Source organism: Martes martes (genome assembly GCF_963455335.1).
Source record: "Martes martes genome assembly, chromosome: 8".
Classification (NCBI taxonomy): Eukaryota; Metazoa; Chordata; class Mammalia; order Carnivora; family Mustelidae; genus Martes; species Martes martes.
In genome coordinates this window covers 104,104,624-104,386,177 of record NC_137895.1, presented here as the reverse complement: position 1 = coordinate 104,386,177, position 281,554 = coordinate 104,104,624, and the positions used below count along the sequence as shown (strand labels likewise).

General features: G+C 53.3%; 2 protein-coding genes across 11 annotated transcripts in view; both read left to right on the top strand.

The window, feature by feature from the left end:
• Positions 1-58,735, top strand: part of TEAD4 (TEA domain transcription factor 4) — a 63,294-nt gene extending 4,559 nt beyond the window's left edge. For 2 of the 9 annotated variants that reach the window (XM_080812070.1, XM_080812069.1), the window contains exons 2-12: positions 23,705-23,959; positions 36,145-36,209; positions 36,653-36,715; positions 40,332-40,460; positions 41,530-41,573; positions 42,109-42,164; positions 44,629-44,759; positions 46,036-46,209; positions 56,856-56,996; positions 58,165-58,317; positions 58,433-58,735. In XM_080812070.1, the coding sequence (XP_080668196.1) occupies positions 23,953-23,959; positions 36,145-36,209; positions 36,653-36,715; positions 40,332-40,460; positions 41,530-41,573; positions 42,109-42,164; positions 44,629-44,759; positions 46,036-46,209; positions 56,856-56,996; positions 58,165-58,317; positions 58,433-58,546 (1,077 nt within the window). In that variant the 5' untranslated portion in view covers positions 23,705-23,952 and the 3' untranslated portion in view covers positions 58,547-58,735. Of the gene's footprint in view, positions 1-23,704; positions 23,960-27,251; positions 27,322-36,144; positions 36,210-36,551; positions 36,716-40,331; positions 40,461-41,529; positions 41,574-42,108; positions 42,165-44,628; positions 44,760-46,035; positions 46,210-56,855; positions 56,997-57,996; positions 58,318-58,432 lie in introns of those variants that run through there. The other 7 variants (XM_080812073.1, XM_080812072.1, XR_013967313.1 and 4 more) reach the window with 6 other exon arrangements.
• A 23,869-nt stretch (positions 58,736-82,604) lies between these two features.
• Positions 82,605-274,996, top strand: TSPAN9 (tetraspanin 9; the record flags this gene model as incomplete). 2 transcript variants are annotated; one of them, XM_080811544.1, is made up of 9 exons in its annotated part: positions 82,605-82,659; positions 87,386-87,451; positions 191,231-191,310; positions 267,510-267,701; positions 268,097-268,171; positions 268,520-268,621; positions 269,240-269,371; positions 269,810-269,893; positions 271,400-274,996. In XM_080811544.1, the coding sequence occupies 7 exons, from the start codon at positions 191,248-191,250 to the stop codon at positions 271,469-271,471; spliced, it is 720 nt and encodes a 239-aa protein (XP_080667670.1). In that variant the 3' UTR covers positions 271,472-274,996. The 2 variants fall into 2 exon arrangements, with proteins under 2 accessions (XP_080667670.1, XP_080667669.1); XM_080811543.1 differs by lacking the exons at positions 82,605-82,659; positions 87,386-87,451 and having other exon boundaries at positions 190,975-191,310.
• Positions 274,997-281,554: the final 6,558 nt, after the last annotated feature.

Here is a 281,554-nt window from a genome sequence, read left to right as displayed (position 1 = left end):
GAGTAATAGTTGACGAGGGAGGCAATTTGTTCAGTAGGCAGAGCTCTGGGTAGGGAGGCAACAGGCCTGGGTCAGCTGGACAAGAACGTAAAGGGATTTTTTTTTCTTTTTTTTAGCTACAGTCAGAGCAATAAGATAACCAGGATAGGCAGGGGGAGATTCCTGCTTGAAGCACGTGGTGGATTCTAGGAGGCAGAGCACACTTCTGTTGCCTTTCTGTGAAGGAAGAGCAAGCAGACTTGGTGAGAGGGCTCAGGAGGAGGAGTGGGCTTTGGGAGAAGGGAGACACTGCACCGACTTGCCTTTTGTGAGTTCCGGTGGCTGGGTTCTTACACATCAGGTTTGGGGGTCCTGCTAGCCTCTGCAGGCGTAAGCAGAGACTCCCTCTAGGATCTGGGAGGGGCCCTGTGAAATCGGAGGGGGAGGTGGCAGGGGCACAATGATAACTGCTGTTACCCTTTTTCCTTCATGTGGGCAAGAACTGGAAATGGCAGGCTGGTAAGCTTCTTATTGACGAAGGGACTCCAAAATGGCATTGAGAGAACTGCTCGCCGACACGGTCACCCCACCAAGTCTTGGAAACGTCATCTAGTTGAGGTTGGCAGAATGCTTAGTAAGGACGTGGAGTCTCATGATTTTTCTTGGGTCCAAGAGAAATGAATAGGATTGGGCTGCTGCAGCAGTGACATGCATTTGTAGCTGGTGGAAGGGCCACCCTGGCTGCTCATACTGAGCTCACGTCGCCGTTGTGGGGGGGCGAGGGGGGAGGTGGAGGTCTCCAGGGATAGGCCATGAGGCTCTCATTTTGGCTTTGTCCTCTGTCAGTTCTGTGGGTGTCTAGGACAGCAAGCAAGGAGGACAGAACCAGGATTCAAAGTCATCTTAATTGTCTACATGCTGAGATTAAGCAGCAACAGGAGATGAAAAACCATTTTTTTCTGTTAAGATTAATACATGCTCATTGTAGAAAACTTTTGTAAATTAAAGAAGGAAAAAAGGTACATAATACCACAACTCAGGGATGAGCATGGTTAATATTTTGGCATATATCCCTCCAAATTTGTGTTCATGCAAATAAATTGATAGGAACATAATTGGAATTATACTCTATCCTGTTTTTTCTTCCTGAATACTATATAGGTAAGTAATATCCCATATCATAAAAAATAATTTAAAGGCAAAATTAAAAGGATCTGGATAATATTACCTTATATGAATACGCCTTAATTTCTTTAACTGCACACTACCAAACTTTTTTTTAAGAATTGAATTGCTTTTTAATTTTTATTTTTTAAAGATTTTTTATTCGTTTATTTGACCGAGAGAGAAAGTATAAGCAGGGGGAGTGGCAGAGGGAGAGGGAGAAGCAGGCTCCCCACTGAGCAGAGAGCCCGATGCGGGGCTCAATCCCAGGACCCTGAGATCATGACCTGAGCCGAAGGTGAACGTTTAACCGACTGAGCCACCCAGGCGCCCCCCCACCAGCTTTTTAAAAAGATTTTATTTATTTATATGGCAGCGCACAAACAGGTAGCAGCAGGCAGGGAGAGAAGTGGGCTCCTCGCTGAAAAAGGAGCCTGATGCAGGACTCGATCCCAGGACCCTGAGATCATGATCTGAGCCAAAGGGGGACGCTTAACCGACTGAACCATCCAGGCATCCCATATCAAATGTTTTTGTAAGTTGTGTTCAATTTTTAGCCATTAAAAAAATACTTGACATTGAGTAATGTTAAATCTGTATAGTTCTCTCAAGATGAACTCAAAAAGATTTAAATATAAAATCCTGCATTTAAGTATGTACAGAATAAGAACTTACTATCAATTCTTGGGGGAGAAAAACTTGGGACTTTGGCTGATGAAGGAAGGGGAAGGGAAACGAGCATTTATTAAGCGCCTATCAGGTGCCAGTTCTAGACATTTCTGCCTGTATCGCCGTGTTTAATTTTCATGGCAGCCCCATGAGATAGGGTTTGCTGGTTTGATTTTGTTTTGTTTTTTAACCTCTACAGAAGAGGAGGAAAATTACACAGGGATTAATTCTGGGGTTGGAGTTTGAACCCAGGTCAAACTGACTCTTCCCACTGCCCTGTTAAACCCGGACCCTGTGTGGGCCAGTGGGGTGGTGGGGTCTGCGTTAAGAACCCTAGTCCAGGAAGCTCCGGGGTGCTCTGGCCACATTGGGAGCCACGTCCGGTTTTGGGGGTGAGTACATCCTGACCTGTTAAGTACTGAGCTTGTGGATACTATCAGTGTCTTAGTAGAGGGGGGATGGGGGGATAGAACCTGTCCTGCCCTCAGGGTGCTGCCATGTCTCAGGGCCAGAGGGAAAGCCCTCTTTGCAGCAAGGCTGGTCGGGTCTGTATGACCTGAAGTCCGTTTCACTCCGTGGCACTGCATGGCCCACGTGGGAATTCATGATGCAGGACGATATACATAGAGCTTGCTGGAGCTGCTTTGGAGGAGAGGTTTCCCTAGTAAGTGGGAAATGGTGCCTCTAGGGCTTCTGCTGTCTCCCTGTGGCCCTGGGCAGTAGGTGGGGCTTGCCCTAGGCTATAAGGGAGGGATTTTCCCATCTTGTGCTTCTGGGATTCCTGCTGGGAGGAGGTAAAGATAAACTCTCTTGAGCTGAAGGCAAGGCTGAGAGACTGGGGTGGGTAGTGGGGTGGGTAGTGGCCATGTCTGAGGAGTTGGAAGAGACGGCATGGGGAGCTGTGGGAGCTCCTGCCTGGCTCCCATCACGCACCAGCTGAATGAGCAAGTGTGAGGCTGGGGCAGGGGAAGGTGGGTAGTGGCCACAAGCACACACTCCAGAGCCATACTGCCTAATAGAAATATAGTGTAGGGGCTCCTGGATGGCTTGGAAGGTTGAGCGTCTGCTTTGGCTCTGGTCATGATCTCCAGGTCTTGGGATCGAGCCCCGAGTCGGACTGCTGGTTTAGTGGGGTGTCTGCTTCTCCCTCTCCCACTGCCTCTCCCCCTGCTCATGCTTTATCTGTCTCAAATGAATAAATAAAATCTTCAAAAAAAGGAAAAAAGGGGTGCTTGGGTGGCTCAGTGGGTTAAGCCTCTGCCTTCGGCTCATGTCATGATCCCAGAGTCCTAGGATCGAGCCCTGCATTGGGCTCTCAGCTCAGCGGGGAGTCTGCTCCCCGGCCCCGCGCCCCCCCCCCCCCGTGCCTGCCTGTCTGCCTACTTGTGATTTCTCTCTCTCTCTCAAATAAATAAATAAAATCTTTAAAAAAAAAAAAAAGGAAAAAAGAAATATAATGTGAGCCAGATAAGTAAGTTTAAGTTCTCTAGGAGCCACTTTTAAAAAGTAAAAGGAGGGACGCCTGGGTGCTTCAGTCATTTAAGTGACTGCCTTTGGCAGGTCATGATCTCGAGGTCTTGGGATTGAGCCCCTGCTCAGCAGAGAGCCTGCTTCTCCCTCTCCCTCTGCTGCTCCCCATGTTTGTGCTCACTCATACTCTCTCTGATAAGTAAATAAATAAAATCTTTTAAAAAATGCTCCCCACTATTAAAAATAAATGGGTTCCACACTTTAAAAAAAAGTTAAAAAATGTAAAAAGAAGGGATGCCTGGGTGGCTCAGTCTGTTAAGCGTCTGCCCTCAGCTCAGGTCATGATCCCAGGGTCCTGGGATGGAGTCCTGCTTCTCCCTCTGCCTGCCGCTCCCCCTGCTAGTGCTCTCTTTCTCTCTGTCAACTAAATAAAGAAAATCTTAAAAAAAAAATTGGTAAAATGAATTTTGATAACATATCAAACAACTGTCTTAAATATTATTGTTTAAATGTGCTATTGATAGTAAAAAAAATTAATGAGATAGTTTGTATTTTTTTCGTACAAAGTGTTGGGAATCAAGTGTGCGATTTACACTTAACAACATATCTCAGTTTGGACCTGCTGCTTTTCAAGGGCTCAGTGGCCACATGTGGGTGGTGGCTAGTGTTTGGGCAGTACAGATTTATAGCCAGCCTGCCGGGGTTTGAATCCCTTTTCTGCCAGTTATCAAGCTATGTGGCTTTGGGCAAGTTCTCTAACCGCACTGTGTCTTACTCTCCCCCCTGCAAGTATCATTATAGAACCAACTTCATATGGTTCGTGTGAAGATTAAATTAGTTAATTTTTTTTTAAAGATTTTATTTATTTATTTGACAGACAGATCACAAGCAGGCAGAGAGGCAGGCAGAGAGAGAGGAGGAAGCAGGTTTCCTGCTGAGCAGAGAGCCCGATGCGGGGCTCGATCCCAGGACGCTGGGATCATGACCTGAGCCAAAGGCAGCGGCTTTAACCCACTGAGCCACCCAGGCGCCCCTAAATTAGTTAATATTTGTAATAAGCTTAGTTTTTTATCTGGCACATACTAAACACTATCTATGTAAGTGTCCATCAAGTAAATGACCCATAAATGGCCCTTAAACTCTTGACAGGCTAAGTTTGTAAGAGGAAGAGGCCAGGGATATGCTGGGAATAACCCAGTCCTGGAGTGTCCCTGTGTGTAGGCCGTGCCTCTAGCCTGTAGTTCTATGTAATGAAATTGCCTTCAGATCAGATGGACCTAATCTACTGTTGCTGAAAAGAAGGCCCACTTTCTGGAAGTGAGAAGAAATATCAGCATCCCTATGATAAGACAGGTTCCAATCCAGCAACAGGTGTGTCCTGCTTGGGGCTTGGAACTGTGCTGGGTGGCACGGAAGAGTCAAAAGCATCCTCTGAAATGCTCCATCGTAAATTGCATGACGTCATATTGGAATGGGGGGTGAGGTCACTTCCAGAACTTGGAGGTTTAAGCAATAGTCGTGTTGCTTATGCAAGAGAGGAAGCAGAGCTCTATCAGTGGCTTCCGATACCCTCCTCAGAGCTCTGCCAGCCCTGGCACTGCCAGCTTGCCTATCTTGGCATCGCCCCCCTCCGCCTGCACCTGCCCTCAGCCACTCCACAGGGGTCACAGAGCACCCACTGTGTGCCTGGCACTGTGCCAGGTGGCAGCAGTAGAAACGTGGAACAGAAGACCTGGTCCCTGTCCTCCAGGGGCTTCCTGTCCAGCAGGGGAGACAGACTGAGTAGCAGACACTGAAGACCTGCGAGAGTAAAGAAGGGCCGGTTAGATGCCTGAACTAGTGCTGAGGGGATGTCTGGAAAAAGTGATTCATTTGATGGGGCTGGGAGGGATCAGGGAAGGCTTCTCAGAGGAGGAGGCACTTGAGCTGGCATTGAAGGATGGGTAGGGTTTCGACAGCTCTGTGTGCGCTCACAAGAGTGAGTGTGTGTGAGCGGGAGCAAGAGGTGGCAGGGGGAGAAACAGAGAGGGACACAGGTGAGAAGATAAGAAAAATGGTGATTTCAGAGTCATGGTCATAAAATTAGGGGAAGGGAGATAACTAAGCTTTAGGAGTGAAGTAGATTTGAGCCAGGTCCTCTGGGCAAAATGAGGAGGACTTCTTAAAAAAACTTATCTTTAAATTTACATAGAGCAAAATTTACTCTTTCTGGTGTACAGTTCTGTGGGTTTTGACAAATGCAAAGTGTTGGGGTATCCCCCAGCAGGGTCAAGATACAGAATGGCTCCCTCTCCCCCAAAGAGTCCCTCATGCTGACACCACTTTGTTGTCTGTCCGTCTCTCCCCACCCCATGTCCGTCCCCTGACAACACAGATCTGCCCACTCCTGTCATTGTGCCTTTTCAAGAATATCAGTTGGGGGTGCCTGGGTGGCTCAGTGGGTTAAGCCTCTGCCTTCGGCTCGGGTCATGATCTCAGGGTCTTGGGATTGAGTCTCACATCGGGCTCTCTGCTCTGCAGGGAGCCTGCTTCCTCCTCTCTCTCTCTCTCTCTCTCTCTCTGCCTGCTTCTCTGCCTACTTGTGATCTCTATCAAATAAATAAATAAAATCTTAAAAAAAAAGAATATCAGTTGAACTCATACAGTGTGTAGCTGTGGTGTCTCCTTGTTTCACTCAGTGCAGTGCCTTGGTTCATCCAAGGCATCAATATCTTGTTCCTTTTTTTATTAACGTGTAATGTATTATTTGCTTCAGGGGTACAGGTCTGTGAATCGTCAGGGTTACACAGTTCACAGCGTTCACCATAGCGTAGCACATACCCTCTCCAATGTCCATCACCCAGCCACCCCATCCCTCCCCGCCACTCCCCAGCAGCCCTCAGTTTGCTTCCTGAGATTAAGAGTAGCTTGTTCCTTTTTATTGATGCATAGTATTCCATCATGCAGAGATCCTGCTGTGTGCTTACCCCGTCACTGGTGGAAGGCCTTTAGGCTGTTTCCAGCCTTTGTTGATTTTGAATAAAGCTGCTGTGAACACTGGTGTATGGGTTTCTGTGTGAATACAGGCTTTCATTTCTCTTGGATAAAGAGCAAGGAGTGGGATCGTGGGGTCACGTGGTGGTATATGTATGGTGGGTTAAGACGTCCGTGCCTAGCTTTCTACGCAAGCATACTGCTCTGCATTTCTACCAGCCACGCAGGAGAGCTCTGGGGCTCTGTATCTTCGGCAGCACTTGGTATCGCCCGCTTTCTTCTTGCTTCTGTCTTTGACATTCTAGTAGGGATGTAGTGGCATCTCATTGTGGTTTTCGTTGAACATTTTTATGTGTGTTTATTTGCCATTTTTACAACTTCTTTGCTGGAACGCCTATCCAAATCTTTCACCTGTTTTTTCTTTTGATGGTTATATTTTGAGAGTTCTTTAGTATTCTGGATACAAGTCCCTTGTTGGACGTGCGATTTACACATTTTTGGAGAAAATTCACTTAAGGAGGAAATCTCCACAAGAAAACAGTGGGTGTAAGGGACTCAGAGCAAGGAAAGAGTTTGGTGTCCTGAGCCTTGGCCTTTCTTCCAGGGGTGGGGAACACCTGGGGAATGACTTATGTGAAAGTAGAGAAGAGGAGGAGGAGGGAACAGGGTCTTCTATGAAGTTCTTTTCCTGGCTGAGCACCTGCCCTCGAGTATGCTTCCGAATAGGAGGTACAGGTGGTTTCTTGCTTTGCTAAGTATCTGGTTTTCTGCTCACGGCCCCCGGCTCAAGCTGGGCTAGCCCCATCCAGAACAACAGATGCTTGTGCCCAGTCTGGTTCCGACCATTCACAAGACCTTGTTACCAAACTGGATGACCGTGTGTTCTGGAATGGGAGGTGGGGTGATTATTGGGCCCTCAGGGTAAGCCACTGGGTAGGCGTGTGGCTGGTGCAAGAGAGAATCCATGTGGTGAGATTTCTGGGTCAGGGTGGGTCCTCTGTGTTGGTGACCTCAGCCTAGGGTCTGAGGGCTCTGGGCCATTAGAATCTCCAGAGCATTTGCAATCTGCTTCTCTGTCCCTGTCCAGGCAGGGGGGGGCGCCAAGGCAGAGGAACCTTCTATGAAAGGTGACCCAGGGTAGAATAGGTGCTGCATCCTGCCTCTTGTCCAAGTCTAGGCCAGCCTGTTCCCTGCGCCGGTGTCCTGGCAGCTGTCCACATGCTGGAGCCTCCATTCTTGCCAGGGGCAGGCCTTTCCCAGAGATGACTGAGGCCTGCGGGTGGAGAGAGGCCTGCAGGAGCCATGTAGGTTCCCTGCAGCTCCCTGGTGCTCTGGACCTGAGGGCTGTTCCCCAGAGCTGAGAGTTCCTGCCTGGCTCCTGCCTGAACACAGTGTACCCCCAGAGGCCCCCTCTCCCCGGTGCCTCATGCTGCATGGGGGCCCAGTGTGAGCACACCCTTGGGTCCTGGCAGTGTGGTCAGGGGTCTGTGAGAGCTGCTGATTGGGCTGGGGAAGGCAAGTCTTTGTTGAGAGTACACTGGGCTCCCGGGAGTAATCGGTTCAGGCAGTATCCGGGGGGCATCAGTGTTGGACGGGACTCGGTGGCAAGGTGCGTTAGGCAAAGACGCCCAAGTTCTGGGATCTACTTAGAGATCTGAATTTTCACAGGACAGGCCCACTTAAAGTGAAGTCAAGTAGTTTGGTTCAGTACTTTTGCCTCTCTAGAACTTCCGTGACCTTTGCTTTGTTTTAGAATCCAGAAGAAAGGTCCCAGGGAGAAAAAAGTCAAGTCTCACTCTCCCCATCTTAAAAACAAACAAAAAGTAATAGCCTCATCCATCTCATGCCATTATTATTATTACTATTATTACTTTTAAAGCAGTGTCAGGTTTACAGAAGAATTGAACAGGAAATACGGAGTGTCTTCCCTTCTCCCCGCTTGCTTACTCCTCTTGTTGACATCTTGCATTGGTGCAGCATCATTGCCACGCTGGTGAGCCAGTACAGATCCGTGGTTTGTAACTAGAGTCCCCGGTTTACATTTGAGTTCACTCTTCAGGTGTGCGTTCTATAGGTTTTGACAAATGTGCATGTCATGTATGCACTCTTACAGTATTGTACTGAACAGTTTCACTGCCCTCAAAGTCCCGCGCTCCATGTACCCCTCCGTGACCTTCTCCTGTGTCTGTGGTGCTGCCTTTTCCAGAACGTCCCGTGATTGTGGTCATACAGTGTGCATGCATCCTTTCAGGTTGGCTTGCACTTAGCGAGATCCCTGTAAGATTTCTCCGTGTCTTTTAGACACTTGATAGCTCATTTCTTTATATCTCTGAACAATACTCCACTTTCCTACCTTTTCTTTGTGTGAGTGGGGGCGCTGAGGTCCCGACAGGAGAAGTGAGTCTGTGGCAAGGCTGAGCCTGGAGCCAGGTTTGCCTTCCTTCGAGAACCTGTTTGCAGGGGCTTCTGTGCAGGCACTGTGCCCAAAGCCCCTTCACCACTTCCTGGGCCCCTTGAGTGGCTCCGGGGCCAGCCCTGGGGTGGGGTGGCGAGCGGAGGCGGTGGACACCCACCTGCTGTGACCCACTTCCTGGATATATTAGGGCCCGGCCCACTGACACCCACATCCTTGGCTGCTTGGAAGGGGTGGCTGGGGCAGAGTCCCAGGTCCAGCTCCTGGGAAGCTGGGTCCCTGTCCTCATTTACCCTGCTGCCCTCCCGGGGTTGGGGCTCCTGGGGAATGGGTGGAGGGCTTGGGGCTGTATCCTTCTGTGTCCTCTTCAACTCTGAGTTACCTACTGCCCCTCCCTGCTGAGGCTCCTCCCACCGCCCACTCCCTCTCCACCCTTACCTCCTCCTGTGCCCCTCCTTCCTCCTGCCCCTTTCCTCTCCACTGCTCCCCAGAGGGAATCATCCCTTCCTCCCTTAGCCCCCTCCATCATTCTGCCAAAAACCACGAATGTTTGAGGAGCCCTCCCAAGAGCCAGCTGTTGTGCCTGCACGTGGGAGACAGGATTGAACCGAGTTCTCACAACAGTCCCATGAGGAGATAGCATTACTACCTCTGGAATGTATTTGCGGGCACGGGCCCGGAGAGGTCAATAGCTTGCCCAGGGACACTGGCCAGTTGGAGACCCAGCCGGGATCTGAGCCGGGCCTCTGACTCCTGAGCCCAGGTGGGCACCTCTGCCCCACAGCACCCCTCTCCTGGCCTGGCAGGTTGGCTCTCTGAGTTGGGTTCCTCACGACATGCTGGTGGGGTGGTGGGGTCCTCCTTTGCCTTTTCTCTCACCCCTCCCCACCCCTGTCCTGTCAGGAACAAGGTGTAGTAAGTGTCTTCACCCTGCAGGGTCAGCGAGGTGGTGGGTGGTGTGGACCCATGCGCTGTGGTCCGCGTTCCTGACCTGTCTTGCCTCTGCCCTTCATCTCTGCAGGCCAGTCTTCTTCTCCTGGTTTGAGAGATCAGAAGCTTGGGGGAGGTTAGACACATTCCTGACCAGCCACATAGCTGCGAAGAGGTAGAGCGCCCTTCAGGTCACATGACCGAAGCTGCTTCCCAGTGGACGGGGCCCATGGTGTGCTTTCCCCGGAGCCTTGTGTGTAGGCAGAGGAAGAGGCCCCGCTAGGGCGGCTGCTCTGGGTGGGATTGGGACAGCTAGGCTTTGTGTGGTTTTATTATTTTTTATAATAAAAGTAAGATGTGTTCTGTATACTTATTGTATGCATGTATTTCTTCAGGCCTCCAGGAAGCCCTGGCCGGCCGTCTGAAGTCCCTCTGGGGCCAGTTTTGTTCAGCTGAGTCCAAGGCTCAGCTCAGCCCACGGCGGTCCATTTCTCCACTGGGGTTTTCTCCTTTGCTCCCTCTCTTTCCTCTCATCCCTGAGGACTTGCTGCCCGTGACCCAAATGCTGCTTTCTTGGCTTTTCATTTCTAGCTATAAATAGGTCATTTTCCTGTGTCTCCTGTTTTGGGCCCAGGTCCCTCAGTCCCCTTCACTGCCCACATCTTTTCCCCCCTCTATGTCTTGGTGTGCTTAAAAAAAAAAAAAAGCACGAAGTAATTGGACGCATAAAATATCTGTCATTTTGTGACTGGCTTATTTCACATAATAGAATGTTTTCTAGGTTCATCCGTGTTGCAGCGTGTGTCAGAACTTCATCCTTTTTTTTTGAGGCTGAGTAATAGTCCACTGTATGTATTTGCCACATTTTGTGTGCCCGTTCACCGGTTCATGGCCAGTGGGGCTGGTTCTGCCTCCGTTTTGACATTTCTGTCTCCGTTAGCTGTTGTGTTCCCAGTGCCTTGAGCTCAGGGTCTGTGAACATCCTGCCCCTCCCCCAAGGTATTCATCGACAGTTGTCGAATGTGTTACCCTCCCAGGGTGCTTAATTCTTCGGACTCATGCTGTTCTGTCCTGTCGCTGAGCATCCTGGGTGAGCGGGCGCTAGACCGTGCGCCTCGGGGACGGGGGGGGGGGGGGGTTGAGGTCCCCGGGAGCCTCTAGCGCAGTTTTCAGCTGATTCATTCACAACCTTTGTTTTAGTGTTTCTGTTCAGAGACACCTCATTCCTTCCATAGATGTTACTGACGGATTACCGTTGACCTCACAGTCCACGGCATTGTAAGTCACGCGGGCTGGAGCTCCTCTGTCTCCAGAGGGCACGCTGCGGCCTTCTCGAGCTTTGGGACACGGGCCAGCGCTGCACCCCTGCGCCTGGGGGCCGTTTTCCACCACGCATTCGGGGACAGAGAGCACAGAAGGCACAGACATGCCAACTAGGTGGCATGGAAGAGACTGTGCAGAGGCCCCTTGTTTATAGCGTGAGCACAGGAGCCGGAAGGCAGAGTGCAGCCTTGCTCCACGTCCCGGGAGGGCCTGCTGCGGCCGCTCATGCCCTCTGTGGGACAGCGCGTGCGTGTCTGCGCGTGACCACGGGATCGCCGTGGGTGTGGCTCTCGGGCTTCCGAGTGTCAGTAGGCCCATGTGCACACACAGGATCTGTGACTGTTCCGTGAACTAGGATAGACTGTCTTTGCTTATTCTTGGGGAACGCTGGACACCCACCTCCACGAGGCTGAAGGGTGCTGAGAGCAGGACTGTGTCATTAGTGACCTTGTACCCGATGCCTGGCATATAGCAGGTGCTCAGTAGACGGCTGTGAGTGAATGAATGGAAGACTTTGAGGGCTAAAGCCGTAATGGGTTGAGGCAGGAAAATAGGCAGGAGGGGTCTTCGTGGCTGGGGAACCTGCTTATCCACATATGTGGGTTGCCTGCTGCGCTCCTTCCTGGGAAGCAGCTCTCTCTTCCAGAGACGTCCAGACGACGGCCGTGGCAGCTGCAGTTGTGGAGCAAAAAAGTACAGGGCTGAGGCTGTGTTCTGGTGCCCGTTTGAACTAGCTGTGGGGCCTTTTGGCAAGTTGTTTTACCTCTCAGGACTGTAAGCTGGAGGGCAACTTTCTCCTCTGGGGTTTTCCTCATTCACACAAACCTCGGGATGCCCACGTCTCCCAGCTGGGACCTTCGCCAGAGGCTGTGGGGGCAATGGCGTCCATGTGCCTCAAGCTCCCCTTCGCTGGTCAGTCCTGGGGCTGGAACCCAACCCTGTTACCCTTCCCATTTGACTGAAATCCTGCATGCTATAGAATCAGACCACTTCCCCCTGCTGTGGTCTGATTGTCCACAGAACAATGTGGACATTGTGCTGTGTTTCTGTGGTCCACAGAACTGTTGGCAAGGAGGTCCAGGCAGCACTGTGGTGGGCGAGGGTGGCTTGCTGAGGGGAGGTACTGAACCTCGCCCCTTCAGGTCTTGGAGCTTGGGCGCGGCGCTGCACCTGGGGCACCCCCAGTGTCATCATCTGCAATGAGTGTGGGGAGGGTGGGGGAGATCTCATCAGGGGCTCAGCCCAGCGCCAGGTGCCAAGTGGGTATGTGAAGTGGTACCTCCTAGTCTTTACGTCTTAATATGAGAACAGTTCTCTCTTTGGTGGGCACGGTGTCTGTGCCTCAGTGTCTTGATACTTCCTTGACAGCTAGGCCTCCCTCCCGTGAGTGCTGGACTCCCTGAACTTGTCCAGCAGGTCATCTGCCCGGTACACAGGGGCCGTGTGCTGGGGGAGGTGGGCCTTCCCCCCACCCCATGACCCAGCCCTTGCCTGGAGGAGGGGTTCTCTCTTCCTCTTTCTGTGTCCCGGCCTTCTCTGTTACAACAAAGCAGCAAGTCTTCCAGGCACCTTGGGGGATGTGAATTGGACCTGATCCTCAGACATCCCTGGCTATTGATGGCAAGAAGACATCAACTTAGGATGGAGGACAGAGAGCTCTGCGGCGGCCCAGTGAGCAGTTCGGGCAGTACATGGTAGAGACCTAATGCCTCTGTGGCCTGGGCCAGGGAGCCCTTCTGGGCACAGGTAGACCCCAGCTTTAGCTGCGTGCCTTGTACCTGATCCAGCGACCCACTTACACTGTGCACTTAGCCTCCTGTCCCCCATCTAAAGTCTAAGCCCCCTGAGGGCCTGAACCCCTTTCCCCAGAGTATAGTCCAAGAATAGCTACTCAGATTTTTTTTTTTAAAGTATAGTTTTTCTTTTTTTAAATTTCAGCTTTACTGGGGTCAATGAAATGAAATGGAAATCATAAGATATCTTCAGTATGCATTGTGGTGATTTGGTACCCATACACATGGTGAAAGGATCCCCCCAGATAGTTAATGAACACATCTGCCTTTTCACGTCTTTCTTTTTCTTTTTTTCTTTTTTTAAAAGATTTTATTTATTTGACAGACAGAGATCACAGGTAGGCAGAGAGGCAGGCAGAGAGAGAGGAAGGGAAGCGGGCTCCCTGCTGAGCAGAGAGCCCGATGTGGGGCTCGATCCCAGGACCCTGGGATCATGACCTGAGCTGAAGGCAGAGGCTTTAATCCACTGAGCCACCCAGGTGCCCCCACGTCTTTCTTTTTGTGAGAACATTTAAGTTCTACTCTTGGTAGCTTTCAGTTACACGGTACAGCGTTACCAGCTCTAGTCACCGTGTCATACGGCACATCCTCAGGCCTTGCTCAGCTTGTGATTGAATGACCTCCTCCCGGTTCTCCCACCCCCAGCAGATGTTTGTTAATGGACTGATGTCAGGAAGGAGGTCCACCCTAAGCAGGAAAACAGTGTGCATAAGCTCAGGCTTCAGGGGCTGCTGACGAGTCCAAGGGGGCTGGAGGGGAGAGTGGGAATGAGTCTGGGATCCACTGTTCCTGATTTCCCCTCCTGCTCTTACTAAGAAACGAGGTCAGGGCAGTGAAGGCTTCGAGATACCCCAGTCCCCCAAATTGGGGAGTTTGCACAGAGATCTGTCCTTGTACTTGTGCTTCAGCGTGCACAGCACCTTTCGGCACTTACATGATTGGGCCCGGTCTCCAGAGTCTACTCCAGTGGGAAGGCCAAGGTAATGATGGGAGAGGCCGTTTTCATCTCCATTTGATAATGTGTTGATACTGGAGAGCCACGTTCCATCCAATGGAGATGGTCTGTGGCCGCAACTCTACTGGATTGGGCAAAGCACCTAGGGTGCGGAGCTGTAACTCCACCTGCCTTGGTAACCAAGCCTTGCAGATAAGTCTGCCAGCCGGAAGGACTCATGTTCCAGGATTGAGGCAGAAGGGGACCCGCTCCCACCCTGAATTACTTTAGTTACTCCCCATGCCTCCTCTGTCTTTATCCCTTTGAGACTCCTGTAGTGGAAGATTAGAATGGATCCCCTGGAAGGAAATCCTGTTTTCTCTTTCCTCCCAGCTTCCCAGTTAAGGAGCTGTTGGGATGAAGGTGGTTGTTCTTTCCGAGGGCCCCAGGGGGGAAGCATCAGATGCTGAGACATCACAGGTCATGAGGAGCCTGATATAGTTGGAACCTTTACTTGGATCCCAGAGCTCTTGGAATGTGAGCTGGGAGAGGAGGGACAGAGAGAACCGTTGCTACCTATAATTGGGCAGGAGAGTCAGGCCCCTTTTGAACCATCTCTCCCTAACACCGGATGACACCAGCCGAGTCTGAGAAACCTTCTGAGTTTCAGTCCATCATTTCTGATTTGGGGTCGGGAGCACAGGGAAGAGGTTATAACATGGGTTTACCCTCAACAAGTTAAAAGATTTTGTGGGGGGGCGCCTGGATGGCTCAGTGGGTTAAGCCTCTGCCTTCAGCACAGGTCATGATCCCAGGGTCCTGGGATCGAGGCCCACATCGGGCTCTCTGCTCAGCGGGGAGCCTGCTTCCCTCCTCTCTCTGCCTGCCTCTCTGCCTACTTGTGATCTCTGTCAAATAAATAAATAAAATCTTAAAAAAAAAAAGGTTTTGTGGTAAAAGGAAATGAGTGGTAGATTCCTGATGGAGGAAAGGGAATCAGCGGGATAACTGATCATATGTAAAGTAGGATAACATCTACCTAAATTCCCGACATCGAGCCAGGAGAGTTGGGGCAGGTGCTGATGTGTGAGAAATAATCGTGTGCTCAGGCAGCTCCGGGGAGGGAAGCAGGTGAACACAGACCAGCCGCTTTGCTGTGCAGACTTACATCTTGGGGATTCTGCGGCTGGTGGGGGAAGGGTCAAGCTTGGTGATCACTGGTGGCCCTGGAAGGGTCCTGAAGGGGTGGGCTTTGGGAGCAGGACATGGAAGTCTTGACGATGCAACTCTGGACTAGGCAGGGGATGGGACTAGAGGGGATGAGGTCTGGGTCTGCTGCTTCCTCAGGGCAAGTCATTTGCCCTCCCTCAGCCTTGGTTTCTCTGTTTTATAACCTGGGGATCATGGTTCCCTTCCTGTCCTGAAAGTGTTTTTGAGGAGTTTATCGTTCTTCTTATTAAAAAGATGTTAATAAAAGCCTGTAAGTTCTAATTTTTCTGAAAATTCCTGAGTAACTAGCATCTGGGACCCCAGGGTGGAGCTGAGTGTTGTTTGAGCCTGGAGTTTGCTTTGGGTGGGCCATCTGGTGGGCTTTGGGTGGGGCTGGGGACAGAACCAGAGGCCTCCAAGCCAGGCCCCGGAAGCCAAGCCGAGGATTATTTTTATTCCTCTGTTCATGGCACGTGGCCCAGGCTTAACTATGCCATCTGTCTTCCCCTCCCGCTCTCGTCCTGGCAGGCCCACGGGGGTCATTGTGGAGGGTTTGGGGAAGTAGGAGGAGTGGGCATCCTTCTCTGGGCTGGTGCTGGCTTACCCTCCATTCTGCTAGCTGCAGGCCTAGGCTGTGTGGGAGGTGTGCTTAGGGGAGGCAGCTGCCAGGCCTGGGGCCGTGGGTGGTGAGGCGGGGAGAGGCCAGCCAGTGAGAGCTTTGGCCTGGGGGCAGCAGGGCCACACAGGGCTAGGAGCAACTCCATTTCAATAGCAAATCCTGTGGCCTGGGGTCTTGGGTCACCCCCTGCCCTGCTTCCCTGGAATGGACCCAGTCTTGGAAACATGAAGTACAGTCCTCAGAGACCTCATGGGTCTGACATGAATCTGTGGTTCTCCCCGGGTCTGGTGGTCCGCTGGGTTGCCCTGGGCCTGACTTCTACAGGGACGGAAGGTGCTTACTTCAGCAGCTGGTCTAGCTCAGCTCGGGTGAAGGAAGGGCCCAGACACTCTAGTACCCAGAAGGTTCATGTGGTATCAGGGACGTTAGGCCTCCCTCCTTTCCTTCCCTCCTTTCTGGCCTCCTTGCCACCCTCTGCCTGGCTGGGGGGTATTCATCTGTGTTCAGTGCCAGGTCTCCGAAGAGAGTCTGGGCTAAAGCCAGGACATACAAGACCTTAAGTATTAATATTTTTAATTAACATTAGTCAGTACTAGGCACTAAGGCTTAAGATATATGTGCCTGTTAGGTCCATTTAGGACTTTAGACCTTTCCCGTGAGGCATTATTTGTAGGTAATGATGGTGACAATACAGATCCTACTGAGCACTGACTGTGTCAGGCCCCGTGCTAGTTAACATCTGATCTTGTTGACCAGCATATGGGACATCTCGCCATGGCAGATCAGTTCTATAGCCTTCTTTGAACAAAGCCCCAGGTGAAAGTCTGCGTGGTATGTGTAAAAGCTACTTAGGAGAGCTCCCAGAGGAAGTGGAGGGTCTGGACAGGGAGTGTGAGCAACAGACACCATAGGACAGAAAGGACCTTAGATCCCAAACTAGGAAATGGACCAATTTGGCTATGGTCACGGCTGCTTGTAACGCTGGAACCAGAATCAGTCTCTTAACTCCCAGACATCACACTTTCATTTTACAAACCTCCAAAAACTCAAGCTCTCTCTCTGGTGTGCCAAAGTCCAGACATTTACTGATATTTTCTTTGGTTTCCTGACACTAAACATGGAACAGTCCATTCTCCCCACAGAGAAATCATTATTTCACAAAGGACACTTAGCAGATATCTCCTTATTTGTTCCCCAGCTTTGTGTAGTGCACTGAGGACTTTGTAGAGAAAGTCATGAAAGCTGAGGTACCGTGAAGGAGGCCAGTCATTCCTTGGAGGGGGGTGTCAGATATGGAAAGCATGGGGAGCTGCTGGAGGTCAGAGGAGGGGGTCTAATCCAGACTGGAGATCTGGGTCGTCTTCCCAGAGGAAGTGATGTTGTGGCTGGACCTTGGTACAACCAAGGGAGTATAAGAGGACGGTGCAGATGCCTGGCGGTGTGGCAGGAGAGCAGGAATCAGCCTTACAGAATCCTGTCATGGGGCATGTCATTTTATCTAAGGCCCAGGGAAAGCCATTGATTAAGTGGAGGAATCCCATGATCACATTTGTATTCTAGAAAACTCACTGTGGCTGCAGTGAGAGATCACGCAGTCTGCATGGGGTTGGCACAGTCATGGGGGAAGCACTAGCAAAGGCTTGGGTTAGGGCTCTGAGATGGAAAAGACGGGGTTTCAGGAAGACCTTCTGGAGAGAGGATGTGGTTATTAATTATGGGAGATAAGAGGGAGAAGTCAAAATACATGCTTAGGTTTCTGGCCTCTGGGCGGTTGGTGGTGTCATTTCAGGACTCAGTGTCCCGCTGAAAATTTGATTTTAGACATGTTGAATTTGAGGAGCTTTTGAGAAGTCTGATTGGAGCTGCCTGGTAAGCAGTCACCATATGTAGCTAAACTCAGGAAGGACAGACATACAGATTTGGTAGTCAAAAATACACAGTGGGGGTGTAAGCCATGGGTGGGGAACCCCAGGGGTTATATATGGAGGTTTAAAAGGGGAGGTCAGGACAGAGCCCTGAAGAAAGCACTTAGGGAATGGTCTTGTGAAAGAGAAGGAAGGAGAAGTAAAGAGTGGATTAAGACAACTTGAGAGTGGTCTTCGTTCTTCATAATTTGGAAGTCAGCTTGTTAAGTTCCGCGGAAGACCTTGTGGCATTTTTAATAATAATTTCATTGAATTTGTGATTTTTTGGATAGAGATTCAACATCTTTGTGATATTTTCCCATCCATGAACACAATTTCCTCTCCTTCTATTTAGATGTTTTATGTCTTTCAAAACAGTTACCGTTTTCTTTGTAAAGGCCTCATTTATTGTTAATCAGTAGGTAAATAATGACTTTGTTTCTAAATGCAATATTTTAAAAATTGTATTGTCTAGTACTTTATTTCTGGTATGAGAGAATGTAATTGTAATTTCTCAGATCCTTTCAGTCTTGTATCATAATGCCTTATAATGACAGTTTACTTCTTTTCATCAAATCTTCTCATCTCTTTTTCTTATCCTACTGTGTTGGCTAGGACTGTGTTGGCTAGGTTCTTGGTAGAACCAGACTTTACAGTGTGAATATAAATGTTGAAAGTGGCATTCTTTATCTTATTTCTGACTTTAAAGGTAATGCTTCCAGTGTTTAATCAATCAGTAAGAGTTGCACAGGTAAAAGTTCTGGTCACCATTTCCAGTGTGGGTATGAGTGGGGATGGGGTGGGGGGACGACAGCCGCACACTAACCAGTGAGTCTCCAGCACCAGCCCAGTGTCCTATAATTCAGTCCACTTCTGACACTGTCTACCTGGAGGTAGTCATATCCCATAGGTTAGTTCCACAAGACTGCCCACCAACCCCAGACACCAGTGGCAAGATTGGAGGTTCTAGTGACCCCTGCTTGGGTTTAATTGATTTGCTAGAGCGGCTCATAGAATTCAGAGAAACACTTAACTTGCTAGATTATTGGTAGATTATGAAATGATTATTTTATCTCAGCAACAGCCAGATAGAAGAAGGCATAGGGCAAGGTTGGGGGACGGGTGTGGAACTTCCAAGCCCCCTACAAGTATGTACCATTCTCCCCGCATCTCCATGTGTTCTCCGGCTCACCAGCTCTCTGAGCCCTCTCCTTTTGGGTGTTTATGGGCTTCATTACATAGGCACAATTGATTAAATCACTGGCCACTGGCAATTAGTTTAACCTGTAGTCCCTCTCCCTTCCCTGGATTTTTTGGGAGGGGAGCTGGTGGTGTGGGGCTAAAGGTTCAACCCTCTGATTACACGGTTGGTTCTCCTGGCCACCAGCCCTCATCCTTAGCTGCATTCCAAAAGTCACCACATTCATATAATAAGACACCTTTATCGCTCTTACCACTTAGGAAATTCCAAGGGTTTTAGGAACTCTGTGCTAGAAACCAGGGCAAAGACCAAATACAAATTTATTGTAAATCATAACATCACAGTGGGTTTTGGGAAGATATCTTCTGTCACATTAAGAAAGTTTGTTTCTAGAGTTTGCTAAGCGTTTTTATTGTGACTGGGTCTTGAGTTTTAGCAAATGCCTCTTCCCATGTTATGGGTTAGAAACATGGTTTTCCTTCCATGTGCACGTGTGCACAAGTGGGTGTTGCATGACCAGACTTGGTCATGGTCATTGTTAATTGTTTTTATAGAGTTAATTTTTATTTAAAGATTTTATCTATTTATTTGACAGAGAGAGAGCAGGAGCACACAAGCAGGGGGAGCGGCAGAGCGAGAGGGAGAAGCAGGCTCCGCACAGAGCAGGGAGCCCAACGCCCGGGGCTTGATCTCAGGACCCTAGGATCATGACCCAGGCCGAAGGCAGACGCTTAACCAACTGAGCCATCCAGGCGCCCAAGAGTTAATATTGTTTAGATTGACTTTTATTTTTACCACTACTTTGTTCACCCCTCTTCCATGTGTATAATGTCTTCTTTTTCTAGAAGTTCCTTTTAAAAAACCCCTCCTTTCCTGTTTTTTTCTTTTTTAGTGAGGGTGTGTTAGTAGTAAATTTTCTCCATCTTTGTCTGAAAATGCCTTTATTTAATGTTTACTCTTGAGTGATATTTTGGCTCAGCTTTTAATTGTAGGTTAACAGTTATATTTCTCTCAACAGTTTGGAGACATAACCTTGGGTCCTCTAATGTTACTGTTGAGAAGTCCACTATCCATATATACGTTAATGTCATAGTTCTTCCTTTTTGGTAATTTGTCTTTTTTTACTCTTGATGCTTTTTTTTTTTTTTAATTAATTTATTTGTTAGAGCAAGCGAGCACAGGCAGACAGAATGGTAGGCAGAGGGAGAAGCAGGCTCCCTGCCGAGCAAGGAGCCCAATGTGGGACTCGATCCCAGGATGCTGGGATCATGACCTGAGCCGAAGGCAGCCGCTTAACCAACTGAGCCACTCAGGCGTCCCATTACTCTTGATGCTTTTAAGATCTGTTCTTTGTTTTTGGTATTCTGCAGTGTCCTTACAGTGTGTGTTGATTTTACTTGAATTTTTCTTCATTAGGATTCAGTATAGCTCCTTAATTGGAGATTCATCTATTTCATTATTTCGGGAAAGTTTCCTTGCCATTATCTTTTCATATGTTCTTCATTTTGTGTATTCTGTCTTTCAGGAATGCTAACTGAAGTTATGTTGAACTGCCTTATTTTATTGTCCTTGCTCTTTATCATTAAAAAAAAATATTTCTGAGTAATATCTTCATATCCATCCTCCAGGTTGTTAATTCTTCCTTTAGCTCTATCTAATGAGCTATTTATCTCAGTAAAACCATTGAGTTCTAACTCCAGGAACTAAAATGTTCATTTCTAAATGTCCTATTTGGTTCTTTTTCCAGTCTGCTTTGTGTTTTTTGATAGTGTCTAATTCTTTCTCATGTTTCCAATTCTTTGTTTAAGTCAGTAATTATTTTAAATACCATTCTATAATAATTTTTATCTGATAGTTCAGTTATCTCTAGTTCTTGGGGCTCTAGTCCTGTTGAATATTGATCAGAGTAGACTGTTTCCTCTTTCTTAAATATTGCAACTTTGGATTTTGAGATCTTTTTTTAGCAAGGCTTTCTCTTTGGGAATTCTCTGTAATGTGGGTGATGACTGTCAGAGATTTTTCAGCCATGGACCACTATTTTTTTTTTTTTAAGATTTTATTTATTTATTTGACAGAGATCACAAGTAGGCAGAGAGGCAGACAGAGGGAGAGGAGGAAGCAGGCTTCCTGCTGAGCAGAGAGCCCTATGTAGGGCTTGATCCCAGGACCCTGGGATCACGACCTGAGCCAAAGGCAGAGGCTTTAACCTACTGAGCCACCCAGGCACCCTTGGACCACTATTTATTGTTATGAATTGGCTGGGAATTCCTGCATAAGGTAAAATTCAAATCTCAAATCCACTTAAGATCAAGGCAGTCCTTCAATTACAAATATTTAGGAAAGACAGTTTTCTTTTTCTCTCTCTCCCTCCCTTTCTTTCTTTCGCTCTCTCTTTCTTTCTTTCTAAGAATTTTATTTATTTGACAGAGCACCAGCAGGCAGAATAGCAGGTAGAGGGAGGGGGAAGCCAGCTCCCCCCTGAGCAAGGAGCCAGATGTAGGGTATGATCCCAGGATTCTGGGATCATGAGCTGAGCCATAGGCAGTTGCTTAACCAGCTGAGCCACCCAGGCGTCCCCTTCTTTTTCTTTTCATTTTCTTTTCTTTGCTTCTTTTTCCTTTCCTTTTCTTTCTCTTCCCCTCCCCTCTTCCCCTCTCTACTCTTTTTTACCTAGGACTTAGGCCAAGACAGATAATCTTCCTGGTCATATTTTGTCAGTATTCTTCCTTTTCTATGAGGATTGAGGTATGATTCCAAGTTCCAGCTCCCCATATCTGTCAGGGCTAAGCTGTCATCTGTGTAGCTATTAAAACCTGCAGCCAGGGCACCTGGGTGGCTCAGTGGGTTAAGCCGCTGCCTTCGGCTCAGGTCATGATCTCAGGGTCCTGGGATCGAGTCCCTCATCGGGCTCTCTGCTCAGCAGGGAGCCTGCTTCCTCCTCTCTCTCTCTGCCTGCCTCTCTGCCTACTTTTGATCTCTGTCAAATAAAAAACAAAACAAAACAAAACAAAACAAACCTGCAGCCTCCCAGGGCTATTGTAGTAATGGCTCATTTACAGATTCTTTCATTTGGGAACCTCTAGGTGTTTACTTTCTTCTGAAGACAACTGTACATTTGAAAGTATTATATTTGTTATATTTTATTTATCATTTCTAAATTTCTTTTAGAGAGTGAGAGTTTTCAAGTCATCTTATCTACTCTGTTGCCATCAAAGTAAAAGTTTTTTTTTTTTTTAAAGATTTTATGTATTTTAGAGAGAGAAAGATAGCAATAGTTGTCACCTCTAGGATGCTCTGAGAGAAGACTTCCAGAGCATTCTTCACTTTCTTTTCCTTCCCTGTACATGAAGCCCCACATACCCCACAGTTCTTCACAAAGAGGTGGGTATGAGGGTCAGTATAGTCAATGTCCACAGTGAAGGAAAAGGAGGAGCTGAGTGAGGGGTGGGGTGGGGGGATACAACCTCGGAGGGAGGAGAGATTGCAAGGAACTTGGCCAGGCTGCAGGCACTTAGTCTCCCAGGCTATATTCGGGCTGGTGGCGCAGCGCAGCGCTGTGTTGTCAGCTTCTGGAGACACCAGCAAATCACCCTTGCTGTAGCCCCCATATGTGAGAATCTCCCAGGGCTAAAATCTTCCCTTTATGTATTTATTTATTTATCTATCTGCAAACTTTTAGATTTTTTTATTTATTTACTTGACAGACAGAGATCACAAGTAGGCAGAGAGGCAGGCAGAGAGAGAGAAGCAGGCTCCCCGCTGAGCAAAGAGCCCGATGCGGGGCTCGATCCCAGGACCCTGAGATCATGACCCGAGCCGAAGGCAGCGGCTCAACCCACTGAGCCACCCAGGCGCCCCTATCTGTTTATTTTTAAAGATCTTATTTATTTATTTGACAGAGAGAGACAAAATGAGAGAGGGAACACAAGCCTGGGGAGTGGGAGAGGGAGAAGCAGACCTCCTGCTGAGCAGAGAGCCTGATGCAGGGCTTGTTCCCTGGACCCTGGGATCATGACCTGAGCTGAAGGCCGCCGCTTAATGACTGAGCCACCCAGGCGTCCCTAAAATCTTCCTTTTAAAAGAGCCCAAGCTGAGGATAGAATAGGAGCCTGGTAACCTGCATTTTATTTTGTATCTTTTTTTTTTTTAATACAAGTTTTTAATTATAGTAAAAAACATACAAGATTTATCATCTTAACCATTTTTGAGTGTATCAGTTCGGTAATATTAAAAGTTAATTTTCATGTTGTTGTGCAGCAGATCTCCAGAACTTTCTCATCTTGCAAAACTGAAACTGTATACCCATGAAGCAACAGTTCTCCACTTCCTCCTCTCCTTGGGAACCAGCATTTTACTTTCTGTCTGTGATTTTGACTACTTTAGATGTGTCTTATAAGTGGAGTCATACAGCATTTATCTTTCTGTGGTTGGCTTTTTTCACTCAGCGTAACATTCGCAAGGTCCGTCCACACTGTAACATATGACAGACTGTTCTTTCTTTTTTAAGGCTGAATAATATTCCCTTTTGTGTGTATACCACATTTGGTTTATCCATTCATCTGTCTTATTGTGAATAAGGCTGCTGTGAACACGGGTGTACGAATATCTCTTCAGGACCCTGCTGTCACTTTCTTTGGATATATACCCAGAAGTGGAATTGTTGGCTTGCTCGGTGGTTTCATGGATTCTTTGAGGAACCTCCATACTGTTTTCCGTAGTGGTTACACTTTACATTTCTACAAACAGTGCACAATAATTTGCATCCTATTTGCCCCTTGTTGATTTGATGTCAGAACATCTCTTGGTCCTTGGTCCTTGTCTCCTACCTCTCAGCCCTGTCTTTGGATTCTTAGAGCTATGCTCCGAGAGTGCCTGGGCCACAGGGTGGGAAGCTGGGGTCTACACGGGGGAATGACCTGCCCGAGATTCTAGGCCTCCTGATCCTCCCAGACCTTTCACTTCACTCCTTTCCTCTGGGTCCCTGGCCTTTTCCCTCCGAGCTCCTGTGCTGTTGGGGGCCGAACAAGGAAGAGCGACTGATTCTCGGGCTTGGCACTTCCCGGGGTGTCCCGTCCCATGGCCGTATAGTTCTCCCTCCAATGCTGTGGTTTCTGCCCAAACAGGTCCAACGGGCGCTCCTCCAAGCGGAGCCTTGGAGGGCAAGGCCGGCACCATTACCTCCAACGAGTGGAGCCCTTCTAACTCCCCTGAGGGGAGCAACGTCTCTGGGGGCAGTCAGGCGTTGGACAAGCCCATCGACAATGACGCGGAGGGAGTGTGGAGCCCCGACATCGAGCAGAGCTTCCAGGAGGCCCTGGCCATCTACCCGCCTTGTGGCCGGCGCAAGATCATCCTGTCAGACGAGGGCAAGATGTACGGTAAGGAGCCTCTTGGGGCAGGGTGGCAGGCCCCTGCCCTCACGGTTCAGTTCTGGAACCTGGGCCTAGGCACAGGGGGACACAGGACTCTCGGGCTTCTCCAAGTAATGGAAGGGGAGTGCCCCAGTGGGGCATTTAAGGCAGACACTGCTTTCTTCTGTCTGGGCTTCCCAAGGCGTAGGAAGGTGTGTGAGGAGAAGCCTTTGGGTGAGAGGCTGTGGTAGTAGAAGCCTTGGGAAAGGGAAGAACACCCCCCAACCCATCGTCCCAGAGCGGACTGGGAAAATCCCATAAGCTGCCCCTCAGGCAAATGTCCCCTCATTCCCAGCTCCCCACTCTTGGCTGTGAAGGGAGGTTATGAAGTTGGCTCCTGGACTCATTCATTCCCTCATTCATGCACACACTCAGCCGTGAACCTTGTGTGCCAGGCCTGGGTGGGGAGGGTCTGGCCCCTGCTCACAACATGGTGAGGGTTGGGGGAGGTGAACGCACACAGAGCCGTGCTATAAGGCAGATGTGGGGTGTCCCAGGAGAGAGGCAGGCAGGGTGCTATAGACCTTCACTCAGGAAAGGTCCCCTCTGGCTCAGGGTCACCTGGAAAGGCTTGGTCATTGGGAGGGGCTGAGAATGTGGAACATACAGAGATCCTTCATGTCCAGTAGCCACATAGGAAGAACAAAGCAGTCTGCCTGGGGGTGTGCTGACCTTTGGATGGAGGAGAGGGTACGTGGGAAAGTAGAACAAAACCAAAAACTGAATAGCTGTCGGAAGACCCCAGTCAGGCCTCCATCCCCAGGACCCCCGGCTTGAAACACGGGGCTGAGGCAGGCACTGGGAGGGGTTCTGTAACTGGCGGGTCCTCTGACAACAGGGGGCCTTGCCCTGGCTCCCAACAAGATGGCTCCAGGCCAGGCATCCACCCCCAGGGGTTTCCGCTGAGGTTCTCTCTCCCCCATGCAGTGCTGGTTCCCCTTTGGTCTCCCAAGACAGAGACTTTGTCAGCTGTCTGAAGTGCGCTGTGTGAGGGGCTCATGGGGGCTGGCTGTATTCGTCTTCGTGGGCTGCTGTAGGAAATGACCACAAATGGGTGACATAGCCCAGCAGAAACGTATTTTCTATTTCAGGAGAAGTCTCAGGTTAGGGTGTCTATAAGGCTGGTTTCTTTTGGGGGCTCTGAGGGAGGGTCTGTTCCAGTCTCTTAGCTTCTGGTGGTTGCTCACAAGCCAGAGTGGGAAGCTGGGGTCTACATGGGGCTTGCAGCTGGATCACTCCTGTGACTCTGCTGCCACTCTGTTGTCACATGGCCGTCTTCCATGTGTGTCCTTGCCTCTTCTTATAAGGATACTCGTCACACCTAATCCCGTGTGACCTCATCTTAGTACAACTATAAAGACCCTGTTTCCAAATAAGGGCACTTCTGGGGTTCTGGGTATACAGGAGCTCTGGGCGGACACTCTTCAACTTAGTTCAGTGAGAACGAACATGTGTCCAATTTGTTACCATCTTGGGGGAACCACGGGGTTCTCACAGCCCCTGGTACTCATCCTTTAGCTGCAGCCTTCCCTGCAAAGCCAGTGATTCCTCTCTTTCTTTTACTTGCTGGGGAGACAAGGTCTGTGCTAGCTGGACTCTGGGTCTTGTCCTCAGGCTCTGGTTGTAACTATGCCTCTCTCCTCACCAGCCCCACTGTTGTGGCTTTGCTGGGTCCGCACAGAGTCTCTCTGATTTCTGTGGGTATCTGTGCCCTGTGTTGCGCCCCCCCCCCAATACCACACTTGCTCTAACCACTTCCTGCTCTGGTGGTTGCTTCTTACTTCTGGCCCCTGTGGAAGCTTCGTGGAGAAGACTGCTGATGTGTATGGGGCACCTGGTTGGGGTGCCAGGTGTGGGATCAAGTGCTTTACATAGGTTGTTGCCCTGGAGCTGGAGAGGAATGGAGAGCCAGTATCTTTGGCTCTTTCTACTACTCTGGTGGAGAATGGGATGGGTCCTGATGCAGAGCTGAGGTGTGAAGGTGAGAAGGGGTGGGGAGGGCAGATGTGGACAAAACGTTTAGCTGGAGAGCTGTCTGGGTCTCCTGTTGGGAAGCAGCATACATCCTGGTGCTTTAAGGAGCAACTTTTCTGGCAAACACAAGGGGCCAAGAGGTGTTCAGCAGAAGGAGAGAGCCGAGGGTGCTGCGGTATCCGGGGGGCTGGGGAGATGACAGAACGTGGCAGATTCGGCAGACATTTGTTGGAGTGCCGGTGTGGACCAGACTCTGAATGCTGAGATGTCTCTGTGTGTGTGTGGTAAAATATACATTACATAAAATTTACCCTTTTCACCATTTTTAAGTGTACAGTTGAGTCGCATAAAGGACAGTCACGTTGTGGTGAAGCCACCAGCACCGCCCTTCTCCAGAACTTCTGCATCTTCCTGAGGCCCCCATCCCCACTCGGCACTAACTCCCATTCCCTCCTCCTCCCAGCCCTGACAGCCACCACTCAGCTTTCTGTCTCTGTGGATGTGACTGCTGTAGGGACCTCCCAGAAGTGGAATCAGACAGCATCTGCCCCTTTGTGACAGCCTTAGTTCACTTAGCATCGTGTCCTGGAGGGCCCTCCGTGTTGTGGCCCAAGTCAGAACTTCCTAACGTTGTGTGGTATGATAGACCACATTGTGTTTCTCTGTTCACTTGGCGGTAGACATTTGCGGGGTACGTAGTTTTATTTACTTGTTATGGGTACATATTTCTCTCCCCACTTCACGTGTAAAGGAATTGGGTTAAGAGACTTTGTTGTCAGTCGGCAGACGATTGTGACTGAACCAGTTTGGAAGTGCAAGCCTGCAGACCTCCGAAGTTCTGTCCGGCCCAAGGGAAGCTGTTGAGTGGCGGGGGAGCAGGATGAAAATGGTGTTTGGCAAACTGTCCTGGCTATGTTGTTGTCCCGTTTGTGGCTCTCCGCCTGTGCAGAGACACAGGGAGGGGCAAAGGGTGGGGGGATCACACAAGGGAGGACCTGGAGGAAGAGAGGGGAGGGGGGCAGGGGCCAGGAGCCTCTTAATTATGCGGAAGAAGACAGGAACTGTCAGTGGCCTCTGATGTCCTCTAGCTCTTCGATCTTTTCAAGGGTTGGGGTTAGGGTTAGGTTAGGGTTAGGATTAATGTTTTACATGCGTAGAGAAGCCAAGAGTTTCTCCCAGATTCTCTCAGGTGGTAAGTGGGAGAGCAAAGGCTAGAAGCAGTTCCCTGCTCCCAGGCACAGTGCTCCCCCATCACCCCGAGTGGCCTTTGTGCGCTCAGTGAAGCCTGGTGCCTCTCCTGCTCCTCTCCTGCCTGCCCCCGCCTCCAGCTTGGCCTGGCTTGGCCCGGGCTCCAGGTGGGTCAGGCTCCGGGCAGGGCCACTGGAGGCTGCTTCTCAGTGTCCAATGACTCACCCAGCCCCCAGGGCACCTGTCCTTCATGAGCACAGATCCTGCTGGGGTCCAGACACTGGCTTATCCCCATCTCCTCTTACCAGGCGCGGGGGCTGAGCCAGGGCAGGACCGCGCAGGGAGTTGGTGAAGGGGCCCTCCGCAGGGGCTGCCGTCCAGCTGGGAGGTATATATAGCTCTGAGCTCAGCCCGGTGTGTGGGATGGGACCCCGGGAGGTGGAGGAAGAGGGACAAGCTGCCAAGCTGACTCAGACCTTGTCTCGCTCTGGCTCTTCTCCTCCATCTTCTCATCTTCCCTCGGGGGACCCACTCTTGCCACCCTCCAGTGCCCTAGCCACATTCTGCACCCCCGAGAGCCCGGTCTGTACACACCCCACTTCCTGCAGTCAGCGGCCATCGGTCCTTTTGTAGGTGGGCCAGCCCAGCGGGACACAGGGTGGGAGCTGAGAACAAGCAGGCAGGAAGAGGCCTTGGGCAGGGAGAAGAGCAGGCTGATGTCGGGTGCCCCGAGGAGGAGTCTAGACCTCAACACAGGACAGGGATTCAGCCTGCTCCTGGCTCTGGCCCCAGGACAGCCAGCGCGGGACAGGCTGAGGAGGGCCAGCAGACATGCAGATAACATGCGGAGCTGCAGGACAGATTAGCGCCTGTTATTTCTGAGCCGAGCCTCCCACGCTTGTGGAAGGGCTCCCGCAACCAGGGCTGCTGGCCGGCTACTGCCCACGGCTGCCTTCAGTTTTGCTCTGTCACTCTGTGACCCTCGCCCTGGCACTGCCACGCTGGTCGTTCTGACCTCCTTTGGCCAGCCTGGCCTCTGGCCCTGTGGGCAGGTGGTGGAGAGGTGAGCGTAGGGCAACTTCTCACCCCCACCTGCCCGCACGCTCTGTCTTTCCCTCCCCTCACAGCTCCTTCTTACCTTCTCTGTTCTGTCTGCAAGAGGGCTGGCTGGCTCTGTCTTCTGTGCATGCATTCGTTCCTGCCCACCATGCTCCTGAGTCTCCCAGCTCTCCTGGTGTATCCCCTTTCTCTGCATCTCCTCTCCTTGCGTCCTCTGTTGTCTCCCTGGGTGCCTTGTGGCCCAGGCTTCTAGTTGCCATTAGCAATCCAGCAGCTCTTACCAAGCGAGCTCCTCCACTGCCTTTTGCTCTCTTGCCCTGTGGTTTCTAGATCCTTCCATGTTCCCCACTCTGGCTCATAACACTGACTTCAAAATTCTGGAGGCCTGATGGCGTGACCCTCAGTTCACACCTGGTCTGTGCCAGGAGCTCATGTGGCCTTGGGCTGGTGGTCTAACCTTTTTCAGCTTCAGTTCCTCATTTGTGAAGCTAGGGGCAATGATGATAATGTCGCCTTTCTGTCTGGTTTTGGTTCCATTTATTTATTTCTTTTATTGTGGGAAGATAGACACCAAGGAAAATTTACCACTGTAACCCTTTTAAGTCACAGTTCAGTGGCGTAAAATTCATCTTGTGGCACCTGTCATCACTACCATCCATCTCCAGAACATTCTCATCCACCCCAAACTGAAGCTCTGTGGCCCTTAGACACTAACTCCGTGTCCACTCCGCTGTCCCCCAGCCCCTGGGAAGCTCTCTTCTGTGTTGTGTCTGTACAGATTTGCCTCTTCGTGGTAGCTCATGGAGGTAGAGCCAGTCATACAGTGTTTGTGTTAGCACAGTGTCCTCAAGGTTTACCTGTATTGTGGGCCTGGGTCAGGACTCCGTTATTTTTTATAGCTGAGTAATACTCCTTTGCACAGATACACCATGTTTTGTGTATCCGTTGAGCTCTTGGTGAACACTTGGTTGTCTCCTCTTCTCCCCTGTTGTGGCTAGTGCTGCTATGAACACGTGTGTACGGGTATGTGAGTCCTCCTTTCAATTCTTTTGCGAAAATACCTAGAGATGGGATTTCTGGAACACGGGGTAATTGCGCTTCACTTTTTGAGGAAGCAGCAGACCATCTTCCAGCGGCTGCCCCATGTTATGTTCTGCCAACAGAGAGCAAGGGTCCCGGGGTCTTCACTTCTTTGCCAGCACTTGTTGCTTCTTGTGGTTGGTTGGTTTGTGCTTGAATTGTCATCCTTGTGGGTGTGAAGTGGTAGCTTGTGGTTCTGAAGTGGTAGCTTGTGGTTCTGATTTGCATTTCCCTAATGATTAGTGACGTTGAACATCTTTTCAGCACTGCCACAGGGATGAGAGCACGTGGAGGCACATCCGGTGTGCAGCAGTGGGGTGTGAAGCTGAATGGGACGTGTCCTCTGTCCTCAAGAGCTCGAATTTTAGGGAGAGAGGAAGGCAGGAGCTCCAGTGACTTTCAGCCAAAGAGTCCGAGAAAGGCACGGACCCCTGTGCACCGGGACTTGGAGGTGGGAGTGAGCACACCCACTTGGGTGGGGATCAGGGGCTACATCTTGGGGCGGTGGCCTTCAAGGTGGGGTGGGATTTCACCAGAAGCCTCAGAGCACTGCAGAGACAACAGTGGTTCGAGCTCAGATGTCAGGCCTAATCTCTGCCTTCTGAGGCTGCGGGCAGAAGTTTCTTGTCCACAAATAGCCTCTCCTCCGGCTGCAGGTGTTTATAGCTTCAGCTGATCCCTGGACAGACAGGCCCCCAGGCCATCGGGATTAGAGGTGGTCCTGGAGGACGGGAGGGCTTGCTCCCGTGAGGGTCCTCTGGGAAGCCAAAAGCCGGTGTGTGCATGTCCGTCGTCTTTTCAGTGGGGGGCTCTGTCCTCAGGTTCTCAGCTTTCTCCATTTTTTTTTTTTTAAGATTTTATTTATTTGACAGAGAGATCACAAGTAGGCAGAGAGGCAGGCAGAGAGAGAGGGGGAAGCAGGCTCCCCGCTGAGCAGAGAGACCGATGTGGGGCTCGATCCCAGGACCCGGAGATGATGACCTGAGCTGACGGCAGAGGCTTAACCCACTAGCCACCCAGGCGCGCACTTTCTCCACTTTTGGACTCCTAGCTTTCATTGTAACAGGACCTTACGAGCAACAAAGCAGTAGCGGCTGGCTTTGCTGACCTTCCGCTAGGCGGTAGGTGCTTTACGTCCTCGATGCTGTTTAGTGTACTTATGGCCCCAGGGAGGGCTGGTGCAGACAGGGGAGGCAATACAGGCAGAAGGAGATGCAGAAATGGCCCGTCCCAGATAGGCTTGTGCCGGTGGGATAACGATGTCAGCGGTAGTGTGTGGCCAGTGAGAAGCCTGGGGCGGCCGGTGGGCATGTGTGCCGTCGAGTGTGGGGTTAGGAGGAAGTGGTGGTGGCCGCATGGGCCCTGCGTTGGGGAGGCTCCACCCTAAGCCTGTGGTGAGGCCAAGGCTCCCCTTTGTCCATCGGCTGTCCTTGCCTATGGTGGGGTGGGGCCGTGGGTGTGAGTTGGGGCTGTTGGACACATGTCTTCTGACAGATGGGCCACAGTCTGGCGGGGGCGTCCTTTCCAGCCACACCCAGGCCCTCTCTGAGGTTGGCCAAGGCCACCTGCCACACTGTAATGCCCAGCTGCCCGACTGGCCCCGCCGAGGTCCAGGCTGGCCTCCCACTACCCCAGCATGTGGTCTCCACCCTGGAGGAGAGAAGACTGGCCTGACTTCGAGCAGCAGATGACAGAGCTGGGACAAGGATGTGGGTCTCTTTCCCTCCCACTAACTCATCTGGACTTTGCACTCATTTCTTAACTGCCCTTGCTCCCTGCTGGCCTGCCGTGTGGTTTCAGGGCTCTGCCTCTGAGCATATGCTCCCTGCTTCTCTCCCCTTCTCCCTTTGACTGTGGCATTCTGATATCTACACCATCCACAGCATGTTGGTGTCTGTCAGCTGGGGTAAGCACAGTCCGTGAGAGTGAAAACAGTGGGCAGGGTCCTGGGTCCCAGTAGTTGGACCTGGGTCCAGGACCTGGGTCAGGGCGAGGGGCAGTCAGACATAGCCAAGGACTTGCTTCCTGCAGAGAGCCAGGTGGGGATTGGTCCGAGGGAGGAGCCCCATGATGTCTTGAGGAGGCAGCTCCCAGCCCCGCCTAGGGAGGCGGCCATCCTAGCACCGTCATGAAGCCTTAGAAGTGTATGTTCTCGTGGCACCTGGGACACTTAACAAACCATGTGGCTTTGAATTTTCCCCTCTCTGGGCCACAGTTACTTCTTCCCTAGGCTATATCAGACCTCTGGGGGCACCAGGTCTGGCCCTCGCTTCTGAGAGAGGATGGCTCTCACTTCCATGTTAAGTAGAAGTCATGCCTTGCGGTCCTGAAGAGACAAGCTCTGGAACCAGACTGGATGGGTTTCAGTCTCCACCACTTGTTGGCCTGTGACCCTGAACGGCTTTCTGAACCTCCATGTGGCTCGATTTCCCTGTGTGTAGAAGGCAATGGCAGTAGCAGTGGCGTAGAGCAGCTGTGAGGATTGTAAAGGGGGACGAGGATCCGACTGTCCCAGTGAACAGTGTATTTGCACAGGTCCTTTTGTACGAAAGTGCTCAGTAAATGTTCACGACTGTCGCTCTTGTTACGAGAGCGAGAGAAGCGGTAGCAACTCCCCACATAAGTGTAAATAAAGCCTGGATTAGAGGCCAGCTGGCCCTGTGGCAGCAGTGTGGCCGGGTGGCCTCTGGAGCACCCTGCTGGCAGGAAGGAAGCTGGTTGGCCCCTCTTGGCTTGACACACCCACAGAGAGCCCACACTTCACTCCTGCTGAGGGGTGCTCTCCACCCTGGCATCACCTCTGGTCAGCAGAACAGAACTGGGTGGAATAACGGCCTGAGATGAGCTGGTGTGTGGGAGGGTGCTGTTCCAGAGATGGGGGGTGCTGTTCCAGAGAAAGGGGTGCGCTGTTCCAGAGATGGGGGTGCTGTTCCAGAGATGGGGGGTGTGCCGTTCCAGAGAAAGGGGGGCACCGTTCCAGAGATGGGGGTACTGTTCCAGAGATGGGGGGTGCTGTTCCGGAGATGGGAGTGCTGTTCCAGAGATGGGGGTGCTGTTCCAGAGAAAGGGGGGTGCTGTTCCTGATATGGGGGTGCTGTGCCAGAGAAAAGGAAGAGAAGATGCCCAACTTGGAAAAACACTGACAGCTGAGTTGGGTTTGGCTCCTGTGGCCCCCAAAAACGGCCTGTGGGGTGGCAGAGCTCCTGAGCCCTGTAGCAGAGGGCAGAGGGCGCTGTGGGACTAGGAGGGGGCTGTGTCTCCATGACCTGGGGCTCCTGGCATCTCTGATGTCTGGAGTAGGCGTCTCAGCCCCTGCTGGTCTCCCTCGGTGCTCCTGCTCCTGTGCTGTGGAGAAAGGGCCGCTGTGCCCGGGCTCAGAGGGCAGTGCTGGTAACTGAGCATCTTCTCAGTGTCCTGCACTCTCGGTGCCGCTGGCCTGGGCAGTTCTGCCAGATCTGCGGGCAGGTGCTCGGGGTGGGATCTTCCGGCTTCAGTGTCCTTGGCTGGTACCAGGTGCGGTTGTCCTTGGCTGGTACCAGGCGCGGTTGCCCGCCTTCCTGTAGGCCGGAGGGAGGTCCGTGAGGCTCACGCTTCAGGACCATCCGTTGCACATCCCCCTTCCAAGCCCCTAGTCTGTTTGTTTGTAAAGCAGTTTCATTGGAGCTTAATTGCCGTACGGTGAACTGTACGTATTTGAAGCGGCCAGTTTGGTTAAGTTTTGACAGATGTACACACACCTATGAAGCCAGTTGCTCCGGTCAAGAGAGTAAACACGTCCATCTTAACCTGAAACGATCTTTACCTTACTTTGCATTTATACGTTAAATTCTTTTTCTCAAAGAGAGCCTCCCAAGTTTTAGATGCTTCAGGCTCCGTAGAAATCGGGATTTGCTCCTGCAAATAAAATCAAATTAAATGAAATGAGGCTGGAATAAGGAAGCACTTTAACAGCTATGTTGAACTAATTGGAAGTAAAAAGCGATTTGCTTTTATTTAATGTGTACCTTACCTGTCATAGGCCAGAATGCCTTGTGGGACATCTGGTCAGCATCTTCTCACCATTCCCTTCTCATTGATTTAACATGTATTTACTGGGAGCCCACTACAGAAGACGGCAGGCAGCGTTCTAGGTGTTGGGTGTGGACAAGTGAATAAACAGACAAAACCCCCTGTTCTCAGGAGCTTTTCTTCCGCTGGGGGTGAGGGTGGGGGGTGGTGCTCTGAGTGAGCAAGCAGATCCTGTGGTGTGTCGGAAGGTGCTGGGGAGAACAGCAAAGACTCGAGGTCGTTGCAGGGGGGTGGATGTGGGTTGACGTCAGCCGTCAGCAGAGAGTTCGGGAAGCTGTCTCTAAGACAGAGGCACCTAAGCAAAGAAGGCGTCCAGAGCGGGAAAGTGAGGGAGTGGGCCGTGTGCGGTGGGGCTGAGAACGCGGCACACGGAGGCCCTCAGGTGGGGCCTCAGGTGGGAGCGGGCCAGGCACGTCTCAGGAACAACCAGGAGACCCAGTGGAAGATGCTGCACGGTCAGAGCGGCTGTGGGGATGGAGTGAACAGGCTCCGGGGCCTTCCAGGCCATTGCAGGGGCTTGAACACTTGCAATCTGAGCGAGATGGGTAGCCATTGGAGGCTGTTTGAGCCACGGGATTGCTGTGGCTGCCGTGTTAAGAATAGGCTGAGGGCGTGGGATCCAGGTAGAAGGCCGTCGTCAGAGTTGAGGCCACAGAGGATGGGAGCTCGGACCATGGAGGGTGAGATGGTGAGAAGTGGCTAGATACCAGATATACATTTGACCTTTGAACAATGTGGGCATTAGAGGGAACAACCTCTACCCCACCCCCACCCCCAGCACAGACACAGTGCACAATCCACGTATAACTTGACTCTCCCAGAGCTTGACTACTAATAGCCTGCTGCTGACCAGAGCCTTTCCAGTAATACAAACAGTCGATTCCCCTGCCTTTCCCAGCAGCAGCCCCTGCGTTCTCCCGCTCACCCTTCCCTGGAGCGCGCCCTCCAGCTCTGTGATCGGCCTCCTGGTCTCGGGAACCCTCCCTCCTCCCCTGCTCTTCTCCTTGCTCCCAGGCTGGGCCCCCGAGCTCAATTACTCCCACGGGCCTCTTCCTTTAACAGGAAAGGAAACTGAGCTGAAGAGAGCTCTCATTGAGCTCAGGTTAAGGTCTGTTTCCTAAGTCTATAAACGTTTGGTTAGAATCATCTGGAGGAGGAACCTTAAAAGGGCTTGGTTTAAGAAGGGAAGTCTGGGTGAAGGTCCAAGAAGAATGGGACGTGCCAAGATCCCATATCTTGTTTTTGGAGCCACTGGGCTACACCCAGCTCCCAACTCCCAGTTCTGGCGATGACTTAGACCCTCTGGCCAGTGATCAGAGCGTTTCCTAACTGCAGCGTGGGTGTCTCTCGTTAGACATGGTGTGGGACTGTTCAGCCATCTTTGGACATTCGTTTAAAGGAGCCTGTGGAATACCTCTCCGCGGAGAGCTTTGAGAAGCGACGCGTCCCCGGATCCCTGTTTTAGGTGCAGACCAGCCCGCAGGTGATAGCCTCAGGGTCTGATCCTCCCCCACCCCTTCCCCTGACACAGACTGTCCAGTGCTCTCAGGCCAGCTAGTCTTCCTGGCAGACAAGTCCTCCCGAGGGTGGCCTCTTAATTCAGTTTTGGCAGTGGGGAAAGGTCATCTGGGGGGCCAGCTTGGCCTTGGCTGTGCTCTCCAGTTACAGCGGGGTGGTGGACAGCCCACTTGTCTCACCCCTGCCCCCCGCACCTCCTGACTCAGAGCCACAGCCCTCCAGGCTCAGCAAGGGTCGGCGGGACGGGGCGGGCTGGTGGCTGTGCTGCTGGCCCCAGAGCTGGCCCCAGAGTGGGCCCAGGGAGGTGACAGCTCCTGCTCAAACCCCCTTGCCCTCCCTCTCCCTAGCCCAATGCCCTTCTTTATAGTCTAATCCTACCCAGTGATCAAGGTCCAGCAGAAGGCTCACCTGACCACCCAGCCTGAGCTGACCCCTGTGCTCTGAGCACACTGTGTTCGGTGGCCCGCACTGTCTGTGGCCCGCACTGGGGTTTCATCATGGGCACACGTCTCTCCTCAGCTGTGTGGTGGTTGTTTTGAAAACAGAATCGACTTTCATAATTGCATTTACAATAGTAGAGGACGTGGGTGGCTCCTTACAGTTTTCTAGGGTCCCTTAGACACGGCCTCGGCCTCTAGGAGACGGCTCCCGTGGTGAACACTCAGTACAACCTGGTGACTGGTCTGGTCAGAGCCATGCAGTTGGAGGTGTGGGCTGCCCCGGTTTTCTTGATCTGAGTTAAGGGCCTCAGGCCTCTTCCCTGAGGATGCTCAGGGTCTCAGCACTTATGTCTCTCATCCCTCCTGCTGCCCGCAGACAAGGCAAGACCTCTCATGAGGTTCTGCTCATCTCTGGAGGTGGTGGAAGCTGTGTGGGCAGGGGCTGCATGGGCGAGTTTCAAGGTCCAAGCACTTCCCTGCAGCCTCCCAAGTGTGCAGAAGGCCCCAGGAGGAAGCAGGACAGATTGGCAGCTGTCCCACTGCTGTAGAGTGGGGGGGGAGGAGGTGGCCTCTGAGAGGGCTCCTCGAGTTCGTATGGGGCTCACAGCCCTGTCACCTCCTTGCTCTCAGGTTACCAGTCCCCCAGCAAGACCTGTTGCTGCTGGGAGATCCCTGGGATCCAAGGAGGGCGGGAGGGAAACTGCGGAATCCTCATCCCAAGTCCCCACTCAAGGTGGGCAGAGGGTGAGGGAAGGGATCCCCAGATCCTCCCGTGTTTCTGCCTTTTGTCCTTCGCCTGCTGAGAGGCTGTTGGTGTCTCTGTAGGTCGGAATGAGCTGATTGCCCGCTACATCAAGCTCCGGACAGGGAAGACCCGCACCAGGAAGCAGGTGGGCCCTGGGGGATGAGCGTGGGTCCCAGGGGCAGGTACCCCAGTCCCAGCCTGTTCCCGTGGTGGGCCAGGCCCTCTGCAGGACCAAGGGTGGCTTCTTGGTGGGGCTGGTTCAGAGGGGTTATTTCTTTCTGGTGTGCTACAGACCATTCAGTTTCCCTGCAGTCCCTGCTGCCATCAGCTGGGAGGAAGTCCCCCACTCCCGTCCCCAGGACACTGGAAGAACAGAGAGTGAAGGACTGGCGCTGTACTTTGATTTATCGCCAGACTCTGGGTTAGCTGGATGTGGCGAGACTGAAGACCTATCACTGACTGCCCCTTTCACTCACTCATTCCACAGATGTGGCTTGAGGATGGTGCAGGGCTGAGGGTCGAGGAGCCAGCATGGGGAGCGCAGGCCTCCTGGGAGGTAGGGACAGGAGCCTTCTCTTCTTGCTACAGGTCTCCAGCCACATCCAGGTGCTGGCTCGTCGCAAAGCCCGCGAGATCCAGGCCAAGCTAAAGGTAAGGCAAACCAGCAGCGGTGGGAAGGAGGACCGAGGGCATAGGTGGGACCAGCTTCCTAGAAGTTAGGGCTCTTTTTCCCCTTGGGTTCAGGGACTGGCTGTTGGTGTGCAGAGCCAGTGTGCTTCTTGGTGTTGAGAAGAGTGGGGTTCAGCCTGTAACTGCTCTTGTCTGCACCGGGAATGACAGTTGAGCTGTGTGTGTGTGTGACCCCCAGCCCCTGCAGCATCCCCCTTCCAGGGCAATTTACTCTCCAGGTCACAGCGGGATTGCCCTCCACGCCCCATTCCTGGAGGACCTCATGGAGGCCCTGACCCCTTAGTGCCATCCCCTGAGCCTGTGGGGTGGGGGTGGACAAGCTTGGGAGGCCCTGCTGTGGGGGTGGGGTGGCTGTTCCCCGGGAGCTGGGGGAGTGCCCCCCCCACACTCCACTCTCAGATGGTTGGTTCTCTCCCCTTCCCAGATCAGCCCCACCTGACAGTCCCCAGTCCCCAGTTGCCAGAGCAGTCCCCAGCAGGGGACTGCTCCGGGGAGGCCCCGCTGCTGACAGGACACCCCTTGGGGCGGTAAGTTCCCCACAGAACTCAGGCCTCCTGGATGCCAGAGTCAGGGGACCCTTTCAGGGACTTCCAGCTGGGAATGAGCTCGCTGTCCCACAGGGGTTTGTAGCGGAGCTTGCCCAGCTACCAGGCAGGAAGAGCTGACGTTTAGGGGTGTCAGACTGAGACCAGCAGTTAATAAACTTTTTTTTCAGCCCTTTTTGTTTTTTCCCCAAACAGAATATCACACCAGTACGTTATCACAGGAGCTGCCCTGGTCAAAGCTATGTTGGTGAGGAATAGGCCAGAGACCCCTTGCTCCTATCCACCTCTCAGGCCCCGTGGCTCTTGAACCCCAAAGTAGCTCAGAGCCCAATTAAACACCTGCACTAGATGAGCTTGCAGGTCCCTGTGGCTCTGGCTATCAGTGATCCTGATGCTGGAGGCTCTGAACGAGTGGTGGGATCTCTCAGGAAGCCGCGCCCCATGGCCCACTCGGCCCAGCTGTCCCCCGCCCCCACAGCTGCAGCCCAGCACCTCACTCCTCTGTCCCCTGGACAGCTGGCTGGACCTCAGCTGTCGCTCCCTCCCTCTCAGGCCGAGCACACATACTCCTGGAGACCCCCCGGGGTCTGAAGTCCAGCTTGCTCTTACTTCCCCCTCTTGTCTGCCTCTGACTTGCTGGGACCCCGGCAGGGAGCCAGAATGGAGAAGAGACTTTCCAGTGTTCTGTTTATGGCCATTGAGGGAAACTTTTAATTCCCTTGGGGACCATCTGTATGGCCCACATTTGCTTCAAGGAATTGCTACCTTTGTCTACAGACTCTAATTTAGAAGCTGGGGAGAGCTCTGCTAGACCACTGGACGGACATCGAGGGGAACCACGAGCCCCTTACGCAGATCTTTGTGTGCGTGCGTTTTCTTGGAGAAGGTGGTCTGAGGATTTCATCATATTCTCAGAGGGGTCTGGGACCCAGCATAATTTGTCTCCCTGGACAGACTTCTTATTTGGTAGAAATCCCCCAGGACTCCGGATTGGGTGTAGTTGGCTCTGCCCTTGTGCCACGGGGGTGTGGTGAGTCACTGGCCCTCCTTGAGCTCTGTTCAGTTTAAGATGTAAAATGACAAGGGGAAGCAAGGTGGTGTCTGAGGTCCCCTCCAGTCCCCAAATTCAGTGTCTCCCTGGCCTTGTAACCTGGGCACTGATGTCACGCCCCATAGCATCTTTCCCACTTTGCCCTGATTCCTGTTCCACCCTGGTGACAACGTGCTTTCCTGAGCCCCGGTCACCTGTTCAGATCAGCTATCCGGCAAGGGACGTAAGTTGCTGACATCAAGCGGATGGAGCTCTCTGGCCTCACGGGGCAGTTGTTAACCACAGAGGTCCACGGGCTTTCTGAATGTTCGGCCTCCTGCATCATACATGTCCTCCTGGAGGGAGAGGCCTGGGCCGGCTGGCCTGGTGCGTTTGGCTTTTCTCTCCTGACTTTGGTGCACGTGTCTTTGGGAAGAGGCCCCCTTATGCTGAGAGCTCCCTCTTTGGTTATCGAGAGCCTCTGAGAACAAAGCCCAGGTTTGACCCGAAAGGACAATGGCTTGAGGATGAGCCCTCCTCTCAGAACGGTCTCCTGTGCCTTCTGTGCTGTGTGTACCCTTCTCTCCCCCGTCCCCTGCCCTGGGCCTGCAGAGGCCAACCTGGACCAAGCTCTCGGGCCAGCCACTGCCACGGTCAGTGCCCTAAATTCTCGGAGCCTCTGTTTTCTTCCTCTTAAAATGGGGATCCTGCCGGTCTTGCCAGCCTCATAGGAGTACTCTGATGTTCAGAATCAAAGTGAAGTCGTGTTCTTGACCTTCTCTGGGCCATCTTGTGCCACATGAGTGCACATGGTCCTGGCGAGGCCGGGTAGCAGGGCCTCTGCAGTTCTGGCTCCACAGTCCTGAGGTGCTGGGACGCTGGTCCCCTCACGGTGGTGCGTGCTTCACAGGGCTGTTGTGGGAGCCGAGGGAAACTGTCGTGGGGGAGTGTTGGGAGTGGCAAGGGCCTCCATCAGTTCTCCCTTGTCTGGGACTTGGGACAGATCTGGGTCTACCATCTTAATTACCAGATAACGGCTAATTTATTTTTCCCATTTAAAAATATTCATCATAAAGACAGAGTTGACATAATCCAGTCTCTTGGCCTCAGTTAAGATACACATACTGAATAAAACTTGCCATTCTAGTCTATATGTGGTCTTATTTTGGACAAAAACACAGTTCCCATTAGGCTTTTTGAAGTACAGAAAACTGAATACAGAAATACTGAAATACACGTCATCATTTTGAAGACCTGTGGGGTTGGGGTGCTCTGGCCCGGAGCTGCTGGCTTACACACGCATACATGTTATTACTGTGACTGTCCTCGCCAGTGTTGCACGTGCTTACAGATGCTTTCCTGTGCACTTGTTAGTTCAGAGCCTGTGCAGGGCGAACCTGTTCTTTGGTGTCTTTGGACCCATGGAGGGGAAGTAACAGGTGTTGACACCTGCCACATAAAAGGCGGGGGTGCCTTGGGCATCCACAGTGCAAGGGGAGACCCATGGGGCAGGACTGGGACAGGTGGGACCGTAGGAGACCGTCCCATGCCTGCAGATAGTCCGTGTGGCTGCAGAAGAGGACTCCTGTCTGTTTGAGGAGGGCTCTGACATATTTATGTAGTATCTCTTCCATGAGCCAGGTCCCATGCCAGCTGCCAGGGGCGTGGAGGCAAGCAAGGACTAAAAGGCTTCTCATAGTGTCCCCGTGAAGACACAGTCTGGCACATGGTTTCCCAAGGCCCTTAAACTCTAATGAAACAGACTGGACAAGTATTTTGCTCCATGACAGAGGAGGAAACTGATCAGAGGAACCAAGTGACCTGTGCTCAGTCACAGACCAAGTTCATAGCACTGCAGGGGCGTGAGCCTGGTCCCCCAGGGCCTTGTCCAGGGCGCTGGCCACTGGCAGGACAGTTTCCCTGAGCACAAGTCCGGACCCCGCCTTGCCCACACCTGCTGTAGTGACCACTGCTGAGGCCCTCCCTTCCAATGTCTCCCCAGGACCAGGCAGCTAAGGACAAGGCCCTGCAGAGCATGGCTCCCATGTCGCCCGCCCAGGCCATCTCCGCCACAGCCTTCCACAGTAAAATGGCCCTCGCCCAGGGCCCAGGCCACCCAGCAGTCTCAGGGGTAAGTGGGGCTGCCTGGAGCCAGAGGCCGAGCCAGCCCCTTCTTCTCACTCCTTCCCATCTTGAGGAGCTGGAGGCACTGGCCAGGCCCCATTTCTCTTGAGTCCTCCCAGGCCCGAAGAACCAGGAGGAAGGAGGGACCAAGGATTGAGGGGCCACGCTGAGGCACGGCTCTGTTGGCATTGGCATTGGCCTATTGGGGGCCTTGCCAGTGACGCAGCAGGCCTTCCACAAGAGGCAGAGCTGCCCCCAGTAGCCGGCCAACTGGGTAGCTTTACAGAGTTGGCCTGATTGACAGATGAGGAGGCTGAAGTTCCGGGATGGGAGCTGAAGCCTGAGGCTTCGGTGCAGCACCAGTGCAGCCCTGAGCAGCCCTCCACCACTCGGCCCACAGGCACTTAGCACTGCTCTCCTGCCACTCAGAGAGCTGATGCTCAGGCACAGACCCTTGTTTGGATTTTAAATTTCTTGACTGGGGCCAGCTTGGTGACACTTTCAGAATGGTCTAGAAAGGCTCCTCCTTTCCAGGGCTGTGTCCTCACAGGGTTTTCTTGCTGCAGGGACTAAATGGGTCTTCACGATGCACCCACAGCACCACCCTCGGCGTGTGGGGACGGGACCAGGACCAGCCCCTTGCTCAGTGAGCCTCCCGTCTGGCGGTTTTCAGAGTGTGTTCCAGAGACTGCTAGTCCCTCAGGATATTGCCTAGATAACGACACAAAGTTATCTTGTATGAGGAAGTTTGGGACACTTAGAACCAAATAGGTTTCTGAAATCTGGGACTGTTTGGGCCTGATGTGCTGCTACGCACTGTGGGCTTCTAAGGGAGGAATATCCCTGCTGTGATGCCAAACCTGGGCTTTCTCCCGAGGAGCACCTTCTCAGCAGAGCAGGTCCAGAGACTAGAGCTCCTCAAAACACTTGTGCTGGGCAGTAGTGCTAACTCTCTCCTTACCACCCACTGGGTCCAGGCCCCCAGCCCCGCCTTCCAGCTGAGGCCTGCCTGGCCTCCCCGCACCTCGGCCCACGTGCCTAGTCCTGTGCTGACTCTGCGCTTTTTGCCTCCTCAGTTTTGGCAAGGAGCTTTGCCAGGCCAAGCCGGAACATCCCACGAGTGAGTATGGCCTGCTACCAGTTGCCCTCTGAGCCGAACCCAAGCACATAAACGTGTGCTGTGGAGCCTGGCCCCAGTCTGGGACAGGACCACAGGCTGGCCTCAGCCTTTCAGCAGGGGCTCGAGCTTTGGAAATAGGGTCTCCTGCTCACAGACAACAGCTCAGTCTGCAGCATGGACACCCTGGGGTGGCATTTGCCGAAACGACAGTCTGTCCAGGGTGAAGCAGACCCAGAGCTTGGGACCCCAAGGGGAGGAGGCCAGGGAGCTGCCCTCTGGCTGGCCAGGGAGGGAGGGAGGGCGAGAGGGAGGGGCGGATTTTCCCAGTAGACATGCTGCTTCTGTGGGTCATCCATGAGACCATGAGTCCACGAGATGGACTTGACAGGGGAGGGAGCAGGTGGCCAGGGCCCACCAAGGCCACTGATGGCCAGACCACCAGGGCCAGACCCACAGAGCGTGCTGGACACTGCCGGAGGCTCCTGGGCTGCCTCCTGCCCTAAGGCTTACACCTGCTCTCTCCTGTCTCCCACAGTGTGAAACCTTTCTCTCAGCAAACCTACACTGTCCAGCCTTCGCTGCCTCTGCCAGGTGGGTCGGCAGTGCATGGCTCCCTGGCACCTCACATGCCTGCAGCTCCTGGCCCCCCAGGTCCCAGGGCCCCTGACAACTGGACAGCTCGTGATCTGTTTAGATGTGGCCCTGGCGCATGCTCAGGACAGACATCCCAGTCTCCTGGCTCTGCCCCTTGCCTTTCCCCTACCACGCACACCTCTGTGCTACACCAAGCCCCTCGTGCCACTTGGGCTGCCTGACCTGCTCCCCAACTTGGGCTCAGGACCTTCAGGGTGCATGTGGTTCAAAGGGGAGTGCCTGTGCCCCAGGGCTGCTGTTCTACCCGGTTGCCCCCATATGCTGCATGAGTGCCCTGGACAGCTTGGCTCTTGGAATGGCCCCCTTCTTGGTGACACTGTAGTCTTCTCCTTCAAGATGGGAGATCCGAGGAGAGCATGGCTTTCCGGCCTGGAGCTGCTGGCTAGCAGAGGGAGCCCTCCTGAGCAGAGCCGTGGAGCGTGGGTGTCCCTCCTCCCTGTTCAGGGGACACTTCTTTCTCATGAGGGTCCCTCACCTCCTTCCTTCTCTGCAGGGCAAGGCAAGATCCTCACCCTTAACCACCTTTTCTGGCCCGGGGAATGACTCTGCTGACCTTCTAGCCTGGCTCGTCGTGTCCTGAGAGCAGTGCGCTCCCCTCTTGGGGTCCTGATTGCTGCTTTCTCCCAGTCCCGAGTAGCCCACCCTCCTGTCTGTCCCCTCGTCTCACTGGCCTCGGTCTTGGTTCAGGCCCTCCTCCTCTCGCCTGCGTGACTGCGGTAGCCTCCTAACCTGTGTCCCGTTTTATCTTGCCTCCTCTCTTCACCCCGTGATTCACCTCAGTGACCTTGATGAAGCATCCATCCCACCCTGTGGTTCCTAGGCTTAACATCTTTTCCTGGCTCCCGGGTGCCTTCTGGGTACGATCTAAAGTCTGTAGTAGGACTTGCATGGCTCTCCTTGGTGACTCAGCTTCTCTGCTCTCCCTCCTGCCCTCCGTGGCTCCACCCACCCTGCCTCTGGGCTGTGGCTTAGTCTCCCCGTCCTCCCGCAAGTTCTCTGCCCTGCCCCTGCCCCGCTTAGGCGCCCTGAGCGCTCTGCGCCCCCATCTAGCCCTTAATGCTTTTTATTGCCAGTATCGGGTTGGGGGGCCCAGTGTCTGTGAGCAACTGGTCTGCGCTTCCACGGAGCCGGTTGTGGCCGGCACACGGCACATCCTCGGTGAGCGGGGCTGCACCGATGAGCGAGCCATTCAGCTGGGGCATTAGGCAGGGCTAACGTGTCCAGCACGGCCCTCCGCCCACCTCTGTTTCTTCTCTGATTCCTTCCTTGAGTGCTCCTGACTACTCTCGAGTGCTCCTGACTTACCCACCTCAGCACGCGGGGGGCCCCCCCGCCTGCCTCTCCCGACCTGGAGTTCTGCCTCTCTGCTTTCTCCCATCCCGTCAGGCGCCACGGCTGGGGGTTTTGCTCCTTTGTGTGCCTCCTGGGTCTCTGACTCTTCCCTCCACCACACTGCTTTCGTTCGGGCCTTCTTCAGTTTTCCCCTGAAAACGTCCCCAGGACCGTGCTTTTGACAGCCTCACCCCTGCCTAGTCCTTCACGTGGGGGAGGACCTTCTGGAGATGCGGGTCTGATCATTTCCCTGCCCCGCCTCCAATCCTGTCACTTCCGAACTCTCAGGCTCAAATTCATGCCGCTTAGCCTAGCCGCCGCCACCCCCCCCCCCCCACCCCGCGTCCATTTCTTCACCTTTGTTTCCTGCCTCGGGCACAAACCCACCTGCTCTCCAGTTCCCCCGAAGACCTAGCTTCCAGATCCGCTGAGCTTCTCCCAGCCCTCTCCCTTTGCCTCTGCCCTGCCCCCTGCTCCGAGTGCTTTTCCCTGTCTTCGCCTCCTGCCTCCTGCGTGTACTTGCTACTTCCTTCAGGCCTCGCCGTGTTGGGAGAAGCCTTCGCTCTCCACGCCTGAGTGCATACCTTGTCAGTTCTTACCACGTTCCTTACTTCCTTTATTAGCAAACCTGTATGGAGTGCCTGTTCTGAGCCGGGTGCTGTTGTAGGGGCTGGAGAGACCGCAGTGAACAGATCACGAAGCTTCCTGCTCCCACGGGGCTTCCAGCATCGTAGGGGTGGTTGGGTCTGGTTGTCTCGGACTGGACCACAAGCTCCCCGGCGAGAACCCGGCAGTGCTGCTCAGGAAGGCCTTGGTCCCGCTGGCATCCTGGCCCCCCACCCAATGTCCATTTCCCCCGAGTGCAGTTCTTCCCAGGGGCCCAAGGGTACAGCTTGTACCAGGCCAAGCGCCGCCCTCCACCACCCCTGCTAGGAGGCCTATTTAGGGAAGGCAAGAGATCTCCTGGTCAGCTCGGGACCTCACTGCTGGGCCCGGGATCCTTGCAGAGGCTGTTGGCAGGGAGGCCGGGTGTGGACCGCTCCCCATGTGCCTCTTCTCCTGCGCGCAGGGTTTGAGTCTCCTGCAGGACCCACCCCGTCGCCCCCGGCGCCCCCATGGCAGGGCCGCAGTGTGGCCAGCTCTAAGCTCTGGATGTTGGAGTTCTCTGCCTTCCTGGAGCAGCAGCAAGACCCCGATACGGTAGGTCCTGGCCCGGGTCTGGCCGGCTCTCTTACCCATTCCTGTTCCTGCAGGTGCTTGTGTCTTCAGCTCTTTCCCCACCTGCTTCTGGCTTCCTGCCCTGGCCTTCTGCCCCACTCCACTTCTGGGCTTCCCCTAGTTCCCCTGTTCCTTCCCAGTCTTCCCTTCCGCTGGCCTCCCTTCCCCTTTCCTTTCCTTCACTCACCCCTCCCTCTTCTTTGCTCACTCCGGCCCCTCTCTTCCCCTCCTTCCCGGGCAAGGTTGATGCCCCACAGCCCTCCCTGGGGTCCCTTGTCCATCCCAGTTCTCTTGGCTCTCCCTCTGCTGCCCCCTCCCTGACCTGCACTCTTCTCTCCGTGCCCTCTGCCCTACCCGCAGCCCCCCTGCTCCATCCTTGCCCCTGTGGCTCTGAGGAGCCTCCTACGTCCGGCCCGCATCCTTGGGGCGCCACCCCGACCCTGTCTCCTTCCGGGTCCCATGTCCTGGGTGACCAGCGTCATCCGGAAAGGTCAGAGGAGGAGGAGCTGGAGCAGGCGGGGCGCCCGGGGGACTTCACAGACGTTTCACTCTGATGTTTTCAAACTTGTGTTTTCAGCAGAGGAACCATTAATCAAACTCTTTTTTTTTTTTTTAAGATTTTATTTATTTATTTGACAGATCACAAGTAGGCAGAGAGGCAGGCAGAGAGAGAAGGGAGGAAGCAGGCTCCCTGCTGAGCAGAGAGCCCGATGCGGGGCTCGATCCCAGGACCCTGGGATCATGACCCGAGCTGAAGGCAGAGGCTTTAACCCACTGAGCCACCCAGGCGCCCCATCCATTAATCAAACTCTTATTCAGAAGCCCCGTGTGTACAACAAAAGAAGTAGACTTTCTTTGGGTGTAGTCCGGTGCCTGTGAGGGGCACAGGGGCAGTCCAGCCCCTGTCTGCCAGGTGGAGCACAGTTTGAAAACACCTGATCTAGGTCGGTGGTCTGACATCGCAGATAAGAGAGGTCCAGAGGTAGGAAGTGATTTGCCGAGGGCAAATCCACGGAGCCTTGTTTATTGAGCAGCGACTAGGCCTAGTAAGGTGCAGGCATAGCCCCAGAGGCTTTATACCCATTAACTTGGCTTTACATTGGGTCCTTTTACTGTCTCCGTTTTACCACTTGGGAAACTGAGGCCCAGAGAGCTGAAGTCACTTGTTCCAGGTCATGCGGCTGTGATCCCAGCTCTGGTCTGCTCTGGCTGCCTGCTACCCCGTACCTGTCCCTCAATCCAGCTGTTCTCTCCGCAGTACAACAAGCACCTGTTCGTGCACATCGGCCAGTCCAGCCCAAGCTACAGTGACCCCTACCTCGAAGCTGTGGACATCCGCCAGATCTATGACAAATTCCCGGAGAAAAAGGGGGGACTCAAGGAGCTCTTTGAACGGGGACCTTCCAATGCCTTTTTTCTTGTGAAATTCTGGGTAAGCCCTTTGATAAGCTCTTCCTTCCAGTCCCAGTACATTGATGATAAGGAGGAGGAAAGAGAAAGAGTGGGCATCGGGTGCCCTTTCCGTAAGTGCAAAGGGCGGTCCAAGCATGCAGCGGCCACAGGGCAGTGGGAGGCTGAACCCAGGAGCAGCAGGGGCTGCCAGAGAGCCAAGCTAGCAGGAGGAGGCCCTGTCCTGAGAGGTGATGACAGCCTCAAGGGGACTACTGGAACAAGACCTCAGGGGACACTGAAGAGGGGTCGGCAAAGAGCCTACATGGACTCTTGGAATGCCAAGTCCTGAGTTCGCTTCAGGGCCACAGCAGGGCCACTGTTGGGTTGGACAGGGTTTGCAGAAGTGGGCTGTAGGTTTAGGATAGCTCACCCCAAGAAAGACACCCACCCAGCTTCCCGAACATAGGCTTAGCCTCTGTAGCTTTCCCTGTCTCACCCCTGCATGGAAGCTATGAGAGGAGAGTTCCCTGCTTTTGAAACATCTCCTCTGAGCCCAGTAAGCTGTAGTGCCTGCTCTGGGAGCTTACCTCCCAGGGGCCCAGTGCACACAGGAAAGGGGTGCAGGGAAGAGCATCTGACAAGCGCACACTTAGCCTGTGGTGGGGAAGTACAATAGGTCCTTCTGGAGCCTGCTTTTGCTTTTCTCCTGTGTGGAATCTGTGGTTTTCCAGATCTCATATTTCTCTCTTTTTGGTGTCCCTGCTTATTTTTCTGGAAAGCATTCTCTGGTACTTCCCTAAGGAAAAATGTGGGATAGATAAATGTTCAAGTGTTCGCCTGTTGTTCTGTGCTTGGTTGATAGTTTGACTGTGTATAGATAGGATCTAAGTCATGAATCATTTTTCTAGAAATGACTTTCAAGAATCATTTTTCAATATTGTCTTCAGACACGAGTAGTGTGGTCACTTTCTGATTCTCTGTCCTTTGTTATGTCACTTGGGTTTTTGTTTTTTTGTCATTTTGTTTTGTTTTAGTTTTTGTTTTTTATCTCTGAAAATTTTGCATTTCCTTTCTATGCCTTTTTTAACACTCTTAAGTTTCACATAGGTGAACTTTGGGATACGTATGTTTTTACTTTCTGATTTTTTAAGCCAGGCCCTTTGAATTGTGAGATTTTTGTTTCTCAATTTGGGGAAATTTACTTATATGATTTCCTTCCCTCTGTTGGCTCTGTGTTCTTATCCAAGAACCCATATTAGTCTTATTTTGGATATCCTGGACTTACTGTCTATGATTTTTACAATTTCTCTGTTGATTTTCCAACTCATTTTTTTGGAGATTTCCTTAACTGTATCTTCTAATTCTTCTGAATTGGTTGAGTGTATCTGAGTACATATTACATAAAACCCAGTATAGCATAATAATAAGTATAATAATATATATAAATATATATATTTATATATATTATATATAAATATATAAATAATATAATAAATAATATAATAAATAATTTTATAATAAATAAATAATATAACATATAATAATTTTATAAATAATTTTATAAATAATTTTATAATAAATAAATAATATAATAAATAATTTTATAAATAATATTATAAATAATATAATAAAATAATATAAATAAATATAATAATAAGTAGTTTATTTTTCTTCCATGTAAAGTAAGTCTGGAGGTAGACTGTCCAGGGCTGGTCCAGCAGGTCCTTGAAATCACTAGAGATCCTCTATGGAGCTTTCTTGGAAGTCACATACAACACTTAATTATTCTGTGTGGTTGCACCTAGCCACAAAAGAGCCAGGAAAATGTACTCTTTTAGTTGAGTAAACTGTCATTCTGAATAAAATTAGGGTTTTGTGATGATAGGAGAAAATGGATGAGTCTTTGAGTTGCTATTGTGTTCATAGTTCAGTTGATGGCATTTTTCTTTCTTAGTGGTTCAGAAGGTCATGGTGCATTGTATAATTAGTGATGGATTAGATTAATGGAATATGGTGGCATTCTCTGCCCCACCTTCTACTGAATGTCTGACTTTGACCATGATATTTTTAATTTCTTTTTTTTTAAGATTTTATTTATTTATTTACACAGAGAGAGACACAGCGAGAGAGGAAACACAAGCAAGGGGAGTGGGAGAGGGAGAAGCAGACTTCCTGCAGAGCAGGGAGCCCGATGCAGGCTCCATCCCAGGACCCTGGGATCGTGACCTGAGCTGAAGGCAGGAGGTTAATGACGGAGCCACCCAGGTGCCCCAATATTTTTAAAAATTTTTTAAAGATTTTATTTATTTATTTGATAGAGATCACAAGGAGGCAGAGAGGCAGGCAGAGAGAGAGAGGGGAAGCAGGCTCCCTGCTGAGCAGAGAGCCCGATTCGGGGCTCGATCCTAGGACCCTGCGATCATGACCTGAGCCGAAGGCAGAGGCTTTAACCCACTGAGCCACCCAGGTGCCCCCCAATATTTTTAATTTTTAAGAGTTCCTTCTTGTTCTTTGGTGGCATCCTGATCTTATTTCATGACTACAACTTTTCTTTTATCTTCCTGGGATACAAAGTGAGACTCATGTGTTTATGTTTCGTCCGTTCCCTTCTTTGTCTTTGTTTCCTTTTCATCCTTTTTTCTATGTGTTTTGATGACTGACAATGTCTGTAATTCTTGGTCCATATATAATTGGTCCATATATATATAATTTATCCATATATAATTCACCTATCGTATAATTCATCGACTTAAAGTGTATAGTTCAGTGTTATTTACGGCTCCCGTAATACTTCGTTGTATGGATATACCAAGTTTTGTTTATCCGTTCATCAGTTGGTGGACCCTGGGGTTGTTTCCACCTTGTCTGAGTAATGCTGCTGTGGACTTCACACCCAAGTTTTTGTGTGGCCATAGGTTTTCATGTCTTTTGGGGAGACACTTGGGTCTGGAATTGCTCTGTCATATGGCAGCAACTCTTGGCCTTCTTTGAGGAGCTGCCAGACTGTTCTCCAAAGGGGCTGCGCCATAGTGCATTCTCACCAGTGGTTTTATGAGGGTCCCTGTTTCTCCACATCCCTGCTGACAATTGATAATTTTCTGTGATTATACCCCTCTCAGTGGGTGTGAAGTGGAATTCCTTGTCGTTTTGATTTGCATTTCCTTGTGCTTATTGGTCACCTGTCTGTCTTCTTTGGATGAATGTCTGTTGAGCTCCTTTGCTGATTTTTAAGTTGGGTTGTCTTTTATTATGGAGTTTGAGCTTATATATTACAGACAGAAGTCCCTTATTAGGTGTGTGGTTTGGAGATACCGTCTCCTAGGCCGTCAGCTCTTTTCACATTCTTGATAGTATCCTTTGAAGCAGAGAAGGTTTTCATTTTGGTGAAGTCTGATGGAGTCTTTCCTTTGTTGTTTGTGCCATATCCATATTTAGTGATTGGGAGCTCTGTGTACAGGGTAGGACTTGTCACCTGGTGGGCTTCACTTTAAGGTGCTTGGGGTTGAGGAGTCATCTGGTGTTTTTTGAGGGAACCAATAAATGTCAGTATGTTTATTAGACCTTTTTTTTTTTTCTTCCTTGAGGTGGTTCAGTTTCTCCAGAGAATTCTCCTTGAATGATGCCCCTGGAAGGGGATATACTTGGTCCCTGCAGCCGAGGTGTGGGACAGTGGGGAGGGCTGGGGATCCAAGCATTTCTTACGCAGCTTTCACTCAATTCTCTCTCCCCTGTCTGACCTGCTCCCTGAAACCTGATGCCCTCCTGTAAAATTTCTAATGATTTTTTCTTGGTCTTCTGCCGAAGGGTGGGAGGGGTGGGCCTGGAGGACTCACCGGTCTTGGTACGGCCTTTCAGTCAGTGTCTTGTGCGAAGAAGCCTGTACCTTCCCTGCCTGCACCGTCCTGGCCTCTCCAGGCCCAAGCCCCTCAGGGCTTCTCTCAACCACGGCTGCTCACTCCTTACTCTGAGGCCTCTGAAGGTGCTTTGAGGCTGTGATTCCACTTGCTTCCTTTACCCATAGAGTTCCTTCTAGCTCTGGTCAGCCTTTAGCTTTCTTGAATTTGTGGAACTCTCTTGCCAGGGTGGTTTTGCCTCTGTTTGCTTCATCTTTATGGCACAACACATTTAAAAAAGTTCCTTGCCATTGTTTCTAGTTGGTTCCCTGGAAGGGAAAAAAATGAACTTGTATGGTCCGTCTCCCATTTTAACCAGATGTCCTGGAAAGCAGCTTTAACTAGAGTGTCACCTCTCGTGGATTGGTAGTCCTTGTTCGGCATGCTGGTTTGAGAAGATCTAGAGGGAGAAGGTTCCAGATTGACTAGTGATGGCCGCCATGGGTGTAGCAATGGGGGCAGATAGTGGCACTTGGCAACATCTTTACCATCCCTTCTCTTCAGGTAATGAGGAATCACGGAAGGTTTCCCAGCGGGGAAGGACACGGCCAGAGTTGTCCTGAGCTGGATCAGTCAACCGTCCAGACTGGAAGTGAGGAGGAGGCTGCTCTAGTTTAGGTCAGGCAGGACCTCAGCCAGACAGGCTGGCCTTAATTAAGAGTGTGATGTATGGGGCAGGATGTCTTTCTCCCTTTTTCCAGGAGGAGCTTAACCCACTTCAGTTCCCCATTTCCTCTCTCTACTGTCCCTTTCGGCCCCGGCCGTGAAGTTGGAAGTAAGAGGCTTTGCTATGGGCTGCCGTCCTCAGCGTCTCTGTGTTGCCGGCGCAGTAGCTCCCGTTCCCTGCTGTGCATCTGGGGGGGCTCCTGGCCTTTTCGAGGGGGGAAGTCCACACACACTCTTGAGTGCTCCTTCCCCCAGGCCCCCAAGCCAGTCCCGGCTTAGCCTTGGCTTGGAAGAAGGACCTTGGGGGAGGTGATTGGTGACTCCTTCTCGGCACTGGCTCAGCTATCCTGAGGTTGTCATTTCAGATCAGAAGGAAGGCCTGGCTGGCAGGAGGCATTTGTGGGAATAGTACCTGGGGGGCGGGGGGATGAGGAATTTGGGGCCTTTTTCACTAGCTCCTGCCTTCTTTTAGTTAGTAGTAATATTCTGTATTCTTCTAGCCACCATCCAGATGAGGACCATCCTAGGCCTCCCCTTTCACAAAAAGGGGGGGGGGGACACTGAGGAATGGAGTAAGCAAGGGCCTGGCTTTGAGACGTCCAGCCAGGGTAAGCCTCTTTCCTGTGGTCGTTCTTGTGACATACATATGACGTAGGTCAGGGCATTCGGTGGAAGGTTACACCAGGCACTGTCCATCACTTTACATGTATCAGCGTGTTTCATGCTTGCCACGACACTGAAGGCAGGTTCAGTTGATGGCCTCATTCTCTAGAGGGGAAACTGAGGCACAGAGCGGTGAAATGACTTGCCAGGGTCAGCCAGTTCATAGCGGCTCAACGGGGATTCACACTCATTGTGTGTCTAGGCTGTGTGCTTGGAACCAGGACATGGAACTGCCCGACCTTACAGAGTGGCTGTGGGTGCCCCTACGTGGGGTTCTGCTTCTGCTGGAGAAGGCTGTGGATTGCCTATAAGAGGCTCCACGAGGCCCTGAGGAGCAGCAGATAGTGGCAGTGCGGAGACAGCAGACTGAACTGTGCATCCTGGGTAGAGTTGGGCAGTTGGGCTTCTTGGGTTCTCTGGAGTCCAGACTTCCTTTCCAGAAAATGAGGGCTGTCCTGCCTGCAGGTGAGAGTGGGCAGGTAGGGAAAAGGAATTAAAATGTTTTCTCCAGCCTTGCTTGTGGCCCACATCCCCTCCTTCCTTCTGATGCTTTCATTTATCATTTGGTGATAGGGATGGATGGGAGAAGGAAGGGAGGGGACAGTTGGTGCTGAGAAAATTGGTCAGGCCAGTTCTCTGTGTGGCCCCTGTGCCCTGCCCGTGGGCTGTGCCCATGGCCCCTGCTGTGTGGACCCAACACAGCCCTTGTCTTCCAGGAGTTCACATTCCAAGTGGGAGGATCTGGAGCAGATCTTGTGTTCCTGGGCAATAACTAGTGTACAGATATAGGGGAGTGTGGTGGGCTATAAGTGGGGCCCTCCTGGTGTGTCCTGGGGGAACAGGGGGGCAGCAGTGGGCTCTGGCTGGGACATAGAGGCTCTCGTCTCTGCTCTTCGAGAGCTGTGGCCCGAGTGCATCTCCACTTCTCTGGGCCTGTTTCTCCATCTGAACCATCAGCAGTTTTGTTCTTAATGGTCTGCAGGAGGCTGTGTATCTGAGGGCCCCAAGGTGCCCTGCCCTTTGCTTGAGCCCCTAGAGCCAGGCCCTCTCTGAAGAGCAGACGCTTGGTCAGGGAAAGGACAGGTGAAATCAGAGATGGGGGCCTGCCGGCGGCCAGGGCTCCAGGGCAGTCATTTGGTCCTTCCTGTGTGGGGTGGACAGAAGCACCAGGGACATAAAAATTCTGCGATGGGGGAAAAGGAAATGCTCCTGCTTGCTAAGCATGAGCCTTTTGGTTAGCTCTGGGGTCCTCACAGCCATCTGGAACCCTCTGCTCCTGCCCCTGGCCTGGCCACTCCCTCCCCTGGGAGGTGGGGCAACACTCCTTTAGAAAGGAAACGAAGCCGCCTCCCCTGAAGCCTTCCCTTCTAGACGATGGGGAGTTGACCAGGGCCTTCTTGGAGTGGGAGGAGGACTTTGACGTCCCTAACCCAGCCCCCTAGCCCATCCCCACTGGAAGTTACTGTTCCTTTGATGGGGCCGTGGTAGTATTTCCTAGGCTTCTGCCTGGGGGAACAAATCATTTCCAGCTTGAGCTGGCGTGGGGTGCAGGAGGGGTTCAGTTGTGAGACTTTGCTCTGTTGGGTGGGACATGCAGGGTCTGGAGCAGGGACTGAGCAGCTGAAGTCTCTTCTTCCTTCCCCACAACATGTGGGACCAGCTGGGGCCACCTCTGTCCTCAGGGCAGGGGAGAGGGAGCTCTGGGACACCGAGGGCTGTTAACACCAGTCTGCAAGTTGAAAAATGCTGGGCAGAGGTGAACTGAGGCTTCGGAGGGAGGAGAGTACATCAGACCGGCCCCCATCCCAGCCTGCTGCTCCCTTTGGGCCCTGACACTTCTCCCAGGCACATGCCAGCACATGACAATGAATCTGAGCCCCTCCGGCCCCCTCTCCTGGGCTGCGGCTGTCTTGGCTCATCTGTCCGTCACCCGATCCCCCACACCTGTTCCAGGCCCCGCCTGGGCTGCCCACCCACACCACAGCTATGAATAGGGCAGAGGGAGGAGAGTGTGGGGGCACTCGGAGGACAGGAGGGCAAGTGGGGGGGCAGCCTTCCTCTTCGTCTGAGAAAGAGAAAACCAGCACGGTTGAGTGAGGGGGTGCAGGGGTGGACAGGAAGTGTGCGATGTATGGCTGCTGGAGAGTGGTGGGGCAGTCCTCAGGAGGATAAGGCAGTGAGGACGAGAGGAGGTGCGGGGCAGGGCTGGTCTGTGTCACTGCCCACATCTGCTGGCTCTGGGCTGTGCAGCCACAGGGCCGGCCCCAGGATGGTCACAGCAGGAGGTTTCTCTTTCCCACTACCTCCTTCTTTCTCTTCCTCTCTCTGTACCACTCACAGCATCGCACTCGTGCTCCTTGCCGGCCCACCAGTTATGAATTCCTTGACAGCAGAGACAACGTTCAGCCTCTCTGGACCCCACTCCCCTTGGCTGTGCTGGGATGGGGCGGGAGACGTGGGTGACTGAGGGATGGAAGGGCCAGGTGAGTGGGAGGCTAGGACCAAGACCTGCTTATGCTGGGGCGAAGGTTATGGCGGGGCAGGGATGGGGGGCTCATGACTCATCTCACTTGGCGCCACCCAGTGGTGAGAGTCTGAACAGCCACAGGCGGCAGCTGTTGGGGGCGGGTGGTGGCGGGGTTGGGAGGAGGGCCTCTCCCCAGGCCTGGCCCGAGAGCCCCGGGAGAGCTGAGTCCTTGCTGGCAGGGTGCTTCCCTCTGGAAGGGGCCGAGGCCATCTGAACAGATTCTGGCAGCACAAGGTGGTGAAGGGCATGGCATGTCCAGGGCGGTGCGGGGGCGCTAGGCAGCTGTGACCTTTGTGCACTGGGAAGAACCTGGGAGGGATTGGGCCGGTCCTGCCTAGCCCTGGTGCACAGCATTCTTTTCGGTGGCATACAAACAAATATTTCTCCTTTAATAGTTGTGCAGTAATTATCACAGAAAAAAATAGAGTTCCTGACTGATTTCCTGGACTTAGCATGGCCTTAGCATGGACGTAAGGAATGAGTGGATTTAAGAGAAAGCAGTGGGGGCAGAACAGGGCCCTGGTAGGTGCTACACAAGCATGTCATTCATCAAGAGGACCCTGGCGGTGGCTGTGGTCCGAGCACCATCATTCTGTGCCCTGGCCTTGCCCCTTGGCCGGCCCCCACCCTCCTGCGTTCGGGTGCCTGCCCTTCCCAGGCAGCCGGCCTTCCTGCCAGCTCTTTTTCACGCTCCTGCCCCGTGCTTCTGGCTGCAGCATACTTTGAGCAAACTGTTCCTTTTTAAAGAAGTCTAACAAAGTTGGTTTCCTAGGAGGAACATATGACTTAGTGGGGAAAATAGGAGATGGAGAGCTGGATTTTGGTCCCTGTTCACCACGTACTTCACCGGAAGGCCTTTGCTGGTCCCAGGTACCCTCAACTCCCAACCCAGTGAGGACTGCCCCCCACCCTCGGCCAGGACTAAGGGGCACCCCTTGCTTGCCCAGCTCCATCCCCACCCCAGGGCCGAGACGCTGCTATTTATTTCAGAGGCTGAACCTTGAATGTAGCTGGAATTCCTTGTTCTCCTGTCTTCCTAGTGGCCTCATTAAAACCATCACAGAGTGCACTAAACCTATGCCGTTCTATTCAGCATGAAAACAGCCTATTTTCTTTTTCTCATCATGAAAGTTAATACATCCTCATTGTGTTCCATAACCTGCCTTTTTTTTTTCACTAGGTGATCTTCATTTTGCAACAGTAAACACAGGCCCTCCTTAGTAAACTCAACAGGAAATTCAGGCCCTTGTGGCTACCTAATATTTTCATTGTGCTGTAAGACACTGAACAGTCGCCGGCAGTTCAGAGAATGTTCTTGCTCTCGAAAACTTTCCCCAAAAGAGAGAAACGTAATGACTGAGCATCCCCTAATGGCCGGTAACAGAACTGCCTGGTGCCTGGCTCTGAATGGTGCCAGAACCTTCTGCGGTTCTGGGGAGCCCCTGATTTTTGCTCAGAGGAGGCCTTGGTGTCAGATTCTTCAGCCTCGTCCAGAGCTTCTGCGTCGTGGGGCTGCCGCGCTCTGGGTCCAGCCTGGCGGTGCTCAGGCTGCTTGTGTGGGTGGGAGGAGAGACTGCACCCTCAGACGAAGCCTTTTTAGATCTGTACGTTTGTTCTGAGTTCTGAATTGCTCTGCTAGCAAGCCCTGGCTCAGATGGGATGATTCACTGGGGGGCCCAAGTTTGGGGGATGGGGACCCCTAACTGGCTCGGGGCTTCAGAAGCACAGTGTCTGCCTGAGAGCTGCCAAGATGTGGACTTGTCTCATCTGAGCTCTCCCTCCCTCCCTGTAACTCTGCCGGACGCAGTAAGCATGGGAGTGGGAGCCTGAAGACCTGCGTCTCGTCACTTGTCAGCTCTGTGGGGCTGGGCCAGGCCTGTGGTCAGGGAGCCTCACTGGTCACGCTGAAGCCGAGATCCTGCTCTATCCCGCTTGCAGGGGATGTGTGTGAAACCGGGAATCTTACCCCACCTTGGCTAAGAGAAAAATTTCAAATCAACCCAACACCCAGCAGGAGGCACTTTAGGCTCTGCTGTCAGCAGAGGAAGAAAAGATGTGTTTTGGGGAACAGCAGGAAGCTGATCTAGGGGACCAGGGGCTCCCAGGCCAGGCTGGGGAGCAAGCATCAGGTTCTCTGATGGCAAAGGGTCAGTGAAAGGGTTTTAACCATGGAGGGGTGCAGTTAGACTCATCTTTTGAAGAGAATTCTCAGAGAATGTAGAGAATGAACCGAAGGGAGGAAGACCAGCAGTGGAGGAGGGTTCGGCTGGAGGCTGCAGCAGAGATGTGAAAAGTCAGGGGTGGCTGGACTCGGTACTGCCGTAGAGATGGGTGAGAGGCCAGCCCCCAGAGCCATTTCCAAAAGAGCACTGGCAGGGTCCAGTGACCAGCTGGACTGGAGGATGAGACAGAGAGGAGTCCCAGCACCCCCTCCTACTCTCCCCTCCGCCAGGCTCCCATTCTGGCTTTCTGTTCCCACGCTTACTGCACTATCAAAATTGACTCTGGAAAGGATCTGACAAATTCATACTAAAATAGAAATGACTGATATAGATTCAGATGTTTGCAGTTTAACAAGAGCAAAGCCTTAGACTATAAAACCATAAAACCTGAAGTCCTAAAGACAAAGTTGGGGGACCCCACTGCTGGGTGTGTTGGTGCCTAAATGGGTAGCGGAGGCCTATGACTAATGCAGATGACAGTGTTGTCTTTTTCCATTGTTTAGGTAACACACCCTGACTTTACACCAGGCCTGGGTGTGGAGAAGGGTGGAAGATTTCCAAGATCCTACTCTCCCAGTTCTTTTCAGGCCCTCCTGATGTCTTCCTGGCCCTAGAACCTGGATGGTGGCCCCAGAGTTCCCCCCTAGGTCCACTCCCAGCAGGGCCTCTGTTGACTCACCAGTCCACTGTGAGTCTTCCCTGTGTCTTCCTCCAGGCAGACCTCAACACCAACATCGAGGATGAAGGCAGCTCCTTCTATGGGGTCTCCAGCCAGTACGAGAGTCCGGAGAACATGATAATCACTTGTTCCACCAAGGTCTGCTCTTTTGGCAAGCAGGTGGTAGAGAAAGTGGAGGTAGGAGCCCCTCACCCCCGCCCCGTGTGTTTGTTAAGCCAGACCCACCCCTGCTTCAGGCTGTCCTTCATCCTGTCCCCACCGCTTTGCCCACATCTGTCTGAGTCCGTGAGCTCTTCCCCTCGAACGTCTGCCAGTTTTCGGTAACCCAGCTCATGTCCAACCCAACCCGATGCCAGGCTGGCACCAGGGCAGAGAGCACTCCCAGTCCTGGGCTTCTCAGCCCCCACCACCCCTGTGGTCACCCAGGAACTGTGGAAACACACCAGTGCCTAAAACCCTCTACGCACCAATAGTGGTTTATAAAATGCTTTTCGAGTTTTTTTTTTTTTTTTAAAGATTTTATCCATTCATTTGACAGAGCGATCACAAGCAGGCAGAGAGGCAGGCAGAGAGAGAGGGGGAAGCAGGCTCCCTGCCGAGCAGAGAGCCGGATGCGGAGCTTGATCCCGGGACTCCGGGATCATGACCCGAGCTGAAGATAGTCGCCCAACCCACTGAACCACCCAGGAACCCGCCCGATTTATTTATTTATTTATTTATTTATTTATTTATTTAAAAGATTTTATTTATTTATTTGACAGACAGATCACAAGTAGGCAGAGAGGCAGGCAGAGAGAGAGGAGGAAGCAGGCTCCCCGCCGAGCAGAGAGCCCGATGTGGGACTCGATCCCAGGACCCTGGGATCATGACCCGAGCCGAAGGCAGAGGCCTTAACCCACTGAGCCACCCAGGGACCCCCCCGCCCGATTTATTTTTAATTAAATGTTTATTTTGAGAGAATTATGGCTCCACACGCTGTGCCATTGTCACCCCGTGTACCCTTTACCTGGCAGCGTCCTGTGTAGCTAGAGTATTGTTTTGGCACCCGGGAGATTGACATCGGGGCAGCCCCGCAGTGTGGCTCAGATGTCCCATGCTCCCGTGCACTTGTCGTGCCCATTAGTGTGTGTTCACGTGCCGGCAGGACTGAGTCACTGCTCTGTCCCATCTTGCCTAGTGCCACTGCGCTTATGTCCTTGAGCTCCCTCCTCCTCGACCTGGTCTGCCCATCACTGACGGAGGAGGTGGACAGTGAGTGGGTCACGGAGCTTCCCCAGAGAGCTGGGCCGGGGCAGGAAGTGGTCAAGAGAGATTCTAAGCCCCCGCTGCCCCCTGGGTCCTGCAGACAGAGTACGCCCGCTATGAGAACGGCCACTACTCCTACCGCATTCATCGGTCCCCGCTCTGCGAGTACATGATCAACTTCATCCACAAGCTGAAGCACCTGCCCGAGAAGTACATGATGAACAGCGTGCTGGAGAACTTCACCATCCTGCAGGTGCGTGGTGGGGGGCAGTTGTGCTGCAGGTGTGCGGCGTGAAGGGATCGGTGGGTCGAGACAACGTTGAGCCCCTGTTTGGGGCTTTAACTCTCATCTTTCTTGTCCCCTGCAGGTGGTCACCAACAGAGACACGCAGGAGACACTGCTGTGTGTCGCGTATGTCTTCGAGGTGTCAGCCAGCGAGCACGGGGCTCAGCACCACATCTACCGGCTGGTGAAGGAATAAGAGACTCAGGGAGCAGGGAGGGGGGAAGAGACGTCGTGTGTGCAGGGACGTGGGGAGGGGATCTGCAGAGGCCCGAAGTGCCAGGAGTGCGGAGAGGTCCTGACTCTTCCTATCCAGGAACAAACTGCCTGAACCTGCAATGCCCAACCCCAAATAAACCCAAGATGGTGTGTATTTTCCCAGGACCTGATCTGGCTGTCTGAGCCTTGGGAGGGACTGCGGGAGAAGGGGGGCAGACTGGGAAACAGGCCAGAAGCAGCCCCACAGGTGCCCCATGGACTTGGCCAGGAATGTTGCCAGATGCAGAGCTCCCGATGGGATGGTTCCCCTGCTGCCATTCGAGCCCTGCACTGTGCTGCCGGCCGCACTGGGGGTCGGGGCTTGGGCTCAGGGCTCTGTGCTGGGCATCCCCGTGTGTGCCCCTGCAGGGACTGGTGCACGGTGTCCTAGCCACCACTGGTGCCCTGTCTGCAGGACAGCCAACAGGGAGGGTTGGTCCAGCCCTGGGCTTGGGTTTTAGGTGTGGAGGTGACAGTTATTGGAAAGGCTGGAAGAGGATGCAGCCAGAACTCTCTAGAAGTTTTCATGCATCCCTGGTGAGAGTGGGTTCCATAGCCTGGAGCTTGAGACAGGGAGGGCAGGAGTAGTGGTGCCGAGGCCAGCCTGTGGAGTTTAGGTGGTGAGGCTGGTGTCACGCAGCATCGACACATTTGTGGGGGTGAAGGCTGAGAAGGTGGATCAAAGGTCTTAGTGGACCAGTGGTCTCTAAAACCACCCAGTTCTCGTGTTCTGTGAGTCCTACCTCGGGCTCCCTGACAGCAGGGGTGTCTGCTGGGTGGTGACTGCCTCCGAGCCAGCCCAGGCTTTGCACTCTCTCCCCGGACAGTGGTAGTTTCTTTGTGCTCTGTGGGTGGAGGAGGGCTGTGGAGCCCACCCCGGGCCTTGAGGGAACCAGTGAAGGGTTCCCTGGTGTCTCTCTTCGGAGAGCTGTACAGGCTTAGGGTTTTGGTGGTCCTGGCTTCAGTCCCGGTATTCCTAGCTGTCTGACCTCAGGCAAATTACTCCACCTGTCTGAGCCTTGGGGTCCTTTGCTCTCTGTAAAGGGGAGGGCAATGGGGCAATAGCACCGACCTTAGAAGGCCTTAGTGAGAAGGAGAGCTGACGTCTGTAAGTGCCTGGTGCAAGATGCACTAAATGAATGTAATTATTTTATCTTCCCCTCCCTCAGGGAGGCCTGGGTCTGGCTCTTTGCTGCCATCTAGTGGCCCTCTTATCACCCTTAATGGGAACCACAATTCCAGAAGCCTGGAGCAGAAGGGAACGAAGATTCAACCAGCAGGTGTTTACTTTGTGCCCAGCACTCAGGGAGCTATTATGGGAATACAGAAGTAAGACAGCATTCTAGGAGGTGTCACGGAATGGTGGTTAGGATCGAGGGCTTGAGTCAGACAGCTAAGATTGAAATCCTGGCACTCAGCCACTGAGTAGCTTTGTGGCTTTGGGGCAAGTTACTTAATTTCACTGTGCCTCAGTTTCCCCATCTGTAAAATGGGTATTATAAGAGTACCTACCTCGGATACGTAGAGTGCCTAGAATGTGCCGAGCACATAAATGTGTTCGAGAAATATACATTATTATTAACAGCTGGAGTTCACGGTCTGAAGAGTCGGACTGGAGAGCTCCTCAGCGGGGCTGGCTGTGCCTCACGGAAGCTGGAGTTCAGAGCTGCGAGAGAGCAGGGCGTGGAAGACCCAGGGAAGCGGTTGCGGTGGAGAGGGGCTGCCCCTTAGAGGATGGGCAGTGCTTAGATAAGCAGATGGGACGAAGGCTGGCCAGCATTCCAGATGGGGAAAGGAAGCTAGCTGTCCGGTGTCCTGCCCTCACAGGCGGGGGCTGCCTCTTCTCCCCAGAAAACAGCTTTAACCAAATGCCTCTGGACTGCTGCTAGACCTCGTGCCAAGTTGCATGACTCCACTGTATGTGGGGGTCGGCTCTCATCAAAAGACGTGCTGTGGCGGGGCGGGGGGCATGGGGTCCGGGAGCTCCCGAGCAGACGGCATGTGCTCATGTGTCCACGGCGGGTTTGTGTGAGGCTCTCCCGCCCCTCCCCGGTCACTGTCACAACCATCACCATCTCTCTGCGCCTCTCCCCTTGGGCTGTTTGGATAAGGAGGACCCGTGGTGCCCCCTTCTGGCTTGACTGGACCTTCAGGCAGATGCTCACAAGGATGCGTGAGCAGCCTCGGCCGTGACACACGTGCAGGGGTTCAGGAGCTGAGCCTTTGGATCACGGTGACAGCGAGGCAGGGCAGATGCCCGGGCCAGGTGTGAGCTGGGCATGCTCCCTTCTCTTCAGGAGCTGACCTCAGGTGCCTCGTGGAAAGTCACATACGTAGAGCTGTAGGTTCCAGACCTGTCAGCCATGGGAAATGCAGGTGTAGATGCTTCTCCCCCGGTACAGTGCGGCCTGTGGTCCTGGGGGCCAGTGGGAGCCCTGACCTGGCCCACCGCTCTCCCAGGCTTGTCTGGCACTCCCCTGCGCCCTCTGAATCAGGCGTCCTTCCCCGCCTTTAGGCCTTGGCCCCGCAGCTTCTCCTGGCCGGTTGTGCCCTGGCCTCGCCTCCTCCTGGAGAACTCCTACTCATACTTCAGGGACCGGCACGTGGTCACCCCCTGTCATGTGGAAGGGTGAATCACACCTGCCCTTGTGTGGCAGAAGCCTTCTGTTTCTGACCCAGAACATAGGGACTGCTGTCGTCCCTTCTCATCCTCAGCCAGGGGCACCATGCCACCCCCATGTGACAGATGCAGGAAGCAGGGCACAGAGCCGTGACCTCACTTGCCTGGAGTGTTCATGTGTTCTCTCAGTTAGCAGCTGTTTGCCTCTGCTCCATGCCGGCCGCTGGGGTCACTGACCCAGGCAGACAGGGTCCACTGAGGAAGAAAACGAAGTGAGCAAGTAATGGGACATATAGACTGACACGTGCATTCAAGGCAGAGAAGGGTGCTGACGTGAGAGTCCCTGGGGAAGCCTTGCAGTCTGGGGAGGGTGGGGGGGAAGGCATTGTGAGGAGAGGCAGGGAGGTATGGTGTGGGGCATGTGCAGAGAGAGAGAGCTGTATGGGCTAAGGTACAGGGGCGACAGGCTAGATCCAGCCCCGGGCCGGCCGTCCAGACCCCGGGGATGAGGGGGAAGGGGATGCAAGCCAGCTCCCTCCCCCAGCCCACCACCCCCTAGCTTGGCAAGGACTTTGGATTTTATTCCATGTGAAGGGAGGTCCTGGAAGTGTTTGAAGCAAGGGAGTAAGTCTTTTTGATCTTTAATCTTCAATTTTTTAAAGAAACCGACACCGGGGCTGGTGGGGCCCACAGAGAAGCATGTGTAATTGTCTGCTCCTGAGTCTGTCTTTCCTCCCAGACTCTGTGGGTGGAGACTGTAGCTTCTTCCGTCTGTTACTTTCTGTAAACCAGACACCAGGTCTGGAGCATAGCAGGTGCTCAGTAAACATCTGCCAAAGGAGGGCTCGTGTACCAGGCAGTGCGATTCCTGCTGTTTGCACCCTGGCAGGTAAGGGCCCTGAGCCCGCGGGGGTGGAGCCCTGAGCCCTCCTGACCCGTCTAGAGCTAGCCGGGTGCATGGCTGGGCTGAGGACATGGAAACAGACCTCTGGTCTGACGGTGACCGAGCACACTGCCTCAGTGGCCACCAGTGGACTTCTGTGGAGTGGGGTGAGTGCCCCCACAGAAGGGCTTAGGGCGTGTGTGCGTGCATGTGTGCGTGTGTAGACAACCACTCTGCCCTTCAGGACTAAAGCTGGTGGGCCAAGGATCGGGGGGCAGCCGTGGCTCGGGACAGTCAGACTGTGCCACCTGCATCCTCTCCCCAGCTGTGGGCTTCGGGGGACAGTGGGTGGGGCACTCTGACGGGGCTGGAGGTAGGAGGCAGGCAGCTCCTGTTGGCCTGTGGCGCCGGGCCTAGTGCGGGGCTCCTTGGGGTGTGCAGCGCTCCCTGGGCCGGACCTGCACCGAGAGGGGTGTGAGGTAGAGCGGCAATGGGTTTTAGCTTGGGGGCGGGGGTAGCCCGTAGTTGCCATGTCCCAGCCCCTCTTCTGTTACCTGGTGTGTCAGCTCCAGAAGTGAAAACAAGAAGCTCTGCCCCAAAGACTTAAATCGAGATGGGTGTCGTTCTCAAGAAGCCGGAGTAGCTGCTGCCACGTTATGCAACCTCGAGCAGTTAGCCCCCACTCCCAGACCCTCGTAGCCCCGCTTGTGAGATGGGACTCACACGGCTTTGACTCAGGGCTGCTGTTGGACAGAGGTGACAGCCCGAGCTCACGGTGGGCACCCAGGGAGTGGTGGTGACTTAGGTGTGTTAAGACCTGCCCTGACTCTGCTCTTTCCACCCCGAACACGCACACACGCACACACTCACATGCACACGCGTGCGCACACACGTTCACAGAAAACACCCAAGCTCCGCTCTGTGTCAGCCCGGGCCCACGAGGTGGCCTGGCTCTCAGGGTCGTGGGAACTGTCCAGCACAGAGACTGCGTAGACTTTTGTCCTTGGGTCTCAGAAATGGGGAAGGGAGTGTTCTTACCTGAGGAAATGTCTGTGGCACATGAGTGGGAAGAGGCCCCGGGGAAGGGTTTCGACAGGGAGCATGGAACCAATGGTGGGCCAGGCCACCCTGAGTAAGAGGCCGTCTGCGATTGGGCTCTGTTTACTTCCTGGGAGAGGACGGGGGAGGTGCTCCAGTGCTGCTGTACGAGTCTGGAGCCCAGTTGGCCGGAATGGTAATGTCTTTTTATTTTTAAGCTCATGGATGTCTAATATTCAACTTTTAAGTTTTTGTATTTTTGCTATGTAACCCCCTTGTCCCCCCCAAATCTTCAGTAAAGTCTGCTACCTACACAGAGGCCTTTGTGCGAGTGGTTTATTTTTCTGGGACTGGAAGAGTCCCTGTGTGACCAGAGCCCAAAGCAGCCGCCACGGCCGGCTGGAGCCAGGGGGGCAGTGGCCATTGAACCACGTCCGTGGGGGCAGCGACTCGGAGCCCCCCAGGCTGCTTCCCGGCCAGCCCAGTCCCTCCTGAGAGGAGAGAGAGCCCTGGTGGTTGCCTGCAGAAGTGGGGGGACACCCAAGTCTGTGCCACCATACCGGCAGAGTGTGGAGCCTCGGCGGCCGTCCTGCTTCCATGACTTGAGTGCCAGCGCTGGCTTCTGTGGGCACGGCGGGTCTGCCACGCGGAGCATTAGGTCCTTTGTCAGCCGCAAGAGCACGCAGAACCCGCTGGATCTGAAGAGTAGTCAGGACACGAGGTGCAGGCAGGGGCTGGTGGGAATGTGGCTCTTAGCTTGGCACGTGAGGAGCATGTGATCTCAGCCCTTGATCCGAGAGCGAGCAGACCCACAGGTGGGATGGCTAAGGCCCTGGATGAATGTGCATGGAGCAGCGCCACGCTCCGGTCACGGCCGCACTTGTCTGCTCACTGGCACATTCCTTTCTCCTCGGGAGATTGGGTCACTTGAGTACAGTAGCTTGTGCGTATGTTCAAGTAGGGAGTTGGTGAGCTTAAAGGAACGTGGGCACCAATATTCAGAGTCTGGTGGTCCTGCCTCCACGTTGGGGACTGGAGTTCTCCCAAGGAATCCTTTTCTGTGGACACTGGTTGAGAGACAGCTCATTCTTCGTCTCCAAAACCCCCATTACATCATGCTGAAAAGTTTGAGTGCTTGTGCTGGCCTCCCTAAGAGGGGGTTATCCTAAAGCTTCATTTCCTCCAACTTCTCTCCCTCTCTTGGTACCCCGAAGCCTGGCCTTGCTGGCAGGGCCTGCTGGTCAGCCTCTGGGTCTGGGGGCTGGCCCAGCGGCTCACCACTGCTCCCCCATCCTGAGCTCTGAGAGCGTAGAGGACAGGCGGCCGTAGGGGGAGAGTTTCTTGGCTCTCAGGTTTGTGGGTAGCCCTGGGCCTTATAGAGGGGCCCATAGCTTGGGACTGAGGAAGGGAAGGAAAGGGAGCAGGAATAGGAAACAAGAGAAAGGGGAGAGGGCAGGGCAGGCCTGGGAGTAGCGTCATCATCCACAGGGTGGGTCCCCTCAGGCACTGCCAGTGGTGCTGGGGGCATGGGGTCCCCATGTGGCACAGCAGGCATTCTGGCTCACCGTGGACACTGCTGAGCACACGCGGTATGCCAAGCACTAGTCTAGGTGCTGAGGGAACCAGGGAGATGGCAAGGGGCTTGGCTCTCGGAGGACCCCGGTTCTAGCGGGGAGATGGATAAGAACAACGAGAAAAGGCAAACAGACAAGAAAATAGCAGGAAGCGGTCAGTGCTTTGACAAAAATAAAACAGGATGGTGTATCAGAACAGGGTTTGGCCGTATCCGGCCTGCTGCCTGTTTTTGGATAGCTCGGAAGCGAAGAGTGGTTTTTACATTTTCAAATCATTGAAAAAAAATCTGCAAATCAAGTTTCAGGGTCTAAATAGAATGTGATTGGAACACAGCCACGGTCCCTGTTCCCTACTGGGCACAGTGGCTTTCACGCAGCGTCCCGGTGCTGAGCGGTGGGGCCAAGACCATCACTCTCCAGGAGGAGCTACTCCTGTGTTAGGCTGTGGCTGGGCGCCTCCTTCAAAGGCCTCTCTGAGGGGACAGGAGCCGGCCCTGTGAAGACCTAGGGAAGGGAATCCCTATTTTGAGGGCGCTGGGGTGGAAAGCACTGGGCACAGGGAGCGGTGGGAAGGACCACAGCGTGCTGGGGTATCTGCAGTTCCCGGGGGAGGGGGAGTGGGTCTTCCCTGACCTTCCTGAGGTGAGCAGTGGCATCAGAGCCGTGGTTCCTCTCCCAGCCTGATGTGTTTCCTCCTGGCTGTGACGCTCTTGGTACGCTTGGTCTTTGATGCCCTTAGCTGAGCCTCTCTTCACAAGCCAGTCCCCCTCAGTTGTCCATACTTCACAGGGGTACCCACAGCCCTTGCGTGGCTCTGACTCCCTGGGCATGTGTCTGGGCGGGCTGCACTCTGTGGCCCTCTGGAAGCTGTGATGTTGGCAGGTGGATTTCTGTAGGGTGTTTCTTCCTCATCTGGTCAGATTCCGGGGGAAGGGTCCCTCCAGCTTCACACTGGGGAGAACGGTCCAGCCCCCAGCGTTCTGGGAACCCAGCGGGAGATGAGTGTCGAGGACATCTCAACGTTCACTACAGACGCTTCCGTCACTCCCTGTTTGCTGCTTCTGGAGCTGGTATCCCAGCCCAGAGCCAATCCCTGTCCTGCTCTGCCAGCTCCTGCCTGGGTGTGGGGGCCATCCTGTGGCTTCATGGAGTCAAGGAGAGGATTTGGGGCATCTGTCTCTTCTTCTTCTTTCTTCTTTCTTCTTCTTCTTTTTTTTAAAGATTTTATTTATTTATTTGACAGAGAGAGATCACAAGTAGGCAGAGAGGCAGGCAGAGACAGAGAGAGGGGGAAGCAGGTTCCCCGATGAGCAGAGAGCCTGACTCGGGGCTCGATCCCAGGATCCTGAGATCATGACCTGAGCCAAAGGCAGGGGCCCCAACCCACTGAGCCACCCAGGTGCCCCGCATCTGTCTCTTCTTGAACTGAATTTGAGTCCTCCTCTCTTTACCTCCACTTCTAGAGACACCTGGTGCCATCAAGTCTTGACTTTGGGGCATTCAGTGGAATAAGTCGCGTTCCTTTCTGGATTTGTTGGGGTGAGGATGCCGCTTTCTTAGGTTGGCTAAATCAGTTGGCACTCACACTTCTGTTTTCCGACTTCTGAATTTTTGTTACTAGTATTCCCTCCCTGTACTCTTTGTTCTGTAGGATATACCCCTTAGAAAATGTTTATGGTCATCCTAGAAGAGTTTCCAAAGGGAACAAAGTACGTGCCTGTGTTGAATCAACCCCTTTGTCCCAATTTGCTTATTTAAAATCTCACTCTGTCTTGTGAGGATAGGTAACAGGTGGCAGGAGGGGTGGCAGGGAGGCCCAGTCAGAGGTTACTGTGGTGATCTAGGGGAGACATGAGGGTGCTTTAGATCAGAGCACTGAGGTGCATGTAAAAGCAAGTGGACCTTGAGATATGTTTTGAAGACAGTCACCATGACTTCCTGATGGTGTGGGTGTGGGGAGTATAGGAGAAGTGAGGCATTAAGATCAACTCCGAGGGGGCGCCTGGGTGGCTCAGTGGGTTAAGCCTGTGCCTTCGGCTCAGGTCATGATCTCAGGGTCCTGGGATCGAGCCCCACATCAGGCTCTCTGCTCAGCGGGGAGCCTGCTTCCTCCTCTCTCTCTGCCTGCCTCTCTGCCTACTTGTGATCTCTCTCTGTCAAATAAATAAATAAAATCTTAAAAAAAAAAAAGATCAACTCTGAATTCACTGACTGAAGTCCCTGGTGCCATTTACCGTGATGGGAGAAACTTGGGAAGGAGCAAGTCTGTGGGTGGGGAGGAGTCAGGCTGAGACACCGAGTGGGGATGGCAAGTAGTAGGCATATATATAATTCTGGAATTAGGGGGAGAGGCCAGGGCTGGATTTAGGATTTCCTGGCATTTGCATTGGCAATTAGGTCCTTGAGACTAGATGAGATCACCTAGAAGGAGAATATGGACAGGGAAGGAAGGGGTGTCCCCAGGACTGCCCTGAGTCATTCCACCATTTAAGGGTAAAAGAGAGGAGGAGGAAAATTGGGAAGGTGTATTTTGCTTCTCAGTAGTGAAGGAAAGAAAGTGTTTAGGGAGTGCTGACATGTTGCTGACAGGTAGATTAAGATCAAGATGGAGAAACGACCATTTCTGGTAGAGACTCCCTAGCTTCCCCCTCTTCCTGAGTCCTAGCTGGGCACATGGTCACTCAGAATAAATACTCTATCTCCTAGTTTCCCTTGCAGCTAGATGTAGCCCTCTGTCTAGGATGGCCAATGAGGTAAAGAGAGCTACACCTTCCAGAAGTGTCCTAAAAGGGAGAAGGCATGCTCTACTGAGCTCTTCTTTTCAGTTGACTAGATTGTTATGTAATGGCCAGATCTCCTACAGCCATTTTGGGCCATGAGGTGACCTCAGGAATGGAAGTTATCCATGGTAAAGCAATAAGATAAAAAGATCTTGGATCTTTGATACCATGGAGCAGCATAACAACTGTGGACAGATTTCGGATGAGAGAGAAATCAATTATCTTCTTTAAGTCACTTTTACTTCTGTGTGTTTTTGTAATTAGCAGCCAAACTGAATTCTAACTGATATACCATTGAATTTGACAACAAGCACAGAGGCATAGTGGTTGAAGCATGGACAGCAGCAGCCACCACAGCAATGATACCACAGCAGCAGCCACCACAGCAATAATACAACCCCGACGGTCATAGCACTTTCCAGTTTACAGAGCACTTTCGGACACGCTGCTGTGCCCGGTGTCTGCGGCTCCATTGTGATTCTGCAGACTTCTTTTTATAGATGAAGAAACGGAGGCTCAGGGAAACCACTGACTCAGGTCACTCGGTTACTGAGTTGCAGCTGATACACTTCAGCCTGCATCTTCGGCTTCCTGGCCAGGGCTCAGGGATGCAGGTGGAGAGCAGGAGGTGGACATGTGGGAGGTTCTGCCCCAGAGTTTGCCTGATGCTGGGGAGATCCTTGGCAAGCTCGATGTCCGCGGATGTCCCTGGGAGCCCCGGCTCCAGGAGAAAGCATTATTTGGTGCCGCGATCAAAGCTTTCTCGCCTTTTCAGGAAAATGCTTCTATTTCTAGAGGGATGAAGTGGAGTGCAGGAGATGGTGGAGAACAAAGGAGGTAAGAATTAGACAAGCATCAACACGGGGAAAGTGTCTCTGCCAGCTGGCCTGCTAGCAATCCCGTTTTGGAAGTAATCAGGTAGCAATCAGATGTTCAGACCAAGTCTGCTGAGTGTCCCGTGACCGTGTAAATGTCTCGGGATCAAAGGGATCCGCTGCTCTTTGCAGCCTCTCTTCTTCAGAGGCCGGCTCCGAGCTTCTGAAGCTTGGCATGAATCTCGCCTTCTGCTTTTCCTCTTCAGTAACGACTTTGCTGACTTCTTTCCAATTTCTTTCTCCAAATCCCCACCAATCACCGGAATACACAGATTTTAAGCTGATCCAGGGTCTGCACCATCCGAATGGCAAGGTGAGGGGCCTTTTAAGTACCTTGCTTCAGGTGATGTAGTTGGCCAGTAGAAGCTGGAATTTGAAATCAGCCTTGTGACTTCTAAGAGCACGCGCGGCTCCCCAGCCCGAGCCCTAGGCCCCGAAGAGCCCTCGGGAAATGCCATTCTGTCGATCCCACCCATGGCCCCCTTTAATCTTGACTGACCCACCCTAGCCCCCCGTTCCTGGAGGCACATTAAAGCAAGCCTCACATGCCTGCCCCAGGGAAAGGCCTCGGCCCCTCCCCAGTTCCAGGCGGCCCACTTGCTCTCGCTCTTCATCTCACTGGACCTTGGATTCCTGGCGGTAGTCCCTGGCTTTGATACTTGCTTCTGTTGTCTGGAGTTTGGCAACTCATCACATTCTCCTTGCAGCTTTCTGGGCCCAGGGGTTTTTCCGTTGGCCCTCTGCTCTGCCTGCCTCTGATTCAGCGTCCTCCCCCGGCCTTGGATGGGGAGCCTTGCCCTCTGGCCTGGGCTCTGTGGAACCTGCATCTGGGCCAGAGGTGGATGTGGCATTGAGATGGCATTATGACAAAGGGGCACAAGGAGACTCCAGTCCTGCCCTTGGCCACACTCCCCCTTCCCCCGGGGAGGTGTATGCCCCAAAGAGGCGAAGCAAGGCACTTATCACTGTCTTTATCACCTAAGACTTGAACCCCAATGTCAAATTCCAGAGGGTATGAATGGCCTAGAACCAAAACAGGCTTTATTCATTCCATAAACACTGAGTGCCTAGGATGTGTCTGGCACTGTTCCAGCTCCTGGGGACACAGCGGTGATTAGAATCAAAGTGCCAGTCCTCTAAGACCTTATGAACTAGTGTGTTGGGGGGGAGGCGGTGAGGGGAGAATCAAACAAAAAAATCAGCAAAATAACATCAGGCCTCCCGTTCTGTACTCCCCCGAACTCCTGTCCCCACTGGCCATTCCCAGAGCATCTTGGATCTGATCTCTGTGATGGAAGGTGGGGGCCACACGTCAGAGATCAGAGGAGGGAGTGTCAGGACCAAGGGAGGGCCAGGGGTCCGTAGATGAGGGCCCCTGGGTCCTGCTACTGTAGGAGAGCAAAATGCTTTGGTCCATCCGCAGGGAAAACCCTTTACCTGAGAGACGGGGGAGAAAGAACCCTAGATAACGGACTACTGGAAAGAGCCACATCTGCGCATGCGCACATGTGCAGCGCACACCCTGTATGACTGGCTTCAGGGGACGGGTCCTGGATGCTGGGAGTCCTCAGGAGCTCAGTAAAAATGCAATTTCTCACCCCACCCATCCCAGTCATCTGGAATCCAATTCTGAAGGTGATTCTAGGCGCAGGCACGTTAAAGTTTGGGAAGCAGCAGGCTGGACTTTGACCAGGAGCAGAGAAGAGCTCCCTGCCCAGATTGTGACCAATCCACAATGATTCCTCTGGGAGACCGACTGGGAGGTGGGCGTGTGGGGTGGGTCCGCAGGGCTTCCTTCCCTGCCGGAGACTGTATTTCAGCAACATAGTCATTGCTTGTTAAGTTAGTTACTGTAAATGAAATCGTAAAAGAAAAATAGAATAAAAGAGAACTAAATTCCAAAAAGCGTCCTTCCTTGTAATGCTTGACCTGTAATACTTGGAATATCTGCAGCTCTCAACATTTCAGCGAATAAATACCATTCTGTGTTTTGCATTAGTTTGTAAACCGCTAAGCCACTATCAAGTGAGTTTTTATTGTCCGAGGGGAAATTTTATGCGTGGAAAAGAATAAAGCTGTTTGTGCATTTCAGTTTTTTGACTGATTAAGGTTGTAAATTTTAAAGCCGATTTTATTAACACATGTTCAACTGACAAATCTTGCTTTTTTGTTCATAAAGCTAGTATTCTCACATTAAATCTTTTACTTTTTTTGATTAGTGTTCAGTTAGCCATAAATTCTCTAAACATTTAATATCACTTACAAGCATTTAAAATCACTTATTGATTAAATTAGCTCTGACTGCTTAAACTATAATTAAGCACTTCAAAAATCTAACAAGGCATACTTATGAATCTAACAAAATCTTAGACCCTAAGCATTTAACACTAAGAACTTACACACTTATTCACGAAACATAGTAAGTCTCAACTTGTCGATCTAATCAGATTTATTTAAGCATTTAGTCACCAAACTTAATCCACCTCAGTTTTGAAATCAATATCCCAAGTCTGATATGTCACACGCTTATATACTTTTCCAACACCTTAAAAAGCAGATACAAATTGTACACTTTGAAATGGTGAATGCTTAGTTTTGTTAAGTGGATTTTTAAATGAAGAAATACAAAGTTTTTCAATTAAATTTTTCGGGTTCCAAACATGACAGAACACGGATTATTCCAATGATGGCAGCCGTGACTAGTGCACACACCCTTAGACCCATCACAAAAGTGTTCACCGTCCATATATTGAGCTCCAAGCCTCTAGCCAGGCAAAGAAGGCAGATTGGGTTGAGGTGACTAAGGCAAAAGTTTAGGGCTTGTACATGCTTACAGACTAGGGTTGTGAGCTCCTTGTTTGTTGCTGCTGACCTGTTACAGATACAGAGAGTCGCCTGGAGATTGGGCTAGTTGGGGTTGCGGGCCGGATGTGCCTTCCAAAAGAATTTCACCCAGTGGGGTAATCACCTACAGGGGTGACTTCGTGTGCTCAAATTTTGCCTGCTACAATCACAAAATTCATCAAAACTTCACCTAAAGAAAGTACAACCAGTGCATCTTTTTTTTTTTTTCTTAAGATTTTATTTATTTATTTGACAGACAGAGATCACAAGTAGGCAGAGAGGCAGGCTCCCTGCTGAGCAGAGAGCCCGTTGCGGCGGAGACTTAACCCACTGAGCCACCCAGGTGCCCCTCAACCACACATCTTTCATCCCCGGACATCCCTTAAGTCGCACTGCCCGATACAAGAAAGCCACAGCTCAGTTGGTTAAGCGTCTGCGGTCGGCTCAGGTCATGATCCCAGGGTCCTGGGAGCCAGTCCCACATCGGGCTCCCTGCTCAGCAGGGAGTCTGCTTCTCCCACTCCCTCTGTTGCTCCCCCTGCTTGTGCTCTCTCTCTCTCCTGCTCTCTGTCAAATAAATAAATAAAATCTTTTTAAAAAATTCCACAGCTTAATTATTAACCAAAACTTGACTATGGTATGCACATTGACATTTTGGGGAACTCACATATACCTTTTTTTTTTTTTTAAAGTATAACCCACATTCAATATCACAATGGACTTGGACTTCTCACAGATGTCTGTTTCCTTTGATACTCAGACTGTCACAACTTTGCTTGTTTGCTTCCTTCCTTCCTTCCGTCCTTCCCCCTCTCCTTTCTTCCTTTGCTGGATCCCTTTCCAAAATATCTTTTGAAGCTAACATGCTTCTGGCATCTTCTAGCACACTTAGGCCTGCTCTGGTTTTTCTTGCACGAAGGTTCGGTATCAGCTCCTTTCCAAGGAGCCCTGGTTTCTTTAAGTGGTGAATGTTATCAGGGACCAATGTCTGGGCACTCCTGGTGCAAATCACATTATCCACACGAGAACTGCAGGCGAGGAGCACTTTCCACCTCCAGGCTTCTAGTGAGAGAGCCAGAAAATGAGTTCACACTTATTTGTCTGATTTAACACCAGCCCTACTAAGTCCCTTAGAGATATATATTCTGTAAAGGCATTCATTTTATTCCCTCACCCCCCTTTAAACTACCAGCTTTTCGCTACCAGCTGCTGCTGCTTCTTTCAAAACAACCTTAACATGTCATGCTATGTATGTTTTAATTATATTATGAATGAACCTTTCCATGTCATAAATGAACGTGTATTGACTTGGATCCCAGAAGCCCCGGCAGGGTTGCAAATGTGTTCCTCGTCCCTTTTATGATCCTTGAGTATCTTATCAACCATCATCCTCTGGTCATTTTATTGACAGTCTCACAATTTCATTTCATCCAACTCTATTGAGTTCACTAGGCTTGATTCCAATTTCAAAGTGTCAGCTTCAGCTCTCTTCCTTTCTCCCAAAGCGTCTTTGCCTTCTGGCCCTCCCCTGCCTTTTATCCTGGAAATAGGGCTGTCACTTGGCTTTCCCCTGTTATCTTTAAGACTCCTCTCAGGCTGTCTCAGTTTATGTGCCTCCACCATCTGCTCTTTAAAGAGGCCAGACTTTTGGAGAAAATAGAATCAATATATAGTTAGAAAAGTTAACCTATTTGACACAACATATTTCTGTAAGTACGCAGATTTGCCTTCCGTAGTTCATAGGATGGAGAAAGGCAGAGAACCCAGTTTCCGTCAACTTGTACTCAAAGTCCAAACCCCTCTTCCTGTCATCCTTCCTGTGCCGAGCCCTCACTCCCGAGTGCTCAGCCTTTGCTCGCCCCAATCCAGCTCCCACCTCCTGGCCACCCACCTCCACCCACCATTTAGCCTGCAGAGTGACTTGCACGCATCCCGTATCCCCTTCCCTTCTGAGGAGAACAGACCTGAAGATGCCCCCATGATCCCTGACTCCTGGTGTTCACACCTGTGTGTGATACCCTGCCCTTGAGTGCATGTGCCCCTGTGTTTCTAACGCACAATATGACGGACGTGATGGGAGGTCACATCTGTGATGAGCTTATGTTATACAGGTCTCCATCTCGCTAACAGACTTGTTCGAGGAGACTCTCTTTGTTGGCCTAATGAAATCATGCCCATGTTGGGAAAGCCTGCGTGGCCACGCACCAAGGACAGCCTCTAAGAGCTGCGGACGGCTTCCAGCAGCCAACTGGCAAGAAACCAAAGTCCTCAGTCACACAGTTATTTTAAAAAACAAAAATTTATTTTATTTAAATTCAATTAGGCAACATATAGTACCTACTTAGTTTAGGAAATGAACTTGCACAACAACCTTAGTGAGCTTGGAGGCAAACTCTTCCCCAGTCGAGCCTCCAGATGGCAACCCGGCCAACCCCCTGACTGCAGCCTCACGGGAGCAGAGGGCCCAGCGGACGCTGTGCTGGGACTGGTGCATCCAGAGCATGAGGTCATAACTAGGGGTTGTCTGAAGGTGCCAGGTCTGGGGTAACATGTTGTACAGCAATAGGTAAGTAACATACCTACAAACACTGCTTCTTTTGTCGCCCTCCCACACAGCGGCTGGTTCTGTTCTTCCACGGCATGGTGTAAAGGCTGGGAGGTGGGGGGGCTGGTTTTCCTTACTTCCCACTTCCCATAGGCCATTGTTCTGAGTCTCAGCAGTCTGGCGATGCCACCTTCTTCCCCTCCTGAGACCCTCTGCCATTTACTGACCCGCTGGTCCCTCATTCTTTGAAGATCTCAGCATCTGTCTCATATTCTCCTCTCATCCTATGTGAATTCAGTGTTGGTTCAGGTGAACTTTTCTTCCTTTCTTTCTTTCTATTTTTCTTTTCTCGCTGTTTTTTTAAAAAAATTATTTTATTTAAATTCAATTAGCCAACATATAGTACCTACTTAGATTCAGAGGTAGAGTTCAGTAATTCATCACTTGCATATAACAACCAGTGCTCATTTCATCATGTGCCCTCCTTAATGCCCATCACCCCAGTGACCCTATCCCCCCACCCACCTCCCCTCCAGCAACCCCTCAGTTTGTTTCCTAGAGTTAAGAGGTTTGGGTGACATTTTCAGCAGGTCACCTGGCTCCTTGGTTTCTTGATTTCCTTCTCTCTGCAGGCCAACTCTTTTCTCTCTAAGCCACCTACCTCCAAAGTCACAACTGGGGCTTTAACACCTCTGGGAACTGGTCCAAAATCATAGAGTCAGGCTGCCCCTCTTTGACCTCCTACCTCCTTTCCTGTCTGTTGGCTGGCTGCCCCCACGGCGGTCACTGCTCCTCACCAGCACCTCTGCTCTGCTGACCTCTCTGATTACCCCCACCCATCAGCCCTCTTACTTTTTTCTGTTCTTATCAAGCTTAGAGTCCATGTGAATGCCTAACCTTGATCCTCTGTCATTTGGTCACACCCATCTGGCAAACCCCCAACTATCCCAAACCAGCGTGCTTGCATTCAAGCAGCTGCTGGGAAAGTCACACAACAGGGAATATTGGTTCTGCATAAATTCATGGTTACTATGTTCCAACAAGCCCTTAATACACCCAGGGAACACTGGTAAGTGTCTGTGATGATCTCAGTCTCCCACAGTGATGATTTCAAGCTTCTGGCGCTTCCTTTCGCTTGTACTTGCAGCAAACGAACTTGTCTCTGTCTCTCAGCCTCTCTCTTTAAAAGGGAAAATAGAAGCCATCAAATGAAAATCCCCATATAGGACACAAGTCCACCTACGTTTGCTCCCATCTGATCCTCTTTTCCCTCTTACTGTGAAGCAAGCGTTCTCATCTTTTCTGCTTTAGCTGGATCTCATCACTTCGACCTTGGATTCCGTCCCTTCTCTTATTCTATAAAAGCTTTTACTAGTTGTGGTCTCGTATCTTTCCCACATATTCAACCTCTTCCTCTTGATTGGATCCTCCCCATAAGCTTTTAAATATATGTATTTTTGCCACGAATTCTCTCTTCTTCTTCTGGGACTTCAATTACCTACATATTAGTTATTTCTCTCTTTCAGATTGTTTACTTTCTATTGATTTATCTTCAAGTTCATTTTCTCCTTCCACTGAGATCTTATTTGGCCATTAAGCCCATCCAGTGAATTTCTAAAAAATACCAGATATTTAGTTCTCAAATTTGCATGTGAGGGGTGCCTGGCTGGGTGGGTCAGTTGTTTAAGGGTCTGACTCTTTTTAAAAAAAAAATTTAGGGGCGCCTGGGTGGCTCAGTGGCTTAAGCCTCTGCCTTCGGCTCAGGTCGTGATCTCGGGGTCCTGGGATCGAGTCCCGCGTCCGGCTCTCTCCTCAGCGGGGAGCCTGCTTCCTCCTCTCTCTCTCTCTCTCTCTCTGCCTGCCTCTCTGCCTACTTGTGATCTCTCTCTGTCAAATAAATAAATAAAATCTTTTAAAAAATTTAATATTTATTAAGTATTTTGAAGAAACTTTAATATAAAAATCATTTGGGGCTTACAGAAAAATTACAAAGATAATACAGAAAGTACCCATTTACGCCCCACACCCAGACTCCCTCAATTTTTTTATTTTTATTTTTTAAATTTTTTTTCAGTGTTCCAATATTCAATGTTTATGCACCACACCCAGTGCTCCATGCAATCCGTGCCCTCCTTAATACCCACCACCAGGCTCACCCATTCCCCCAACCCTCAAGCATCTGACTCTTGATTTCAGCTCAGGTCATGATCTCACGGTTGTGAGATCAAGCCCCACGCTGGGATAGGCACTGGGCATGGAGTCTACTTAAGATTCTCCTTCTCCCTGTCCTCTGCTCCTCCCCCACTCATACTTTCTCTCTCTCTCTCAAAAATTAAAAAAAAAATTCCATTTGATTCTTTTTTATATTTTTATAAAAAATTTCATATATTTATATATTTTTTATATTTTCTATTTTTCTGCTGTGGTTTCCTATCTGTTCATTTATTATAAATGCATTTTTCTTTATACCCTGGAACAGAGTTATAATAGCTGTTTTAAAATTCTTGTCTGATCATTCCAACATCTGAATTATCTGGGATTGGCATCGGTTGCCTGCTTATCCTTTGAGAATGGGTCACATTTTCCTGGTTCTTTGTATGTTGAGTAATTTTGGATCATATCCTGAGTATTTTGAAGGTTATGTTGAAGAGACTCTGGATTCTATTTTATCACTCAGAAAAGCACTGATTTTTTTTTTAAGCAAGCAATTAACTTGCTTACACTCAAGTTACAGACTTGTCCTACCTGCTGTAGGCAATTGCTCAAGTCTCAGTCTGGTTCTTTCATCTTTAGCTGGGACCCTGTTCATATGCGGTTCAAGCATAAGCCAAACACTTGGGCAGAGTTTAAGCAGAGAAATCTGTGTTCCTTTTCTCTGGCTCTTTCCTTTCCTCTTTCTAGGATTCACCCCTCATTCTTCAGCAACCCTGACTGCTCTGGGCTCTATCCTCTGCCTCCTCCGCCCAAGAAACTGTGGGATTTCTACTGGAATTATAGCCATCCTCTGCTGCACTGCAATTGTGGTCAGCCTGGGGAAAATCCACACACACACACACACACACACACACACACACACACACACACATAGGAACTCATCTCATGTCAGTTTTTCTTCTACGCTTAGAATCCCCTCCAAAATCTGTCTACACATTTCGCTCTCCGTGGTCCTCAGGTGGTTGTTGGTTGGTTTGGTTTTCTTTGGTTCATTTCTTTGTCTTGATTGTTGTCCAGAAAGCATCAATATTATCTGTGAGAGGGCTGGTCAGTTACAAACAGATTGATCTACACCAGAAATAGGACTCTTTCCACAGATCGGTTCAGTTCTCCCTATTGAATTCCTCAAACCCTCCCTTGATCCACAACCTCCTTCAGCTACTGCCCTGTGTATCTTCCCAGCTTCTTTTCTTGCCATAATTGTCTTTTCCCATTTCTCACCTTCTACTCCCTTCTCCACTCTCTCCAGCCCAGCTTCTGTGTCATCACTTCGATGAAATGACTCTTTCCAAGATCCCCAGTGATCTTCAATCACAGAGTCTGATGGATACTTATTGGCCCTCATCTTCTTCGAACTCATGATCTTTCCCTTAAATCTAGTCCTCTTCCCCATTACCTCTCTCAATGGATGGCTCCAACTACCATGCCCTTAGGGTGATCAGAAACCTGACAAGTCATTTTTGACACTTTTCCCTACCTAGTTTCCCATATCCGTCACCCATCTGTACATCTCATCTTCTCAATCTCTCTCCAGTCTATCCATATCCTTCCTCCATCACTACCCCAGCCTAGACCAAGATGACCTCATCTTGTGCCTAGAGCAGGGCTTATGCCTCCTGTATCCATTTTGGCCCCCACCACCCTCCAATTTGTTCTCTGTACTACAGCCAGAGTGAGAGTCTCAAAAATGCAAATCCAAGCCTGTCATTCTTTGTATAAAACACTTCAGTGATGAATTATGTGTCTTAAGACATATGTGCATGTCAAAATCCTTCAGAGGGCCCGCTAACATCTGCTGCTTATGTGATTCTTTGCCCTTATCTTGTGCCATGCCCGGCAGACACATTACCATTTCCTGTACTGTGGCAAATTGATGATCAGATTTAAGGCTTTTAATTGGTCAACCCTTTTAGATGTGGTTTTGGTTGGAAGGGCGGAACCTGAGTTGTGATTTTAAACCATGGAATTGCCTTTGATAAGCGTATAGGGATAATCTAAGGTCATTAAACGTTGATGTAAATGTAATTCATATGGCTATTACTGTTGGATTTATTAATTTCAACCCACCACGCAATTTGCTACCCACGTGTTGAGGTAGTTGGTGTGCGTGTGGCACCCGCACTTGCACAGACACTCACAGATGGCTTCCACGGGTTTCTGCGTCCTCTCCTTCAGGTGTAAGAGTGCCAACAGCTGTAGCTTGACCTTCAGGCCTTCGGCGGGGGCGTTTTGCTTTCCTTGGGCTCCGAACTTTCTGTCTGATTTCACAATGTTGTCTGTGCATTTTTGTCTTTACAGGGCACATGCTGACCGCTAGGAATCCCAGACATAGAATCTGTGCTTTTTCAGACAGAGTCTGAGCAAGACTTTGTAAGACCTAGATGCCCCCAAACCACTCTAGGTGTGCATGCTTCCGCAGGCACCGACCCACCTTGGGTCACACACATGCACCTGGGCACAGCCCTTCAGAAATACTGGTGTTCATTACGAGCAATGGTTTTGATCAGTCTCTGTTTTTCACACTCGAGAACTTGGGTCTAGGCCACTGCCACCCTCACAATACCTCTGAAGGTAGCCAGGAATCTAGAGACCCTAACTCGGGTCAGGAGTAGGCGATGTTTGCTGTTGCCTGTTTTTATAAATAAAGTGCTTTTTTGAAAAAAGATAGATTTGTTTATTTGTATGTTTGTTTGTTTATTTATTCGAGGTGGGGAGGAGGAGCAGAGGTAGAGGGAGAATCAGACTCTGTGCTGAGCACGGAGCCCAATGCAGGTCTCGGTCTCAGGACCCTGGGATCATGACCTGAGTTAAACCCAAGAGTCAGATGCTTAACTGACTGAGTCACTCAGGCGTCCCTGGCAATAAAGTCATGCTTATTCATTTATGAATTGCTTATGGCTGTTACAGGGGCAGGGTTGAGTAGTTGTGATAGAGACTGTTATAGACTACAAAGTCAAGAATATTTAGTGTCTGGCCCTTTACAGGAAAAACTTACAGACCTCTGATTTAGTGCAGTTTTCTAACCATTTTAGCTACAATCCATGCTGAAGTGGAGTTGCTGGATTTAGCAACTAAAAATACAGGATACTCAGATAAATGATGAAGAATTTTTTTAGAATTTTTTTTTAGCATAAGTATGTCCCAAATATCACATGGCGATCCTATGACAAAGGCTTGCTCAGCCCTGCTATTCCTCCCTCATTGAGCTTTGGAAGAGAAAGAAGTTGGGGGAAAGAGGGGCCCTTGGGATGATTTGCATTCTTTAGGGGAGGGAGTGTGGAAAGGAAGCCAGAGAGCCAGCTTTGGTCGCTTCTGCCTTCTTCACCATGAGGATGGGCGGAGGTCTGGTTTGGGTCCCCCGGGTGCAGCAGGCAGCCTTCCATGATCAGTAAGCACTCTTCAAACTGAGCAAATGGTGAAGGGAGTGGCATAGGGGAGGAACTGTTTCATTCCTCACGCCTGAAAGTGCTTCTTTCAATGAGCAGCTCACGGTGCATCCGGCTGATGGTTATAAACCTTCTCCCGGTCTGGTTTGGTGCCCGGTCCCCGGGAGATGCAGAAACTAACACTCTTCACTGGGAGATGGGAGGTAGGTCTCCCCACCCGCTTCACTTCCTGTTCTCCCTGTCTTCTCCACGGCAGAGGGGTGGTTGATGTCACTTGCGAAGGAAGACACCTGTGCAGTCACCTGGCTCCTGTAGCCGAGGGGGGGCTGGACACAGTAGCGGTTAAGTGCCCCAGCCCTGGAGCTTGACAACTTGGGCTTCTATCCTGGCTCAGTCTTTTAGGGCAACAGGACCTGGGGGAAGTTATCTACGCTCTGAGCCTCCGTCCCCTCATCTGTAAAATGCAGGGACCCTGATAGCATCTATCTCATAGAGCTGTTGTGGGGATCAAATGAATGGAAACATGGGAAGTACTTGGAACGGTGCCTGACATGTAAGCACTTGGGAAATATTTGCTTGTTCTCCCCTTCACAAGCTGGCTTGGAGAAACCTATGGCCCCTTGTGATGGTGCTCCCAGCCTCCGGCAGTGTGAACTCTGCCCGCTAGGTGTCGCAATGCGGCACGCACCGTCCCTTAGCTTGACTTGGGGGAACGTGTGCTTACGATTTTTTGATTTGCCTTGGGGATTTCAAGAGGGATAAATGGACACACAATATTTTGAAGTCTTTAGGGCTTCAGAAATTCCAGCAGAACTGCTGACGACCAGTGCTGGAAGGAGCTGTTTGGAGTACTGCCTTTGTTCATAAAGTGACATATAATTTTTTTTCCCCCCAAACCAAGCTATTTTGAGAGTGAAAGTGGGACTATTAATAACTATGCCAGGACAAGTAGAGTAAATGGATTGTGGCCTGACAACCTGGATATAGTCACCTTATCAATAGGATAATTATTCCTCAGTGTTTCCAGAATCTCTAGGGCAGAAACGCAATGATGTTCCTTAGAAGTCCACTACAGCGAACACGGTGGCTCCGTGCTTTTGGGAGCTCCTGCCTAAGCGTGTTTTGCCTCCTTGTCAGGTCAATTATTTGAGTTTGTCCTCAGCAGACATGACCAGCCTCACGAACTGCAAGTCCCCTTGGCTGCCTTTGTGTTCAACAATTCCATATCCTCTACAGCTTTTCCCTACGTGGTTTTCTTGCAACTGTAAACCCATCTGGGTACACTGAGTCCCCCCATCTCTGGATGTGTTAACGAAGGACGAGCAACCATTTCTGGGGTTTTGCTGAGGACCTCTAAGGTTTCTCCATCCCTAAGGCTCCATAATTCTATTATTTCTGATTTGTCTTCCTTTAAAGGGCAGGAGGAAATTAACATTTGTTAGGCTCCCAGGATGCGTCAAATATTGTGCTCTTTTTTTTTTTTTAAGATTTTATTTATTTGAGAGACAGAGAGAGAGAGAGAGAGAGAGCACAAGCAGGGGGAGTGGCAGGTAGAGGGAGAGGAGAAAGCAGGCACCCCACTGAGCAGGGAGCCCATGGGGGCTCCATCCCAGAACCCAGGCATCATGACCCGAGCAGAAGGCTGATGCTTAACAGACTGAGCCACCCAGGCGCTCCAAATATTGTGCTTTTGTTTCCATCATCTCCTCTGCCTCCTGTGGCATTGGTATTAAGCAGTCACATCTCACAGGTAAGGAAACTGAGGCCTAGAGAGGTCACAACCTGTAAGAGGCCGAACCAGGATTCCCTTCCGGGTCTGTCGGGCTCCAAAGCCCCTTGGTCACTTGCACAGCAGACTGCCTCTCTTTGTTTTTACAGGAGCACCTGCTCCAGTGCAGGTATCTCTAATAAGTCCCTTTCCCTACCTGGATCTCAGTTTCCTCTTCTGGAAGCTGGGCAGAGCTAGCAATCCTGTGCTAAAGGGCTGCCCCGTGACTGGAGACATTGGGGTCCATTGGGGTCAGTGTAGGAAGACTCTGGTTGGGGGGCCGTGAACAAGGCTTTGAAGGAAGGTAAAGGGGAGTCAGAAGGAGATGGATTATTTGGTTATGTAATGGACACTAGCAAGGCTGTGAATGTATAAAGGGGAGGGGGCCCAGGAGATGAGTAGGAGCTGCCAGTCCAATTAGGAGAGGCCAAGGGGACCCTGGTGATTACAGTCAGGTTTAAAAACTCTGACCCAACTCATACTCAGCCCACCACCGTGCACTGCTGGGCAGCACTGGGCAGCACTGCTTCCGCCTGACGACAATAATGCTGAGAAGCAACGGCTGTTCAGCCTCACTTCGGAAAAGGGTCGAGGCCTTCTGGCTTCCAGAATCCAGGCTTCCTAAGGCCTATCGGAAGCGCTGGGCCAGAGATGCCTCCCTCGAGTTTTTCCTGCTTCAACCCAGCTCCTCCGCCACACGGTGCCCTTTACCCGCACTTGGAGGCCTTTCGCTCCTGGGGAGACAAATAGCGGCTCCTCCTCCAGGGTATCTCCGGACAGGGTCACTACACACCCGCGTCGTCAACATCTCAACTGGTCCGCCCCGAATACCCGGGACGGATTTCTCAGGCGTGGGGGAGGGGGCAGGAGGCCGGCCTGCGCGGCTAGCGGGGTACAGCGGCTACCCAGGCCGCGACGGCCCTCGGGGCGGGGCGAGCGCGCGGACTCCCGGGCCCCGACCGCTCCCTCCCCAAGACCGCTCGCGGCTGCAGCCCGGGCCGGCGGGGGGCAGCGGACCGGCGTCGCGCGGCCGGTTCGGCGGAGCGGCGGGTCGGGACCCCGCGCCAGGAGGGGAGGAGGCTTCCGGAAGGAAGCCCAGAGGGCGGCCACGCCTGGCCCGGACGCCGGTGCCCAGCGCGGCCGTGGGCTCCCTTCGGCCCGCACGGAGCGGGGCGACCCCCGGGACCCGGTCCGGCTCCCTCCCTGGGCTCCGATCCCTCCCCGGCGCTCGAGCTGCTGCCCCCACGGCCCCGCCCCGCCCCACGGCCGGCCCCGCCCCGCCCCACGGCCGGCCCCGCCCCGCCCCACGGCCGGCCCCGCCCCGCCCCACGGCCGGCCCCGCCCCGCCCCACGGCCGGCCCCGCCCCGCCCCACGGCCGGCCCCGCCCCGCCCCGCGGCCTCGCCATTCCCGGGCAGACCCCGCCCCCCCGCCGCGAGCCGCCCCCCCCCGGCCCCGCCCCCCGTTTCCGCTGGCGGCGGCGGTGCGGGAGCGGGAGCGAGCCGGGACCCCACGTTTCCCGAGCGCGGTGAGTGCGGCCCGGGGCGGGCGGGCGGCGGGCCGGGGACCAGGGAGCGCGAGACCTTGTGGGGCCGGCTGTGGGCGGGTCGGGCCAGCCCGCGCCCGGGTCCCCATCGTGGGGAGCGGCTCGGGGGCGCCCCGGGGAGGGGTGACGGGAGGGCGGCAGTGGGCGAGCCGAGAGGAAGGGATGGGGTAGGCGCCGTGTGAGGACGCGGGAAGCGGCTGGGGAAGGGGTGTGTGTGGCCGGGGCCCGTAACAGAGCGAAGAGGGCTCTGCTGGGGGAGAGGCGTGGAGGAAGACCCTTTGAGAAGGGGGCTGCGGGAGAGCGGACAGCGGAATCCCAAGTGAAGGGATGGAAGGGCTGTAGGATGCAGCAGAAAGGGAGAGCCCCAGAGCTGTCAAGGCTTTCTGACTGTGTGGCCCAGTGGACCGGCTTGGGGTAGTCCCTAGAGCGCCCCCAGGGAAGGCGGGGGCTCGGGCAGGGCTGGGATGCTGCCTGTGCCCCCCCCCACACCCCTGACCACTGCTTGGGCCACCCCTGGCAGATCGGCAGTCACAGTGACAGGGCTTTGGCACACCCCAAGTTCCAAGATGTAGTCCATCTGTGCGTCCAAGTTTGGGACTTTAAAAAACTTTCTTGTGGTTACAGAAAAAAAAAAAAAAGTCCAAACAAGAAACTGGCTTGTTATGTGAGCAGAATTTGTACTTATGTATCTTGGAACTGGAATCTTCGATGTCCTCTTTTTGAAAAAGAAGATATTGACCTCTTCCCTGACTCCTCCCCAAATGCCTGTACTGCCTGGGCCAACCTGCAGCGTTGGAATAATATGGGATCGCCTGGGTTGTGTCAGCCTTTCCTCCCCATCCCAAAAATGAGGATAAGAGGGCAGCAGCTCACTTCCCTTTGGTTCAGAGGAGCAAACTCATTATATGAGGGTGTCCTTCTGACCTGTAGCTGTCCCCTTCTCTGAGGTGACTCAGGTATTTCCTCCTCCAGGAAGCTTTCCTGGACTAGTAGAGAAAACTGAGGACTCATGCTCTGATCCCCGTATACCCGCCAGCTTCCCTCTCTCTACTAAAAATAGCCACAGAGAATGTTTTCTATGTATGTTCTGCTATAAAGATGTGCAGTCAGCTTGTCACCGTAAGTAATGGGGAGGGGAGACGAGGTATTATGGATAATTTCAAACAATGGACTGGACAAATCATTTATATTTAGCTAAGGAATGCAGCCAGGGAGGCAGACATTCATGGGGCTTCCTATCTTCCACCTGGTCCCGGCAGGGCTGATGCAGCTGGGCTTTGGGTTGGGGGTGAGGAGGGGAACGGGACTGGGGTGGATGAAACTGGAGGGTAAATCAGCTCTGCACTTACTCATTGAAGACCTGCTGTGTGCAAGGCCCCCGAACAGCTGAAAATAGACCAGAATGGAATGGGATTTTTTTTTCTTTTGATTTGACTAAATCAGATTTTAATCTTTAAATCTATGAACAGATATTTAGCATTGCTAACAATGACCAGTATTTATAAAGTAATTTGTAGTTGGCCAAGTGCTTTCCCTGCACATTAGCTGTATATAATTTTATTTGAGGCACACGTTCTCTTTAATTGCCTTCTTACAGATTGGGAAAATGAAGCTCAGAGAGGGTCAATGACTTCTGTGAGGTTACAGTACTGATTAGGTGGAAGAAGCAGAACATGAACCCGTGGCTTCTGACTCCCCCCAACCCCTCCACCCCCCCACCCCCGCCATGTGTTTTGCGTTATGCTGTGCTGTCTCTGCCACTCTTCCCCATTGAGTCTGCGAAGTGCTGCGCTCTGGTCTTAGCTCTAATACCATCTGTTTGTGCAGCCCTGGGCATGTTACCTCCCCTTTTCAGCTCTGAGTTTTGGAGGGTTACTGGATTAAAACGTTTCTAGAGTCTCTTCCTGTATTAGATAATTGACCAAAAAAATGCTAATGGCAGCCAATCAGTCAAGTAATAAGTGCACCCTATTTAAAATTTTTTTAATTGTGGTATAAAACGTAACGAAATGTACCATCTTAGCCGTTTAAAAATGTAGAGTTCAGTCGTGGTAAGTATACTCACGCTGTTGTGCAGAAGATCTCCAGAACTTTTTCATCCTGCAGGACTGAAACCGAATGCCCATTAAACAGTAGCACTCCATTTCTTCCCCCCACCAAACCACAGTTCTCCTTAGTGTGCTTTATTGTGCTCCTACTGTGTGCTCAGTACATATTGGCCTTGAGAAATTAATAAGGCCGGTTGTGGAGAAGCAGCCCAGCTCAAATGGGAGGGCCTTGGGCCTGTGGTAGCTGGCTGGAGAACGGCCCTTAGCCCTTATCCCCTATCCCCGAAGCGTCTGTAATTCCAGTCCCTACTGCATTGTTAAGTGAATGAGTGAGTGGGTGAGGCCTTGGGCAAGTGCCTCACCTCTTGCAGCTTTAGCTTCCTGCTTGCGAAAGGAAGATAACAATACCAAGCTCTCAGGGCTATTAGAAGGAGCAATGAGATAGCTTCGGGCCTCACACACAGCAGGTGTGCAGTAAATAGTGGTTGTTATTTATAACTTAGCTGAGGAGACTAATAAGCTCAGAGCAAGAGAGGACAAGACTTCTTTTCTTCTACCATTAAAGCCCAGGCCTCGTGTGATTGTCATCCTCACTGATTAAGAGGGAACGGATCAAATCCAGGTACCCTAGCCTGGCCCTCAGCATCCTTCCTATCCATCCCCAGCCTTCCTGTCCAGCCTTATCTCCGGACCTTCTCCCCCAGGGACCCTCGGTTCCAGCCAAACTCATCTCCCAAGCATGCTTTGCTCATTCCTTCTTTGTCCCTGAGTTCACACTGTTCTGGTTTTCTGGAGTGCTCTTCCCCGCCCCAACCTCCCCCTCTTTCAAGACCCTACTCATGTTTGAGTTCCTTCCTGGAGACTTCCCTGGCCACCCATCCCCAAAGCACCTCTTTTGCCTTAGAACTCCTCTGGCATTTTCTGTCTCTATCTCTCCTGGCTTTTACACACTGCCCGGGATGATTCTTTAGTGAATTCCACAAGCACTGAATGTGTGTGTCATAGTACAAGAGTCTGGGCTAAATTCCCATGATGCAAAAATGAAAAAACGTAAAGACCCTTGTCTTCATGGGGTGTATAATGCAGGAAAGGGTTAAGAAAGGGCTTCAGAAAGTGGCAATTCAAGGTATAAGGTGTGTGGCCTATGGTATTGTGGGGGTTCAGACAGGGGGATTGGTCACCCCAATTCTGGAGCAGCACCTCATGCGGCAGGTGTGTTTGATGTGAACTTGGAAGGGTGGCTTGCAGTTCAGCAGAAGGGAAGAAGGATCAGCGTGCAGAGAGGCGCTGAGAGCGTGGGCTGATGAGTAGGTTGTGTGAAGGGAAGCAGAGGAGAAGAGCCTGGACAGGTAGACAGTGGGCCTATTGTGGTGGCTGCACATGCGCAGCCCAGGAATTCCATCCGTCCATCCATCCATTCACCCATCCTTCCGTCCATGCGAAGCCGAGTGCCCACCATGTGCAGGTGCTGAGCTGCTGTTAGGGAGACAGCAGTCAACACTGGGAGGCCCAGGATCTCTGTGGGTTCTGGCATAGGGGCTGCAGAAGCAGGGCTAGGGCTAAGGAGGGAGGGTCTGGGGTCTGGGAAGGGGGAAAATCATGGCGGGGAGAACACTGGACAGCTGTGAGGAATGGCAAGGAGAGGAGCTGGACCGGGATTGTTTCGGAGGCGGAGTTGAGGACTTAGTCGGATGGGGCTGGTGAGGAAGCAAGGAAAGGGGGTTGGACTGAAGCTGATTCTAAGCTGGCTGACTGTGGTGGGCAGCGCCATTTGCTGTTCGCAGTGCTTACCATCCTTTCTCCAAGTAGGTCGGAAGCCCCTTCTGGACGTGGATTGCAGCTCCCTGTGTGTTCTTCCTGGCCCAGTGCTCACTGCTGAGTGGCACAGAGTGGGCACAGTGTGGACCTCTGAGATGGTCCTCAAGAAATGAATTCTGCACCTTCTACAATGCCAGATTTGCATCCATGGCAATATTTACTTGTACACGGGCCTTTTTCCAGAGTCACGTTCTGCAGAGAGCCAAATGTCTCCTGTATATATTTTCATTGCCCGAGTTAACTACCTTTCCAACCTCGCTCCGGTTTTCTCTCTCCCTTGATGGCCATTTTCTGCCGCAGTGTTATAGCTCCACAAGATAACCGTGGATGTGATGGAGGTGGAAAGAATGACATGGCCTGTTCCTTTCCATCAGCCCCTCACGTAGGGTACGTGAGTCAGAGTCCCGTCTCAGTAAAGTTATATCGTCGTACAGATCTTGAAACTTCAGATCATTTGTCAGGGGTCAGAATTATAGATGTTAAACCCTCGATGCCAAGGGTCTACCCAGGGCTGGCATAGATAGGTTTGGCGTGGATAGGTTTAATGTGGATACAGTACCTCTGTAACTGCCTGTAGCAGACATCACTAATCGATCACACCATCGTAACTGGGGAGCTGGGGCTCGGGTTCTGCACGTGATGCTTCAGGCATCCGGTTTAGCAGAGTGGCATTGGCACCACAGCTGAAACCAGTTTCAGGAGGCTTCTGTGTCTGTTAATTGAATAGATTCTCAGTAGGAGGCTGCTTCCCCAAAGGGTGGCCGTTGCTGGACACAATTCACCCTGGAGTGGCTTCCCAGCAGAGTGATGACTTAATTTTTTTTTTTTTAATCTTCCTGCAGGAATATCCTGGGATCTTCTCTTATCTGTCAGCAGCCAAGGGGTTCGCAGGCAATTCAAAGGAACAGGTCAGTCTGGGCTGGTCGTGTGGTCTTGGAAAGTGTGTGTTAGAAACGTCTAAAGTCTCTTGTGCCCTTAAATGTGGATTGGGGAAGGAGGGCAGAATGGGTCGCTGATATTTTCTAGATGTCTCTGTGTCGTCGCTCTTGACTTTGAATTGATAAGCTCCTTCAATGGGACTTTGGGGGCTAAGGAGACAGTTATCCCTCTCCCCACTATTTCTGACTGCCAGTTGGAGTAGTACTCTCAACTTCTTTCCTGGCCACCCTGATTACAGGGAGGAGACCTAGGGAAACAGGAGAGGCCTGTAACTTCCTGCTTCCTGTCTCCTCCCAGCAGGCTTGGGGGCCAGGGTGGAGGACCTCTCCCTAGCTGGCCAGAAAAGAATCTGGGGGAATCTGGCCAATGCTACCTGTTTCTGTCCCTTCATACTGGCGTTGGCAGCCAGGCCCTGGCCCTCCGGGTGGCCCCCGGCCCTCCCCAGGATCCTAATCTCTGCTCGCAGAGGCTCCTGGGGTCTTGCTGATAGCTTCTTTTGTTCTCAGCACTTGCGCATCAAGCCCCCCCCCCCCCCAAACCCGCTGGAGCTAGGCAGGAGCTCTTAGGCAGGTAGGCAGCCCTGGTGGATGGGGCTGATTCAGGTTCCCTGGGGTTGCTGCTTACAGACCTGGGCCTTTTTGTGTTTTAATTTATGTGTGTTTTATCCGACTCCCTCCTGCTGGGTGATTTGTAAACCTCTCACCTTCCAAGAATTCAGCAGTGTGGGGTTGGGGAGGGGGGTGGAGGGTGGAAGGGTGGTGCTGGCTGACTGCTCACCTTGCCAGAGGATTCCTTTCTCTGTGAGTTCCGGGGGAGGTGCTATGCTGGCCCCCAGTGGCCGGACCTCTTCTTGTCCCACCATACTTTGCATATCATACTTAGGATGCCAGCGCTCACATTTGTCACAATCATCAGGGAGCCTCCGTTTCAGACTCTTTATGTCTACAATGAATTTAACTGAAGTCCTATCCCGTCTTACTTTAAACCTCACTGATTTCCCCCAGATCCTGTGAGGTAGCCTTTGTTTGCCCCCACATTACAGGGGCTGCAGCGGGTCGGGGCAGGGCCGAGACCACATCTGGAGTGGGAGGTGGGGCAGGGATTCCAGACCGAGCGGCCTGATGCCTGCAGCCCCTGCCCTTCCCTCCTGGTGGCTCCTGAGAATCGCGTCCGGGTCGTCCTTTGGCCTGCCGCGAGGCAGGAATGCGGGAGCTCCCATTATAAGTCTTCCCCCCTCCTCCCCGGGGCCGGGGTGGGGTGTCTGCTTTCACGTCGCAGCTCTGGGATTTGGAGCACGGCCTGCGGATGGACAGCGGCGCAGGGCCGCCGGGCCCAGCAGCCTGAGCTGTAGGAGAAGTCTGGTGGGGAGCAGGCGGCAGGGAGGGGAACGGCTGGAGGACTCAGCACCTCCTGGCCGCTCGCAGGACCGCCTGGCCTGTCGTGGAGACTCTATGGGGCCTGCTCCTGAGGGGGTTCCCACCAGGGCAGAACATGGGGGTTCTGGGAGACAGACAGGCCCTGACATCACCAGTCGTTTCTGGCCAGAAGACCTTGGGGAGACCTGAGGGAGGGACCCTCCAGACAGGAAGTTTATTTTCTCCTATGGTCTTGGCCTTGCAGGGCTTTGGTGTTGTCATTTCTCCTAGTGCTCTTGAGACTCTGGGATGACGGACAGCTCCTGGGATGGGGGGTTTCTCATGTGGCTTCTGCCTCTGCCCCTGACGGGCTTTGGGGCCTTTGGCAAATGAGTTGCTTTCTTCGGGCTGGTTTCCTCACCTGCAGAATGGGGGCCTGGATGGTTCCATTAGCTCTGACGAAGGTGGCCTCTGAGTGGGACGAGGGGATTTTGGCTGCCAGTCCCAGGGTTTCCCAAATACCTCCTCCTCTCACAAGGGCCCTCTCTGCCTGGAGCCTAGAGGTGGATGGAGGAGGAAAGAGTGAAGTTAATAATTAAACTGGAGGCCCTGATTCCTGAGGGAAGTCGGACTGGGGGCGGAGGTTGTTTACAGAGATGGTCTGTGGGGTTGGTGGTAGGGTCCTGTGGCCTGACTTCCATCCTGTGCTGTGTCTCTGCTGCCGCTTTCATTTTGACTGCCTCCTACCCCTGCCTGATGCCTTTAGGAGCTAGAAAGTTCCACTGCTGCTTCCAGCCGGATGAGTCAATAATTTCAACTTCAAGTATAGCCCCAGCATCATGAAACGAGAATATCTGCCTGGGTGTAGTCCAGCTTCCAAACCCTTTCCCTCCTCTCAACCTGAGCTGGTTGAGGCTGTCGTGAATGGGACAGAGCCAGAAGGAGCTGCTCGGCTGGTTTGGAGCGTCACCCTACGCATGCTTTAGTTTATACTCTCAGAAGTGAAATGTGGATTGTTTTCTGACTGTTCATTGTTTAATACTATCTTTGTTTTTGAGTTTACCACACCCCTTCTCCCCTTGTCTTCCTTCTCACTCCCCACACAGTGGCTGGAAATGAATTGTACACTGAATACTCATTTACTTTTTGAGAGTCTTGTGACCCTTTTTATGTTCCGTGGTCAGTGTTCGTTCAAATATTTGACCTTGTGATGGGGATGGGAAAGGAAAGGATGTGGATGGACGGCTGTCCAGGGGGTCTGAAGAGTCAGACAGCTCAGCAGACCCCCTGGGAACCCCCCCGCTTTTTTGGGGAGGCTTGACTCTCCCCGCAGGAAGGCTGAGGGTCCTGTAACCCTGGCACAGGATCTGGGTGAGTCTTGGCCTTGGCCTCAGCAGCGTAGATCACTGCTAACCCTTATAGTTCCTTTGTGCACATTTGAAAAACTGCCCTTTCTCAGGTTAAAAAGAAAAATTAAAATGAATAAATGATTGTAAAACCTGAACAATGCCCAGCTGTGCCTGGGAAGTCTTCTGGAGCCCCTGTGGGCAGTATAGCCCAGGCTGTCTGCACCGGGATATGCGCACCACCTGCCATCCCATGGGGGCACACGTTGCCCCACGGTGGCACTCCACCCACTCCCAGGGAAGGCTATGGTCCGGCTCTGAGTGGGGGCAAGGGCCTGGGGCTGGGGCTGGGGAGGGGCCTTTGAGAACAATGGCAAGGGGGAGGGAGTGATGGCGGGGAGAGGGGGCTACTCTGAGCAAGGCTGGAACAAGGTGCGGTCAGACATATGTGTCTGCGTGTGTGGGGGTTAGTCTATGTGTGTTTGCCCCAGTGTGTGTGTGGCTGGGTGTGACTGTGTGGGTTTGTGTGGGAAGGAGTTCTCCTGCATGGTTCTGGGACTTGGGTGAGAGGCCCACCTGAGCCCTTTCAGTCCATCACTACATACCTGTGATGTGAATGCCTCGTCCTTACAGGGCGACCGCAGACTCGAACACAGCACCTGGCAGCCATTCCTGAGCACTCTCACCTGGCCACCTGCCGCAGTGCGGAAACTGAGGCTGAGGGGCCTGCCACTCTCCGACAAGCCCTGGGGGTGGTGGCGCCTGGGATAGAGGGAGCAGATTCTGCCCGAGCAGGTCCCCAGCCCCCATTTGGGCCGCGCCCTAGAAAAGGGCTCAGAGGGGCAGGGTGACTGGCTGGGTTTGAATGGAATGACATGTTGTGTTTTAGAGAAAGCGAGGTAGAGGTCTGGGCTTGCAATTTTCCACTTGTCTTAATCCTGAGAGATTCTAAACAGCTTTGTTTAAAAAACTGGACGTGCACATTGCAGCTGCCTGAGGGAGGAAGCGCCGTTGGGCCCCCCAGGAAGGCAATTAGGTTTGAAGCCAGAGTTTGGATCTGAATGCTGCCTGTGGGACCTGGAGGTCGGGGAGGGAGAGCCCTAGAGCAGCCCCGAAGGCATGAGTCACTCTGAATTAGCAGCCGTTGCAAATTGGCTCCCGCTTGCTGCTGGAGATGGGCAGACGGGGAGGAAGCTTCAGTCCAGGCCATCACCCGCCATCTAGGCTGTGGGCACGGAGAAGGACGTGGGTTGGAACTATCTGTCTGGGCTCTTCCCTTCTTCCATGGTTAGCCAGAGAAGCTGGAGATGGTGGTGGTCAGTCGGCCTGTGTCTGTGAAGGCCCCCTTCAACGGACCGTCGGTACCTGAAGTGCAGAGAGAATAGTATGGTACGCCATTCCATGTGGGGCAGGACTGGCTAGAACTTTCTCTGAGGACCCGAAGAGGAACCTGGGGGAGATTAGGCTGGGCCTCAAGGGAGGGGTGGGATATCGAGAAGCAAAGGAAGGGGTTCTTTGAGGGTTTGCAGTAGTGGAGGTCTGGGTCGAGATGGGTGTGACCTGGAGATGAGCACAGGGAAGAGGGAGGGACACAGCTGGCAAGAGAGGGGGCTCCGGGGCGCCTGGGTGGCTCAGTGGATTAAAGCCTCTGCCTTCGGCCCAGGTCATGATCTCAGGGTCCTGGGATCGAGCCCCGCATCGGGCTCTCTGCTCAGCGGGGAGCCTGCTTCCTCCTCTCTCTCTCTGCCTGCCTCTCTGCCTACTTGTGATCTCTGTCTGTCAAATGAATAAATAAAATATTTAAGAAAAATCTTAAGAGAGCGGGCTCCACACGGGGATACCTTGAATGCCACCCAGAGGAGAGTCACATTCTAGGAAGCTAGCAGTAGGGAGTCAGTGTTGGTCCCTGAATGGGGCAGTGACAGGCTGAAGGGGATGTTTTAGGAAAAATCAGCTTGTAGCAGAATTCAGGGTGAATTTTTTTTTTTTTTTACATACTCTTCTTTGTTGTTCTTGCAAAAATAACAACAAATTCATTATAATAGTTGTACATTACATAAATTGTATAAAAGGAAAATCTCCTATAATCCTGCCCTTCAGAGATAGTCACTGTTAATACTTGGGTTTTTATTCTTTCCAGGTATTTTTATGAGTGACTGGCACCCAGCTGTCCACCTATTAACTTAACAATTTCCATAAATAGAATTGTGTTACACTGACTGGCAACTTCTTTAGCCATCTTTCCACATCAGTGCATAGAGAATGACCTCATTCTTGGGAAGAGCTGCGTGGACTTGCTGGATGAGTGTTGTATTGATTGCTGATCGCTGCAGAAAAAAACACCCCAAAATGTAGCAGATGAACGCAGGAAACATTTTGTTTGCTCATGGTTCTGTGGCCTCGCCATTCCGGCCTGGCTCGGCTGGTCTCATTACCTAAGCTTGGTAATGCGGCGGCAGTCGCCTGGGGCTCTGTGGGGCCAGGGCAGGCTGGGAGCCTCCGCACCTGTCTGGTGATTGGTGTTGCTGCGCACCTGGGTCTGTCTTCTTCCCTCAAGGAACGTGGTCTTTCAGGTGCAAACAGGATCTCCAGGATATCTTGGGATCTAGGCTCTGAGGCCTCACAGCGTAACATCCATTGGGTGCTTGGTCAAAGTGGGTCATAGGACCGACTGGTTGGAACCCCAGGGTTGGGGAAAAGACTCCACCTCGTGAAGGCCCGTGTGTTCAGGGCTGGGAGGACAGGGATGTGCAGTCCCTTCATGTCCCCGCAAGGAGGAGAATTAGACTACTTGGGAATAGACCCCACTGGGCTTTGGAATACAGCGCAGTCCCCTGCCCTTCCCAGCCCCCCCCCCCCTTTACCATATGGGTCAACCTGGGAACCTGGCAGGGACAGGGCGCTTGATCTTGTTGGTTGAGAGGTGTTGTTGGAGGTGGTGTGGGGCTCGTGCTGGAAGGGGCTTGGGGTCAACCTAGAATCTTGGCTCTGGAGCAGACAGCTTCTTGCGCTAGAGCTACCAGAGCTGTAGAAGGAGGGCTGGAAGTTCTGGAAGCTGCCAAGAGCTCAGCTGCTTAGTACCCCTTGCTGATTTTCATGGCGTCTCTGAAGAATGTGAGTCCCTGAGTGACAGCTCTTTAAAAAGCCAGCTGGCCACTCCAGATCCGAGCCTTGGCTGGGAATTCACTCATCCACCAGCGAATACTACAGCTACGGTGCACCAGACTTTGTCCCCATCTTCTCGTAACTGCAGATGGGAAGGAAGAAGACCCGGGCCTGTATAGTTCACAAGCCTTCCTTCTCAGGCAGTGCAATGAACTTGACATTTGGACTTCCCACAGTGTATTTGTTTTGAAGGTTTTCTTATCACCTGCCACGGTAGCGCTTCTCTCCTGTGAAATGTCACAAGTGGCCGGGAGGCAGAAGGAAACAAGGGAAGAGGCAGCTCCACGTTCTCAGTGAACCCCCCGTTCTAGCTTAGATGATTCCGCAGCAGAGCTGCTGGTGAAGTCCTCGTCGGCACTGATCATTCATCAAACTTCCCTCTCCCCAGAGATCGTAGAGGGGACTCGATGAAATATACTTTCCTAGCACAACAATGTTCTTTGGCCTGTCATCTGCCTCATGGTTTGTGCATTCATCAAATGAGAACAAAGGCAGAGTGGGGTTTCACATTTGAAAACCCCTCAGTGCTTTATTTTCTCCCCACTGCCTCTCAGCGTCTCTTGGAAAAGAAATGTTCTGCGGTGGAAAGATTCTCTGTGAAAGTGCAGTCCACACTGTGCAGCTCAGTCTCTGGGTCATTCTTCTTCCTCCTGCTCCACCGTGCTGTAGGGACACTGACCCAGCTCGGCGGGAGAAGTAGGTGAGGAGCGTGGGGAAGGGGAAGCAGCCGCACCAGGCTTGGAGCCACCTGGATGCGTCGGGGGACCCGGGATCCCGGCACTGGGCTACTGTTGCAGGGTTAATGATGTTTGATCAGCTCACAGGGTGGACTGCGCACCAGCGTTTAGGGATAAGGAAAAACGAGCAAAGCTGAGTCTGCAAACCTTGAGAAATCTGGGATCACAGCAAGAAAAGAGACCTCAGCAACTCCTTTTGGCCGAGGAATTGGAAAAAACTGGATGAAACACCTTAGCCTGCTTCATCTGAGAGTTTGCTCCTTGAAGCGTATATAGAGTAGGTACCTCCCCCATAAGCAGATCCAAGAGGCCTTTCCCTTATTCCTAACTTCTCTGCCCATGCCTCCACTCTGGTTTCAGGTTCTCTGTAGATAGGAGGGTGGACACACTTCAGCATGCCCTAAAGTCATGCTATTAATTCATCAACAAACAGTTATTGACCATTTTGGTTCCTTTTCTTAATTAAACAGTTTTTTAAAAAAAAGATTTTATTTGAGATAGAGAATGAGGCAGAAAGAGCGTGAGTAGGGAGCAGAGGGAGAGGGGGAAGCAAGTTCCTTGCTCAGCAAGGAGCCCAGTGTGGGGCTCAATCCCAGGACCCAGGGATCGTGATGTGAGCCAAAGGCAGACTCTCAACCATCTGTGCCACCCAGGTTCCCAATTTTTAAAAAATTAAAAAAAAATTTACTTAAATAGGCTTCGCAGTCAGCGTGGAGCCCAGTGTGGGGCTTGACCTCACAATCTGGAGATCAAGACCTGAGCAGAGATCTAAAGTCCAATGCTTAACTGACTGAGCCACCCAGGCACCCCTGTGCACTTTGATTCTTTAAAGGTCTGAGGCATCCTTTTTGATCTGAGTGCTCTGTGTGACTCGGGTGCATCCATTCAAGATGGCAGCATGAGAAGATCCTAAACTCACCTCCTCTCGTAGACACAACAGATCTACAGCTACCTGGGGAAGCATTTCCTCTGAAAAAGACCTGAAAACTACTGGACTGAACTCCTTCACAATGGATAAACAGGCCACATTGAGATGGGTAGGTTAGGCAGAGGCATGGTCTTGCCAAAAACGCCACTCCCAGCACAGTGTCTCACTTGCGGGAGGGATTTCATAAATATGGAGCTTGTCCCTGTGTAGAGAGAAGTTTGTGCTCCACATCAGGTACCTTAACCCTTGGGACCTACTCCAGAGATGAGCCCCTAAAACATCTGGTTTTGAAAACCAACAGGGTATATGTCTGAAAAGAGAGAACCTTAAAGAGTGGGGGCAGTCTTAAAGGGCTCATGTGTAGACTCACTTGTCCTGGGATAGTGCAGAAGCAGCAATTTGAAAAGTGCCTAGACCATAAGTGAAAGGGGTTCATTTGCTCTTCTTGAAGTGTCTGCCAGAAGGGCAAGAGCCCGTTGGGACTCTCTCCGGGAACGGAGACCCTGGCGGGTGCCATTTTGGGTATCCTCCTTCTACCCTGTAAGTGCTGGTGCTGGCGGATGCCGTTTTGTCACTCTCCCTCTACCCTGCCAGCACGGGTGGATGTCCCCTGTGCTACTTCCTGAGACCCTGCATAAGCCCGTAGGACAAAAGCCCTGCCCCCACCTGCTGTCCCACTGAGGACCCGCCCAAGCTGGCCTGTGTGTGTAGTCCACACAGGGGATGCCCGAGTACCTGGCTCCAGTGACCAAGGGGGGATTGTGTTTCTGGGTCATACAGGTCTGAAACAATGGGAGAGACAGTTCTTGGCAGACTGCCATCCCGGCACTGCACAGACAGCAGACTGATACCACCCCCAGATATCTGATGGAAAAGGCCTATTTTCTTGTTCTGGAACTTTAGCCCAAGGGGCAGGCTTCGGGTTTGCCACATGAATAGGGGCTCTGGAGGTGCTGTCAGGGAATGTGGGGTACCACCTTTGAGCAGAACTTGCTACAGCTCAGAAAGCTTGTTGGTACCTCTCAGAGAGGAGCCTCACATTGGGAACTATCACTGAGGGCACATCTCCAGAGTACTTGTTCAACAGACCAGCAGGGTCGATGATTATGATCCTGTAGGACTCTATATTTGCATACCTTAAAACCCACTGCATGAGGGTCTTGCTTCCAAACAGCCTGAGACCAGGTGCTGACTTAAATCCCTCTGTCTGGGAAACTGACAAATCTTGGCATACCCTCCAGAACTGAGACCCGCCTAGGAAAAATCGGGCTGCTTAGATAAGCATAAAAGATTCGAGAGACAAACAAGAGCTAGGGCACAGTTGAACAATAAAGTTCATCTCCTATGTAAGGCCATTCCTGCAAGACTGGGAGGGAGAGCTCTTTTACCTAATGCATAGAGCTGTTTCACCTAATGCGTGGAAACTTAAGCAAAATGAGGAGATAGAGGGATATGTTCCAAACAGAAGAACAAGGTGAAACCCCAGGGCGGGGGAAAAACTTTAATGAAACAGAAATGAGTAGTTTGGAAGAAGAATGGATAAACACAGTGAGAACTTCAACAAAGAGATGGAAAATATAAATACCAAACAGAAATAGTAGAACTGAGGAATGCAATAACTGAACTGAAGAATACACTGAAGGGTTTCAACAGCAGACTACCTGAAGCAGAAGATAGAATCAGTGAGCTGGAAGACAGGGCGGTGGAACTCACCCAAAAGAAGAGCAAAAAGAAAAAAGAACTAAAAAAATGAAGGTAGCCTAAGGGGCTTAAGGGACAACATCAAGTGGAGCAACATTCACATTATAGGAATCCCAAAAGGAGAAGAGAGAGAGAAAGAGGCAGAAAACTTAGTTGAAGAAATAATGGCCGAGAACTTCCAGTTGGTTAAGCTGCTGCCTTTGGGTCCTAGGATTGAGCCCCACGTTGGGCTCCCTGCTCAGCAAGGAACCTGGTTTTCCCTCTCCCTCTGCCTGCTGCTCCCCCTGCTTATGTTCTCTCTCTGTCAAATAAGTAAATAAATAAATAAATAAATAAATAAAATCTTTAATAAAAAATAAAATAAAAAAATACACAAAGCAAATATCAACAGACCTAAAGGGAAAAATTGACAATAATACAATAATAGTGGGGACTTTCATACCCCTCTATGTCAATGAATAGATCTTCCAGTGGAAATCATAAGGAAACATTGCATTGACCTTAAATAATGTATTAGACCAAGTGAACTTAATAGATATGTACAGAACATTCGATCTAAAAGCAGTAGAATATACAATCTTCTGAAGTGCATATAGAACATTCTCCAGGTTAGATCATATGTTAGGCCACAAAACAAGTCTCAATAAATTTAAGAAGATTTAAAAAAAATAGAGAGAGAGAGAGACAGCACAAGCAGAGGGAGAGGGAGAAGCAGATTCCCCACTGAGCTGGGAGCCTGACATGGGGCTCCATCCCAGGACCTGGAGATCATGACCTGAGCTGAAGACAGACACTTAACCAACTGAGCCACTCAGGTGCCCCAAATTTAAGAAGATTTAAATCATATCAAGCATTTTTTCCCAACCACAGTGGTATAAAACTAGGAATCAATTACAAGAAGAAAGTTAGAAAAATCATAAACATATGGAGATTAAGCAACATGCTATTGAACAACCAGTGGGTCAATGAAGAAATCAAAGAAGAAATAAAAAAGATACCTTGAGACAAATGAAAATGGAGATACAACGTAGGAGAATCTATGGGATGCAGCAAAAGTAGCTCTGAGAGGCACGGTCCTAGTGATAACTGCCTACCTCAAGAAACAAGAAAAATCCCAAATAAACAATCTAACTTTATATCTAAAGGAACTAGAAAAAAAAAAAAACAAGTGAAGCCCCAAATTAGTAGAAGGAAGGAAATAATAAAGATTAGACTGAAAATAAATGAAATAAAAACTAAAAAGATATAATAGAAAAGATCAGTGAAACTAAGAGCTGATTCTTTGAAAAGATTAGCAGAGTTGACAAACTTTTAGCTAGTCTCACTAGGAAAAAAGAGAGGGAGCAAAGAAATAAAATCGGAAATGAAAGAGGAGAAGTTACAGCTGATACCATGAAGTGCAAAGGATCATAAAGACTACTACAAACACATGCAAACAATCTGGACAACCTAGAAGAAATGGATAAGTTCCTAGAAACATACTATCTTCCAAGACTGAATCATGAAGATTTAAAAAAAAAAAAATCTGAACAGCCTAGTAAGGAGATTGAATCAAAAACTTTCCAACAGACAAAAAGTCGAGGACCACAAGGCTTCCCTGGTGAATTCTATCAAACATTCAAAGAAGATTTAATACTTAGCCTTTTCCCAAACTCTTCCAAAAAGATGAAGAGAGGGAATGCTTCCAAACTCATTTTATGAGATCAGCATTACTCTGATATGAAAACCAGACAAGGACACCACAAAAAAAAAAAAAAAAAAGAAAGAAAGAAAATTATAGGCCAATATCCCTGATGAACAGCGATGAAAAATTCCTTGGCAAAATATTAGCAAACTGAACTTAACAATACGTCAAAAGCATCATATACCATGGTCAACTGTGATTTATTCAAGGGATGCAAGGATGTTTTTCAATGGATGCAGAAAAAACACTTGACAAATTCAACATCCATTTGTGATAAAAACTCTCAACAAAGTGGGTAGAGATGTAACATACCTCAACATGATAAAGGCCATGAGTGACAAGCCCACTGCTCACATCATACTCAATGACAAAAACTGAAAGCTTTTCCCTTAAGATCAGAAACAAGAAAAGGATGCCTACTCTTGCCACTTTTATTTAACGCAGCATTGGAAGTTCTAGCCAGAGCAATTGGGCAGGAAAAAGTAATAAAAGTCATCTAAATTAGAAAAGAGGAAGTAAAACTGTCACTGTTTGTGGACATGATTTTATATATAGAAAATCCTAGAGACTCCACCAAAAAACTGTTAAAACTAATATATGAAGTTGGTAAAGTTGCAGGGTACAAAACTGATATACAAAAATCTGTTTTTTTTTTTAAAGATTTATTTATTTATTTGACAGAGAGCTCACAAGTAGGCAGAGAGGCAGGCAGAGAGAGAGGAGAAAGCAGGCTCTCCATGGAGCAGAGAGCCCGATGTGAGGCTCGATCCCAGGACCCTGGAATCATGACCTGAGCTGAAGGTAGAGGCTTTAACCCACTGAGCCACCCAGGCGCCCCCCAAAATCTGTTTTTTTAATAGATTAAGAATGAACTATCAGAAAGAGAAATTAGAAAACAATCCCATTTTAAAGTGCATCAAAAAGAAGAAAGTATCTAGGATTAAATTTAACCAAGGAGGTGAAGGAAATTTAACCAAGGAGGTGAAAATTATGACATTGATGAAAGAAATTGAAGACATGAATAAATGGAAAGATATTTTGTGCTCATGGATTTGAAGAATTCCTATTGTTAAAATGTCCATATTTTCAAAAGCAGTCTACAGATTTAGTGCAATCCCTATCAAAATTCCAGTGGTATTTTTCACAGGAATAGAACAAACAGTCCTAAGGTTTGTATAGAAACAGAAAAGATCCCAAATAGCCAATGCAGTCCCTAGAAAGAGGAACAAAGCTGGAGCTGTCACACTCCCCTGATTCAAACTATACTACAAAGCTATAGTGATCAAAACAGCATGGTATTGGCATAAAAACAGACACAGAGATCAGCAGAACTGAGCAGAGAGCCCAGAAATCAAACCATGCATATATGGTCAGTTGATTTACAACAAAGGAGTCAAGAACATACAATAAGGACAGGACAGTCTCTTCAGTAAGTGTTGGGAAAACAAGATAGCCACACGCAAAAGAATGAAATTGGACCACTATCTTATACCATACACAAAAATCAGCTCAAAATGGATTAAAGACTTGAATATAAGACCAGAAACCATAAAGCTGCCAGAAGAAAACATAGGCTTGACATTGATCTTAGTGAGATCTTTTTGTATCTGAATCCAGAAGCAAAGGCAACAAAAGTAAAAATACACAAATGGGACTACATCAGATTAAAAAGCTTCTGCACAGTGAGGGAAACCATCAGCAACATAAAAGGGCAACCTGAGAGATGATATTTGCAAGTTGCATATTTGGTAAGGGGCTAATACCCCAAATACAGAGAGAACTCCTACAACCCAATAACAAAGCTACAACCTGGTCAAGAAATGGGGACAGGAGCTACTAGACCTTTCTCCAAAGAAGACATGCAGATGGCCAACAGGCCCATGAAAAGGTGCTTGATATCTTAGGTCACTGGGGAAGTGCAAGTCAAAATCACAATGAGATATCTCTTTGCACCTGTTAGAATTATCAAAAAGACAAGGAATAACAAGTGTCGGCAAGGATGTGGAGAAAAGGGAGTCCTTGTGCACTGTTGGTGCAGCCACTCTGGGAAACAGTATGGAGATTCCTCAAAAAATAAAAAATATAACTGCCATATGATCCAGCAGTCCTGCCTCTGGGTATTTATCCAAAGGAAACAACACTCATTTGAAATGATGCATGTACCCCTATGTTCATTGCAGCATTATTTATAATAGCCAAGATATGGAAGCAAGCTAAGTGTTCATCAGTGGGTGAATGGACGAAGATGTGGTGTATACATACAATGGAATAAATGCTCAATAAAAAGATGACACCTTTATGACATTTATGACAACAAGGGTGGACCTCAAGAGTATTACGCTAAGTGAAATACACGAACAGAGAAAGAAAAATACTTTGTGATTTCACTTATATCTGGAATCTAAAACACAAAACAAATAACCAAACCAAACACAGATACAGAGAACCACTGGTTGCCAGAAGGGAAAGAGTTTGTGGGTTGAGCCCAATGGGGGAAGGAGATCAAGAGGTACAAACTTCTGCTTATAAAATAGGTAAGTCATGGGGTTGTAATGTACATCAGGAGGACCGTAGTCAATAACATTGTATTGCAAAATGGAAAGTTGTTAAGAAAGTGAAGCTTAAAAGTTCCTATCGCAAGAAGAATTTTTGTAAATTTATATGATGACAGAAAGTAATTAGACTTTATTGGGATGATCATTTTGTAATGTATTCAAATGTAGAATTATTAAGTGGCATACCTGAAACTACTATAACGTATATCAATTATAATTCAATAAAAAAGAAAAAACTATTTGAATAGGGTATAAATGGTGGGCAGTGCATCATTAAAAGAGAAGAGTGATAGGTTGATTTAACCGAGGAAGGATTCTTGGCTACCGACTGTCTCCATGTGTGATTCCCCATCTGCCCCCTCCCTCCCCTCCAGGGCTCAGTCCTGAAGCATCCCTGGCACCCAGGAGTGGGCTCTCATGGCCCAACAGGAAGGCAGGAGGTGGCTGGAGATGCAGCCAGAGCCCTCTCTGTCCGCCTCAAAGGAGAGGCCTGCCTGGATCCAGCTGAAGTCCCACGGCTTTATGGTGACACCTCACGTGGAACAAAAATCATGTTCCCTCACCTTCACCATCCACCTTCCTCACGGTTTACGCGCATGCCTCTGGGTGCCCTTGCAAGTTTGGAGTAGGAGAAGGATGGCCTCCCCTGGGGATGCCCAGGGGACTCTGCCTTGGGCTCCAGTGATGGTTCTTGGGTTCTTCGTGCCAAGAGCAGCAGCTGCATCTCTGGAAGATGTGTGTAACTTCCCCAGAGGGGCCACACTTTCCTGGCTGATGGGGCAGCTCAGGGTGGGTGCCGCCGTGCCCGGGGCTGCGCGCTTCAGGTGGGTGCTTCAGGCCTGGTGCGCTTGGCCTGGACCTCGCAGGCCAGACGGTCGGGTAGAGGGGCCCTCTCCCTCCCCAGAGTTCCCCTTCCGACGTTCCAGCTAAGCCTGAGGCACCTGGGAAGGCAGAGTCCCTGGAGTTGGAGGACCCTAATCAGACACAGTTTCTTCTCCCTGGGAATACTTCTGGGGTGCTAGCCTTTGGGATGCTTATACCGATCGGAGGACCTGCTTACGCCACGGGGGGAAAGCCACAGGGTTGTCCCCAGTTCTGGGGCATGGCTGGCAGTCCGGTGTCCTGGGCCCTCACGGCGGCTGGCTCTGGTGGTGCGAGTGCTGGTCAGCCCGGGTGGAAGTACTTGCGGGAGCGTTCTTTGTAGGCTGGGCTGGGGGAGTGGGAGAGGCTTGTTGGGGAGACTAACCTGACTCTGGGGCAAAGGAGAAGGGGAGGTCATTCTTCAGACTGCAGGGCCGTCTCCTTGGGCCCGCACCCGGGAACTAAAGCGTTAGATGCTGCCACATCATAGACCCAGTGGCATAGACCCTGCCGCCGCCCGCCCTTCCCAGTGCCCATGTTCCAGGGAGTGTTTGTGTTGCCAGAGGATGGCCCCACAGACTTCCAGACCTCTGTAGCCTCCACTGGTGATCTCTGACAGGCAGGGTCTTTTCTAAGGGCCTCCAGTCTCTGGATCTTCATTCCTTCTGAAGAGCCGAGCCCTGGATGTTCCCTTTCACCGATGCTTTGCCTGTTTTCTCATTGTCTGGCACCAGGTGGGCACTCTGATATTTTTGGAATGAATGAATATTGCATTTGTGATAGAAAAAGAAACGTATCTCTAATCTAGCCCATTTTCCTGGACACTGAGAGCACTTGCTTGATTTAAAACCATCTGTCTTCATAAACGGGTGTTCGAATGAATTTGAAATGCCTCTGGGGGAGGAAGCAGGACTCCTAGGTCAGGAGCTTCCTATTCCAGGGGCCGTGGCTCTGCCGGATCGATTTATGCTGCCTTTTCTCCTGAGAGGAGGTGGAGAGGAGGCCACTGCTTGGAAATTGCACAGTTGAGGAAACTGAGGCTGGTTTCCCCAGGATCTCCAGGCAGTTGAACAGAGGAGGCTGGAGCCAGACTTTCTAGAGCCTGACCCTGGATTCTCTTTTATTCCATGCCCACACCTGCTCCCACGTTCCTCGGTTCACCCAGGGTAGCTCAGAGTTCCTAGTACTCTGTGTGTGAGGTGACCTCATAGGGCCTGGGGGGCAGCACTGTAGGAAAACATGCACCCCAAATGAGCAGACCTGTGGGGACTTGAGAGAGGCACGTGTAGGGTTATTTTGGATTTGGTGGGCCGGGCTCAGATCTCTCTGGCATTCCTGGCTGCTGGCCTCTCAGAATTGACCAGAATGGAAGGATGATAAAAATCGAGGCTCCAGGAATAGCTCAAGAATTTGTTCATTCTTAACCCCTGTAAAGAGGTGGCAGCCCAACCCAGAGCCCACAGTGAAGATGGGGCTGAGGGAGGGTGCTGCTATGGAGATGGAGAGAGAAGGAGAGTTCAGACAACTTCCTCTTCCTCCCCTGGGGAGGAGGAGGGGGCAAGCCCAGTGCATGGCGCAGGGCCAATCTGATATGAGCAGGATTTACAGGCCAGAGGAATGTCCCTCCTCCTATTAGACCATCCCTGCCTCTTGAGGGGGTGGTCTCCTGGGAACTCCCACTGGCTGGGTCAGTGGGTCTAGCTCTTTGGATCTCTGACTGCCTCTTTCTGTTTCTCTGTCCTTCTCAGACTTAGGCAGGCTTTGGGGCACCTGTGGCCTCTTATCCTCAGGGAGGCTTACCTCTTCCTCCCTTCTCCAGAGTCAGGCCCAGAGTCACTTTTGCTCTGTGTATGAGAGGGAGATGTGTCCTGATCATCTACCCTATAGAAGTTCAGGAGCTCTGTGATGCCAGGAACGTGCCATTGGCCCAAAGGAGCTAGAGTGGACGTGTGAGATGGCTGTGTGTAGACATTCACGTGCTCTCTAGCATCGTCTGGACAGTCCCTAGTTGTGGAGCGGCAGTTGGGGCTGTAACAGGCAGAGCAGGGCAGTGAACAGTGCAGTCCACTGGGAGGCAGGAAGCCTGGCTTGTCCTGGACCAGTCATGTTACTTTTCTAGGCCTTAAAATTTTTTTTTTTTTTAATCTATAAAATGAGGAGTCTCTGATCCCTGAAGTCCTTTCTGGCTTAAGAATTATCTGCTTCCGGGGGTTGCAGGGAGGAAGAACTTTCTCAGGTGGGTGCGATGTTTTTGTGCCTCTGCTCTTTGTTCCCCGTGGGGTCCAAGAGTGGGCGTCAGCTGGTGGCAGCAGGCTTAAGATGTCACAGTTGGGCCTCAAACCTCTCTTCTGTTCTCTGGACACTCCTGCTTAGGAAAACCATAAAGTCTGATGTTAGGTCTAAAACATCAGTTGCCCTTGTCCAGGACGAGGTGATCGTCCCTTGACCTAAAAGATGAGGTCCAAGGGTTCGGGGCCCGCACCTGCCCCTGGACAGCCTTACTGCTTCCCATTTGGAGCCACTTTGCCCCTTTTGTTTCTGGAATGCCAAATTACCTGTAGCTCCTGTCCTCTCTCCCCACGCAAGTTCTTATTTCCCATTGTTCCCGTTGTGGTCTGCTTGCTTGAAATGCTCCTCCTGCCCTGTATTGTGTTTTCTCTTACCTGCATCTTTTTTAGCAAGTTGGAAAATTGGCTCAGCCATTATTTCTTTGAACATTTTTCTGCCCCCACCCCTTTTCTCTTTCTAGAATTTCAGTTTCATGTACATTAGCTTTTTGGGTATAGTCCTACAGGTTGCTGATGCCCCTTTAATTTTCTTCAGTTTTTTTTTCTTTGTGTGCTTCATTTGAGATAGTGTCTATTGTTCTGTCTTCAAGTATAATGCCTGTTTTCTTCTGCAGTGTCTAATCTGGTGTTTGTTGCTTCCATCCAGTGTCTTTTTCATTTCAGATACTATTGTCTTCACCTCGAGAAGTAGGTTTGACTCTTTTTTATATCTTTCATATCTCTTCTCATCACGTGTATGTTTCCCTTGACATTCTTGAGCAGATGGAACATACTTATAATCTCTGTTTTTTCCACCCACATTGACTAGTTTTGTCATCTCTGTCATTTTTGGGTCTCTTCTGTTAACTGATTTTTCTCCTGGTTATGGGTCATGTTTTTCTGTTTCTTTGAATTATGGGTCATGGGTTATGGGTCATGTTTCTGTTTCTTTGAATGCCTGCTAATTTTCAGTTGGATGCCAGACAGTGTGAACTTAACGTTGCTGGAGTTTGTTATATTTCTTTAAAATATATTTATTCTGGCATGCATTTAAATTGCTTGGGATCAATTTAAATGTTTGAGGCTGGCCTTTCAGCTTTGTTAGGGTGGATCCAGAGCAGACTTTAGTCTAGGGCTAATTCAGCTTCACTGTTAAGACACCACCCTGCCTGGTGCCCTGTGGAGAGTGGGTGCTCTCCACTCTCGAAGGGGGAGCGGAACTGCTTTCTGGCCCTTTGTGTGCTCCTATTGCTTTCCATTGATTCTCTTCCCAGTCTCGGGAAGCTTCACTCCACATGTGTGCAGACTCGCCAGAGAGCCAAGGGGACTCCTCTGCATATCTCTAGAGCCCCCTCTCTCCATGCAGCCCCTCCTCTCTACTGTTCCACCTTGTATTCAAGCTCTGCAAACTCTGATTTTGGTCTCCTCATCTTGGTGAGACCACTGGACTCCATTTGGACTTTCCCTTCTGTGCGACTGTGTGCACGCCGCCCCCAGGCAGGCGGCTGGGCGGTCGGAGGACTCACTCTTTTGGTTCCGTGTTCTCAAGGATTATGATCCTGTGCTGCCTGTTATCCCACATCTGAAGGAGTTGCTCCGTGTGTTCAGTTCGGTTTTCTAGCTGTTTAAAGTGGGAGGGTAGAGCCGGTCAGGCCCTGTTACCGCACCATGGCAGTGTTTCTCGAAGACTCACCTCAGGCATCACTTCCTTCCCCACTGGGAAGGGTGTCTCTAGTCAGCAGTCCTGCAAGACCCCACAAGCAGCATATTCTTGTCCTCATAATTTTGTCTGGGCTTGTTTGTTATCTCTCTAAGTAGGCTGTCTCCCAGAATACAAAGATGAGATGGCGTTGTTGTTGTTGTTGTTGTTGTTACCAAAGAGAAGATAGTGTTTCCCTTGTGCCTGGTCCAGTGCCTGGCATCAATAGGCAGCCCATGTTCGTTGACTGATTGTATGGATGAGAAACAAAAGAAGCTGTATGCTAACCATGCCGTGTGGTTGCTAAGAACAACTGTGGGTATGGTGTTCAGACTCTCTCTCTGTGCTCTGCAATATTGGGTTTTGTTCATCCTGATTGGGACACTTGGCAGATCTGAATTCATCCAGACAAGGGTGACTAGGTTGCTGGAAACCATACCACATGACAATTGGATGAAAGCTTTGGGAATGTTCATCTTATCTGGATATTGTTTTTATGGAGTGTGAAGGGGGACACAATTTTCTATTTATTTTATTTTAAAAAATTATTTATTTATTTATTTCACGGGGGGGGGGAGAGAGAGAGAGAGAGAGAGAGAGAACACAATGGGGGAGGGGCAGAGAGAGAAGGAGAAGCTGACCCCCAGACAAGCAAGTGCATGGGGATAGGACCCATGGGCAGGAGGAGCTGCCAATCATTTTCCAACATATGTGGGACTGATGTGGAAGAAGAGGGCTTAACCATGTCATGTCCTATGGCTTCAGAGAGCCAAACCTAGGACCCATGGGTGAGGGGATTCCAGGAGCTCAGATCTGGATCCAGTTCCAGGAAGAACTTTCTAGAGCCATCCAGCAGACGAATGGGCTATCTTGAGAGGTAGTGCACTCTTCATCACTTCTGGGGTTTAAGCAAAAACTGGTATTTATGAATCCTGGATTTTGCGTTTGGGATTGTAAGATTAGATCTAATATTGTATGAGATCATCTCTAAGGTGCTTTTCTACTCAGTGATTCTAAATCTTACCTGTCCCTTTGAACCCCATGATTCTTCCTTTCTTGTAACTCCCAGTCCCCAACCCCCCCCACCCCTGAATATGTGCTACTGTTTGGCGAAACTCCTCACACTCCTTCATCCTTGCCTGAAGTGGCCTTGAGACTAACTGCTCACTGTCTGTGCTCGTCGCCATCGTTCCAGTTTCAGCCTGCCTGGCACCCCCTCGACGGGCTGGTTCCTTATGTCAGTGCTTGTCCCATTGTCTTCTGTGTCTGGAGACACAGTGCCTTTGAGACAGCGGATGACTCTGTTAGGCCCTTGTTCTCCCACCTGCCTGCAGCTCTTCTCAGAGCTCGTGAGCGTCGCTCTGAACTGACCCAGCCGCTCTTGACCTGTTTGTTGTCTTGCTTCTCTAAGACTGTGTCTCTTCCTCCAAGAGCCTCTCTCCTCCCTGGACAGAAAGCTCCCAGGGAGGTGTCACCAACCAGATCTAGGATGGTATACCGTGCCTGCTGCGGAGGCCCAGTTAGTAGGGGTGGCGACAAGATTCAAGAAGATTCAAGAGAATCTTCGAGCACCTGCCTTTTCCCATTTTTAATGTGGCCTCTAGGGAGCTCCAAATAAGATTCCAGCCCAAGAAGGAAGGGTGAGTGTGCAGCTCAGTGGCTGGAGGGGAGTATAGGGGCTGACTCAGAAGGGACCAGAAGCCAAGGGCCCCGTCTTCTGCTTCCCTGCAGCTGTTGTCCAACCTCTTCTGGAAGGAACCTTTGTCAGGTCACTGACACATCTTGGTTGTGTGCTGGGGACTCTGTGGTGCCTCCCTGGGCCCCTCATTGTTTCTGTAGCAGACAGCTGTGCCCAGGGATAGTCACAGCCGGGTAGGCTTTGGGGTAAGGGCTTTATGGGAAACAGGCCCGAGATGAGAAATCATCAGTGCCCTGGCCTGACCCTAAGTGGCCTTGAGCTCCTGAGAACCTCTCCTCTTCCTTCCGCTCGCTGAGGCACCCACCCATGGTCATGGACGTGAGGAGCACTCTTGAACTTGGACTTGGGTTCTCTGATCCTCTTAGCCTCGGTCAGACAAGTTTGACATGGAGATGCCTTGTTTCTTCCTCAGCAAATGGGAAGAGAGTGGCTGCACTGGGGAGCTGGGGGATGGGCTCGTTTGCAGGACTAATGCTCGAGGCTCCTGATCCCAGAGCAGCTTTCACTGCTCTGGGTGGTGTGGGCCTAGCCTCTTCGTCAGCAAAAGCATAGCACCCCTTGCAAATGGAGAGTCCTTTCTCCCATGGGAACAAAGGGCATTTTATCTGGAAACTGATCTGCCTGGCGGGCTGGAGCCCAGCTACATTTGGGCACACAGGGTCGGTGCCCCCACCAGAAAGGGAATTCCCGGAGAGAAGGTGCATAGCTCTGCACGTTTGCTCTGTATGTCCAGCATGGAGACAGCAACGGGCCCAAAGTAGGCACTTGGGAGACATTTGACAACTGAACTTCCTCTGCATCCAGAGGAAGGAGGCCCAGCATTCATGTGGCTGGGACCTGCAGTACCTGCCCTGTGCCATCTCACAGGTGAGGCAGGCGTGCCGCGGGGAAGGAATGTGCCAGGCCCCTTGTTCCTAGATGGGAAATTTAAGTGTTCGGTCTCCCAGCCACCTGCTTGTTCCATTGGAGGGCTGCCAGGACAATCATAAAAACAATGATATAATTACAGCTAATATCGACAGAGTGCATTCTGTCATGATGGATAGTATTTTGGCCTAATTCTTGAAATGCACTCACTGAAACAAGGTTTTCTGAACTTGTTCACCCTTCCCCGTGGCCTTCTGCACAATCCCCTAGGGTCTGCCTTAGAACACATTTGTCTTTGATGTGAAGATAATAAAAACACATTCACTATTCTTGTCAGTGTCTTGCATGGTAGCTGTTGTCTGCATGCTGGTGGGTGTTTATATCGGTGATCTTTGTGGTCTCTAAGTGGTTATCAGTATGGGATTCGCTCCTTTGTGGTTCTGCCGGTCATCTGTTGGGCACTTGCCATGTGTAAGCAGGTCTTTGACACCAGGGGCTCAGTGGGGCCTAGTACCCGGTGCACCTACCTGTCTCAGGACCTCAGACCTGACCCAGCTGGTTCCTCGGGCCAGGAACTGTGTGTGTGTGTTCTTCTCTGTGTCAGTCTGCTCTCAGTACTCAGGGGCCCCTGCTGTGGCACTGAAAGTTGGCCTGGGTGATGCCACTGGAGAAACATTTTGGGGTCTTCCATTTTTGTAGGGTGCCCCACTGTGAAAGCACCAAGTCATATGCCCAGGCATCATCTTCCTGTCATTTCCCCCTGACAATGACCTTGAGAAATGGCTAGAATGAGGGTTGTTTTTTTCAGAGGAGCCTCAGAGGACTGACAGCTTGTAAGTGGGGGCTGGGGACTTGTGATTCCAATCCTGGCCTTGGCTTGCCTCACCCTAAGTGTTCTGAGACTCTCTTAATCCACAAATGTTTGAGGGGCTCCCCAGGCCAGGTACTGTTCTGACCCGGGGGATCCTCAAGAGCTTATATTTTGGTGGAGGAAATAGACAATAAACAAATAATTTAAGTTCTGTATTATATTGGGTGGTGACAAATGCTGTGGAGAAGAGTGAAATACGGAAGGTGGTGGAGGATAGGGAAGGAGTCAGAGATTATGGGTTAAATAGAGTACTCAGAGAAGGCCTTACTGAGGAAGTAAATTTCAGCAGGGATGGAAGAAGAAGATGGAGCCAATCCTGAAGATAATCTGGGGGAGGTGCATCCCATGGCAGAAGGAACAGGATGTGCAAAGGCCCTGAGGTAGGAGTGCCTGAGGCTTGTTCAAGCCCATACAGCTGGAGTGAAGTGAGCAAGGGAGAGGTCATGGTACTCAGATCGCATAGGGCCTTGAAAAATGTTTTGAGGACTTTAGCTTGTATGATGGCAAGGTGGGAGCCAGTAGGGGACTTTGATCAGGGAGAGACAGACCTGCCTTATATTTTGAAAGGGCCAGTGGCTGCTATGTTGAGAGTCGATGGAGAGTATGCAGTAGCGGCAGCTACAGTAGTAAGTGCTTATTTGAGTACCCGGCACGGTCGCATTCAATTCCCCCAACAACTCTATCTCTGTCTTCCTTAGGAGGAAACCCAGACTCAGCTGGTAGAGCCAGCTGTCAGTTTAGGATGATCGGATTGCAAAGTTGGTGTTCTGGACTGTTCTCCAGTTTTCAGTGGCAAAGGGACGGATTGTTTAGGATGATGGCGAGCAAATGTCCTGGAGTGGTGGTCAGGCTGCCCCCGTGCCCATTCTCTGGCTACTGTCAGGTGACTAGCGGGCCACCCAGAAGGGGGGAGGGGCAGGCTATCTCCTTGAACTCTTGGTCGGTCATTGGTTGTTGGGTGGAGGCATGAGCAGATTGCTTCCAGATGAGGGAAGGCAGCTTGGGGAGTGGAATTTGTGCCCTGTCTTGGGATAGCAGACTCTCAGGGCCCGAGAGGGCCCTGTGTCTTTGTGTTTGGCATATTAGACAGGCTCTGTACTTACAGACCTGGAATTTTTGCTACCGGCTGGGGCTCAGCGCCCTGAGGCCGGTGGGCTGGACGCCACTGCAGACGGTCTTCCCCCTGGAGCCAAAGCCTCCCTCTCTTTCTGAGTGAAGTCTGGGCCAAAGTGCCCTGTATTTTATGTCCCCCCTTTTCTTCCAAGTAGCTTAGATCACTTTCAGAATGTCACTTCCATAATCATCTTATTTATTGCTCCCTAAGGAAGTAGGAAGATTTTTCCTTGTCTTTCAAAAAAGTGCTGGGGCGCCGGCATGCTCAGGCCATAGAGTGCGCGGCTCTTGATCTTGGACACAGGAGTCTAAGCTTCACATTGGGGGTTCAGTTTGCTTAATAATAATAATAATAACAAAAAAGTGCTGCTGGGTGGAAAATTGGGGCCAGGGGGTGAGGCTGGGGTGGAGGGAGGGAGGGAACCTGGAGGCCTGGGCCCAGGCCTGGGTGCAGACTGCCTGGAGGGGGCAGGGAGGGCAGAGCTGAGCTGAGATGGGAAACTGGGGCTTCTGGACTTGGGGGTTGTTCCTTTTACCTTTATCGTAGGCTTTGGTGTCTGAGTTTGTGGGAGGTGGGGCTGGCCTGGGGACTTCCTGCCCTCCCCTAGTGCATGGTCTCAGGGAGCTGATGCGGTGCTGGCAGTGTGAAGTGAGGGAGTTTTTTTTTAAGATTATTTATTTATTTGAGAGAGAGAGAGAGAGAGGGAGCACAAGTAGGCAGAACAGCAGGCAGAGGGAGAGGGAGAAGCAGGCTTTCCGCTGAGCAGGGAGCCCAATGCAGAGCTTGATCCCAGGACCCTGGGATCACGACCTGAGCCGAAGGCAGCCACTTAACTGACTGGGAGAGTCTTACAAAGAGGTGTTGGAGGGGGCAGTGCATGTCAGCCTGGACCCTGGTTCTGGAGCTGGAGCTCAGCCTTCTACCCACCTCCTCCCCCCACCTTGAATACATACCACCCGCAGTGCCAGACCTCAGCTGTGGTAGGGGAGGAGGGTGCATTGTTCCGCAGGATAGAAAAGGACCATTTTGGGAAGGAAAGTCTCCTTCCGGGCTGCTCAGATCCCAGCGGGTTACCAGCCACAGATGCAAAGCAAACAGGCCCCTGATTTTGTTTCTATTTCAGAAACCTCACTGCTGACATGCCCCTGTGGCGGAACTTGACATGGTCACGGGGCCCTGGGAGTCCAGGGAGACTCCATTCAGGGCTGCTAGCCATCTCCTCCTGTGGGGCTGGGGGAAGGGGCACCTAGGGTGGGGGCTTTATCTGGAAAGCTGCCTCCATCAGTCTGAGTCAGAGTGGGGGAGGGGCCAGACGTTACTGGGCTTTAGGTGCTCCTGCCTTGGCGGGCCAGCCTGTGAAAATCTGCATGAAGACCCCAGGGTGGCCAGGCAGCACTGTAAAGGGTGGGAGGTGGCCTGGAAACTTGGACTGCATTCCTAGGCGGTTTGGCTGACCAACCAGGGGATGAGGGCCTTCTCTCTAGTCTCTGGGCCCCCAAGATACTTCTGAGCTCAGGCTTTCACAGGTGGGGTTGAAGAGACACAGCCCAAATACAGAGACCCTCCCTGTCCCTGCCCAGCCCCCAGATGCCAGGTCCCTTCATCTGGGCCCTTTGCATATGCTCGCTGTTAGGTCTGGCTTCCCCTTTCTGTTAGGGCACTGGCTTCACGGTCGTCTGTGCCCTCCCAGGCTGACCGATGTTCCAGGGACCCTTAAGCCATATCTGCAGCTGGCCCCCTGCCTCCGTGTCCCCGTTCTTCATGCTCAAATTGGTTGTATTTTATTAATTTGTATATCACCTTGTTCCAGAAAAGAGGGTTCAAGCAAACCCAAATACCTGGTAATATCCCATGCTCCTCAGGCCTGGGTTCGTTTGTCCCTGACTTGTGTCTCCCCTGTTGGCTAGGACTCTCGTCTGTGGTCAGCTAAATGATGCTTTGTGATGGGGCCCCAAGGCTTTGTATACATTCCTGCTACTGGAAACAACACTGTGCTGTATGTCCTTTCCTTAGCCTTGACGATCCAATATAGACATCCCTTCTGTCCACCAAGTGTCCCCTGCCTCCCCGTTGCTGAGGGCGCCTTTCTTATGTAACCCCGTGGCACCTTGTGCTAAAGCTCTCCAGAGGAACCCGACAGTCTCTAGCTTAGAGCCTGGTGGGATAGGCAGCGAGGAATCTGCCCTTTATACAGGAAATGCAGTGGACCATGTAAGAGTTTGTTGGCCTTGGAGATCTGAAAAGGCATTCATTCTGGACTTACATTTTTGTTGCTTTTTGGTTTGGTATAGAAATCTCTAGGTTAGGGATTTTTGTATGTGCAAAACATAGCTTGATTTTTTCAGTTCCAGGGTTACTGTCCAAAAGCTCAATGCCATTCCCATTTTTGAAAAAGATTTTATTTATTAGAGAGAGAGCGAGCGAGCATGTGAGTGGATGGGCAGGGGAGGGGCAGAAGGAGAGGGAGAGAATCTGGAGCAGACTCCTTACTGAGGGCAGAGCCGGACCCCACGACCCTGAGATCATGGCCTGAGCTGAAACCACGAGTCAGCCTCTCAACCAACTGAGCCACCCAGGAGCACAGTTCCTTTGCCATCTTGTTTTTTAGAAAAATATATATATATCTAAATATATATCTAAATATATATATATATTTTATATATATATATTTATATATTTTTTTTCTAAAAAAATATATATATATTTTTAAATAGCGTGCAGTTTTGGTTTCATGGATGCAATATCACCCTTATTTCTCTGATGCTATTAATGATAGTTCCATTTTGGAGGGAAGGATTCTCCCTTACCATTACCTGAAAAGTGTATATGTGGGTGTGGTTTTCCCCTCTGTCTTTCCAGTGACAGGGTTTCTCCAGAAGTCTAGTGACCCGTGGTATTCTGCTTACATCTGTGTGGGGCATTAGGTTCTGTGTGTGTGTTTGTGGGGCGTCTTGTGGACTATGGGCCTCCTGTAGGGTGACCTGGTGGGCCTGTCTCACTTAGGAACCACTAAGTTAGTATCTTAGGTGTTTTCTCTCGAGCTGTTCAGATTCTCTAGAGGAGAACCTTCTACTAGTCTACCTGGAAAGTGTAAGGCTGACGTTCCTGTGCCCAGGAACCTGACGGGGAAGAGGGCAAGGATTTGGGTCTTCTGTACCTCAGCTTAGCTTTTTCTGGCGTGGTGCCCAGCATTTCCCTGGGCTCAGTTTCCCCGGTCCACAGACCTTCTGCTTTGCCTTCTCCTAAGACTAAACCCCTGGGGTGGGGAGGGACTTTGACCTGCCTAAGGGAAGTGGGGGAGGGGGTCAGGGGCTGGGGCCTCTTTCTCAGGCCGACTTGCAGTCAGTCCTCCCTGGTGCTGCCGGTCCCGGTCCCTTGGCCTTTTGGGGGTTCTGGGTGCTAGTGCTTTGGGATTCGGCGCTCCCAGGTTTCTTAAGTTAATTCGCACTTGTCCTTGTGCCCTCCGGTCTCTAAAATTGTGTGGCTGTCATCTCCCCTGCTGCTGTCTTTGAAATTGTGGCTTTGGGTTTATGCCTTCAAGTCTCTTCACTCTTGTTTTAGTGAGTTGTGGGGGGACCCAGGTAACGCCCGTGTTCTCCCTGAGAGCCACAGCCAAGGCATAGTCGGTGTGTGCCACTGCCCTTGTGTGTTGTTGCACATGCCAGCGGGTGTGTTTTTTCAGCCTTTGTGGGAAGGCAGTGCCGGGTCATTTTCTTATGTACGCTCCTCGCGGAACCCCCAGCACCTGGACCCGTGCGACTCTCACACGAGAGCCTCTGCAGTTGCTGGCCGAGTGAGTGAGGGAACAAATGAATGGATCGCAAAGAGACTTGGAAATAAAAACGGAAACAGAACTACAATTCAGCCCAGTTCAAACTGTTCTGAAATGCAAGCCACTTTAATGTAACTCTACACCTGTTAAATACAAAACCGTTTCACAGAGTTTATGGCTAGTGGCGGGGACATGGTGGACTTCTCCCTCATCCTGGTTTCTTTTCTCTGGCTGCGGTGAGATGTGTTACTCCTATAATTTTTGATGGGGAATTAAACGAGGAAGAATAAGAACGCATCTGGTTTAGAACGTGAGCCTGGGCGCATTGGAGCAGAGCGATCTATGGCTTTGCAACCATTCAAGGTCACGCTGCTGCTTTGGACCTTGGTGTCCTGCTCTGTAAAGCAAGTGGCTGGAGCAGATGCATCAAAGGTCCCCAAGTCCCTGTCCTGTGACCCCACGACTGTCTTCTCCTGGTTGGATCATGATAGCATAGGTCTCTCGTGGAAAAGAACTGCCCCCACCTCCACCCCCGCCTTTTTTTTTTTTGGACATAGAATGCCTTTCATCTGCCCGTGTGCTCATCTGAATCTTCATTCCTTCAGAACAGAGTCTGAGCTCACCTCCTTCATGAAGAGTCCTCCCCTGCTCCAGGGTAGGCCGGACTCCCTGTCCGCAGCAGCCTTTCCTGGTTTACTTTGCAGCTGGGCAGAAAGGAAAGAGCGTAGACCGTGAAGCTGGACAGTGCCAGGTTGAACATTAATTCTGTTGCTTACTCACCCTGTGACCTTGGACAGCTTACCTGGTGTCCCTGAGCTTCAGGTGCCCCCTCTTCCCAAAGGGAATTTGTAATGAGAGCTATCTCATGGGGTTTACATGAGCATTAAATGGGATACATGTTTAAAAGGCCTCCGTTAACCTGTGACACAAAATAGACCCATAACTCAAGAGGGTGATGACAACAGGAATGATCAACATTTACGTGCGTTGCCTTATTTACTCAAAAGTAGGTACTTTTATTGTTTTTATTCTTATTTTTCAAATGAGGAGATGGAGCCATAAAGAAATAACTTGCCAACTGTCACAAATCAAGGACATGGACCGTTTTGTGTTTTTTTTAAGTGTTTGTGTTCACACTTATTCCACAAATGCTGGTTTGGCGGTAGTGAAAACGGGGGGCAGCTGGGGCCTAGGGAATGCCTGGGGCCTGCGGGAGGGCAGCAGGCGTGAGGTGTCTGTGTCAGGTGATAGGGAGAACGCCTCTCAGACAGGGATCTAGAGACGTCAAGGAGTCGAGGGAGCAGTCCTCTGTGGGATCTGGGGAAGCACACTGCAGGCATCCAGGATGGTGGCAACTACGGGAAGCCAAGCGGAAGACTGGGCTTGTTTCTTCAACTCTGCGTTTTCTCTTTGAAGTCCCAGATTGCCCTGTTTTCCTGTTTTGTGTCCAGTATGATACTGGATAAAGAAAGTAAGGAACATTTTCTTAGATGATCAAGAAATATTTTTCTGTTAATTAGTACTCTCACCCATGTCTACATAGATCATGGGGCACAGGAACTGTATGTAGTCAGCACTCTAGGGTGGTTCTCAGTCCCTTTCCCACAGTCTCCAGGGGAAAGCAGTTTTGGGAGCACCGCTGCCCTGCAAGTCCTGTCCTCAACTCTATACTGTAGCCTTGGTGGCCTTCTTTGAGCTCTTCACCAGGCCACATGCTCCCCACCCCAGGGCCTTTGCACATGTGGCTTCCATCTGTTCCTTCAGGGGTCTGTCAGTTCTGTCTACGGGGAAGCATTCTGTGATCCCTGGCCTGGGTCACTTCCCTTGTTCTGGGTTCTCATAGGTCTGTCCGTAGTTTCTTTCCTTCAGAGCATTCCTCTCCATTTATTTTGTCTTATCTTTTATTTCTTTAGTTTTTAAAATAATTTATTTATTTGAGAGAGAGAGAGGGAGAGTGAGCATGTGAGAGAGGGAGAGAGAGAGGACCAGTGGGGAGAGAGGCAGAAGGAGAGGGAGAAGCAGATTCTATGCTGGTCCGTGAACCTGACCTGGGGCTTGATCCCAGGACCCTGGGATCATGACCTGAGCCGAAGGCAGATGCTTAACACACTGAACCACCCAAGCGCCCCTTCCTCTCCATTTATAACTGTATACTCACCTGCATGGTCCTCGTACCCTGACTGTCTTTCTCCCGGGGCCATAAACTCCAGGAGGCAGAGGCCCGGGCTGCTGTAGCTCATCCCTTTCCTCCCCTGCATGTGGCATAGGAGTTGGCAAATTTTATCTGTAAAGGACCTGATAATACTTTAGCTTCTGTAGACTCTCCGGTCTCTGTTGGGGCTCCTCAGCTCTGTCCTTGCAGCACAGAAGTGGCCATAGACAATGTGTACACGACTGAGTGTGGCTGGGTTCCAGGAAAGTTTATTTATGGACATCAAAATTGGAATTTCATGTAATTTCCACATGTCGTGAAATACTATTCTGCCTTTGAGTTTTTCCAACCTTAATAAAAATGGAAAAGCCCTCTTGGTTTGCGGGCTGTATAGGCAGTGGGCTGGATCTGGCCGGCAGCCTCTAGTTTATTGACCTATGATGCAGAGCGCCGGGTGACTTACAGCGGGCTCTCTGTCAGTATTTGTTGAACAAGTAGATGGCATCTTGGACATGGTAAGAGGCAAGGAGTTTATGAGCTGCTGCCTTCCCTTGATTTACTCCATAATCTCTATCCCTTGTCAGATTCCCTGTGATCTGTTAAAATTGAAGAAGATAGCCTACTGATTCTTCTTTTAAAAAACTACCTTATTAAGATATAATTTACAAACCATAAAATTCACCCATTTAAATTGAACAATTCAGCGGTTTTTAGCATATTCTCAGCTGTGCGACTATCATCACTATCAATCTGCTAACATTTCATGCCCCGTCAAAGAAACCCCACGCCCACTGATGGTCATTCCCATCCCCCGCAAACAGCCCCACTAACATTCTTTTTTGCCTGTGTAGATTGGCCCAGTCTGGACATTTCATATAAACGGAATCCTATCGTAGGTGGTCATTTATAACTGGTTTTGCCTTTGCCTTGGCCTTTTTGAGGTTCGTCCTTGTCGTAGCATGTGTGAGAATTTCTTTTAAGTCTGAATGACAGTCCATTGCATGGGCATACCACCTTTGGTTGTCCGTATTCATTCATTCCTCCGTCGACAGACATTTGAGTTGTCATGACCTGCTCTGGATGCTTGTGCACAGTTTTTTTGTGTCAACATGTGTTTTCATTTCTCTGGGGAAAATACCTAGAAGTGCAACTGCTGGGCCATACGGTAACTATGTGTTGAGCCTCCTATGGGGCTGCCGGACTGTTCTCCAAAGCAGCTCCGCCGCCATCTTGCCCCCCAGCAAGCAGTGTGTGAGGGTTCCAGTTCCTCCACAGCCTTGAAGATACTCTTCATTTTAAGTTTTTGACTGACTTGTCTACTGCTCATCTTTCTTTTTTTTTTTTTTTTTAAAGATTTTATTTATTTATTTCACAGACAGAGATCACGAGCAGGCAGAGAGGCAGGCAGAGAGAGAGGGGGAAGCAGGCTCCCTGCTGAGCAGAGAGCCCGATGCGGAGCTCGATCCCAGGACCGTGGGATCATGACCTGAGCCGAAGGCAGAGGCTTTAACCCACTGAGCCACCCAGGTGCCCCTACTGCTCATCTTTCTGATCGGCCACTTGGTTCTGTGGTGGCCACAGCTGTGGTTGTGAGATGGTGGGCTGAATCGGACATCTGGATACATTTTGTTCTTTCTTCGGTAAGAGCAGCGTGCACGCTTCTTGGAGCACATTTGGGCAGCAAAGCCTGATGCCCGTTAGCAATGTGCTCACTGCATTTGGCCACGGCCCGCTGACTCCAACAGGTCTCCAAAGACCAAGGCAGCTGCCCGAGCGAGCAGTGCGGTAGATCAGGCAGGGCACAGGCCCTGGGGCTCAGAACGTGGAGCATAGCTCGCCCGTGCTGCTGCCCAGATGCTTGACCTGGGGCAGGTGCTTAGTCTCTGCAGGCCTCAGTTCTGTCCTTGGCAAGAGGGGTCCATGCCTGCATTCAGCTCTCATTCAACAGATCTTTTCTGGGCACCTCCTATGTGGCAGGCCTAGCACGTTCCTCTGCAAGGTTATGGTGAAGACAAAACAAGGTCATGTGTGAAGTGCTGAGCATGCATGAGAATAGGACAAAACCAGCCGACAGAGCCTTCCCTTCCTGCAGTCACCCCACTCCTCACTGCGTGTAACTGTCGTAAGGGAACGATAGCTTCTCAGAGGAGGAGGGGTCTCAGGGCTTCTCCTGCTCACGTGTGGCTTGCACTGGGTTCCAGCCCAGTCAGTAGCTTCTGCTTGGACGATTCCAGTGATGAGTGCTGCCTCTGATGGCCGGGCAGCCCTGGTTTTCGGATCTGCCTCTCTGGAGCCGGACTTTGGCCTAGTCTCCACCAGCCGAGACCAAGAGAGCGAGCCTGCTCCCCCCGTCTGCATGACAACGCGGGAGTATTTGACAACAGCCTCCCCTCCATCTCTTCTCCAGTTCCACCAGCTGTCTCCCAGATAGCTTCATCCGAGACCCCGCTGCCCTGGTGGCCGCCTTTGGATACCCTCCAGCTTGTTTGTTGTTTCCTGGACTCAGCCGGAGCCTTCCCCATTGGAGATAAACACAGACCGAGTGCCTGAATGAGTTGTAAGCCTTGAAGGGTGACCAATCTTACCTATACCAGCAGGACGGTTTTATGGAGGAAAGTACTCAAGAAGGAAAGATAACTTCATTCAAGATTATGGAAAAAATACAATTCCAGCGAAAGCCTATCTGACCCTCTCTGGCTCTCCCAGCTTAGTCTGGGAAGGCAGTGCAGACCACCCTCCTCATTGGGCCCCCTCCTGGGCATCGCAGGGGCCAGCTGCTCTGCTGAAAGGGTTTGTGATCGAGGGTCTGAGGGTTCCCCACTGTCACCCCCTGTCCTGGGGGCCAGAGCTGTTGAAACATTTCTTGGGCTCAGTTTTATAAGCTGCTGGAGGGAGATGGTGACAAGCAGCCCGTTAATAAAGGCACTTTAGCAAAAGCAACACGAGGAAGGGAGAGGACTCAGAGCTCCATCATTTGTCTGTCTGATTTTAGTGTCCTAGGGCCTCTCTCTTCTTCTGGTGGGAGAAATCCAAATATGTTTAGCAATTCCTCTACTGCTGCCCATGGGGGTAAAAGCCTTGTAGGCTTTGTAATCAGGAATAGTCCAGAAACCCACAACAGGCCCAGCTCTGCCCCGAGGCAGGAACAGTGACGAAACACACATTTTGGGCCTTTCCCACTTCCTTAGCCTGAGTCTTCAAAAGCCCGTGCCTAATTTTTTTTTCTGTGCTCCAGGCTGATTTACATAACTTTATTCTTCTGTGGTTAGTTACTCATTCAGAAATTCCCCTGTCCATCTGTTCTGGGATTCTGAGTCAGTGGGAACAGACTATCACGGTAAATTCTGGCCCCTGCCTCCCTACCTCCTCTCTGCCTGGAGGTGGAGGCAGAAGGCGGAGGCCAAGGACTGGGACACCTGTGCGGAGTCCGTCCAGCAGATCGGAGTCCGGTTCCTCCAGCCGAAGGAGCACCTTGGGAGGCAGTTGCTACAGGTTCTGGAACCTTGGGGCCTGCGTGCTTGCCTCCATGCTGTTCCCTCAGGGCTTGGGCGGTGAGGGGCGACCCAGAGGTGAGAGGCAGCATAGGGCATGGCTAAGGCCCATCTCTGGTTCAGGTCCCAGCCCTGCCGCTTCCCTCTGTGGCCCTGGGCAAGTTCTTCAAGCCCTTTCTCACCTGTGAAGTAGAGATCCTAGGGTTATTGTGATAGTATATAAATGGGTTAGTGTGTGTGAAGCATCTGGAACCTGCCTGGCACACGGAAGCCCCGGGCAGCTGTTCGCAGTGGTGAGGAGGCGGGCGAGGAGGATTTCTATCCTTCCTATTGGGCTACCTCATCCCTCGTTTTTTCTTAATGGAACAAAGATACCCAGTGTGTATTTATTGACAAGTATGGGAAAACTCTGGTGTGAGCTTAACCCCATGGCATTCCCCTTCAGATTCCTTAGCGCTCCCTCCCTCCCGCTCCTGACCAGTGTCTTCACCACTCCCAGTCTCCGCGTGAGAACCAGCCTTGGGCTGATTGCCCAGTAGCAGCAGACGATTTCATGCCCCTGCCTCAGTCTCCTCATCTATAGCCTGTGGAAAAGCATTTACCCCTCCCTCTTCTTCCTCCCAGTGCCCTCCAGAGATGGAAAGAGGCACCAGGCACCATCTGTTAAGCATGACAGGTCCCAAAGACAGAACTTTGATGGATGGTATGGGAGAGCTGGAGGGCCCAGGACCCAGGGGACCATCATCCTTCCCTCAGGAACCCTGGGCCATGGTCTGGAGGGAGTGGACATGTTGCTGAGCTCTCTCCTTGGGATACCAAGAGCACATCTGTGCCCCTTGGCTTACCCCACCACAGAAAAGGTAGGTCAGATGTTGTTTGGGGAGTCCGTCACAAATGAATGTTCTCCTCGCTCATTCTCTGACCTCTGCCTGGACAAGTGCCTATGCTTTTGCACTCGGGATGCTCACGAAGGGGCGAAGGGCAGTTTAACACCAGAGAGAAAGCCTCAGGGACATGAATAACCATCCGTCTTTGCTTTCCCGTTATGCCTCAGGTGCTGCTTCCCAAGATGAGGAAAATGAGGCTCAGAGGGGCCCGTGAGCTGTCCTCTGAGGTCATGCGGTGGAATATGCCAGAGAAGGATTTCAACTCCTTTCGGGGAGGATTCTAAAGTGTGTGTTCCTTCCAGGAGGGGAAACCTGATTCTGAGCCCCACGAGGCCCTGTTGGAGCCACCAGATCTTTTCTTCTGACTTTTCTGGAGAATTGTGGTGAAACCCTTTCTCTCAGCCACGTTGATGTTTGTGTGTCCTTTCTGCTGCTGGTCCCAGCCTTTCCCCCCTCTTCCTTTCCCCTTCCCTGTTGCCCAGCCCAGCCCCATGGAGTGTTTAACTTGAGGACCTCCCCGTTGGTGGCTGGTGACACATCCCACCCCGCCTCTCTGCTGTCTCCTGAGATTTGAGCCATCAGCAGGTGAGAGACACGTGTGCTAGAAGCTGTGTGTGACCTCGGGCTTTTGTGAGAAGTGTGGAGAGGGACATGGGGAGGTGAGATGTGGTGGCAGTGTTTGCTACGCTCTCGAGGTGTTCTCAGCTGAGAGCATGGAACCCTTGCGGCGGGGGGATGGGGAAAGCGGCTGGGTCCTGTCATCACAGGTCTAGCACCTGGGGCCCCCGGAGTCTGTCTGTCTGTCGGCATCAACCGGTTGTGTGACCTTGGGCCCATCGTTCCCCATTCTGGGCCTCGCTGTAACATGAGGGGTTTGTTTTCCTCCAAGTTCTACAACCTGAGATGTCTCCATGGGGGAATAATGGAGCCCAAGCTCCTTCTCTCCTCCTTTCCCGGTTGCCTCTTAGAGGTTAAGGTTTGCTTTTCAGCTGGTGTTAATTACAAAGCTTTAATGTGTGCTATGGCAGGGGCCAAGAGAAATTCCAGGGCCATAACTCCCTGAGACATCCAGGGTGAAAAGTGTTCCGGTAAGGGCAGGTTCAAACAGGATACCCTTAGGGCCCAGGGACGGGATACAACCTTGGCAGGCTCCTTCACCTCAGGGAACACAGCTCCGTGGCTTTGGAAGCCGGCTGGTTAAACCTGGCAGGACCTGGGTTCCAGCTGCCTCATTAGTGCCCTTGTGTGGCAGAAGCCTAGCCGGCCAGCTGGGGTCCAGCGTCCCCTCAGCCTGGGACTCCTTGTCCCACCAGAGGCTACTCCTTCCTTTCCATCCCACTCTCCCACCCCCTCTGCCATCCAGTCACCGTCTCTCCTCCAGCGCCACCAGCCCACGTGGCCCCAAGTGCACTTCCCAGCCTGCCGGCCTGCCTTCTTTGGTTCCGGCCTCCCATCCCCTCTTCATCCTCTCTGCTTATGGAGGCTGCCCCCATCCTTTCATGTCCGGTCTTCCCTCACCCTCCAGACCAGGCCGGGATAGGTCAGGGACCGAGCCTGGTGCAGGGCCCAGCCCGAGGAACGCAGGGATGAAGGGGGGTGGGGGGAGGAGGAGCCTTAGTGCTGACCCTTGTCCTTGGTCACACGTCATAGCAAGAAAGCCTTGTCACCTGCTTGGCGTGAGGCTGAGTTCTGTGAGTGTAGCAAAGATGGGCCCAGCCCACCGGCCTTGGCGAGAGCAGCCCTCATGAGGGGCACTTGTGCAACCGTCTGGGATAAACGGAGTCTGTAAGTGGGAGGGGCTGGTTGGGCCTGTCCAACTTAGGTGACAGTCCCGGGACCTGGGTCCGGCTCTCCTCTTGCCCCGGGCTCCTTTGCAGACCTTGGGTCCTCCACAGGCCCCTCTCTGGTGTTTCCTCTTAGTAGAATGAGAAGGTCGGGGTGGGCGTTCCTTGAGGCCCTCCCAGCTCTGCCGAGTTAACAGTTGCTGACTGTCAAGGGCTTCCTGTGTGTCCCACAGTGGGAAGCACGACAGATCGAACCCCATCCAGTTCTCCCGACACCAGGCACTTGTCTTGACCCTCATCTTGCAGGTGAGGACCCTAAGGTTGAGAGCCAAGGTTGCAGTCCCTCGGCCCCAAGTCAGATCTGGGCCACAGGTGGATTTTATTTGGGCCGCCCCCTTTGGGGTTTTTGTTTATTTATTTGAATTTAAACATGGAAGCGATTTCACAAAAATAGAGATTTGGGGCTTTTTTAGAGATGACGGGTCTGGTTATACTGAGTCTGCACTGCTCAGTGGCACCATTTGGCTGGGTCTGAGTCTCAGCCACTGCCTGTGGATGGGCCTGGGCTCTCTTGAGCCCTCCGTGGCGACCCAGCATGGGAGCGTGCCTGTAAACCCAGCCGGTGTCATTAATTAGCCTTTTCTCCCTGCCTCTGGTTAAGGATGTGATAGAACTCAGACTGTGTAGGTCACACAGCTGCTCTATTCGAGGCAGCAGTCAGACTCGGCTCTCTCTGACTTTAAACCACGAACCATCAGCTGCTTTTCTGCGTTATTTCTGAGTCCCAGCAGGGATGTTTGGGTCCTCTGCTGAGAGACCATAGTCAAGTCTCTAGATAAAGAAGTTGACAAGAGTTCCTCTTTCCAGAGAGGTTCGAGTCTCCAGCCCCACCCGAGGGCACTGTCACTGGGAGGTGGTGTTCGCTGGCTCTCGTTTGAGTCCGGAGTAGAGCCCTCCCCTCGCCCGACGGTACGTCTCTTCCAGTTGATTCGGTATAACCGTGTGTTGTCTGTTTTCTGTTTGCTTGCACCTTGGTTTCTGTTTACTGACAGGGTGAACCCAGGAGAGCCCACCTCCCTGCCCCTAGGAGTGTTGCCAAAATGCTGCACAGAGAACGTGTGTTTTGGCCATGGCGAATGGAGGGAGGAAATAGAGAGGTCTGATCAGACCGTGGATGCCTTGGGGTTGGTTAGGAGTCTCTAAGGGATAGGCAGGCAGGATGCTGGGCCTCCCAAACAGGGCGGAGGCTCTGGGGGGGAGCCCTGGTGGAGGCTGGGGTTTCCTGCCCTTGGTGTTGGTCTGTCCAGCTGTTTCCTCCTGATAGAGCATTTGGACAATGCCACGGTGACTCAACTCCCAGCATCACCAGTGAACAATAGCAGATCTGTCCAGGGTCAGCCAGGGAGCGGTGGCTTACACCCGTCAACCTGCTTCCAGGTTCCCTGAACTGTTTCCTTACTTGCTGTTGGTGGCCCACAGTCCTTTCTGGTTGGGTTAATTTCAGGCTGTTGCTTTTTGGTTTCCCTATAGTGTGTCCTCACTCCTTCTGTGTGCACAGCTGACCAGAGCTTCGGTGGCTCCGTGCTGACCAGCTGCCTGCCTGCCATCCAAGGCAAGCATTGCCAGACCTCTCTTACCCTTGGTTTGAGGTTCAGTGGGTTTGGCACAATCCCTCAAGGTTCTGAATCTCTACCCAGGCATTCAGGACCTGGATGAGCTTCAGATGGGAAAGACAGCTGTGTGATTCTTTAATCTCCTCCAGTGGGTAGAGGATTAAGCAATTTTTTGGTGGGTTTGTTTTCATGGATTATGACTTTTTTCTAAAAAAAGTGATTGTTTACTGAGTGTTTCTGAGTTCCTGTCACACAAGCACTTTGCATAATTTATCTAACTTAGTCTCTCCGTAGCTCTCCAAGGGATGTAGCATTACCTCCATTTTACAGACGCGGCATCTGAGGCACCGAGATCCAAAGTCCTGTGACATGTGACTTCCTCAGGAGGAGCACGGGGTGTGTGGAAGAGTACAGAAATCAGTTTGGATGGGAGACGAGTGATTTGAAAGAAGCGGTACAGAGAGCATGCAAGAGTGAGCGGGGCCAAGGCCCTGCGTTCTTGGAGTTTATAGGAAGGTGAAGGAAACAGGTGTATTATCGCTTACCTCTGATGCAAGACATGTTGTGACCAGAGCTAACAGTGGGGCTGCCACAGCGATTTGGAACCGCATTTTCATCTGGTGTTTGAGCACCTGAACAAAGAGACACTTCAAAACTGAAGTGTGATCGAAACTGGTCCACGTAGAAAATACTGAGATGTGGTGCCATTTATGTCTAGAGTTGCAAAAATGCAACACTGCTTAGAATTAGTTTCAGTAGTTATTGGAAGTTTATGTCCAATGTTCATTCTGACTCAGTAATACTGTTTTTTTGGAATTTGTATGAAGGAAGTTAACATATACACATGTGTATGTATGTATACACACCTGAATAAGGTATCTTCATTGTAGCATTATTTGTAATAGATACTTAGAATTGGAAACATTCCAAACATGCAACAATAGATCAGTTATGTAAATTTTGACACATTTATCTGATGCCCTGCTGTACAGCCTTTAAAAAAAGCCATGTCTTCAGAAATTATATATTACTCAAGATAATGCTTATGGGAAAGTGTCAAGCAAATACTGTAGGATTTAAAACTGTATAGGCTGTAAATTCTAATTTTTTAAAAACATGAAGAAAAAAGACTAGAGGAAATATACCCCAAATGCTAATGATGGTACTGATTATTAGTGAGTTTTGTTTTCTTTTTTATGTTGTTTTATAGCTTCTAAAAATTTTTTTAAAAAGGATCTTTTTATTTTAGAGAGAGAGAGAGTGAATGAAAGGGAGGGGCAGAGGGAGAGGGAGGATATAGAGCAGACAGACTCTCCACTGAGTGTGGGGCCCGACATGGGGCTTTATCTCCCTACTTTGAGATCGTGACCTGAGCCGAAACCAAGAGTTGGCTGCTTAACTGACTGAGCCACCCAGGCATCCCTAAATTTTTTTTTTTTTTACAATACTATAATAGCAACAAGAACAAAAATGTCTCAGGGCGTTTGTTGCATGAATGTATACCACTGTGCCCTGCAAAGGGAGTCTCCAGCACTTTCCAGAGCATGGCCTTCAATGTGTTTGGGGAGGTGGTTCCTCTGCTTTCGAGTTCCCTCTTTCTTCTCCATCACTGTCTCCCCTCTCCAGTTTACTCCCTTAGTGGGCCATCGATTTATAACCAAAGGACGATTTTTTAGAAATATGCATTGTGTTATATTGGTTCTGTTTCCCAAATACTGTGACAAGAGAGACAGTTTATACTTCTCTCCAAAAGAAAACCCTAATTTAAGTTTCTTTCCACTCATGCGATCCTGATTGATTTTCTCTTTGTAGTTCAGATGGCCTTTGTCAGATAGAAGAATTTTCTGCTCCTGCCTTCAACGGCCTTGGAAAGCCCAATTTCAAATGATAAGTCGTTGCCATGGCCTGTTAAGTCCCACCAGTCCTGCCTGCTTTCAGCACAGAGGAATGGGAGCGAGGGAAGCTTTGCCATCTTAACCGTTCTGTGGCTGATGGGAAGTTTGAAGCTGACCCCCGGGTGAGCCCAGAGAACACTTGTGATGCGAACTCAGCAACAGCCTTTTTGTTTGTGTTCTGTGGCTATTGATCAGGACCTAGCACGTTACCTGGCATTGAAGGCTCCCACAATTGTTGTTTGGATAAATACTGGCCTTTGTGGCAATATTCACTCCCACCGGTGAGACTTTCTTCAAGCGTAGGAGGAAACTGGTGTCCTGTCATGGTTAAGAAGACAGGTTTAGGATCAGAGAGATGTAATTGTGGCTCACTAGCCCAGTGATTGGGAGCCCTGCCCCCAACTTGGAGCCTCGCTTCCCTCCTCTGTCACGTGGCATAATGCTGAAACCCCAGAGGGCTGTTACAGGAATAAAATGAGATCCTGTTTATAAAATGCTTAGTAAGGGATCAAGGAATATACAGCTAATATTAAATTAGTGATACCATTGTTTTTGGAGGACAGGTTCCCCCCATCCGGGTCTTTGTTCTCGCCTTGGGTGGAAGGTGGCCTCAGTGGTTCGTTCTCATGGGGACCCAGAGCCCTGACCACTTTCTTAACCCCCAGGCTTCCACCTTCAGGACCCCCGCCACTCCTTCTGGATCTGCAGACACAAAAAAGCTGATCCCACCAGCTTTCCTGGCTACTCGCACTCCGTGGGGAATAAACTCTCAAAACACAGAAGGCCCGTTCTCAGGTCATCTTCAAGGAGGCCTTTAATGCAAAAGACTGAATTTCCACATCCCCTGAGAGATAACGTTCCTGGCCCCGTGAGGACTCAGCTTGCCTGCGCCCCACAACCAGGCGGCTCTGGGTTTCCCACTGGTTAGGGCAAAGACAAAAAAAGTTTAAGGTACAGCAGGCCATCACCGTCACCACCGGCCTATTTCTGTTGTTTGGAAAATTTTTTGATTGTGATGAAGTATGCGTAACATTGACCGCTTCAAACATTGTTAAGTGTACAGTTCAGTAGTGTGTTAGTGTTCCCTGGAGAAACAGAGCCAAGAGGAGAAACATAGACACACGTGTCTTTTATCCTATGATGGCCTACGATACGTGACGTACATAGCACGTGCGTGGAGCTCGATCAGGAGGGATTGGCTGTGACCGTAATGGAGGTCGAGAAGTCCCACTTTCTGCAAGCCAGGGGCGTAGGTGGTGTAATTCCGTCCGAATCCACAGGCCAGAGAACTAGGGGAGCCAATAGTGCGCGTGCTAGTCCAAGGATGGCAGATGAGAAGTCCCAGCTCAAGCAGTGAGGCAGGGAAAAGGGGGCGAATCCCTCCATCTTCCACCTTTTGTTCTATTCAGGCCCTCAGCAGACTGCTTGGCCTTCACCTGCACCGGGGAGGGGGGCACTCAACTGACTGTACCAATTCAGATGCTGATCTCATCTGAGACACCTCCCAGACACATCAGAAATTAGGTTTCATCCGGGTGTCTGGGCCAGTCTGGGTGGCGCATGAAGTTGACCTTCACAAGTGGCGTCAAGGACATTCACGTTACCGTGCGGCCATCACCACTGCCCGTTTCCTGAACATTGTCATTCTCCCGAACTGCAGCTGTGTACCCCTGAAACCCCAACTCCCCACTTTCCCCTCCCCCCAGACCCTGGAAACCCTTGCTCTGCTTTCTGTCTGTGATTTTGAGGCCTCGAGGTCGCTCGTGTAAGTGGGGTCACCCAGCCTTGGTCCTTGTGTGACCAGCTCAGTCCCCTCCTCCTGTGTCCTCATGGGTCAGCAGTGCTGTAGCCTGTGTCTGAACTTCATCCCTTTTTTTAGGCTGAATAATACATTTCGCTGTGTGGATATGCCCTGTCTGTATTTATCCACTCCTCTCTGATGAACATTTGGGTTTTTTCTACCTTTTGGCTCTTGTGCCCATCATATTTTAAAGTTAAATCCCCCCGTCTTCCTTCGGAGTCCTCCCACTGGTTCCCCAGGACATGCCTCTGTATCCTGGAAGTGATAACCGCACACCTTGGTAATAATACGTGTGCACTGGCTCCATTTATCCATTTCCCTCATCAGGCTGTAAATGCTCCGAGGCCGGGAACTGTGTTTAATAATTCTTTTTACTAGCTCCTGAGAGTCTGTTTTAGGAAGTGGTAAAGGATCTTGGTTAAGAGTGTGGGTTCTGAGGTCAGACCACAGGGGTGTGTACCCTAATTCTACCACTTCTAACTTGTCATTGCACAAGTGCCTTCCCCACGCTCACTTTTTCTTTTGAAATGGCGATGATGGTGATTACCACCTTGAGGGGCTGTCGCAGAAATGAAACAAGATCATCCAGGTAGAGGGTTTGGCACAGTGTCCCAGACATTAGACGCCCTTAGAGGTTAGCTTAAGAACAAATGAGGATCTCAACATCCTTTTCTGGATTAGTCGCTTTTATCCTGTTTCTTCTCGAGGTTGCTGGGCGGAGAGTAAGGTGGCTTCCGCGGTGGGTTGGGATCCCTGGGTCAGACCCGGGCAGAGTTAGACCCCGCTCACCACCAGTTGCTCACATTTCCTCCCAGTGCCCTTGGCCCCCATCAGGTGGTGCGCGCCCGGGGCCCCGGGTCTCCTTCCATGCCTTTCCTGTAGCCTCTTTTCTGAAGGGGCCGTTGAGGAGTGGGATGGACCAGGCAGTGAGGGGAGGCCTTGGGCCCCATATGGGCAATGGCTTCCTCGGGATAGTGGCCAGTGGGTCACGTCCCAGGTGCTTTACTTCGCCGGCCACTGCAGAGTCAGGCGTGTGCCTGTGGCCGGTCCAGCCCGGCCAGCTCGGAAAACTTGAACCCCTCTCGTGGCAGAGCCAGTGCCCTAGCAGGATCGGGCTGAGCCTTTGGCAACTGCTCGAAGTGGCCTGTGGCTTCTACCCCAAGCTGATTGAGCTGGTGAAAACAGAAGTGTCTCTTTTTTTTCTTCACTTTACAAAATTTTCCCAAATATTCACTAGAACTTTGCACAGTGTATTCTTAGCATTAGCTTCTAGATTCGGCTTCCTGGCCAGAGATGGTGGGGGGTGGGAGGTTCTGCTTGGGGCTGATTTTCTGCTCTGTGTAGCCTTCTGCCTGCAGGCGGAAGGCCGGAGCTGGGCAGGTGAAATCCAAAGGCCGTCACCCCTCAAGTCAGGTGACGGGGCTTCTCGAGGCTGGTGCTCGGGATTGGCCGTGGCCTCGGCAGAGCGGGTCCTTGCTGCTTCGGCACCTCGAGCAAGTTCTTTCCCCTTTTACCATCAGCCTCCTCATCGGCAAGATGAGGCTAATAATAGTGTCTTCCCTGCAGAGATGTGAGGCTACAGTGAGATAATCTATAGAAAATGCTTAGTATAGTGTCTGGCACACGTGGGTTTGCTCTAAAAGCGGACGTTACTTCTATTTTTATTGGCAAACTTTATTTTTGTTGTTCCCAGCCTCCCGGCTCTCTACACCTTTTTTCTTTTTGTGGGAACTCTGATTCCTCTAGGATCTCGGTGTCCTCGAATGGCTCCCTTCTTTCCTCTGGCACCGCCCACTCGGCGGCGGTGGGGTGGCGGTGGGCGGAATGCTCCCATCCTGTAGCCACAGCAGATTTCCGGGGGAAACATCAAGGTCGTGACAGTTGTCCTTGCTGAGTGGTGCCTTTGCTGTTTCTCACCTCCTCACCTCCATCAGGGCTTTCTCTACCTGCCAAGATCGTGTCCTCTCCCTTTGTAATTTTCTCAACTCTTAGGGGAAAAAAGAAGAACTGAAGGTTTATGGAGTCCCTTCATGGGCTGGGAGCTGCTAGACACATTCATTATCTCATTGTCCCAACGGGCTTTGGAGCCTGCTATTAGCGTTATTCCAGTGTTTATGGTGGAGGAAACTGAGGCACAGCAAGGCTGGGCAAAGAGCCAGGGACCACACGCAAGCAGGTGACAGTGGGGTTTGATGGAACCTGAACTTGGGCAGCTGCAGCCGTGTTCTTTTCACCATGGGTGCTGGGTGGCCTGGTTGCGCCCAGCACTGGGGCCTAGCTCACCCTGCGACTCTGGGCCCCTTGCCTATTTTCTCGGAGCCTCAGTTTGTTCACCTGAAAATGGGCATAAGTGTAGCATCTAATGCTGATAAAGCCATCGCACTGTGCCTGACACCGGGCGAAGGTACCATCACGTGTCCTTTTCTGTGAAAATTTGACTTCTGGTAGGTTCCTGATTCTGGGAACTCACAGAATGAGTCCTGTCCTCTGACCTCTCCTGGACAGGCCTTGAGTATTTGCTCTCAGTATCGTGTCCCTCCCAAAGCTCTCCCCGTTTTTTTTTTTTTTTAAAGATTTTATTTATTTATTTGATAGACAGAGATTACAAGCAGGCAGAAAGGCAGGCAGAGAGAGAGGAGGAAGCAGGCTCCCTGCTGAGCAGAGAGCCCAATGAGGGGCTCTATCCCAGGACCCTGGGATCATGACCTGAGCCGAAGGCAGAGACTTTAACCCACTGAGCCACCCAGGTGCCCCACTCTCTCCATTTTTAAAAAACATTTCTTTATTGTGGCAAAGCACATATAATGTAAAGTTACTGTTTTAACCATTTTCAGGTGGATAGTTCATTGATGTTAAGTACGTTCACTGTGTTGAGAATCAATCCATCACCACCATCCAGTTCCACAACGTTTTCATCACCCCAGATGGAAATCCTGCACCCCTGAGACCTCATCCCCTGGTCTCCCCTCCCTCCAGCCCCTGGCAGCCTCTGATCTGATTTCTGTCTATGGATTTGCCTATTCTGGACGTTTTGTGTGAATCAGCTCATAGCATGTGGCTTTCGTGTCTGGCTTGTTTCGGTACTTGACACAGAATCGTCGGGGTTCACCCATGTTGCAGTACCTATCAGAACTTCATTCCTTTTTATGGCCTAAATAGTAGTCCTTGGTGTGGATACAGCATATTTTGTTGATCATCTGTGGCTGGACATTTGGGTTGTTCTTGCCTTTTGACTGCTATGAATAGACCTGCTAGGAACAGTCAGGTTTCTGTGTTGACACCTGTGTTTAGTTCTTTGGGGTGTCTACCTGGGAGCACGACTGCTGGATCATATGTTAATTCTGGGTTTAATGTTTTGAGGCTCTGCCAAGCTGCATTCTCCAGTGACGACCCCATTTCACATTTCCACCAGTGATGTAGGAAGGTTCCAGTTCCTCCACATCTGTGCCAACCCTTGTTTCCATTAAAAAAATTTTAAAAGTCGTGACCATCCTAGCCGGTGTGCAGTGCTCCCTCCTTGTGTCTTTGATTTGCATATCCCTGACGGCCCATGGCACGGAGCATTCTCCTTCCCTTCTAACATTCCCGCTTCCCTTTTGCTCTAATTCTCAGGTCTTCCACCATCCGGCTGATGCTTTTCACAGTGTGGCCCCGTGCGTCTAGATCCTGTTTAAAATGCTCAGATCCCAGGGCATCCCTCACCTCTGGCCACGCTGGGAGCAGGGTGATGCAGGAGACTCCCACTTTTCCAGTTCCAGACCTGCTCCCTTCTCCTTTCTGCGGCATCATCCCTTCCTCCAGCTCGTGGAGCTTCTAGAGTCTGGTTCTTTCAGCCCAGGTGGTCACCCTTGTGTCAGCCCGTCCTTCCCAGTCCTGGTCCAGTGGCTCTCGCTTTTGACCGAAGTCAGGGTGAGAACAGATCCCTTCCTGCAGGCTGGCCTGGAAGTCCCTTGTCTCACCTAAGTGCGGTCATTAATCCTCTGGGTTGTTACTGCCTTCAGCCCGAACATCCCCCATCTCGTCCATGGGATTATTCTGAGAGTCTTGTAAGAGCCTGTTCCCCAACCCCAGTGACCTCGTTCCCTCTGAGTGTGACTTGAAGGCACTGTTTTGCTTCTCTTGGGTGGGTTTATGGTTTCAGGCCTATTTCTGACCAAGGAATCAAAGACTGCCCCTCAGGGAAGGAATTTCAGGCATGAATGAGCAGATGGAGGAGGTATTTTGGGGGGCAGAGAGTTTGTCTCCGACCTCCAGAAACCACTCCACCATCTGCCTGTGCACAAGGGGCCCCACCCATCCTGGAAAAAGCCGTGGGCTCATTTCCTTCTCCAGGGCCCTGTGCCGTTGGGACCTGCTTTGCCCCACCGGCTCTCACCTTACAAGCACTGGCTGTGGGTCTGCCATCTTGCTGCAGAAAGTGTTTAAAATCATGACTCATTTACTATATGAAAATACGCTGCAAAAAATGAGGTAGCATAAAATAATAGCATAAAATGGGAGAGACCATTCCCACAGCCGTCCCTCCACCTTAGTGCCCTTTCCCGGGGTGAGGGTGGTGGTGGGATCAGGTAAAACTGGCTGTGGATTCTGGATCCTTCCAGGCCTTTTATTCCAGTGCATTCTTCTTCTTCTTCTTTTTTTTTCTTTTTGTTATCCAAGGGCAGTTAGGAAGAAATGCAATGGCAGCAGACTGAGTGTAGCAAACAGAATGAGTTCAGCTACACCCCAGGGTGACGCTTCTTCAAAGCTGGGCGGACGGCAGGGGCCGGCCCTTGGGGGCTCTGACTGACTCTGGTGTGCACACGTGGGGAAGGGGCTGCTGGGAAGGATGATGCTGAGTGGGGGGTGGAGGAATCTAAGGACTCAGCAGGGACACGTGGCGACGGAGGGCAGGAGAGGAAGGGCCATTTAGGGGCTCCACTCTCACCGGCTCTGTCCCTTTGGGTGACTCAGTTTCTGCAATTACAAACCTCGTGGGCTCCTGGGGTTGCTGGGAGCAGGGGGGGATACATGAGACTGCCTGCGGAGAGTGTCATGTAAGGATTAGGCCCTCCATCAGGGGTCTGTGTCAGGCACAGGGCGAGTGCTTGCCTGCCTGCCGCTTTGCCAGTGTCCGTGTCCGCTCTGCACGGACATTTTTCTTCCACATTGGCCTTTCTCCTTGTGGCCGTAGCAGAGCTAAGCCAGCCACATTACTAAAAATATTGATTCCCCCCACAAGCACACGGGTGTTCAGTTACGGTATGAATGAATGGGTGATGGGTCCAGGCTCTCCCCTTCTCCAGATGAGAGGGTTGTGGGCACAGTTATACAATTAGCTGTGAATAGTCATTGACGCATTAGTATGAATTAGTGTCATAGACCTTTGAAAGAGACCCAAGTAATGAGCCTTCATTCTACAAATGGGGACATTTTCAGGCTTTACGAAGGAAGAAGCTTGCTGGGAATCAGTAAGGGGCCAACTGAGGCTGGAACCAGGTCTCCTGATTCTGGCTGGGGCTCTGCTGATCCGAGGGGAGCACCTAATATCTGGGAGGGCCTGCTCACCTCTGCTTGGGGTTGCTGTTTCCAGGTGGAAGGCTGCCTGTGGCAGGAGGCTCACAGGCCAGGAGACAGAGGGGCCTTTGGAGGGAGAGAGGGAGCTCTGGGGGACAGTGGCCTTGGGGTTTGGCCTGGCAGGTTTAGGGTCCTGTACCTTCCATGACAGGAGGTGCGAAGTGTTTGGGGTGCTGAGATCCAGCTTGGCTTGGCCTGTGGAGCCAGGCTAGCAGCTCTGAGGGTGTGACGGCTAGCTGAGGCCCGGGGGCTGGGTCTGGGGAGACATGCACTCCGATAATCATAGCCCAGTGTGAGAGCATGAGAAGGGATGATGTGACGTGGAAGGGGTAGCAGTGTTTGCAAGGCGAAGAGGGACTGGCATAGGTAAGGTCAGGGACTGGTGGTGAGGCTGCATGGGGCCTGCGGGAGCAGAGGGGACACCGTATGGGAAGCTTTATGTGGTCAGAGTCAGCATCTTATTTACCGACTGTTTCTCAGCGCTGATGCGGTGCCTTGCCCTAAAGTCAGAGCACCGTTTTTAAATTGCGTTAAAAAAAAATGTAAAGTTTTTATTTTACTCACTGGGAAGACCAGCATTTTTATTTCTTACATAGATGAATGAGCCAGGCTCCTCCTTCCTCAGTCACTGGAGGATGACCAACAGGCTTTCTTGGGTGCTTTGAACATTTTCTTCTTTTTTTTTTCTTTTTTAAGATTTTATTTATTCATGGCAGAGATCACAAGTAGGCAGAGAGGCAGGCAGAGAGAGAGGGGGAAGCAGGCTCCCCGCTGAGCAGAGAGCCCGAAGCAGGGCTCTATCCCAGGACCCTGAGATCATGACCTGAGCCAAAGGCAGAGGCTTTAAGCCACTGAGCCACCCAGGTGTCCCTTCTTTTCTTTTTTTTTTTTTAAAACAATTTTATTTATTTATTTGAGAGAGAGAGCATGAGCTAGGGAGGGACAGAGGGAGAAGCAGACTCCCCACTGAACAGGGAGCCTGACTCAATCCTGGGACTCCTGGGACTCCTGGGACCCTGGGATCATGACCGGACGTAAGGGTCTGAGCCGCCCAGGCACCCCTCGGCACATTTTTCTTGCACCCTCTTCCTTCTGCTAGGTTCTGCATCATGGAACTGGTCACTCCCCGTCCAGGTGTGCAGGGCTGACTACTGGTCACCCCTTGCTGGTGGCCTTCTGGCTCCTTGCCTGCTGTTATTCGTGTTGGCCACTAGATGGCAGCAGAAAACGTTCCAGTTTCTCTTCCATGTTGATTTATTTAGGTCAAGCCCTTTGCTCTAGGTGGGTCAGCCATCGCTTCTTGGATGGCACGGGAACTCCCAAATGCCATGTCTCACTGGTTCCAGGATGGGTATGAGGAAAGGCTGGGACAAAGCTGTGGCAGCCTGATGTCTGACTGTCCCACAACATTCTTTTATTTACTTATTTATTTATTTATATTTATTTGACAGACAGAGATCACAAGTAGGCAGAGAGGCAGGCAGAGAGAGAGAGAGAGGAGGAAGCAGGCTCCCCGCTGAGCAGAGAGCCCGATGTGGGGCTTGATCCCAGGACCCTGAGATCATGACCTGAGCTGAAGGCAGAGGCTTTAACCCACTGAGCCACTCAGGCACCCCTGTCCCACAACATTCTTGAGAAGTGGCCGTCTCAGCTCAAGTAGTCCCAGGGTTGGAAGGCTGGCTTTTCAGGAGTCCTCCCTCAGTGCGGCTGGATTTTTTGAAAAGTTCCCACTACTGGGGAAGATCTCCTTTGTCCCAGGCTGGGTCGTAGTGCTGTAAAGGGGCCAGCAGCTGAGACCCAGGGTCAGAAAAGTCCTCTTGCTCCTTGCTCAGTCTCCAGCTTGGCAGTGAACATACTGTGCACATACTGATGGGCAGAGAGGTGTTGATGGAGGGACAACAGCAGGACACCAAGGATGTGGGCCGCACTCACGGTGATATGTAGCAGTGGCCGACATTTGCAAAGCACTGGCTTGAGCTGGGGAATGCACTGTTGTCCACCTGACACTCTGCATATTATGTGACCGCTTGTGTTCCAGGTCATGTGGCTCTTCCTCCTCTCCCATGGTGGTCTCACTGGGTCTTCCCAAAGGTCTTAACTTGTGTGGGGCACCGGGGTATCCCCTTTTCACAGACAAGAAGATTGGGGCATGTAGAAAGGAAGGCAGTGTCCAACATGTCAAGGACAGGCCGCGACCGTGCTCTGTTGCCTCCCTGTTTGTAGTGAAGCAGGTGTGTGTGCTGGGGTTGGTGGGAGTCAGAGACGCACTCCCTCGCTCTCAGGACCAGGATGACCATCAGAAGGCCTATCCCAGTGCTTGACAGTCACAGCCAGCACCTCTGGAAGAGGAAAGCGTGTGCAAGTGCCCCGTGGGAAGCCGGAGAGCCTAGGATGCGAGTGAGAGACCGGGCGTCCCACCATCACACACCCCGAGCGGGAGGCAGGATAGAGGGCAGGTTGGCTTGGGAGCCAGCCCTGACTCATACCTCTTGCTGTGGGACTGCCTGGTGGCCATAGCTGTTAGAACTTTCCACGGCCATTGTACTATGGAGGCATGGGTCAGATTGGGAAGGAGGGTGTTCTTGTGCTGGGAATCGAGCTAGCCTTTCGAGGTTCCAGCACTGCTCTGGGCTCTGCTGCAGCAAGGGGGCTTTTGCTCAGAACACCCCCCTTTCCAGCTGGGCCTTCTCAGGTGTAGCATGTTCCAAACTTGGTGCAGCAACAGTGGGTACAGCTTCTACGCGCCCCTCTGTCTTTTTCCCTCTTTAAGATGAGTCTTCCTGAGGTCCTAGTCCTCTGCACCCAGCCCCACTCTCTCTGGGCACAAAGCCATGTCAATGTTATCAGAACCACAGCAGTTGAGTGAAAAGACTCGATGGGAAATTGGGACACTGGCCGTGCCTACCTTTCTCTGTCTGGCCGCCCCAGATCCCCCATTCCCTCCTCACTGGAGGACCTGAGGGTCTGCCTCTAGAGCCGGAGTCATTGTTCTGACTCTCTGCTCTCCCAGAGTCCTGCCTCCTGCTTCCTACCTCCCACCTAGCTTCACGTCCAGCAGGTTCTGCCGGTAGACACAGCCCCTATGATGCCTCTGACATGCCCTGCTCTGGGCACCCCACATCTGTGCCAGCCTGGATGTGGGCCCCAAGGAAACATTACCCCCTGGGTTGCCGGTTCAAAGGCTTTTGCTTTCCAGCCAGACACCCGCCAAGGCTTGTGTCTCCAGCTCCAACATCCTGCTTGGCGTGTCCTATCCCCCGCAGCCCCCCCAGCTCCAGCTGCAGTCTCCCTGTTGTGTTCCTGGCCGTAGGCTTGCTGGGGGCGGGGGGCTCCTCTCCCCTTGGCCTCTCCTTTCTATATTACGTCAGCTTCCAGCCAAATACCCCTGGGATCTGGTAAGGGAGGGCTTTTTATTAATTTTTTTTCCAGGGGAAATAATTCCACCTCTTGTCACATGGATTTCTGCATTCAGCTATTTAGGGAGCTTAACTTCCTCCCCACATCCTATCTCAGCCCCCCTGATGCTCAAAGACGGGGCAGCTTTGTTTCCTTAGACTGGGGCGGCTGCTGGTTCTGGGGCTCAGAGGAAGGTAGGGTCGGGAGTGGGGAGAGCATAGAGCTGAGAGTCAGTTGTCTGCGGCCTGGCTCGCCCTCGCTGCTGTGTGACCTGGGGCTTGGCCCTTCCCTCTCTGGGCCTCAGCTTCTCCCCTTCCTGCACCTAGGACCACGTCTGTCATCTACAATGGTGAGGTGGCTCCGAGGTTCCCCCTTTGGAGTGGAGAGCTGCCTTCATCTTGATGGTGGCCCCACCATCCTGCGCATCCTGCTCCCACCCTGGCCTGGCCCCTAGGCCTGGGGCGGGGTTTGGCAGGTGCAGCAGCGGGCTGGGACCCGCGATCCTTGTGTGAGGAGGGGCTGTGTGAAGTACAGGGCTGGGGCGAACCAAGGAGAGGAAGCTTTGTCTCCTTGCTGGTTGTCATTCACCATCTCCTGGGGTCATGGGTGTTAGAGGAAGGAGCGCATCCAGGGTGAGCAGGACAGAGGGCAGAGGCCCTGGGGTCTGCCTGTGCCACGCTCCTGTAGACCCCTCCGGGGACCTCTGTTCTGGGCTTGCCCCTCCTCGCTGGTGTCTTCTTTGGCTTTCCTCCACGTGCCTCCTTGCCTCTGCTTCCCTCCCTCTGTCCCCGTCACCATGCCCTCCTCTGGCTGCTGACCCCAGGGTTCCCCATCCCCACCATCCCCTCCATCCCCACGGGCCATGCCTTTGGGAAGGCAGTAGCCTTGGGCCTCAGCCCCACCCCCTCTGTGCGGGCAAGCCTGAGGCCCGGCTCCTCCCCAGGGCCCACATCTGGCCCAAATGCTCAGTTTTCCAGGCTGTAAATTGCCTCCCGCTGCCCCTTGGCATCTTCTCAGGTTTCAGCTTCACGAGCCTTTTTCTTTTGGGGGGTTCGGGACAGGCCGGCCGGCGTCACGCTCCCTCCCTCCCCGCTCTGTGCCTGCCGCAGGGAGAAACCTTTGGCAGGGCTGTCCGTGATCTTCTGTCCAAGTCTTGGGTGAGCTGTGGTTTTTAGCAGGTGGCTGAGCAGGAACCAGTTTTAATTAGATTTTCCCCTTTTCTGTTCACACCTCCCCCCTCCCCTCTTCCTGCCAGAGGCCAGCCTGCCCATGTGTCTCCTCACTGTGCAGCCTGAGGGGCTTTCTCCCTGGGGCCTGGCTTTTGTAGTGGGCCCCTCGGGGACAGGCTTCCTGCCCCACGCCCTCCTTGGCATATCCCTTGACAGAGTTTGGAGCCTCGGGGTCCGTAGACACAACCTTCCTCAGGGCTTCCCTCACGCCTCTGGCCCTCAGATGGATTTTCTCCTGCCAGTGCCACTGCAGTGGCAACAGGTGACCCACCAGGGGCTCAGATCCTCGTGCCCACATCAGCCCACCCAGAAGCACGGGGACCGTAGGTGCAGTCAGTCCCTTCGGGCATGCATTCTCTTCCCTCCGTGTGGAATTTGCTCTCTACCATCTTTGCTCTTGGTTATCCACACCTGGGAAGGCCTATTGTTTGGGCCCTGAAAGGGAGTCTCAGGGCAGCCGCCAGGACCGTCTCAGAGGGAAGAATCATCTAGACAAGTGCTATTTAAGTGTGCTCCATGGACTGTGGGGACCAGACAGGTTCCAAAATGGAAAGTAAACATTTAGCAGTGTTTCTAGTGATGGACATGGCCGTGGCATTCTAAGCTAGTTTGGAGTTTACTGGGGGGAAGCTCATGGGAAGTCTTAGAGGCTATACCAGGCTCCTGGGACAGGACAAAGGGAAGAATGGGTTCTTGTGTGACCAGTGGAAGTTTGGGGGTGTGCAGGGAGAGAGGCTAAAGAGAAACTTGGGGCTTTATTCAGGACATTTGAAGGAAATTTGGATGTGGATTGGCTAAGGACCACGGGAGTTCAGGCTTTATTGGGGAAGGCCAAAGGGAAGCACTGGGGCTTTGTGGAGAAGGCCATGGGAAATGTTGGGGTTCACAGTAGAGGCCAAAGGAGAGGTTGGGACTCTATGCAGGAAGCCAGAGGGGATCCAGGAGATTGAGGCAGTGAGGACCATGGGGCCTTGGGGTCCTCGACAGAGGGGCAGTTTGGGTGTTGTTTTATGCAAGGGGATCTAAGCTCCCACAGTCTCTAGCAGCCCTCAAGTATCCTGTGTCGTGACAAAGTCAAACAAAATCTCTCCTCGTGTTCACTGTGAGCTTGCTGCCCGATGCCAGAACCTTCTCCCTCCCCCGGCTCCTCCAGCTCTGTCAGCATAAGAGCGGCCGTGCCCGTGCTGTGGCAGCACACGGGGGTGTCGTCACTCACAGGAGGAGGCTCCGGCCCTTCGCAGTCGGCCTCCAAATGGCTTTTCCAGCCCACTCCCCTCGTCCCCCATCACGGCCGTGACGGATGTCCCGCCTGCCTCCGGAACATGCTGTGACGGGTCTGGCGTCCGTGCCAGCTTTCCTCTTCCTCCTGCCCCCGACTCTGCTCCTTAGAGCCCCACATGTCTTTCCGAGTCTAGCAAGAGCTCTGCTTCTTCGAGGAAGCCCCGCATGATGCTCTTCCCCGGGGCGGCCTCTCCGCTCTCCGGTGGCTCTCTCTCTGGTGGCTTGCATTTTCTCTCGTCCTCTCATTTGCCCTTGGCTTGCCCCATGGGCGGTGATGACCCTCCTGTCTTGAGCTGACTTTTTGGTCTGCACTCATCTCCCCAGCTAGGCTGGAAAGACCCTGAAAGCAGGCTCTGTGTGGTGTCTTAGTTGCTTGGGAGACACAGGTGCAGGGGTCTAGAGGCTTTTCTCTGAGTCAAGGTGCCCGTCCTTACTTAGCACTGCCCCCTCCTTCCCCAGCCTGTGGACCTTGCCTTTCCCCCTTGCAGGGACAACCCCACCTCCGAACAATCCCCTCTCCTGCGTGGGCAGCGACCTATGGCTTGGACAGAAGGACCCTACTCCATGCTGCTCGGCAGTGGACTTGCGACATTCAGCCTCTTGGGAAACCCACTGGTCCCTCTGTTTTCCACCATACCCACACCCACTCTGTCCACCTGGCCTTGCTCTGGCCCTTCCCCACGTGGCCAGCAGGTGACCAGCAAGATCGGGTGTCAGACACGATGCGAAGTGCTTAACATGGATCGGTGCTTGTGGGAAGCCTGTGTGACAGGTATATCTCAGGGACAGGGAACTGCCCGATGTCACACACGCTTCAGGGACTGAGAGCTGGTGGCCACTCCACCCCACTGCTCCAGGGTCGACCCCGCTTGGCCAGGATACCCTTCGGGGGACCCTGGTGGCTGACACTGTCTCTCTCTCTCTCTCTCTCTCTCTCTCGGGCTGGCCTTTAGTTAATCATGGGGCACCCCACCCACCTGCCTATGCCCCCTCCCTTCTTGGCAGCTAAGTTTCCCCTTCTTCTCTGACTGGGGGTCTCTTTCTTGGCAACCAGGTGGGGTCCAGGCAGGTTCCTGTGGTGCGGGCTGTGATTGTTCCCAGGCGGGACCCGGCTGGAGGAGGAGGGCTGCAGGGTGAAAGGTGATATGTATAAATGTAAGGCGGTGATTATTTAGTGGACAGGGACAGCTGCCTGCGGTAAAGAATGTAATCTAGTAATCCTTTTGTGAAAATCGGATCCTAGGCTCAGCACACTGCCTGAAACAGCAAAGGGCCATTCTCCCCGTGCCCCCCCAGATTCTTCCACGCTTCCTGGCGTTCCTGAATTCCTGCACTCATGTGCCCTGTGGCACGGATGCGTGTGGCACACGCATGCACACACATCCTGGGTCCTTGCTAACATCCTTCATAACCACAGCATGACCATCAAAATCAAGAAAGTTAGACCAGCGTAACATTGTTAACTAAACTGCAGACCCTTCCGTCTTGCCCTTTTTCTGCTCCGGGAGCCCACACTGCATTGAGCTTCACGCCTCCTTGGTCCCCTCCAACCTGCGACCACTCCTGAGCGTTTCTTTGACTCTCGTGGCCTGGACACTACTGGAGAGCACTGATACAGGGATCGGGTTTGCCGCGGGTTCTCTCTCGGTGATGCATTTTTGGCAAGAACACGGCAGATGGGATGCTGTGTCCTCAGGGCATCGTGTCAAGGGGTGTGTGCTGTCAGACTCCTTCTGACCCGCGGTGTTCCCGCTGCTCAGGCGGAGAAGGTGGCCCTGGCTGCGTGTCTGCTCCCTGAAGTCACTGGTTTTCTTCTGCTGGTTCCTAACTGTCTCATGCATCTCAAAGATAACTTTGAGACTCTACAGATACCCCATTTTCCCTCAAAACTTGACTCACTAATTTGAGCACCCATCGGTGGTTCTTGCAGGTGGTAGTTCTTATGGCCATGTTTGCCTGATGGCCCTTTATCTTTTCCTCATTTCCTCTGCTTATTTTTTTTATTTTTAATTTTTTAAGATTTCATTAATTTATGGATTTGAGAGAGAGAGGGAGAGAGAGAGAAAGAGTGCGAGCGAGCGTGCGTGTGAGGGGAGGGGCAGAGGAAGAGGGAAAGGGAGAGAATCCCAAGCGAGTCCGTTCGGAGTGCAAGCCCGATGTGGGGTGGGTCTCATGATCCTGAGACCATGGCTGGAGTCCAAACGGAGAGCCGGACGCTCAGCAGACTGAGCCACCCCGGCGCTCCTCCTCCGTGTTCATTAATCGGAGTTTGTCTATAGGAAGAGATAGCCCTTCTGCATTTATTTATTTAACCATTGAGTTATTTCTTTTGTTGTTACAAACATTAATATTTATTATATTTATTTGATAAAATATGTAGTATGTAACAAATGTATGGATACATGCTGTGTGATATTCTGTTCTACAGCAGTAGTTATCATTCAATACGGTAGTTGTTTCGGGGTTCAGATCGCTCCCCCTCTGACTGTTGGAAGCTCTTTCGGTTTGGGTCCTATGCCCTTTTTTTTTTTGAGTGCTTCCTTCCTTTTTGGCACCCTGAGGTTCTCCAGGCTCATGTTCTGTTCCTCTTGCTCCAGCCCTGGGATCGGCCACTTCCCTCAAGAGCCCTGCTTTGTGCTGAAGTCCCCATGCTCCTCACCCCTCCCAGGTGCACAGGGCATGCACGCCACAGCCCTGTATCCGTGGCGGGCGGCGCGTCTGCTCTCTGCTCGGGCAGTGAGGTCCTCCATGAGGGACTGTGCTTGCCTTGTGCAAAGTGCCCACAAGTGCTAGCACTCACCTCTCGACTCTTGACATCACACCCATCTTTCATTTGCCAGTGCTCTCATTTGGAAAGTAGCTTTTCCTGTAGGTGCCTAACTCACGTTTGCTACGAGTTTTCTCCTTGTTTATACCTGGGGGCACATATAAAGGAACCCCCATCTCAGCACATTTTGCTGAGGATGTGTTGAGCTTGAGGCTGGAGGGTCCCACCTACTTACAGGGAAACTGAGTCCCAGGAAGAGAGAAGCGTGCCCATCCCCCAGCATCCCAACAGTACATACACACTGAGGTCAGGGAGGGGAGGGACCAGGTGTCCTTAGCTTCCCATCAGTCCTCTTTGCCAAAACCATCCTGTCCTGCTCTTTCCTCATTTTTCTGTCCAGATGGCTGGGGGAAGGCATGGCTGGCATCAGCCACAGTGATGTATGACCACATGGGGCTCCGAGCAGAGAGGGCTCGGACGATTAGGGGTATCAGGCTGGGAAATCGGAAATTACAGGCCTGGCACCACGACCCACAAAACCTCCCCCTGGTGCAATGTTCTGAAGTCGCCCGCGGTGGGTTTCATCAACACAGGCACAGGGGAGGGAAGGCCTCTTGGCAGGCTGCAGAGACAGATGGGCTGCAGGCACCGCCTGGCCCTGCGAGCAAGCTACAGGGCACTGGGGCTCAGGACCGGGCCTTTGCTGTCCAGCTTCTGCTGGCACGGTCACGAGAAACTTCTCCACTTTGGCGTTGTGCTGTCTGACAAGTCAGTTCCCCTCTTATATCTCAGTCTCCTCATCTGGACGACGAGATGATGGGACCCCCTGATCTTTGCAATCTCTCTCAGCCCTAGACCTAGGACCTGGGGTCACCAGGAGAGTGGGGTTGGGGCCATGGCTGCCGCAGAGGGGCGGGCAGAGCCCCATGGGCTGTCGGCCTCTAGTGATTCAGAGTCCTCGGGAGCCGGGCTGGTGCTGAGGTCAGGAAGACTTCTTGGACATGGTGGGCTCTGAAAGGGCAGAACAACTTGTCTTTCTTCACAGTTCCTTGCCATTCTGTCTGTTATTCCATCCACCCTTCTGTCTTTCCGACAGGCATTTATTGAGCACCTGCTATATGCTAGGCTCCCTGGTGTTGCTAGGAACGCGGCGGTGAGTAGATGAGGGCACTGCTTTCACGGAGGCTGGGGGCACATCGAGGAGGACAGGTGTTAATTACACTTAGAATGCTTTCAGATGCCTCCACGTGCGCTGCCCCCTCCCATGAGTTCACTTTTCTGTCCCCTTCACTGCCTTCTTCCTCCCCTTCCTTAGTCTGCTGCACCTGCTTTGTCTTCAGCCTTTCTTCACCTCGCCGCTGCCAAGACTGTCCTGAGATTCTGGGCTCTCTCAGACCAGAAACTCCAAAATTCCTAGGTCCTGACCATCGTGCTTACATGTGTAGAGATTCCGTGGGAGGGGGAGTGGCAGTGGCTGCTCCCGCTTCACCGGTTGGCCGTGGCCGTGGCCGTGGCCGTGGCTGCGGAGGGGGGTGATAGATTGTAAGCTCTGCAGGCTGACGTTTCTGGGTTTGCATTGAGACCGTGACCTTTAACTTCCTAGCTCGGTAGCTCACATGCCTTCTCCGAGCCTTATCTCACCTGGAGAATGGGTTTAACCACACTTACCTTGCAGCATTTTTTGGGGGGTGGGGGTGGGAAAATGCAAGTGAAAGTACCTTCACGTGGTGCCCTGCGAATAATAGGTGCTTGATTAAAACGAGCTTTCTTACCTTCCTTCCCCCTTGCTCCGGGCTAGCAACCAGATATTTTTGAGTCTGCGGTGGACATGGAGGAGCTGAGGCTTCCTGTAGGTCAGACCCCAGCTGGAGCTGGGCGGCGGGAGGGTGGCGGCACTCCCCGCCCTGAGACAAGGTGTAGACCATGAGCTGGGAAGGGCCAGGGAGTCTGCCAGGGGCTGGAGAGAATGACGAGCGTCCCATGCATCCCAAAAATGAAGCGTGGTGTGACAGCTGTCCGTGCATTCTGCCAGGTGTCGGGGCCAGGGAGCCGTCCCTGGGTCGGGGGATGCTACCCTGAGTTGGTGGGCCTGCCAGAGCGCCCATCCCGGGTGGTATGCCCACCGAAGCAGTGGGAAACAGCCCCTCCTCCACGATTGCTCTCTCCCTCTCTCTCTGTCCCCTTGCAAAGTCTCTCTGAGCCTCCTTGGGCCTGCTCTGCCCCTGCCTGGAGAGCATCTTCGAGACCAGGGCTGTGGTGAGGGAGATGGTCTGCTCTGCCCTGTCCAGTACAGCGGTCATGAGTTACATGTGGCTAGCAAGCCTTGGAAATGTGGCTAGTGTGCCTGAGGAATGGAACTTCTAATTGTACTTTTCATTAATTAAAATTTAAATTTAAGTGGGCCCCCCCGTTGCTCGTGGTTACCACATTGGACAGTACTGGTCTGCACCAGCAGTGTCCACTTACAACGTTGCTGCACATCGGTGGGTCACCTCTGGTGTGAGATGTGTCAGGAGTCAGTGAATTGCTCTTGGTAACGAATGACTGAGCTGCATGAATGGTTTGTATATGTGTCGGGGTGTGGCTTGGCGGGTGAAGGCCTGGCCCCAGGGGAGTCTGCCCTGGCACATTTGGAAATTGAGTTATAGGGTCTGGTTGGGGGAATAGGAGGGGAGAAGCCTTGGGCCCTGATTGATCTGGGAGAAACTGCGGGAATCACTGCTCAGGTTGCCTTTAGAGGAAGGGGACGAGGGGGCTACATCCTGGGGATGTTGGCCAGAAGGCAGAGTCAGTTTTTTGGGTGCTGGAGGACCCCTGAGAGACCATCTAGACTAGCCTGTCCATTTTACAGATAAAGAAACTGAGGCCTATTATACATGGGGGACCTGTCATGGACCAGGATGTAGTTCCTCTCCTTAGAAGAATGACTCTATAAAGTAGATATTATCATACTCATGTCGCAGATGAGGCAACCAGAGATCAAAGTCATGAAGCTTTTAGTAGAATCGGGATTGATCCCGAGTCCATTGGGAGTCACACGCTTCATTTGTGATGGAATCCGCATCTGCTGACAGGCCAGCATCCACTTGTAGGTCACTGCGTTGCTTTCCACCATGTTGGGATGGGGGTCGGGACTTGGGGCTCCTTCCTGCAGCCTATGGCCTGCGGAATAGCTGGTGGGGGACGGGGGGCTCAGGTCCCACGTGTGTGGAGGAGGCAGAATGTTTGCAGGGAGTGTGGCCCATGACAGCGTGGGACTGCCTGCTCCAAGGCCCAGAGTACGCAGCCATGCCATGGAGTGGCCTGCTATTTGTGGAATCTAGAGACACCTGCCCGCCTCGAGGACCAGGAGAGAAAGGGCGAAGAAGGCCGGAGGGGGGCCGAAGGCTCACATTCCACTCCTGAAGGAGAAGTGTGCAGAGGGGACCTGTCCTCTCCTTACTCACCAGCTCCAGCGGGGGAAGGGCCCTCCCTCTGTCCAGCTGTTGTTCCCCCCCTTCACCCCCCGCCACTGCAGCTGTCCCGGCTCCATCAATCTCATCCAAGGCTGGCTGGAAGGAGGAGGATAAGGGAAGAGGGGGCCTCTCAGAGTGCCTTTGGCTCCTGCCTCTAAGGGGTGTCTCCAGTTAGACAGACCGCCCCACTGCTGGGTAAACTGTGGGCAGTGGGCAGCTCAGCTTTCAGCCTGCCATCACTGTCCCTCCAGAAGGCCGCTTCTTTTTTGAGAAGAAGAGGAATAGTTAAGTTCTTCCTTTAACTCCACTGGGGACACAGCATCTTCCTAACCTTCTCCTCGCTTGGCCCATCTTTGCTATGCTGTAATTTTCATGAATGAATAAATGAATGGCCCTTCCCCTACATCCAGGGCAGGCCTGAGATGAAGGGCCTGGCTGGGGCTCTGTTCCTCCTGACGCTCTGACACTGGAGGGGCTGCGTGTTCCGGGGGCAGCCTTGCGGGTATGCAACCGTCAAACAACAGTAGGTTTTGTCCTCCCAGTCTGGACGGGAGGTGGAGAGATGTCAGTCCTGCAGCCAAGCACGCACCTAGCCTTGTTCTCTCTTCCTCTCTTCTCTTTTCTTTTCTAATTTGGAAATTTAGCTGGGTCCTCGAAAGCTGTAATACCCTGCATTCTTCTGGAGCTCAAAGGAGAGGTGAAAAGAGGAATTAATCCTTTCTTAGGCAGACCTCAGTTTGCCAGCCTACAGAATGGGGAGGAGCTTTGCCACCCTGTTTCAGTCCGATAGCTAATAGCATGATGACATAAAAAGTTGATGTGAGCTCTTTGGAAAAAAAGCTCTAGGAGAGTCACTTTTTTCCACCCCCCATTTCTTAGCTTCATCCTGTCCCAGCACAGGACTGAATGGGTGTTAGCCAAATAATATACATCAGTGCTTCCAGACCTGGCGTTGAGTTAGAAACATCTGGGGAGCTTTTTAATAATTCAGACTCCTGGGCCCCCAGCCCAGATCTTCTGAGCCTGCAACTCTGGGAGCAGGGCAGGAATCTGTATTTTGACAAGCCCTCCAGATGACTTCAGTGCAGAGTTAGGCTTGGGAAGGTCCCGCTTTCCTACCTCTGAGGAGGAATCTGGTAAACAGATAATTGTGAGTGCTGTGTTCTGCAACGTGCCTGGCTTCAAGGAGCATTTCCCCCTGCATTCATTCATCGACTCACTCATTCAAGCAGCTGCCATTAACATTGGACAAGTGTCTGTGGCGTGTCAGGTGCGGCTCTGGGTGGAGGGGTGCAGGCAGAATTAGGTGAGGCATTCTTCCCCGAGGGAGTACACGGCCTGTGGGGGAGACAGGCGAGAACACAAGAACGATACCAGTTATAATAAGGCATGAAAGGTGGGGTGCTGTGGATCCCCATGGAGGGCTGCAGTGTTTAGCTGGATTCAGAAACCACGTTGAAGACCTGTTCGTCTGTTTCATTTTTTTCTGCCAGGGTCACAGGCTTACTTACCACTTCTGGGCACAAGTGAACAGGAAGGGGCCTTACCAATACCCTTATTCTTACACAGGGGCAGTGGAGGCCCAGAGAGGCTGAGAGGCTTGCCTGAGGTCACCCAGCGAGCCGGGTGGTGTTGGTGTTGGGAGAGGAGCCAGGGGTGGGGAAGGTCCGCTCTTGGGAAGAGTGGGTCATGACACCCGCACTGGAGGGTGGTGTGTCTGGAGTGACGTGTGGCCTCAGTCTTGGTTCCAGCCATGTGGCTGAGGTGAATCTCCTGGATTCCTAGACTTCATGTCTGCAGTAGTAGAATAACATACCCACTTCTCTGCAAGTTCTTAGAATGAGCAGTATTGTACACCCGGTCCAGGCAAGGTGCTTCATAAATTCTAGCTCTTTCCTCTCCACGGTTTTATGGGTTCTCTTAAGTGAAGCTAGCATGTTTCTTTGACCTCAACTTTCTGAGTCCTCCTCCTAGCTGGGGGTTGTCTTCTGCTCATTCCCACTGCAGGGCAGATTCTGAGGGCTAAGTTCCAGGCCCTGTAGGAGAGCGTGAGCTACCCCTTCCTCTCCCTGCCCCCCACCCCCGCCCCAGGGAGCCGAGCCCCCAAGTGAACCCAGTACTCCCTGCACAGCCCCGTGCAAATTGCTGGAGTGCTCAGAATGCCTCCCTCCTCAATAAGGCTCCTTCATCCAAGCCTTTGTCCTTCCGCTCGACATTCAACTCTGTCAACATTTTTTCCCAATGAAGTTCTTCCTCCCCCAGCAGTCCCCAGTCTCCAGCCGGCTTCTCTAGCCAGGGACACAGTTGGATTGCAGTTGCTAGCACTTCCTGGAGATCAGGTCCCTGAAGAGCTATAAAAGTCCAGGAGTGTCTCTGGCCACCTTTCCATGTGGTTCGTGGAGCCTGGTGTGGCCAGCGCGCGCTCTCACACAGCGGTGGAGCCTGGGAGCATGCGTGCATTCAGCTTGAAGGGAGGCTCTCTGCTGCATTACCTATGTCACCGTCTCTAGCTGCCAGCATGCATTTCTTAAACGGATTTGCTGATTACAGGCTCCGGAGGCGAGGGCTCCCCCGCCCCCCACTGGATGGAATTGGGCACCAAGCCCCAGTGGGGTGGATTTGGGTAATGGCTGGGCTGCATGCCTCCCATTCTTTTCTCACAGGAAAAAGTGCCTGGAAATAACCCTGGGGTGGGGATTGCTTACAGGAGGAGCGGCCGGCAGCCTGCTGCTGGAGTCTGTTCCGTCCCTGTTGGCCCTCTGCTGCCCTTCCCTCCCCTCTCCCCTCCAGCAGATGCCACCAGCTGGGCAGGCACAGGGCTTGCAGACGCCCCTGGGGGGCTTAATGACCTGACCAGCTGGGCTGTCCTCTTCCCACCGTTGCTTGTTCCTCAGCCCTGGTCCTGGGGACTCCCTCTCTGAACCTCAGGATAGGGCAGCAATGAATGCCTCCCTCCCTCTTCCCGATTCCCTACCTCCACCTTTCTTTTCTTTTCTTTCTTTCTTTTTTTTTTTTTTAAAGCAGCCAGTTTTTGGAATTGAAAAGTAAAAGCCCAACATTTGCGTATAAGTGAATTTCCCTGAAAATGGGACGCCTGCTGGATTTGGGGTGTGATTCTCAAGGAGGTTTCTTCCTCCTCCAACTCTCTCCCTGGGTCCCAGGGGGATTTCACTGCAGGAAATCTCTCCCTGGGGAGTCTGAGCAGCTTGGAGAGTGTACAGGAGAACGTGCATCTCGAGAACGTGCATCTCGTTCTGTTCTCTGTGAGTGCTTGGTAAGGTGGCCACCTCACAGCCCCTCAGCCCCTGGCCACCGCGAGTCGCATCTTCTGGTTGTCCACGTGGCCCTGATGCTCTGTCCCTCACTCACCTTCCCCCGGGCTCGCAGGGGGCTTGGCTTGATGCCATGGGGGTCCCCCTCCTTTTAGGAGGTGCTTTGGTGGTCCCCTGTCCTGGTGCTCTGCCTCTTTCCCCTACTGGTTCCTATGTCCCCAGCTGTGGACATGACGAAACGTGTACTGAAAAAGCGTGAGGAATGGGACTGCTGCTGTGGCCGCTTCCTCCTGGAGGCCTTGGAGCTGGTGTCTTTCCTCAGGTGTCCAGGCATGGGGGCTCTGAAACCACGGCTGGACGGCAGAGCCGTGGAGGGCCACACACGTGAAGGGGGGCCCCGGGCGGTAGCCCCTCAGCGAGGAGTGTGTGTGGGGGACGAGGCTTGTGGGTGGTACCCCCCAACTCTGCAGACTGATCTATGGCGAAGCCTCTCACCCCTGCGGGACTCCCAGAAGGCCCCGAGCCAGGGGACGTTGGCCACCTAGCCCTCTTTCTCGTCTGCTTTTAGAGCATGCTAGGTTGTCTTGGGGTCGGGAGCTGGCTGGGCGCTTAGAAACAAACACTGATCCTGTAACTAATGCTGTAGGACAAGAGTACAAATCAAAGGAATGAGGAGAAAAACAATGCCTCCCAAACCTGCCGCGGCGACAAATCAACCTTCCATTTTCGAGGGTGCCTTCAGTCTGTATTTACTTGCAGGCATAATTTTCCCATGATTATAGTCGTAGTGGAGATAGAATTTTGCATTCTGTTTGCTTTAATATTCTACCACAAGCTACATAATCATCACAATTAGACTTCTAAGTGCCTACATAGTAATCACCGAGTATTTATCAATTTTCTCATTGTCGAACATTTAGTTGGTTCCCACTTTTTTTGACTTGCCTCACAATGATGCAGGAAACCGCACTGATCTACAGCAATATGTTCTATACAGGATACGTATGTGTGTGTGTGTGTCTATGAATGTGTCTCCTTTTCCTCTCTCTCCCCGCCCCTCTCTTTCTTTCTCCCCCTTTTGTATTATTATCTAGGATGAGTCAAGAAGCCAGGCATTCTTTCCTAGAGTAATGGGAGATCTCATTCTGGGCTGTTAAATGCCTGCCGGAAGTCAGGTGCCCGCAAGCAGCCGCGGGATTTAGCTCAGATCTTGGTCTAAGTCTGGCCTTAGACATGAGCCTCGGAAGTGAGTTAGGTAGCAGGGTTTTAAAGGCGGTAGCTCCGCATTTCTATTGTAGCTCTGGCTCTGAAGCCTGCTGGCCTGGGTACACGGATTTGGACGAGGCATGTTAAACTCCTTGGGTAAATCTCTAAGTGCACGCCCCCAACAGACCCCACTGAAAGTACGAGAAATAGTTCCAGCTCTCCTGCTCAGGGATCTTATAGTCCAAAATGACCACAGGCTCCCCCGTTCAGCCATATGCAACCAAACCATATGCAAAGCTGCCAGCTCCAAGGAGGGACACGGGCCAGGGTCTGCGACAGACGGAAGCCTGTCACCCCGTACCTGCTGGCGGATGCCACACTGGAACGTGAGCCTGGTGTGGCCAGATCTTCGGTTTGCAGAGGAAGCTGGAACTTCCGAGTCTGGGGTAAAATCTCCTGATTTTTCACTACTGACAACTGATAAAAAAACATGGGAAACATGGTACAAATAAAAAAAAAAAAACCACAAATCTATGGCTTAGGTTCCTGGCCTGGTAGCCTTGCTTTAATGTGAGGGGTCCGTTGTTACCCTGAGCCCTTTGGGGAGGGTACGAGGAGCATAAAGCTGTCCAGTTAATACTGAAGGTGGGAGAGGAAGAGTTTGCACATAGAATGACACCACAGAGCAGGGCATGATTGGAGACTCCGGTGAGACAGAAGACAGGCTGTTCTGGAAGCGCCCGGGCCAGGGCAGTTGGTTCCATTGTGAGGGTTTAGGAAATCGTCACTTACTCTTTGTACACTGGTCAGCGATGAGACCGGCGGCTCTGTGTCTGTCGGTCTGTCTTGAGCAAGAGACCACAGCTTCATTTTCTCATCCCTCCAGCCTGGCCATGGCGAGGAGCTAGGTCTCAGGTGAGAGCGGGCTTGAAGCACGGAGTCGGAACTGGGGAAATTGGATTAGGTGGGCGCTGAGTAAATTGCCTTTCCTCCATCTTCCCATTCATGCAAGTGAGGAAAATCATCCCCCTTGGGCAGTTAGTGAGTGTTTATTGTAGGCACACTGGAGGCAGAGTTGCTGGGGGCCCTCTCCCCAACCACCCCGCCCTCTGAGAGCTGCAGAGAAGACGATGGAGGATCTGTTTGGAGTGCTTTGGACTCCTCAGGAAGGAGAAGGGACTGGAAGACGCCAGCATCACTCCACGCTTTCCCTAGATGACGGCCTTGATGTATGAGCCTAGTGATACTTAAGAAGAACGACTTGCTAGGGAAATAAACACCCTGTGTTTTTTATTATTTATTAAAAAAACAAAGCTTTTCTCCGCTGGGAGGTTTCAGATCACTGACAATGTCAGGTCCAATTTTCCTCTATTAATAATAGGTCGGTATCCTTCCCAGCTTGTGTCAGGAGAATCAGGATGTTTGTCTGGGGGTAGCTTTGGCATGCGATGACTACCCGAGGGGAAGGGAACATGGTTTTGGAGAATCGAAAGGTTGTGTGGTGCCTGGGCCCGGATCTTGTGAACAGCCGTGAAGACTCGCTACTCTCTTGGTGCTGGGCACTCTGCCAGATCCTTTATCTGAGTCCTCTCCCGTAATCTCCAGGATTGGGACTAGTGAGGGGCAGCTGTTGGGGGGGGGAACCCCAATGGTCAGGAGGGAGGGAGCTAATGGAGATATGCACTGTCTCCCGATAGGGTAGACTCTTGGAGCTTGGAACCCAGGCGAGACCTGGGCTTTGCTTCTGGGGCTCGAGAGGAACCCAGGGACCAAGAACATCATGGGGGAAATGACGTTGGGCCAACAGGGTGGAAGGCTAGACTAGCTGGAGGGCTTTCTGCAGGAGAAGGGCCGGGGGCTAGGGCCTCAGTCGAGGTGCATCCTAGCTGACTTGAGGGCCACCACGTTTGGACCTTGAGTAACTACAGTATCTGCAGTACTGAGAGTGAATTCTCTATGCAGAGTGTCATGGCAGGCCTGTGAGGGAGGGAAGAGCAGGCTTTGTTATTTCCACCTGAGTCACGTTAAATGTGATATGGCTTAAAAATGTGGGTTTTGAAGCTCGAAAAACCTGGGTTTAAGCGTGGTTTTCTGACCTATTTTACTTCTGGACCCCAGTTGCTCCATCTGCAAAACAGGGAGATGAACACTTACCTCACAGGGTGTTTTGTAAGGACTAAAAGCCTAAAGTAGCCCCCCCGCACCTAGTAGACCCTGAATAATTCGTCGTGGCTATTGCTGTCAGTGAAGACCTAGGGAGGGGCTGTGTCTGACTCAAGGTCACAAAGCTGGAAAGAGGAACACATCTAGGACTCGAACCAAGGACTCTCTCGACCTCTTGTGCTGTCTTCCCCATTCTCTGTGTGTACCTGGGCCCTTCCTCTCCCTCCCTGATCAGGGGGTGCTTGGCAGCCATTGGCGGGCAGGTGTTACGGCTGTCCCTGCTGCACTGTAAGGTGCGGGCCGTGTCCTCGCATTCCATAAGGGTATAGGGCGCCGGCAGAGCAGCACACCCTGAGGAAAACAGAGTAGAAATGTACCAGGGCTTTTGTTCACTAGGCAACTCCATTGTGTCTTCCTCCCCTTCCCCACCCCTCCCTTTAGCTCCTAAAAAAAAAAAAAAAAAGAAAAGAAAAAAAAAAAGAAAAGAAAAAAGAGAAAAAAAAGAAAGAAAAGAAAACCCACCATAGAAAAGATGAAGGGCTGTCAGCACCGGATCACAACATGGGCTCTGGGAGTTGGCGGCTTTTCAATGCCTGCAGAGTTCCCTCCTCTTCTCGCTTGCCTCAACTTCTCGCTTTCCCAAGTCTAATTAAGATAAGTCCAAGAGAGCTTCCCTAGAAGCAGGGGGCTCTCCACTTCCCTGAATCCCCCTGGCTTCTTCCCATCAGCTGTGCTCTTGGCCATCCTCTCCTATCCCATGAATGCTTTATCCAAGAGCTCTTGAAGTGGCCGCCCTGGCCACTTGCTGGCTGCCGGGGTGCCACCTTTCCCAGATTGCTCCCCGGGTGATGCCCACTTCTGTCCCAGAACCTTCAGTGGCTCCCTGTTACTTACCTCAAGTTCATGCCTCTAAGCGTGGCGTGCAGAGCTCTCCAGGATCTGACCTCAGCCTACCTTTGCTTTGTAATCCCCCGCTGTTCCCTGTACAAAGCATATGCTTCCGTTGCTCTGGCCAACTTGCTATTTCCTGGACAGGTCTGGAAATTACCTGCCTTCGGTCACGCGGTTCCTTTTGCTTGGAAAGCCCTCACCCAGTGGAATTGGGCCCGTTCTTCAAGGATTAGCTGAAGTGCCAAGTGTTCTGTAGAGCACATCTTGCTCAGGACCGAGCTCCTATTTCACATGGCACACAACAGATACGGAATTCATGTAGAATTTGCTCACGCACTCTGCTGGCGCGGTGTGGCTCTCTCCCAGGGCCTCCCCAGAGCTCTGCTGTCTGCCCCTTTTCCCACAAGCCGTGGAGCATATTTACTTCTTAATTGCACATGATCTAAGTTCTTAGGCATTTTTCTTCAGCTTGAAGTTCTCTTACTTTTCCCATCACTGTCTGTTTAGTTTACGAGCCCTTGAGGCTCAGGTGGAAGGAGTGTGTAGTAGAAAGAGAACTAGACTTCAGTGGCAGCTGTGAGTTCTGCTGCCAGCTCTGCCTCTGACCAGCTGTGATCTGGGAGCAAGTCGCCCCCATCTCTGGGACTCAGTTCCACATGTGGAAGACAAAGGGGGGCGCCCAGCCGATCTCTAGGATTTGCGGATGTGGATTTAAAAATGGTTATGTGTCCTGTGTTGAAGCCCTAACCCCTCATTCCTGAAAATGGGACTGTATTTGGAAATAGGATCTTGAAATAGGTCATTACGGTGGAACGGGATCATTGGGGTGGGCCCTAATCCAACAGGACGGATGTGCTTTAAGAAGAGGACATTAGGACATAGACGTGCACAGAGGAAGGACTGTGCAAAGACATGGGAAGAAGACAGCCATTTGCAAGCCCAGAAGAGAGTCCTCAGGAGAGAGCAAACCTGCAGACACCTTATTTTGGACTTCTAGCTTCCAGCATCAGGAGAAAATCAATTTCTGTTGTTTAAGCCACCTAGACTGTGGCATTTGTTGTGTAGCTCGAGCAAATGAGCACACCCCTTTCATGTTCACAGGGTGGTATCACCATCACCACATCTACTTTTTCAACACCTTATGACCCGCATATTCAACCCCCTGCCCATTAGCAGTCACTCCTCATTTCTCCCCAGGTCAGCTCTCGGCTACTGCTAACCCATGTTGTGCCTCCATGGACTTGTCCATTCTGGAAATTTCTTGTAAGTGGAGTCATACCATGTGGGGTCTTGGGTGACTGCCTTCTCATATTTAGCACAGTGCTTTCAAGGGTTATCCATGTTGTAGACTGTACAAGTGTTTCATTCCTTTTTGTGACTGAATAATAACTTGTTTAGGGATGTGCCTGCCATCTTTTGCTTACCTGTTACTTGATGGGTGTTAGGGTGCTTCCAGGGTTTTGGCTGATATGACTTGTGCCACAGTGAGCATCTGTGCGCAAATTTCTGTGTGGACCTGCTATGATTTTTCTTGGTTCCATACCCGGGAGAGAAAGTGCTGGGTCATACGGTAACTCTATATTTAATGTTTTGAGGCACTACCAAACTGTTTTCCAAAGTGGCTGCCCCCTACCAGCAATATGTACAGGATCATAATTTCTCCACACCCTTGCCAACACTTACTATTGTCTGTGTTGTTGTTGCAGTCCCAGTGGGTGGGAGATGGTGTTTCATTATGGCTTTGATCTGCATTTCTCTGATGATATGTAATTTTGAGCATCTGTTCATGTACTTGGTTGCTATTTGTGTATCTTCCTTGGAGAAATATTTATTGATGTACTTTGCCTGTTTGGAAATTGAGTTATTTGTCTTTTAATTATTGAGTATAAGAGTTCTTTATAGATTCTGGATAGAAGCCTCCTATCAGATATGTGATCTGCAAATACTCCTTCATGTTCTCTGGGTTGTCGTTTCATTTTCTTGGTGGTGTCATTTGCAGTGTAAAAGTTTTCGATTTGGGTCAAGTCCAAATTATTTAATTTTCCTCCCATTGCTTTGGCTTTTGGTGTCCCAAGAAACATTTGCTGAAGCCAACAGCACAAAGATTTACTCCTATGCTTTCTTCTAAGAGTTTTATAGTTTTAGTTCTTACAGTAAGTCCCTGGTCCCTTTTGAGTTAATTTTTGTGTATGGTGTGAGGTAGGGGTCCAACTTCATTTCTTTGCATGTGGGTATGGGGCTGTCTGGCACCAGCTCCTGAAATGGGTAGGACCTTAAGCATCACTTGGATCAGCCTGCCGCCTGAGGGGAAAGTGTGGGGCACGACTAGCCTGGAGCCTGGTTTGGGGAGATGCTCTTGGCTGCTCTTCCCTTTCCTCTGGCAGCAGCACCAACATGCAGCTAGCTCCGCAGGCTCTGCTTGGCAGCCCTTTGTGTTGAGAATTTAGAATTCTGTGTTTGCTTACCTTGCTCCTCCCAGCTTTTGGAAAGGCGTTGTGCGCATTTGCTTTTTAATAATTGGTTCTGATGATGGCAAAGGTCAGAACAAGAGGATGTGGGCTCCCATCATAGCAAGGGTGTCCCTGACTCGTGAACCCACTGGAACCAGGAGCAGAGAAGTTAGCCACTAGAGAGGTGTCTGGGAGTCCCAGCATCCAGTTGGTGGCGCTCTTGCAGGCCTGGATCAGGCTGGGGAGGACCTGAGCTTGACAACGAGACCCGAGGTGATGGATGTTTGGTGGGAAAAGAAAAAGAGGGCATTTTCAGCTTTTTGGATCCTTTAATCTGACTCTGCTTTACAGGCCAGAGGAGGACCATTTTCTTTCCCCTCAGCACTTTTTCAGCAGAGCAGATAGGTCCCCTGGGTAGATTTAAGGGGAGTTAGTAAGGCAGGTTATGGTTCGATCAGACTCTGGGCTGTCCGTCCCCCTGCTCTCCCAGTCCTCAGAGTGCCATCTTCCTCACCACGGAAGCTGAAGCAGGGACTGAGAACCGGGCAGCCTGCTGGGTAGAGTGCCCATGGGAAGGCAGTGGGGGACGCAGAGGGCACAGGCTTTCTCTTGGCAGGATGGGAATGGGGACCCTTGCTAGTCGTTGGCAGATCTCTTTGGGCCCAGAGAGTTAGGCCCAGCTCTTGTCTCCCGGCTCATTCCCATCCTCTTCCAGGGTCCCTGGCTCCCGTCAGCACAGACCTCCTTGCTTGTTCGTTCTGTCTGCTCCACATGGGACAACTGCCTGGCACCATAAAGAGTTGTTGAGTAATTGGATGGACGGGTGGAAGAATGCTTTTCGCCTGTGTGCTTGTGCTCAGTCCGTTCCTTCCCCTCATTCCCCAGTGGCCCTCTGGCTGACTTGCGGAGCCCATCAGCTATTCCAGGTCCAGCTTATGTGTCGTTTCTACGAAACCGAGCTACTGCTCCTCACCCCCGTCATTGAATATGACGATCTCTTCTCTTTATTCTCTTCCAACCTCTGCTTTGCCACTTTCACTTTACCAAACTCTGTGCTGTGGTAAGATCTTCGTAAGTCTTAACCCCAGAATTGAAACTCAGGCCACGAGGCCGGGACCGGGCCTTCTCGTCTTGTATTTTATTGTGTTCCTTCTCCCTGGCACACCACCACACCTCGCATGGCGTCTTCCAGACGTTCGTCCCTCGGGCAGGGTCCGCTCGGTTGCAGTGCCTAGGTCAGAGCTCATTGGTGCTGGGTCTCCGCCCCCCAGCAGCCTACAGCTTTCTGCTACCCAGAGGATTTTCCTGGGTTTCACATCCTGGAGTAGGAAGCATCTGCAAAGGACAGATGTCAGCGTGTGGCCTTTCCTGGCCATTGTGTATAATTTGCATATCTCTGTGTAGGGAGCGTCAATGGCAGGCCCGCATTATGGAGGTATTATACTCCACTCCAGGCAGGAAGAATTGGAGCAGATAACACATCAGTGGTAATCCCTTTCTCTGCCCTGGAGGATGCAGAAAAGCTCTGGTGTGAGTTGCGGCCTGTGGATATTAGAGACTCACCTGCTGTGGTTGCAGTAGTGGCTGGATTTTTCCCTCCACGCTCTCAGGCAGCTCTTTCCCAGCCTCCCCTCTTTGCCGCGCCCCCGACTGGAAGAATGTCGAGCTACGGAGGGGCCTCTGGGAAAGATGGGCAGGGAGGCTCGGGCTTGGTGGCTGCCGAGTCCCTAATGAGAGACAAGGGGATGGAGGAAGTGATGGTGACCCTCTGTCCCTTAAACGGATGGGGCTTTCTGTTTCTTAGCACACTTTCCTATAGATTTTCACTTACGAATCTCCCAAGAATCCTGGGAGCTGTTCAGACCTCTGTTTTTAGACACAGGGTCTGCGGGGCAAAAAGGAAGGTGACTTGTTCCTGAAGTCAGTAGCAGGGACAGGAGGCAGGTATCCTCCTGGAGTGAGGAGGCCACACCCCATGCCTCGCACACAGTGGGCACCTGAGGCATGTTCATCCAGAAAATGAATGGCGGGGACTCAGTGAAAATTGTTGATTTGAGACAAAAGTAGAGTTTTCTGGGTGTGACTCCCAACTCAGTCTGGTCTCCTTCACTCTTTGACTCCGTTTCTTGTCCTCCTTGTAGGGGACAGTCACTCTCCCTGGCCCTTGCGCCTATTCCAGCCTGTAGAACGACCCTCAGAGTTTCTGGAAAAGGAGATGCGGAGCGTCTGCCCTGGGAGTCAGTGTGGTGTGGCGGCAGGCTGGTGAATTCTTAATGCGAAACCCTCTTCCTTGGCTCTAGGTGGATGTTGCTAATTGATCACAGCAGTCTTTCTTTTGCATCCGACTAAATCCTTTTCAGCATGGCATGCCACGCCACCACCAGCAAAGGGCCAAAGTGGCATTTGGACGTCAAATAGCCTTTACCTCGGGTCTAGTAAAAAGAGCATTAGGCTGAGCGTCAGAAGACCTGGCTTTGAACCCCAACCTCTTCATCTTGCTCTGGGAAACTAAGGTAATCCCTGGACATTTTGGAGGCTTGAACTTGATGGTTTCTCAGGCCCCTTACAGCTCTGAAATCCCAGGATTCTGTGGTTCCCTGGCTGGGAGGGAGAGGCTTCTCATCGTGTAGCCTGGCCACAGAGGGTAGGATTAACCTCCAGGGTCAGCAGGCTTGCAGAGCTCAGGAAATGCCTCTCTGTGATCCGTATTTGGTCCAGAGACAGGTGGTGCAGCCTGGAGGAGGGGAAGTGTGCTCACAGCTCTGGGGCTGGGGGAAGGGAGGCCCAGCTCAGCTGCCCCCTTTTTTTTCCCCTGATGAAATGAAGGTCTTCAGGCCGTGTCCTGGGTGCATTTAGATCTTTAGCAGAGAAGCTGGACCCTGTGAGTTAAGTCTCCCAAGTCAAGTACTTCCTGCTAATCCCATCGCCCACTTTCTGTTGGTTGTGGGGGAAGGAGAGCTGTGAGTGGGGAGTTAGCTGGGAATCAGGTTTGCTCACTCACTTTTCTTTAAACTTGGACGAGATGCCTTTCTTTTGGGCAGACACTGCTGTTTGGACTTGCATCAGGGCCTCTCTTGAGCCATTATTCCCCGTACTTTCTTATTTGGTGGGCGAGTCCAGAAATATTTAGAGGGTCATGAACCTGTTTCTTTGCCATCAGTCAAAGCAGCGTGAGGGTCATGGGGCATTTCTTCCCATTGTATAGAAGGAGCTACTGAGCCCAAAGAGAGTTGCCGGCCGGGCCGTTATTGTGCAGGCTGTCCGGGAGGGAGGCGCCTCCCGTTCTTGTAAGCCCTCAAGGCTGCAAGGGAGCCTTAGTCTATCTGTGTATTTGTGAGGCGCCGTGAGATTAGCCACCGAGCAGAGGTTTTATTTATGACGGCGCCTAGAATTCCCGTCCCGCTGCCATCATTGGTGTTGCCAGGCTCCCAGGGGTGTCTTCAGTCTCCCAAGTAATCTGTGTGTCGGCCGTGTTGGAGGGCAGCAGCTTGCGGAGGACAGCCCTCCAGGCGTGGGATCAGCACAGGGCTGCGACTGGGCTCAGCTTTTCCCAGGTATGGGGCAGAAGCTCCAGCGAACAGGGCTGGGAAAGGCAGTGGCTAGGGCGTGGGGGTTACGGACGTCCGGGTCTGTGTTACCATCAGAATGCTCTAATTTGGTTACTTGTAATAGAGCAGCTGCGGTAACATGGCATTCATGACTCCTCTTGATTAAAATGGTCGAAATAAGGATTTAACATGGACAAGACCCAGGACGTGAATAATATTCAAGCAGTATTAAGTGGTGTCAGCCTAATGTATAATTTTTTTCATTAACTTCCACTTAGTGGACATTTATATTTTAATTTGTCACGCGCTTGGTTCTTGAAAGCTGTCATACTGCCTTCTTTAGGCAAATGTTCCATATATTTTTATTTTTCACTAATTTGGGAAAGATTTCTTATTACTGATTAATGAGGTTTTACTAAGAATAGGATCAAAGCATCAGACTATCTAGAGCTGGAAGGTTCCTTAGAGATTATCGCATATTTTTCATTTTGGAGATGAAAAAATGACACACACGCTCACAGGTGACCAGTGGTTCCTTTTATGGGAACAGCTTTGTCCCTTCACGTGAAAGGGCTGCAGGGTAAATAAAAGGGACAGAAATGAAACTTCTAGCCTTTGGTTGAGGGGCGACATACGTAGAAACGTAGCGTCTGTTGAACTCTTACGAAGTGCACAGGTCGATGGCACCAGTACACAGATTACGAAACAAAACGTTACCAGCACCCAGAAATCACCCTCCTGTCCCCTTCCCATCAGTATCCCTGGACAAGGGTAGCCACCATCCTGATATCGAATAACGTAGCTTTGTTTCTGAGCTGCACATCAGTGGAATCATACATTGTGTGCTCTTCTGTGTCAGGCTTCTTTTCCTCAGCTTTTTTTTTTTTTTTTTTTTTTCCTGTCTTGAGATTCACACATGTTGCAGACCATTTGCATTGCTGCATAGTATTCAGCTGTGGGACTGACTAGGCCGTCATTGATGTAGCTGTTTACTGCTGGTGGACATTTTGGCAGCTTCTAGACTTTGGTTATTTTTAGTCAGACTTCTGTGCTGTATGGCTGGTATACTTTTCCCATTGAAACTCAGTTTTCTAGGTCGACAGTAAAGGGTGGACACGAAATGTGGGAATAGTGCACTTGCGTACGTAGTGCCCCTTTTCCAAAGTGGCTGTGTCTCAATCTGGAGTCCCAGCAACCATGGATGAGAGTTCCGGATGGCCTGTATTTATCCAAGGACTTGGGATTTTCTCTCATTTTTGTTTCAGCCCTTCTGGTAGACATGTGGTAGTTAGTATCTGAGCATGGCTTTTATTTGACTTTGCTGGTGACCAGTGGGGTTGAGCAGTAGGAATGGGACTTGGAGCCCACACTGGAACTTCACCTCTTCCATCAGGATGTTAATGAAGGTGAGTCAGTGAGGACGCAGAGCAACAAAGACATGTTCCAGGGGCAATAAGTCAGTGTATCCTTGCAGCCTAGTTTGGGTCAGCCTAGAGTAGGAAGAGCTAAAGTAGTCTAGCTTGGGTCAGCCTAGAGTAGGAAGAGCTAGAGTAGTCTAGCTTGGGTCAGCCTAGAGTAGGAAGAGCTAGAGCGGTCTAGTTTAGGTCAGCCTAGAGTAGGAAGAGCTAGAGCGGTCTAGTTTAGGTCAGCCTAGAGTAGGAAGAGCTAGAGCAGTCTAGTTTAGGTCAGCCTAGAGTATGAAGACCATAACCTTTGAGGTGGGGGTTGTGTCATGTGCTTCTGCACCTGCCTTCCCCTTTGGTGGCTGGGATAGTGCCAGGCGCGTAGGGGCTCAGTGAAGACTCGTGCATATCAGCCTGAGGTGCAGCTAGAAGATACAATGGAGACAGGCTGGGGTGGCTCTGGGGGAGTAGAGCCCATGGCGAGCTGGATTTGGGGCATGCACAGGCCCCTCCAACGTGGCTCCAAGCCTGGAGATCTACTGCCTGAGTGCCTGCCATGAGCGTGGCCACCTTGGGTGTCCTCTGCAAGCTTGCGATGGACAGACTGGGAGCTGCTGGGGACAGACGAAACTGCAATGCAATGCAATGCAGTGCAAGGACCAAGGCCAACTGCATTTCCTCCAGGGGCCTCGACCGGCGTCACCCAGGCGGGGGCTGGGGGGAACCTCTACTGGGCCTGCAGAGTCCCTGTCTGGGGCAGTGTGCTTGCTTGTACTCACCACCCCCTGAGAATCATACCGCTGGCTCCTTTGGGAGCTCTGGGCCTGCTTCTGCTGCGTTGGGTTTTAGGCATGTGCTTTTGGAGAGAGTGAAGTCAGCAGGGATTGTAGGCCTTTGTAGATGAAGGCACAGCCTGGGGTGATTCCTTGGTTTGGTCCTAGGGAGCCCCAGGGTGCAGGGGGAGGGGGCTGCTGTCATGTCACACATAATGCATCAGAAAACATTATAGGGGCCCGGACTTGGGAGAACTCACATCCCCATTTTAGCTCAGTCCCCTGCAAAGTGAGGGAGTGGGGGACCATCAACCCTCCTTGACAAAGAACCATTCACTCTTTATCATTAAGAAATCTCCTCTCTCTATGCTGCACCAACTCCTCCCAGATGCTTCAAACCTATTTAGTTGATAAAGTCTTCATAAAATCTTCCCCTCTGGCCTTTTCCTTTCTTTATGCCTCCTTCAATTTAAAGCCAAGAGCCCATATGCGTGCTTTCCCAGTCTGCAAGCACCGGATGCTTCAGGGGCTGGAAGAACAAGCCCCGGGCTCGGCCTGAAGTTCCCCAGCATCCAGCACGTGGAGCAGAAAACAGGGACCCCAGTAATGAATCTGGGGTGGGGTACCAGAGCATATGAGGGCCTGGAGGGGAGGAGCCAAAGAGGCGGCGGTTCGCTTACTGTCTCTTTCCCTCCCCCACCCCTCCCCCTGCCTCTCTCTTGCCCCTTTCCATCTGGGGGCCGTCACTACTTACTCACAGAGGGCTACCTCCAGTCTCTTTACCAGCAGGTGTCTCAAGAGGGGTTACAGGGATGGGGAAGAATAGGGTCTGGGTGCGGAGGATCTGATGCATCTCGACTCTCTTCCTGGGTCAGGTCCTGCCCCTCCAGGAAGCCAAGACGGCTCCCCCCCCCCCCCGCCCACCTTCCCTGCGTGTCTCCATCAGCAAGACCCTTGTGGAGCAAATGAGTGAATGCGAGGTGGGAAGAGGTCTGTTGCCTGGCCCGCCTCCTCTCCTGGCCGGTGCTGGCGTGCGGACGGATGAGCTCAGGTTTGGCCATGACTCAGGAGGCAGGTAGCGGAGAAACATAAGGTGGTGATCTCATGTGGCATTAAATGGAGCTGGGAACACGAAGTGTGTGCATGCTTATCTGCTCATCATCTCTCTCCTCCTTCCAGAGCCCCTGGCAGGCAGCAGTTGGCTTGGATGGGACTCTCTACGGATGTTGTTGAGAGGAGAAAACTGGCTCCATTTTCCCACGCTGACCATTCCAGCTTCTGGACAGGGGTGTTTGTGAGGGGCGAAGGCCCTCTGCTCACAGGGCGCCTTTGCTCGACGGGGCTCTGCCCTTCCTTGTGGCAAGCAGAAGGTGCTCACGGTGTGTCAGGTGGTTTGGGATGCTCGGGGTGAACGACAGCTTGGTTCTAGGCCAGGGGAAGTTAGGATGGGCTCTGGCCCTTGTGGAGAGGACCCGTGGGAGGAGACTTGACTCTGGGAAGTGGGGCTGGAGTGTTCCTGGGTCCTAGTGGGAAGACCTTTGGCTTTGAAATGAGAAGCTCTGATTTCTGGTGCAGACATAACTGAGTTTGGTGTCCTGGGAGAAGTCCCTATCCCCGTGTCTCACTTTCCTCATGTGTCAGGTAGCTGCAGGCGTCCCTGCAGGCGTCTCTGCCGGCGTCCCTGCCCTCCCTCCTGCCCAGGGCAGTGATAAGGACCATGCAAGTTCACAGTGAGAGTCCAGGGAAAGTGAAAAGTGCTGCTTAAAAGTAATATGATAGCACTATTAATAATAAATACCATAAACACTGAGAGCCAGCGGTGTCTATAGGGTTGTGAGTGATTACAGCTGTAGATGCAGGGGTCAAGGTCATGCATACGGAGCCTGACATTTATGAGGTCCGTCCAGCTCTCTTAGCTCACTGGAGAAGGAAGAGGCATGGCATTAGTTTGGAGGGCCTGATAGAGGAGGCAGTTTTGAACGATATTTGAAAGAGAAAAGAAGACTATATCAGGCAGCCTGGTGGGCAGGTGATTTCCTTGAGGCCAGAAGTAATTGGGTCTGGGAAGGTGCCCGTCCTGGAGAGGGGTAGAGATGAAGGATTCTGGGGAGCCTTGAGATGTGCTGCATGTCCTGACTTAGACTAAGCCATCCCCTTCAGCCCGATTGTGGGGTCCTTCCTTTCCTCATTTCTGGGAGGCAGTGTGGCAACGGAAGGGCTCTGACTGAGGGCTCAGGATGTCTTGGAGAAGGGGCAAGGTGTCCTGAATCTCCTCTCTGTCATTTTCTAACTTCAGTGACCTTGAGCAAGTCCCTTTACTTCTCCAGGTTCCTTGTCCTTCATCTGGGAATCATAGTACCTGTCTCCCAGGGTTGCTGTGAGGATTGAGTAAAGCAGAACAGCCTGGAAATAGAAGGTGCTCAACAAATGTCACTTAAATCTGAATTTCCCTCCCATCCATCTCTCTGACGGTGTTTGCAGGGAACATTCTAAAGCCTTTTGGTACATCCTCATTTGGTCCATGCCAGGGCTTAGGATTTTCCTTCCCTTCTGTGGAGGCAGACCTTACAGTTTGTCCAGTTTCGTACCAGCAAACCATATTCTTGTGTCATTCCTAACTGTGTCCAGTTTGCATCCAGAAATCAGGTAGCATGGAGTTTGTATTTAATGTCCATTTTGGGGGAAAACCTCAAATTTGTAAGCAGAGATGCTTCCCTCCGTGGCATGAACATGGCACTCCTGGAAGCAAGACTGAATCTGTGGGCCTGTGTAGCGGAGAGGAGAGCTCACCGAGCGGGGATCTGCGGCCGGGTGGGAAAGGCCCTGGGCAGGCCGTCTGGCTCCTCCCAGCCTCAGCGCACATCACCTATGGAATGAGGCAGACCCATTGGCCAGGCCTCCCAATGAGCCAAGCAGGAGTGTTGGGGGTGATGACATGGACCGTGGAGTAGAGGAGAAAGGATCGCCTGGTAGTGGCACCTGCTGGGAGAGCTGCCAGGTGAGGCTTCCTAGTCACCATCCCATCATTACCTGTTGGGCGAGGACGCCGAGTCAGACTCTCTCGAGTCTGTTCTGTTTCTAAAGTTCTTTGAGTCATCAAATCATGGGATCGCATCTCCACTTGGATGGCTAACAGACATCTTAATGTATCTAAAAGTACACTTTCACTCCCTGCCTCCCCACCCCACCCCCAGCCCCGTGTCCTTTATAGAACAAGCAGGATCTATTCTGTTTCTCCTACTTCCACGGCCACAGCCTTGGTCCAAGCCACGGCCCGTCCTCTCTTGCTTGGATTATTCTAATAGCTTCCCCCTCGTCTCCTCTTGTGTACCCCTGAGACCTTTCTTGGCCACCCTGCTTAAAATAGCTGCCCTTCCCCCATGCCCCGTATTCCTGGTCTCCCTATCCGTCTTTATTTTCTACATAGCACATCAGACATGTATTACTTCTTTCTTAATTGTCTTTCTTTATTGTCACCCCCTTGTCCTCAAATCAGAATTTAAGCCATAAGAAGGGACTTGTTTTTTTCCTTCTGGTTTTATATACTGCCATAAAGCCAGTAACTAGATCACACAACTAATCTGTGATCCTTAGAAATGGTTTGTTATCAGTCTGGGAAGTACTATCTACGCTCTTGTCAAGTTTTTCTTGATGCCAGCCCAACCCTGTGGCTCCCTGAGCCCTGGACCTTGCTGTGGCCCCTCCCGTCCCTCCCTTCCCCACCAGACTCCTATCTGCATTGTTAGTTATTCAGCGCTGGGTGTCCTGTGAGCAGATCGGGCAGATAAGACTGAGAGCCTGGTTTGATGCTTCTAACCTCCTTTGCCCAGCACCGACCTAAAATGTAATAGAAGGTGCTCAGTAAATTCATTATTCATGACTGGCAAGTGTTTTACTGAAACACTGTTGACCGGTGATTAAAATTCCACCCTAGAAATGATCTAGGCCTCTGGAAGTTGTGTTGTGTAGTCCCGAACATAGAGTTAGTGACCAGATCGTGGTTTGTACTCGTAGGTAGGATGTGGAAGGGCGTGGGTGATGCAGTCTCTGGGGTACATCTCTGGGAGTGTGGCAGCCGGTGATAGGTGCTCCTCGCATCTGCTTCAAGAATGGCCATGGTCCCCAGAGCATGAGGAGTGCACCTCTTTCTTTAAATTTCCTAGAGGATCGAAGCTGCTCCTTGAGATTTTAAAATACGCTGCACAGTCCCGATGGTGTCAGGTAGCTGGTTTATGGGTCCCGTCCTGCTTGTGATAACTCAGGCTAAGCTGGATAATAAACGAAAGTGGGACAGAGCCGGAGGATAAATATTGCTACAGGGCATCTCTAGCGGCACAAATCACGGGGAAAATATCTCCCAGGCTTTTCATTTCTCCTCTTCCTCCCTGGCCCTCTGGCAGCCGCTGGCCGAGTAGAATCCATCCATCACAGCAGCCCCGCCCACAGCCCTGGCTTCTGCTCTCCTGCTCTATGCTCTGCGGTGGAGGGAGGGAGGCAGGTTGGTCCCTGGATGTGGGTGCGGCTCTGTGGCCAGGGCAGCCCTGGGGAGTCTGTGTGGACTGGGCCAGGTCTCCCGTCAGTGGCCATTCTCCGATTCAGGTGCTGGACCGCTGTGTAGCTTGGCAAACCTGTTTATCTCTAAAAGGAGAGAATTTTGTAATTGGTTGGTATCTGGAGTGAGCATTTGAGTCACCCAGGGAATTCAGAAGCAGCTCTCTGAGTCCCACAGTGGTGTAAGGATCAGCGCCGTGAGAGTCTCGTCTTCAGTGTTTTCCATAGAACCTTCCCCTTCCCTGGGCGGTGGTGGGGACGGAGGCTCCTGGTGCCCACACCTGCTTGGAGCCACTGGCTGTAGGACCTTGTTTGTCCAAATGGAGAGGGTGAGACAGGTGACAGGTTAGGTGGGGGAGGGGCTGGTCCAAGCGACCCACTCCTGTACTCCAGCTGTCAGCACTGCCACTCGGTAAGGCTTTCTCCAGCTTGGGCATCGTGTTTGCGTTGTAATCAATGTCAACCTGCAAGTATTGATTGAGCCTGTGGGGAATTCAGAGCTCTGGAAAGCACGTAGGCACACAAAGTAACTAACTGTATGAGGCAGGCGAGTCTATTAAATCAAGAGGGTGGTCTCAGGGAAGGACCTTACCACCCATCCCAGCCCTCCCCTTGCAGACAGGTGGGCGGCATTCTCCGCTTTTGCTCTTGGACCCCATGTCCAACCTCTGCGTGTCTCCTCTTCTGCTCTGCCTCTGGATCCCACTTTCCCAGTTTCAGTGCTCCCAGTGTCTCACCTGAATGTCCTAATAGCTTGCTCTGTAGCCCCCCTCCAGGCCACCTTCTACTGCACAGCCAAGTGGCCATGCCCATGGACCGGCTGACTGTGCCTGGTGGGTGTGGGACGCTCCCTTGTCTTGGGTGAATTAGCTTCACAGGTGGCCTTAGGTCTGGGGGGAAGGCCCATACTCTGTGTGGCCTTCCAGGCCCTTCACATGGGGCTCAGCCCTGCTTCTGTAGCCCTCATGAGTGGCATGCACCTGCACTACAGGGCTGACACTTCTCGATTTTGCCGAGTCCTCCCAGTCTCGGGGGTGCATCTGCACCAGTGGCTCTCCCCGGGATGGGGATCCCCTCCTCCTCTCTCTATCTGGCAGACTCCTGCTCACCCAGTGGACCCTGCTCGTGCACCCACTCCCCAGTGGAAGTAGTCCCCTCCGTATCTGTACCCCATTGGCATTCTACCACTTGTCACATTCTTGTGTTGTTTAATGAATTTGTTTTATCTTAAGGTTTTTGTTGGTTTCATATATCTCTCCCTCCATCTCTCTCTCTCTGACTCTGTCTCCTCTTAAATTTTAAGCTTCTGGAGAACAGGGACTGACTATGTGTTAAACTGACCCCTTCTGTCAGTGTTTGTGGAATGAATAGAGTATAGTGGAAAAGACACTGATCGCAGAGTCGAGAAGTGCAGGTTTTCCTGTCCGTTCTGTTCCTGCCTCACTAGATGACCACTGATGAGTCCATTCTTTCCTCTGCAAGCTCATTTTTTCTTTCATTGTCAAGAGTGTTTGCACCTGAATGACTTCTAGGCTGCCTTCCAGTTCTGACGTGCCCTGATTCTGGGCGTTAGATGATGGAGAGAGGCCTGTGTGTCTGTCTCCACCAGCGTGTGCGTCCTGCCATGCCTGGGGCCCTCCTCGGGGTGTCTAGTTCCGGGCCCAGCACCTGGTGGTTCAGCAGTGGTGTTAACCGATGTGGCTGGGGCCTCAGGAGCCTCCCGATTTGGTGGTGTAAGAAGGCTGCCTGGCTCTTGGCCTCCCTTGCTCCGCCTCTCATCTTTCCTTCCTTGCTTTCAGAAGAGGAGGCCAGGAGCACTCACAAGGCTCTCCCGCCCGCTTTGCACCCTGCATGACATGATGTATTGAGACGAGCCTCTGACTTCTCATGTGTTCTGCAGACACGAGCCCTACTCAGTGAAGGGTGTCGTGTGTGATGTGCTGGAGTTGGGGCAGCATCTGGCCGAGGCATGAGACTGGGCAGCAGGACGGTCTCCCGGGACTGAAACCCAGCCTGGGCGGGAGGAGCCCAAGAGAGTGGCACGAGAGAATCCATCTCCCCGGGCCTTGAGCGCCTTGATGGTAAAAGCATCGGGACATCCAGGCTCCTGGAGGGAGGCGGGGAGACAGCGAGCCCGAGCAGGAGCAGGAAGGACGGCACTGAGGTGGGGGTGGCCCCGTGAGCCGCAGCGTGACCACCTTGGAGCAGGTATGAGACAGGGCGCTGGCGGATGCCGGGAAGGTCAGAAGCCTGGGCTTGGAAAGCCAGGCTGCTCGAGCTTCCTGGGCTCATTTCCCTTAGTGCTTCATAGACTGGCTCGGAGTGGCCCAGCCTGTCTGGCCATGCTCATGAACGCCAGGAGGGGGAGCAGCCCCTTCCGGCTGGTCAGCGGGCCCTCAAGTGTGAAGGCCCCTGGGTAGCGGGGAGAATCTCTCTGGCTTTTCCGGTCACTGTAGTCCTCAGTTTCTCCCTCTGTCCTGCTGTGCCCCAGCTCCAAGGCTGGGTGTGGGACCAGCACTGCACCACTGCAGGCAAAGGTGTTTATAAATAGAAAGATACTTAACACCGACCCTGGAAGCAAGCAGGGAGGGTGGCTCTGGGCAGCCGTGTTTTAAAATGAGCATTGATTTCTGGGAATCTACATGCTGAATATTAAAGAGACCCATGCTGGCTCCCCGGGCTCTGCTCAGCCCTGCTCCTGGTCCTCTCCCCTCACCGGAACACTCACTCCCCGCTCTGGTCCTCAGAGGGCCCCAAGAGCCACGTGCTTGGCATCTGTCTCCCTTCACCTCCAGGGGCATTCTCTGCCTGGCATGCATCTGATCATTGCCCATTGGTTCACGTTCATCTCTTAGGAGGCAGGCACTGTGTAGGCTCTATGATTCAAAGATGAACGAGAAGCACCTCCTGGTCCCCCCCCACCCCACCCGTCTCCACACTCCACATTCTCAGCATTGAGACTCACAGAGCAGTGTGCAAGGCAAGAGTCTTAATACGGGAGCTTCAGGGAACGCTGAAGAACATGTCCAGTTTTGCCTGGGGAAGGGAGGGAAGAGCGTCACAGAGAAAACAGTGTGGCCAAGAGAGGGGAGTACGTTCCACGCAGGGAAAAGAATGTGCAAAGGCACAAGCAGCTGGCATGGCATGTAATGGGCATCTCATCACTGGTACCTGAGTCCCGGGTATGCCTGTGGGTTGTGATGTCCATGTAATGCTCCTGCTCCCTCCTGTTAGCCTCCCACACTAGTAGAGGACCCACAGTGTCCTTGCTTGATTACACTATTTTGTCTCTGGGTCCAATCACAGTGAAAAACTTAGCTTAAAAAAAAGACCAAGTAGTTGCATAACCTCACTACCACGGCGGGGACTTCCTTTCTTTTCATTGAGTGACTTGCACTCCATTCTGGGATCTAGTGACAGGGGAGGAAGTTATCAGGCCAGTGTCAGAGAAAATCCAAGGAAAACTCACAACAGGTGTCCCCTCTCTACAGCATTCCATCCTCCTGCGCTCCATCCCCCGACTGCCACTTGGCTGACAATTGTGCATCTTTTAGGCCCCACGGAGTTCTGTCCAGTCTTCTCCAAATGGTCTACCGGAGCTTTTCTTCAGATGTTCCATAAAAACTGGGTCCATTGATGTGTTTCCGCGGCGGAATGAAATGGGCAGGGCTGAGTGTTAGGAAGATGTGGGGCAGTCTTCTGAGGAGAGACCTGGGGAGGAAGGGGAGCCAGGGCCACGTCAATGAGACAGTCGCAGGGAGGGGCGGGGCACTGGAGGCAGTGGGAGATCCCGAGGAGATGGGCCACACTCCTGCCCGCATTGGGTAGCCTTGTTTAATTACACATATATATAACCTGATAGTGTAAACGATGATAGGTTGGCCATTTTATTTTGTATTTCCATGACTTCTAGCGTTCCCAAGTTGTTGTTGTTGTGTTTTTTACAACTTGGAAGCACAGCCGTGAAATCCCTCATCATGGAAGTCATTCACAGTGTGCCCATGGTCCTGGTTGGAGATGTGGCCTGCAAGGGTGGGCTCGGTGCCTGCTGGGAGTGTGTGTGTGGGGGGTCCTTTGAGCTCTGCCTGGGGAAGGGTCTTGCCTGCAGATCAGAAGCTGCACATGGGCCCAAAGCACGTCTCGCAGTTTGCTTGACTTTCAGGGGGCGGCAGGTGCCGTGGGGAGCAGGGAGGTGGTGCCCCCATTTAGTGCTGTGGTCTGGGCTCTGCTTCAGCCTCGCCCCACTGCAGACTTCTTTCTCTCTGTCTTTACCACCCCCCCTTTTTTCTGACCTTTCGGCCCTTCTCCTTTTCCTCCCCTTGCTCTATGACATCAGTGTAATATTTGTTGTGCTTGTTTTTCCCCATTTGCATTTCTGTCTTCAGGGTGCCTGTTGCCCCATAGGGATCAAGAGGTTTCAGACCCCGAGTGCTCCGCCAATGCCTGAAACTCAGGCCTTCAATAGACACAGGCGGTCGTCTACCTTTCCCTGAGAGTTTAGTTGCCGTTTTCACAAAAAGTCAGGGAGATGGCTAGCATAGAAACTTTGATGCTCGGAAAGCAGTGTCTCCAGGCCAAGGGCACAGGTTGGAGAGCAGGTTATGCCTATGGGAAGGGGCAGGCAGGTGAGGTTTCTGGGCAAGTCTGTATCCGCTACAGAAGGTCTGAGGGACAGTGCTGGAGACACCCTATGGCTCCCGCCGTCCCCCTTTGTTCCCATCACACATGGGATCTGGTTGCTTGCCCTCTGATGTGGTTTCTCCTGGGAGGCTGGAGGAATGAGAGTTATTCGGTAGCTTTTCATGGCGAGGAATGTGTGATTTGAACAATGCTGGGCCCAGGATGCCCCAGATTCCTCAGTCCACGCTGGCATTAGACAGGAACTATCGGGAGCTGGAAATAGGCTGTGGGGCCCCGGGGGGCGGGCTGATTGTTTGTGGCAACCCCACCATCACCATCTCGCCTCATCCTGGAACCATGGATGCCACAGACAGGAAGGCACCTCTCAAAGTCATCTAGGAAGGAAGGGACCGTGCTGCACTCGGCCGCTCAGACTCCAGGTGGGGCCGGGTTCAGCCCGCCTAGAGTGGTAGCTGGCACCTGCTTTGGTCACCTGCCCCTGTCCTTAACAGCTCTCTTGGGAAGGCTTCCCTTTGCATTTTGAGTCCATTCCTCTCATTCTGCCCGAATGAAGCAAGACAGAGCCCATCGTCCTTTGCACAGAGCCTTCAAATGCAGGAGAGTGTGATGTTTTCCTTTTGTTTTGGAGGACCGGGGGGAGGTGGTGTCCACTTTCGACACATGAGGCAAGACAGCTGAACAGAATTTGTAATGGATGAAATATTGGCTCAATTCAGAATTGGTTTTCTCTAGTTTAATGGGGTAGGAAGGTACAGTTCTGTGCTGAGCTAACTTCATGCATTTTTTAAACCAACTTTGTTTCAGCGATCGAGAGAGGAATACATGAATAAAGAGTCCGTATTACGCTGTCCATTTGAGATTTCACGTCCCTCAGAAGTGGGCACTACTCTCCCAGTTTTGTAGGCAAGTAGCCTGGACCCACATTTCTAGCCAGAGTTCTGCCAGATGACCCAGGGACACATTTCACAATGCCAAGACCTGCCGTGTCTTCTCATGGCACACGTGACATTTTGGCATACTTGAGCACATTTCTGTCTCGAGGGCGAATTGTGTGTGTTTGCTTCAGCTGGTAAACTTTCCTGACCAGGTGTGTCCCCTGCAGAAAGTAGCCAGCTCTAAACTTCATGCCTGGAAAGCCCCTGTTCTCATGTCCTGCGACCCTCCTGGGCTGGACATGTCAGTACTAAAGATCCAAGGCCACATTTCTCAAACATTGTGACTCAGTCTGTGCCTGTGTGCACATGCTACGTCTGAAAAAAGAAAGAAGTTTCGTGAAATTACCATGTGAGGTACATGCTGGTATTTTCTGTTTAATTTTTAAAAATAATTTTCCTGACCCACTAAACTGATTTCATAACCCGCTAATGAGTAATGACCTGCCATTTGGAAAACACTGATCTTGGGAGTCACTATAGATTAAAGCAAATGGAAACAATTAGCAAGTTAATGCATTTGGGTCATGGTCACACATCTAATATGGCTCAGATTCTTTATTTCTTGCGATTGGGTTTCTCTTTCCTTTATTGTCATTGATGCTTTCAAAGCAGGCACCTGTCCAGGAAGCCTTGGCTTTCACGTGTCTCTTAATAAGGACCCTTGTCAGTCAGTATGTTAACATCATCTTTCTAAAATAAATTTGATGTTACAACACAGGTTTTTACTTAACGGGTTGTTTTTCATAATAAAAGTATAAATAGAGCCCTGATTTATGAAACTGCTCATTTACTCAACAGTTTTTGTGGCATGTTTCCAAGGTTGAGTGAATGAGCAAATCCGTGAGTTGGAGCTGGGGACTCAGAGGTGTCACCTTCCTGCCCTCAAGGAGCTCACCCCTGGAGGGGGTGAAAGGCTTGTGCAGGAAGTGCGTTGTGAGAAGCACCCCAGTAGAGGGGCTGGCAAAGGCTCAGTCGGAAAGACAGACTCCAGGGAGCTGGGGGGTGGGGCAGGAACCAGACCAGGAAAAGAGGAGGGTCGAGTGGGGTCTTGCGGGATGTGCGGGAGTTCGAGTCGCAGGCCTACTAGGTTGTGGTGAAAGAAATTTGGACTAGAATCAACAAGGTTTTTAAGTTGGAGCAACATAAGCTCAATTTATTTTAGAGAGATGTTTGTGAGGGCGGATGGAAAAGACGTTCTGGAAATGGATGTGCCGGGAAGGGGCAACCAGGCGGGAGGGTTTGGTAAAAGTTTTGTTGGTTTTAGAAGAAGGAGGTTGTTGAAGAGCTTGGCCAAGGGAATGGCATGAAGAGAAGAAGGGGGCTGACTCCTGCGTTGTGGGGACGGCTCAGAACTGCGGGCAAAGAGGAACAATAACAGAGTCTGAGGAACCGCTCTGGGTTTCTAGATCAAGTGACTAGACTGGTGGTGATACTATTAACAGGGTAGAAAATAGCAAAGGAGGAACAGGTAGGTAGACAGAAGAGAGGAGAACAAATTTAGACTTGGGCCTTCTGGTTTGCATTCCTGGTGGACACCCCAGTGGAGGTGTTCCAGTGCTCGGCAGCCCAGGGCAGGGCTCCTGGAGAAAGGGCACGTTCTTTTCCTAGTTTGTCTGTATCCGCCTGGTCTTGTGGTCCAGGATGAATCACCTAAGTTCTGCCAAGTGGGGAAAGCAATGTTTATCTTGCCGGGTTGTTACGAAGACTGGGGAAAGGAGCTGTTGAAATCTGTCACAAGGTAGGTACTCAGAATCTTATACCATTACTATCAGTGATCAGGGTGGGCTGAGAGGAAAGATCCAGACCTCCCATCTCAGGTTTGCCACAGAATGACACGTGTCTTTGGGCAGGTTACGTCATCAGTCTGGATTTCCTTATTTAGGGGTGGCAGGCGTGGGGCTTGATGACCCCTAACAACAATCCCAGTGTGGAAATTCTGTGATCTTCTGAATGTTGAGGGGAATAATTTACTGATACATTGGTTGATAGGATGGGGCATGAAATCGCCAGTGTGTGGTAACAACGGCGAGAAGCTAACGAGACGAACGGCAGTGGGCAAACGTCTACAGTTACACCATACCTCGATTTAGAAAACCGCAGGAATATTGAAGGGGGGCTCCACCTTAGCGTGCTCGATGTGACCCCTCTGGGCAGGGCCTGGAGCTGCTGAGGGCTTTATGTTCACGGTGGTCTGATGCACAGTGGGAAGGGAGTTCAGTGCCAGGCTGCACGGATGGAAATAGTGTCCAGATCATGAGCCATCACAGCCTGTAGCCCTTGCCATTTTCGGATGCCATGAGTGTGGTGTTCAGCCCATTCATTGACGGCTCTGTTGTTAATCGTTTACCTGCACCTGCTAAGTGCTGGGTGCCAAGGCGGGTGCTGGAGGTGCTGTATTATTGATCAGATGCAATGGTCGAGGGCCCTGCCTCTTGGGGAGGGCATCAGCAGACCAGGACCGGCCAGAAGGAGAGTGGGCAGGGCCGCAGAGGACCTGGAGCTTACTGCATGGGTGACAGCGGGAAGAAGTGGGGATGCTCTGCTTGGGAAAGGGAAGGCTCAGGGGCACATGATGCTGCCTTCTTGCTTAGGAAAGGCTGGCACCTGGCTGAGGAATTAGGCCTCTGCTTTACTGCTCCAGAGGGAAGAACTAATTCTATGAGCCAGAATAATGATGATGATGATAATTAAAAGAAATATTATCTACTATTTATTAAGTGCCAGGCACTGAATCAGGCCCTGTGCACAGATCACTGACTCTGCACGCTGTTGGGCATTTATTGTACTCATGATTCAGATCAGGAAACTGAGGTGCAGGGCATTTAAGTCACTTGTCAAGGGGCAGAGCTGGGCTTTGATACTGATGGGACTGAGTTCATGGCTCTGGGTGATGCCTGGGTAGTGTCCAAGCAGAGCTAGTTGGCTGCCTTGCAGGGTCTTCCCCAGGGGGCTTCTACTGAGGGACAGAGACTGGCTTGCTCTTCTTGGGCTCCCTGGCTCCTAGGACAGCCCTGGAGGGAGGGAGGCAGTATGCCCATTTTGCAGGTGGGGAAGCTGCGCTCACAGGGGTTGAGCAGCTTGCCCAAAGTCACGTGGTCCCTAAAGATAGATCTGGGACTCAGACCTGGGTCTTGTGACCCCTTCCCACTGCCGCACTCTGCCCTCCAGCGCTTTACAGCAGTCAGACCTCCTACGGTTTACCTTAGTCTTTTGCCTGGATTCATGCTGCCTGCTTCTCCCTGCTCCTTTGCTGTATCTGACAGGTTGCCTGGGATGTCCCTTGGGTGCCAGAGCTCAAGACTGGCCTCAAACTGAGGCCTCAAAACTGAGCTCAGAGGCAGCCAATATCCGAGCCGATGGAGTGGTGGTACCACAGTTAGTGCTCACGCACATGTGAATGCGTGTGTCCTGGAAGGGTCGTGAGGGGGGTTTGAAATCGGGTGGGGGGGCTGTGTGTGATGTGGGGTAGGCTGGGATTCCTGGCAAGTTGGGGCTGGTGGAGAAGGCTGACGGATCCCGAGGGAATAGTGGTCTCTCTTCCTGCCCCTTATCAGTCCTCCCCTGGGGGTTCTGCTATCCCTTTCTGGAAGGCAGGCAGGGAGGGAGAAGATTAGGGAAGTTAATTACTCACATAATTCACCCAGATCAGACAGGCTTTCTGCCTAGGAGATGCTCTGCTGATGGAATGAGGAAATGGCTGTATTTGCCAGTTCTGGTTACTGACGGAGGGTATTGGAGGGTAGGGAAGCTATCGGTACACACTACCAGGCTCCCTGGGGAGCTGATGCCTTGTTCTTGGCCTTATGTGAGTGAGCTCTTCTCTCTCTCTCTCCCTCTCTCTCACCCTGTGGTTCACTCTCCACAACCCCGTCTGCTCCTAGTCCCCCACCTTTTTCTGGAAGCACTGGATCCAGCCAGAGGAGTCGGCTGGGGCTAGATGGTCAGACTTGGCTCATTCACTCAACAAGTGCTTCCTGAGTCACTGGCATGTGACTGGATGCTAAGGGGACACAGCAGGAACTGACTTGCGCTCAGCTCTCTTGCAGCTGACGGTCCATTTGCAAAGATGAGCCCTGCCCATTCGGGCTGCCCAGGCTGAGTCAAGGAGACCACGTGACTGGGGATGGGAAGGGTGGGAGGGCAGGTGTGTGTCAGGGTCACGAGGAGGAGGAGACCTGTAACTGGGCCATCAACCCGAGGAGCCTCCCTGCCAGGGGAGGGGATGCTGACTGAAGCCTAGTAATCAGGGCAGGCTGGTGGAGAGCTGAACAGGGCCACAGAGCCCTCCTTGAGGCTGGGACAGCCACTTGGGGGCCGGGTCCATGACAGCACGGGGCACGCAGGGTCAGGGCAGATGATGGCGTGCTGGTTGGAGCCGTCTCAAGGGCTGATGGTGGGAACGCTGGGTATCCACTTTGTCAGCTCGGCTCGGGAGCGGGCATATCTGAAAGCGAACAGTCCAAGCTGTATCTTTGATGACACATGCGGGAGGGAAAGAGAAGCTTCCCCGGAGTGACCTAATCCTACATTCTGTTCTGCCTCCCCCCCCCCCCCCCCCCGCTCCCTGTGCACGTCTGTGAATACGGGCTGGGGCTGACAGAGTGGTTTTGGCAGATAGGTCCCTGCTGGAGAGGGGAGCTTTTGGCCAGGACTGTCTTCCCAGCTGGTGTGACTTCAGATTCCTGACAGAAATGTCTCAGGGTGACTTTGGTGATTACGTGCACATGTGTCTTCAGGAGATGAACCAAAGGGAGCAGTGCGGGTCTCGCGCCCAAACAGCGTCCGGGCCTGGAGGGTTTTGCTGGAGGCGGTCGGACTTGTGGTGCTGCTTGAGTCGGGAAAGGAAGGGCTGCCAGGGGCCCACCGAGTTCAGCACACTTTAAGAATCCCTTGAATGTTTTATTAACAGAGGAGGTTATCATGGTCCTGCCTCCAGAAATCCTGACTCCATGAGGCCAGGGTGGGCTCAGGAATTTGACTTTGGTCTCAGAACGCCCAGGGATTTGGAAGTAGGTGGCTTGGGGACCTTTCTGAGAGAAATGTGTTTGGAAGGGAACTCGGCACTTGGAAAGGGCACGGGACCAGGGCTGTGAGGCCAGTGTGGCCCCTCAGTGACGGGCTCAGTGCAGGTCTCGTCCCCTTGGATATGGTGATGTGTGTGGCCCTTCTGCCTCCCAGGACTTCAGTGAGGGCGAAATTCTGGCTTAGGTGAAATCCTTTTGTACAGTATACACTTTTCTGTAGATGCAAGTTGCTGTCATCGCTTTTACAATTACAATAAAAATGTTGCATGGAGTCCGTCTGGGTTGACTGAAGCCAGGGAAGGGGAGGGGAGGAGAGGAGAGAAGTGAATTGGATGATCTCTGAAGACCCATAGCTTCTGGGATCTTTTTCCAGCTGGAAAATTCAAGGAATTGCCCTCTCCCTCCCCCTAATCCAGGTGGCGAATCTTTCTTTACCATGTGGGTGGCTACTTCAGTCTTGAGATAGATGGGTAGCAAGAAGAGAGATCCCCGAGCTCCCTAATTACAGCAGCTTCTGGATCCCCTTTCCCCTTTCTCTGATGCTGATGTTGCTTAAACTGAGCAATTAGAGCTGTGTGGCAAGCTCCCGGCACAAGCGACCCAGCCTGCCCTGGGTGGTTTTGCTGATGTCCTGCGGCATGAGGCTGGGATGGGGTTAGCCTGCACTCAGAGTTTCTGTTCCATGCATCACTTCTCAAGCCAGCTTCCGGCTGCTGGCTGTCCCATGGAAGAGGGTGGCTTAGAGCAGGGCCTCCATGTTGCACAACATCAGGGGACATGCTGCCCAGAGAACACAGTGTCACTCTTCCCTTGGAGGTGGGTGGTGGCAGCCCTCCCAGGAAGGGTCGCAGCCTGGAGCATCCCTGTTTTGTTGCTAAACTCTTCTGCTTCCTTGCTCCTGGGGTCTTTATTACCAGTTTGGGTGCCTGATGAGGTCACTCGAAATGTATATGTTTTGTGAAGAATGATAATGATAACAGTGATCACGACAAGTTTGTCCCCTGACCACACTTGGTTTAGGAATACATGTGGAAGCAATCGTTCAGTAAACAAGTGTTTGTCGAGTGTGGCTGTGTGTCCTGCAGTATGTAGAGTCACTGAGGGGGACTGGAGTCGGGGAGAGGGGTGGGGAGAGGGACCCAGTGAATAAGCCATTCTCAGATAACAGGACGCCAGCTCCCTTCATTCGGTCTGCATTTTCGGTGTCTCCTTGCAATGTCCGGTCCTGGGAGATGGGTACCCTGCTAACTCCAGCTCTGTTGGAATTTCGAGGTTGTCCGGGTGGGGCAAGGAGTTGTTTTAATGTGGAAACACAGGGGGTCACGTTCAGAAATGGAATCTGGGTGTGCCTAATGCAGCTCTTGACTCACTTTCCCCATGGCTGGTGGGTTTGAGGGTGTGGACCAGGAGTTTCCCGTCCCTCCACGGAAGGTCTGGTGGTACGCAGGGTGGCCGACACTCCCTTTCTGAGCTCCCCAGGTCAGCACTCCTGGTGAGTTAGCTGCTTCTACCTTCAGCCCGGGCCTCCGGCCCGCTGTGGCTACGTGCTACAGCTGGGCCCGCAGAGCTTAAAATAGCAGTATGAGCTGGCTGCTTTGCATGTGGGGAGCCCGCCTGAGGCGTGATGGGGCAGCTGCTTGGAGTTGGGGCTCCACTGGCTCCAGCCACTGGGGTGGGGAGTACTTTTGGGGAGTTTCTTCTAGGCTCAGGGCTGGGGGAATAGGGCGTGGTGGGTTGGGGGCTCAGGTGTGGGTGGTGTAGAGGGGAAGCAGGGAGCTTGTCTTTCCTAAGACCTTTTAAAGGAATGCCTCGAACCTGACCACAGAGCCTCCTACCTCGGAGCTCAGAGGCCTTCGGCTTGGTGTCCTGTCTGGCCTTAGCCCTGGCCCTTGGTACTGCCCAGGGTTAGCCATGTAGGGCCCCATTCTGGCCTAAATGAGGGGAGAAAATGAGGCTCAGAGGTGGGGTTGAGGGTGCTGCTGTGCCTGGTCATGGTGGCCAGATCAGCACGAGAACGGAGGTATCCTGAGCCCAGTCGGGCAGGCGCTGACCACTGGGCTCCCTCACTCCCTGGCTGCCTCCTCTTGGGAAACCAAGATGGCACCCAGAGGATCGGGCAGGGGTGTCCTCCAGGCATTCCTTGGTCCAGTAAGTGCTTACTGAGTATTCACCCCAGGGGAAGCTATTGAGGAATGAAACAGACCCAATCCCCGCCCTCAGGGGGCCTCACGGGGAGAGAGATCATAAGCAATCAGTTAACCGAAAAGTAGAGGCATACCCTGTTCAGTTGTGTTGCGCTCGGGTGCACTTTGCAGATACTGCATTTCTCACAAATTGAAGGTCACGGTAGTACAGGAGCTAATTTCAGTTGTCTTTCTCTGGTGATTAGGCCACCTGTGGGGCACCCCAAAAGACCAGACAAAGGGCTGCTCGATCCCTTCCCCGTGACGTGTCTGGCCAGCGTTCCGACTCCCACACCATAACCGTGGGACTTTTCCTACCAAGGGGGAGGGCAGGACGGGGCTGGATTTCTTCTCCTGGCCGTGGAGTTTTTTCTGGAGGGAAGGGAGCTGGGCTGTGGTTTGCTGGAGCCCACGGGCACTGGCTCTCAAGAGCCTATTAGTAAATGATAGGAAAATTTGCCAGCTGTTAAGCCATGGGTAGCCTGAAACTGGCCATGATAGGAGGATCGACACTGTGGAAATTGGCAAGGACAACAGATCATGGCTTTTCCCACCATCTGTGGTCCTTGCCAGGAGAGCTGGTTGTTACACATTTCTCAGGCCACCCCTGGCTTGTCATCTCCCCCCTACCCAGACTGTGGCTTTGGAGGACAGGCCTCTGTTTGCTCTCATTGGGCAAAGCACATACATGTGTTCCTGCTGTGTGAAGTCAGAAAGAACGAGGGACATGCTGGCTGAGGGTGTGATGCGAGCAGGTGTTGGCCATGCTGGTGTGTTACCCAGGGTTGATGGGACTCGTCCCCCGGTGCCACGCTGTGGGGCTTCTCTGTCACTCCTGGCTGGACCATCCCGATGCATGAGTGTTCTCTCATCTCATTCTGTCCCTTCCCTCGACCTCCTTCTGTGTACAGAGCACACCATGTGCAGGCCTCCTCAGGGGTCAGCTTTGTGCGGCAAAGTAGGGTCCGCTCGCTGTAAGGGAAGATCTGTGGGTTAGAAGTCAGGAGACACGGAGTCAGTCCCAACTCTGCCACTAACTCGAGTGCCTCTCACGTGCGCTCTTAAACATGAAAGCCTCTTGAACTAGCTGGGTCACAGGTCTCTGCTCATTGTGTTCGGGCATCTGGGACCCCTCTCCTCTGCCCTCCTTCAGCGAGCATGGGGGCTCAGCATGCATCCCATCTTTTCTAAGAAGCCTTCCCACATAGGCCAGGCCTCCCTGGGCAAGTCCTCTGAGCACTCAGTCTGTAATCCCCGCTCTGGCATGTGTGTGTGTGCTTCTGTCGCCGGCCGCCCTTTCATTTTGTTGCTCTTCCCCGATATGGACCATTAGGTCCTAAGGGTTAATGCTCCCCAGTAACACCCACAGTGGTGGGCCCAGGATGGGCATGTCAGGGGAGCTCAGGCAGTCATCAGTGATTAGTAACCAGTATAGCATCCTTTGTGGAGTTCATATGAAGCTGGGATGGTTCCAATGTGTGTGTGTGTGGATGGCAGGTTCTGTCCATTGGATAAAGCAGTTTCCCAGGCAATGCCTCAACTGGTCCTCACAATCGTATCCAGCCCCCTGTTCACAGACGAGAAAAGGGCAGTGTGCTTATTCATTCATTTAGACAATATGTACTGTGCTCAGAGAGCTATAAGCCTCTCACCCAGGTCACACCAGTAGTCAGTGCCAGAGTGAGGCCCTGGGTCCCAGCCCTTCATCCTGCCTGGCTCCCTATAGCACGAGGGTTTGTCCTGGGCTCTCCCTTTGGGAGGCAGACAAGGCTGCATAGTCGAGTGGAGCGTGCATTCATGGAAGGATCGGGGATAAGCCAGGTTGGATGCTGGTCAGGCCCAGGCTTCGGGGGTGGAGGGAGAGAGGGGCCGTGCCAGTGCTCAGTGCCTGTCCCTGCTGTGTCCGGCCGACCGGCCGAGGCTGCAGGCTGGCATTTCCTCTGGCAGCGGTGTGGGGGAGGGGAAGAGCAGGTGTGCCCTGGCATCTGGCCCGACTGGGATATGAAAGCGCCCCTTGGGGCCAGAGCTTGGGGGATGAGTGACACGCAGCCACCCAGACACACTGGGCCTTGTGGAGCACAGCTGCATTCTCTGAGCTCCAGGCTGGACATCCAAGCCCTCTGCTGCTTCAGGAGGTGGCCCAATCTGGTGGGTGACCCCAGAAAGGGCCTCCAGGAGGGAGGACAGATGCTAGTGATTTAGCAAGGTGAGCCCCTACCAGAAAGGCTGAGTGCAGTGTCAGGCGTGTCCAATGCATGGGTTGAGGTGAGTACGCATGGCGGAGGAAGGGGTGAGGCTTGGGGGCCATGTGGATGGTGTTGAGGGATTTGGTTAATTTGTCTTCACATTTCTGGAGTGTTCTCCACATACCAGGCTAGTTCTGCAAGAGGATCACAGGTGTGTTCATTCCCTCAGGTCTTCCTGTTGTCTTGCTGGAAGACTTCGATACAAACAGCCATGGTACAAGGCAGAGTGAGATTAGTGCCCCAAAGAGAGGTAAAGAACAGGGAGAGGGCCTCTTAGTTTGGGGGATCTGTAGGATCAGAGTTTCATTCATGGAGGACGTGACATTTGAGATGAGTCCTGACCCGCCTACTACAGACAGCGATGGGTGGGGGAGCCGTCCTGGGTGGAAGGCAGGGCAGACACCAGAGTGTGGAGACAGGGAAGTGGAGATGTGTCCAGAGAACCGTGAGGAGCTCCTACTGCTGGGGGAATAGGGCACAGGTCAGAACTCATGGGAAAAAAGGCCTGCAAAGTACAGTGTAGAAGTCTTGAATGCCAAGCTTGAGTGTGCATGTTAAAGCCCCAGGGAGCAGGCAAAGATTTGGAGCTCGTGTGAGGGGGCAGTGTGACAGCCCAGAGCCCTGTCTCTGGTCCGGATGGTCGCAGCCTGTGGCAGGGGCCATTAGGAGGAGGACGGGAGGCAGTAAGGGCACTGTGGCAGGTGGGAGGCGGAGTGGGGCTGGCAGTTTCCAGGAGGGGAGGCCGTGACGGAGAACATGTGTGCGTGCCGACTGCATGCTGGGCATGTGCTGGGCAAGTCTGGGTCAGGGGCCATGGCTGGGTAGGTGTCACAGAAGACTGGGTTACAGCAGCTCCGCTGGGACAACCTGGCAGACTTTGGAAGAACACTGCAGGACTGCAAAGGGTATGGTTCGTGACCATTCTCGTCTCTGCTACTTGGGAGACGAGAGAGGGCTGGGGTGGTTGCTTCTCTGAGGGCCCTCAGCTGGAGGTACCCTGATGGACTCAGCTGCACAGATTCGGGGCCACGGGCAGAGGCAACAGAGATGCCCTGGGGTTTTGGCCAGCGCTGCTGCCTCACTTTACGGAAGTGGCTGGTAGGAGTTTGGGGACCACCAGTGGCTTCATGCACCATGAGACTCGTGAGTCCTTCAACAGCCAGCTTCTGCCCAGTGGGCTTGCCCAAATATGCCTTCCCTCACCCATTCAGCACACAGCGCTCCCTCCTCAGCTCAGGTGGAACCCATGCAAGCTCCCTTCCTGTGAGGGGTCAGAGCCGGTGGAATCGGGGCGTGTTTCCCCCATCTTTAGAGCATCCCGAGTGCTCCTCACATGCTGCCCTTCCCGACAATGGTCCTAGGCCCAGCGGAGGGGCGGAGGGATGGAGGGAAGAGGGGAGGCAGCAGGCTGCTGTTCCTCAATCAGTGGATGGGTCCCCCCTGAAGGGGCTGGCTTCGCAAGCGGGCGGGACGCCGGGTCAGAGAGAGCTGGCCCGGCCGGCAAGTCAGTGCCCTCCATGGGGTGGTTCAGGAATATTGGATTTGCTGGGTCAGTGAATTTCCACTGGTGCATGGCAATAAACCTCAGGCTTCATCACACTTCCCTGTGCCTGGCGGTCTGGCCTTATCTCATCCTCCCGGAAGCCACCTGCCCTCTTTGATAAGTCCTTATAACAAATCCTTTCTTTCTCTCCGTCTCCCTGGAGTGAATGGCTCAGTGTGTGCACGTGTGCGGGTCCCGGTACATCTGTCCAGCACAATGCTTTGCACACCAGGTCCTTTTAGGGGCTCTCACAGGGATGCTGATGTGACTTAGAAGAAAGATGGTGCTGGTTGGGGACTTTGTTGGGGAAAAGGGCCTGAGAACCTAGGGTGGGCAGCACCCCGGTGGGCCACCAGCCTGCACTTCCAGGACTCAGTCTCCACTATTCCCTCCCACTCTGTACACCTGCTCAAAGAAAAGACTGTTGTCCTTTGGGACTGGCCATTCTCGCTCTTTGCATAAAGACTTCCCTGCTCTAAGCCAAGGTGCATTTTTCTACAGCGTGGCTCTCCCTCACTCAAGAGCCCCGTCGAGACCCTTGCTGCCTCCCTCACGTGCTTGGCGGTGTTTAAGAGCTCCTGCGTGGGAGCCACTGTGCCAAGGGCTGGAACGCAGAGGTGACAGGCACGGCTGGTGCACTCAAGGAGCACATAGACTTGGGCCCAGGGAGGTCAGCGAACAGGCAGTGCCATGCTCTGATGGACTCCGGAGCTCCAAGGATGGGCCCCAGACTTCAGGAGGAGGCCATATGGGTGCCACCTGGGCGGTGAAAGTTAGCCACTCAGAGCGTGTGGGGAAAGGGAGTTCCAGATAGAGGACACAGTGACTTTGATGTGTGTTCATCTTGGTGGGCGTGTAGGTGAAGGAGGGTGCAGGGGTTGGAGGTGACAAGAGGAGTGGGGGGTGGGGAAGCCCCTAAGCATCCAGGGTCCTCTCTGTTCCAGCCCCACCTCCCTCCCATGTGGACTTTCTGCGAAGCTTTGTTTTTGCTGGACATGTGGACATGCCCTTCCCGGATGTCTGGGGCACTCTCTCCCTCTGGCTTTCTCTAGCTGTTTCCCCTTCCAGCAAACCCTTCCTCTTACCCTCTGCCTGTCTGGTCCTGCCCATCTTCCCATTTCACAGGTGGGAATAGCAGGGCTGGAAATCTGGAAAAAGCCTTGAAGAACCAACTAGTCCAAGCTCCTTGTTTTGTAGTTGAGGAGCTAGAGGTCACATAGGTAGCTGGTATCCTGAGGTATAGTTGCTTAGGTGGCCCGAGGTGACCATACAACTGGAAGGCCCTTCTTTGTGATCCCGGCTTGCCGTGTGCACACCCTGCGATGAGCTCCCATTCATTTGTTATCAAGTGTTAATTGAGTCCCGCTGCTGGTCAGGCGTTGTACTGGGTACGCAGTAGTGAGAAGAACAGACCCAGTCCCTGCCGTCCTCAGTTTGCGGTCAAGTAGGAAAATCAGGTCATAAACTGTCACTCAAGGAAACGGGCTTCCAAACTGGGACGAGGGCTAGGCAGGAAGAGGCGAGTGATGCCGAGACTGTACTATTGATGGGCAGGGGAGCTGCAGTGTAGCCTGCAGGGGCAGCCAGCAAACTGGAAGAAACTTCTCTGAAAATCTTTGCAAGAGCTCAGGAATGAGTAGCAGTAGGTTGGGCAGTGAGTTGAGAAAGGGTGTTCCAGGCAGAGGGATGAGCATGGGCAAAGACTCTGAGGAGAGGCGAGTTCAGAGGGTTCACTGGCGGGGGCATAATGAGCACGAGGAGAATCCTGGCCAACGGAGCTAGACAGGTAGTCTGGGGCCGGGGGTGCCAGACCTTTAGGCTGATTCAAGAATTTGCATTGCAGTAGTAAAGTAGACTAACACACACACACACACACACACACACACACACACACACACACACATACCCCTAATCTCAGGAAAACAAGGGAGCACGGTGAGGGAGAAGACAGTGTCGGCTGCCCTGTGAAGAGGACCTGGGGGCCAGGGTGAAGCCGGGGGCTCTGTCCCAGGCTGCAGCAAGAGCCCAGGTGAGACATGGGGTCGGATGGGGTCAGGGCAGTGCCCATGGAGACAGAAGTAGAAGGTGGCTTATTGGGTAGGACTTGTGTTTCATCAGAGGGGGAGCAAGTGGCACTGGGGAATCACGCGTGAATCTTGTGTTTCGGGCATAAACAGCGGGGTGAGTGTTTGGCTGTTGATCTAGAAGGGGAGGCTATGGCCAGGGGAGCAGGGCTAGGGCAAGGTCAGTTGGTCCAGGGCATGTGGAATTGGAGCTGCCTGGGAGGCAGCCAGTGGGGCTGCTGGATGGGAGCTGGGTACATGCACTTGGGGCTCAGAAGCTGGGGCAGGCCCAGGTGAACATTTAGGGGACATCAGCAGGTGAATGGCCCTGGAAAGGATGGGATGGCCAAGTGCAGGCGTGTTGGGCAGAGGAGAAGGGGACCCAGAACTGAGGGGGAGGTGCTTACCCCTAGAATTGGAGCCACTGAATATTGTGCATCGATTACGTGTTGTATCTTTGTTCCACTGTGTTGTACTTCAATGGGGACTGGGACTGTATTTATTCTAATAATTATGCTGGTAATCATAAGAGTGCTCAATTTCTTTGAACATTTCTGTTTTGGACATTGTGCTGTGTACATTGTGGTTTTCACCTTTAATCTCTGTCTTCTTCCTGCCTGGGAGAGTGTGCATTATCATCTCCATTTTGTGGTTGGGGAAACTGAGATACGGGGGGAGGTGGTCGTTCTAGGTCACCCGGCAGTTCTGGAGTCACCTGCTCCAGAAGGGGGTTTGGACGCAGATCCATCTAGTCCCAAAGCCCAGAGGGTTTCCACGCCATTACTTCTCTAGAGCCCAGCCCTCCATGGCGGGGTGGGATGGCAGGTTCGGACAGGGGGCACTGATGCCCTCTGAGCACACGCCATGGCTTCTCACAGAACCGGGCCCCGCTAGCCCACAGCCACTCGGGCATGTGGTATGTGCTGAGTGGTGCTGGTGTTCCTGACGGCCCAAACACACCTTCCACCTGGTTCCTCACGATCTGGAGGCCTGACGTGCAGCACTCCTGACCGGGTCATGAGCAGGAGAGTTGGTCGACATCCGTGACCCTGTCTCCTCAGAGCGAACTGCCGGCAGCGTCAGCAGCGCATGCTCTGACCAGGGTGCTCAGCTCACCTCTTATGTGTGGGCGTATGGACACACAGCTAAGGGACCCCTCACAGTCATGGTTTCTCAGTGGCCAGGAGTGGTCCCTGACAGGGCTCCTCACAGCCAGCACTTGGGCTCTGAGACATGACCGCAGCTCTGGGGAGCTCACAGGGACTAGAGTTCAGCAGGGACTCAGCTGGAGGGGGACCTGCATGGTCCTTTTAGCTCCTCCCAAAGGCGTGGCCCGCTGGGGATGGAAGGGGCTTGTGCGCAGCTTGGCCTCTGTCTGGTTCCTGTTGGTCTTTCCTGTTTTCTCCCTCTTGCCTTTCCCCAGTCTTCCTCCAAAAATGGCCCCCGATCCAAAACTTCTTTATCTATCTGTCCCTTTCCTCACCATCCTGCACTGCTCTGTGTGTTGAGGATACGGCTGTGAACAAAATAGTTGACCTTGTGGCCTTTCCAGTCTGTTATCTGTAGTCAGGAAATTTAAATTTCCTGAGTTCCCTCGTCAGGTTCTGATGGCCTCAGATAGCCTGCTTTCCAGGAACAATTCCATAGATTTCTGGCTTGGGTCCCATCCTCTGGTTGATCAACTTAGGGCTCTTAGGCTCTCCTTAGAACTCAGGACTTAGGTATGGGGGTCTTCCCTTCCCTTCTACCTGCTGACACATTCTGAGTACCTATCCCGTGGTGGTCCCTGTGACACGCCCCGGGGTGGTGGGAGATTGGGGGGGCGCAGGGACGAGGTGATTCAGGCACAGCCCCTCCCTCCTTCGGGAAGCCCAGTGGCCAGAGCAGAGGCATGTGGGCAAACTATAATTGCAGGCTGAACAAACAGCTGGGGACTCAGGAGGGAGGAGCAAACCTCTCCCCAGAGAACAAGGTACCAGGTCACCCTTGGTATGCTGTCCTGAGCCATTCTAACGGTGGACCCTGCCTCTGCAGCCAAACACTCTTTGCTTGTGTGTTTTCCTCAGGAGTCTCAGAAATTAAACACATAAAAAAAAAAGAACTACTCCTAGTTCTTTTTTTACTCTGATCTTTTCACTGGCATTGTTACTGTCCTCCCTGAATCCTGGCCAAGTATGGGAACGCATGACCTTGTAGCTGTTTAATTTCCCTGGCAAAGAGCCTTGCTTTGGCCTCTGGACCCTCCTAACCTTTCCTTGCTTCCTGAGCCTTCATGCACACATTGTGGGATATGGGCCCCCTGCTTAGGGACATTCTTCTCTTTTGACACCATTGGTAAATTGTTTGTTTAGCAATTAAAGCATTTTCTGTATTGCTGAAAAAGATCCCAATTTTGGAGTTTAAAAACTGGGATGGGCTAAGACTCTCTTCTCCTACAGCGGTGGTCCATCTTACACGTTCCTTAGGATAGCAAGTGCCACCTCGTGTCTAACCTAAATTCTCCGCAAGTCTGCCCCATTTGAAGCTTAGAGGTACAGGATACCCCATGAGCCATGCATGCTGCCGATCACAGAAATATTCAGTGCAGGTCAGGAAGGGGATCTGTGTGGGCCCATGAGCTCTGATTGCGTGTGGGTGAGTGGGAGACCAAAGCTGAGAGCTCTGGCTCACGCTGCAGGCCTGAGAAACTCAGGAAGAGGCAGAGAGAGCGTGGCATTTACTCTGAGCCCACATCTCCCCAGTTGCCAGTCAGCAGAGACGTTGCATGTTGATTTCACGTATTCACTTCTCTTTCTCCCCTCTGGGAATTCTGGACTTGCTTCACTTTTTTTTTTTTTTTTTGGTTGTTGTTTAAAAAAAAAAAAAAAAGGCAAGGCAGCTGGGCCTTGTTCACATGCTCAGAGATCCTCAAGGGCAGGCTGTGTCTTCCAGCTCCCCTGAGCATGGCGAGTGGCTGAGGCTCAAGAGTGAGCAGGAGACATGGGGACTCAGGCCGCCTTTGCTCTCTGGTCATTACTTCTGCACCCACAATCTAAGAAATTGGGGCAGCCGCAGCGGCTGATCTTCTCACCTGTCCATGCTGCAGGCCCAGCTTCCTAGGGCACCGGTGTTGTCATGTGCTTCCACTGCTTGGGGAGCTCCAGGATGAGCTCCAAACTTTTCCTGTGTCATGCAAGGCCATGCCCAGTAGCTCACTTTGACTCCCAGGCACCTTCTCCTGCTCCAGGCAGGCCTGGCTCCTCATTGCCCCTCAGTGAGGGGCCTTCTGGGGTGCCCTTACACCCCTCTCTCCCTGGCTACGCCCACTCCAGGGGGTACAAGGGACAGCTCCTTGCTGGTCCTGTCTTGGAACTGGCTGTATCGTTCTTCTTTGGGCTTCTCCACGTACAGTCTTGGAGTGGGGGCAGAAGGCTTTTTTTTTAGGTCCTTTTTTATGAAGTCCTTTTCTCTATGACCTCTCATCAGGACACAAAATTTCAGATTCTCTGTTGTGCTTTTAGATTCTGCCTTTTAGACTGGAAGATTCCCAAGGTTGGAAACTAGGTTTTGAGCCTAGGAGAGTGAAGAAATGGGCTTTGAAATCATACAGTTTACTTACCTGCGAAATGGGAATAATAACATCGCTATTCTATAGGGTTGGCAGGAGGACTCAGTTGCTGTTTGTGAAGCTGGGTGCCTGGGATGTAATGAGGCCTTGCAATTCTCTGTTGCTCTTATCATCCTGATGATGACTAAGCTGGGTGCCCTGATGGGACATCACTGAACTTTGTTAATGGACTGAGGACCAGGCCTTCAATGCCCTCCTGACACAGGTGGCCAGGAGTGAGCAGAACTCTTATACTGGGCAGCCTCCTCTTCTTACCTCCTCCTTCACCCTGGCCCATCAGGGCCTCCACTGCTGAGGAAATAATTACTGGCCTGAATCCACTTATAATCAGGAATGAAGGAGGAACGATCTAGGGACAAGGCAGACGCTTTTCTTACTGAACAAGGTGTGAGTTGATGGAAAAAAAAAAGGGAGAGAGAAAGAGAGAGGAAGACGTTGGGGGGGGGGCAGCCTGGGAGGGCCTGTGCTGACACGAAGTCTGTCTGAGGCCAGTGACACCAGGCCCTTGAATTTGCTCAGCGCTTACAGGGCTCAGATTGGTCTCGCATCTGCCAGCTCACTTTATTCTGCCGACACCTCTCGGGGTGTAGGCTCTATTAATCCCCATTTTAAAGAGGAAGAAATAGTAGCTCAGAAAGGCAAACCACCTTGTCCTTGATCATACGGCTCAACATTGAGCTCAGAGTGAAAAACAGGTCTCCTGACTCACAGTCCAGCTGGTAAACGATCTCTTCTGCATCAAAGAAGTAATGTTATGAGAACGAAGTGGCAGCCGGGAGCCCCTGGGAGCCGGTGGAGGCTGAAGAGGACAAAAGGCGTCAGCCATTCCAGTCAGGTGGCAATGGGGTCAGTCGGGAGCCAGCTAGACACCTGCCTCTCATCTGTGGATAGCATCCAGAGGACTGCTGTGCTCAACCAGGAGACCAAGGTGCCATGGCCATGACACTCCCTAGGTTTCACTGCTGGGCTGCCCTCTAAGTGGGGAAGGGGCTTAGAATAGTAACACCACTGCAGGTCCCTTTAAAGAAGCTGAGGGATGGCCCCTGCTGCCTCGGAGCCAGAGAGGGTGCAGACTCCGTAGAGGGCCACCCCAGCCGACCTGTGATGAGGGTCTTCAGTTCAATCCCATTGGAATGAGTGTCCCTCTCTGCCTCCGCCATAGCCAGTTATGTTCCTGCCCACCACCTTGGACTAGATTGTGTGCGTCTGAAGGGCAGGAAGCAGCACACCTTGTATCTGTCTCCTCAAGGGCCTGGCCCAACACTCAGTACGTAGCAGGTGTGGAATACATGTCTGATGGGATCCAGGTTGGACATATCACACTCCTGCTCCCCGGGGAAGGCAGGAATTCTATCCAGCCATCCTTGTCTAGCGCCTGCTAGAGGCCAAGCCCGGTGTTGGGTGCTGGGGTACAGAGCTTCATAAATACGAAGCCCCTCTCAGGGGCTCCCCGCACTCTCTTCCTGATGGCAGAAAGGAGACGTGGGCTCCTCACCATCCCCCCGCCCAAGTCTTCTAGTTTCTTTGCTTGCCAACTATGGTCGCTCCTGATCAGCTGTGCAGACTTACGCACAAGCCCAGGGCATGAAGGGCTCCTCCTGGGTGTTCCCTAGCCCCTAGCAAGAGCATTCTTCGTGCTGTTTCCCTTGACCAGCCCCTTTTGTGCAGTCCTCAAGGGAGAAAACCCAGCCTGGGTCCAAGAGCACTCCAACATCACCCTTGGCACAGGCAGGATTCAGAGGGGCAAGGCAGGACACTACTTCTGCCACCTCCTCTTCTCAGCCCAGCTGGGGTCCCAGCGAGCACGGCATCCCACCCGGGAACGCGGGGGCGGTGGGGGTTGGGGGGGGCTCGCGCAGCTGCAGGAGTCTCGCGGAGCCGCGTGTGTGCTGGAGCGTGCGCGCGCGCGCGGAGGGGGCGGGGAGGCGGCGCGCGCCCCGCGGAGGCCCCAAGCGCCTTTCCCACACCTCGCGCCTCCCCTGCGGTCTCTTTTCCCTACGTGTGGTAGCCAGATCCACGTGTGCAAAAGCGTGTGTGCGCGCGTGTGTACCGGAGGGACCGTGTGCCTCGGGTCGGACTGGTCCCGTGTGCACAGGGGGCGGCGGCCAGCTCGACAGTGGCCGCGCTTCTTTCCTCCTCCTGTCCTCCCCAGCCCTCTCCTCTGGTTTCCTTGGGTCGTTGGTACCTCCAGCCATTCCCTTTCTCTCACCGCCCCCTTTTCTCCCGTGGAAGAGACCAGCGCCTTCCGATGAAGGTTCTGGTTCACCCCCAGCTCCAGAGCCCTTGACATTTAGTGAGGGCTCCCGGCGCACTGGTATAGGCACACAGCAGAACGCTAATCCTATTAAAGATAATGTGTCATTGGGGAGGGGGAGGCTGCCCGCCCCCTGGCAGGCCCAGTGCTCATTGGTCGAATGCAAAGCAGGGGGGCGGGGCCGAGGGCCCGGGGAGGGGGCTCCCGGCGATTTCAGAGTCGGGAGTCCGGGCTGGGATTTCGCAGGGAAAGCCCAGCGGTGGCAGCTGCGGCGGATCCCTCGGCACTGCCCGCCGCGCGCCCGGGCAGCCCAGGGCCGGCGAGCAGCTCCGCAAAGTCGCCGAGCGAAAGGAGGCGGAGCGCCCGCAAAGTGGCCGGGCTCAGCACCGGGGCTGGGCAGCGAGAGGTGTGCCCGGGGACCTGGATCCTGGTGCCCTTGTGCCTCGCCAGGAGCGGCCGGTGCACCGGGAGGCGAGCTGACGCTCTGGAAAAAGAAATCAAATTGCAGCCTCCCCAAAGACGTTAAGTTACGCAGGCCAGCCAGTTCCCGGAGAGCGCTCGCGAGCGCGCGTAGAGCCGCGCCGCGCCGCACCGCAGAGCCCTCCCGGGCCAGTCTGCTGGGAGCGGGGCGCCGTCCGAGAGGCAGCGGCTCCTGAGCACAGGGTCTGGCCGGGAGTGGCCCCGGTGCAGAGAGGGGGCGTTCAGGGTTCCGCCAGCCCACCCGCAGCCCGTGCCCGACTTGGGCGCCCCCTCCGTCCCACTCCGGGAGCGATGCCCCCCGCCCCTCGCGCCCCCCGGGAACGACGCGAGCATGGAGAAGTCGAGTAGCGAGGATTCTTCGATCCACCGGAGTCCATCTTTGGACAGCAAGGACTCGGACTTTGCCAAGCCGTCCACCTCGGGCCGCCCGTTCGGCCGCGGCTTCACGGCTGGAGCCTTCTACGGCACCGCGGGCTCCCGGGGACAGAGCCGCGCTGAGGCTGGCGTCAAGACTGACAAGTACAATGCACCCAAAGGCAGCAAGTACGTGGTGTTTTACCTGGACCTGTCCTTTGTTTTTCTCCTAGAATTTAAGAAGTGCAACATGGCCAGGGGCTGCCTCTGCTGCTTGAAGTACATGATGTTCCTCTTCAATCTGATATTCTGGGTAAGTCCTTGCGTTTAGCTCTGCTTTGCCACCTCTCCTCTTCGGGGCTTACCGTAGCGTGCTCCCCTCTTCCTCCGTGGTGCTGCATTGCCCTGCTTTCTGCACAACGGTAAGTGTGTGTGTTTTTTTAAAAATCGTTTCCCCCCCCCTCTTTCATTCATCTTTCTCTCTCCTCGGTGGCTGAATGGAGGCTCCGAATTACTTGTCTTCCAGGAGAGACTTACTCTACTCCTCTGTGGCTGGCAAAGTTTGCCACCACCTCCTTCCCCTGGCGCAAGTGCCCCCCCACCGGGTAACCTGCAGAAATCGGTGTGGGGCCAGAATTTTTAACAGCTGTGACCTTGAGTGGAAGACAGGCACAAATGTGGATGATTCTCAAGTTTCTTCTTGTATTCTTCTTGAATATACAAGAAGACAATATGCCTGGGTTTTGTGGGCATGAGGTGGGGGCTGGGAGAGATGGCAGAGATCACTTCCTTCAGTGAGTCTTTGGAAGAGGAGAGGAGCCCCTGTCCCAAGCCGGGAGATGCGTTTGTTAGCCTGCAGATCTGCCCCCGAGTTAGGGCATGTTTGGAAAAGGAGAGTGAGGGAGGGTTGCTGCCATAGGGTGGCAGGCAGCTGCTTTTGAGGGATTGCAGTGGACTGGGCAGGGAGAGGGCTGGCCATGTGCTCCCACCATGGAACACCAGCCAGCCCTCCCAGGCTCCCAGAGCCCCAAAGACTGGAAGGGACAAAGGGAGTGCCCTGTCCTCGGTGAAGGATGATTTTCTAGAGAAGGGGTCGGTGAGTGGGGCAACTTGGAATGGCTCTCGGTTCTCTGTGCTTCTGAAGGCCATGGGCACACACGTGTGCATGTGTGCAAAAAGGAATACAAGTTTGGCAGATTTTAAAACTTCTTAAATTCCTATCTCATGGCTCCTTCATCCCGACTGCTGCCTCCGTTTTTCTTTGCCAGAGACCCAGCGTAGTCAGCACAGATGTTTGGCTCTGCCCCAGGGCCTGTCAGCCGCCCATGGTCCAGAAGGAGCACTGGGGGCAGGAGAAAGTCATTCACAGTGAAGCTGGTTAGAAGCAGTTGTGCTTTGATGTTGAACACTTGTGTGAAGTGACCAGCTTTAACTGACAAAACTTTTTCGGGTGTGTGTGGGGGGCGGTGACTGTTCCCACAGAAGGGAGTAGCTCAGGGCTGGGTGGGAAGAAGAAGGAATCTAGTCTTGGTTCCGTGTTAGCTTCTCCTGTGACCTTGGGCAAATCGCTTTATCCCTTAAGAACTGGGTTTCCTTTCCAGTCTCAAGGTAGGGGAGGGGAGGCTGTTGTGATGATGGCCTCCCTCATGTTGGACCTCATTAGTTATGGGATGTCCTGCACCCTTTCCTTCTCTCTGGGGAGGGAGCCTCCTTTCCGGCTTGGGGCGCAGGCCGCTACTTCTCTTCTGAGGAGCCCAGTTGGAGATTGTTTGAGTTGAATTTCCCTGGATGCCTGCATGGTCTGGGGCCCTCAGGGCACTGCTGTTAGGGTGTTAACCTGTCCTGTGCTGAGGGTTTTGTGGAAACTGGGGCAGAACCATTGGAATGTCAAGAATGATTTCATGGCCTCCTTGGGCCAGGTGCTCCTGGTCCTCATTTGTGAGCATCAGTGTCAGCCAAGTGGTGGTGGGTATTTGATGTCTATGATTTACACGAATGCTGCCTTACTCTCATTGCGGAGTTTCCCTCTCTGCCCTTGTTGGTAGCCTCAACCTACCTTTCCGCCTTGCCCCCACCTCTGCGTATCTTACCACTCACTAGGAAGCCCTTGATAGGGAAGCGCAGGGCCTTGGCCAACACCTCCCACTCAGCAGCCCTCCTCCCCACCCCCACCCCGCCACCTGCTGGCCAGAATAGGTATAGCGGCTTGTGGCTCCTTCCTTTTCCAGCTCAGTTCCTACTTAGTTTCCATCCCCCACATACGTGGCCCAGGGGTCGGTGCCCTGCACGTTAGAGGTACTCATGATAAGTTTGTGAGTGAATGAATGGATGGCCAGAGTGGTAAATCCACATCTCATTGTGTGGTAGGGATTCCCGAGTCCCGCTCGATAGGGAAGAGAAGTTAGTTCTCAAACTTGCCTGTGTTGAAGGCTCTCCTAGCAACTTAGCTGTGCGGGGACAAGCAGCTCTTTTCATCTTCCCTTAAGAGCTTGGCAGAGGTTAATGAGCTGATTGATGGAGTGGCTTTCTTTTTTTGGTTACAGCGAGAGACCTTGCTGTCTCTTCCTAATTAGGAGCTACCTACCACCACTCTTCTACCAGGCAAGGGAGTCTCTCTCTCCAAATCTTTGACTTTTCTGATCACTTAGTATTTTCAGAATTCCCGTGGCATGCTATGAGCTGGGAGACATTGGGTCTCAAGGACCCAGTTCTTTTATGCTAGTCGCTCATGAGATGATGAAGTAGGAAAGGTGGAAAGTTAGCAGAAGAGCAATTGAGGCTTGCATGTGTAAGAGAGCCTGCCATTGTGTTCCCTGGGAGGTGGAAGGACGTAGCAGGGAGTTAGCCAGGATTCGGGCACAGGGCAGGTCACTGCGCTTTACTTGAACGAAGACATCCTGCAGGCAGGTGCCGGGCCTGATATGAGTGAGGGAGCAGAGGGAAGAGCCGAAGCAAAAGTGTGAAGGTGTCTAGGCCAAGGGCAGTTGGGGTGGGTAATGAGGCAGGACCCCTGGGCCACTTCTTTTGCTTTCCAGTGCACACACAAAGACTGGAGGGGAGTGAGAGGGTCGGGGTGAGGAGGGATGCAGGGCTGGTCAGAGCCCAAGCCCTCTGGGACCCAGAGCAATTGTTAGGACTTAAGTAGCTATCACTTTTTCTAGTCTCATGGCTCAGATCCTCCAAGGAGACTTTTCTGAGTCATTAGAGTTGAACCTGAGGCCCACAATCAATAGATAGAGATCTTCCTATAGATCCTGGAGCCTACCTGGTATTTCTCCAAACCCACCACAGCCGCCACACCCCCCTGCCTCCTCGGAGCCCGCTGGGAGGATTCCCAGGGCCCAGGAGAGGTGCAGCTGTCACCCTGCACCCCCTCACAGGCAGGAGAATCCTGGGTCCTGGCCACTGGGTGGAGCTTCTAGGGTTCTGCTCTTACCGAGGGCCTGGGTGACATCACCAGGGGCCAGAGGGAGGCGGGGCTATGCGGCCAGTGCTTCTCCTCCTTACCAAGAAAAAGACAGGTGACTTACCAGCTGCTGGGTGCCTGCCTGTTGGGGGCAGCACCCTGAGGGGCCTGTATACCAGCAATCAAACCCATCCCAGGGTATTTCCCCAGCAGTGGAAAGCCCGGGGTGGTTCCCTCCATCAGCTCTGTCCCTGAGTGCTCCCAGGGCCGTCTGGGGGACTTCTCTAGGGAGAGGTGGAGTGAATCGGAGCCTCTCCAGGAGGGCAAAGGAGACTCAGAGCTTTAAACCCTGGACAGGGCAGAGAGAGAGTGCAGGGGCGGGCTCTGGGTGCTGGGGGCCTGTGTCCACCTTCTCTGCACAGCAGATTGTGATCCCAGCCCAGCTTCTCCCAACCGAAATCCAGCTCTTATCTGACACGGAGGGGCCAGGGGCGGGCCTGGGGTTGCTGGCATAATTGCCACTCAGGATAATGGTCACTTTTCATGGTTGCCAGCAGAGCTGTCCCATCACTTCAAATCAGGGCTGGCAGAGCAGTGACATTCCAGCTCCATTGGAAAGTCTCTTCCTTGTGGATTGCTCTCTTAATAAAGGCCAATTAGCCAGTGTGTCTGCTGGAACAGGGGAAAGGTTGGGGCAGGGCTGCCGTGCCTAGGGTACTAGGTGGACGCCCTGATTAACCTCCCCTAAGTGGGGTCAGGCCTTTGGGGCTTGGCTCCTCATAGGCTGTTCACTTGCCCTCTCCGTGCTGGCCACTTGGTTCAGGCTGTCTAGCCACAATGGAGGCTTATGTTTGTTACTGGCTTGGCTGCATCATGAGTTCTTCTGTGGGCTCCCTGGCTCCCCGCTGCTCTGTGGTGGCCCAGGAGCGGAGCTGGATGCCTGGGTGTCTTACTGAGCCTGTGGGATACCTTCTGTCAGGGAATGGAAGTGGTAAGCGGGCTGAGGGGTCTGAACAGGGTCTAAATGGGTCTGGGACGTGGCCTCTCCAAGCAGGAGACTGGCTGAGCTGGGCAACAAGAGTTGGAGGTGTCCCGAAATGCTCGGGCATGAGGCATCGGGCTGTTTCCCCAGAGCGCCCCGGCAAGTAGGCCTTCTGGGTGGGTCAGGCAGGGCTCTGCGCAGGGAGAGGGGGCTGGTACTCCGAGACCCCAGGACGTGGCCATGAGGGAATGCCAGCTCTGTGTTCACTTCCTTTCCAAAGCATTAAAAATTAAACTTCCATGTCTTAGTGTCTATTTTTAAATGATGTCGGAGCCAGCACTGGTGTCAATCAAGAGGGGGCGGGGAGGAAGAGGATAGAAAAGAGAAAGTCCCGGCTGCAACAGGGTGAGCGCTGTCCCCACCTTGAGGGAAGGGCCGCAGGTCTGTCCTCCCTTTGGCTGGCCTGCCAGGGAAGAGCCCCCAAACACCACCGACCTTTTCTGAGGATGGGGGCCTCACCCTCCCTCTGCCGTGCCTCTGTGTGCCTGGCTGCCCTTGGCTGAACTTGGCAGCGGACTCTGGGGCTTGCTGGGCTCTTGGGGTCCCAATTGAGCCCATTCACTCATGCCGCAACTATTTACTGAATGCCTGCTGCGTGCACAGGAGCCTCCAGTTGGTGAGAACAGGCTGACTGGGCTCGCAGAGGGCGGATCAGCTTTCTCAGGCCAGGAAGTCGTGGAATCGAGAGGTCATCTGGCCTGTCCTCCACCAAGCATTTGAACACAGGGCTAAGGGCTACTAACCAAGGCAGGGGTTAGAGCCAAGCCATCTCCCCTTCCCCAGAATTCTAGGGAGGGACAGCAACAGGCCTGGACCCTGCCCCCGGGTGGCCTGACTTGACTTGTCCTTCCCCCTCCCCCAGCCCTGCGTGGTGGCTGTCCCACGCTCCCTCTCTAGAATGTTTGCGTCCATCAGAAATAAAGGGGAAGGGGGAAGAAAACTGTCTAAGTTTCCTAGTTTGGAAAAAAGACTTAGTGAATTATGTGTCTTTTTGTTTCTTCTACTGAAAGGGCTGACTGGATGCACTGTGGGTAGTGGGCCCTGCGTGCACTGATCGAGTGCTGTAAGCCAGGCCCTTGAGCTGCTCAGAGTCCCTCTTGGAAGAGTCAAACAAACGGTTCTAGTTCTGAGCAGTAGGTGCTCCGTTGAGTTACTTAATAGAAGTAGTTAATACTGCTTAGTAGAGAGAAGATACACGAAGACATCAGAGCAGATCCAGTGACACCTGGATTTTGCAGGATGGGTAGGAGTTTGTGGGCTAGATGAGGGTGGGGTTCCAGGAATAGGACAAGGGTGGACAGAGACGGAGACATGTTGATCCAGAGCCTGTGCCTGGGGAGAGCTTGTAGCCCAGGGAGAGAGACAGAGGGTCCTGCGCCCGTGAAATGGACTGAACCCAGAGAAACAAAGGGCGCCATCAGTCTGGGTGGTGCCCCTTGAGAGTGGCTTCCGGGTGGTGAGTGTGATGTGACTTCTGATGACAAGAGGGCCCTCCCCTGCCATGAAGTGTGCACCCGAGGCTGCGGGTGCTCTTGACTTTGTCCCCAGGGCTCGGAGGAAAGGGGTATTTGGTCTTTCCGGCAGTGACCACCATGACAGGCCTCGCTGTGTCACTCAGGCTGCAAGCTGTTGCTGTAGGTAATCCAGCTTACAGCCATGCCCCCGTCCTCCCACTCCTTCCGGCCTCTCCCTTCCAGCTGCGATATGCCCGCTTATTTGGTTCCAGTTAGGAAGCTTTGAAGCTGAGCTAAACCCGTCGGGCAGAGTTAAGTCTTCTGAGCCAGCTTTGTCCCTGCTCACATTTGAAAGCTAATCTGCCAGCAGAAGTGGGGCTGGGGGGTTGGGGCAGGGACAGTACAAGTGGCACGTGGTCCAGGGGATGAGCAGGTCCACAGCTGGGGGACTCAGGACAGGGTGGAGGTAGGCTGTTGCCCCCCTACTCTTTTTCTAAGTAGTCACGGGGCTTCAGGGGATACCTAAAATATCTTTTAATGTCATGAGTCTGCGGTTCTGTCTGGATGGACTCTGCCTTTTCTTCCTTTGGGCTCCAGCAAGCTTTGAAGTCTCCCAGGGGACCCGGAGAAGGCCTTGGAAGGGAAGTCTGTGGGGTTTCAAGTCTTCTCCCTTGTGTTGGGTGGCTTAGTGCACTGGGGCCTGCAGGAAGGTCCTGCTATAGTGGGTTTTGGGACCGGGGAAGGGCACTGGCCAAGAACAGAGACATGGCTACTGCCTTCAGAGCTTTCTGTCTGCTCTGAGGTTCTTCATGATGGTGTAGATTCAGATCAACCAGAGACCTTTTGTACATGCACAGAGGCCATGTCCCCTTGCCTGCCTGTCCCTCCTTCCCACCTACCAACCTACTGAGTCAGAGTCTCCAGGAACAACGCCTGTGTTTTGAAGGTTGCCCTACCTCTTGGTGCCTGGATTTCTTTACACTTGACGGTATCAAGTGTCTTCCAGGGCTGTGATGAGGTCCAGATGAGGCTGCGGATGCGTTCTGTAGGAATGCTGCTTAGCTGGGCCTGCGGGATGCACAGGGAGCCCCTCTCACAGCGTCAGATGCCCAGAGGCTTGAGCGACAGTGCTGGGCAGGGCTTTGGAGCCCTGCAAGGGGCCCCACATGTCTCTTTAGGCTGGGGATTTTTCCAAATGTCTTCTGGTCTTAGGGATATGTGCTAGAAATGGGGATCCATGAAGTTTAGGAAGATCTGTTGGGATGGAGGATGGGAGTGGAAGGCGGTGGGGGCGGGGGTGTGTGGTCTCAGCTCCCAGGGCCTGCAGCGGCACCCGCCACCCTGTACACTTACCTCCCACCTTCCTGGGCGAGGTGGCCCACACTCTGCCCCTGCTTCACTTTGCTGCTGGTGCAGTGAATTAGGTCGGCAGCAGGCCGGCTGGGCCCGTGGTCCTACTACAGGGTCCCCATGGGCCTTTGGCCCTGGGTGCTGGAAGGGTGGGTCCTTCCCTCTGGCACACTCAGTGTTGGACTCTGTGGGGCAGATGGGCCTGTGACCTGAGCAGACTGACAGGGCACATGGGGTTCCAGGCCCAGGTCACTTTACTAACCAGAAAAACAGCCATTTAAATTTTTTTTAAATGTTGGAATACATCATATGAAATTCATGCAGTTTAAAAAATTACATAAAGAACACATACCAACCATGCAGTTTAAGAACTAAAACACCAGGGGCACCTGGGTGGCTCAGTTGTTGAGCATCTGACTTCAGCTCAGGTCATGATCCCAGGGTCCTGGGATCAAGCCCTGCATCGGGCTCCCTGCTCGGTGGGGAGTCTGCTTCTTCCTCTCCCATTCCCCCTGCTTGTGCTCCCGCTCTGGCTGTTTCTCTCTGTCAAATAAATAAATAAATAATGAAACCTTTGTGAGCCCCTTCCTGAGCATGCCCCCAACCCGTCCTCTAGAGAGAGCCATTATCCTGACGTTTTGTGTTTGCTATATTTCTTTGTAGTGCTTCCACATATGTAAGCATCCTTAAACACTGTATCATTTGATTTGGCTTGGCTTGTTTTAAAACTTTTTTTAGATGGAATCATCTGTTTGTTGTTTTTTAATAGAGAGCAACTGCGGATGAGGGGCGGGTGGTGGGGCAGAGAGAATGGGATGGAAGGAGAGAGAGAATCTTAAGCAGGCTCTGTCTCATGACCCTGAGATCGTGACCTGAGCCCCAAATCCAGAGTTGGACGGTTAACCGACTGAGCCACCCAGGCGCCCCTGAATTTTTTTTTTAATTCAATATTACATTTATTGATTGGTTCATGTTGGTATGTGTGGCTGTCATGCACTTATTGTCACTGTTCCATAGAGTTCTGTTGTCATTCTTCTGATGATAAGCATTTGGATTACTTCCTTCTTTTTAAACATACTTCCGTGAACATTCCCATACAAGGCTCCTGGTGTATGTACGCAGGGGTTTCTCTAGGACATGGCTTGTGGAAGCCTCTGTGAAGGAGCAGCTTCATAACTTCCAGTTGTCAGTCATGGCTCTGCTGTGGATGAGCACAACTTAATACTAAGTCTTGATATCCGATTGGGCAAATCCTCTCATCTGATGCTTTTGCAGGAATGTTTTGGCTGTTCTTGGCCTTTGGTTCTCAAAAGAGATTTATGCAAACATGAATTTTGGGATCAGTTTGTCTAGTTTCACCAAAAATCAATTGATCGATCAGTCAACCCGTCTCCCCACCCTCCGCCAGGCAAGCAGCCCTGTTGGTGATTGGATTGGCTTTGCGTTGAGTCTATTGATCAACTTGGGGAGAATTGCTATTTCTGTATTTCCATTCATGAATATCAGTTGTATTCTAGTCATGTGTTTGTATTCATGGACATGGTATACTTCCTATATGAGGCCTTCTTAATGTCTTCTGTAAGCTGTCATAACATTCTCCATGAAGGCCTTACATGTCTTTTGTTACATAGAGACTTTGATCTTCCGTCCTTTGACACCATGCCACCCTCCCCTCAGAGCGCAGCAGAACCCCTGTGCTCATGAGGACGGAGAAGGGTAGGGCCCCAGGAGGACATCAGCAGCCCTTCTAGCCACTCCTTCTCATGGCGTGATGGGGCTGCGTAGTTGGCCAGGCATGGTGCATGGCGCTGGGCACTTCCCTAGTTGCTTTGTTCCCTTATCAACTCTCCACAGCAGCTGATGAGGTATGAGGTGAGGTAGGATTATTCACATTTTGTCTCCGAGAAGTTGGAAGTTGGAAGTTGGAAGCTCTGGCAGGCTAGGGATTTTGCCCCAAATCAGAGCTCAAAAGCGACAGAACTGGGATCTGAAGCCAGGTTCAGAGCACCTATTCTTTCTACGACCTCTCTGGGAGGTCATCCCAATCCAGCTCCTTCCTCTGCTGACTTTAGACTGTGCTTTTCTTGGATCCGTGCTTCCAGTCTGGCTCGGCGCAGCCCTGTAATAACAGGATCAGAGTTACGTGTACTTGGTTATGACCCACTGATGATTTGTGCCTTCCCTCCACCAGTCCCAGCGCCAAACAGAAACGGGTCAGGAGGTGACCACTTAGTGATGATCAGGGCCTTTCTCAGATCGGTGGATGGTCAGTTCTGTACAGTCTAGGTTGTTCGAGCTATTTTTGTGCAGTTAGGAGAGTACCCCAGAATGATGACTGTTTCCTTCACAGCTTCCCAGTAGCCTGACCCTGCATATTGTGCCACTGAGTATTTCAGATTCTGTTCACCTCATCATGGCAGGGTTTACCATATGGCAGGGTTCTAACCATATGGCCCTGCTTGTATGTTTCGTATCTGGCCCCTCCACTCTGCTAGCATCTTCTGGACACTTTAAATCCTTGCAACAACCACGAGTGGACAGTGGTACGTATGGGTGGATGAGGACACTGAGGCTAGAGGCATTCATCACCCAAGGCCGTGAACAGGAGGAAGTGGGTGGGAGGGGCCTTTGTCTTATCTTCCATGCCTCACTTGCTCATGATGGGTGCTCAGTACATGTGCGTTGGTCTGTGGGCTGACCGAAGTGCACAGGAATGCTAGGTAAGGGGGCTTGGGCAGGCTCATAACAGGATGCCCTTTGCAGGTGATACCCTTTGATTACAATTGGGGTTTATCTAAAGGAAAGGCTCCATGCTGTGGGGGCGCATACTGGCCCCCGGATGGAATATCCCATGTAGCCAAACAAGACCGTGCAGCCGCACGTGCTCACTGCCTTGGAAGGTGGCTTTGTGACCAGCAGCCTGTCACAGCAAGCCCTTGGAGGGTGTCCGCCTGCGCAGTGGTTCACCAGTGTGTTCTTTCCTGCATGCGTCACATTCTCCCCGAGGGCTCTGGAGAATACTGTTGCCTCCATTGCTCTAGTTCCCAGAAATGCTGCCCACTCACGGGATTTGGTGTCCTGGCCCTTGGCTGGCCATTTTGTCTTGTGATGTTGTTCTGGGTAGGCCTGTGGTGGTCTTAACATGGTCGCTGCACGATGAGTGATGAGCACTTGGAAAATTCCGTTTGTCACCCTACGCCTCAGTTTCTCTTCCTGTTGGGGAGTTAGAAATTAAGTGGGATGGTCTGAAAATTGATTTCTGGTGTGAGGGAGAAGTGGGAAGAGCCTGTGAGAGGAAAGGCACGATTAGCTTTGTCCTCTGGCAGAAAAGGAAAGGAGGGCGCAGGGGTTTAATTGTGTTTCTGCCCATGTCAGAGCCTGCAGCTGGTGTGAGGGGAGCTGCCAGCCACATTGGAGCAGAACCCGAGTGCAGTCCTGCTCTGTCATGGCAGGCTCAGCCCATGTGCCCCTCCTGAGGCTCCGTGTGGCGCGTGCTCAAGTGGGGCGGCCCTTCCCACTGCTTGTCCTCCCCCAGGATCAGGGCAGGGGGCGTCCTTTCAGACTTCTCTGGGCCTGAGACCCCATGGTGGCAGAGGACATACACTGCTTGCCCGTCGAAGCCAGAAAGGGTGGAGTTGGAGCAGTCAGCAGGTGTCTGTCTTTGGGTGAGGAGTCCGCGGGGGGCAGGGATGGTGGGGCAGGTTCCTGGGGGGCTTTAGTTCCTTTCCTTCTGCTGGTCTGGCTCTGCACTTGTGTCTTGCCCTTGGGTCACTAAGCTGTGAGTTCTCAGAGCTCCACTGCGCTTGCCCCCCAACAGTGCGCATGGATGTGTAGACGTATATGTATATGTGTGCATATGTGTGTGCACATACGCGTATAAACACACATCTGGCATGTATATATACATGTGTATATGTGTGTGACTATATAAACTTCAGAAACATTTTCATGATATGAATGTGTGTGTGTGTGTATTTATATACACAGTTCACACTCAAACAACATGGGTTTGAACTGTGTGGGTCTGTTTATAAATACATTTTTTACAGAATAGTACTATAAATGTGTTGGTTTTTTTTTTTTAGCGTTTAGCACATTTAATTTTTTTAAAAGATTTAATTAATTTATTTGACAGAGAGATCACAAGTGGGCAGAGAGGCAGGCAGAGAGATGGGGGGGAAGCAGACTCCCTGCTGAGCAGAGAGCCCAAACGGGGCTCGATCCCAGGACCCTGAGATCATGACCTGAGCCGAAGGCAGAAACTTAACCCACTCAACCACCCAGGTGCCCTTCTCGTGATGTTCTTAACATTTTCTTTTCTCCTACATACTTTGGTGTAAGAATGCAATATATGACACATACAACATACAAAATGTGTGCTGATCCACCCTTCATGTCATTGGCAAGATTTCCAGTCAAAAGTAAACAATTAGTAGTTAAGTTTTGGGGAAGTCAAAAGTTATACTCAGTTTTTTTTTGTTTTATACATGCGTAAAATGCATTTCTATTAATAATAGCATTTTGTTCTCTTGGTAATAGTTCTATGTAAGAAATTAATAACCACAGTGTGCTATAATTAATACACATGTATAAAAGATCTTCCTAAGAATTCTAGTAGCATATTTGAATATGCAGATTCTTGAGTGGGATGGGGGTCAGTGTGGTTCCGGGGTCAGTTGTGAATTCAGTTAGATTCCCTCCGAGGGTGTGTGACCCTTGGGTGTAAGCTGGCATCCCCGTTTTTAGCTTACTGTTTCCTGGATGGCTTCTGGGGCTCGTGGGTTGCGAACACCACACCCCAACTGTGGCAAACTCAAGAACACAGAGACCTGCCTTTTAATCTGTCTCGGTGACCACGGCCCGGCAGTGTTGTTTGACATTTGGGGGTGACCCACTCTGGTGGGCATCTGTTATTTTCACGGCCTGGCTTTCTTTTCCCTTCTCTTGCTGTCTTCAGCCCTGTGTTTCTATCTGCTGAGCTTTCAGTGTCTGTGCGGAGACAAGGTTAGCTCATGGGTTAGAAAGGAAAGCTGAGCAACAGGCCACACACAGGGACAGGAGCCAGGGCTGCTCTTGGTGTCCAGGTACCACGAGCTAATGATGACCTTGGTTATGTTGACTCTGTCTGTTTTTGGCCCCTGGGGCTCACTGCTCAGGAATTGGCTTCCCAGGACAGAGGGTCTGAGGCTGTATTTGGCCAGGGCTGAGCAGAGCACCTTGACCAATGGTGCAGGGCTGTATGCACCAGGGAAGAGGGGGATTCCCCAAAGGAAAACAGGGGTGCTGACACCAAAAGAAGGGGCAAAAGCAGAAATGGTAGCTGTCTGCTGAAGGGTTTTTCCTCCCAAATGCCAGATGCCACTGCTGGGATTTGCTTATCCCCTGGAAGTATCCTCCCCACCTCCTGGGGAGAGAGGTCAGGAGCAGATGGGGAATGGGGAGGCTAAGACCCGCCCCCGCTCCTGCCGCCATCCAGCAGCTTAGGCTGTGTTTGCCCAGCCACCACGACAGCCTCCGGCGCCAAGATTTGGCAGCCTTGGTGCTCCTGTGATCTGCTCTGTGCCTGGCTGGGCCATCTGGGTATGTCTGAGTTGGTCGGGGGTAGAATCCCCGGAGCCAAGACCCCTTTGGGGCATCTCGCAGCAAACCATGCGTCTCTATTCCAGTGCATCAGCCCCTTTCCACGTTCCTCCATCCTGAGCCTCTGAATTCCCAAAAAAGGGATCAGCCAGTGAGTCCTGAGTTGTTTTCATGGTTCACTGACCCCGCGCTACGTGTTGGAGGGGAACAAGAGCCCACTGGGTCCCTGCTCTCAAGATGCTTGCAGTCTCACTGGGAGGAGCCGACTTCTGGCCCAGAGGGATGCGAGAAGGCAGTGGAGCGCGCCCGGGGGCGCCCATGTATGCAGCCGGTGTCTCCAGGTTAGTGCATCTTATAGACATCCTCCATGTCCCAGCCGCCGGCTCCTCTTCCAGGATGCTGAGGCAGCAGGGACCGCATTGAGTAGGTGATGTCAGGGTTCCTGTGCACGCCCTCTCACATGTAGTGAGCACTTATAAACAGTACATGTTATTCCATAATCTAGTGTGTTTCCCACTTGTCTTGGCTGCTGGGGAGCATGCACAGTGGCAGCACCTAGTAGTTCGGGTGGAGGGCTGGGCGGACAGGGAAGGCTGTGTGCAAGAGGCAGGACTGGAGCCAATCCTCCACAAAAGAGTGGTATTTCGACACATGGTGAGGAGGAGGCATGGCCTTTCAGGTGTGCTGGAACATGGAGAGAAGGGGAGCCAGAGGTCAGCGGGACCTCGCGGTCAGGCTCACCATGGCTCTGTGTACAGACCTGATGAATGAGATGAATGTGGAGGGTGAGCTGGTCCTCTGACAGGTGCACGTTGGGGTGGGTGCCTCTCGGGCACAGGAGAGGACGGTGCATCCTGAGTACCCGCCATGGCCCAGTCCGATGCTCAGTGCCCTCCTGACCGTGGAGGGCGGTGTCCATGTGTCCCTGTCCAGCACCTGCCAGCTGTCTTCTGAGCAGGGTGGGCTCGATGGAGGGGGCAGGCTCTCAGGGAGTATTTGACGGCAGAAAGGAGAGGGCCAGAGGACCCAGAGCGTGGGAGATGTACAGCTGGGGAGAAGGCAGTCAGGCGAAGGGGTTCTGGGTGAGCAGAGGGGGGATGGGGAGGGTGGCAGAGGTGGTAGCAGGAAAAATGAGGTGATATTTGATGCCAGAGAAAGGGGCTCATACAGAGGGTTTGAACCAGACTGTGGCGGGCAAGGAATGGCTCCAGCAGAGCAGTTTGCTGCTCATCGAGGACCCCTTTGATGACGACACTTTACGTGGTACCTGGCAGAATGTTAGAGGCCGAGGGGTGGAAGGTCTGCGTAGGTAACACCCTGGGGTTTGGGGAATGTGGGGAGCCTGGCCTGGCCTGGGCTGGGCAGGCAGTGGGGGTGGGGTAGGGTGGGGATCCAAGGAGATTATAGTGGCTGGTGGAAGGATCTGGAGCCTTTTGTGCTCCATCCAGTGTGGAGCAGCTCCCAGTGTGTTCTCTCTGGGAGGTCAGGTGTGCTTTGGGGCCTGACTGTGCCCCCTACTCATGCAAGGGACACTTCTTCCCCTGCCTGTGGGCAAGAGCTCATGGGATCCAAATCAGAGTGACAGCTTGTCAGGGTGATGAGCCTGGGTTCTGGGCCAGGGCTCTGTGATGTCTGAGCCATTTGGGACACCCATTGTGACCGTTCCCTGGGGCCTAGGGGGCCTGGTGGGGAGGAGACTGGGGGACCCTCAGGAGGGTAGGGGGAAGGAACGTTGATGCTGTTGGAAGAGCTGAGCGCACAAGGTGCTTGATTTGTTACCATTTATGGCAGCCAAAGAAAAGGGCGTGAGGCCCCCATCCCCTCCCCTCTCTGCCTCAAGCCCCCCTTCGTCTGCCCCTTTCTCAGCCTGCCTGGTGGGAGGAGGGGAGTCTGTGTGAAAAGTGCATGTTTCATAAAAAGCCGCTCTGTAGAGGGTGGCGGGTCTGAATCAGGAGCTGTAGGAGGAAGACTGACAAGATTCTCAGCGTTGCTGATTTGTTTTCTCTCTTAAGTGGGACTTCTCAGAACTTGCTGGGGTTGGGGGGGCAGGGTGGGTTGGATGGCCCCTCCAGCAGCCTGAAAATTCTGGTGTGCCCAGCCATGGATCCTGCATTTCCTCCCCATTTTTAGAAAGGCAGAAATCCCTCTGTTCATGCAAGCCACACACCAGCGAATTCTCTGTTGCGCTTAGGATCAAGGGGGCACAGTGAGAAAGAGCTGGGGATGGGTCACAGACACCCGAGTTCTGAGTTCCAGCTGGGTTGCTGACTGGCTGTGTGACCCTGGATAAGTCACTTCCTTCCGCTGGGCCTAGTGTCCACATCTGGACAATGACAGACTTGGACCAGCCCATCCCTAAGATCCCTTCAGGCTCTGATATCCTATGATTTTATACATTTCTTTTGCTGCCTTTGTGTTTTCAAAGAGCTGATGTTTCTTGAGATACCTTATCTTCCTTTCCCCGTGGGAGCCTTGGTAGAGTGGGGGACCAAGGAGGGTTCCTAAATAGCTCACAAGTGGGGAAACTGAGGCTGGAGTGAGGGAGGACCCACCAAGCAGGGCTGGGTGTGTCCGTGGTGTGCTGAAACTCACTGTCTGAACATCACAAAACAGCCCCAGATTCTGCTCCACCCAGAGGGTCATGTGTTGGCAGCCAGTGGCAGCTCTGCCGTGGGGCTGTGTGTGTGTGGGTGCAGGCGTTCCTGGGTTCCAGACCGAACGTTTACTAGGGGGCTCTGACTCTGTGGACCTTGGTTTTCCTGCTCAGTGGCAGGGAGAGGCTCTCCGCTGCTCCCCATTTCCTGCTTCAGGGTCATGGCTGAGTCCGAGCAAGAGATGGGGACAGCCACAGCAGCCGGCTGGTTTTGCCTGCCCGCCACCCCCACCCCCGCCCCCGCCGGAGAGGGCTGTCACCCACTAAGCAGGTAATGAGGGGTGGGACGCTTTATTAAGCACCCTCACCAGGGGAGAGGAGCTCAGCACCTTGTTTGACACACAGAACTGTCTCGGCTCCCTTCCTATTGTTAGAAGCCTTAATTACGATTGTTCCAATTCCGCCCTCCAGCATTCATCATTAGGAAGAGCTTTCTTTTTCCTTCCTGCATTCCCCGCAATCCCCTGAACAGTGTCTTCGCTGTTCCCTTGCACTACGATGCCTCCCACCTCTGTCTCTCCCCTCTCCACCACCTACCTCTATCTGGGGCAGTCCCCAGCACCAGCCGCCTGCCTCCTTGTCCCCCGGGCCCAACCCGCAGCCCCAGCTGCCACCCTTGGAAAAATCAAACAGCCCCCTACCCCACCCCACTGAACTCCAGGCTCCAAGCTGAGGAGGCTTTCCCTTCAAGGGGCCTCTTGATGGTGAACTCAGGAACCTGCCTGCCCCTCTCTGTGTGGTCCTGAGGATCGGCGGGGTGGGTGTTGTCAACTGGAGAGCCCGCACACATTTCCTGGGGGCTCATTTACTGTTTTGGGGGCTCTTTGCCATTGCTGGCTGTGCCTCCATTTCCATCCCAGAGCCCCTGGGTCTGTCTTTTCTCTGACTTTGTTTGAAGGACCATTGTCTGGGGGTGGCAGTGGGGGGATGGAAAGAGCCTTGACTAGGAGCGTGGGTTCCTCTCACAGCTGTGCCGTGGCCCCCCTGGGAGGATCTTTGACTTCAGTTTCTCATCTGTAGGGTGGGGACGTACCTCAACACATGGTTGGCCAACTTGGAGGAATTGTCAGGAGGATACCTTGAGATGGCGTTCATGAAGGTTCTCTGAAGTGTGTGAAGGGTGATGCTAACGCAGATTGTTTTTCTCTTCCTGACTCCCATCGTCCTCCGCTTCTGTTTCGGCCACCGCCTCTCTGCCTTCCTGTTCGGGAGTCCACCGTCAGGCCCCACGGTGGTTTCTACCCTGAGGCTCTTCTCCATTCAGGCAGCCACCTTAGGTGTGTGGGGTGTGTGTAATCGCTAAGTATGTGATTACAGCTCCCACAGGCTGCCTGCTGAGGCACCCCACCGTGGTTGACACCCCAGCAAAGCTGACTCGCGGCTGTCCAGGAAGTGTGGCGGTGGGAGGGGGATTCCCTCCTTTATCTCCAGCGGCCCCGTCCGGCCTTCCCCAAGTTCTGTGGTGGGTCAGTTGGGAGAAAATGGGTTGGCTGGATAAGAACTACATCTGCCTCTCCAGATATATCTAGGACTGCTCTGTCTGGCTTGTTTAGGTTCATTCCTTCTGTTGGGGGTTTACAAGATGACTTGTGTCTCAAGATCCCAGAGAGCTGGTTTCATTTTCCCAGTGGCTGATTCATCAGACCCACTGTTGCCTCACCCTTCCTGAGGGCAGCTGTGGCCTCAGCTCCCCTCCTGGGTCTATCTTTTCTCTGGCTTTGTTTGAAGGACCCTTGTCTGGGGGTGGCAGTGGAGGGGAGTCCTGTACTGGGGATAACCTCTGGGGAGGCCTGTCCCCCACTGGGCCCTAGGGCTGGTCTCTGAGCCCAGCTGGTAAGGCTGGCGCTTTGATTGACAGGAATTTGAGCTAATTTGCTTGCTTGGGTTTATCTGCCCTGTGGGGATGCTCAAGCCAGGCCAGTCATCCTCAGAGGGACAAAGCCATCTGGTTTCTACTCTAACCATGGAGATGTGGAAGTAGGTTTTGGGGGCAGGGCACTGAGCAGAGCTCTCACATTTGCCCACATCATTGGGGATGCCTACTGAGGAAATGAATGGCTCCTTTCCTTCCCCCAGAGGTGGGGGGTATACCCACCCTGGGCACTCAGCCCGGTTAAGGTGAGTCTGCCTGGAGGCCGGGGGCTGGACAGGATGAGTCGGAGAACTTTTTCCAGCTTCGGTCCTCCCCGTGATCAGCATTTTACACCGTCTCTGAGGTACCTGAAGAACATTGTCTCCTCAGGAAGGTTTACCAGAGTGTCAACAGCCTTGTTTTGCTTGTAGGGAGACTGAGCTGTGGAGAGAGAAGGTGTTACAGTGAGGGTCCAGGTCACACAGGGAATACATGAGCCTGCTTGTCTGTAGTGGAATGTACTGGAAGGCAGAGTGCCCAGTGGGGCATGGAAACTGATTTGTCTTAGGTGTCGTCGGGGGGTAGCCTGGCTTCCAAGCTCTGCGGATCTTTCTCTGCTTTCCCAAGAAACTCCACTGGGGGCCAGTTTCTCCACAGAACTACAGGTGGAAGTGTGAACCTCCTTCGCTCAGGCCCCGACCTCCAGCTTGTCGACACAGACACCTACAGCCCCTTGCTTCAGTGGGCTCTGGGGTCTGTCTGGGCGCACCAGGGCCCTTGGGAAACTCCGGGCCAGGCCACTACCCCAAGGGCCCCCAGTCCTGGGTGAGGCTAGGCTGCCAGAATGGGCTTCTGAACGTGGCTGGAGAAAGGCCTGGGGAAGGAGAGGGGAATGGGCCCAAGGACTGAGAGATACCTCTGGAAGGGCAGCTTGTTGCCTTGCTATTTATGTTCAGTTTGCCGGGGTGTTCTTCCTTGTCTTTCTCTTTTTGGTGTTCCCAAACTTGTCTTCGTAACTCTCTCCCTCCTGGGTTCTCTTCATCTTGCTGTATTTCGGAGATAACTAATCAGGCGACCTTTCCACGATGCCCCTGACCCAATGACTCAGACATTGACTCAGTGCCAGGACCGAGGAGGCAGGGCAGACCTGGGGAGCCTTGCTGGGGAGGCAGTCATGGGTCTCTGTGCCGATGTCCACTGACTCGGTTGGGGGTTGGGCTTAGCTCTTGCCTTCTAGGTGACGGGAGAAGGAATTGGGGAGCAGAAGCAACCCTACCACAGCCCGCACCTGATTTCTCCGAAGTCTGTCTGTCTCATTGAGGTTGTGGTGAGGGGCTGTGGTGTGGGTGGATGGCTTGGTGTTTGAGAGGAGAGTGAGGGGCGAGCCTTGGCTCCAGACGCCGTGCTGATGTGCAGACACGTCCCTCTCCCTTCTGCCAGGAAATTGGAAGAGGCTTTTTCCTCTGAGAGGGAGGAAGATCAGAAGCCGCGGAGACTAATTTCGCTGGCTTTAGCTGTCCCTGTCTACCTCCCTGTAGCCACCCTGCCCTCCTGCCCCCTGCCTTCTGCCTGGGCTTCTCTAGCTGTCTGGTTGGCGAAGTGAAAGGTGGGAGGGTGGCAAGGACGTTGGCTTTACAGACAGGCAGTGGGCTTGGCTCTCGGCATCACTGCATCCTGTCTGCAGGAACCTGGCAAGGAGCTTAATTAACTCTTGGAGCCTTGACCTCCTCATCTGTAAAATGGGATAATAACAGAGCTGCTTTCTAGGTTGGCTCCAGGAGTGACAGACACACATATGAAGAGCTTCAGCCTGTTGTCTGGCGCGTGGTGGCTGCCTTCGGGTCAGGCAAGGTGTGCATGGGCAGGTATGGCTGCTGGGGTGGGGTAGCCATGCTCCTTGGCAGGGCGATATGGGGAACATGTGTTCAGAATTAGAGTGTGGGTGCCTGGTTTGTGTTCTCAGCCCCCACTTCCTCAGCTGGGCCCACTTTCTCTAGGCTTTGTTTTGGCTCTCTCCTCAGTGGAATGAGGCGAGTCATTGTGTTCTTCCCTCTTCCCCCAGCCTCTGGCAGGGCAGGGAGAGCTGGACAGATGAGGAATGAGCTCCCAGCCTGAGTGCTTGGAGATCTCAGTCAGAGATGGGGGAGGAAATCGAAGGTAGGCTGTTCTGTGCTTTTAGGATACTCTCTAGGGACTCTGTGTTTAAACTAGGGTTGAAACCTCTTACTGAGCTCTCAAAAGAGGGGCCTGGAGGATGCCTCTGGGGCCTGCATTAGCCAGAGACCCGTGTAGGCAGAGACCTCCCGGCTGGCCTTGCTGGTGGGGTTGAGGCAGGTCTATGGGGAGACCCGGTGTCCCACTTAGGGCCATGGCAGAGACAAAGTGAAAGGGAGGTGGGGTGTGGGGAGGAAAGGAGAAGGCACAGGGACAGCTGGCGGGGCGGGGCGGAGCGGACGCCGGCAGAGCGCCTCAGGTAGCCAGCACCAGGGACTGAGCCTGCCTGGTCCCTTCCTCTACGCAGTGATTAAGACATCACCAGCTGCCGGTGTTCTCATCTCCACTGGCTCTCCGCTGCCAATAACAAATGCATCTGGCTAGAATCTGGGTCATTAAAAAAACAACCTGATATTTCTCTTCTTCCTTCACCCCTGGCAATCCGTGTCCTGGAATATAGCCGGGACCCCCAAAGGAGGGGTCCAGAGGTACAGGGAGCCAGGGCGGATATGTTGGCTGTCAGGGCCACTCAGCCCCACAGACAGCCACGCTCGCTGGCTATCCGGGTTCTGTCGTGGTCAAGTGCAGGTCTTCAATGGAGAGTGATGGGCCGGGGACGGGGTTTTTCAGGTGGATTTTCCTTCCCGTTGGCAGGCTGGGGGGCGGATAGCGTAGTGGCTGTGGTAATGACAAGAGCTCAGAGTTGCAGTCGGGATTGGCGGTGATCTAGTGAGATTCCCTATCCGCTCCAGGCTCACTTTGTTTCCACCGTGAACGATGACAGTGACGTGCAACCTTCCCCGGGGTTGTTGTGTAGGGCTTTCGGGGGGTGTCCCAGCACAGCACATGAGGAAGGATAGCTCTGGCTCAGTTTGCCATTCTGATGATGTTGCCTCCGTGGAGTAGCGCCTCCGGAGGGAGCTGCGTCGACTCCACCACCGGGCCCCGTGCTGGGCTGGGCACCTCACCAAGGCTGACCCGTGGGAGAACGGATGGAGAGAGGCCTGTGCCTCCCGTGCCAGGAGCAAAGGATCGGCTGGACAGGTAGCTCTCCTAAACTGAGACCTCTTTTAAGATTGTAAGGGTTTGTTTGTACATTACACTCTGGATTTATGCATGAGCAGGGAGAAGTAGAGGGAAGGTGGAAAGGATGGTTTACATAGAGGGAGTAAATCAAGGAAGTTTCTGGGGCTTGGCCTGAATTCTAGTTATCCGCAGCTTCCACTTGCGGGAGCTTACCTGTGCTGGGCCCTCTGCAGTCCCTTGTCTGGTGATTCCAGAGGCTCTCTTGCTCCTAACCACTCCACAGGCTTCCCCCGCTATCCAAAAGTAGAATCTTCCTATGAAACCTTTCACAGGCGGAAGTGGCGTAAAGCAGAGAAGCGGTTACCATTGATTTATATGGAAATAATTCCTGAGCATTCCCAGATGCAAAAAATAGCCTCTTAGGCTTTTCTGATACCTTAGGACACATCTTGCCAACGGATGCACAGAATAAATGGAGATAAAGCACAGATGTTCACAGATAGAGTTCAAAGCCCTGGCAGCTTGATGCTGAGTATAGTCCTGGGGATGGACTCGGCGGGGCCCCTCTCGCGGCTCCGGCTGCGTTCTGCCTCTGGGATGGCTGGCTGCAAGACGAACCCTGAATACTATGTTCACTTCTTCTTCTTCTTCTTCTCTTTTTTTGTAAAAGCAAAAAATCCTCTTTGGATTTCTTTCAGTTAGCGAAAATAGGTTCTGATGTAGGTCTTGCGTAAAAGCTAAGTGGCACGCTGCGAACTTTCAAAAAACGGGATACATAAACTGCCCTTTTTCTGTTCCAGGCTGGTAATAGACCAAGGATTGTGACTTTGGGTAAAGCTGTCAAGGTTGGCAAAGTCCTGGATGTCATTGCAGTTGTCCTCCAGTGGTGGTGGGGTGGCTGGGTGGCACCTCACTGGGAGGCTGCAGGTCTCACAGGTGGGGACCCACGTGGCAGGTGCCCCTGCCCCAGGAGCCAAGCCTCACTTTGCCCGTCCCTCCAGCAGAGGGACACACCAGACACACCCAGAGCTGTGTCACAGAGCAGCTCAGCAGGTGTCGGCTGGGTGCCTCTTTGGAGTAGGCAGAGGTGACGCTTTTGGTAAACCTGGGCTGTTTCCTGGGAAGTGGGAAGCTTGATGGCCATCTGCAGAAGAATCTGGTATGGAGGTGTTTTCCTGGGACTGGCAGGAGGGCCCAAGCACCGAGACTTAGCCCTGCTGTCCTGGCCTGTGGGAGCCGTTCCTGGTCTGCCTGGTGGGGCTGTCTCTGTGAGGCCAGGGTGGCCACACCAAGCCACCAGCAGAGGGGCCTCAGGTGGGAAGGGCGGGGCACTGCCAGGGTCTGCCCTTCAAAGGACAGGGCCCTGCTGGTCATAGATCTTAGAGGAGGGACGCGCTGGCCTTTTCCCGGGAGATCGTTTCTGACTCCAGAGCCATCCTTCACCCAGTGCTCTTTTCCAAAGATTCAAAGAGATATTTCAAGTCCCCTTTCATGGCTCTGGGTCAGGAGAGCCCTGGAGACTTGGCATCAGGTTGACCTTTTGCAAGCGGAGCAGCTCTTGGTGGGTGGGGGAGGTGGAGAGAAGCCCTGGGGACACGGGGACCTGTACATCACCCTGAACGCACAGTTGGGGCTTTCTAGGGCTCCCTTCCCTGCTGGCGGTTGGAAGGATGCTCTCTTGTTAGGACTGCTTCCTAGAATTTTCACTCCGTCCTTAATAGCTCTTTTCCCTTGTTTGTCGGTTCCTTTATTCATTCGTCCAAGTACCTCCTGTGCCAGGAAAGACAAAAACAGGGCTGGAACACAGTCCCTGCCATGTCATAGTAGACTGCCTTGACATATTGAGACATTATTTTTTATTAAAGGGAAATATTAGAGATATCTGAGCAGCTAATTGAAGCCTGTCTTTTGACATGGAAAAATGTGTTGTTTAAAGACCCCTGAATGAGAGCATACTGGAAAGAGAGTGAGCAGCTGTCTTAGGTGCTCTGTTAGGAAGACATTTCCTTAGAGCCGTGTGGGGTTCTCCACTGTCTTTTCCTGACAGTTCTTCCAATAACATTATTGAACTTCTCCTGTGCCCAAGGCACAGCCTGGGCTCGGCTCTGCTGGGATGCAGAGGGGAGGGGCATGGCCATGATTGCCCTGGGAAGAAGGGGATATGTGCATGGGGATCCCCACTGCCTGCCCCTAAGGCCCTGGCCCCATCCTGGCTGAGGCCCATTTGGCTTTGGTATAACTTGCCCTTCTAGAGTCAGGAGCACCAGCGGCTGGTGGGCTCCAGAGCCCTGCCTGGGCTGGACTATGACAGTGACAAAGGAGTGGGTGGCAAGTTCTTCCTGGGCATTTACCAGCACAAGTCTCCAAGCCTAAGGCTTTCCCCTTGCCAGGCTAACAGTATCCTCCCATCCCACCCCCAGCACCCCACGGATCTGTATCTGGGAAGAGTCGCAGTGGTCTTAGCTCTTGGCCACATCTCCTGAGCCTGATGCCACCAAAGTGATCCCGATGGGATCATGTGTGGGGTCCTGTGCGGTGGATGGCTCATTTTTTATCTTGGTGCCAGAGGTCCACATTCCTGCCAAGAGCATGCCAGATCCAAGGGCCCTTTCTCTAGTGGGTCCTTAAGAAATATTAATTGAGAGTGAGGACCAGAGAGTCAAGTTCACCAGAGCTGGTCTCTGGGTCCTTGTTCTCCCACAATTTATAGTTCTCTCCTTAAATCATCCCCAGGCATTCTGTTGGGATGCAGGACCAACCGACTTCTCTGCACTGTGGGTTTTGTCCTACCTCCGAGAGCAGAGGGAGGCCTTAATCACAGCTTTGGCTCTTCGGACCTGGGGAGCTGCTGCTGGAGAGGCACGTGGAGGCCAAGGCTGACAGATGGGTGGGGCCTGGACAGGGGAGCACGGGTCCACCTGGCAGAGATGGACCCGCAAGGGCCCAGTGCCCGAGGTGCCCTCCCCCTGTCTATTAACTCCCCATTAGCATGCGGCACTGGCGTTGCCTCGAACAGTTTGATTTATGCCACCGAGGTTTTGCTTACAAATTAGAAGCCGCTATTGTGCTAAGTCGGCTTTAAAATCGATGCAGAGTAATTGCAGTACACGGGTAGTTGGATGACATTAACATGAGAAATGTGCTGTCGTCGTCATCCTCGGGACAAACATGACCAATTACGGTGAAATCCCGCGCCCTTTCCCCGGCTAATTTGAACAGCTCGGTGCCAAGTCCTCCCCCAGCATGGCCAGCCCTCGGTGGAGACGTGTCCTGAGTGGATTTGTCAGGAGTGGGGCTGGGAGTGATGTGGTGTTGACGTCCCGTGGAGGCGTGGGGCGGGGACCCCGTCTGCTTCATTGCCTGTTCTGAACTGGCTTTTGTGGCGTGTTTTCTCTGTGGTTTGCTGCCATGATGCTTTCGGCCTGGAGCCACAGCGCTAAGAAGCTTCATGGATGTGGTGTGTGTGTGTGTCTGTGTCTGTCTGTCTGTCAGTCCTGCCTTACAGTAAAACAAAGTGCTTGTGAGGCTTGCTGGTCACTTTGTACCCCACCTCCCTACTGGTTCCTATTGTCACTTCTGTCTCCTCACCCGTAAACTGGGGAGATGACACTGCTTTTGCACTGGGATCCAGTGTTGCGAGGGAGAGAGTGAGAGTCTGAGTATGGGAATGCTGGAGTGTGGCTCTGCTGGTGGCAGCAGCCGTGGCTTGTTAGAATGATTTCCCGGTGGCTGATGGGGCAGCCAGACCTCAGGAGGGTTCTCTGTCTTCTCTGCACAGTGGAGTTGCCCAGTGGATTTCAGGCAAAATACCGATGCTGACTTCCATCTTCAGAAACTTTGGTTTAATTGGGCTGAGGCATGCCCTGGACATCTAGATATTGGAAGACACCCCCCCCCCCCCCGCAAAAAGGATTCGCAGGTGTAACCAAGGCTGAAAACTGCTGCTGTCCACTTCTCTATCTTCAGACAGGTGTGTGCTGCTCTAGGTCGGACCTGTACTGATCATCATTAAAGGTCTCTGGAAGAAAGAAAGAGAGAAAGGTTTTCTAACTGACAGGTAGCAAGTTCTTCCATCTAACCTGAAGCCCCAATACTTCGCATTCCATTGGCCCCTCCTCCCTTAGCTGAGTGTGCGTACCTGACCCCTCCATCGCTCTGTCTGGCAGGTGTCAGGCAGCACTGTCCATGGTGGGAGCATCTTCTTTTTCCTGGGACTCTTGCTGACTCATAAATGGGACAGTGAGGCTTTCCACTAGGAGCATGTCACTGAGGGTTGTCTTGCTCTCCTGGGCTGTTGTGCTTGGCACCTTCAGAAACCAGTGAGGTGGCATTCAGAGTTCTCAGGGTCCATAGGGTATGGGAGGGAAAGAGCTCAGTGAGTCCAACCCTCTCTTTTTATACAAAAGGAAGTGAGGACCCAGAGAACGAAAGGCGCTTGGCCTGTGGATCAGGGCAAGTTGGGGGCAGAGGCCCAGAACCCCAGGCCCAGGCTCCCAGTCACGGCTGTTTTCCTGCACCATCCCAGCCCCAGCTGGGAGGAGGTGGCCCCTGGACCCTGTGTCTGGGGAAGCTCTGCCCAGGGAGGCAGGATCCCTCCGCATGGATGGCTCTGAGCAGCCGTGCGTCTGAGACAAGGCTGAGTGCCCGCTCCCTCCCAGACACACGCATTGCGCCAGGATGGCCGCGTGATGGGCTGGGGGAATGACAGCTGTCGGGTCTGGTTTGACGTCAGTGCAGGCCCCCTGACAGATTCCCCAGTTCTGTCAGCTTTGCTGTAGCAGCATGCTTCCTGTTTGGAGAAAGCAGGTCTGCCTGAGATCAGCCCACTGGGTGGGTGGGAGTGGCGGCTGGGGAGTAGAGTGATGGTCAAGATTACAAGGTGGCCTTGGCGGGGTGGGGAGGGCGGTGATGCTCATCCCTGTGTGGGAGTCAGGACCTCAGAAATCATTTGCCATGGCTCAGTCCTAACTGAGTGTGAGTGTCACCTTTTCCTAGTTCTGTGCCGGGCACCCAGGAGAGGCACCCAGCCTAAAGCTGGGGACTCTGGGAAGAATGTGTTCATCTGCACTCAGAGTGAAGGGAGGTGAGTGACCTCGGGCCAGACAGGGCTTTGTCAGCCCTCCCCACTGCAGGCCCCCCCCCCAAGCAGTGTGGGAGTCTAGAGGCACCGGTCAGCAGCTCTTTGCGTCCCTGCCCTTGAGGTGAGGACAGGGTGGTGGGCAGGACGTCACACCCGAGACGGGCCTGGCAGCTCCAGGCCGGCCAGCAGTCACGTGTGTGCCACACTGGTCTGGGGGCAGTTTGCTGGCAGCTACAAGCAAGGCAGGGCCCTGTGGGATGTTGGCCCGTTGTTGCCTCCTCATGAGAAGATGAGCAATGTCTCCCTGCGCACTGCCTGACTCATGCTTGGTTCCGGAGCTTTAGAAAGGTGGGAAAACAGCCCCCTCCCCTCTCCAATAACAGGAAGACAGGGGCAGAGGGATCGCTTTAAGTCTGGGCAAGCGGGGCGGAGGGGGCTTCTTTTCCAATAGGTTATGCTCATCAGAGAGACTGGGACCCGGTCACCAGGCAGAATCCCTGGGAAAGGTACAGCAGTTCTTTCTAGGCTGGGAGAGGAAGCCTGGGCCCCGGAGACCCAGAGGGACTGTTCTTCTGTGCTCCTTCCTGCTGGGCCACGTGGGCAGCCAGCTGGGAACTGGTTCTCATTTCTTCTGACCACAGTAAAGCATGACAGGCCCATCAGCACGCATGGGGGGCAGGAGAGGGCTCAGAGTCAGTGGTCTGCCGTCTCTCCCGCCACCGTCAGTGCTGGCGCGACGCCAGAGCGAGGTGGAAGCTGGGGTGAAGGAGGGCGCAGGGCGTTGCTCTGGCTGAGGGTTGGGGGAGGAAGTCTATATGTGAGGAGGAGAAAGTGGTAGCAGGAGGGTATGGCAGGAGCAGAAGGGAGGGCTACTTCTAATTCCCAGAATTGCACATAGGGGGAGAAACTCCTTTATAGGCCAGAGAAGATAACCTTCCATTCTTGGTGTTTGGGCTTTGAAAGGAGAAATGTTTCCAGTTTGTCCACAAGTTCAAAGATACTGGCCAGGATATTTCTTAGGGAGCAATGAGCTCTTGAAAGGTCAGATCCACATATCGGCAGCCTTAGGGGGCCTGCCTCTGAATCCTCTGGTCATGAGGTCCTTAGGGACTCACCTAGTCTCTCCTCTGTGGGTAGAAACTGACAGCGCATTACCTAGAGGTAGAGAGTCCCACACCTCCCAGCTGTGTCAGATTTTAGGGCTCCCTCCTCGTTTGTGACCTGAATCTTTTCCAAGGAGCTCAGAGGGTTCCCACGTGGTCGCCCTGACAGGAGGGGGGGGCCGGGTCCTCCCCCCAGTGATGGGTAAGATCCTGAGGGGGTGGAGGGGGCCACCCAGCACTTCCCCAGCGGGTCCGGGTGGGTGATGGAGGCCAAAACGGAACCCACTTGCATGGTTCTCTGCCTGCGGACACCGTCTGTATGCTAGCGGAAAACACCACCATGGGCATAGCCACATGATGGTTTAATGGTGAAAAATTAAATGTGAGAGCTGAGGCCAGCAGTAATTTTAACCAACACAGGGAGACTAAGAGTCCCAGAGCAGCATTAGAAGTCGTCTGCCACGCATGTGTCCTGGGTTTTTTCCGGGCCCGAATGTGTCCCCCAAGTATACACAGTCTGGGCTTCTTTACACTGCTGGGGGAAGGGCTGACACGCTCGCGGTGCCTGGTTCCTGTGGCCTGTATGCTCCTGGGTTCCCTGAGAGCCCGAGGGCAGAGGCCTGAGGGGGCAGAGCTGTTTTCAGGGGGCAGAGGGGAGGGGTGCGGGTGAGTGGGCATGCAGCATGCTGCCACCTCCTCCCTCGTTCTCCACGTGCCCTTTGCTCCAGCCGGGCCTGTCCTCCCCATACCAGACCCATGTGAGGCAGGTCCTGCTTCCCTTGCATCTGGGGCCTGGTGCCCTGGGGGCTTCATGATCGGGAGGGATCGCGCCCTTTTGTGCGGGCCGTGGTGGCCACGAACTCAGCTTCCACCAAGTTAGACCTACCCACAGCTGCCCCTTGTGTGGCGGCTCCGTGTGCAGCAGACATCTCCCATTGTCCTTTTGCTCCTCATGCGGCCTTTCAAGGATATGACCACGGCCGCTGGGGGTTAGTAAGCAGCTACTATGTGCCAGGCACTGTGCTAAGTGCTTTATAAGAATTAAAAAAAAAAAAGTTCTCTCCTTACAGCTGCCTTGGGACACAGTGCCGGTACAAGCCCATTTTCTCTGTGAGGAAATAGATGCCCAGAGATGTTGGGGAACAGGGATGCACAGGTTATACCTGAGCCGTTGGGCTCTGGAGGCCACACCCCGTCCTGTCCCCATCTCTCTAGCACATAGGCTTGGAAGGGGGTGCGTCTGACACTAGTGCCTGCCCAGAGCCCTGGCTGCTGGTGGGCTGCAAGTGGCACCTATTCCCAGGTGGCAGTGCCCATGTCCAGGTGGCAGTGCCCATGGCCACGTGGCAGCGCTGTTCCCAGGTGGCAGAGTCCATGTCTAGGTGGCAGCATTGTTCCTAGGTGGCAGCTCCTGTCCCAGGTGGCAGCACCCCCGTGTCCAGGTGGCCATGCCATTCCCAGGTGGCAGCACCCATGTTCAGGTGGCAGCACCCTTCCCAGATGGCAGCACCTGTGTCTGGGTGGCAGTGCCCATGTCCAGGTGGCAGTGCCCTTCCCAGGTGGCAGCACCTATTCCAGATTGCAGTGCCCATATCCAGGTGGCCGTACCATTCCCAGGTGGCCATGCTATTCCCAGGTGGCAGCGACTGTGTCCAGGTGGCAGTGTCGTTCCTGGGTGGCAGCACCTCTCAGCCTGGGCACAGCTGATGCCCAAGCAGGTTTCTTTCTTTTTTTTTTTTTTTAAAGATTTTATTTATTTATTTGACAGAGAGAGAGAGAGAGAGCACAAGCAGGCAGAAAGGCAGGCAGAGGCAGAGAGAGAAGCAGGCTCCCCTCTGAGCAAGGAGCCCGACGCGGGGCTCGATCCCAGGACCCTGAGACCATGACCTGAGCCGAAGGCAGCGGCTTAACCCATTGAGCCACCCAGGCGCCCCCCAAGCAGGTTTCTTGATGAAAACTTACTCCAGTTCCCTTCTAGGGTTTTCAGTGGCTACTGTAACAAGTTACCACAAATTTGGTGGTGTGAAACAGCAGAAATCTATTCTCACACGGTTCTGGAAGTTAGAAGACTCTATCAAGGTGTTGGCAGGGCCATACTTCTCCGGAGGCTCTGGGCGAGCCCCCCTCCTTGCCTCTTCCAGCTGTTGGCGGCTGCCGGCGTGCCTTGGCTCATGGTCGTCTCACTCAGAGCTCTTTCTCCGTGTCAGAGGACTCGGTCTCTGTTCCCACCTCCACATCACATTCTCCATGTGTCCAGTTTCCCTCCTCCTCTCTCTGGTGCAGACACTTGTAATGCATTGAAGGGCCCAAGAGTAATCTAGTAAGATCTCCCCATTTCAGGATCCCTAACCTGACCACATGTGCAAAGACCCCTTTTCCCGATAAGGCCACGTTCACAGGTTCTGGGGATTGGGACATAGACCCGTCTGTCCACTACCCAGGGTATCCTCAGGTGTAGTGGGCATGGGAGGTAGGGGTTGGTCCTCTTTCAGACCCGGGCAGAGGCGGGCAGCTGCAGATCTGTACCTGCACCCGCCCCCCAAGGGGAAGCCAGTAGAACCAGGAAGGTCACTCCTACCACTCGGTCTCCTCATGCCATGGCCTCTTGGCTTGGCCCTTGAGTGTGCCTCAGACTCTGATTGTGCCCTGGGCGTGCAGCCTCCTCTCTCTTCTTTCCTTCCATCTCTAAACTCTGGAACCTTGTGGCTGGGAGAAGCACCCATGGGTTGTCTTGCCCTGGTGATCACATTCTCCTTACCTCCGGCCTCATTGCCCTCTACAGCCTTCCTGTCTGGGGGCTTACTGGCAAGGGGCTTTCACCAGGACCTGTCTATGCCGTGACAGCTGTGGCCAAACAAAAAACACTGTGCAGAGGGATGGATGGGTGTGGAGTGCTTTGCCTCAAGGTCGAGCTGTGTGCAGATTCCCTGCTGTGTTTTGCTGAACTCAGAAAAAGAGGGGGCAGCCCGCTTGTGGTGGCGTCTCTGTCCTGCTGGGCACAGCCCGGGCAGAATGCAGATGCGGCCCCTTGCTGGCCTCCCAGACCCAGCCCAGGAGCCTCTGCTCTAGCAGGCAGGCCCTGTGGTATCCACTTCTATTGCGGGAACATTCAGGAGCCTTCTGCTGTGGGAGATGTGAGAGCCAGTCCTGGGTCCCATGGGTCAGGTGAGTTTGCCTCCAGAGGTTCTTGAGCAGGAGATAGGGACCTGACTGTAGGGTGTAGCTCCTTTCCTCATTCTCAGCTCATTCTCCCTCCTTCCTGCTGTTGCTGCCTCTCCCAGCAGCTGCCCCCGGGGACCTGCATTGCCCCCACACCCACACTATCTGTGCCCAGCCCAGGAGTGCCCTGAGCCTGCTTGGCCTTTGGTTAGAGATGCTAGGGACCCCAGTAGAGGTGGCAGACATCACAGGTTGTCTGAGAGGGTGAACGGTTTTGTGGATTAGGAGGCAGGGTCAAGTCCCAGCTCTTTCTGTGTGTGCCCTGATGAATAATCCTGCGGCCCAGCTTCCCTGTCCCTTGTGAGCCTGACCCTGCTGTCCCTGTCTTACCATTTCTTCTCTCCCCGGCTTTCTCCTGCTGCCCACCAGGCAGCCCTGTCTGTTGCACTGTTGTGTGCACTAGGGTTTTCCGTTCAGGCCCTGGAACTGAATGTTTCTAGAGAACGGCAAGGCACTTGCCTTGCACCTGCCTCTGCAAACAGTAGGTGCCTACTGAATGCTCTTCAATGCTTTGGACTATAGTCTTCTAAAATGGGGTTGGAACAGTGGTTTCTCAGCCCTTGAGGTTTTTCCCAAGCTGCTCTGGGAACCCAAAGGGGCAAGCGTCCCACCTCGCCAACTGTTCCCCCATCTTCTCCTTCCCTCCCCAGCACACCCCTCTTCTTTATTCAGTCACTGCTTCTGGTTCTCTGAGCAAGTGCCAGTTTGTTGGAAGGCTTGCTTATTCCTTGGTCACCCTGGAGAGCCCTTGAGGATGCCATGGGACTTCCCTGATCTTATTTGGAAGACCTAAAACAGTAGGATCTCTGTGTACCCCTCCATGCCTGCAGATGTAGAGATGGGGTGGGACTGGGGGGCTGTGTGCTCTCAGGGCCCAGCTTAACCTCCAAAAGCCTGCTGTCCCGGAGATGAAGGACACCTCAAGTTGGGGACAGTGCTTGGTCAATAGAGTGTGCACCTGGGTGTGTAAGGATTGTGGGTTTTTAAAAGTCCTTTAAATTTCTCACCAGAGAATGCCATACATTCTTTCTCTCTCTGCCCTGTGGAGCCTCTTATGCCTGCAAAAGGCAACAGGACAGCAGGTGCAGAAGTGAGAGAGGCAGATGGAGTGAAGGGGAGCAGGGACAGTCCCAGGTTCCCTGGCTCTGTGACCTAGGGCCAGGCACCTCTCCTGTCTGGGCCTTGGGATTCCCATCAGTGCCCTGACCCTTTGGATTCCTACAGGTGGAAGATTCTAGTTCTGTTGCCACCACCGCAGACATTAAACATGACTTGAGATGGGGAATGAGCAAGGCCGGCACTCCCAAGCCTTGGCTGGCACAGAGTCCCTTTGGCCCTGTTGCACCGGGGAGACATGCCACGGGTGAGAGCTTGGAGAGAGTTCATCAAATCCATGCGTTATAACCTGGCCTGTCTCTGCCCCATGCCAGGCCCACCCTAAAGAGGTCAACCTCAAGGGGCAAAGACAGGAGCTGGGAGGGGTGGGGCGGGTGGAAATTCACGTGGAATTGGCCAGCCTTGGTGCCAGGGCAACAGATGTTCGCTTTGGAGCCTGGATGGGGTTCGCTCCAGGCCGTGGGCGGGCGGCGCCTTCAGATGATCTCCTGGGTCGGGTTTCTTGTTGGCTCTGGGCAGGGCCTTTCACTTTGGGGGCCGTCTGGCCTCCAAGATTCCTCCCACCCCTGCCTTTCCACCCGCTGTTGCATGTGTGCCTAGCCAGCAGAGTTGGCTGCTGCGCCCCCGGCGCTGTGAGCTCTCTGAGCTTGGGGCCGGCTCTGCTCGGGGCTGTCTCTGGCCAGGGTCGCTGCTGCCCTCCACCCGGCAGCTTCCAGCTCACCCTGAATTCAGGAGCACAATCACATGCGCCATGGGAGGGCTCTGGAAGTCTGCGGGACCGCAGCCCTAGCTTCTCCAGAAGTCACCTTCATCTGGTCATTAGGGGCACTCCTGGATCTCCCTCTTTGGCACCGTGCTTGCGGGCCTGAGGGTGGTGAGCTTCAGAAGTGAAGTGTGCATGGGCTTTCCAGCTGCCAGAATGCCCTGTGTAACCGGGTACCTGCTCCTGGCACACGTTCTCTCCAGACCCCCAGTTTCCATTATAAGCTTGCTTCTCTTTTTACCATGAAATTGATTTATTTACTTGCTTTTAAAATCCTCCCAATAGCCAGAGGATATGAAGCCTGTGTAACTTTTTTATTCATCAAGGGACCAGAATGCTGGAGTGGACAGGTTTGGGTCGGACCGTCAGAGCTTCTGAGAACCAGAGCGCGGCCCCTGCCTTGATTGCCCGCCACCTGCTCTGTACCATGGGTGCCCCTGGTCCACAGAATCCTGAACTAAAAGAATTCCTTTTTTTTTTTTAAACTTTTAAAGATTTTATTTATTTATTTGAGAGTGAGAACACATGAGCAAGGGAGGGACAGAGGGAGAAGGAGAAACAGACTCCCCGCTGAGTGGGGAGCCTGATGCAGGGCTTGATCCCAGGGCCCTGAGATCATGACCTGAGCCAAAGGCAGAGGCTTAACCGACTGAGCCACCCATCAAAGGGCATTAAATCAGGCTCAGATGATTCAGCTGCATCTTCTCCCCACAGCCCCCTGCGGTGGATGCCCACGGCCTCCTGGGGCTGCTCACTCCCTTGGAGGACGTGTTAGATGTAGCTAATTCTCTCTCGTTGGCACTTCTCTGTCCCCCAGAGCTACCCAGACAGGTTCCCCTTCCTCTTCTCAGGTGGTGACCGCTGTCCCATCCTTCCCAGTCTGGTCCTCTGCAGTCCGCACGCCCCTGCTGCTTCTCATGCTTCTCAGCCACAGGAGCAGGGAGAGGAGACCGAGGGAGAGGTGCTCCGGAGTTGGGGTTGGGAACCCACATGCTCAGGAACCCCCTCCCCCACCTCCACCCCTCCCTCCACCTTTCCCTGTTGCTACGTAACATCGGCAGGTTGGCTCACTGACTTCTTGAGCTTCCACAGCCGCGTTAAAGTATTAATCCGATAAGCTCACAAGCTCATTAAGTTATGCTATGAAGTAGTATTTGATAAATACAAAACACATGTATGGGTTATGAAGCTAATAGAAGGAACACCCCTGGATCCACCACCTGAACTGAGGCCAGGTCCTCACCACTACATTGCCCCTGGTCATGTTATCGTTGGTCCCCATGTAGCCCCGGCCTCTCCCCTCAGAGGGGACCTGTCTCCTGACTGCCTTGGTTTGGTGGTGTTGCCACATGTGTGTGTCTCCAAGCAGCACATCTATCTTTTTGCTCACTTTTGAGCCGTATGGGATGGCGGGGAGCTCTGTGTAGCTTTTGGTAGCTTGCATTTCTTTGACATAGTGTTACGTTTCGAAGATTCATCCTGTTGTCTGTAGCTGCATTTCACTCATTTTCCCCGTCTTCGTGATACTTCACCATGCGACTGTGTGATCTGTCCTTCGTTAACTGTTTTGGCCGTCAGGGTTTCCTTCAGGCAGCCCCGGGTCTGAGCTCACAGCGGGCTGCGGAGAATCGCAGTCCCTTCCCAACAGAGCGGGAATGAGTGGGGGGTGTGAGTGTGTGTGTGTATGTGTGTGTGTGTGTGTGTGTGTGTGTGTGTGTGTCTGGGGCTGAGACGTTCTCGCAGATCTAATTTACTGCTCCGCTTTCCCATCCTGGAGCCTCTGCCAAGTGCCTATAAAAAAGATGAAATATTTAGCTAAGATTGGGGAAGGAAGGAGTGAGGCAGTCTTCTGCATTAGCTGTGGTGTTGAGGACGTAGTTTGGGTAATTTCCTTCTGTCCCATCCCAGATCTAAATGCTGGCCGTCCTTCTACATCTCCTTTGTGGTAGTCCACGGTCTGAATGAAATCATTCTGTTCCCAGTGGCAGGTGCCTTGCATCCCTCTGAACATCTCAGCAGCAGTTACCCTCCGGGCCGCAGTTGAGACTGCGGGACTTCCTGCCTCATCAGCTGCTTCTCTTTCCAGATGTGTCTCCTTCCCTCAACCAGATCATGGGTCCCCTGAAGGCAGGACCTTTGTCTCCCAATCCGTGGTGCCCCCTGCAGCCCTGGACATGGTGGTGGGCACTCACTAAATACTGTCATTAATTGCCTAATTAATTGGACAGATCTGCTTTAGCTGCATGTGTGTCCCTGTGAGCCAGGCTATAGGCTGTGTTGTCTTTCCCATTCCTTATTCCATGCCGCCTCCCTAAATACCATTCCCAGAGCCACTTCTGGGAGGTTGAGATACTTTTTTTTTTTTAAAGATTTATTTATTTTATAGAGAGAGAGTGGGGGGGGGGTAGGCAAAGGGAGAGAGAGAATCTCAAGCAGACTCCCCGCTGAGTGTGGAGTCCAGTGATGGGCTTGATGTATGACCCTGAGCTCATGACCTGAGCTGAGATCAAGAGTCAGACGCTTCACCGACTGTGCCACCCCGTTGCCCCTGGGAGGTTGAGAGGCCTTATGTGTGGGGCTTCTGACTTCTCTGAGAAGTGGAGGGGTCAGTTCCAGACCAGGGCTGCGAGCAGGGCAGAGCCTGGATCAGTTTGCTCTGTTCCCAGTGCTCACTCTGCGACCAGCCGCTGTTTGCTGTGTACTGCTGTGCTGGGAAGGCTCAGGGAGGGGTGCATTCCTGGCAGGTCCGTAGGTGAGAAAAACAGCATTGCGGTCTCCCCATTTTCTCAGGCAGCAGGGAAATGTAGTAGTGGATAAATGACCTTGAGGGTCAAAAATGTAGGCAGAGTGAATGAAGGATGGAGTGGAGCAAAGGGAGAATGAATGAATGAATGAGAGAGCCCATGAACAGCATGCTGTTACAGAAAGAACCCTGGGCTGGAACTTGGAGACCCAGGTTTGCCTCCTAGCCCTTTCTTTACTATTTGTGCAACATTGGGAACATTGCTTAATGTTTTCTTAGTTTTCTCACCTGTAAAATGGGGCAAAAGTATCTACTTCTGGGGTGGCCCAGAAGACAGAAAGAGATCATGTCTGAGAAAGTGCCTCTTCCCCTAGAGGTCATGTCTAATGTAACCAGGGTCTCGGGGTCAGCAAGACTGGGTGGGATGGGTGCATGTGTGTGATTGTCAGCAAGTGACCACTGCATGCCATCTCCCAGCCTCCGGTCACTGATGGCTGTTTGCAGATAGAGAAGGTCTCCCTGGAGCTGGGTTTGCACAATAGCCAGAGTGTTGGAAACAGTTGTTTTCACATCATGTGTGAAGGCTGACGGCTGACCGCACCTTCCCGGTTCCCACGTGGGGCGAGCGGGTGCCTATCTAATTAGCTGTGGGGGTTCGGCCTAGCTGCTGGAGCAGCATTTAACTTGGGGGAGACCAGCCAAGCCTCTCAAATAGAGACTTGCAAAGGCCATGCCTCAACTTCCAGGGTGCTGATGACGTCAGAGAGCGGAGGAGGGACCCAACCCAGGGTCCCCCAGCTGCTTGGTTTTCCTGGCTTGAGGCTGTGACCTTCCCTGGGGTAAGGACAGCCTGCTACATCTTGGTCCCTTTAGTGTCCTCGGAAAGCCCACGCTCCTGCTGGATCAGTGAGCCCGAAGGCAGAAGACCTGAGTGCAAAACCCCATCACTGTCTCTTCAGCAGTCGCTCTGTGCCTCCGAATCGCGTTGCCTGATGTCTCTGAGCTTTGCCTTCCTCGCTGGTAGAGAGAAGACAGTAATACCTTGAGGCATTGATGCAATAATATTATCCTTTATCAGGAGCTTTCTAAGAGTGCCGGCCACTTGGTAAACACTTCACAGACATGATTTCAGCAGCACACCTGAGAGAGAGAGAGAGATGGTGTGGACCTCCGTTTCATGGAGGAGGCAGCTGCAGCTCAGAGAGGTTAGGGAACTTGTCCCAGGTCCCACAGCTGGTGATTACAGGGTAGGTTCACACCCAGTTGCTGCCTGTACTCCTCCCGGCTGCCACATTGCTCCTCTCAGTAAATAAGATGATATGTAAAGAGCGTCTGGCATGCGGTTGGCTGGCTCTGAATCTGACCGAGCCTGTGGTATTTACTGAGAGATTAGCTGGGGCTTTCTGGGACCGGAAAAAATGGGGTGGGGGTAGAGAAGAGACTCGTAAGCCTGGGTGTGTGCTCCCCAACCCTTGTAGGGGAATCATCTGTGAGTCCTGGCCTTGGCATATTTTTGGTAGTGGACTGATGACTCTTCTCCCAGCTCAGCAGGAGGCAGAGGGCCAGTAACAACGTGCAGGCATACGCCTCATGCTGCAGGGTTGTGGGAAGCTCTGCGTGCTCAGATCCAGTCACGGAGGTCGTCGTGGGGGCACGCTCTGGGTTCCTCATACTGCAGGGAACATTTGAGAAGTATCCCACAGATAAGGTATGAGAGAGCAGTGTAGTGTGAGGGTTGCCGTGGATGGCCCATCAGGGAGGGCTTCCTGGAGCAGGTGGGACCACTCTTGAAGCATGGGTGGAGCATGCCAGGAGAGGAAAGGGGCTGAGGCAGTGAGGTGTGTGGAGAGAGAGGGGGCATCTTGAATTGGGGCCACGGGCTCATTGTATTATCCTGGTCAACCTTGTCTCCTTCATCGCATGTGTAAAGTATTTATGTTGGCTTCACAGATAGTCCTGGGACCCTGCCTCCTCATGGCTCACCATCAAAGACAGATAGGCTGATGCCCGCTTTGGGGAAATGTGACCTACAAAGCCCTCTGCCAAGCCACGAGCAGGAGAGAAAGTTCTGGTCCCTGCATTTGGCCTCAGAGTAGGGAGAGACCTCAGACGGGCTAACCCCCTCCTGTCAAGGACACTCCCGGAGATGGAGTGCCAGAGCTGGCTGGGCTGTGTCCCATCCGAGGAAGCCTCCTCTCTGAGGGGCTCCTGGGCACGCACGTTCCTCTGTCAGGCCTCCTTGTTGGGCAGGAATTGAAAGCCTGACTGATCTCTCTGGAACGAACAGCAGGCTTAGGGTTTCACTTTCTGGAAGTCTTCTCGATGTCCGGTCAAGAGAGGATAGGGTCCATGAGCCCTCCATTTCCAAAGCCAAGAGTAAGCATCAGCACCCCCACCCCCCAGCCCAGCTGTCCTGAGTCTCCACAGCCAGCTGCTGACTGCTGCGGAAGAACATTACTGCCTCCATCTGTAGCCAGTCCCCTTGCACAAACTTTGCAAAGAAGCTTTTTAATCATGTTTACGAACTTGGCATACGCTTGCCACAGGTTGGGTTCCCATGATGACAGAGGGCTCGGCAGGTTGGGTTTCAATCTCTCAGCTTCACTGGGGACCCTTCCTCTGTCTTCTGACCTTCCCTCCTCTCACCAGCCCCCCCCCCCCCATCGCAGGAAGTCTAGAATATTCCCCTGTTTTTGCGTGATGCTTTCAGTTGACACTGTGCTTGTCTGTCTCCTGTAGGGAAGGTGCATTCTTTTTTTTTTTTTTTTTGACAGACAGATCACAAGTAGGCAGAGAGGCAGGCAGAGAGAGAAGGGAGGAAGCAGGCTCCCTGTTGAGCAGACAGCCCGATGCAGGGCTCGATCCCAGGACGCCAGGATCATGACCTGAGCCGAAGGCAGCGGCTTTAACCCACTGAGCCACCCAGGTGCCCCGGGAAGGTGCATTCTTATTTCACAAGTAAGAGAACACAGTGATTGGCCTAAGGCTGATGGTTAGAGGTAGCCGAGCTGAGCTTCGAACCCACGTCCTCTGTCTGTATCCTTTGCTCTTCTCACTTTGTTGGACTCCCTCAATCTGGCCCACATGACAGCCTCCTTCCCTGGGCAGCGCTCAGGGATCCCTGTAGTTCCACCCCCCCAGGACACGTGGGGCTGAGCACAGTCTGCAGCTGCTGGTGGGCTGGGGGGGTGGGTGGTACCGCTTTGTGCTGAATTGTGGTTTGTGGCTTGTGTTTGTTCCCACGGTGCCCTCCATGAATGTCATGGTGCTACCAGGACCGGCTCCTTCCCATTGCGAGCAGGAAGACCCAGCCCCAAATGGTGCTCTTCCCAGGGAATTGTGTCAGCTCTTTATGTCTCCTGGGGAGAGCCTTGGCTGGGAGTTGGGACTGCTGGGTTGAGACCCAAAGCCAACTGTCCTTTTATCCCCTGTTCTGGGGCAAAGTCACATGCCCTCATTTCCCCGCTCCATAGACGGGGCTGAAGATTATTACGACTTCAGACCTCAGTCTAGCTGGGCCGTGTGTGGACGCATCGGGAGATGTCTGCTAAGGCCATTTAGAACACAGCTGCCGATGGACCAGTTGATGCTTAGCTCCTGGGGAATGTGGGACACCAATGGCCACCAGCCCCTGGGCACATAGGCTGCCTTCGTCCCCAGGGTGTTTCCTGCTGTGTTTTCTCTCTAGTGGCCTCAAAGGCCTGGTACTCCCTGAAGAAGGCCAGGGAACGCCCGGAGAGAGGGAGGTGGGTTTCTCTGCAGTCACCCGTACGGCAGGACGTGGTAGAATTAGACCCGAGGGTCCCAGGTCATCCTGTGACCCTAGGAGCCTCCTGTCTTCCAGGCCTGTCCCCCGTCATTCTGATGGGAACACAGCCTTCCTGCCTCCAGCTTCTTGTCTGTGAAGGAGCACACTCACACACTTCCGGGGAGGGGCACACCCCTCGCTCCCTCTTGGTTTTTGTTTTTATCCCCTATCCCTGTTCCTATGCTTAAATTGGGCCTGTGTTGCCGATTCCCTAGCCCCTCTGTGTGGGTGGGAGGCGTGTTTGCCGTGGGAATCACCTTATCCCCGCCCAATGCCTGAGTGTGACACCCACGGGCAGGCTCCAAGAAGGAGGTAGTCTTTGCAGACTAGCAGCAGTGGCTGCTAGAAATCTGTCCCCTGGCTCTGCAGCACTTCCACTGGTCGAAGCAGAGAGAGGTTAGCTGTATAGGTGAGTACTGGCAGCAGTGTGGCTGAGGCTGAAACCCACATGTTCCCGTTCGTCGTCGGCTGCCCTAGACTTGGCCTTGGAGGGTCATCGGGAGCTTCCGAGAGCATCTGGTAGGGAGGTGTCGTGGAGGGAGAGTGGGGGAGAGGAGAACAGCTAAGAGTTTGGAAGTTTTAAAATGGCATAAAGGCAAGAGAATCTTGATTATATTCTAGGGTGTGAAGAAGGAAGGCGTCCCCAGCATCATAAGAACAGAGAAGAGGTCTGACCAAGTGAGGCCAGGTATTATGAAAGAGCTCCTTGTTTCCTTCTAACTTCATTGTGGAAATTTTCAGACAGGCACAGAAATAGAATAGTGTAAGGAACCCTCATGTACCCATCACCCAGCTTCAGTGGTCTCTGGCTCCCCTCCTCATTTTCCTTCTGGGGTGCATTTGGATTCAGAAGGCCCCACTGCAGGCTGAGGTGTGGGTGGTGTGGACAGGGTGGGAGAGGAGCAGCCCCAGGAGGATCGTGGACAGTCCACAGGAGTCAGAGCTCTGCCCCGGGGGCATTTGCTGTAATCTCCACTCCCTAGCTCTCCTTGGTGGACAGCAGTGACTTTTACTAATTGAGTGCTTGCTATGTGTCAGGCTCTGTTGTAGACTCTTCGCATGCTTTACCTCACTGAATCCTCACCACGATCCTATGTTAGCATTCCCATTTTATGCTGGCTGTGGAATGGGGGCTCAGAGAGGTTAGGTCACAGGCCCAAGCTCACACAGCTGGGCAGCAGGAAAGCAGGGGGATTTGAATCCAGGCTGCAGGCTTCCAGAGCTCTTGTTCTTGTGTGTTGTTATGCTACCCCTCAAGGGGGTGAGGGTGGGCAAACACATCAGAATTGCTTTCTGTGTGGCCCCTGTGTGACTTTTGGGGTAGCCCAGTGTTCTGCCTTGGTGGGGGGGGGTCTTTCCTGCCCATTAAAAGGCTTGTTTTCATGCTTAAAGGGGATGGTTGACGGATCTCTTCTGCCAGATGGGCGGGTGGCATCTTCCCCCACCTGCCTGTGTCTGGGCTGGTTGGCCTCATCTGTCTGTGGCCCCAGAATGACACGATGGTGGGAGGTGCAGCAGGAGGGAGACTCTGGGCTTCCTGGCATTAGCAAGGTGCCAGGTTTGTGGAATAGACACTTTCCACTGCCAGCCTTCGGAGAAGGGAGTTGGGGAGGCATCTAAGCCATAAGGCTGTACCTGAGGATTGGGTGATGGTTTTCTTTTCTTGCCCTGGCCTGCATGGAGAGCACCCGCCTTTCCCCAGAACGTGGTGGTTGGAGGCTTGTCTAGGCCACCCAGCTCCCAGGCATCTCTCCTTCCCTCTGCTCTACTCCATTAGAACTGAGCCCCTAAGTCGGAGAGAGGTCACTCTGGCTTCCGGCTGCCCTTTGAAGCTTACCGTGACACTGATTTTTTTTCTTGTCTCCTGGGGAGAAAAAGTCATTGGGTCCATTCACCTGCTTTCCCACTGATGACCCTCAAACGGTAAGTGCCCTGCCTGTGTAGCGTAGTTGGGAAGACCTCCTTTTGAACGCCACACTGCTATTTAGCCTTGTAGCATTGTAGCCCGGTATCATTGGCATCTCCCTCTTTACCCCTCTTGTCCCAGGACAGGCACCCAGCATGTCGGGCCATTCGGTAGCATCCGTGGTGCCCACTGTCTCTGCTTGAAGAGCACCCACAGGTGTGTGGTCCTACACTGAATGGCTCACCTGATTCGCGTGGGGATCCTGAAAACCAGTTATCATAGTTTCGTGTTCTAATTCCAGAGCAGATGAAACTGAAGCTACGAGAGTTTAAGTAACTTTCTCAAGGTCACACAGCTGGTGCCTGAGGGTGTAGGCATTTACACTCAGGGCTGTCTGGGTTGCTTGAAGTCCGGTGTTCCCAACCGCTGCTCCATGCCTATTTGTACTGTACTCTGGTATTAAATACGAGCATAATATTAACTCCTGTGATAGAATATAGATTTGATATATTATAACAGTAACACTGGAATGGCATGGACGTTTGAGAATTGTGGCTTGCTAGCTGTTGCTGTAATTAAGTTTGTGTAAGGAGAAATATTAATGATCAATAAGCATGAGAAGGAACGTCACTAGTCATCAAAGAAATCCAAACTGTGACGATGACACTGTGTTCTTTTGGTGTTTCTGGTGTGCCCAGATTTTCACACCAATCACTGCTAGTGTGAGGCAGCCCTTCAACACAGAGCTGGGGGTAGGGCGGAGGGGGTGAAGGGTTGGGGGAGGGGAGCATAAAGTTCTGCACCCTTCACGCTGGACAACTTCGTAGGGAAGTATGGAGAGCCGTCCTCTGACCGGTGAGTGCACTTCCGAGAATGCACTCTGAGAAACTGATGAGAAACGCTATCAGATGTCGAGTGTAAGTGTGCTCATTACAGGGCAATTTGTAGTAAAGGAAAATTGGGAACAACTGAAATGTCTTACGTCAGGAGAACGGTTAGACCAAGTACATCTGGGGGTGAGCGCATTTGCGGAATCGTTACATGTGACAGGGCGGGCGGAGATGTTCGCTGTGTGGTGTACTTCGCACACTCTAAAGTGGGCTCTTTGGCGAACGGCTCCGAGCACTGCCGAATGCATGCAGTCTCGTCACAACCACTGCAGAAGGGGGATTCAGGTGAGGCGGGATCGTTCACTGCCGTGGGTATACAGCGAGTTCCGAGATGTCAGAACACGCACGTGTGTGTGTGTCCGCATGGGACCAGAGCAGCTTCATGGAATGGAGATCAAGTGAAAGAAGGGATGGCCTGCCTCCTTCAAGGAGGAGCGGGCCGTCTGACTTGGAAACCAGGGTTGTCCTTCCGAGTCTCGGTTTCTTGCCTGCAAAATGGTGATGCTGGGTGCTGGAGCTCTGACTGGTGCGCTCAGCCCAGCCCTGGTCCGCTCCGTGGGTGTGGCTCCAGGCCTGTGACAGGCCCTGACCTTGGGTGGAGGTACTGGCCTTGGGGTGTGCCCAGTGGGGCTGGGGAGGCGGCCGGCGCTGCCAGCCCAGGTCTCTGCTGTGTCACTGGGCTCAGTATAGAATGGAATGCTGCTAGCCGGGGCCGTGTCCTGACCAAGAGCAGTGGAGGGCAGAGGCCTCTCCCCTGCCCCCTCCTCACGGCCTCTGCCAGGCAGCTGCTTGGATTTGGGGCTTCTGCATGTGGGGGCTACTGGCCTTGGTGAAGAGGAGATGCCCCGGGCTCCTGAAGACCTTTCTTCTTCTGGGCAGGGAGCAGTCTGAGTCGAGAGAGAGAACGTTCTGCCTCCCTCTCTCTTGCTGCCTCCATGACCCCTCTGGTGTTCCTCAGGCCACCTTCTGGGGGTCTTTCTCTCAGGTCTCCATCAGTCCCCTGGGGTGGCATTATTATGAATTTGATCCCAACCAGACCACTCCTCAGCAGGCCCGGAGGAGCCTGCTGATGGGACACTGGCCCCAGTGCTGCGGAACTGCACATGCTAAGCCCTGAGCTAGGGTTGGGGAGGTGAGGGGGCAGCCTGGGAGGGGGTCTGCCACCTGCCATTCCCTGCATTGGGGCAGGCATATCTTCTGCCTCGTGGCCTGGCGCTCTGGGATTGTGCCCAGCCTGCCCCTCACCCTGGAGCTTCCTCTCCCACCCATCCTAGGGACTAGCAAGGGCTGCTCCTGTTCCTGGGAGGAACAGCTCCTGGGAGTGGGATGTGGCCGGCTCAGGCTTCCACCGTCAGTTCCGGGGAGGGTCCCTGATGGCCAGGTGTTCTCCCCCCTCCTTGCCTCCAGCTCCCCAGGATGGGGACGGTCCCTGCCCTTCTCTGATGCTCAGCTGCTGGGACGGGACTGCACAGGGAATGCAGCGGTCAGCAGGGCTTGCCTGTGCCCTGGGTGGAGGGGCAGGCTGCTGTGGTGGGGAGCCCCAGCTTCACTCTGAAGGTGCTGTGAGGTCTGCTGAGCTCTCCCTGGGCCTGGGTACCCAGTGACTATGCATGGGATCTCCAAGGACCCTTTGTGCTCAGTCCTTTCCATGAAGGATTTCCAGCAGCACGGACTGTTGGGCTTCGAGTGTCCCTCTGGGGTGGCTGCTCCCTGTACCCTGTGTCCATCCCCTGTTGCCCCAAAGTGACATGTGAGCCTGTCCTCAGAGGCAGGGCATCCAACAGGAACTCTGGAGAAGGATGGAGAGTCTCCGGGCCTCTTAGCACCGCCTCGGAATCAGCCTTAGAAAGTCTGGGTTTGGGTGCACTGGTATTTGGGGGGATGGAGTTCAGGATGGGCCTTAAACCCCAAAGCAGATAAAGCTGACTCAGTATGGAAGCAGCGGTCAGGCCTGTGCTTCTCCCTAAGTTAGTGTGTGGCAGTTGGCTTCTGCTGCTCATCTTCTGCTGGTCTAACCACCGCGCCTCCTCCCTGCTGCCCAGCATCCGTAGAGCAGCTCTTGTGGGCCAGGCACAGTGCTGGGCCTCTGCCCCCACAGTCTTGTGGAGTTCCAGTTCCAGCCTGAGGTGGCCGGGCTGCCGTTGTCCTTCCTTTGACACGTAGTTTCAGAGAAGCTAAGAACTCATCTGGCGTTCAGAGTAGCTCTGGGTACGGCAGCTCTGTCTGGCCGGAGGCGCTCACATCTCGCAGAGTGGCCCCACTCCCCTCGTGCCCAGACAGCTGAGCCTTGAGCTGCGAAGATAGGGCCGAGAGCTAAGCCGCTTAGTGCAGGACTGGATCCCAGCCAAGACAGCATTAGTCCTGGGCATCAGCGAGGGGGTGAAGCCTGGCTTCAGACCCTGCCTCTGCTGTCCCCCACTCCAGCTCCCCCTCTGTCGGCCCTCCTTGGCCAGGTTTGGGTGAACATGGACACGAATGCCCCATTGCTTTCCTGGCCTCTCTGATACGCGTTCTCAGGCTGGCAGAGAGAATGGCCCTGTGGCCTCTGATGGGTGGCAGGGATGCAGGAGGTAAGTGGGTTCAAGGCCACTGTCTCTGAGAAGCATTCTGTGATTGAGTTACCCCTGCCAGCCCTTAGGGGTCTCTTCTGTCCCCATATGCCCTCTGGTTCTATGCTCCTGGGAGCCAAAGTCTTCCTGGGTAGGCCTTGGTGGGCCAGTTGAAAGCATTCTGGCCTCTTTTTGCCATGCCTGGGCCTCAGGCAAGGCTGTGCCCTCCCAGTATGCTAAGGCTTACACCCAGCAGGGCCTGTCTGGGGCACTTCGCCCTACATAGCGTACTCCGAGGAGACTGATGCTTCAGTGACGTGGTATTTTACCCCAACGGTCTGCTTGGAGGCAGGGAGATTACTTTGTCTGTGATTCAACTTTCTTGCCCCAAACTCTTGTCTTCATGAGACTCAACTGCAGGGACCCTGGTCCCCATGGAGGAGTGAGTTTAGGCAGGTCTTATCCCCACCCTGGGCCTTCCTGTCTCTCCCTGAACCTTCATAGCCTCATGACAGCCATTCCCATAAAGAGATGTAGGGAAGTCCCACCTGCTGCTTCTCGGCACTGGCTGGGGAGGAGACCAGGGCTTGCCGGCCACAGCCCTGGAGCTGGGTGCCAGTCCTCCCAGCCCTCCCTGGAAGGAGGCACAGGGCACAAATGTGGGGGCAGGAGGCGAGGGGGCAGGCTGGTGTGTGCTGGGGCTGCGGCCAAACGCCCGCCGAGGTCCACTTCGGGAGGAGGGACTCTCGCACCCCTGTGCCCCCTTGGTCCCTGTGCTGTGGACAGACAGTGTTGGTGGCAGCAGGGCCCACCAGATGGTGAGCCCCCAGTGGCCCCCCCCCCGAAGGGGACCATCTGCTTGATGGTGTCTTTAGTCATGGGTGTGAGAGCCCGCGTAATGGAGGAGAAAGCATGAGTGGAGCCAAATCTTGCTGGAGTTCTACAGCCGAGAAGGGAGGGTATGTGGTTCACTAGGTTTGCGCCGCCCTTGCCAGACTCTGGAATATTCTCCCTCTGAGAGTGGCTGGGTTCTTCCCTCCCTTTCCTGATGACAGTTGACCCAGCTTTGTCTCTCGGTATCCAGCACCGTGCTCTTGGAGCTCCATGGACCTGCTTCTGCCAAGTCTCCCTCCCTCCCAGCGCCTTTGCTTCTCCACTCCATGGCGCCCAGGCTTCTGGGGCAGACACATGTGTGGGCTGCTTTGTTCCTGGGATGAAGGGAGGAGAATAGACCTCCCTGAGCCCAGGTACCATCCATGCCCCCTTTCCACCCCTGGGAGGGGCTGCCCTCTCTACCTCTCACTGGCAGCGTCTGGTTCTGGAACTCAGCACCACTCTGATCGGACCGTCCTGAGGCAGCCAAGCGAGCGAGCAGATTCCTGGACCAAGGCACGTTTCTTGCACCTGCTAGCCGGTGGAACAGCCCCGGAAGGTGCCAGGCCCATTTTCAGTTCTCGGGCTCCTGCCAAAGGGAGGTGCCTAGGGGGTACAGGAAGGACAGACGGATGTCCTCAAAGCTGCTCCTGGGCTTCTGCCCTGAGAATGGAAAGGGAAAGTTGACTCTTGCCACAAGAAGTGTTTTTCAGTTTTCTTTTTGTCAAGACACTTTTGAGTGTTGCAGAGGAGGGGAACAGGTTGAGTGGAAGCCTAGTTGTGTCAGAGGGAAAGGGAGTGAGATAGGACAGGGTTTGCCCTCGGTTTGCCCTATGACCATGGATAGCGTCTCTGGGCCCCTGCGGCCTCTGTGTAGGGAAAGGGCTGCCTGCTCCCCTGTTCTCTCCCAGTATGTTGGCTGCCAAAAGAGTCACAAGGGGGGTGAGGGAGGCCTCGGCTGCATCTCCCAACCCCCCAAACATCCTTTGCTGATGACACCAAGCTGCAGCAGGAGGGGCTACGACGTGTAGCCAACATCAGGATCGATTCTGTGCCTGTCTTGTGCACTTCAGTGATTGGTGGGGGTGCTCCGGTTTTGTGTATTTGAGTTTCTGCTGGGCAGGCTGGGTCATTCTCCTTGGAATCCAAGGAGCATGGAGGTTGTCCCCCTCACACCGGTGCCCTTCCTCTTCCCAGCTTCAGTGACCCCTTCCTGGGACTCTGATGAGCTCAGTGTAGCCACCCTGGGGATAGGAGGTCTATGTGGCAGGAGGGCTTGAACCCAGGTTACCTACTGAGAATGCTCCCTGGAGAGGAGAGGGAAGAAGGCACATGGACATTTGGCACAATCTCCCACTTGAAAGGTCTGGGATTCTGAGTCCGTTCTCCTCTAAGCGCCAGGGAATGGTAGCCCAGTGGTTCCAGAACCCTGTTATCTGGGTCAGCGCACCCATATCCTTTCTGACCATGCCCTTCAATTCTGGCCTTGTAACGGCCTCATTTGGGGCAGCGCGGAACCACACTAGAATTGGTGATTCTTCTGAACAACGCTGGAACCTTCCTGGCTCCCCTTTCCAAGTGCTGCTGGCCATCCTTGCCGGCCTGGTGTTGGGCGGCTCGAGGAGATGGCTGTGGGGCTTGGTGCCAAGGCGGTCTCTGCTCCCGAGGGTGTAGGTGAAGAGGCTGAGCCCTGCTCTGCGGATGTCCTACGTGACATGGGGCAGCCTCCAGGATAGATTGTCTGCGGCATGCGTAGGGCTCCTGGGTGATGGTGGTCTGAGAAGAGAGTGGTCCCAGGGGAATATTGGGTGGAAGGAAGGGTGTGGAGTCAGCCAGAGCAAAGAAGAGGCGTGCAGGGCTCATAGAAGGTGTTTGAGAAATGTGGACTGCTTTGGACACGGATGAGTTTATTGAGAAAGCATCTTGGGAATGACTGTGGGCCTCATCTAGGACCAGCCAACGGGCAGTGGGAGAAAGCAGAAACAATCTGACCAAGGCCCATGAAATTTACCAAAGGTGGAGTCAGAGAGAGAAGATTCGTTCTTCTGGTTCTGGCTGATGGGATTTGCTGGCCCACGTAACCCCCTGGGAAAGAGCAGAGTGGCCAGTCCTCTGTCTTGTGGGGCTGTAGGTCAGCGCAGAGACAGGAGATGGGCCCAGAAGCCCTCTAGAGGTCTTTCTTGTTTCAGTTCTCTAGATCTTCAGAGCAGAGAAAGCACGGGGAGGCCTGAGAGGACGTCAGGTCAAAATGACTGGCAAGGTCTCAAAGCCTCCTTGGAGACAGACTTGGCAGGGGAAGGAGACCTGGAGAGGAATGGGGTGCTCCAGTGCACAGAGAAGCACCCCGGGGTGGGGGGCACCCATGGAGCAGGTGCAGTCAACTCCATTGCCCATGGCGTTCTCTCTTCTGTTCTGGCTGGGGGGGCGGGCGGGCTGGTTTGGAAGGTTCGGATCCCCCGAGCTGGCACGTCTGCCCAGCTCCTTCTGCACCGCTCCTGGAGCCAGCCCATGACGAGAGGAGGTGCTCACTGCTGTCTTCTTGCGGGCCGCCCCCTGCGCTGTTCGTTTCCCGCTGCTGGATCCTGGACTCACAGAGAAGCCCCTTCACTCGCTTGCAGAAATTCCCCCCTGGCCTCCCGCAGCCCCGCTGCCCGTGGGCTTCGGTTACTGGAATGGGGTGGTGTGTGTGGTCAAGTGCTCGCCTGCCGGCCTGGCCCCTGGAGGACACTGGAGTAGAAGCCTCCTCTTACTGGAGTGACAGTCCGCCTGATTTCCTCCCCCTCCCAGAGCCATTCGAGCAACAGTCACTTCATTATAATCAGGGAGTAGACGGCTCCCGAATGCCTCTTCTCTGACCTGCTGTCCCCAGAGATGTTGATGAGCAGTCCCTCACTGGCCACTCACACCTGTCGTTACTTCTGCGGAAGTTGCTCCTCCGAGGGGCTGCGGTTCTCAGCGGCACACACTCCACTTACCTGTGACATTGTCCTCCTTTTCAGGCTGGGTCAAGGCCACTTGTTCCTGGTGGGACCTTGGGGGGTGGTGGCTGGGACTGGCAGTGTGGCTGCATGAGCCTGGGCTGTGAAGGCATGAGCCTTCTCCTTCTCTGGGGAGAAGATCCCACTCTCTTTCTTTGAGTTTTGAGATGTTGGGCCCTCCTGGATTTTTCTCCCGCTGCTCTGCTTTGTCTGTGGCTGCTTCTCACTCTGAACTCATGTCCCCGAGCATTACATCTCTGGTCCATTACACCTCTGGTCCGCCCTCCCTCTTGTTCTTCTCCCTCTCCCTTGGCAAAGCTGTCTAGCCCCTTGGTTTTAGCTGTGAAGCCCGAGAGTAACATCTCACGTGTATAAAGTGCTTTGTGGTTTGTAGTGTGTCTTTATGTATGTTATATTTGCCCTTTACGATAAGCCTGTAGAGTGGAATAGTTCCTTCATTTTTTTCTGGATGATCAAGCTCGGGCCCGGCATGCTGAAGCCACATTTGGTTGGGTTACACTTGGAGGCCACAGAGTGCGTGGCCAAACCATGTCTTCTGATGCCGGCTGCACAGCCCTCCCTCGCCGTGTCCCCCACTGAGTGCCGGGGTTTCTACGTGCACCTTCCACCGGTTCCTCAAACCGGTTTTGTCTTCCTGCTTCAGAAGCCCTCCTTTGTCCTGTTGCTTGGCTTGGTAACAAGTCCCACCACCTGCCCAGCTCTCAGACCCAAAGCTCTGCCTGCCCCTCCCCATCTGTCCTGCACCTGTCTGTCTGTACTGCCGTTTCCATAGGTCAGGACTCCTTCACCCCTTGCATGCTCATTAGGTTTTTTTCTGATCTTCCTTGTCCCCACTTTCTCTCAGATCATTGAGTCACAACTGCTGGGTTCTTCTTCCTGGTGCCTGAGCCTTGTTAATAGCCCCCTCTCCACTTCCACGTAACATAGCACTGCTGTCACCGTCCCTCGGAAATCAGCAGAGACCATGCTCCCCATTCCCATCACCTGGACCTTCTGAGCTGGAGTCACACACTCTTAGTGACCTCAGGCACCCCGTGGACCACCTCTCCCTGTCTCTGCTCTCTCTCCATCACACAGCACCCTGGGTAGCCCCTAGGAAGCACTCAGACATCATTTCCTGTTCTGCTTCCTTGCCGTGTTGCCGTGTGGCTCATGCTTTCCTTCCTGCCCGTGATTCTTCCCATCCCACTGATCTGTACACATGACAACCCCATACCCCCTCTCTTGAAGATTTCCGTCTCAAGTGCTACTCCTCTTCTTCCGTGAAACCTTCCCAAGCTCCTCCAGACAGAACCTCTGAACTCCTTCCACGTTCTGTCTGTCTGCAATCCTTACTGCTTTCTCCTCGTGCTGGGTTATTTACGTGTGCCTCTAATGTTGCCATGGGCAGAACCTCGTCTGATGTATTGGCGAAGTGAATGTGGATTCTTGTTAGTGGCTGTTTGCTGCCCACCTCCCACCTAACAGGCATTGTCCTCAGGGTCCACGTATGTTATGTGGTTTAATTCTCAGATCATCCCTTTGCAGAAGATCTCCTTCTCTTTATTTTGCAAACAAGGGGACAGCCACAGAGAGGTAAGGTACTTTACTCAGAGCCTCCAAGTGTGAGTGGCAGAGCTGGGATTTGAACTCTGGATGTCGGACTCCAAAGCCCGTGTGCTTTCCTCTCACCCCGTGCCTCATGGGCGAGCGGTGTCGATTGCTTCCATGGCACGTGGGGAGGGCTTCCCGAGCTCGGTGAGTGGCTTGTCTGTCCGTTTGCCGCAGGGCCGGCCAGCGTGAAGGTCAAAGTGCTCCAGCTACCCTGCTTCCTTTCAGGGCCCGGTATGGTTCTGTCACCCTGGGTTTATGAGTGGTCTTGATCTTAGCCATATTTTTGTCCTGTGCCACCTGCATGGTAATGAGCCCCTTGCCTTTGCCCAGGTGTAAAGCTGAATTGCCTTTTATTTGTCCTCAGATAATTTTTTTTTAAGCTTCCAGGGATGCCTGAGGTTCTATTTCGGGATCTGTTGGACGGATCTGCGTCGGCTGTCTCATTGTCCTTCAGGAATTTTGCAAACTTTGATCTAATACGCTGCAAGCTTTGTATTTCCAGAATGAGGAGTTCGCTGCTTTTAGACTCTCCCCTCATGCCTCACCTTTTCACTTGCCTCTTGTGTGTCTGCTGTGTTGGGTGTGTGCGGGTGAGTGGCCCACCACAGTCAGGCATTCTGGGGGCTGGGCTCTTGTGCCCCTTCCCCAGCGCTGCCTGTCCTGGCACAGGCCTGCCCTGGGAAGCCTTGTCTCTGCTCCTGCTCCCGGGCCCAGCCTGCCCGTACTGAGGCCAGCTTCTCAGCAGTTGTGGAGGTGGCCCGTGCCAGGGTAGCTGGCTCACAGCATCGCGCCTATGACACCAGAACCCATTTTGGGTGCCGTGACGGAGTGCCTGAGGTATGCAGTACTCAGTTGTGGGACTCCTATGTCGATCACAGGCTGCCAGGCCCGGGGACAGCCAGGTTCATGGCCGCAATGGGCACAGGGACCTGCCCCGAGAAGGGGCTTGGCGCCCGGGAGGGATTAAAGGTGGTGCAAAGTGGACGGGGTGGCAGGTGGGGATGGCCTCCTGCTCCAGCCCGTGGGTTCCCTTCTCTCCTTTCAGCCTTGCCTTCCCTCTCGGCTCCCTTTCTTCATCTTTCTTGCTCTCACTCGTGTTTTGGGAGTCACCACGGTGCTGAGTATGCTGAGAGGAGAGCCTGGGTGTTGGCTCCGTATCCTCGTGGGTTCCTTAAAGAGGCTGCCGGCATATTAAGGGTCGAAGGCTTCTTTGGAGATGGTTGTGGGGGCTTGCCGGTGCGCAGAGCAGCAGCAGGGGCCCCTCCAGGACCACGGGGAGGAGAGAGCATTCAGCGCGCACTTTCTGTGCCCCATGCCAGCACGCAGGTGTCCAGCACCCGAGAAACGAGGTCCGGTGCTGTGCTGTCCCAGCAACGATGAACGGCACTTGCACGGGGACGTTCTTCCCTTGGGGGTGTGACTGTGCCAGCCCATATGGGGAAAGGAGGGTGCAGGTCTCTGACTAACGATGGGAGGGGTCCGAGAGGGAAGAAGAAAGTTGCTTCATCTTTCCGAAGTTTATTTCTGGTTATAAAACTAATATGTGATTGTTGGAGATGATCGGAAAGGATAGAGAGATTAAAAATTAAATTAATTAAAATCACTCATAGGGCTATCTTTCAGAGATAACCACTGTTCACCTCTTGATGAGTTTTTAGGTGGGTTGGGTAGGCTGGGGTGGGGTTGGGTGAGGAGATTTTTGTTGAAAAGGACACCTTTACTTATACAGAATGGAAGGACATGGAGGCCAGTGGGGTTCTTAGCCCCCATCATGCCCCTGGGCTGTTGGGGCGCCCCACTCTGACAGCCACCACTAGCAGAGTGCCCCTCGGGATGGGGCAGCCACTCAGCACCATGCTTGAGTACTACTGGGCTCAGTAGTACTCAAAGGAAAGAGGACCCTGCTCTGGGTGGGAGTGGACAGTGACTGGGACAGCAACAGGCTCATAGGACAGCTTCTGCCCCAAAGCAGAGGTTCCCAGCCCGCAGCCGTGGCATCTCCTCCTGGACTTCCGGGGGCAGCCACCATGTCGGTCCGCTCTGGGTCTCTGGGTGAGTGAGGCTAAGGGGTTGTTCTTCACCTTGTAGGTTCTGATTCTGGGTTCCCGTTCTACCCTGCAGAGCTTCATGGAGTGAGCTGGACAACATGGGCCATGGCGGTCCTTCTTGTCCTTAAAACCTGCACCCGTGTGCCTTGACACCTGTCTGCCAAACCCCTCGAGCCCCCCACACTCTCATAGGTAACATGGTTTTTACACGCTCTGGTACCGGCGTGGTTGGGGAGAGGGAGCCTTGGGCAAGGCTTCTGGGAGCAGGTGAGACGAGAATGGCGTTTGGAGGGTACGGCGATGGCAGTGAGATGGGGAAGCCCATTCCAGGCCAGGGAATGGCACGCAGGAATGTTCAGCCGCGGCAGGTGTGCGCTCATGACCGTGTGAGCGGGAGCCCTGGCCGGGGCCAGGCAGAAATCCCAGCCCCCTGGGCTCCCCCCAGCCCCATACCCTTATATAGCCTTCCTCACGCTCCCAGAGCTCGGGGGTGGGGGACGGAGCCCTCCCCCTACTGTACTCCTGTGGGGAGCCCGCAGCTAGCTGGGCGGGAGCCGACTCTCTCAGGATCGTCTTGTCATCACAGCCGGAGTCAGCTGTTGGTTTGGGAAGCCTTCCCTGGTCCAGTGTTTCGCCGTGCGCAGCCAGAAATATAACCCTCCTGTTTGCCAAGAGCATTGGATCTTGGCAGGCATCCGTGTGGCCTATTTTAAACCAAAGGAGCCGAGAGGTGCCTCCCAGGCTGAGCCGAGGACCCTTTTCTTATGGGCCTAGTGGGGCTTCGGGGGTCTTGTCACTTTCTCCCTCCACGGGCTGGTGGACAACAGTCTTGTGGGGAGGGTGCAGGGGATGGGAAATAGGGCTGTTTCGCGGCCTCTAGAGGAGGCTTTATACAATTACATGGGGAGCCACAAACTGCCCCTGGGAAGTTCGGTTCGTTAGCTCCCCTGTGCTGTTGTGGCCGTGTATGGGCGACCTGTCATCTGGAGAAAGGGGGCATGCATGGACCTGCCCTCTCTCTCAAAGAGCTCCTCTGACCTCGGAGAGTGGGACATCTCCTGAGCCCCTGTCATCCTGCTTCACTGGCCAGAGTCCCAGGCAGAGCCTCCTCGAAGCAGACCCAAGTTTGTAAGCAAACCAGATTAAAAAGACGGCAGGATTCAACTGCTTACAAGGCTGCCTGCCGGCTCTGTGAACGAAGCAGTCATGATTGCTCACGAAGGATCCGGCAGGGGCCAGTGCTCGGGATCTCAGTATCTGCATCTGACTGCCTGAGCTTCCCAGTGGGCCAGTTTCTTAATCTCTGGGAGAGCCTCGGTTTCTTATCTGTAAATGGGGATGATAGTGATACCTACATCATTGATCTTGGTGGGGGTGCAATGCATTAATGGGTCTGAGGGGCAGACACCTGCTGCAGAGAAGGGCCACGTGAGCTTGGCCACTCCAGTGGCTGCTGCTGGGACTTCTGTAGCCTGTGCGGAGTTCCCAGAGTGTCCCCATAGACCGTGCTTGCAGTGGGGCCGAAGCCTGGAGAGGACAGGCGACTGATGGGCCCAGGATCATCTTAGGTAGAAAATAGTCATCCTCCATTAAGTGTCCACAGAGCAACACGTAAGGGTAGGAATCTGGTTGCTGTCCCCAAGGAGCCCTGTCATAGGAGGTTGGATGTCAGTGGTGGTGGTAACGGGGTGTTCATGCCAGATGATACATAGGGAGGGGCCACAGCATGTCCCTGGGGATCATTCTGTCCACTGTGCCTCAGCCCAGTGGCGTGTTCTCGGGTGGGCACGTGGATGTTTAGAGCCCTAGAGATTCTGATGCATGGGTCTGGGGCAGGGCCTGGGCATCTGCAATGTCACAGACCTTTTCAGGTGATTCTGATGCCCAGCAGGGGAGTGGAGGGGTAAGGATGGTGGAGTCGCCCAGAGCTGGGGACAGAGCCTGACCACTTGGTCTCAGGTGATTGTGCCCGCCTCCTCGGGCTGGTGTGGTACTGAATGGACTCTTAACACCCAGCCAGCCTAGTGTGTAATCCTGTTATCCAAACAGTGACAGCGGGGGTGATCTTGAAGCATGGGCTGGGGGGCAGGGGGCACTCCTCTGTCAGGCCCTGCCTTGCCTTCTTTGGACCGGGTGCTGCCTGCCTCCAGGACTCCAGCTTCTTTCCCATACCCTTTCAGTTGTAGACACCCTCTTCCTTGCCCCCCCTGCAACATCCCCACATTGGAGGCCTAAACGGAGCGGGGGGGGTCTTCCTCATCTTAGAGGTAAGGAGGACGGGGACCTTGGCTCCCTCCTGGGTCAGGGCGGCAGCTGCCTTCTCAACTGGCTTGTGCCCGAGCTGGGGGCCCCACACCGGCACACAGCACATCTCTCCACCAGAAGGAGAGCTAGTGTGAACGGCTTGGGTCTGGCTCGTGCATCTGCCGATGACGCTGATGACAGCAGCAGTGATGGTGATATTATCCAATGCCTGCGGGACCTTTACTGGGTACCAGATGCTGCTTGAGGTGCTTTCTGTGCCTTAACTTATTTTCGCTTTGTGAAAACCCTGGAGGAGGTACTGTTAGCGAACCCATTGAACAGATGTGGCAGGTTGAGTCGCCAAGGAGCTGTTAACTGGGGAGGGCCTTGTTTCTCTGTGTGCCTTTCCCCAGTCTTGGTTCTTTTTGTATCAAGGTCAAGCCCGTTTTCAGGAGTGGCTCACAGCCGGGGACAGGTACGGACGTTTCTCTCGGCAGTCTGTAAGCACCTCGCGGGAGGGATGCTGCAGACATGCCTGTGTAGCGACTGTTGAGCGAATTGTGTTTGCTGGTTTCCAGGGGACAGGGGAGAGGGTGGCAGCTGTCCCATCACCAGGAGAGCCATGCTGACGCCAACCTGCCCACCCTGTGGGCTTCCTGCTGCCGTTGTCAGCTCCCCTTTGTCCCCCAGAGCCCAGAATAGCCATCCACAGTCAAGGGAGACAATGAGGAGGGAGGCACGTGGCTGGGCTGGAAGGCTGATGGACGCAGGACGGTCAACCTTGGGGCTTCCGGCCTGGCTCGGGCTGCCCCGCCAGCTCCAGGCTTTTTATAGCAAGGCTGTGTTAGGCGAGCCCAGCAAGTTCGTGCATGGGCCGCATCTGATGGCAGCATGTGGACCCTTCGCAGAGGTGGCCTGAGGAGACGTGGCCCCTGGGCTGACCTGGGTTTGAGTCTCTGCAGCAGCTGACTTGCCCTGCCCATAGCCGGTCAGCGCAACTGAAAAAGGAAACGGGCTATGCCCTACCCAGCTCTATTATTAAACTTTTCTCCAGCACTTTCTCTGCACTCAGCCCTCTGCCACCATATTCGCGAGATTGTCCTGGTGCCACCCCAAGGGGATGTGGCCATGGGAAGCTAGGATAGGGAGGACAGAACGGGTGCCGGGTTTGGTTTCCTGGAAGAGCCATTGGGATTTCCTTTTTTTTTTTTTTTTTGGTGGCGAAAGAATGACTTGTTTGCAGAAGGAACTTCTTCGGGAACCTAGCCCCATAACCCAAAGTCATAGAGCCTTTCCCTTTAGGTTACTCTTAGCATAAGGCAAGTGTCATCTAGACCGGACGGACACACTGTTGGTGAAATCTTGGTGCGGGCCAATAAACGTACCCTTAAGGATATGCCAGTACTTGGAAGTCTGAGTGTTCTCATGGGCCCAGAGAAGAGTGTCCAGTTCAGTGGATGTGTGGCCCATGCAGGAACAAAGCTGGATTTCCCCCTCATATCTCCAAGGCATGGGCATCTGTTCTTACTCTTTCCTTGAGTGGAAGGGCAATCTTTCCCTCGCGGATCACATCCTTGGGGGCTGGGCTGTTAGCTGGTCACTCATCCTTCCTTCCCTCCATCCATCCCTCTTATCCCCCTCCTCCCTCCCTTCCCTCCTCCTCCCTTTCTTCCTTCTGTCTAGGAAGTTGAGGTTTACAACAGAATTGAGAGGAAAATTGAGAGGTTTGCAGTGTATCCCTTGTCTCCCACACATGCAGAGCCCTGCATCACTGACCAGAGTGGTATATATATATATATATATATTTTTTTTTTTAACCAAGAATCAACCTGTGTTGACTCAACAATCATCCAGAGTCCATAGTTTACCTTAGGGTTCACTCTTGGGGTTGTGACTTCAGTGGGTTTGGGCAAACACACAATGTCACGTAGCCATCATCGTGTTATCATACTGAGTGCTTTTACTGCCTTAAAAATCCCCTGGGCCCCACCTGCTCATCCTTTCACCCCTGCAACCACTGATCTTTTTGCTGTCTCCATAAAGAATGTTGTATGGTTGGAATCACACAGTATGATCTCAGATTGGCTTCCTTCACGTAGCGACATGCACGTTGAGTCTCCTCTGTGTCTCTTCGGGGCTCAGTTGCTCGTTTCTGTTCAGCACTGAATGCGATTCCATTGTCTGGATGGGCCTCCTCTTTTGCAGAGGTGGGGAGACCTGTCCCCCAACTAGACCCATTCCCCCATCAAGACTCATTTACACAAGTGTCTCCACTCCCACTCCGTTTGTGGTTTTGCCCTTGCTTTCCATTTGTTGGGTGTCAGGAGCCGGCGAGGTGATGAATGAGGAGGGAGGAGAGTGGTCAGAGCGCTGGTGGTTGGAGGGGGCAGGACAGCCAAGCCTGAGGCCTAGCGGTGAGCAGGTGAGAAGCCGGGGAGCCAAGCCCCAGCCAGTGGGGGGCCCGGCGCTGCCCAAGGAGTGTAAGGCGTTGTTGAACACAGCCCTTGGTGCCTCATAGGGCCGCTCGAAACCTGGCAAGGCCCTCCTGCAGGGGTCTGGAGCGGCCGAGTCCCCGAGGCCGAGGCCACAGGCCTGGTGCTCGGCACCTCACTGTGATGGGAGGTGTCTGGTTCCCTGCAAAGGCGAGCAGGTTATAAATAGTGGATGACGGGCTGCTGTAGCGTAATCGTCGATTTTGAGAGTGCCCTGGCGAGGGTTAGGAGGGATGGACGAGGTTAAATTCGGTCCCGTTGGCTGATTGGCATTTCTTGAGCGGGGTGCTAATCCCTTCAGGAGGTCAGATAAGCTCTCTCTCGGCGCCCCTGATCTTGACTTTGAAGCCAAGTTAACTCTTTCAGGGCGACTGCCAAAGAACCCCGAAGTCGTGACCGCTCCACGTTGCCTAAAACAGAGCAGAACGGGGCTTGGGCAGGGCCCATCCCAGGCAGGGTTGGTTCCTGAATTACGGAATGCACTTTGCTATGTGGCCATGGCTCCAACCAGGTCATCCAAATGGAGGGCTGTTCTGGGACAGCCTTGTGGTTAATGAGGACAGAAGTGACTTCTCCCTGGGAAGTAGCGGAGGCCTCAGGGAGCCTGACTTTGCTGAGTATCAGGGGTGAGGCAGGTGGAAGATTCTTAGCAGGCAGCCCTGAAGGTGGGGGGTTCCTTCTACCACTGGTTCTGTGTGCCAAGAACCCCCATAGTCCGATGAATTGGGAGACCCCTCCCAGTCACGTTTCCCATGACCCTCAAAAGTAAAGGCAGAAAGCTCCCCTCCTATAGCTCACTGGGCTTTTGGGGGTTTCCTGCCCCTGCCTGGTCTGCTGGAGGCACCATCCCTCACCCTGAGTGCAGAGTAAAGGGAAGCTCCTGGCCCTGCTTGCCCCCCCAGGGGTTCTGGGGCGGCAGGTGGGTAGTTCTTTGCAGCCAGCTCTGGCAGTGCTTGGTCCTTCCCTTTCAAGTGCATGGGGTTCTGGCCCAGCTTTCTTCTCCGAGTCCGACCTGCTTCCCTCCCTAAGCTGGGGGTCCCGCTCTATTTCCTTCTCTGATGGATAGGCCATGCTCGCGGGTTTCTTGGAACCTCCTCTTTCTAGGACCGTAAAACCTGGTCCCCGTGGAGTGTCACGGCCCCCAGTGGGCCGTCTTCTGCTTTATGGCTGCTGGATCTCGGCGGCGCTCACTCCCCCGTCACAGAGCTGTGGCATCCAAGAACAACAGCAACTGCTTGTTCCATTATAAACTCAACTAGCTGAAACCCGCTGAGACGCGGGGGGAATAAATTATCCCCAACAAGCTCTCCTGTTAAAAGCCAGGCCCCCCTCCACTGCTCCCACCCGGCTCCCCTTTGCGGGCATCTCAGCAGGGTTTCTGGAGCCTGCCTGCTGGCTGTCCCCTTCCAACGCCCCTCCTACCTGCTGTGATGGCTTCTCTCTAGCCACCAAGTGTGACAAGTCAGGAGGCTTTGGACAGAGGACTAAAACTCCCGGTGCCCAGAAGTGGAGAGGATTGGATTTTATTTCTTCAGTTTCCTTCTGCTCTTCGCCCGAGAAGGATACCTCCAAAGCGGCAGGATCTTAGCTAGTCTTACAGGGTGACTTGGGATGGGGGGGATCATCCTGCCAGACAGGGGCTCTCCGGGTGATGACGAGTGGCTCGCAATGGGTGTACTCAGAGAGGAGCCTGTGGTTGGCTCGTGGGGGACCTTGGCTGCTCGGCCAGAGGAGCTTGGGCTCCTCACGCATGCGGTGGGGTAGCCTGGGTGGGGGTGTGTGTAGCTGAGCTCCGGAGCATAGAGATGACATGGTAAAAGCGGTCTTAGGAAGAATAGAATAATTGCAGCAGGGAAGAGAGGGGTGCTGGGGTGGTCTTGGCAAGTATGGGGGTGTCAGCGGCCAGTGGAGAGCTGACCATCTGCAGGTGCAGCTTGACGCTGTCTTGGGCCGAATCTGCCCCCCCACCCCACTGTCCTTGCCCACAGACTCTGGGGGTTCGGGAAGGGAGAGCCTTCGTGGCTGAGTGCTGTGGGCCCAGGATGTGTTCTCTGTACCCGGGAATATAGTTTGGGGCTCACAATCGCCCCGGCGTCCTCTCTGCTGGGATGGGGAAGGGCAAGGCAGGCCCTCCTTTCCTGGAGGGAGGCAGAACTCATGGAGCATTTTTGGTGTCGCTTGTCATCTCCTTCAGTGAGCAATGAAGGGCAGAGGGAGCCATGACTCCTCTCCTGTGGTTCGAGCTGCTATTTGGTATTTGAGATCAAGATGTCAGGTGAGTTGGCTCTTATCCTCCATCTTCCTCCTCCCACTGAGGTTGCAGGCAGCTTGGGGTGACCCCAGATCCCGAGCACTGCTGGGTAACACCGTGCTGTGACCTTTCTCCTGGAACCCCAGTGCCTGCTCCAGGGCGTTCTGCCGTGGCTGGGAATGACAGGTCAGTCCGGCAGCAGGCTTCCCTTGGTGACTCCCAGCTGAGGTTCCCTGGAATCTGAGTGCACCTGGTGTCCGTGGGCAGCGTGACGTGCTCCCGGAGCCCTGTGGCAGCTTCGCCGCTCCCCTCCCCACTGCCTCTTGGGCTTCAGGTGAGGTCCCGAGACGAGGTGGCTGAGGTGTAAGTGATGGTGACACCCAGACAGCCCAGCACCTGGGCAGAAGGAGGATGAGCTCATTTAATTAGAAAGAGTGCGTGGGTCTGATTAGCATCCTTGGAAAAAGAGAATTTTACATGAACGTCCGCTCTCTACCCAACCCTGTGTTTGCACAGCCTTGTGAGTTTGGACTGGCTTCCATTTTGTAAATGAGAAGTTAGGGGCCAGAGAGATTAAGTAGCTTTCCTAAGGTTGGTGGCCAGGGTGCGGGTTTTAACTCACTCGAGGCCATCGGCTTTATAGCCCCTGTTTTGTCTTGTTCTTGTTTGCGGGGGCTCTTTATATCCCATGGCTTTCTCTCTGAGCACCCTGCCACTGCTCCCAGGATCTTGGGGATGCTCCAGAAGCTTCATTTGTATGTCCTAAGTGCTACTTTGGAGGAAAGTTCTCAAGGACAGAGGATTTCCAAGTTCTGGTCTCCTCCTTCCCTTAGTTCCTCCCGTCCCCAGATATTTATGGAAACTTTATTGTGGGCCTGCCGCAGCGCAGTGCCCAGCACAAGGAACAAGTCAGAGCTCCCTCATCTCCTAGAATTCGTGTTCTTGTAGGGAAGACAGACATTCTAAACAAACACTCCAAGTCATAACAGATTGTCATACAGGATGGGAAGGAAGCAAGGGAAACTTGAAGGGTAAGAATAAACCAACCACGTGACTACCTAAGGAAGAACATTCCGGACAAAGGAAACAACAAATGCAAAGTAGCGTGGGGCGCTTTGGGAGCCGACAGAGGTTGGTGTGCACAGAGCGAGGACTCAAGGAAGGCAGAGGCCAGATCCCTCCAGATCTCGCAGGCTCCGGGAAGGATTTGGAATTGGGAGTTTGAATGTTCTGGCTGCTGGGTTAGAGGAGGGCAAGAGTGCAGGCGGGAGAGTAGAACAGGTGGGTAGCGGTTCAGGAAGAGATGGGAGCCATGGACACGGAGAGAAAGGGACGGACCAGAGATGAAACTTGGAGGCAGAACCTGCCACACAGGGGAATGGAGGGCTTGAGGCATTAGGTCGGGCAAAGAGCCAGTGGTGACTCTTGGGTTCCCCGTGATGGGAGCACCAAGATTTCTCCCATGAAGCTATTAAGGGAGAGATGCCCGTGAGGCATTCGGGTGGAGAGAGCAAATAGGTGAGTGGGCACACGAGCTTGGAACCCAGAGAGGGGACGCCCACTTCTGCCCTGCAGTGGTCTGGCCGAGCCCTCTGGGGTCCTGGGATGCACTCAGTGCTGCTTGACATCTTTTCTGTCATCATCCGCTTAATGACGACCATGTAAAGAAAGCAAGATGATTGCGTGACTGAGCCACACAAAAGAAGAACCTTCGTAGTCCCTGTGGTCACGTGCCTTGGGGTAGGGGCGTGGATGTAGCTGCATTTGACAGGACATAGCTGGGCTACTGAAGAATTCAGATGCATCTGGTATTCGTGGAGTGGGGCTTGCTTGACCCGTGTGGTCCTTGACAGGGTGAGTGGAGAACCGGCTGGGCACCACACAGAACAAATTGTACCATCTCGGTCCCATCCTGCTGGGAGCTTGCCTTCAGGAAAACATAGCTCTGACTTGAAAAACGTTGCCTTTGGGGAGCCTACTATCTGTGAGGTGCTATTGAAGATGCAAAATGAGAGTTGGCTTCGGCAAAAGCAACAAGAAGCAAATCGTCGCAGGGCAAAATGTGTTGGGTACCATGAGCTGTTGGGTATTGGAGTGCATGGACGTGGAAGGATGTGGGGGGAGGTCAGAGACCCTTCCTGGGAAGGATGGGCCTTGCTGAGCAGTAGGGGGTGAAGGGAAAGGCATGGCTGGTGGGGGAAGAGCTAGAGGAGAGGTATATGGGTCAAAGGCATAGGGATATTTCACAGAGGGAGGGGTACCCACATTGTAGGGGACAGTCGTGCACTGATGACAAAAAAATGAGCCCATGGAAGGTCTTGAATGAACGCCTTGCCAAGGAGTTCTAGCCACCTCGTGGGGGCTGCAGGAGCCCTCCAGGGTCTGCACTGTGGGGCACCATATGCTCCGGGCAGAGTGTTTATATTGTGGTGATGACAGAGGAGGTAGGGTGACCAACAGGGGCCGCTCCCAGTGTTCCGGCCAAAGGGGTGAGAGCAGGAAGTGGGCTCTGGGCCTGGAGAGGACGAGGTGGATGCCGGAGACGGGCAGGGATACGGCTGGCGAATCTGAGACGGATGAGATGCAGAAGGGTAGCAATGACCGTGACCGTAGTGCGCCTCGATGACGTGAGGCTGTACTCTTGCACTAAGAGCTTTACAGTTTAGCTCTATTTAATTTTCACAACCATCTTCTAAGGTGAGTCGACTGCGTGGATGTTTTTGGAGCTAGCACTCTTCGCTCCATTCTACAGCTGAGGGTCAGAGTCACAGAGGCCAACCAGCCCCGTTACATTTGGGAAGGGGTAGAGCTGGGGTTCACAACCCATGTGTTCACTTCAGAGCCTGTGCTTGTAGCTGCTGGCCGCAGATCCAAGATTTAACTCCAGAAGGGAGGAAGGGGTGAAGGAAACACGTCCCCAAGGCGAGGGACATGTGTGGAGAAGCACATTTTCAGGAGGCCAGGATGGACACCCCGATCCGGGAAACGTTCAGAGCACTAGCGACGCCACGGAAGACAAGTACCGTGGTTCAGGGCAAGCAGAGGCTCTTGGGCGTTCTGTGGCCCGAGGGGCAGCGTGGGTACCGGCAGAGGGGGCGTGGTCCTCACCTGAGTCCGGGGTTTCCAGCGTGCCCAGCATCATACCCACAGACAAACACTGGGGAGCCCCAGCACGGACTCGCACCCTCTGCAACCAGCAGCAGTTTGGGCGCTGGCTGAGCACCCCTCCTCTCTGGGCCTTGGTGACCCGCTTCTGCAGAAGGGGCGGCATCTGTAGGACGACCTGGGAGACTAACTTTGGCAGAGAGGTCAGAATTTTCCTGAACCGAAGCCAGGCTCTCGCTCCCCTGAGCAGCTGGTACCACGGATGTTAACGGTTCTAGCTCCAAGTAAATTTTTCTTTTTTTTAAAAGTAACTTCCACTTCCGAAGATGCAAAGCTGCCACGCGAATGGGAGCAGCACATCTCCCTGTTAATTTGAGGGTGTCTGTTTTGTGGGTCCTCCTGGTGGCAGCACCCTAAACCTCTCCACTCACAGTGTTATTTTTTTCTATTTCTTCTGATTCTCGTGTCAGCCTGTATCTCAAAAAACACTCTTTGGAGAGCTTAAGGGAGGTGTGGAGCTGCAAAGTGCAGGCGTTTGCATTCTGCTGTGTCCACGTCCCTCTCCAGCTCCTGCTCTCTCTCACTCTCTTTTTTTTTTTTTTTTTCTGTTGAATAAGCAAAAGCAAGAGAAAATTTATTCCTTGGAATCTCATATGAAAATGTGTAGTAATTGTTTCTTTTTGCTGTTGTCAATGTGTTTCTGTTCCGTTTGCTGAACTTCATTCTCAGCGTCCTGCCAACTCACAGTTTAACGTGTAGGTCCTTTCCCCTCTGTTTGCTCATTATAAAATGGTATCGTTTGCCTCCTCCAGGTCTTGGCGAAGGGAGTGCTTATCTGTGTGTGGTGGAGAGGGCCAGGGATGGGAAAGGGGAGGGAGGGCCCACTGGGATTTGGGATTTGCTTCAGAGCAAGGCCTAGACTTGATCAAAGCCCTCCCTTTACTCTGCTCCTTCCAGGTATGGGAAGCGCCTGAGTTCAGAAGTGATCGATTCTGATTTATATCCAGGTTGGGGTATAATTAGCAGTCTTGATTTAATGTCACTGTGGCCTGAAACCTTGCCATCTCTGCCTTCTGTTTGAGTGAATGAATGTATGTGGCAGGTTCCTGAGGCACGGTGCTGAATGGGCATCCGACTGAATCCTTGGCAGGTGGGTTGGGGGGGGCAGCAAGTCTTCTGTCCCGGTGTCATCCATTTCTTAAACTGGGGGTTTAGATCACAGGGTATGGGTATGGGTAAGCGTAAATGACACAGCCCTTCTCAGGCCCAGCTTGCGGTCTGGCACCTTCCCTCTATGCTCTGTTCTTCGAGAGAAGTGGCGCCCCTCTTCCTGAGGTGGGGAGCGGGAGGCAGGCCCGCGGTGTGTGAGCAGGTCCCGCAGCCTCGAAAGCCTTGGCCTCTCCCCCCAGAGAATGAACTAACTCCGACTAGAGGGAGGCTGGAGCTGAGATGAAATCCCAGGCTCTTAGGGCTGGGAGGGATTTGGGATATTATTAAGCTCGGCCTTTTGTTTTAGTGGTCAGGGGGCGGAGAGAGGCTGGGAGGACAGATCCAGTCACCAAGGTTCTCGGCTGTCCCGTGCACCGTGGTGGATCCTGTGAAGTCGGGCTCATCACGCGGCTTCGACTATGTGCTTACCTGTCGACTAACTCCTGAACACAGGCAGAGCCGCGCACCTCTCCGTGTGTGCTGGTGGACAGCTGGCCTGTCTCCCGCCATATGCCTGGCTTGCAGACGAGTGCCGGGACTGAAGGGGGTTGTATACCGTCGCCCCAGGGTTGGGGAGGCACTCCTGTTGCTGAGCTGAAAACTGGCCTCGCGTTCCCATGGCCCTCCCTCACTCAGGCTCGCTCAGTCGTTATCAACCTGGCTGTTGATAATGAGGCCCTCTCTATACCCAGTACTGAGCTCAGGGCCCGGGCAATGCACAGAGAGGTATGACGGGAGGCACCTGTGAGCAGCCGTTGTAGGCTGGAACACACACCCAGCAAAGGTCAGCACTGGCAAGGTGGAAGAAGGTTCTAAGGCTGATGAGTTGTCAGACCCTGGAGCCACTGTAGAATGTTGTGGTCAGGGCGGGAGGGGAGGGGGTTGGCCAGACTGGAGGAGGAGGCAGGACATCAGCTGGGCCTTGAAGGTCCTGGGTTGGATTGAGAAAGGTGAAAAGGAACCCAGTCTACTTGGTTGTAGGTAGGGGGAGAGGCTGTGAGCAAGGCATGGAGGCAGAGGCCTGCACGGTACACTTGGGGGGCCCTGGTGGTTCACGGGGGGTGTGGGGAAGCTCCACAGGAATGATGTTTCTGCTTTTAGAGGTGGCTCTCTCGTGTTAGTGATGGGGCAGGCCGGGGTCTGATTAGATTTAGCTCGTCTCGCGTGGTGACTGGGATCATTCTTTTGGCTCTGAAAGCATTGCTGAGAACCTGACATTACCAGTGACTGACGCTTGCTTACCCGCCCTGAGGATGGAATGGGTCCCAAGAGAGGCATGGTGACTTCCTGCGTCTCCCCCTTCTCTGAGAAGTCTGGGTCAGACGGGGCCCTAGAGATCCAGGGAGAGGAGGCCATGAGCCCGAGTCTTGCTTTGGATTGACTTTGGGCCCTTCTGGGTCACAGAGCGGCTTCTGGCCCGCCCACCTGCCCGCCTCAGCCCGCCTCCTCCTGAGCTGGCTTTCCGCTTATCTTAATTTATTGATGAAAACTTGTTTTACGGTCCAGAGCACAGACGGCAGCAGCTCCCTGCCAAAAGAAAGCAGCTCACAAATCGGGAAAGCGAGCTGCCTCCCGGAGATGGGTGGCTGGGGAGCGGGAGGACGGCAGGGTGAGTAAAGCATGTCTGGGCAGACGTGCCGGGCCCTGTGGGGGGAGGAGGGCCCACCGAGGCCAGGCGGGTGGGCTGGGGCTGGGACAGCTGGGCTCCCCTGCTCGCCACTACTGGCCCCGGCTGACAGCCGCCCCGCCTGGTCTCTGTGACTGCGGCCCATAAATACTAATAACGACTCCTGTTTGTAGCTTTGTGTGCAGCACCACGCTGGGAGTTTATTTTCATGAATCTCATTTAACCCAACTACGGCTCTCGTTGGTAGGTACCACCGATCCCCCCATTTAAAAGCCAGCACTGGGAACGTTGTTTTCTGAGATGCACCCACACCCCCAAGGGTGAATGAGGGTGCTGGGAGTTGGAACCCAGTCTCCTTGGTTCCAAGGCCAGAGCTGTGCACAGCCTTCCTGGACCTGGATGTCCGCACACCGGCCAGGTAGTCCTATGTCATGGCTGGCTTCTGTCTCCTAGACTTGCTGGGTCCAGCTGGCTCGGATGTTCTCGGGGTAGGGACCCCATCTCAGGCTTGTGTGCTTTGGGGGAGCCTGGTGAGAGACTGACGGCAAAAGGCTCTGTGTACAGGTCACCAGTCAGGCCTTCCTTGTTCTTCCTTTCTAGGAAGTAGACAGTCTTGGAGTTGCTTCTGTGAGTTGCTCTGAAGCTCCATTCCCTGGGGGGAAGGGAGGGGGTCAGATGAAGCTCTTCTGCTGACCACATAGGCTGGTTACAGGCACTGCATGAGAGGAGGGCTTGACTCCCTTGGGCTCATTTATAAAGCGGGGTGACTCCTCCTCATGAGGCTGTTGGGACTGTGTGCGTGTGAGAGAGACTGTGTATGTGAAAGAACATTCTAGAAAACAAATGGCAGGTGACTGTGATTATTTTCACCATCTCCCCTTTTATGGAAATACGGCTCAAAAAGAAGGCCTCTTGAGCTCCACATTAGTTTATTTTGTTTCTTCTTGGTTCTTCTTGCAGAGGTAAAACTAACAATTTCCATAACTCTGGTGAGATCAGTGAAGTAGGTATATTACCTTGGCTGGACTTTGGCAGCCGCAACCCATGTCCACTCCATACACACACCCCTGCCCGTAGATGGGACATGTCTTCCCCTCTGCTCGCTCCCTGTCCTCGCCCACCTTCTCTGCCCGCCCCCCCACCCCTTTCCATCCAGCCGTGGGATGCTTCCTTCCCTCCCTTGCGGCGGACTCTCTTCCTGGGTCCCTATATTCTTCAGCACTCCCTTCCCACCTCCCTTGACTCAGATCGGCCCAGAAAGTTGTTGAAAGGTTTAACAAAACGAGGTCTTGGATTTTTCTTATAGGAGCCACGGAGAGGTTTCAGCCATAGGATTTGGAATTATATCAAATTGGATTAAAATCCCAGGCCCGCCAGCTCCAGGTGGGCGCTTAGACAAGATCCGTAATCTCCAATCCTTTGTTTTTCCGTGTGCACAGGGGAGGGGAGGGTAACGATAGTAACTTTCTTGTATGGTTTTTGTGGAGAGGGGTTGGCACCGTGCCTGGCAGGTGATGTGGGCTCACTGAATGCCGGCATTCTCATCAGTGCTGTTCCTGTCTTCATCATCGTTGTCATTACCCCTGACACCACTGCGCCACCACTGCCACTGTCCACTGTCACTGACTGTTCTCCTCCTGCCCCTGCCCCCAGGCACAAGCAGGCTTCCGGGCCATGGAGCCTGCTTCTGCACACCGTGCCACAGCCAGCCTGCCTTCCTCCAGATACAGACGTGTGTAGACGACGTCCTTTCTGGCCGATTTGGGATGACCTAGGTCTGTGCAGTGGGGCATGGCGGGTCAGAACACGGTTTCCGGAGCCCGATTTCCTGGGTCCCTTCTCCACCTAACCTCCCTGCACCTCTGTTCTCTCACCTGTAACACCGGGAAGACAAAAATATCCCCGCCCCCACCACTGAGAGGGTTAAATGAGGCCGAAGAGGCAAAGCCCTGGGAACTGCATGGCGCTTGGTCTGTGCTGGAGAACACTCGCGCGTTCCCGTCCCCAGCAGCATGGCGTCGAAGGGCTAATCCAGGGAGGTCAGGGGCAGGGACAAGGAGTGAGGCCTGGCCAGCCCATGGACAGGGCTTTCAGGGGAGGGCCCTGAATCGCGTGCATGTGGACAAGAGCAGTAGGGTGGGCCGTGGTCTCCTGTCCTGCCAGGAGGACGAAGACACGGGCAGGGCCTGGCATGGGGTGGGAGGGGTCTCTGGGGCTCACTTAGGTTGCTGCTGAGACCACATCTGACAGAGGGACGTGACCATCACCAGCCTCTGTCCCCCACAAAGCCTGTCAGAAATGCCAAATCCTGGCATGGGTGGACACGCTCCCATCTGGCGGAGTAAATAATCAGGCTGTGGGCATCAGATCCCTGGAGAGAAGACCAGTCATGTGGCGGCCATGTCCAAGGGTTATAGTGGAAGTGTGCGTGGGTGGCTGTCCTGGGGCCGCAGATGGGCCTGGTGGTCAGCCACGATCTCTCCTGGTATCTGTATGTGTAATTACAGTGTTATTTGCCGAACTTGAGCCGTAGATGGTTATGAAAAGGGCATGCATTTGTCATTGCCGGGGAGCCACCACTCAGGGACATGTTTGCACCGTGTGACTTCTCTTCGCATCTCTGGGGTGGGGCGGGGGGCACCTTTCCTCAAACAGGAGGACGGCACCCACCCCCTTGCCTGTTCTCCAGGATGAGTTATGGTCTCATCTGGGCTCTTTGCCGGGAAAGATGTGATGGGCATTCAAGGGATCCTTGGCCTGTTCCCCTGCATTTTCCAAGGAGTTTGAATAATAGCACAGGACCTTGTATGGTATTTATATTCCAAGGAACAAAGTGCTCGGCAGGCATAATCCTATTCATCCTCTCTGTGTCCCCAAGTGCCGGGGAGCTGCTTTCTCTCTCCGAGGCCTTTAGCAGCAGAGCATCGTCCCCAAATGGCCAGGTGGCCCACCAGAGCTGCGCAGTGCGTGGCTGTCCCCGAGGCCACCGTCCTGAGATGTGGGCGGCTGGTGGTTCTGCCTTCTCCGAGAAGCCCCAGTGGCCACCCGTGTCACTGTGATCCTTGAAGGCTGGTTTCCTAAGCCCATCCCTGCCTCCCACAGCAGCCCCGGCTGCACGTATGCCTCCACGCTTTGATGCTGTCAGAAGTGCCTTTCTCCCCAGATGCACAAAATAAAACAAATGCAGGAAGGAAAAAATATGCTGGTGATTGGAAAATCCTTTCTCCAGACTCCTTTGACAGGCTCTTCTGAGTCCTTGGCGCCTTCCCTCCCAATTTACAGTGACCTTGGGAGTGAAGAGCTTGCCTCTGACTGTGGTCCTGCGTGGGTCTGCCCCAGGCTCGGGGGCTCAGGCCATCACGGCCCCAGGGGTGCAGATAAGGAGAGCTACACCCCAGCACAGACAGCATCCCTTCCTACACTGGCACCCTGTCTGAGTATGGTACTGGGTGCGGGTGGCCTCAGGCTCCAAGCTGTTTCCTGTCAAGTGTTGACAGGTTCCGGAGTTCGGGGAAAAGACATGTCCAAGGGTCATTGCCCTTCCCTCCCCTCCCCCAACTGTCCCAGCAGAGGGCAGTGTGCCAACTGGCTCAGGGAACAGAGCCTCTAGAAGGGACCAAGGACAAAGGACTGTCAGCTTCCCTCTTGGGAAGTTCTTCCCATGCCTGCCCCGTCCCTTTGGCGTTTTAGCCTCCTTCCTCTTGTGTGTTCCGAACGAGGGACATGAAGCAGCTGTGTGTCCTCCCGGGTGTCCTCTGTCTAGGTCCTCAAGCAGATTTCGCTGTCAGGGCCTCCGGCCTCCCGCTCCAGGGCACAATAGGATGGTGGGGTCAGTTGGGCAGCACCGGGCTACAGGTGCTCCTGTGTGAGTTCCTTCTCCCCGGCACCCTCTCTGCATGTTTGGCGGCCAACAAATGGCTGTGATGGCGGTGGGAATCGATGTTTATGGACTGGTGAATGATCGCAGCTGCTTTACGAGGCTGTCTGGGGCTATGTGTCATCTACCGCTCCTCGGCGTCCCAGCCACACATCACTCTGTGGTCCTTCTGGGGGCTGTTCCTCAGGCTTCCTGCCGGCAGCCTCTGGCCCACTTCAGGGCTCCCCTAGGTGCTCCAGGGCTTGTCTCTACCTCCTTTTTTATTTCCCCCTCCCCCTCACCAACTCCCTGCTCGGCTTGAGACGTAGGAAGATGCTGGCACCTGAGGAAGTCAATCTGGGACCTGCTGTCCACCAGAGGCTTTCAGAGGGTTCTGGGGCTGGGATGCGGGGGAGCTGGGCCAGGTGAGCCCTGATGTCCCACGGGCCTTTCTCCCAGACAGAGGAGGAGAGAGGTCGCACGAGACCAGAGTGTAAGGGGGCTGCATTAGGGTAATGCAGCGTGGACTCCCCTTGCTGTCCAGGCATCAGATGAATCAGGGGCTAGGCCCGCTCTCAGCACCCCTGCCCTGGCCTTTGAAACCCAGGGACAGACACAGAGTCTCCCTGCCCCTGGGCGGGTCAGCCTGGAGTCCAGCAGATGCCTTGATTCAAGTGAGCCCCTGGGTGGGACAGATGCCCTTCGTGCTGAGGCTGGGAAGCCCAGACAGATGGGCAGTGCTTCAATAAGGCTGGCCTCCTGCCCTCCCGGGGTCAGAGGACACCGAGCTCTCTGTGCTGCTGGCCGGGGGCCAGGACTGCTGGTGCCTGGACCTTTACCCCAGCCAAGACCTTCAGCAGGGCTGTCCTCAAAGTCTCAAGTGGGATTTCCCTCGTCACAGACTCTGATTGTCGTGTACTTCTTAGAGTTTGGGGGATACAAGCAATACATGAGGTATAGCGATAGGACCCACTCTCAACAGACGGGGGTGGGTATCACGAGCGGGTTACTATGGTCTCAGTGTTTCTACAAAGCTCGCTGGGGAGAAGTGGACTCTGGAAACATCATTGAAGAGCTCTGTGCATCTCCGAGCCTTGCAGCAACAGACAACAGCACCCCTGAAGTTGGGCCGTGTTTAAATGCTCTCTCCTAGAACCATCTGAGAAAATAACCTCATTCTGCGATAATCAAAATGTAACTGGGTTTTAGATATGCAAATGCTTTATGTAATGTTTATTTGGAGGAAGATTCAGCTCAGAAATATGGGTGTGATCTCCCTGTCACCTATGTAAGCTGGTGATATTGGGGGCTGTGAGGTGAAGTTGTGAAGAAATTGGAGGCTTTGAGAGAAAGTGTGGGGTCAGAAAAAGAATGACCCAGGAGTCATGCTGTTTCACTTTAAATTATGCACAAGCTCAGCGTGAGCCAAAACCAGGGGGGGCTGCCCGACAAGTCAGGAGGGCTGTGGCTAGATTACTATAAGTATAGAGCCCAGAGTGTCGGGGGTGAGAGGGGTATCTTTGTACTCTGTGCTGTCCCCTGCATCGCAGGAATCTGACTGCACGTGTGGGACAGGGATGAGACAAAGATGTAAAAGCCGTGGAGTAGTCTTGGGAAGGCATGGTAGATACAGGCCGGCCAATACTTAAAAGCCTGCCACACTTGTGTTTGGTGGGCTGCTTGAGCAAAACTAGGACCGATGTATGTCAGCTCCAAGGAAGTGCATTCTTGAGTTACTAAGAAAGAATTCTTGATGAACCAGAATTGTGCAAAGGTGGGGTTGTGGGTATGGATGGATGTTGAGCGTTGGGACCCTGGTGCGCCAGTGGGGACTGGTCTGCCTGGGGCCAGGAACAGCCTCACATGGAGGCTTGTCACCCAGTGTCCACTTCCCTTCTGTGCTCCATCTTCCTGCCTGCAGGGTGACTTAGGCAAAGACATTGTCTGGCTCCCCCCGCCCCCTGCTGTGGTTATGGCCATGACACTGAATGAGCGGCAGGGCCCCTTGGAAGTAAGGGGTATCAGCAATACAACGACCGCCCCCTCCTGGGGCAGATGTATTTTCCCCGGGATGAAGTTCTTGGCAGGCTGGCTTTTCCCAGGGCCAGGCTGGACCATTACTAGCGGCACGTTAGGCTGTGAAATGAAAGTCGCTCTGGTTTTCTTTTTTATTCTCCACATCCACTAATTTAGTAAATGCCATCAAATGCTGCACTTGGCCGTGGCTCATAGAGAGTGCTGGGGAGTGCTGAGAGCTAGAGTTTGAAAAGCTCCAACAGAGCAGAGGGGGTGAGGTTGGTGGGGTGCTGGGGCTGAGTTGGGGGGCTCTGCAGAGACACGCGAGGCCACAGGGATGAAAACATCCTGGGGGCTTTGAGGAGAAGCGGGGTAGATAAGCAGGTGGCTTACACAGGCAAACGAGGGGCTACGGGGAGTCAGTTGGGAGTAACTTGGGGCACTTGGGGGTTCTAAGAGTAGAGATGAAGAGGTGATAGGGGGGGATTTTATTCAAGTGGATTTGTGTGTCTGGGTCTGGTCCTGTTCCTAGGCTGTGGCCTGCTCAGGCCCTCCCACCCCCTCCTACCCACTCATCCGTCCATCCATCCATCTGTCTGTCCATGGAGCAAATGTTGATGTATTCAAGGCATGTTCCAGGCCCTCCCATGGAAGAGGAATAGATGAACGTGAACCTGGTCCCAGCAGCTGGTGTTTTGTAGGTGGTGGGTGACTAGTCTACACAGAAGGCTTGGCAGGTCCCTGACGGGCTGCCCTGGGGCCAGCCCTGGCACAGGAGGTCACTCTCGGGGCAGGCCACCCCTGTATGGGGGACAGATTGCTGGCAGCTATGAGGGGAAGCAGGGAGTGGCTGTCCGCTGTGCTAAGTCAGGGGTAGAAGCTCAGAAGGGAGGTTGGTTTGAAGGGGAAATTATGGGACTCACCCCCAGAGAAATGGGATGCCCGCATGAAAAATACATAAGGACGTGAGGCAGAAACACGTATTAAAACTACAAATCAATAGGATTCAAAATAAAGAGGAGGAAAAATGCCATGGGGATATTTGGCTAATTACAACAGGCTTAATAAATGAGGCAAGCCTGGAATGCTTGTCCACTGTATGGCCATAGCCTGGCTAGGGCTCAGTTTGCCTGGTGTGCGTCTGGTGGTTGGGCCCATGGGTGACGAGGAAGGTCCTGAGATGGCCCTTGGAAAGGGCCTGAACCTTCTCCTTTCTGCAGTCAACGAAGGGCCGCACAGGAGAGCCCTGTAGGAGGGACACCCAAAGCCATTGCCAGGGATGAGGCTCTGTTCTACGCTTTGGGGAGTTAGCAAGGAACGAAACTGACCCAAGCCCTGCCCTCACGGAGATCAAGGCCTCAGGCAAAGGCAACAGTAGGAGCTTCTTTTCTCACATTTGGATGTGGATTTATTTGGGGTGCGGCATTGAAAACACTTAGAAATGCCCTCAGTTGGGGCAGGGAGCAGGAAGGCTGGTAGTCAGGACGGTCGCTGGGCCTCCCCGGCTGGAGAGGGGTGCTGACCAGGCCTAGGCCGTACCATGTTGGCTGATGACCTTGGGTCGGTTGGTGCTAACCTTGGCTGGATCCTGGTTCCCTGAGTCACCCTGCCTCACCCCAGAGTCTCTTCCTGGCTTGGGTTTGACTGTGGCTTTGTCCTCTTGGCTGAGACAGCCCTCTGGTTTGGAAGGGAATTTTCCCGAAGGCCCCGAGCTAGTTCTCTGACACTGAGTGTTGGCTGTGCCACTGCAGGCCTCGTCTCCTTCCTATGCGGGGCACCTTCCATGTGGGCCCCTCTCCTCCCTCCTCTTCCCTCCCCCATTCCTGCCGCACCCTCCCCAGCCCCTTGCTCTGGCTTCAGAGGTCCGCTTCTTGTCTTCCTGCCTTCCTGCCCAGCAAACCTGTTCTGCCCTCAGTTCCTCGCTCTTGCCCATTGCCACACACCAGACATCGGCCTCTCCCTGCCCCTGCCCCGGTTCTCACCAGCTTCCCAGATGGAGTCTTGTCACCTCTTTACTCCTCTCACGTTTTATTGTCCCTTCCTGAACCAGGATGCTGCTTCAGCCCTGGAAGGGGACACACCGGGCTCTTCCTGTGATGGCTGTCTTCTCGAGGCAGCAGCTGGGGGAGGGCGTCTGGCATGGGGATGGGGCTGGGGCAGGGTTTCTTGGCTTCTCTCCACACTTGGGGCTGGGTAGTTGTTTGTGGTGAGGGGCTCTTTTGGGCATCGTTGTTTGGCAGTAACCCTCGGCTCTCTTCACTCGGATGTCAGCAGGAGCCCCCAACTCCAAGCTGTGCGAACCAGAAATGTCCCCAGACATTGCCAGATATCCCCAGAGGAGCAAAATCGCCCTGGGTTGAGAACCACCAGGCAGGGATGCGATGGCACCGTGTCTCGGGCTTGGATAAGTCCTTGCTGGCAGGGACCTAAGAAGTTCTCTAGTCTAAAGCCCACATTTTAAAGGAAATTGGGCCTCAGAGAGCTAATGAGTTGTAAGGTCACACAGGGGAACCGCCTGATGAAAGCAGCATCTTGGAGAAAGGATTTAGGCTGCTCCGTGCAGGCTGAGCTGAGAAACAGGCCAGAGGCAGGAAGGGGAGTGTGGCTGGGACCTGGACGTGAGGCAGGGGTGGAGACAGTGCCTTCCACCTGTCCGCCCAGGCTCAGTGTGCACTCAGCGTTCTCCTGGAGCGAGGGTCTGGGAGAGGCCCCACACCAAAAACCAGGAATCCAGGTGTGGGCCCAGCCTGGCAGTGGGATGGCTGTATGTCCCCTGTTGCTGTCCTTAACTGTGAAATTAGGGTCTGATTATTTTCTTCCTGCCTGGGGGGTCTGCCCGTGGGTCTGAGAGGGGAGCAGAGGCTTCATCTCAGCAGGAGAGCCCTGAGGGTATGGAAGAGTGGCCATGGGGTTTGCAGGAGGCCCCCCCTTTGCATGGCTGGGGCGTCATTCACTCAGCAGACTTTGCGTGCAATGCCCCCTACACCCCAAGACTGAAGCACAGGCAGTGTATGGGCACTGCCCCACTTGTAGGCAGCAGGGCTCACCTGGGATCCAGCCCAGGGTGTGGTGGGACCTCAGACCGGGAGTGAGAGGGCAGCAGGAATGGGGCCAGAGCCAGAGGCCCTTCTCCTGCGCAGGAAGGAGGCTCCAGGGTGGGGCTTTGGGAAGCTTGTAGACCAAATCAAAGAATGTGGAGCGTGAAGTCAGAGATCTCTTTTGCGAGAGATGACCAGGTCCTGGGAGTTTCTGAGCCGTGAAGGTTTTCCCAGTTAGAGGCCCTTGGACCTCACGGCTGTTCTCCCCAGAAGGGAGAGGGAGAACAGAGGTACAGAGGGGCCTCTGCCCGGCCCACTCCTTGTGGGAGCTGGCTTCCGGGGCAAGATGTGCCGGGAGAACTTTCCAGGGCCAGGGAGGGTCCTTGGGGGCCCCAGAGTCCCCACGGTGGGGCAGTAGCTGTGTCCTGCATCTCCAGGGGTCCCAAAGCCAGTCCCTTTAGCAGGCTCCTCAACCCCTGGGGAGTGACCTGGCAGCCGTGGGCTTTCCTCTCAATCATCCCAGTCTCTGGCTTTTCGAGCCATAAATCTTCAGCATGAAAATCATGAATTTCCATGGTATGATTAATGAAACAAAAATTGAGTCGGCAGTATAGAAACTGACCAGACTGAAAAAAGTCCCTATGAGAAGTTGGAGGACCATTTCAGAGCTTCTGACCCGGCCTGGAGCGCCACCTAGTGGTCACAGGGGTGGTGGCACCCACCCCCTGGAAAGCTCTGTGGATGCCCATTGATTGGGGGGATGCCCACACCTTGGGAGCCTTGACGTAGTCCCATTGGGACTGCTCCCAGGTACAGGGGCCACAGGAGCCCTCCACAGCGTGGGTGGGCAACCCAGGAAGCTGCTCCACTCAGTGCCACTCCTCCCCGCTGCTTGAGTCATCTCTGCTTTAGGAATGCATGGGAATACCCCCACTTCTTTCGTCATGCCCCAGTCTGGATCAACTTTCTGGTTCTTCATCTGTGAAAATCCTACTCATCTTTTAAAGCCCAGCAAGTCCTGTCAAGCCTGCCTTGTACTGCTGCTCACCAGTCCTCCAGAGCCACCTGGTAGAGGTCACCACCAGCCTGTGCCTAATCTCTGCCATGGCCTCCTGATTGCTCCCCTGGCTTTCCCCATTGCCCCCCTCCCCCGGGGTCCATCCCTGAACAGCAGCCAGAGTCATCTGTCGGAAACATACATCATGTCACTCTCCAGCCCTCGTGCCTTCCCAGCATGCTAAGAACACCACTCGCCTTGTCTTTACTGATGCCTGCAAGATCTCACCCCACCTGTCCCCTGCCACCCCACCTCCTGGTCCCCTACCACGTGTCACCCCCTTTACTCCCTTGCAGCCACAGGGGCTACTTCCCGCTCCCGGGGAGGGCCAGCCTTCTTCCCAACTCAGGGCTTTTGCACGTGCTTTTCCCTCTATCTAGAACATTCTTCCACCATGTCCCCTCTTCATTTTGGCCCTTAAAAATAAATGCCACCTTTCTTAGAGGACTTCTGTGACTACTCTGTCCCCTGAGACTTTCTAACTCCTTGACATCCTTATTTTTCTTCATGGCACCGCCTGAAATCATGTTACTTGTTTGCTTTTCGACCATCATGTCCCCTATAAGAAGAGCCTGCTCATTGGAGTGGGGGGGGCGGTTTGCCTGTGCTGCTTATTCCTGCCCACCCCCCAGCACTCAGAACAGGCCTTGGCACTTGCTAAATGGGGGCTCAGTTTGGGTGTGTGGACTGAAAGAGGGAAGAAAATGCCGCCTCCTCTGGGCAGCCTCTCCCCCCACCACCCGCTAACCTTCCCCGCACGCATGTGAGAACCGCTGTCTGTCCACTCACGGGCTGCCTTGTCTTCCCTGGTCCTTCGGGGTCTCTCTCTGGAGCTAGAGCAGCTTGAGAACAGGGTTGCGCTCGATTTTTGGGGTCACAGCGTAACTCCTGGCACCCAGGAGCTACTTGGTCAGTGCCTTCCTGACATCAGCACCTGGTGCTGGCAACCCACTTCCCAGGCTTTCTCCCCTTTAAATTCTCACAGCGGGGCACCTGGGTGGCTCAGTGGGTTAAGCCTCTGCCTTCGGCTCAGGTCATGATCTCAGGGTCCTGGGATCGAGCCCCCCATCGGGCTCTCTGCTCAGCGGGGAGCCTACTTCCTCCTCTCTCTCTGCCTGCCTCTCTACCTACTTGTGATCTCTGTCTGTCAAATAAATAAATAAAATCTTTAACAAATAAATAAATAAATAAATAAATAAATAAATAAATAAATTCTCACAGCAATCCTGGAGGCAGGCGATTGTATGTATGCTCTTTGGGCCTACAAGGAGTTTGCAAGGTCGCACCAGGCCGGGGGGTCAGATCCCTGTTTGTGCCCTACCCCCCAGGTCCTTGCATGTCTGCTTTCCCCCCGCCTGGAACATTCTCGTCCCCCACCTGCTCCAAGTCCGCCTGTCCTTTGGGGACTGATTGCCTCCTCCAGCCGGACATTACCGGCCAGAGCAGAGTCCCAGGAAGGCAGGGCTCTGAAGAGGTTGTAGCTCTGCTGGCTCAGGGGGCAGCAGGCTGCAGGTACTCAGTAAATGTGGGCCGGCTGATGGATGGGCTCCTCAGACTCCGCATACTTCCTCGGAGCTGCCGTGGGGAGGTGGGGTGTGGGTTGGCTCTGTGGAGCATAGAATCAGGCAGCTGTGGAGACTCGCAACCAGTGAAAGCAAAGTGTCCCCAGGTGAAGCCAGTGGCGTCGCAGCCCCAGGGGTGCCATGGAGAGAGCCAATTCTCCGGCTCACGTGGATGGCCGGCCGAGGCAGTGATGGGTTTGCATTGCCTATGTGTCGGCCAGCCCGATGGGTCCCCTTCTCCTCCATCTGTGGGAAACCTGTTCTTCAGGCTCCTGAGAACAGCGGGCCTGTGGCCCTTGTGGACAGGCCAGCGGGACACAGGTGCCTGGGGGTCTGACTCTGAGCTTTCCCCCTGGTCTTGACTCTCTTTCCCTGCCCGCTGTGCCCCACCTCCCAGACTCCCTCTTGAATGCTGGGGCCTCTCCTCTGACAAGTGGAATAACCGTAACCCCCTGTGTGTGTCTGGGACCCTCCGTAGTTGTTACAGGATTTTGCCTGTGTCTTTTAAAATCAGATCCCCAGAGTGATTTAAAATCGGATCCCCAGAGTGACCGTAGGAGGTTTGTGTTGTGCTGTTTGCCGGGCAGGAAAACTGAGACATGGAGAGGCTGAGGGCTTGTCTGGGTCTCACAGCTGATGTGGCACAGGCCCGTGGCCCTATCTGACCTATAGCCCTGTTCTCCCCGTTTCCCAGTCTCAGAGTTGGGGCGTGGGGCCTTGCAAACTTCGGGGTCCATGGGGATGAACCCCTAAGCAGTGCTGATCTAATGGCTCTCCTTTCTCTACAGCTCTGTGGCTGTGGGCTGCTTGGCGTGGGCATTTGGCTCTCCGTGTCCCAAGGCAACTTTGCCACCTTCTCCCCCAGCTTCCCTTCGCTGTCTGCAGCCAACCTAGTCATCGCCATCGGCACCATTGTCATGGTAACAGGCTTCCTCGGCTGCCTGGGGGCCATCAAGGAAAACAAGTGCCTCCTCCTTAGTGTAAGTTGGACCCCAGATCCCTCCAGCCCCTTGAACTCTGATATCCCTGCATTTGGGCCACTGAGATGGGCAGCTCCTGGGACTACCATCAGCCTCCTGGATGCCCAGCCTGAGCCCCAGGAAATTGTTTCAAGAGTGTTCCTTGCCTGACCACGCCCCTCATCCTCATGATTGGGTGTCCCTGCCCTACTTGTCCCTCCCACTCTTTGATTGGCTGTCTCCTGTATCTCCCTCCCTTACCTCTCTGGGATTCCACAGAAGTAGCTGGCCTCTCCCACACCTGGGAAGCCCAGTCTAGGGGCCACTTGTCCCCTGCCCCTCTGCCATCCTGGTGTGCACCCCGTCCCCGGCCATGGCCACTACGATGTGCCCACACCTAGGCTTTCTCTTTCCAGTTTTTCATCGTCCTGTTGATCATCCTCCTAGCAGAGCTGATCTTGCTTATTCTCTTCTTTGTCTACATGGACAAGGTGAGCCTTATGAGAGGGGAGGAGGCATATGGGCGGTGGGGTGGGGACAGGGCCAGCCAGAGGAGAAGCACTGACAAGGAGGACCTCTGAGGAAGGGAGGAGGGAGAACGGAACCAGGGGAGCTAGGAGAGGCCCCGATGAAAGGTTTGGTGGGGGCAGTGTGGGGAAGGTGTTTGAGGGGGGCATGGGTGGCTTATTACCTGTGTAGTCTTGGGAAATAGAATCCTCTGAATTATTGGCCATGCACTGTCTCTGGCATTAGTGAGTTCCCCACTACTGGGAGCATTCAAGCATAGTTGTGTTGACCCCTTGGAGGAGGGATTCAGGTGTCTGCCCTCAACCTGACAGGTGAATGAGAATGCCAGGAAGGACCTGAAAGAGGGTCTGCTGCTGTACAACACAGAGAACAACGTGGGGCTGAAGAACGCCTGGAACATCATCCAGGCCGAGGTGAGGGGCCAGCCGGGAGGAGGGGGGCGGGGCCTCAGACTACCCAGGGGGCCTGGAGAGCTGCTGGGACTCACCATACAGGGAATGCCTCTGGAGAGGGGCAGCAGGGGAGTGAAGGAGGGTGAGCGGGATCTGGACACAGGAGTGTGTGCCTTAAATGGGTACGGGGAACTAGGGAGGACAGATCATCTTTATTTCAGCAACAGGGATGCCTCCCTGATCGTGGGTCAGGCAAGAAGGTCCCTATTCTAAGAGGAAAACAAGTCCGTGCAGCCCAGAGCTCCATAGCAAGCCCTGGATTGCGGGCGGGGGGGTGGGCAGCAGCTGGCTTGGGACTGTCCCCAAAGCAGAGCAGGTGGGGTGGGGCGGGTGAGCAGAGGGCTGAGCGCTCCTGGTTGGGGGGTCGGTGCCCAGCTCAGAGAGGCAGGTGGGCATCACCTTCTCTGTGCTCTGGCCTCCAGGGAGGGGCTGTGGCTTCCCTTTTAGGGTGAGAGGGATGCCCTTGTCTCCTCTGCTGACCTGCAGAGAGGCAGCTTTTGTGGGTTGGCTTGGGGGAATGGGAAGGCAGAGGGGGACAGCGGGCTGCGGGCACCTGACTCCATGGGCTCGCACCCCCAGATGCGCTGCTGCGGCGTCACCGACTACACGGACTGGTACCCAGTGCTGGGGGAGAACATGGTTCCCGACCGCTGCTGCATGGAGAACTCCCAGGGCTGCGGGCGCAACACCACCACCCCTCTGTGGAGAACGGTGAGGCTGGACACCGCTGCCTCCGGGCCTCCTCCCAGAAGCCGGGTTGTGGGACGGTGTGGCCAGAGGACACCCGGGGTGGGGGGCACTGGGGACTCCCAAGAAGTTGGCTTAACAGAGGTGGGGTTGGGGACACACAGGACTGAAGCCAAAAGGCAGGTGGATCTTCGGGCGGGGGGTTGGACCCACAGCTGGGAGTGTCAGAAGGTGGGGGTTGAAGGGGGTCTGAGGGTGTGCAGTGTGGCCTTGTAGGTGGAACCCTGGGCGGGGAGGGGTGGGCCAGCTCCAGGGTGGGAGGACGAGGGCTGAGAGACAGGAAGGGACAGGAGGAAAGGGCAAGGGCAGGGGCAGGAGGGGAAGTGAGGTGGGGGCTGGGCAGGGGTGGGTAGTCACTGTCCTGTCCCGCCACTGCCTTAACCTGCGGTCCCTGCTCCCCAGGGCTGCTATGAAAAAGTAAAGATGTGGTTTGATGACAACAAGCACGTGCTCGGCACGGTGGGGATGTGCATCCTTATCATGCAGGTAAGAGGGCGGGCTGGAGCCAAGCCCCACGCACTCCACACCCCCCCACACCCCTGCATGCACCCCCACACCCCTACACGCACATACCCCCATGCACCCGCACCCCCCATGCACCGCACAGAGCCCCCACACCCCTACATGCACACTCCACACCCCTACATGCATACCCCCATGCACCCTATACATCCCACACACACATTCCCACTCCCCCCCACATCCCTACACGCACCCCACACTCCCCCCACACACCCCTACATGCATCCTCCCACGCACCCCTCCTACACTCCCCCACACACATCCCTACACATACTCCCCATACCCTCCTTGCATGTTCCCGCTCTGCTGCATCCAGAGCCCTTCCCATTCACTGCCTGTCCCAAACCAGCAGGCACAGCGGGGCCCAGCTTCCTTTGCATTCCCTCCAAGTCTTGGGCCTGGTGTCAGAGTTGCATGAAAGCCCTGGGTGGGTTTGCTTGAGAACATGCCTGCCCTCCTGAAAGCGGCGTCCCCAGGTAACAGGTCTGAGCACAGGCTCAGTGCTCCATGGGCAGCCATCCTGGCCATGTCGCCTGTGAGATGTGCAGGAGCTGGGCGGGCTACCTTGCTTCTTTGCCTTAGTTTCCGCTTCAGTATAATGGGCGTGGTCGTCATGCCACCTCTTAGCATTCAGTGGTCGAGCAGGACCAGGTGGCTGGGAAGAGCTCCAGCCCAGACACTAGAGAGGAACGAGGAGGGAAAGCCTGCCTCCCTTCCTGAAGATGACGCCAGTGTGGGGGAAGGGGAGGCCAGAGCCCTCTGACCTTTCTGGGACGAGCCTTTCCTGGCTCCCTCCTCTGTATGGCTCCAGCCATTTCTGAATGGCTCCTCCACACAGGAGGCTTCAGTGCCCAATTCCCCTCGGAGCCTGGAACTTGGCTGGCCAGTCCGTGCGAAGGTGGCTGACCTGCAGGAAGTGATCTTTCTTGCTCTCAACTCTCGGGCCTGCAGGTCTGACCACATCCGATTTACGGAAGAGCCTTCAGGCTCAGCAGACGAGCCCGCGGCCGTCCTCGCGGCACTTTGAGAGGACACGTGCGCACGGGGGCGAGCCTCCATTCAGCACTGGGACCGGGGTGCCCCTCGGCTGCCTGTGACCACGCCTGGAGCCGGACCAGCCAGGGTCTCCTCCAGTTAGGCCCCGACACCGGGAGCGCCGGCGACTCGGCATGGCCTTACTGTTCTTGCCACCTTCCCGTCTGCCGCCTCAGTTCCTCTGTAGCTACCACTTAGGACACGTCCTTTGTGTGTCTGGTCCTCACCACAGCCCTCGGCAGTAGCCCAATTTCCGAGCCTCGGAGGAGTGTGTGACATTCCGTGCCGGCGGCTCTGAGGGGCTGAGCTCCTGGTTGCACAGCCTCCTGCCGCTGGCAGTCCTTAGGCCCACAGGCGGTCGTCCCCGCTCACTCCGGTGCCGCGCAGACCCCCGCTGCAGGCTCCCGTTCCAGGCCCTCTCCCCATGTCTTTCAGATTCTGGGCATGGCCTTCTCCATGACCCTCTTCCAGCACATCCACCGGACTGGTAAGAAGTACGACGCCTGAGCCGGCTGGCTGGGAACGCCCTGGCCCCCCAACACGGACACTGTGCCCGGGAAGAAGATTTGAGCTTTGTGTTGCCTGCCCGCGCTCTCCAGACTGCTGACCCCTGCACCCACCTCCCCAGCCCGCCCGCCCCCAGCCCACCCCGCCTCAGCCTTCTTGGTGGGTGGAGGGCCAGGGAGGAGGAGGCGTGGAGGAGGCGCACACAGACCTTGGGGTGCTGGAGGCGCCTGGATTCCCGCATCTGTGTATTTGCCAAAGAAGACAGGGTGGGCCGGGTTCGTGCTCCTGGAGCCCCCCAGCACGGATGCGTTTCTGCCCCTGCCCTTCCTCACCCTGCCACTTTGTCCCCGTGGGGGTGGGGAGCAGAGAGCTCCCTCCTGGTGGAGAGACTGCCCAGCGGGGGCCACTGGCGTCCACGGCCACCCCCCCACCCCGGGGTGAGAGCTTGTGGGGGCGGGGTCTGACAGCCTCTGGGCAAGGCCCCTGGGAGCATCTTGCCTGGGCTTTTTATACCTTACAGTGTAACTTTTTTATTTTATTTTACTCTGATTATGATTATTCAGGAGTATTATCTCTCAGATAAGTTTAGGGTTAGCTTTCTGATTTGTAACTTTTTACTGTGTTGATTTCTGTAATGGTTTGATTTTTTTTTTTTTTTCCCTGAGGGTAGGGGACAGGTGGGGAGAGAGGATGTCCATCAGGTTTCAGTCAGGACAAACCGCTGTGCCACGCTCAGGAGGCCCTGCGGTGAGATGCGCCGGGGCCAGGCTCAGGACGCACTGAGCAGGAGGGACAGTGGGCGGGGCGGTGGGGGCCCGACGTCCGTGTCCCAGGGGCCTGGGAGAGGCGCATGCACGGAGGGGCAACCTGTGCAGGGTTGAGGCGTTTGCTGATGCCAGCACCCGCGGTCAGGGCAGTTAGGGGTCCTCTCGGGGGCTGGTGCAGTGCTTTACCAGGAACGTGGCCAGGGCTCTTGTGGGTCCTTATTCTTCGTGGATGAGCAGTCTTTCTTGTTTCCCTTCTTCCTTCCTCCTGCCCTCTGCTGGCGAGGGAGGCTCCCCCTTCCACCCCATGCGGGCATTCCCGCGACAGGTTCTGCAGACCCCAGTTACTTTCACAGACATTCCTGCTAGAAACTCTGAGACAAATACCTCTCTAGTTCAAATGCTGCTCACTTTCTCACATTGCTTCTGGAAGGGGAAGCAGTCCTTATGTTTTGCTGCTCAGACAGGGGGAGAGGACCCGTGACCATCAGAAGGGGAAGGTGCAGCTGGGGCCCTCGATCATTCCAGCCACATTCACTGGGCAGCAGAGTCCCTGCTGAAGGGGTAGGGGGAAGATGGCCATGGGGCCCCAGGACCCCCATTCTCTTCCTTGGGGGTTCACTGATGGCGGAGTGGTAGCAGTCATGTCCTCCAGGGCCCCCGGGAGAAGCCCAGAGAAGTCAGACTGGGTCTTGCTACAGCTGCAGGAGGAAGCAAGCAGCCTGTGTCCGGGAAGAGGAGCTGAACAGGCAGGGTAGGGGGTCTGATTGCCACCGGGGCCCCCATAGGACTTAACGCTGGCCTGAGGGAGTGTTTTTGTAGTTAAAAAAAAAAATAAAGTCAAGAATTCACATGACTGAGCTCGAAAGGCTATCCACTAGCCAGCTAGGGTTGGTGCCCTTCCTGGATGGGGCCTCGTGTGGGGCAGCTGCCTCTTTCCTGCCCCATTTGGCTCAGTCCCTCAGTTTCCCACCAAGCCCACGTCTTCCCTCCAACCTCCACTTGTCTTTTCCAAAAGCTGAGGCCTGGCCCCCTACCCCCCACAGCCAGCAACGCCTCCACTCGCCTAAGTAAAATGCAATCGGGACCAGAAGTACAGAACTTTTGGTATGTTCAGGATTCCAGATTTTGGGGGATGGGGTGTGGAGAGTAAGGTGGTCTCAGAGAGTCAGGCAGAGTAAAGACCACCCCCCGCCCCACCCCGAGACAGGCGCAGAGGTGTCCCTGGGGAAGGTAGGGAGGTGGGTCCTTGGGTGGAGGATGGGGCACGCACACATGCGAGCCCGACTGCCTCCCAGGTCTTCCGGCGCTGCTATGTTCCTGGTTAGGAGATGCAGCTGCAGCCCCGGGGCCTCCCTGCTGCAGGGCTCAGGACAGACATGCCACCACACCACTGCAGACTGGACAGACTGGCAAACGAGCCCCGGAGTCACCGGGTGGGACTCGGTGCATAAGGACTGTGTGCTTGGTGGTGGGGTGGGACGGGGCCGGTTCATTCACGCCTATCAGTGCAATGTCAGTTTTTGTTCAAATCCACAGCAAAATCCTAACACCTATGGGCAGGGGATGTGTATAGCCTCCCTGGCAATCTTATGTTTCTGGAGCTTCGGGGTTGTCTTCTGGCCTCAGAGCCTCGGCTGCGGTCCCCCTCTCCCCTCCAGTGTCCCCTCCCACCCCTCACCTGTCTGTCCTCTTCATCCACAGTCTCCAGACTGCTTTCCAGCCTCACCCCATGCTGGGCTGTGTAGGCATTCAACTGAGTCGCCCCTGGCTGGAAGGCACGAGTAGCAAGGGGTGCTCTTCCAAGCCCCTAGCCCTTCCTGCTGGGTGGGACACAGCCCACGGAAGGCAACGTTGCATGATGTCTGTGTGGTGGCCTTCTCAGTTTCTCCCTGTTGGGGCAGGGTTCCCTGAACGGACCCTCTCACTTGGGGGTTCCCTTGCCAAAGTCCAAGTGAGTTCAGTCAGCTCTGATGCAGGCAGGTTATAGATTCGACTTAGAAGGTCAAGGTTCTATAGTCAGCTTCAAGGGAGTGTGGGCCGGAGACTTGGCCTTTTCCTGCAGCCATCTTCCAGAGGACGTGGGCGAACAGGGACTGAGAATTACCCTTGGGGGTTGCTGGAGCAGGTGTTGGGGGCCCGTCTCCACCTCCACGCCCCAGCTGGAGCATAGTCACCCCCTCTCTCCACCAGCATGGGCCTGCATCTGGGGCTTTCACCCCAGGGAGGTGGCTGACCCCACCCCAGACCCCCATGCGGATGTTATGGTGTCACGTGGACCCAGGTGGCCATCCCTCCTTGCTTTGGTGGCCCCAAAGCAGTCCAGATGGCTGGAAATGACTGTCCCCACCTCTGCAGCCCCCTGCCCACCCACACTGGTGGAGGTGCTAGCTAACAGGGCCCTGGTGTAGGGCGGGAGCTGGGTGCCTGGAGCCCCCCACTTTGTCCCTCCACCCTCCCGCATCCGGCTTCCCAGGGCCCTGGCCTCCCATCTCGCTCCTCTGCACCTCCATGAGGCCTGGTCCCTTCCGGGCCCCTGAGGGCTAGAGCCGGGGGCTCATGCCCACACCCTGCCCCCCAGCCCGGGGATCGAGGGGAACTGGAGGGAGGGAGAGCTGGCCCAGCTCGCTTGCTGGGTTCAGATGCACTTTCCTGCTTGAGATGCCCTGTCTGTGCGCTCCCTTCATCCTGGTCCTGGCTTTCTTGAACACCATGTTTTTAGCATGTTTTTAAATAAAAACTGATAACGTGTCAAAAGCACAAACAGGCGGTCTCCTGGTGGGGTGTTTGCGTTCGTGTGGCCACAATGGTGCCTGGACTTGTGGTGGCTGGGGCGAGGGACACAGACGCAGGTCAGGCACCGGCCCTACTATTTGCTCAGGACACCCCACAGCAAGGACTTTCTCTCCCCTTCTCAGGCCCAGGTTCCAGGCCTGCTGGGCACAGTGGGGCTCAGTCCCCTCCGGGGTGCCCCTTTGCCCGGTGACTGAGTGCAGGCCTGTCCGGGGACCAGTCCCAGAGGCCCAAGCTCTCAGCAGGAGAGGTCAGCTCCCCCCTTGGTGTCTGTCACTGGTCACACGCTGCCCGGCTTGCAGGAAGATCCACAAGTGTGTTGGGGGAGGGGCAAGGAGTAGGTCATTCATGGCTTCCCTGAGGGGCAGGGGTCATCGGTTTTAGGTACAAACTCTCCCCAGTCCCTCTGATGTTCCTGAGGTCCATTTGAGCCTGAATGTCTTCCAGGAGTGGTGAGAACTTACAGCATAACTTGGCCCAGGCTGTGCTGTCTTAGGTGGGGGCTCTGAGACAGTCTCAAAGGAGGCACAGGAATAGCAGGTCAGGAGTCGCCAGACAAGAGGTGGGACCCCAAGGTAGAGTGGCCCCGGCTGAAAGCTGGGGACCCAGGAGAGTAATCTGGAAGGGAAGTCGGTACCTGGGGGGTGGTAGTGAGCTGTGGAACGGAGATGTGGAGGCTCAGGGTGGGGGGCAAGCTCCCCCCACCCCCCCATGCCTCTGTTTTGCTCTGGAATGGCCCGGGAGCAGCACTGAAGACTCCGCAGAAACAAGAGGGAAGTCAGATTAAATGACCGTCACTTTGGACACAGAAATATTGGCATTGCAATGGTCCCTTCTAAAGCACTCAGCAAAGAGGAAGAGGCTATTGATTGAGCCATCGTGTTTTTGCTGAGTTTAATGACAGCAGTGGAGATGGACTACCCTGGCTCCTTAAGCTAACAAAAAGCAGAACCCCACGCCGCAGGGCTTGCCGGGGCCCGGGCTCTCGGGAGCTGCCTGTGGAATGTCCCCGCTGTGCCCGTCCAGACTGACGGGCAGCGAGAGCCAGGCGGGGCAAGTGGTAGACGCTGCCTGCTTTCCCTGGCTGGCCCGTCACGCAGAGCAGGGCGGGAACCCACTAGAGCAGGGCTGCGCAGTGGTCTGTGGCTGATCCTGGTGGGTTGAGCCTGTGGCTCAGAGATTTTCTTTTTGGTGGCTGTGGAGTTCTAAGACCTAGCCTCGCCCAGCATGCTGAGCGGGGCTGATCCAACATGCGGACAAGGCGGACCGGAGCCGTCACTCCGTGGCCTCAGGAAGCTCCTTGCCCTTTGCCTCCCTCCTTGAGCCTCCCACTGACGCCCCCACTGGAATTCCTGGGATCCCAACGTATTCCCAATACACGTCTCTTCTCTGGAAAGGGACACCAGTTCCTGAAAAGACTCTGCCTTCTCATTACAGGTTGGCAACTCAGGGAGACACATCGAATTTGACCTAATCCCCAACTTAGGGGTTCTCTAAACCGCAAGTAGGGACTCATGAGCTACTTTCAGTGTTTTAGAAGTCCAGTGGAAATTGCTCAGAACCTCTTCACGGGTGCCCAGGCTAATGGGAACATAGCCCTCATAGCTCTGGTTGCCCTGGACGTGTCCTCAGTGCAGTGACGCTGTTGGCAACTTGCTGATGGCAAGGGTCAGAAAGAAGCTTTCCTCACCGCCCTCTTCACCCCTGGCTTGATCCAAAGGATCCTCCCAGGTCCGGGTTCCTCACAGCACCCTCTCCTTTGTGCTCAGTCCTTGTTCCATTGGGTTTCAGCCCGAAGACAGAAGCAGGAGGAAAGGGAAGTAAAGGGTTCTCATGTATTTGCTTTTAAGAAGAAGGTAATGGAATGATCTAGGCTTTTGGACCCATGTCTCACCCACCCCCCCAATGACCGTCTCTCTATTCTCAGTTGGGGAGAGGGAGTAGGAAGCAGGGTCCCAGCTCAAAGTGAGCCCACCTTGTGGTGACATGACAGCCTGGCATTGGGGCTGACATGAAGCATTGGCACCTGCTGAGAAGCAGTAGCTGTGGACAGGACAGGGCCAGCTGGTGGAAAACTTCACAGACCTTGCTGCTGCCCACGTACCTGAGTCCCCTACTGGCCACCAGAGCCTTTAAAGATGGCAGTGACACTCACCCACTGCGCTGTGCAGGAGGCGGGGGCCCAGACGGAAGCTTGTCCCTCCCAGGCACGCAAGTGTACTTCCACACATGTGCACACACATGCACACTCACAGTGGTGCTGGAGGAGACCAGATGTCTGGGTCCAACAACATAGGTGACCTTGGACGGGCCCTGGGCGGGGTCCATTCCCTGTCTAATATGCAAGCCACCAGAGGGCTGCTGCTGCGGCTGTTCAGGGAATGATCTTGACCCAGGGTGCCAGGGAAACCCATGAGAGCTGGCCAGGCCTGCAGACGAAATCTGCTTACATAGCAAGGGAGCAGGCCCTTTCAACTTCTCCCCAGGTTAGAGGCTCACTTCCCATCTGCTTCCCCAACCCACCCCAGTCTCACCATCTTGGGACCCCCAGCTTTCCCAGGGACTGTTCACGCTGGCCCTCTTACCCACCCCATGAAGTTTCCTAGACAGATGAATGGATGAGATCGAATGAATGGTTTGTGTCATCAAAACATTGACCTGTGGCTCCACACTGGGCAACCTGATGCTCTCCACTCCCCTGAATACTAAGATTGAAGTCTTTTTGCATTTGGAGGAAAGAGGGTCCCACTCTGGATTTGGGGATGGGGACTAATTCGCTGGTCCAGGTGCAGAAACACAGTCACTCTGGAGTGAGATGGGCTGGGGGTCTGGGTAGCGGTAAGAGTGTGTGTCTTGGCTTCCAACACTCAGTGGGGAGCTTGAGGGCCAGCCGCTGGGGGCCCCTTGCCCCCGACCCTGCACCACACGCAGCCTCTACTGCAGCCAGCCCCGGGTGATGCCCGCAGCAGGACGTGCAAAAGGCAGGTGCACGAACAGAGCCGTCCGTGCATCATAGTGAGTGGTGCAGGGACACTGGCTGATCACTGGCAGAGAGCTTTCAGAGGAGTGCAGTCCAAGCCCACTTGTTTGAGCCTGGCTCTCGTTTGCAGAATGGCATGCTTATAGGCGAGGCAAGGTCTGTTCAAACAAAGAATAGGTGGGAGCGAGACCAAGGAAAAGGGTAGGCAGGACCCCAATCAGTGTGGTCAGTGGGTTTCCTAACAGGGCTCCCTCTTCCTCTCCTCCTCCCCATGACTAATGTCTGATCCAGCACGTACAGTGGGTTGAAAGACATCTGATGAAATGATGATCTGAGATTTCCCTGCAGAGCAGGAAAAAAGCAACAGAAGGTAGTCCTAGATACAAGTCCTTTATTATCGTGCCTCCCAGCAGGTGAGGCCAGGCTTACACGGAGGCCAGCTAAGGACAGGGCCATGTTCACAAAGATACAGTAACTTCTCTATATGCAGTAGGTTAAGGCAACTTCTCAGTTTCTAGAATATTGTGACGACCCATATCCGTGGGCCAGCTGGTTCCAGAAGCCCATCTGGCCTACTACTGGGCTGCCTGGAATTGCTAGTGGCACTTGCACAGGGTGTCTCGGGGGCGGAAGGGGGCACACGGGAGGCTGCAGGACAGGCAGGGCGGGGCCCTTGTGCTACACTAGAAAGGGGGGGCGACAAGAACGGAGCTGAATTCTCCCAAGGCACACAGAAGATGGGGCTGGGAACCTAATCTGTTCCCTTCCAGGAAGATGACCCAGGCACCTGGTCTCCCAGCACGGTCATAGACCCACACGGAGGGCAGAGCAGGCGCTGCAAGAAGGCATGGCGGGAGGCGCGTCCGCGGTCTGCACTTGTGCGGCGAATGGGCTGGGCTCCCGCCAGACATCCTGACAATGCTGAGGGTTGATGCGCTTACAAAGGAAGGTGGCCAAGCGTCCTTGGTGGGGTGGTCTGAAGCAGCGGTCCTCAGAGGGTGGGTCCAGGGGCCAGCAGTGCCAGCATCACCTGGGAACTTGTCAGAAATGCCAAGTTCTCTGCCCCGCACCTGCAGAGGTGACGCTCTGGGGGTGAGTCCTCTGGGTGACCTGATGCAACCGTTGGCTTGAGAACGCCTGGTTTGGAGACATCACTAGCACCCTCGGCAAGGTGAGCGCCACCCAGCAGTGATACAGAGGACGCGTTTTCTCCGTAGCTAGTCAACCGCCTTCCCCTAGTCTTCCCCTTCTCTCCCCAGGCCCCAGGTGGCCAGAAGTGGAGAATGTTTGCAAGGCTGAAAGCAGGGTGGGTGGGGATGAAGGTGTTTCAGTCCACTTACTCTGCCTCCAAACCCTGGGATGGACCAGAGGGACCGATTCGAAGACCCAGCCTGACTGCAGGGCACGAGGATTCTGGGGGCACATCACTGCTCACTGCCCCACCCCCACCCCCAAGCGTTGCGCTGGTCCTTCCAGGCCCAAGTGGCTATGACTGTGCACTGGCTGAGCGGCCTGAAAAGATTCCAGGCCATCAGCTCTGTGAGACAGAGACCACACTGTGCACCCTCCACCCGCCCTGGAATCCCGCAACAGCAAAACAGGGAAGGGAAAGGTAGCTGAAGGTGGTTAACATGGCCCCCCAGGGGGTCTCCTCCCCACCTAGGGTGGCTCTGAGTGCCTGTGGCCTGGGACTTTTCCCCTGGGGCCCCGCAGGGGCAGTGACAGGTCTTTGCCGTGCCCACACCAGCCCTCCGTGCCCCGAGATGTGCTCTCCTGGGTGCGAGATTCCACATGCCCTGTGCGGTTCCCTTGCTGAGGTCCTGTCTGCTCTCACCTGGTGTCAGCTCCGGCACCCAAGGCGACAGGCAGGCCATTCCCCTAGTGGTGGTCCCCAGGCCCCCGCCTGCTGCCTGAGGCACCCCACCACCTGGATGTCCATGGGAAAGAGCCAGGCTGCTCTGCTGACTGCAGATGCGGTGGTTTGTCTGCCCTGGGAAGGAGGGCAGGCTGCAGCTATTGGACAGTGCCCCCCGAGGGACACTCTGTTCCTGAACGTCAGCCTGACAGCTTCCTGCAGAGACGGAGAGCAGGAGGACACCGAGCAGCGGGGGCTCCAGCCCAGCTCCCCTCGCTGCCACCCGGCTGGGGGTGCACAACAGCAGCCACGGCCACTGACCCGCCCATCTCTTAGCAGCTCTGAGCCTTAATTTTGTTGTCTGTAAGTGGGAGACTGTACCTTGTTGTAGCGATCACTATGAGAGAAAGCACTTATTTGACTAGCCCATTCTAAGCACACAGTAGGCCCTCAGTAACCACCAGGCCCTGGATGCTCCCCTTTGGCGAGGCCTGAGCACTGCCCCCCTCACCCCCCCGGACTTGGGGCAAGGCTCCTGGGAGATGTAAGGAGAAGAAAGTTTCATAGACCTTGGAAGCAAGCCTCATTCCCTCACCAAAGGCTGAATTTCATTCCTGCCTCCCCAAGAAAATGAATGAGTGAAATGAATGAGATGGGTCATCCTGAGTGAGGGACAGGCTATGCCCTGTGAGGGTGGCTGCCCCAGGGCAGGGGCAGAGGGAAGGGCGAGTATCTGTGACTCGGGCCGCGTGGTTTCCTGCCATTGCCTTGGCTTCTTTTCTGGGTCCCTGTGTGCTCAGGCACGACTGATAACAGCTTTCAACAGTCGTGATGCCCTTCTCTCTCCCTCCAAGGAACTCGTGAGCACGTCAGCCTCCAAGCAGTGTCCTGGGCGCAGATCTGCACCCTCTCAAGCAGGGCGGGCACCTCCTGGGCTCTGACTCCAGCCTTCAGCGTGTCCTGAGCCAGAGCCAACTGTATCCTGGGTCTCCATTCCCTCTCACTCTGCCTCCCCTCCTGTGCTGTGGGCACGGATAAGCAGAGGAGCGTTCTCTAAAACTCTGGGTCATTCTGTCTCTGCAGCTTGGACCCTCTGTCCTCCTGGGCTGTCAGGGTGGGACAGTGCCCAGGGTAGAATCACAGCAATCCCACCCTCTGCCCGGATGGCCTAATCCCATGTGGGGCCAGGGCCAGGATGTCTGCCAATCACCCCATCCCACCTCCACAAGCCCCACTGACCTCAGGTACCACAGGACCCAGACCTTCCCCAGGCATCACCGCCTCCCACAGGCCTCTCCAAGAAAGAATGCAACTTTCAGCACTCCCTTGGTGAGACCTGTCAGTCTGCTGCCTAGCCCTGCAGAGAGCTTGGGGATCAGTCATTTCCCAATTGCCTGCACGAGTCCCAAGGAGTTGGAGGGTAGCAAACATAGCCCCAGTACCGTTTCTTCCGGCCTTGGTGCCGTCCAGGATTTCTGGAAAGTTGGTCTCCCTGTTAATGAGTTTGCATCAGCAACCCCAGGGCCCTGGGGACAGAGGGGATAATCCAGCTGGGGTTCCAATAGCTCTCGGAGGACCACCGGGGTCTGGAACTCATCTGCCCTGGGAAGCTGGTCCTCCCTCTGTGCTTGTGTGTAATCTGTGTTCTGAGGGGGCAGAGTTTCTGTCCAGCTGGGGGCTGTGTTTGGGGG